At 39.0% G+C, this 216,412-nt stretch overlaps 4 protein-coding genes across 6 annotated transcripts; all 4 read right to left on the bottom strand.

Annotated features, from left to right (window-relative positions):
• Positions 1-3,630: 3,630 nt before the first annotated feature.
• LOC121523908 lies at positions 3,631-9,404 on the bottom strand. The gene is made up of 3 exons (XM_041808978.1): positions 9,328-9,404; positions 6,900-7,059; positions 3,631-6,599 (listed from the first exon to the last, which is right to left on the bottom strand). Exons 2-3 carry the CDS (start codon positions 7,057-7,059, stop codon positions 5,482-5,484), a joined length of 1,278 nt encoding a protein of 425 aa, XP_041664912.1. The 5' UTR covers positions 9,328-9,404; the 3' UTR covers positions 3,631-5,481.
• Positions 9,405-10,915: 1,511 nt separating this feature from the next.
• On the bottom strand, positions 10,916-47,364 carry LOC121526192 (phosphatidylinositol transfer protein alpha isoform-like). The gene is made up of 12 exons (XM_041812636.1): positions 47,227-47,364; positions 41,223-41,253; positions 28,710-28,855; positions 26,870-26,961; positions 26,155-26,162; positions 19,271-19,345; positions 18,042-18,125; positions 15,429-15,506; positions 15,196-15,306; positions 13,075-13,197; positions 11,761-11,830; positions 10,916-11,662 (listed from the first exon to the last, which is right to left on the bottom strand). Exons 1-11 carry the CDS (start codon positions 47,241-47,243, stop codon positions 11,783-11,785), a joined length of 813 nt encoding a protein of 270 aa, XP_041668570.1. The 5' UTR covers positions 47,244-47,364; the 3' UTR covers positions 10,916-11,662; positions 11,761-11,782.
• A 4,381-nt stretch (positions 47,365-51,745) lies between these two features.
• On the bottom strand, positions 51,746-98,182 carry LOC121527287 (large neutral amino acids transporter small subunit 4-like). The gene is made up of 14 exons (XM_041814194.1): positions 98,021-98,182; positions 94,879-95,100; positions 83,728-83,938; positions 83,574-83,629; positions 83,247-83,323; positions 65,924-66,016; positions 65,593-65,726; positions 64,407-64,618; positions 61,998-62,141; positions 61,438-61,564; positions 59,858-59,990; positions 59,477-59,550; positions 58,572-58,695; positions 51,746-57,768 (listed from the first exon to the last, which is right to left on the bottom strand). The coding sequence occupies exons 2-14, from the start codon at positions 95,036-95,038 to the stop codon at positions 57,607-57,609; spliced, it is 1,707 nt and encodes a 568-aa protein (XP_041670128.1). The 5' UTR covers positions 95,039-95,100; positions 98,021-98,182; the 3' UTR covers positions 51,746-57,606.
• A 4,747-nt stretch (positions 98,183-102,929) lies between these two features.
• On the bottom strand, positions 102,930-208,510 carry LOC121515617 (unconventional myosin-Ic-like). 3 transcript variants are annotated; one of them, XM_041796478.1, is made up of 33 exons: positions 208,355-208,510; positions 207,988-208,214; positions 143,758-143,913; positions 141,453-141,568; positions 135,645-135,843; positions 134,748-134,828; positions 131,711-131,890; positions 129,742-129,840; positions 125,835-125,945; positions 124,704-124,775; positions 124,337-124,456; positions 123,194-123,267; positions 121,640-121,745; positions 119,184-119,264; positions 118,671-118,762; positions 118,410-118,504; positions 117,775-117,821; positions 117,593-117,673; positions 116,284-116,389; positions 113,128-113,245; positions 111,866-111,979; positions 111,607-111,683; positions 111,445-111,513; positions 111,253-111,337; positions 110,548-110,707; positions 109,694-109,777; positions 109,031-109,124; positions 108,878-108,933; positions 108,195-108,330; positions 108,041-108,111; positions 107,575-107,672; positions 107,289-107,388; positions 102,930-106,721 (listed from the first exon to the last, which is right to left on the bottom strand). In XM_041796478.1, exons 2-33 carry the CDS (start codon positions 208,078-208,080, stop codon positions 106,695-106,697), a joined length of 3,198 nt encoding a protein of 1,065 aa, XP_041652412.1. In that variant the 5' UTR covers positions 208,081-208,214; positions 208,355-208,510; the 3' UTR covers positions 102,930-106,694. The 3 variants fall into 3 exon arrangements, with proteins under 3 accessions (XP_041652412.1, XP_041652429.1, XP_041652422.1); XM_041796495.1 differs by lacking the exons at positions 207,988-208,214; positions 208,355-208,510 and adding an exon at positions 197,679-197,927; XM_041796488.1 differs by lacking the exons at positions 207,988-208,214; positions 208,355-208,510 and adding an exon at positions 160,185-160,393.
• Between the last annotated feature and the right edge of the window lie 7,902 nt (positions 208,511-216,412).

Genomic DNA, 216,412 nt, shown 5'->3' with positions numbered 1-216,412 from the left:
GTAAACAAATTAATGCCTCAGACTGGTTATATGTAACCAGTTCATGTACAAATAATCTGATAAGTATTACGAGCTGAAGAGCTGTTTAAGAGAAAAAAATTTATTGTTGAGCTATGTCAAATGTTCTGACTCATCAGAAAAAAGCGAAATTCCCAACACTACCTAACCGGCTAGCCGCTTTCAAAATAAAAGTGTTACGTTTGTAGTAAATGAGAACTAATGCATTATCAAAAATACTGTACAGTGCGTCCTCTAATTTAAGAGAAATTAGCTACATAATAGTGTGTTTTTGTAGGTCCTCATCCATTGAGGTCATGGCTATCCAAAGATTTCATGCAAGGGGTCGGACTTTTAAAAATGCCTTTATGAAGGAGGAGAGTGGAGAATTCCTCCAAAACCATCAGTTCCCCCTTGATTTAAACCTCTTATAGGTATCCGTTTTGTTTGATAGTAGGTTATTAAGTGTCGTTTAAAAGTTCACTGATATGACATGAATTAGGAAGAAAAGTATGAAAGGGAAGTTTATGTCGAATTATTTCGTATTGGCGAATAATTATTATATATTATATTTCCAAACATCATCGTTGAAGTGCATGACCTTCAACGTGTTGAGTCACATTAATCAAAATTTTTCAATATGTTGTAAAAGCGAAATCAAACTGATAAGCCAAAATAGAATTTTTAGAGGAAAGGTTTTTTTCTGTCATGTATGTAATTCTATTTCGATCAACGAATTAAAGAAACTAGGATGAAACCTTTATATTGATAACAAATTGTTTTCCCATTATCATAACTGTAGCATAAAGTCATGTTTCTCTATTAGTTGAACTACATGCAAAGCATATTTGATTGCCGAGATTTTATGTTGACTTGTTATTTCAGAAGTACGATTTTGTATCAATAAGACCGCTCCACCGTGCCAATGATATACCAGAAAAAATGGGAAGTTTTATTTTGGTATCAATGCTGCGTTTAGGTTCTCCTCAGGTGACCGGGGTTCAAAGTTTTATTTGTAAATAATTACCGTGATAAATACAAAAAGCCATTTTCCTGAGTACGTTTTATTGTTAGATTCTAATATGGGAAAGCTCTCATACAAACACCATTAGACAGTGTACACCATAAACCTTTACATCTAAAAATGAGACAAAAGCAAGTTTTATAACAAAGCCTTTAAGACCGTCAGACATAAGTGTATCTATGTCTCAGTACCGCCACAGAATAGACAGTCCTTTTTACTTCGACTGCTCATTTCCAAAATGTCTCCACTGTATTGACAGAGACATTATGCCACTTTTTTACAATATGAATACCAATTTTTCAAATATTCCGAGGATACCTGAATGCCACTTTTCCTTGTGCTGAAGCCGATGTGAGGTGTGTCGGGAAAGCTTTATTATCTGTTAATGAAAAACCCTTGACTGTTATGGAAACCGCAGGATTAGAGATTACTCCACGGTGAAATTTTAAGAGGTAGTTTGGGTTCAGGAAGAAGAAAAGCACTGGACAGCGCCCGTGGTTCGATCCCGCGAGGGATAGAGAGTAGCGAAATCACGAAGATTTGATACACGAAGTAACCACTGAGCTAAACCAGTGCAGCAGCCTTTTCTAGATATAGTCTTTATAGATGTAACTGTCGGGTCAGTATGCCAGAAACACGTGTAATAATTTTACACTGCTTTTAAGAATTGTGTACAACCTCACATTTATCCACGTCACACAGTTTCCAAGTAGGCTAAGCAGACAGTTTTTTTTTCTTGGCTACTTTTTATATGGTATTTTATTGAACAAGATGCAAACAGACAATCAAGGCACTTCAAAACATCAGGCAATACCAGACATAAATCATTCTCATTTTTTTTGTTTGTTTGTTTGTTTGTTTTGTTTTGTTTTTTGTTTTTTTACAAAGAAGATACCTTCAGGCTTTTATTGTCTTTGACAAGTTTCAGAGCTTTGCTTTAAAGTATTTAACTCATTCTTCCAGTGGTTCAGATTGAGTTTAGATTTAAAATATTTGCACTTGTGAGTAAAGAATTTTCGAAGTAAAATCATATTATTAAGAACAAGCCTGTTAACGACATACCAGGAGCTAGTGGAGTGCTTTAAATTGAGTAGGAAAGGAGAATTCGAATACCTTCAATTACAGAGAGGTATACAGAATTTTTTCAAAAATAACAAAAAGTTTACAGAAATCCAATTTGATACAGGTTTGGACATTCCTGACATAACACAGGGCTACTAAAAATATCATTAATACAATGGGCTGCTCTGGAGGAGCAGAAGAAAAGAACGAAAATTAGGCCCTGGCATTTTTTACCCCCCAGTGAAACATGACACAACTGTTCATTCTTCCCTTGAAATATGTCTACCAAATGATTTCCTTAAACTGTTAATAAAGCTGAGATATAAGTGCTGTAGACAAATAAAGTGGCGTGTGTTCACTCTGTTTTCACTGACTTTCTTGGTGTTAGATGGTAATGTGGTGGACAGAATATCTGTACAATAGTAGAAGTGCGTAAGAAGTAAGTAATAAAAAAACAACCTTTAAGAATCATACCTGCCCCATAGTGTGTCAGCACACCAGGAAAATGCTCTGTATGGCAGACAAACAGCCTAATATAGACTGAAGATATAATATATTTATGAGATGTTAGGAATAAATTTATTTATGACAAAATGATATAGGGACTATGATATATATACTCCTTTACTCCACTAAAGTTATTTAGGATGGGCTTGATAGAAGAGGGCGAATGTTGGAAATGTAAGGAGTGCCCTGTAGTTCTTCCCTTCTGGAAAGAGGTGCTAGGAAAGCTCCTACCAGAATCCCCTCATCTGTCTTCCTGGTGATAAATCATTTTAACCACTAGGTGTCACTAAAGCACAGTTTGGGATGCTACTAAATGGCTTTATTTTGCAGACCAGTATTCATAAAGGCTGGAAAATACGAGACCTCAGGACTCACTGAATGGAATAATGTTATGATGGACACTGCAAACTTTGAAAATATTCTGGCTTAAATAAATAAAAAGGGGAGTTTGATAAAGTTTAGAAAATAATTCTTTATATCTTCAAGGGTTCAGCAGGTTGAATATGTATGGATGCCCTGTTGGGTGATGTAAGGGACCATTATTTTTGTTTTGTTCGGTTTTTTTTTTTAAACTTGTTTATCCCTTGTTTTCCTTTCTGCTTTATATTTGTTCATCCTTGCTTGAGTTTTATATCATCATTTTTATCATGAATCAGACAACTGACAAAATATATATTTTTTAAATTCTTAAATGTATGTCAACTGAGTGACACAAAATCCATAAAAACATTTTTAATAAAAGAACAAACTTAAAGATCCCATATATAACAAAAACCCTAACTAAAAGAAAGTGGAAGTGGTCAGTTAATAGATAACTTTATTTTATTTATTTAACCTTTATTTAACCAGATAATTCCCATTGAGATCGAGATCTCTTTTACAAGGGTGACCTGGCCAAGAGGTCAGCAGCACACATCATAATAAAAAATACATTTATTTACTTTATTAACAGTCAAGTCTCCTGTGTACTGAATCTCTGCAATCTTCGCATCAGGTCTTCATCTTTATATTAAGAAATGCAAACCTCTCTCCATCAGAGATTGCTCATTGGTGTTGTGTTACATTCCAGTTAAAGAGAATGCCACCAACTTGGGAATTATTAGTGCTAAGAACCAGATAGAAAGATGTACTTTGAACTTGGGTCCCTTTAATGACAAGAATAGAAGGTGTCACAATCGTTGGTTTATAGAGATCTGAGTTTGAAAGGTAGCATATTGTTATCTGAAGTGGAAGGGATATTTATTAAGTTGATAAACCTTTTTGTAATTATACACAAACTGAATTTAATAGCTGAAACACATAAAACAAGTTGACAAAAGGCAACTAATGACTAGAAAAGCTGTGGAATGCTGAAAAAAATCACCTCTTTTGGAAAATTCAACAGGTGGCCAGGTAAATAGGTAACATGATTAGGTATGAGAGGGGCATCAGTTAATCAGTGTAAACATAAAACATCTTGTCTTTGTACTTTATTAAAGTGAAAAGAATTCCCCAATCATTGCATTCTCCAAACAATCGCAGATGCATGTTATGTGGACCAAATAGCAACATGAAGTATTAAGTTAGGCCCCTTATCTGAAAAAAGCTAAGAAGTTACTTGAATATTTTAAATTCGGCCCTCATATTCGTTTTTACAGAGTCAAATGTTAGCATTCAAACAGTATACCTATACAGTAACAAGGTAGCACAGAGCTACATCATGCTACGTCAAAATAGAAGAAGCCATTCTTATGGAGACAGCATCACACCAGTAGTGACAACAGACAGCCAACCCTTATGTCATTAGTGTTTTTGAGATGCTTACTTGAGTGTTTTAGTCAAGATCTCATTATCCGAGACCAAGACATGCATGTCCAAGACCTGTGTGCACCAAGACCAAGACTTCTGGGGAGTGAAGACTGAGTTGAAACTGAGACAAGACCATAAAAAAACAATTTTTAAAAAATCATAACAAGGTTGAACAGTAAAGCACACTCTCTTTAATTTTAGTTTGCTTTAAAATAAATTTGACTGCAAAAAACAAGGCGTCTGCAACTCTGTTTTCAAAGCAACACAATGCAAAAAACTCAACCCTTAAATTTGTTTGACTAACTGTCCAAAATAAATCCTTGTATGTATGAAAAAAGCCACTGACAAGTCTGGAATGATCTGAAAATTAGATGTGAGTCTAGATCTGTCTGGTGAATGAGGCCGTAAATAAGTGTTAAGAGGTATTTCTGGCTAGAAATAAGATGGACTGGTTTGTTAAGCCCTAAGGTTATGCAGGTGTCTGACACATAAGGCACTTGGATAGATTTAAAAAGAGGTATAAAAATCATTGATGTAACAGCAGCTGTTTTATGTCATATTACTACATTGATTCATCTAAAACAGTCCATTTGAAAATGACATCATTAGTCCAGCCTGAACATGGTCTTAAGACCAAGACAGTTCTCTAGCACTACAACACCAGTTTGTTTGACTTTATGGTCAAACTCAAATCTCTCTTTCCAATATTTCAGATTAACTGACCCTCAAAATATCACAAAATCCTTTCATACTGCATGATTTCCATTTTTGGGGCAGATGTTTTTGATCACTACTGACACAAAAATAACGTTTGGTGTAATAGGATAGGTTAAGTAAATGGAGAGTATTTTCACTTACAGCATCATGTAGTGTACATTTTCAAACATTTTTGATTAGTTAAATTCTTATTTATTTAAGTTTGACACTTGGAACTAAAAAACATGTCATGTAACCCACTCATACACTCATACACATGACTGAGGAGACTGCCATTTTCCACTGGAAACTAAAACGCAGACTCCTCAGCTTTAAGTGTTTGAGCCTCAGTGAGGTAGATGGCTTCTGTCACAGGTATAATCGTTTAGAACGAATCCTTACATTCATCAGATCGTTGTGTAAGCTCTGTAGCCTTTGTGTTGAAGTGGTTCCTGAAGTGAGCGGACATGATCACACGTACTGTGAGAAAGGCCGCTCCACAGAGCAAACAAGTGAGATTGCTGACAATCCTCTCTTTCGGGGTTTGTTACATGTTGCTGGCCCAGTGTTTTACGTTGCACTGGCATACTGAAACCACAAGGGTTTTTCTGGCCATGACTTTTGTCAACATGTGCACGTTTACGGCAAGATGCTACTCTAATGACTTTTGGCCCCTCATGTTTTCTTCGTATATGTAAAACCAAATTCTTTTTGTACAGAACCATGGGGCAGTGAGGGCACTTCACATGTGAAGCTGCCAGTACTGCAGTTTTTGCTGTCTTAGGTGCAGAAGTGACTTCATCCTCAGGTGAAGACGAATCAGTGTCAGGAGGCAGTGAGATTGTAACTTCAGGTGACGGACAAGGTGAGGGTTGACGTGTGTATGAATGATCATCTATCAGAGATGGCAGTTCCACAGTATTTGCTGTCTGTGCTGCAGTTATGACTGCTTCCTCAGGTGAAGAAGAATGGGACACAGGAGGTTCTAAAGTTGTACCTGCAGGTGGCAGACAAGCTGAAATACAGGTCCCCCTTGGAAAAGAGATCTCTGAGGGTGAGGGACTAGCTGTAATCCAGGTCTCCCTTGGTGATGGACGAGCTGAGGGTGGAAGTGTGTATGAATGATCAACCCTTGCTGATGGCGGTTCCACAGTCTGTGATGCAAAGATGACTGCTTCCTCAGGTGAAGAAGAACAGGACCCGGGAGGCTCTGAAGTTGTACCTGAATGTGACGGACAAGCTGAGGGTAGCGGTGTGTATGACTGTTCAAGACTCACTGATGGTGGACTACAATCCTCCAGGGCTGATAAGGGAGGGTGGGTCACTGACTTAGGTTCTTGTGGTGAGGATGGTTCACTTTTAAGAAAAGGTGGCACTGATGTGGATTGCACCATATCACACCTTTTTTGACATCCAGTCACATGAAATTTCATGTCCTCTTTGCGCTGCATTGTTTTAAAACAAAATGGACAGTGAAAATGACCTCTATCTCGACATGTCTGGTTGCATCTGCAGATTATTGTATCTGTAAAGGAAAAATAATTTCTTTAAAACATGATAGCATAACTGAAACAAAAAATTCCTTATATCATATAAAAATATATACTTTTTTCCTCAATTTAAACAGTCATAACTATCTAAATAGGTAAAACAACACAACAAATTGCTGAAAGTGAGGGTCCGCTGAATCCACAGGCCCAAAGAAACTCAATATAACATCAGAACACATATGACAAACTCATACACGCAAACACACAGATGTCATTCAACATTATTTTCACATGTCAAAGTAGATAATCTTAAACAGATACTTCTCGACACGTACTGTGAAAATGTACTCCATTTGTGGCGTGGTTTTCCAGGTGTCTCTTAATCACACTTGCCTTTGCTGTTCTGAATCTGGGACACAGAGGACATCCAAACTCAGAGGATGATGGGGTCGTGGGCCCCAGCCTGGTCCCTTTAATAATTATGGAGTGGTGCATCTGAAAATAAGAAGAAGTCAATCAACACTGATGTCTGGAAAACTTTACAGATCACTCACTAGGGAACATGGATTAGTGATGCAAACTGACAAACGTCTATGTGATTCAGGGCAAAATTTAATCAGATTATACAGTCCAAATAAAAGGTATTCACCCCTTGGATGCTTTACACCTTTACTGATTTTATAAATTAATTGTGATCAATATAATTTTGCTTTGTGACAAAAGACAAAAAAAGTACCTCCAAGTTAAAATAGATTTTTATAAAGTAATGCCAATTAAATAAAAATATGTAATCTAAAATAAGTGACTAGATAAATATTTACACCCTTCACGTCAGTATTTAGTTAGTAGATGCAGCTTTGGCTGCAACCACAGCACTAAGTCTGTGTCTCAGTCAGGTTTGCACATCTAGACACTGCAATTTTAGTCCATCCTTCTTTGCAAAACTGCTCAAGCTCCATGAGATTGCACAGGGATCAGGTATCAACAGTCTGTTTCAAGTCTAGCCAACAATTCTCTTATGGACTGAGCTCTGAGCTTTGGCTTGGCTACTTCTGAGCATTCACCTTGTTGTCTTTAAACCATCTCTGGGTAACTTTCGCTTTATGCTTCAGGTCATTGTCTTGCTTGAAAATAAATATTCTCCCTAGCTGTTGCAGCTCTTGCAGACTGAATAAGATTGTCCACCGGGATTTTCCTGCATTCCATTTATTCTCTACTTTTCCAAGCCTTCTAGGGCTTGCTGCTGAGAAGCATCCCCACAGCATGATGCTGCTACTGCCGTATTTCACAGAGGGATGTTGTGTTTGTGGCGATATACATTGTCTGATGTCCACCAATCATAGCATCTCATATGATGACCAAAAGCACCATTTTGGTCTTGATATAACTTGGAACCTTGGAAATGTTTTTGGGTCCATCTCATACTTTCAATAACTTTTTCTCTAAGTTGCTTGGATTGTTCTTTTGTCTTCATGGAGCAATCATAGCAAGGAATAGGTACTAATTAAGCAGTGACTGGTCCTTCCAGACACAGGTGCCTTTATACTACAATCACTTGAGAAACTTTTAATTGCACTCAGGTGATCCCTATTTCACTAATTATGAGACAATTTGCACCAATTGGCTGGAACTCCCATATTTTTAATTTACATAAATTTATAGACATTTTTTCACTTTGATACTAAATATGCTTTTTGTGTTGTTGTTGTTTTGCTTTTTTGTCAAAAAGCCAAATTGTGTTGACCATGCTTGATTTATTAAAATCAATAAAAGGGTAAAACATCCAAGGGTGTGAATACTTTTTTATAGGCACTGTATTTTTGTCTCTTACCTCTGACCTTGATCATATTTTTCTGAAATAAGGATCTATTGAAGAAGAAGGCACTACAGCTCTCAATACATCCTTATCAAGTATGACTTTGTGTACATTTTTATCTGAACCGGGTAATGTTGGCTCATTGAAGTCAGTGTATGCAAAGATGTTTACAGTGATAACACCCCAAAAATCAAAAGACAGAGAATCCAGATAAACGGTTAAATAGCACCCACTTGAAAGAAATGTTTTATCTCAGATGCTCTCAAAATTCGACTTGGTCAAAATAAGGACTAGATATTTGTATTTTTAGTTTTGTTTGATCTTTTGGTATCTTACAAAGGACAAAGAGGTTGAATTTTTGTGCAGTAATATTTTAATACAGGTAAATTCTATATCCACAAAAGTAGATTTTACCAAGTCACACCAAGTTTTGATGCATTTAAAAATGCCATGTTTATTTCTGTCTTCGAAAAAGACAGAAACAGAAGGGCCCTGACTCTACGAAATTGTTGGTTTATAAATCAGCTGCACCCCTTGCGATCTATGTTTATTTTTATTTTTCTAATCTGATTGCTAGCTATACTTTCATGTATTGTGTGACTATAAGGTATAGGTATTTATTCAAAATTGTGCTTATTTAGTGTTTTTAATGCCATTCATTATTTTAAAACATGTTTGTTTGTGTTTTTATTAAACATGCTTTTTTTGGAGATACGTAATATGTTCAACTGTCAAATTGCCTGTTTGTTCATTAATATGCTAAATAAAGAAAATAAAAATAAAAGCAGAATCAACTTTAACGGGACCTAACGTGAGCTGGTTTGTTGCAATACGCTTATGTACGTTCTTAAACGTTAGTTTAACGATAACATTAGCTCGCGTGCAGCTATTTCACATTACCTGACGGTAAAACTACAGTTATAAGAATAAGGTAAGGTCACGCTTACTTTAATTTTTTGTCACCACGGAAGTCCAACAAATCGTCTGCAGCCAGATGCTTTTGAAATAAATATACGAAGAAAACCAACTTCCGCTAAAGAGGTCACGTGTCTTCCGGTAAGTATTTTTTTTTTCTATGGTTAAAGATAAAAATACAACAAACAGGGTGGTTATCAGTTGTATGGAAATACAGAGCGTGTACTGGGTAGAAATAAAAAAACAATGGAGTCAAGAAATTAACAAAAAACATAAATCCTAATAAAATTACATACAAAGAAAATTAAGGAATTAATATAGTTAAATACGGCTGAATAAAACATAAATAAATTAATACATAAAATACAAATGGTGGCCTTCCATATGTTATGATGACTTGGTGGGAAACAATTTAAGGGATGATAAATTCATGGTGATGTAGCTCATACATCATCAGTCAATTTGTAGTATAGATTGCAGGGATTTACAGTTCAGTTTGAATTCATTTTCAAATGGGGGGCGGGGCAAACATTAAGCTTTTGTGTATCATTTAGGCATTATCAGGGTCCCGGTTGTGTGTAATTGGCTGATAAGAGCTGTTTTTCGGACCGACAGGACTGACAAGAAACAAAATTCTTATATTTCTTGATTTTTGTGAGCTATGGCGCTCGATGTCGTCCGATCTCTGCAGCAAAGCAGGTCAGGTCAGGTTAGTAAATTGATGGAAGACTGCCTGTGATTACAGGTGCTATAAAATGTTTTTTTTTCCTCCCCAACTTCTCTTTATGAGCAGCAGAGGGTGCTGCTGCTTCACTGAACATCAGTGTGGGTGTTTTCTCATGGCTTTTTGAAAACTTTGATAAAACCTTTTTTTCGAGTTGACCACCTCTAATCAGCTTATTTGATACGTAAAAATCATAAATTAACCTTTTGTGTTTTTTCTTGTACCGACCACTTATTGACCCCTTATCTTTATAACTGCCACTCATTGACTGGTTTCTTTACCATCAACTTCTTGTTTACCCCTTGTTGACCACCATTTCAATCCTTTTTGACACCTCATTAACCACTTACTTACTGCTTAACTACCACTTTTTATCTCTAATTAACCACTTACTGACCATTTTTTAGTCACTTGTTTACCACAAGTTCACCCCTTACAGATGACGGTTTCACTCCTTTTAAATACCATATTAACCACTTTCAGCCCTATATTCACCCCCTTTTCTCCCATGTTTATGCTGCTTATTTACCACTAGTTAACCCCTTGCTGAATGACCACCAATCGACCATTTGTTTTCATCAAGCACACGCCTTTATGCAAGGGGCTCCTAATATTTCCAGGCCATGATCTCTCAAACAAAAGTACCAGAGATTGGAAACCCAAATGTCCCTGAAGGTGAGTAAGGCATACATGTTACATGAAGTTGTGCACACTCACTAATAGGCCTTTTCTCAACACATGCACAATACAAAGAACACAACCTAACAAACTACATAACATAAGCTCCATGTAAAGACTTAATTCTGAGTGCAAAGACTTCATTGAATGACCTGTAGTGATGTCTGCTTTTTTCTGCACAATGTAATTTAGACATTTCAGAGCAAAAATTCTGCATATTGAACATTTAAATCCAGATTATTTTATTTAATCAACAAAGAACAAAACACAATGATGCAAGCACAGCTTTTCAACTGTTCTTAACTGAGAAGTGCATCATCAAGGGCTACCAGACAAAGTTTATAAGATTACTGTACTGATATAATAAATACCTGCACTGGAGTATATTCAGTAGTTTTCAATAAAGCATTTGCCTTGTGGCCTTGAATCGTTATGGTATTAATCAAATAACTCCAAGCACAGGACGGTACAGGAATTAGAAATGACAGAGCAATAGTTGCACAATCAGAATCTAGTCAATTATTTAAAGAGTAACATCCTGGCTTTTTTTTTGCCATGATGAAAATTACAATTACTGATCCCACAAACTGGAGTGTACAAAATACAATTAAGAACAAAAGCTGTGAGACTGTTACAAAGGAGGATCACAGTATCCAAAAGGTTCTTTCAGAGACAACCCACACCTTTTCCCTAAAGTATTAAAATGTACAAGGACCAAATAGGCATACGCAAGAACAGTGCAAAACCAATCACAAACTTTCATTCCTGTCTCTTAAAAAACACTAAAAGCTGGAATAGCTGTATTCAAATGTACTCTATAAATACACACAACAATGAGCTCTTATTAAGAGCAGATTTTATTAGAATGTAAGTGTGCTGTTCCTGATTACGCCTATCGAGTTGTTATTGGTCCAGTGTCCACTGATGAAGAGGAGTCTGAGCTTGCTGAGTGAAGTCAAATCCTCCTAATCAAAGAAGAAAAAAGAAATAAAGTGTTAAAATAAAAGAGACAATTCATTTTGTTACATTTGAAGAATGTAAAAATCAATGGATTGATACTCACTGAAGTCAGCAGTCAGCTGACATCATTTATCCTCAGAACACATGCCTCTGACTTCACCTTTCCCCCTCATCTATGACAGAGAAGTACATATTATTTATAAAAGAACAAAGTTTATATTCTTTCTATTAGACACAACCATACAGACACAACATCATGCTTTTTTCTTTAGCAGGAGCTGGGGTTTTAATTAAGGTAGAGGGGGTTATGAACAGTTCCAGATACATATCAATTTGGAACAAAACCTTCTGGTATCTAAACTGAAAAAGAATGGGAATTTCACTTTTAACATGACACCAATCCAACATACTAGTGCATCTCAAAAAATTACAATATCATAAAAAAGTTCAATATTTTTTGTCACTTGTTTCTGAAAGTGAAACTCATAGATTATATAAACTTATTACACATCAAGTGAAGTATTTATAGCCTTTATTTCTTGAAATGTTGATGATTATGGCTTACAGATAAGAAAACCCAAAATTCAGTGTCTCAAAAAATTAGAATATTCCACAAGATTAATTTAAAAAAAAAAGGCTATTTTCAACAGAAATGTCAGGCTTCTGAAAAGTATGTTCATTTCTCTGCCTTCAATACTTTTCAGAAGCCTGACATTTCTGTTGAAAATATCCTTTTTTTAATTGATCTTATGTAATATTCTAATTTTTTGAGACACTGAATTTTGGGTTTTCTTATCTGTAAGCCATAATCATCAACATTTCAAGAAATAAAGGCTTGAAATACTTCACTCTGTGTGTAATGAGTCTATATAATATATGGGTTTCACTTTCAGAAACAAGTTCCAAAAACTATTGAACTTTTTCATGAGATTCTAATTTTTGGAGATGCACTAGTATGCATATGTTTAAATATTCAAAAGAATAACTTCACCAGAAGAAAATAAGCTGCTGAAAAACCATGGGTGACCCGAAGTGGTCTGTGCACAGGAAATGTTGTCACAATCTGACAGATTTTTTAGTGCTTATGTGAGGAATATTGGGCAAATTTTACCAAGTCAAGTAAGGTTACACTGACGGACTCGTATCCAAAAAAACTGAACGCTGTTGTGCAATCAAGAGTTGTGTCAGTTAAGTGCTAGTCAAGGGTTGTGCTAATTTATGCAAAAATATATATCTAAATTTCTCTTTAAAGATTTTGGTTCGTCTCCTTACGGGTTAGATTTTAGATGGAAAAAGTTCTGAAACTGTCTTGGTCCCAATTTTACTCATCAGATGCTGATGTAAGACAACAAAAAAAGCTTTCACAGTAGTGAAAGTGCTCCACCCTGTGGTGATGCAGTGAACTGTTGCCACTCACCTCATCCAGCTCCTTCTGTGTCTCGTCTTCCATGCGTCGAATGTCCTCCATCGTCAGCCCGTACCATTTGTCCATCCAGCAGAACAGCTGTCTGTGGAAGTTGGTGAACACGCGTTTCTCCATCTGAACACACAGATTAGGTGTAACAGAAAAACAGACAGACAACACAACAGTCAAAGACAGGGAGAGGAAAGATTAGGCAGCAGTTATGTAGAGAAATATAAAATCAATCATAATGTATATCCAACTATACAGCGCATTCAGAAAGCATTCAGACCCCCATTCACTTTTTTGATGTTGCAGCCTGGTGCTACAGTAAGAAACATTTTTATTCTTATCAATCTACACTCAGTACCCAATAATGACAAACTGTAAAAAATAATTTCAGACATTTTGCCAATTTTATTAAAATAAAAACTGAATATCACATTGGCACAAGTATTCAGAATTTGTGCTGTAACACTTAAATCTAGCTCAGGTTCCTCCCATTTCTCTTGATCTTTCCCGAGATGTTTCTACACCTTGATTGGAGACCACCTGCGGTGAATTAAATTGATTGGACATGATTAGGAAAGATAAACACCTCTCTATAGAAGGCCAAAGGCCATGAGGCTAAATGAACTCCCTGCAGAGCTCAGACACAGCATAAGGCACAGATCTGGGGAAGACTACAAAGACATTTTTGCTGCACTGAAGTTTCCACAGAGCACAGTGATTGACCCTCTGGAACTTTGTCCCATATCCTCATAGGATCTCTGGAGTTCAGTCAGAGTGATTATCAGGTTCTTGGTCAACTCTCTTACCAAGGTCCTTCTCCCCTGATTGCTCAGTCTGGATGGGCGACCAGTTCTTGGGAGAGTCCTGGTCATGCCAAACTTCTTCCATTTGAGAATCATGGAGACCACTGTGCTGTTTGAAAACCTTCAGTGCAGTAGATATGCATTGTCAGCTGTCCATAGAGAGGTGTGTGCCTTTCCAAATCATGCCCAATCAATTCAATTTATCACAGGTGGACTCAAAACACCACAAACATCTCAGCAAAGATCAAGAGGAATTGGAGCTAAATTTCAAGAGTTTTTGCACTTTGGTCTACTTACATCAATGTAATATCTCAGTTTTTATATTTCAAATATATTTGCAAAGAAATCAAAAAGGTTCTTTTTCACTTTGTCATGATGGGGTACCGAGTGTACATGAGTTAACATAAAATGTTTTTTTTACTTTACTACTTTTACTTTACTTCAAGTTGCACTCAGATTTATTTTTGATTTTAGTTCTCAAAACCCACTCCCTGTGTTTGGACCTGTTCTCCTTCTACTGAGTATCTCTGCCTGCTCTAAGATAATAATGTTTCGAGGGAGGGGGAGGTCCAACTAGAAGTTCTGGGAATTGTTTGGTCCAGGTCTTCTCTTTAAGGGACTACAGGGACCCTGTGGCCTACTGTTGTCTGTGTTTCCACCAGGTTCTAAAATTCTGGGGATATTGTGCAAATCAGGCATCCTGCCTCAGTCAGGCTTCAGGGAGGCAAAGTAAATCAAGATGATGATGTGATATCTGACCATTTACTATTATAGATTTAGATACCAATTAATGATATTCAACAGTCAACAGTTCTCTTACTCCCTTTCTCAGCTTCACGCATGCTTATGAAAAGTGCAAACACTACAGCATGTTGCAAGATTGCTACCTGTAGTTACTCTCCCTGTATGCAGTACACTGGAAGGCCTCACAGCCTGCTTTTTGGAGGAGAATCCAAAACCTCAAGACAATAACCTATACTACACAGCCTAGCTAGCTATGTTAACGTTAGTGTCTATGATGTTTTTTTGTTTTGTTTTTTTTAGTTTTATTTTTGGGCCTTTTCATGCCTTTATTGGAAAGAGGAAGACAGTGGATAGACTCAGAAACAGGGAAGAGAGTGGGGAGAGACATGCGGTAAATGGCCACAGGCCGGATTCGATCCCGGGCTGCCCGCTCGACCATCTGCACGCCAGTCTATGATGTTATTTAATAACTCATCAGACTTACAGCATTATCAGATTACAAAAAGCTAAAATAATTATTGTGATCATGTTCTCTATAAGCTACAGCAATTTGTAATTTCTTAAGAGAGCTGTGTACCTTGTCAATAAAATTTTCCACTCTATTACCGATCAGTTTCCAACAAAATTGAATGGTGACGAGCTTGTAGGCACACATGTGTGGACAGCTGCTGTCTTCAGCGAGTTCTTTCTGCAAACCAAAAGGGGAAGAGATCAATTACAAATCCAATTTCTGCAGGTTTTTGATTGGTTGATGTGCCATTTTTATGTAACTCAGAAAAGCCTCTGTGAGATGTTCCTGAGGTAGAATACCTTCCAGTTTGGTCCCAGAGGCCCCCTTCCAGTCTTCACTGACTTGAATTTGGCTGGATCCTGATCTTCTTTGTAATCCTAAGGAATGGATGAAAAAAGCTTTCTGAATCATATGAAGTGGCATAATGAGCAACATGTTCATTGCTACGCTGCATATGTGGCAGCTACACAACTTTGGCTTCACTTGTCAACAATATCTGAACCATCAGCACAGGGGTGCCCATAAAGTGGGCCCGATGCAGTGAGAGCAAAATTTAATTCAGCAATGAGTAGGGCTCATTCAGCTGTCGTAAAGCTCGGACAGGGCTGCAGCAAACTTCATCAAATCAAATTTAAGACTTCAAGAAAAAGTTAAACCACTTAAACTGCATAACACTGGTCCTTTTCATGTGAGGCTTGTCAAATTTGGCACATTAGACTGAATTTTTAAAATGGCATGTTGGAAAAAAATTAAAACATAGAAAATAATATTACACAAAATATTAAGTATAAGCCCATGCAAGATTGTCAAACAATTGATGAAACTGATGAGGAGCAAAATGTCAAAACAGAAAGCAATGATCTGCAAATCTCATAAACCTATCATTTATTCACAACAGATCATTAACATCACATCAAATGTTTAAACTGAGACAGTTTAACATTTCATGAAAAATATTAGCTCATTTTAAATTTGAAGGCAGCAATGAATCTCAAAAAAGAAGGGACTATGTTTACCATTGTTTAGCATCCCCTCCTTTGTCAACAACAGTCTGTAAACATCTGGGAGGAGACAAGTTGCTGGAGTTTTGGGTGAGGAATGTTGTCCCATTATTGTCTGATGTAGGATTCTAGCTGCTCTATTTTCGCTGGATTTTTCGTTTTAGGATGCACCAAATGTTTTCTGGTGGTGAAAGGTCTACACTGCAGGAAGGCCACTTCAGTATCTGGACACATCTATTGCGAAATCATGCTTTTGTGATGGTTGTGGTATGTGGATAAGCACTGTCTTGCTGAAATATGCAAGGCCTCCTTTGAAAGGGACATTGTCTGGATGGGAGCATACGTTACTTTAGAACCTCTATGTGCTTTTCAGCATTGATAGTGCTTTTCCAGATGTGTAAGCTGCCCATGCCATAGGTACTAATGCAACCCTATAACGTCAGAGATGCAGACTTTTGAATTGTGTGCTGATAACAAGCTGGATGATCCCTCTCCGCTTTGGTCTGCAAGACACGGTGGCCACGGTTTCCAAAATGAATTTGTAATTCTGTTGTCAGATTTTGTAATAAATCTGACAACAGAACAGTTTTCCTCATTTTGCCACAGTCTATCTAAATTAGCTTTGGCCAAGAGATGACAGTGTTGTTTCTGAATTGTGCTTCTTCTTTGCATGAAACAGCTTTAAGTTGCATTTGTGGATGGCAAAGCAAACTGTGTTGACGGACAATGACTTCTGGAAGCGTTCCTGAGCCCATGCAGTGATTTCCAGTACATAATCATGCCTGCTTTAAATGCAGTGCAGCCTAAGAGCCTGAAGATCACAAGCATTCAATATTGGCCTTAACCCCTCGCAAAAAGAGATCTCCCCAGAGTCTCTGAAACTTTTGACAAAATTATAAATAGTAGATGGTGGGATATTCAAAGATATTCAGTCTTTTGATTTTAATGTCGAGGAGCCTTTTTTTCCCACAATTTTTTGATGCAGTTTTTCGAAGATTGGTGAACCTCTGCCAATCCTTTAAATCCAGTCATCTTAACTGTTGTCAATGAACCTGATTAGGTGAGCAAAGACTCCTCCAGCTGTTTTTTATTAGTACCACTTACTTTTCCAGCCTTTTATTGCCCTATCTCTTCTTTTTGAGATGTGTTGCTGCCATCAGCTTCAAAATGATAATATTTCTGAAATCTTTTAATGAAAGGGTAAAAATTCTCTTAACATCCAACATTTTGTTTGTATTCCATTGTGATTAAAATATGGGTTAATAAGATTTGTAAATCACTGCATTCTGTTTTGATATACACTTTACAAAGCACCCGAACTCTTTTGGATTCAAGTTGTACATATTAGGCCTGTAGCCCACCAAGTTGAAGGTGTTTTTTCCTCAAAAAGTGGACCTTTTACCATTTTTTAAAATATATTTTAAACCTGGAGTTGCAGCACACATTATGTCCCACGTGCAAGTTGTTAACAAAATAGTAAACAGAGCAAAATCACAAAAGTGGTTCTTTAAACAAGAGTAGATTGTCTGCTTGGTTTATTTTAATGCTGGGCATAGATTAGTTTTTTTAATCTAGATTAATCTCACTGCAATTCTTTGATTTTGTTAGAATTATTTGCTTTTGTAATTTAAAAAGGATTACATTTTGAAGTGGCAGGTGGGTAATTGCTAATGACTGTGATAAAATTCGTTTTATACTGAAATTAGACCAAAACATTTGCTTACATTTAAGTTTTTTAGGCTATGAGAATTATTTTCTTTGAGTTTGATTTTCAATCCTTGTACAAATTAACCACTGATTATCTGTCACATGTTAGTGGATCCATGTCCTATCTTGACATTATATGCTGAATGCAACAATTTAAAGCAGTTTTGAAATATCAGTATCTCGAAAACATAAATGAGCCTTTACCTTTGGACTGATAGCTTGTCTATCAGCAATGTCGATGTTTACTACTTCCACTCCTTTCCATACCTCTGGGTCCAGTTTGTGTACCTGTAGCACAGGAAAATCAAACCTTCAGGAAAGTGACAAGTTAAAGGGAAGGGGCACATTCAGACTTTGTGTTTTTAATTCATTTAGTCATTCCCATAAAACACAGGAAAGCATCATTAAGTTGAGTCTTAGCGCCAACATAAGGCAATGCTAAAGTGTCACAAATGTCACGTCATGATACAAGCCACTTCACTACAACAACACAACACTTAAAACTGTGAGATCTACAGTCTTCAGCTACGTTATCTAGGAAGCTTACTTAGCTACTGTAGCTTGGTTAGCTTCAGCCTTAGCTGCATTAGCTGCACTGGAGTCTTTCATGTAACACTGTTTAGCCAGCTTACTAAACTTTTTGTAATAAGGTCCCACAAGTCAGATTTTTGGCTTTTAACTTTTGGTATCCTAACCTTCACCTTGTCTCTTATCCTAACCCTAACCAAGAGTTTGATCCCATTTCATGTTTAAAGTTCAAGTGCATATTTTCATTCTGACAGAAGCGGTGTCTCGCAGTAATGGTCTGCAGATCTGAGAGCTGGGGTCTGCAGCCAGACTGTCTTGTAAATTGTAGGCATGAACCCAACACAAAAGTACTTTTAAAAGCATGCAAAAACTGGTCACACTGGTTATAATAATCATGTTAGTTAAGGTATCAGAGGAGAGTGGGCAAAAAGTAACTGATAATTTGCATCCCTGTTCAGTATAATTCAAGCAACTGAAGTGTAGTTCAAAAAAGTTGATATTTTGGGGTAAAATGAGAACTAACACTTCTTACGTATGACATATAGTTCTGGTAAAGAAATGCTGAAAACTACAATTAAAAAAAACACTTTTATTGACGTGCTTCTCACAGTAGAACTACGATGCAAACACATAACTATCTTTCTGAATCTGACTCCTGCAAAACAAACTAAAAAACAGACATAAAACAGTTTATCAAAGCACAATGTTAAACATTGATCATAAAGGTACAGAGTTCATATTTTGCTAAAATAAACTTATTTGGTCAGCAATTGTCTTATAGCCTGTAGCTGCATCAACAAAACCTTATATGTATAATAATGTAACTTTAATTGTAATTCATTTCCATTAAGAGAGTAGCTGGTAAAGTACAAAATATCCAAACTGTCTGAAAATGCATGACTTACATTATCCTGATCCCCCATATCAGGCTTGTGCCATGTCTCGATCTTAATCTCGAAATTTTCTTTCATGTACTCGTTCTGTGAGTAAAGGAGAGACATGTTAGGGTCAATCAACACACAAAAACACAACAGCACACAACCTAGAGAAGTCAGGCTTGTCACTGTCTCTAACAAGGTTAACATATCTTTTGTGTTCTGACTTTTTATGTATGGCTTAATCAACAAATTTGTTTGACATAGAAAACATGCTGTAAACAGTGAGTAAATGCTGTTTGTTGAAAAGCTCCTTGTAAATGCTCCTTGTACTGTAGTTGAAACATACGTATCGTAGGGTATGGTACATAGGGTCTATATTGGGAATAAAATGGTTAAACTTAAGATCTTAAAAAGGAAATGATTTTATTTCAAGAAATGATTACCGTGAACTTGCATCATTAGGTTTGAAATAAAGTTGTTCCAATACCAATACCAGCATTGGAAATATGTCTTATGTGGGTACTGGTGTTGGCAAGTACAAGTGTTTATACACCCATCTGATACCATTTTGTTTAACGGAAGTTACGAAGGTAACTATGGTTCTGTGAATTCCTGGATGACTGCCAGTGGCAGTAAACAAAGTGGATGTGTCTCCTCGCACTCCGTGCAGGTCGAGATCTAATGTAAACAAAGTCACGTGAGTGACATGTGGGCTGACCACACCTGCTATAAATAGCACGTGACAGCCTACTTTCGGCCTCTCAGAATCTTCTCGCATTGAAAAGTTCCGAGTGACCGGAATGACTGGCAGTCATCCAGGAATTCACAGAACCATAGTTACCTTTGTAACTTCCGTTCGGTTTCATTCCTTCCTGACTGCCAGTGGCAGTAAACAAAGTGGATGATTTATGCCAGCAGTGTCACGAGGAACCAGACCCACCTATTGACTAGATGTAGATGCCAATGGCAGTATAGCCGACGCCAGTGTGGACCCCGACGCCACATTAAGGCGATAGAACCTCGAAAAAGTACAAGGCGCCTTCCAGGATGCTGCTGCACAGATCTCTGAAAGCGACACCCCCCTCATTGCTGCCCAAGATGTAGCCATCCCCCTAGTGGAATGGCAGATAACATCTGAAGGAGCAGGCCTACCTGCAGCCTCATATGCCTGCTTAATGGCCTCAACAACCCAGTGGGAGAGCCTCTGCTTAGACAACGCACGCCCCTTATTCTGTCCACTGAAGCAGACAAACAGCTGCTCCGAGCGCCTGAAGCTTTGTGTAGCCTCAATGTATAAGCGCAGTGCCCGGATGGGACACAGCAAGTTGGCCTTCTCCTCCATCTCTGACCTAAATGGAGGAGGACAGTAAGCCTCTAGTTCTATGGCCTGATTAATATGACTAAGGGACAAAACCTTTGGCAGAAAGGAGATGTTTGGCCACAGTGTCACACCAGAGTTGTCTGCCTTCCACCGAAGGCATGTGGGACTAATTGAGAGAGCGTGAAGTTCACTTACACGCTTGGCTGTCGTAATTGCCAAGAGAAAAGCAGTCTTAAATGACAAGTTCTTCAAGGCTGCCCCTGCCATAGGCTCAAAGGGTGCCCTGCCCAAGACCTGCAGGACCAGAGACAGGTCCCACATAGCTGCATGCTTAATTCTAGGAGGGCGCAGCCTCCGGGCACCACGGAGAAACTGTGACACCCAGTGATGTGCCCCCACGGGTCTGCCATCAACAGGGCAATGATTTGAAGAAATAGCTGCCACATACACTTTCAGAGTTGAAGCGGCACGGCCAGCTTCAATAAGATACTGCAAGTAGCGAAGGACATCCTGCACAGAACAAGATACTGGGTCCAATTCTCTGTCCCTGCACCATGAAGAAAATGCAGACCAACAATTTTGGTATACTAACCTCGTAGAAGGAGCCCTAGCATTATGCAGGGTTTCCTGAATCGAGGGTTCAAGGTCAGTCAAAAGGGACTACTCCCCCTCAGTGGCCACACCCATAGCTGAAGGAGGCCCGGAGACGGATGCCACACCCTTCCATCCAGCTGGGACAGGAGGTCTGTCCTCACTGGGAGCTGCCAGGGAACTCCCTCCACCAGACTGAGGAGGATGGAAAACCATATCCTTGATGGCCATCTGGGAGCCACCAGGAGGACCCTGTGGCCAGACAACCTCACCCTGTGAAGCACTGGCATTATCAAGGGGATCGGAGGAAATGCATAAAGAGACCCCTCGGCCAAGCATTGGCGAGGGCGTCCATCCCCAGTGGAGCACTGGTCTCTGCCAAAGAGAACCATAGGGGGCAATGTGTCGTGCTCTCTGAAGCAAACAGGTCCACCTGTGCCTCCCCATACCGATCCCAGATCAACTGTACCACCTGAGGGTGCAACCGCCACTCCCCAGGGGGCAGCCTCTTGCGTGAGAGGTAATCTGCCACCGCATTTGACTTGCCTGGAACATGGATTGCCCTTAGGGAGGCCAGCCGAGAATGAGCCCACTTCAACAACCTCTGGGCTTCTCTCAGAGACCCCAGTGACCTGGTTGCCCCCTGATGGTTCACATGAAACACAGCTGAGGTGCTGTCTGTTCGGATAAACACATGCTTGCCCCTGAGAAAGGGGGAGAAGTGCCTGAGCGCTAAGTAGACAGCGCGGAGTTCCAGTATATTGATGTGCTGCCCCTTCCACTGAGGGCCCCAAACCCCCTGAACCGTCCTCTTCTGCCATACTGCCCCCCAACCATGGGGCGAGGCATCTGTTGTCACTACCTCCCGCCTTGCTGGGACCAAGCCAAGAGGAACCCCATGGAGAAGGAAAGTGCTCTCCCGCCACCGGTGAAGATGAGTGAGACACCTGTGGGTGACCTTGACCTTGACGCACCTGCGCCGTCGAGGGTCTAGGTGAAGGCTGTTGTACCACCTCTGCAGGGGACGCAGATGTAGCAGCCCCAGAGGCGTGATCGCTGATGCAGCCGTCAGCATCCCCAGCAGCCTGAGCCACGTCTGGGCAGTCGGACGTGCCCCAGGGCTGAACAACCTCAGCAGGCTCTGGATCCTTTCCACACGCTCCACCGTCAGGCGTGCCATCATAGACACTGAGTCCAGGGACAAGCCGATGAAAGAGGCCTGTTGGGTTGGAGTTAGTGAGCTCTTTTCCCAGTTCACTGTCATACCCAGGGCCTGGACATGAGCGAGAACCCTTGATGTTGCCTGCTCTGCCTCCCGACACGAGGGAGCGCAGATGAGCCAGTCGTCGAGGTAGGGGAGAATTTTTATGCCGGTCAGGCTTAATGATGTTAAGGCTGCCTTTGCGCATCTTGTGAAGATGCGAGGGGCCAATGACAGGCTAAATGGAAGAACGGCAAATTGATATGCTTGGCCCTGAAAGGCGAAGCGGAGAAACTTTCTGTGGTCTGGGTGAATGGGGACGTGAAAATAGGCATCCTTTAAGTCTATGGATGTGAACCATTCTCTTGGAGAAATGACCTGAAGGACATCGGCCGTGCGAAGCATTCGGAACAAAAGGACCTTCAGATATTTGTTCAGCCTCCTTAGGTCCAGAATAGGCCGAAGAGAGCCATCTTTCTTGGGGACCAGAAAATATGTTGAGTAAAACCCATCCTCTTGTGTATGTGGATGAACTGGAGTAATAGCCTTTTTGTCCAGGAGGATGGCTATCTCCTGTGACAAACATTGTGCCTTTATGGGATCTGTGACCGAAGTCACCCTGACCCCTGAGGGTGGAGGGGGCCGGCGGCGGAACTGCAACCTGTAACCCTGGAAGATTATCTTTAAAACCCATACGTCTTGGAAATGGGCTGCCCAGTATTCCAGGTGCTGCTGTGAGAACCTGCCCACCGCTGGCCCCAAGCCCTCAACATGTGCCCTGAGGATTATTTGGGGGCTTGGGGGGGCGCTGGTTATGTGCCTGTGGCCGCTGAGGCCTGCGTTGGGGAGGGTGGTCCCCTCTGGGCTGACGCCAACTACCCCCAGTCAGCTGGCTATCCTGTTGCCAGCACTGTGGTGGTGGGTTTACATTTTGAGTGCATCAAGGGTCCCAGGCGCCTCGCTTTTTAGAGCGCTGACCTGGAGGGCCCATGGCCCCTCTACCATGACGACCCCAGGCTTCTGATGCTTGGCTGGACTGCTTTCTGCGCTCCAGCGCCTTTTCTGCCTCTGGCCCAAACAACTGGCCCGGCACAACTGGAAGCTTCCGCAGCACCAGCCTACAGTCATCTGACATCGGCGCCTGCGCCAGCCAAACCTGATGTCGCGCGACAACCAGAGTCGACATCAGATGACCAAGCTCCCTGGTCATCAGACCAAATGCTTGGAGAGCTGCATCATGGACATCCCCAAGCTCTCTGCCATCATGCTCCGGGTGCAGCATCTGGGACGGGGCGAGAAGGAGCACTGAGAGTGAGTTCCCCATACGGGCCATCCGGGCCCCTGCCTCATAGGCTTTTGTAAGAAGGCTGTCTGTGACCCTACACTGTGGCCTTGGACAGCGAGCCTTATCTTTTAGGGCCTCATCTGGAGAAAGAACCAGAGAGGCGATACATTGGTCCACAGGGGGCATATGGTCAAAGCCATGCTCCCCTGCATTGCGCATGGAGGCCAGGGTCCGAGAGTCCCTGCCATGGTGGGCAGCTGCCCTAGGATCAGCCCAGCAGTGCCTTAACTCCTCCAGAAATGCAGGTGAGGGTGGAACCTCAAAGGGTGGGGCCGTGGGTGTCCGCCGAAAGAATGGGTTGCTAACCAGGCTCTGAGCCGCTGGTGTGTCATTCAGCCCAATCCTGGCCAGGGCTGTACGTAGTGTTGCTTGCAACGAGCACGCTCCCTCCCCTGGCTCAGCACTAAGGGAGCTCCTTTGGGAAGTCTCTCAGCCATCCCTGGCCTCCACACTCACCGGTTCCCCCTCCTGGAACCGATCAGAGAGGGGGTCCTCCCTGGGGCTGAACATGGTTTCCTGTCCACCCTGAAACTGAGATGATGCCCTTGTTGACATAGCATCCTCATTATCGTCACCTGAATCCCAGGCTGTCAGCCTAGGAGCTGGTGGGGAAGGCGGAGCCTGTACCAATGCTCTGAGCTGCTCAATTTCAGCTCTTAGTGCCTCCATTTCCTGGCGAGAAGGAGCCTTCCCCTTCGCCTTCTTGCATACCGGGCTACCATCCTCCTGTGCCCCTCTGTGCTTACCCCGCCACTTACTGCGGGAGCCGGTGCTCTTGTGTGTGTGCCCAGAGGGTGGGAGGTCATCCCCAAACAGGAGACTCTCCACCTGCCGCAGCCTTTCCTCTCTCACTGCCAGAGGCAAAATGCTGCAGTTGATACAAGGGTCTGAGAGGGCCTCCCTCAGGTGACCCACACCCAGACACTTGGGGCACAAATCGTGGCCATCCTCAACATGCAGTTGAGTTTCACAGGAAGTACAGGCCATCATACACACCACAGGGTGACGCTAGGAAATCTGAGCGGGAGCTGTGACTATCTGCCACTTAACACCATCAGAACCTCTAGCAAATACCTCGGAAATTATTACTCAGAGAGAAAAAAAAAAATAGCTATATATATATATATATATATATAGCTAGGAAGGCTAATGTAGCCTGCGGCTAACCTGTCCAGCTAAATAAAGTGTATACAGCCAGGTAATCTGAGCGAGAAATGTGACTGTTAGCCACAAAACGCGACCAGAACCCCAGCACTTACCTTAATTACCGCTCCGTCAGACACAAATAGCTATGCAGGCTAACAAAATATAACGTAGCCTGCCGCTAACCTGTCCACCGAAGCCTGTATGCAGCCAGGTAATCCAAGCGCGAGCTGTGACTATGAGCCACCGAACGCGATCAAAACCTCCAGCCACTTAACAATATTATCTAGCAAAAAAAAAAAAAAACGCTAGGACACCAGACGAGAGACGTATTAACCGCACTCGCGTCTAGCGTCGGAGGAATTAGCCACTACCGCTTACTATTTACAATAGTAGGTCTAGCTAGCGGGCTAAAACCTCCCGACAGGAAAGGAAGGGTAGCTTGACAGCCCCCGCCTTGGAGGGCAACAATTTGCACTCCGACCAGAAGTCACAGGCAGACTGTCAAACACCAAACAACACAAAGCGTGCTTACCTTTTCTGGACCTGCAGAATTAAGAACCTCAATACGGACCTTATGGAGCGATTAACCAGCGATACACGCCAGGCTAACAGCGAGAAGATCAAAGAGGCCGGAAGTAGGCTGTCACGTGCTATTTATAGCAGGTGTGGTCAGCCCACATGTCACTCACGTGACTTTGTTTACATTAGATCTCGACCTGCACGGAGTGCGAGGAGACACATCCACTTTGTTTACTGCCACTGGCAGTCAGGAAGGAATGAAACAGAACTTAATATTTTGCTTCATTTTGGCATCCTACATGTTAACATTATAAACCTGAAATCAGTCCTTCTTTGTTGCTCCAAAAAACACTGAAACCCATTTTAGAGCAGCGAAGAAGAACCAATCAAAGGATCCACTGCAGCAGAAATGTTTGGAAACAGCATGACATTCATTACTTTCTGTATTTGTTAAAAATAAGTCTAAGGATAAACAAATTCCCAAATTTCAGTCCTTAAAACACACTTTAAAGTGTAAGGAATGACGATGAATAAAACAATGAGACTTCAGAAGATGTAGGTCTGTTGGTCCAGTATAAAACTGCAGCCAATATTTACAGCTGATAAAGCAGATTTATCTGGCAAAATATGGTTTGTAAATATCAGCAGAAATGTTAATATCTGACAATATTAATGTCATACTGATAATCTCATGCATCTCTAGTTGTGAAAGTTACAAAAAAGAAAAAAGAAAATTTAAAAATTAAATAAATCATAAATAATTTTAAAAAGAATAAAATAATACTTGCCGTGAGGACTGCAGCAGAAGAAAAGACAGATGTTGATGTCAAGAAGATTAATGAGGAAAAGAAAAGAGACAAAGTTCAAGAAAATACCCTGTTTTTGTGTCTAAAAACACCATTAAAATAATTCAAGCTAGAAAAGCACTCCGAGAGCGCAGACCTCCACCATTAGAGGCAGACAGTGATCCGGATCACTCCCAAAATCTAATCAGTTCTTCCTTATGCCATTTCTGACATTTTCTGAAAATTTCATCAAAATCCGTCCACAACTTTTTCAGTTATGTTACTAACAAACAAACAAACAAAAAAAAAAAACCAAACAAACCCACCCGATCACATAATCTCCTTGGCAGAGGTAAGAAAGATGAGCAATTTGTAGAATAAATAAATAAAATTAAAAGTAAAAGTAGCTGTTAATAATATATTAGATTTATATTGATAATAATACAGTTTTTCAAAGCTACTTGACTAAATTTACAGTAACTTACTCTGTAGGACACTAACCCTATGTATTCCTGACTATTTCCAATAAAACATGAGGTCTTTGAGTTAAATGTCCTTAGAAAAAAAAGAACCAAAGTAAAGTGCTGAGATCTAAAACACTGCAGGAAACGACCAGGTTCTGTCTTAGGTGCCAGAACTATTAATGGGTTATTCAGCTAAATGCAGAGTTGGCTTTCACATTATCATCAGCATGTTGTGCGTTTGTGGTGGTACTCACTGGTTTTACAGTATGGATACGCGTTCCAAGCTTTCTCATGGACACGAAGTGAACCTTGAGGAGCGCACTTACCGAGGAAAGTCGGTACCCGACTGTACAGAAACACACAAGCAGAAATAAAGGAGGCGTAGTTTTACCAATTTGTAGCTTCCTCAGTTCCTTTTAGAAAACTATAAATAATAAAAAACATATAAAACTTAAAACAAAAACATATTTAAGTTTGTATATGCCCTTTGTATAAGTGAAAATGAATCTGTATTTAGGTTTGTTGTATGACAGGTCACCATGTTATGAACCCCCAGGTCAAACTTCTGTCAAGTAAAACATCTCTAAGTTTATAAAATTAAGCTTCAAAATCATGAAAAATGAGGCAGTAAAATCTGCTCCAGGATGGTGTGGGCGTGTCTGTTTAAATGAGCTGAAGCCACGCCCACTCAGGAGAAATACAATCCTCTCAGATTTAAAAAATGTTACAACCTGAATGTTGACCCTACTGTGCGCTCATGACATCATGAGCCCACATATTGGCCCTGCCCACATGAAACCCAGCCAGGAAAGAGGTGAAAAACTTTCTAACAGTCTAAATCAAGAATTCAGTCACATGTAGATCTCAGTGTTTTCACGTTTACAGCAACCATATTCCAACATATCTAGTGTGTCAAGACAAAAATTTTGGATTCCACTTTACATGGTCTTTAAATATTTCCTCTGAATTTTCATAAGTAAACTAGAAAAAGCTACACATCCCAAATCCCACCTCTTCCATAACACACTTTATGAACCATTCCAATCCAGCTTCTGACCAGTGTTTTGGTGCTTAATAATGCATTTAAATCAAAGTTGTTTGCTATTGTAAGCATTGTATAAATCCTATAAAAACATCATATGTTTTTTGCACTTAAACTAGCATTTAAAGGATTAAATTCCTAAAAATGAATCAATGTTTGATATTAATGATCAGGTTTGATCTTGTTTAAAAAATGAATGCAAAAGAAGTTAGAAGAAATGTTAACATAAATATCTTTATTGTGATTTATGTATGCTGCCATTTTTGGACACAAACACCCTGACCCTGACATCGCTCTTTGTATCACCCCTCTGTTTTAGTAACAGGCATTGGGTTTCACTGGTTTTTGATTGTCAATCACTGTGCACTGCCTCTCCCTCTCTGCTCACGCCATCTTTGGGTTGAAATATAAGTGTATGTGTTCTTTCTTCACAACTTACAGTACTATTGAACCGAAAAGTAATGGATATTTTATCATTTAAAGCAGGGGTTCCCAAACTTTTCAGCCGTGACCCCCCAAAAAATGGGGTCAGAGATCGGGGACTCCCATCTTCCCTTGAGGGGGATAAAGCGCACAATATTGCACAAAGCATCATGTACATAACTTACATTTTAGATAGTTTTTGCAACTTTTACTTGCATTAAGCACAGATATCACTTAAAAAATATGTTTTAACAATATTTCAAACTCATTTTAACAATATTTTAAAAATAATAGATAAACTTCATGATTTTAATCATATGAAATTTTTATGGAAAGCATCCTACGACCCCCTTCACTTTGGGAACCACTGATTTAACGTACTGATATTTTAATCATTTAAAGCACATAGTACTGATATTTTATCATTTAAAGCACAAAATACTGAAAACTATCAAAGTAGTGAACTATTTGACAACCTTACTGTCCCAGATACACCAGTATGACACCCATGGAAGGCACTCAGTTCAGCTCTACAATATTTTATCTATGCAATAAATTTCCTTTTCTACATAAAAAAAACTTTCCTGTTTATATCTGTCACTTTCATATTACAGCAGTACAAAGCTTACCTCTTCAAGTGATAGATTTTGTGCGTGTACTGTCCTTTCTGTCCATCTTCCTCGTACGGCTCGTTTATGAGCACCTCCACACCTTCACCTCCTCCCGTCTCATTCTTACTGGCCTCTGCCACTGCATACAGTTGTGCCACTTGGTACTGGAGGGACAGAACAACAGTGAAGGGAAAATGTGATTTAAGAAAAACAAAGAAATAATTTTCACTTTGATCTCTTTACAGCTTTTTTCTTTTTTTTTTTTTTTTTGGTCCTTTTATTTTCTGTGGAACGTTTCGTTTTTGCCTTACAATATAAAAAAACCCAAATGAAAAAGTTTTCAACAATCTGGTCAACACACTAAAGAGGTGAGCAGTTAGACCCACCGAAACCCCTAAATTAAGATCATTTCATATCAAACTACAAGTTTTTTTTTAATTTCTTGATTTAGAAAAATTAAATTTTGGTAAAAAGAAAAGAACTACAGTGGACAGAAGTATTTTCATTAAAGATTTTGTGGTCTAATTCTGTACAGTGTAAGAAAGAACGCCCTCACCAGCTTTAAAGTTCAATATTTAGTGTTACAAAATATCAAAAATATTTAAAAAGAGGTCACACCATATAAAACTGCTTAGAGTAAAAACAAATAAAGAAATCAAGCTACAAGTTATAAAGTTTGGATTGGGGCTCTGGTAAGAAATTTAAACTTGCTGCAGATGGTGATTTCTTCATCTGTATCTGTAGTAAAGGCTGAATGAAAACATGGATGGTCCCAGTGACATCACCCTCTTAGCTATCGAATCCATGCAAAATATTGTTGCTGTCCGGCCTAAACCTCCTACCTCCAAAATCACAATGAAAATACTGAATAATTCAATTATTTTGGACACTGGATGGTGATAGTCAGCATCTCCTTATGACACTTTCTATTGGTTTTAATTTTGTAAAACCCACTGACAGATGCAAAGGATGACCAATAGGACTAATTTTTTAGAAAAAACCCTGAACAAAGGTTAAGTTCAAGCAAAAATATTTTATGTAACTATAGCAGGCTTGTATCCAGTTGTAGTTCAAGACAGAATAAAAATCAAAAGGGACACAAAAACAGTTTGAGCACAAAATAGTGGAATTTTGAAATGTAATAAAAAGGATGCAATTAATTTGCAATTAACCACAGAAATCCTGACGTTGACTGCAACTGATAATTTTAATCTTTTGACAGCCCAAGCTTTAATGCTTGTGTGGGTGATAGTGCAGAACTTTAAAGAGCAATGTCTCCATGGCAAACAGTAAAAGGTGTAACACCTATTCAGTAAGTCAGCATACTCACTGATGGAGGATTTAACTACTCACTCTACACTCCAAAGTCTGGTTAGCAAGCAGTGCAGTGGACCCTCAAGGCAAATGTAGTGAGAGCATGTAGGGTGCAGTTTGAGAAAGTCCCCATTACTACGCTGCTGCAGAATCAGTGTGGAAATATAAAGACTTAAAATGTGCAAGCTTTGTTTCAGTGCTGTCACAGAAATGCACAGTGAAAGGCTTTTGACTTCACATTTAAAACCCAGAGGGTGCACCTGCCTCTGCTGTCTCCCTTGGATACTTTTCCTGGAGCTAATGCTGGAAAAAAAAACACTTCTGTATAACTGGTACAATAAGAAATACCACTAATTACACAAGAAAAAGAAATACAAGTTCAAAGCCCCCTGTTAAGACTCATTCTGTCTTGACCTAAGTTAACCATTTATAGAAATGACCCGTTGTTAACTATTTTCCTATATGTACCATAGACACTAACTTCAGCATCGGAAAACTAGCAGAGTAAGCCTTTTGAAAACTTTTCCTCTTCCTCTTCTTCCAACCCCCAAAGTTCAAACCCTTCCTGAGTCAGGAAAAAATGTTGTGACACTGGAAAGAGTGACTCACGACGCTGGCACTGTCAGCCAGGCCAGGCCAGGATAGCACACTCCCACTAAACATACACACAGTCACACACAAAGGAAACCTTTTTGTAGCTACCATGATGCTGTGTCAGGCAATGCTGGAACAGTGAGCATGGCTAAATATCAGTTTGAGGATTATAAAATCAAGGATTAGGACCTATCCTTACTAAAATGTAAAGTGGATGAAAAGAAAATTGTGTTCATGTGACCAAAAAAGGAGGAAAATGTTTATTGAAGTTTATCACCCAAGATCTCAGGGGAGGCATGAGGCTTTGTCTGCTATGAGATTTACAAAATTAGATTTGTACATATGAACTTAGGTCATGATAAAACATTTACCAAATAGTTTATTTAAAGGCCTTGGTAAGAAAAATATCCATCCTTACATTAATTACACTGCTCATGCCGTTTGAGGTCATGGGGTGCTGGAGCCAATCCCAGCTGCCATTGGGTGAAAGGCAGGGTACATCCTAGACTGGGTGCCAGTCAATCGCAGGACTTACACATAGAGAAAAACAACCTGCCACACTTACACTCACACCTATGGTCAATTTAGAGTGTCCAATTAACCCAATGAGCATGTGTTTGGTCTGTGGGAGGAAGTCTGAGTACCTTCAGAGAACTCGAGCATGCACAGGGAGAACATGCAAACTCCACACAGAAAGGCCCTGTCTGGCCAGGATTCAGACCAGAAAGAAAGACTTTTTCGGTCAACTTATTTCTTATGGGTTTTGTTAATGAAACGGTTAAAATTTGTATGGCTTTTTGACAGTATGGTATCAGTTTTTATTTCCTGGGTCATGAGGTGCTCAGCATTTCTTAGATACAGATAGGGGGAACACAAAGGAAAAAGGTTAGGAACCAATGGTCTATTCCATGTCTAACATGGATCTCCACAACTCCTTCCTCCACCTTGCCGTCCTGTTGTAGTTCTCTGTCTCTGTGCCCAGGTGAGAAAACATCATTTATATGTCTGTAGCTTTTAAAGCCTTGTCCACACGAAGACGAAAACGTTATATTATTGTGTCATTTTGAAAAAGTTTTCCGTAAATATGGGGTTGTTTCAGTAATTGTAAGCCCGGAGCCACTGAAAACAACTGAAAACGCTGTAGTATATATGCCAAACCTGTACGTGGCACGGTATTGCTGCCACGGAAATGCACCAAAAGAGAGGAGAAAATCACAGAAAACTGCCACAAACTTTCTCCTAGTTTCCCTTCTGATTTTAATATATACTTTTTAATAGATGTTCTCAATTTTTAGCTGCTACGAGATTGAGATTCTGCTGAACAGAATTTCATTCTAACAGTGCAATGACAATAAAGCTTCTTCTTCTTCTGGTTGTTCTCCGCAGTGGATTTAGAACATCTGGTGTATGCTGTTCTCGGTGGTGGTAAAGGAGCAACAGACTTTGCTGTAAAAGTCATAATTAGCTCAATAGCTTCTACAGCATGAACACACCCTGTAAATGCCATTGTAACTAATAATTAATACCTAATGACTAATATTTATATGTATAATCTGTACACGTTTGTATATATATATTTGTTTTTATTTATGTGTATATAGGTGTACATATTAATATTTCCACCAAACCCAATCTGTAATATACCAACCTGTACATAACTGTTTGTAAATACTATTTATATTTTGTAAGACAACGTTTTTATATTCCATATTTGTATTTATTAGTGCTCTTGCGTAAGTGGCTACGATATGTCTGACGTAATCATTTCTAGAAAGATGCGGTTAACTGTCTACACGCAGGCAAAGGTAAGCGTTTACAGATTTGTTCACTCTAGGACCCAGTTTCAAAAAGTAGCATTCACGGCCTCCAAAAACGCCGTTTCCGTGTGGATGAAACGCCGATGCAACAAAAAACTTTTGCATATACTCCTGAATTCGTCTCGTGTGGATGGGGCCTAAGAACTCACTCAGAATTTCCAAAGAAAGTTAAAAATGAATTTCCCTCATTTTTCGAAGTGTTCTTTGTATTTTTCTGCTCTGGCTTGAACTGTACATTAGCCTACTCCACACAGCCCCCATGGCTATCAGTGGCATTGCAATGTTTGGACTTTCACTTTGAAAGAGTGGGTAAAAAAGGGATGAAGTGAACACAAAGTATGGACAGAAAGCTCAAATATAGATTATTGATAGACCTTAGGACCAGATTTGTTTCTGAAGACCACTAGGCTTTGCATCCAAAAAAACAATATAAACAATAGCTTTGGTTACATAAACCTTTTTTTTTTCACAATCCGATTGAATTTATTCTGATCAGATATAAAAACTTCTTTATTCAGATGGATGCCTAAAGATATGATCCCATTCAGATGTGCTTGCTCATGCATCATACATTCAATCTGAATAAAACTGCTCTGACATGCGCAGCATCGTCCTACCGGTCAAATCCGACGAAAATTTGCTGCAGAAGAAGAAGTTCTTCTTTGCTTTTGTTGTAAATAAACTGCCGGCATGCACTCGTTTGTTTCAACTCCTACTCGTGCAAAATATTGGATTATTCGACTGCTTTGTGTCTATACCTTTTACTATCTGAACAACAATTCTGTGCTTTTTTTAAGTTTCAAGAAAAAAGGTGTCACTGGAACAGACCAGTTTTGTTTTGCTCAGATCAAGAGTTTTCATTGATGCCGATCTGAACGCAAAAACCGCTTCACTAAATTGGAATGAGATTTCTTTCCAGTTGAGCCAAATTGGAGAATATTATTCTGAATGAATTGTATATATGGAGCACTTTATTCAGATCAGTGATTTATTCTGATTAAAAGTGGTCCATGTAAACATAGCTAATGTTGTCTTCTCTAGGAGTGACCCCAAATGGTCGCATACTCAATAATTTGTCTGAGAGTCATTCTACTGCCAATCTCATAATCAGGCATCTGCTTATGGGACAAGACTAATTCCAGTATAGCTGTATGGGGGGGTGTTAATTGTCCAATTTTACACAGATTTACCTGTTTTACCTCCACATCACTCATAGCCTATCTGGGTTTGAATATCAACTTATAAGTGCTTATAAATGCAATTCTGAAAGTGACTGATGTACTCTTAATCAGTCCCCTTTGCAACATGAGAGATAAACCATAAAAGTCATCAAACTCATTTTGCATTTTCATACAAGTGAATGATTGTGTCAGGGAGGTGTTTGGTAGTAAGGTTGTTATTGTCTGAATTTTAAACTTCTATACAGTACTAGTAACCTGACACACAAAGCAGGCTGTTTCATATATCCACTACATGGTAGCTGTTTCACATTCATCTGAGAAACCTACCACACAAAGTGTTTTGGAGGGGCAGGACTTTTCAAAAAAATTCTCAGAGGGTTATTGGGCAAACGTTTTGTCTGTCACATCCATTACGGGCCAATCAGAGTAAACATAAAATGAAGTAGCAGGCATGTGCAGCTCCAGTACCACAAGCTCGGCAGACAGGCACTGTTGTAGTCTACAAACAGTGGCACTAGTTGGTGGATCACACTCGTGCCAAGGCCAGTAGGGAGAAGAGCAAAAACATTTCACTGCCAAAACAGATTCACAGTTTGTGTTCACACTTCCAGCACAATGTCTGGAAATTGTCGGCGGTGTGGTGCATGTCTGAAAAGGACTTCGATTTCTCTTATGACCTTTTCGTTGCCATATAGTCAAGTTGGATTAAAGTCAAATCTTTAAGCCCTCTTTTTCCCACAACCAAAGCACCGCTTCAGGCTACTAACCTATCTCTGGTAGCCCTGGATGCTCACCTTCGTCACTGTGAGCAGGAGCTCAGGAATGTGGCTTGTTGTGTATAACCAGTCTGTTTTCTCAGTGACGAGGACAGCAAGATGTAACGCAGGCCTTTCATGAACAAGTACAAGGGTGGGGATGCAGCATTCAAATAGACAGGCTGAACCTGACAGAAGGTCTTCATCAATACTGGACTTAACTTGTTGAGACAAAGTGCTCCAACTGTCAAGTTAGTCAGAAGCTGCTGGGCCACATCCTGATGTAAAGTGACAAAAAAACAAGGTGTGCACTGGCAGGGAAGGTCTTATTGCTTTAAAGTAAGAACAAAAATCACTTAATTGAAATCATATGTAAAAATCAGTCACATGAGGGTAACTTTTAAAATGACTTGATCAAGCCAAGCTAAGGCTGGGCAGTATGTACCAAAACTTAAAGACTTTAATATGGAAAATCTAATGATGTAGATGTCTGTTTGATACCACTGCAACTAAAATAAAGGCCCTAGACACCCAACACTGAACAATCTTTTGTTTTTAATCTTCGCTGACAAAATCCGACACATTGTCTAAGTTGTACTAAAGCACATTGAGGTTGTCAAAATTTTTACTCTTACATACCACATATTTCAAAAGGATAAAAACTTTACTATCTTAGTAAAAAGTAAACACACTTTATAATCTTAATTCATATTTATAACAAAGAGAGACAGTAATGTCTGAATTGCACGAAAACATTAACAACTAGAAAAGCACTCAGAGAGTGCAGACCTCTGCCATTAGCCCTATCTCCCAATAGTAAAGAATCCTTTAAAAAATTCCTGGATCCATCCCCACCAGCCCCCCACCACGGCATTCCCCAATTACTCCCTCCCCAGTGGGGTAGAAATATGGTGAGGCAAAGCATTGGCTTCACTACAGGTGGACTGTCATGGTGGAAGCACTGCCTGCTGGTGCCAACAGATGTATTGACAGTCTCACCCATGGTCTCACTGAACAACTAGAAGTCATGGCAGAGGGTGAATATTCCTCTATTCCTCCTAGCTATGTGAGTATTCTCGCCACAATTCGCTGTCTTTCTCTCTGTTACACTATGACTCGTCTCCTCGACCGGGCGTGCATCTTTCAAACTCTATAAACTCCAAAACTTTGAATAGAAACACACCCAAAAGGCTGCTAGGATAGAAGTTACTCATGTCTCCATCTCCTGGTGTAAAGTGGTAACAGCGCAGACCTCTGCCATTAGCCCTATCTCCCAATAGTACAGAATCCTTAAAAAATTCCTGAATCCAGATGGTGATCCAGATCACTCCCAAAATCTAATCAGTTCTTCCTTATGCCATTTCTGTCATTTCCTGAAAATTTCATCAAAATCTGTCCACAACTTTTTGAGGTATGTTGCTAACAAACAAACAAACGAACAAACCCACCCCATCACATAACCTCCTTGGCAGAGGTAATTAAGATAAGCACTAGCTCCTTGCCAGCCTCACCCCACTGTCCCACAATCTGAGGTGGAACAATGTGGAGTAGTGCTTCTGGCACATGCAGAGATGTACCCGAGTGTGTGTGGTGGATTTGTAAAGATTGACTTGAAAGAGTGTGCTTCACATGTGGATTAATGTGCAGACAGAGTATGTGGGAATTGAAGGTTAACAGATTAAGACTAATGGATGTGTACCAAGCCCTGCTTTTAAGGAGTTCTTTGCCTATTTACACTGTCTATTACAGCTCTTCCAAATAAACAAACATGACTTTAAACTGGCATAAAACAAGGGAGATAATCTCCCACAGTTTACATAATCTAGCACTGATAATCTAAATTAATGACTTTTTGAGTTATCAAACCACATCCTTAAATAAAATGAATGAAACACAAACACAAATGTAGACTTCAACTCCAATTCACTCAGATTTAATCCTGTTTGAGCCTTGAACTGTGACACTGACGTACTCAACACAAGAATCCAGCTTCACATTGAAGGGATCAGGGTTAAAGCTGGTCATACAGCAAATGGTGATTACAAAGCTTAGCAAAGCACTGGCCTCTACTTTGAGTTAAGCAACATAAAAACAAAGAGTACAGTGTTGTATGGGGCAAAAGCAACCTTTAGGTAATAAAAGGAAAGAGTGCAGTCAGGAAACCTAATGAAACCCTGATGGTTCTACTTCAGGCACAAACCTTTAAAGGGGCAGAGGTAAAAAGGAAAAATAAATAAATTCAAAGTAGATGAAATTGATATGATACATTAAACACCTAAATAACTGATAATCAACTAGTGGGCTGAGGGCCATAACAGACCCCCCAAAGCTTCCTATCCAGTCTCAAAAAAAAAAACATTAAATTCAGAAAAGGAGGAAAAGAAGATGTTGTGGTTTAAGAGTCTCTTTTGGTTTTAAATGTCTGCAGCTGTTAAATCCACCCCAAAAACCATGAATATTGAAATAGTTTTAGACTGACTTAACATTTGACCTGTTTTTACAGAAATTCACCTGTAAGCCATTATTATAAGACTGGCAGAAATGTTGCAAGAATGGCCAGATAAAGTGGTGAAAGGGGAAGAGAGTGGCAAAACTGGGTGATAAGTGTCAAAAATGGGTTGTGAAGTGGCACAAAAGGACAGAAATTGGCAGGACAAGTGGTTAAAACGTTGCAAAAACTAGTAAAAGGAAAAAGAGGCAGAAAGTATCCAAAATGGGTTAAAAGCACAAAAAAGTGGTGCAAAAAAACAGTGAAAAGGGGTAAAAAAGTTGCAAAAATGGATTTAAAAAGTGGGACAAAAGGGGTAAACCATGTAGAAAAACAGGCAGTAAGTATGAAAATTGGTTAAACGTGGCAAAAATGCAGCAAAAATAGCCTGGCAAAGTAAAGAAAAGGGGTTAAATAGTGGCACACAGGGGCAATAATTGGAATGAAAGTTGCAAAAAGGGGCTAATGAGTGGCAAAATGGGTGAAAAGTGCCAAAAATTGGTTTAAGTGTCAAAAATGATCAAGAATGGGTTAAGAATGGCAAAAAATGTTGCAGAAATGGCTGAATTAGGTAGTGAAAAGGGGTTATAAAGTGTCAAGAATGAGTTAAATGGTTTAATTGGTGCTAAATCCCGTGGGGAGGGTCCATTCTGGGATTGTCAGGTGTCCAGCCAATTTGTGGGCAGGCCTGTCTCCTTGTGGCCTGCTGCATAACAGATAATAGGGATAGAGTTCACATGTAACGCCTAAAGTTCCCTGCATTTTGAGAGAAAATACAAATGCTAATACAATAATATTTTAATCAGATTTTTTTAATTTTCAAAAGTCTGGCCCCTAGAGTCTCTGACAAGACTAAATCAGGCCCTTGTGCAAATGTACTTGATGACCCCTGATTTAAACTTTCAACTGCAAGGAAATCTAAAGGCATCCTGGAGTAAAAGTCATAAAAGTAGAGGCCTTTGCTCACAGAGTCTGTTAATTTTGGATGTGTTTTTCAGTCCTGAATCTGAAAAAAAATGTCACACACACGAACCTTGCACACTGATTGTGATGCATTTTTGTATTTACAGCAAAAAACCATGACACTCAGTTTCGTACTACAATAAGAAAAAAAGCAGGGAAAATGATTCTGTGGCTCTTTCCACTTCTTGAAAAAAAGATGTCGTCCTAGAGAGTAGATGTCATATCGCACCAGTTTGGGTGTCATAGCACTGTGCCAAGCTCTATAGAAGGACAGAAACTTTTTGATTCAGTATTTGTTATGTGGCTGTGAGTACAAGTTTCAGCCTCTATCTTTTATGTTCTGTGGTTGGTATCATCATAATATGTTGGCAAATTACAGTGTTTATAGTGAAGTTTCAGTGCAAGGGAAAGAGCAAGAAGGGCGCTGCAGCCACAGCTCTGAAGACAGATGCATAAAACACAAAATACCTAACATATTCTAAAAAAAAAAAAAAAAAAAAAAGGGAAGGGCACAAGTTTTGGCATCAGTGTGCAAAAAAGATGACCTCAGCATGAGCTCAAATTTCTTGCAGCAATTTCAGACAAAAAAAGGCACCCAGCCTGCAAAGGCCTTAAGGTTAGGATCAACCCCATCTTGAGCACGCACTCACACTTGGCAATCTGTACCATGCTAAAACACGTTTGACCCCAAAGTCCAGTTTAATCATAAGACTTTCTCTTTTAGTTATACTGCCCAGGTGTAAACAAACAGTGAAATAGAGTATAGCCTTGCAAGCAGCAGCATTTAGATCTAGAAGGTTGCAATGACTGACGTATATCCTTAAACTTTGCGAGCACAGACGAAATACAGATGAAATGAATGTGGAGTGTGGACCAAAAGCTCTGTATCCATTTCAAACATGGCGCGTAAATGGGCCTTAAGAGTAACTCAGGGAAGGATTATGGTTTACAGGGGATGTGGCTGATATGACTGATGAATGGCCTGATAGTAATCATTTTTAACTGTTTACCATGATAGAACCTAGATGATCAGCTTTGTTTTTGTCTGTCTTGATTGCATGTAAGCTGAGATTAAGTCTTGGGTATATGCAGACTTTGTTGTTCAGTAGTAGTAACAGTGGTGGTATTATCTTGATTAGCCTTCAAAATTTGCCCCCAACAAATTACACAGGTGATTAACCTTTTTTACAGTAAAACATGATGACGGATTGAGTCAGTTTAAATGGTATAGACCACTGTTCCCAAAGTCTGGGTTATTCATTAGCCTCGAGCCTGTTTCTAGATTGAGACGGCATTTCCAGTGAGGTAACTCATGTTGTTGGTCTTCAGGAACCAAAAGCTGAGAATACTGAGAGACTACTCTTGGGTTATTAAAATCCATGGTACTATCCTGTCTGCTCTAAATACGTCATCCATCACTTCCAAAAGCAGCAGCATGGCAGCGACGCCGTAACTATGTTGATCGGCAGCCTTTGAGAATTTATAACAGCATTCCAACAACAACAACAGAGATGAAAATAATAATAAAGGTACATCCACTCATACCAGGGAGTGGAAATCATCCCAGCTACACTCATCATTAAACGTTACACGCACACGCTTTCACTTTGATGACAATAACAGCATTAAAGTCTAGTGATTTGATCAATACAGTCTGTGTTTACAAGTGCTGTCACATTTAATCCTAGGAGCTGTGAGAACAAGTGACAAGCACATCATGTATTTGTGGCCTCAACAATAACCTTTCAGTGTTATCTCAGTCTTTGATCAGCTCCAAGAAGATCAAAGATTTCATCAGTTCAACACTGGAGATGTGAACATTTGCTGATTCCAGCACTGTACAGCTATGCTTCTGCTTTTAATTCATGTAAATGAATGCATGTAAGGAGGTGGATGGTTCATGGAAGAGAAGAAAACTTAGTCTTCATGGTATTACAACATTAAATGTACATATATGACACTACTAAAGTTCAAAATGATATCAGCATTTGTTTTTGGTTATCACAAAGTGCACGCAGATTCTTGCACAATTGCTCGATAGCATAACACATGTATTTGTGCATTAATCATTCATAAATACAACAAAGATTGTATAATTCAAAAACTAAGGATACCTTAATTTGAAGATTTTTCTTCAGTCTCTGGGAAATACTGATCTACCTGTTGCAAGTAAAAAGGGATGGCAGGTAGCTGATGCCAAGTCAGAGTACTTGTTTTGGTACTGATAAAACATTGCAGACACTGTACTTTGTATCATTTTACAGCACAATGTTGGTCTTTGAGTAAGGAGGCAAAGCAGGAGCCAGTTTGCAGATATTCTAACACAAATGAGGATATCTAGTAGAGAGCAGACTGCAAATCAACTTTCAACATAGTGTTAGAGCTGCAAGGGTATAATTAAGTACTTGTATTTGTGCTTGGTATTGGTGAGTTATTGTACTATGTCTGGAAATATGTAGTTTAATTGCATCCCTATAAGAAAATCTGACACAAACATCTTTGTAGAAATCCCCCTACTCCTTGTGTATTTGTTATCTGAATAAATACTCTCTGAATGAATCTACTGTATCAGTCTTGGGCTCCAAGATTTTTAAAAATAAATAAAAATGCTCATTTGTACTGTGGCAATGATCAGCTGATATTAAAAGTGTGAATATGACATGAAACAACTGGGCTTGATTGTCTCTCAACAGACTTATGGCTGACTTTTAACAGCAGTTATCCAACAAACAATGGTGAAAATGTCTGCAGATCATGACAAAGTGTTAGGATGTGGTGATAACTAAAGCCTGTATTCTAAACCTACAGCCAGTGTAAAATTACAGCAGTGAAACTGTGTGGTGAAATCGTCAGTAGCAGGAAATTGTTCAACAGTGCTTTATTGTCAGACGGCTCAAATGATCTCTGCATGTGGAAAACAAAAGTGCAAGTTTCATGCATGTATGAGGGATGTGATCCGTCACAGACAGCACACTGCAGACACCAAACAGCCGGTTAATAAACCCTCAGCTCCCCGTCATCCTTCAAGTTATCCTACCTTTGAAAACTATTCACAAGACGACTGTTTTTGTGAAACAATCTCAGCTGGTGGGATACCTTAAATTTTGAGCGTAAACTCTGTCATAAGGAAGAACCTGTATTAAAAACTATTCTACTTTTTAACTAACACATGGCTGGTAAAAACATAACCATCTACTGACAGGTCAGGAGTTTAGACTCTGTAACTATGATCTAGCCAGGTTAAAAGAGAGGCTCAACAGACCTGGTTTACACTTTTATCGAGCATTGTGGGACATTTTCCTAAAAGCTCACAGACAAGTGGACTAAACACAGACAAACATAGGCTAAAACTGGAATATTTACCATTAATGTCACTGATTCTGCTGTCTATAACAGCAATAAAAGTCTTAATTCCTTACCTCCTCCACTGAAATGGGCAGAACGATCCGGCTACAGGACAAGAGCAGACAGAAGAAAATACAGATTAGGATATGCTGAGATGAAACAAAACACTGTTTAACAAAGACATCATAGATCAAATGTATCAACATTATGTTAAAAAAAATTTAAAAATTAGTCTATGAGTCAAACCCTTTTTTTTTTTTTACTTCGCAATGAATAGGAACCTATGAAGTGATGACTCAAGGTTGAGCCTTGTGTACACTGTGGGACTGTATTAAGTCTTGGGGAATACATCTTTCTCTGTATGAGTGAATTTCTTACACCGCAAAACTAAAGCTCACAGCTTCAGGGCTCACAATGCACAAGCTAAATCAGGATTCTTACAGCCAGAAGTTGAATTCAGATCTATTTCAGTGCAAATGCACAGCTCAAATACAAAAAAATTAACAGTCTCACGTTACACGGTTAAGGTTTCAATTTTTTTCATAAATAAGTACCTTCGGTGTTCTACATCTGTCAGTGGGGTTTAACCGATTTTAAAGCAATACAAAGTAGGGCTGGACAATTGATCAAAAGTTAGTTTAAATCACAATATGGCCTGCTGCAAATTTCAAATCATGGTGCAATATTTCTTTAACCTGAAATTTGTGTTGATTTGCAGTTTTAAACTTTTTTATTGTAGCAGGGATATTATGCATTACAGATCATGTAATCATCCACAGGCAATTTTTTTAGAATGGTCTAAAAAAAAAATCACACTTTTTTGTACATTTTTCTTATCAAATATGGGAATGACAAAAATTTAACTCCCTTCAATACATCAATTCCTATCCAATTTGCAATACGAGTCAAAATCATCACAATTAGATATTTTTCAAAATTGTTCAGCTCTAGTTTTATCTAATATTGTTTTGGCTATAATATAGAATGAGTTATTGCATGTGTTTGTTGCAAAAAAAAACCAACATAATACAAGGAACTTGCATATCAAATCACGATTGCAATACTGGGGGGAAAAAAAAAAAATCGCAATTCAATTTTTTTCCCAAACCGTATCAAAAATATGTTGACTATCACCATTCAACATTACATTTGCTTTACAATACATTGTGTTTTTCACTCCCTGAAATAGTGGTGAGTTTGGAGATGCAAGATTATGGCCCAATGCCAGTGAAAGGATGTTGTCCTGTGAACAGCCTGGGTTCAAATTCAGCTTGTGATTCCTGTCACACACCACTATTTTTCTCATTTTCCCCACTTTATCCACTTTCCTGTCAGGAGAAAAGGAATAAAGGCCAAAGAAAAAAAGGAAAATTGGCTCGTTCCCTTCCAATCACTAAACAACAAAATCACTTCCTTTAACTCCAGGGAAAATGGTGCCATTTCTCTTGTTCATATCTTGTTAATAGGTATAACAGGCATGCTGGCTGTCTCCATGGTGACATCAGATGCTGTCTGACAGAGCTTGTGGCTCTGCTCTCAGTGAGGGTGTGCAGCCATACAGCCAAAATTTGACCAAAAACAAGCAAAACATTCCTGAAATTCAACCAAAGGCTTAAAAGCAGCAGTCATGACTGTGATCATCAGCAGTCGAGCCAGTCTTTACTCACAATCAGGCTTGTGTTTGGGCCATCTTTAGAATCAGTCATGCAACTCAAAAAAGGCCTAGGGCTAACCTCACACTGGACCAAATCTGACCAGTTTTAACTTCACAATTCCTCAAACACAGAGGAAAATTTATCCAGACTGCAGGCTGAACACCTGCTGTTTTTGGTAACGGTTTCATTGTGGAATATAGAAATGAGATCTCACAGAAACTCCAATGATAAAATTTGCCTCCAGAAGAAAAACAAATATGTGCAAGAACTGATGTTAGCTGTCCATCTTAGTATAGTTCGATTTTGCAGCAAATAGAAAGTAAATTATATGGGTGAAATCCTGGCTGATGGTTTGTCGCCATGTTTGTAAGCTGTAAAAGTATGCAACATCTGGCTGGTAACGCTTCTTAGACTGCTCACCCCTGTAGGCTATTGCATGTATTCTGTAGGAGGCAGTCCTTATCTGGATAAACAGAAGACACGTTTGATATTTAAGATTCAAGATCAGGGATGCTCTGATTCAAGATTGAAATTCAAGATTCTGTATTTTCTCTTTTTTATGTATCCACATTTATAGAAAGGATGACATGTTTTTCCAGCCCAGAGTAGAGTGACAGAGACATAAACTACCAAAGCGTAAAATCACCAACAAATAATTTCATAAAGAACTTTAAAAAACTAAAAACTAAAAATAAGGAAAAAGCAGTTATTAACAGCAGAGTTAGTGCCACAATGAGGGTAAAGTTTATATAAGTCTGATCATTAATGAGCAACATGTTTGATCTCTGTTTTATGATTTCAATGCATTCCTAGAGCTACAAGCTAATAAATGATTTCCAGTTTTTATGACTCTATAAAACAATCCATGTATATAAACACAATCCCCAATCAGATAAACGTTAAATCGCCTACAAACCCTATAATTTCAATATTTTACAATAAATCACTGTGTCAGTAGAAAAGGTCTATGTTTTCTTGTTTTTAATTGACTCCAGGTTGCTCCTCAAGTTCAGGTGTTTGTGATCACACACATCCTGAGACAAAACACCGTTAACAGTGAATATCTTAGAATAAATACAGGGTTTAAGCTGCTGTTTAAGCAGACTGACAGCTGATTGACAATCAGCTGACCCTGTCATCACAGTCACGTCATGCGGCGCAACAGAGGAAAGGACATCTCATGTCTCTTTAAACATTTTTCCTCAGGCCTCTCTCCTCGTGTCTTTCCATGTGTCCCTGGTGGGAGAGATTAACACTTAAGGAAAAGACTCAAGTGAGAGAGTGAGTAACTTGGGATGCACCTGATGTCAATGGCACACTGGCCTCAGTGTTGATTGGCTGGTACTTAGGTGTGTGTTTTTGAAGATCAAAAACAGAGAGGAAGACGCATCGCCAGGCCAATAATCCGCAAACCCATAGCCACAATAATTCAAGTTAGAAATATACTCAGACTGCACCAGGAGCTGCAAAACAATCATACTGGCACCACACATGTGGACGATATGAACTAATAATCCACTGTGGGAAGCCTTGAATCAAGCTTCAACCTTATAAATGTTTTGGAGGGGGACAAATTGATTTTAAAACCTCGTTTAACATATTTTCAGATGCCAAGATTTTTGTTAATCAGCCAAAAAAAAAAATCAGGATTTGTTGGTCCAGTTAAACCTTTGATTTATGTTCACATCATAAAAACAGAAAGTTAGTCCAAATTTGGAGGATTCTGGACTGTCAAAAAACATTATACAGGAATAAGAACCATCAAAGACTACAATGTATAAACTGCATGCCAAATTTTTGTATAAAATAAAACTGTCAAGGAATCTCAGCAAGAGTTAAGATTATGGTAAGGGCTGTCAAACAATTAAATGTTTTGATTGCAATCTACAGTATCTCAGAATTAATATTACATTTTGAAATTCCACTAACATGTATAAATTTCAAGCTTATAAAGTCATAAATTTACAACATTACAACATCATAAATATATGAGAAGCCAAAATTAAAACAGTGGTTGGATAGTCCCTGTTTGCCGCAATGTCTCATCAAAGTCTGGATGATAATGCAATGATGATGATACTGGGCTAAAAGCACAAATATTTCCTAGGTTACTGATTAATCCCACGGCAGCGGCAGGGGTTAGCGCTGTTGCCTCACAGAAAGAAGGGTCCTGGTTCACTTCCCAGTCAGGGCCTTTCTGTGTGGAGTGTACATGTTCTCCCAGTGCATGCATGGGTTCTCACATAGGCCTTTCAGACCAGCAGAGCTCTGTGCCAGTTCCTGAACCTAATCTAAACTGGCCAGCGCATTCAAACAAAAGAAAAAGGTTTGGAACCTGAAAAGTTGGTTCTCAGCTGGAACCCAAAAATAGCTGGTTCTTCCTTGTCTCTACACGCACCCCCTGTGATTGACTAGCAACCAGTCCAGCATGTACCCTGCCTCCCCACTGACAGTTGGGGTAGACTCCAGCACACCGTGATGCCAAATTATATATAAGTGCTATAGAAAATGGATGGATGGATGATTTGTCCTTGTAAAAAGTATATTTTGATAAGGCCCTTGACCGAGTTTTCTCTGAAACATTTAAAAATCCTCTTTATTTTTCTGTCTTCTTTTAAGAGTGTCCCTAATATGCCATTATAATTAAGTCATATTTTTTGTCCAATCTTAAACTACGGGTAGTTGACTTCCTGTTTGGATATAGTCCTGCTTTAGTTTTGAAAAACAATGAGGAACTCTGGGTAGATTGAAAGTTATGACATGAACTAATCCTCTTCTTAAACAACTATATACTAGTAGTTGTTCTATATAGTGGACATTTCAGCCAGCATTAAATTTTTTTAAGATATGTTTTGGCCTTTTTTCACATTTATTTAGGACAGCTGATAGAGCTGGAAACAGGGATGAGAGAGAGGGGTGAGACATGCAGGAAAGGAGCCACAGGCTTAAACCTGGGCCACATTAACCACTCGGCCATCTGCGCTCCGTTTTGATGCAGCGCTGCTGTACTCGCCCATAGTGCTGTACAGCCTAGTTTCCTTGCCAATGCCCTCAGCACTCTCCTCTTAAAGGTGCAATGCAGACTGAACTCTCTTGTGGCCATTATAACTACTACTACATGCCTTATACATTGCTGGTAGATGTTGCAGTGGTTTATTCAAAGTGTGCTGAAAAGACAAGAAAGCATTTTAAAAATTAATCTGCAGATTATGGGTCTTAACTGATTGCAATTAAAGCATTAATGCTGCCAGACCTAATTTAATTCATTTACACTTAAGACCACATAATAAGCTGGGTAAATACAGGTAAATCTAAGCTTGTGACAAGCTATCAGTATCTAAATAAGAGGAAGAGGAAATAATAAAACTGCCATGTGAGAACAAATAAGCTAGGAACTTGATGTGGAAACCTTGCATGTGTGCAGTCTTTGTGTCCCCCTAGCTCAGCCTTTATACAATAGCAAATTAATCTCCACCTTTTGCCAGTGTAGCAGAGCCTGAATATTTCATAAGAACAGACCAGAGTGACAGAGGAGCCTGCCAGGCATGAACCTGATGGGCTGTGTGATGATAATGACTTAGACACTAACAAAACCACTGGACAGGTTACACTTCCTGGCCATGAGGTTGAACTAAATAGTGTTTATTTCCCTAAATATGAACACAAGATTTATAAAGTACTCCAGCTGATCCTCTTATCATGCTTATTAAACATGGCTGATCCTTTGAATGCACTTTGCACTATGATCAGATGACAGCCAGCCTGGATGTTGTTAAAGCAAATGATGTGCATATGACACGACAGCCATAAAAGAGGTCTGCTTAGGGGTAACAAGAATGTTAGAGTTCATTCATTCATTCACTTTAATCAAGTAGTTGGAGGCAAATCTGCCCCAATCATCCGCAAATACACCAAACTCCGTTTACAAAATTGCCTATTCGGCATTACTTCCATTACATCCCTGAGCAAACGTCTTATGGTGAATCATTTAGTATATTTTCTCAAAATTTGAAAGAAAATCTCTAATTCGGCATATATAAAAAGCTCCAATAGAGTATAGATTAAAAGGGAATTCAACTAAGAAAGTTGTTTTGCCTCACCCTTACCTTCCTCCTAGTAAATTACATGGTCATGTCAGTAATTAGTCAGTCTTTGTTAGTCGTGAGCAGCCAAACCTATAAACTTTAATGGAGGTTAACTGTTGCTTAGCGTACATTTTCTTCATTGCGTTCACGCCGAAATGACACGAATACTTTCAGCAGCCCCTTAAGTCTAGCTGGTATAAAATCGCGCTATCAGCCAAGTTCAGTTTAAATTGAGAGAACTTCACTCGGAGTTCAATGACGCTTATGTGGTGAAACTCCTCAGTTTAGCGACGTTAAAGAGCATTTTCAGAGCAGAGGAAGAACTTTAATATACTCACAACTCCTTGATAATCATCTTGACTGTTTCTTCGTTAAAACAGCAGCATAAAACAGAGACAGAAACTCCTGGAAATTCTCCTCAAACGCCGCTCAGTCACTGCCGCTGGACGCCTCTGACTCCGGAGTTTCTTCCTGGAAGATGCCGTACGTGAGTGAAGGGGCGCGGCGTCAGGAGAGGAGGAGACTCCTACCTTTAGTTTCAGGTAACTATGGTGTGACGTTCAAGTGCAGCTGGGAAACCATACGTAGCTGAAACAAGGACTTTGTTTGGGATTAGTGTATTGACTTTACTGCCACAATCAACGAGGGGCGGTTTTAGTCATTTGGGGGCCCAGGAAAACAACAATATGAGGTACTTTCCCATTCAGCTGAAAGCAATTGAAATTCTGTTTTTAATTATTCAATGATTTTAAATTATTACTTAGTTATAAACTTTTAAAAAAAGTTTTAAAAAAGTAAGCCAATTTGTATTTGGTAGATTATTTATTTGTTGTAATAATGCTTCTTGGCAATAAATCGTGGAAAGACTTTATTTTTTTGGCCAAATTGCGATATCTGCCTGACTCTACTCTCCTAATGCAGCTGATTCATTGTGTCTTACTGCCTATATCCTCAGCCAATCAGAATGCTTGTACTGTCCATTATCACTATATTCCTAAGTCATCTATTATTATCTATTAAGCCATTTCATTTGTTATGTGGCTTTTCTTTTTTAAGAAACTTGTTTACACGTCTGGCTAAATCTCTTTTGTCAATGCCAAACAGCTTATTCTTCTATTGACTTTGTCTGGTAATGTTTGGTGGATTGGATGACTGAAGTCTGAAGAAACAAGACAAAATGGCAATTTACTAATTAATTCATTTGACAAACAGGAGTCTCAGTAGGATGAGGAAGAACTCTACACAGCCACAACTGCCTGGCCAAGCCTCCTCATGCCGGTCACCCGCCTGGTCACACACTCCTGTGGGATGGCATCCCATTCTTCAACCAGCGCCCCAACAGCACCCACACCATCACACTGCCTCCACCAGAAGAGGCTGTCTAGTGGTGCAGCAAACAGCTAGCGTCCCTTGCGTCTTCTCCACACTTTGACCACATGATCCAACTGCTGTAGGCAGAAGTTGGACTCATTGCTGAATATGACATTCCTCCACATGTTCAGCTTCCAGTGCCTGTCGTTGCTCCACTGGTCCCTTCTGTTTCTCTTTTTCTCATAATTTTCCCACTTCTTCTCCCCTTTTCCTACTCCATCAATGGTCCTGCGCAATAAGCAGAAAAAGAAATGTTACAAAAAAATGAGGAAAGAATGCTTAATTTATAAATCTAGTTATGATGATATCAGAAACGTGTCTTCTGAGGAAATCCCAAAATATGAAATAATGTAATAGCACCTTGTTATTATAAAGACACAGCAAGAAAACAACCTACCTGTGCCATTTTTGACTGACTTATACATCTTAAGGTTGGTTAACTATTTCCTCTACTGCCACTTTTAGTAAAATATGATTTCTGAAAATCATATTACTGTTGATTATACAAGTTATAGGAGGTAAATTGATTTTTTTAAGGGGAAATCTTAAAGCAGTTTACAAATTTAACTTTACATCATTGCTCTGTTTTGTGGCATTAAAACTGATTAAGATATGATAAACTTTTCTCAGCTGGATCTAATGTTATTAAAGATTTTGTTTACTTGTAACCAAACTGTGAAACAACTGGATCACTCAGCCTTGTCCTCTCACGGGGTGGAGCAGTCTGCTGAGTAATTCTTCTCTTTGTGAGCATGAACACCCAAGTGTGGTCAAACCAGTGCTGGGAGAAACCGTCAACCCTGGTTCAACCTGTTTGGGAGACAGCTCAGACAGTTTAAGACCATTGGGGATGTCCCAAGGAAAAAGTGTGTGGGTTCTCTTTCCTAGCTGGTTTTCCTACAGAGTGTGTCACCACTGTGTCATCTGTTTATTCCCTGTCTTTGTATAAATATGGACATCACATCTCCTGGAATTCAGGCATTCAGACACCAAGTGGAAATCCTTAATGCTCCTGTGGGTTTGAACACACTTCAACATGTACTGACATTGATTTGATATCTGATAGCTCTGACTGCTACAGATGCCTGTCTGCAGTAAGGACTAGGCGCCAAAAAGATTAGACAAATGGGCCCTCCCTAAATATTTGTTGTTATTTTACATTAGTGCATGTACCTTATCTTTCAAAATGTTCTCCTCTATGATAACAATCTACATTAATACCCGTCTGGTTATTCTGGAGTAGGAAGTTACACATATATCAAATGCCGGTTCATTTAGTATTAGTTTCTTTTTTTTCTGGTTCACACATAGCTTGTGTAGTAGTAAAGGCCATGTGTGGGAGGCAGACAGTGCAGTTCTTACATTTTGAAATTAAGCATGAAAGACCAAATCTTATAAAGGCATTGGCTAATTGTAAAGTTGGGTCAAATTAGGACTGTAAAACAATGTTTAAAATGCAGTTAATCTCATTATTTCTATATTTATTTCTCACTTTTTAGTTTTATTTTGAAATTCCACTAATATGCCTTTAAAATCGTTTTGTTTCATTTTGTTTTTTGCTCTGTCTTAAACTAAGAGTAACTGACTTCCTGTGTGGATACAGACCTGCTTTTATTTTGAAAGAAAATATTACTGTCTGGCTGCAGACCACAGATCTAACACCTCTGAGCTGACATACTCTGTGGTTGTCAGCCATGTCTGCTCAGTCCCACTGGTCTCGTCTTGAATTTAGTCATCATTTCAGCTTAATCTTAACTTAAACTTTTATACCAGTTCCCTTTTAAAAGCATATTCATGACAACATTGAGGGAGTAAACTGTTGAAGAGGTACTGTTAGCCTTTTTTTTCTTCTTGATTTCATTGGTGGACTACAAACTAAAGGTGCATGCCACCATCTACTGTCCCAGAAGCACTGCTTGCCTCTTAGCTAGGGCTCATTCCTTCATTTGAATTGCCAGCAGCTCCACTGCACACAGAACATGCAGGCAGGGGTGCAGTACAGGGTGTATGCATGTATATGGAGTATACCCACCTATTTTTATGTCTCCATAAATAACCACTTTAAAGTCTTCTCTCCTGGGATGGCAAAGGCATAACAAGGGCCTGAGCACATTGCTGTTAATGCATAGTCTAAATACTGGCAGCTATCTTAAATGCAGTTTTTGTATAAGTCTTTAGGTTAAAGTGCTTTTATGTTTTTGTCACATTTTAGTCATTTTAACCTTCATAGTTTTTGACCTGTTTTAGTCACATTTTTGTCACATGCTTTTAAAGGAAACAGAGATGTACTTTTCAGTAAATTAACCTCGTGGATCATTTGTTAGTCTGACTGAATAGATAGAAATTAACCACGGTGAGTCTCAGAGCTGCTGATGTGTACGATCTTATCTGCATAAAAGGAAGTGATTTCTGATTGTAGGTCACCACTGATGGCGTAAGGTGTAAAATACAAACCAATGCACTAAAGTGCAATCAATGTAGAATCTCTCAGCATGGCTACTGAGGCAAAATTTGACCAGGTTTTCAGACAAACCCCCACTTCCTGTTATGTGAATAAACATGCTCAATGGTCACTTAAACCATTAAAATGAAAAGAGTCACCAGCATACAAATTATTGTGTTTATTTTGCCTCATATATTGATCTGTTTTTTTTTCTCTTTCAGTTGAAACACTTAAAAATTCAATGACAATGGCTATAATGTGGTACAAGACAAAAGAAAATCAAATATACAACGCAACATGAAAAAACACATTCATCGTAAACATCAGAGGAACAAAAAGAATAATAATAAAAGACATTGAAACTAAACTAGAGCATGGTAGGTAGAAAAAATACAAAAAGGTCTGTGCCAAAGGGAATCCAAAAAGGCGTCTGTGTACCAGCTCTTATCCCCTTTTCTGACCATGAAACACAACCTCTAAAAAACAATCAATACACCGATCAACCAGCCACACTAGAGCAGATCTTCTATCATAGCAGGCGGGGGGACACAGGGATGATGATGGCACTGAGGAGGGGGTGAGAGGTTTAAGGTACGGCAGTGAAGGAAAGTGCTGAGAAGCTTGAAAAATGAGAAATCAGAGTCTAAAAATCCAACATTCTTGGTGCTGCTGGAGGAAAGTACTGCAGAGAAGAGAAGCTAAACTAACGCTTGATGATTCACAGCAGTTTATCAAGAATGGTAAATGTGAAAAAAAACTGACTTTAGACATCATGTTTGCATTTCTCTGTAAATATTATAACTGTTGGCATTTTTCAAGTGCAAAACAAGTGAACAGTAACTGTTAATTTAAGCTGTTAAGATGCTTTTAAAGAAAAGCACATGTGCCTCCATGCAAGTTTTTATGTTATGTCATATTTCCAGCTAAAGGAAGCAGAACTTCCACAGCCAGGAACGACGTTTCATGAAACCAAAAGGTTCCTCCTGCCTGTTTTGGTCATTTTCAACTTCAACTCCAGAAGTAATGCACAAAGAGGGTCAATATGTTTACACGAGGTAGGAAAACTTTATTATGTTAGTCTGACTAAAAGTGGGGCTTTAAAAGCACATGTAAACATGTTAGCACAGCTAAATGTATTCAATTATATCTTTTAAAGTTATACTAACACCCCTAGACAGTTTGTTTAATAACAGGGCTTTTAAACTTAAAGTTTCAATCACAATTAAAATCTGAATTTTCAAAGTTAAACATGATTAATCTCCTTTTGTCGTACTTTGGAATTATTTGCTGTCTTTATTTTCAAAGAAAACAGGGAACTTCAGATAGATTGAAGATTATGACATGAACTTAACCACCAAAAAAAGGAATTTGTCATGGATTAAAAAAGGAAATAAGAGGACAGTAAAAAGGTAAATGTTTGATAACAAAAGGACAGTGTTGTGTACTTGAAATCAGATACGTAAAAATGACAGGGCGCCTGATCTCTGGCCACATACATGGATCACTAGTCACTCTGTCATAGTTACCAATATGGAGAAAAAAATGGATTTCATTTAAGCAGATTTGCCTATGCTCCTGTTTTTTGGCTTCTTGGTATTGCCTTTAAATGTTTCCACACTCAGTTTATCAGAGGGGCATGGTCGGATGGAAAAGTGTCACAAATGCATACCAGCTATAAAATACTGAATATGGATTCAGTTCTTATAATCTATGAGAGTACAACCCTTTAAGCAAAGATGATTTATCATGGGAATAATTTCCCAAGAGCTTAATATGGATGCTGATCTTTGCCATGGGGATGCACTGATTCCCTCGAAAGTTCCCCTGTCCCTGAGAAAAGTTTTGTGGTGACTTGAAATCAGTTTAGCGCAAAAAAACTGCAGCTCCTCTAGTGTCCACAAGAGGTCAGCTGCAGAAGCATCAGCCATGTTAAAATGCTGATTATTATAGCAGAACTAAACATGCAGCTCAGTTAAATCTGTTTGGAATAATCAATTTCTTTATGGGCTATGTTGGTTGTTTTGGTCTTTAGTGGCTTGCAAAAGCTGATATGACAACAGCTTTGTTAAGCAGGCCCATTTCAGCCCAACCTCCTCCTCTTTCACTGGCTTAAGTTTGAGACATAATTTTCAATATGGCGACTAATGCAGATTAGCTTCAAAATCCCCCTCAGTACTGGCTGATGTCTTCATCCAATATTCCCTACAGTCTATGGGAGCTAAAGTGAAAAACCAAACAAGTCAGACTCATGGTTGAGGAAATATTTGGTGGGATTAAGATAGATTCTTGTTACACCAGTTTTGCACTTTTGGGATACTCAAATGAAAAATTTAATGCAAAGAAATGCAAAGAAAGTAATTCATGCAAGACTTGTCAGAACTCAAGTGCTGCGCCATTACTTTCTGCTTTGAGTTAAAAAAAACAGCTGTCTGCCAGATGTGCATTAGAAAACTTTAGTTTCAAACTGTACAAAAGATGAGAAAATGGATGGGTGAAGGTAAAAAAAAATGAACACATCTTCAAATTCAACTTTTGCTTTAAAATCTGCATCACAATATGCAACTCTATACACTTTATAAGAGTTTCTTCACATTTACCATCTCTCTAAACATTGCTAAATCATAACACATGCAGTATTTTTCCTCCAGACGTCTGTTTACACTGACTCATGCAGTTTATAAAGGATGACTAGAGTTTTGCTGTGTATTTAGGTTATTGAAAGAGCCCAGAGACAAACCTCTGCCACACTTCCTGTGCACAAAAAGGCAAAGTATTCAACCACGTATGAAGCAATAGCTTTTGTTTCTGTGAATATAAAAAATAACAGCATCTTTCTGTTTCCATGTGTTAAAAATCTAAATCTGAAGCTCTAAAGTGTACATTCTGTGCATTAAACGCCACCAAACGATTACAGAGAGGGCAGGCCGTTCAGAAAAACAAGACTGAGGTCCATTTCTAGAGGTCTAAAGTGCATCATGTGCCATTCATTTCTCACTTAAGTCACTCACTGGGAGCATGTAAAGGCAGCAGAGGCTTGTCTCTCAGCTCTACGATGAGTTTGAACAGATGAAAGTGACAGATGTACAACTGTGTAGAAAGGAAAGAGGGACGGGTGTGTGCCACATCCTGCCTGGATCCACTCCTCCCATCGTTCTACACATAAAGAGGCACTCTGAGGGTCATGGCTGTCTTTGGAAGTGCCTCTGCGAGCTACTGCAAGGTAAGAAAAATATCTGAGGAGCTTCTATGTTTGGCTTTTGAAGGCAGCAGGCTGAATGAGTCAGTGGTTATTATCTCCCTGTTTTGCCCTCCATTCTTCTGTGCATCGACTTTTATCTTCTATTCTGCTCAGAAGCTGGAGGTTTGGATCGCTGTCAGCCTGCTACCTTCAATTAAATCTCCCTTAATGTTTGTTAAATTATTAGTAGAGGTGAATTCAAGTTTCCCAGAGCGGCTATTATAGTTTCACTTTAGGGAACAGAGAAACACAAAGCAGATAGAAAACAACATCAAAATAATATTTTGAAATGGTTTGTTGATTGTTTCTTTGGAATCCATTTAACAAAAACAGCTCTTATGTTTCAGTGGATTGCAGTCGTCCTTTAATGTTCCCATGAAATTGATTGTAAGGTGCCATTTTATTGGTTGTTTCATCCAAAACTTCACTGGAAAAAAGCAACTTTACTCTGCAAAATACTAGAGGAGCCCATTTTGCAGTCTTGATTAGAAAGTTTATTCGAGCGACTGCACAAATTCGCATCTGGCTACCTGTGCAGGCCTCTGTGTAGGATCAGGGCTTAACAGACCTATGGCACATGCTCTGATGCAGAAGTATGAACCAGACTTTAGATGCTGCTCAAATCCTCAGAAATGTTTGAATAAAAAATACACAAAAAAACGAGGAAAAGAGCTGGCAGGATGAAATATAATTCTGCTTTTAAAACCTTGAAAGCAGATGGACTAGCCAGATTCCAGTCTGTCCTCAGGCAAAGATTGATAGGCTTGTTCCAGGTCAGAGATTGACCAGACCAATCAGTGTTATTTGAGAAGAAAGAGGCATTAGCTACAGACATGGTTTAGCTAAAATGACTGCAAGCTTGTAAACAATGGCAACTGCAGATTGGATTAGCATGGATGCAACTATAGCGGAAGTTTTATCAGATGGACATTTCTTTATTAAAAGCAAGGCAAACTGGTGTTTGATTCACCGACTAGCTCAACAACAACAGTGGCCTGTCATGCTGTAGCTCGCTCCCTAGGGCAGCACAAGCCAACATCATTTTTGCTGCTCTGATTGCCTGATATAAATATGACAGAGAGTTCGTCCAATCACCCTCCAAGTTTTTCCCCAACCTCATTTTTGGAGTGTTGCCCAGATTAAGGTTCGGTGTATCTGTGCAAAATTGATACTTTAAAATCAGTGCTGGAGCTTTGACAATGCCTTCAAAATCTCCACAGACTCAATGCCAGGCTTTGACCCAAAAGCCAAACAGCAGAAATGCTAAATGTCAAAGCATAGCAGGGTTGTATAGTGTTGTTGTCTGCCTCAAGATATCTTAACAAGTTAGAGGCATTGCCTTTATCCTATTAGTACCAAAAGCTAAGGAAAGATCTTTGTGAAATTCACAGTTTTTGATGCTAAAAAGCAATAATGAATGCTTTTCTGAGAGGAGACGGCTGAGATGGTTTACCATCTTTACTATAGAGTACCTAAATCTGATTCATGATAGGGTTTGGTAAGTACTGGATGTGTTTTTGGTATCCATCTCTTGCCTAGTTGAATGTGAAATATATCCCATTAGCTGTTTTATGGAATTTGATGCTAATTTTTGATGCCATTTACATCAGCCTGTGAGACTGCATGCAGAAAAGAGAACAATGCACAACTGTACTATCCACCTGTATCAGTGGGGAAGGACAAATAAAATTCCAGCAGCTTTAGTTTAAAAAATGACAACTCTGAAATATTATTAAAAGCCTTCGCCCATGAAATGAATTTTTAAAATCTTGGGTCACATTATTGGTGCCACTTGCTGCAAAGGCATCAAAACCATCTTTCTGATTTCATGGGAACCTTAAAGTAAAACCCAAAAATGACACTTCTGTAATTCATCTAGCACCGTTTATGACTGCAGCCCATAAAATGTTCACGTTCACCTGTCAGCGTGTGTCAACATGTTGCCCAGCACCTCACAGAAGCACTTATTGCTACGACGAATTCATGCGAGTGTAACGCCTAGTTCCACCTGTACGCTACAAACTCCCCCCTTTAAAAAAAAAAACACAAATGCACTACATCAGCTGTCCCATCTACCTAGGCTAAGCATGTTTCCACATATCCGTGATCATATTGCAAGTAAATACATTTGAATAAAAACAACAAAAGGTTACATATTCTAAACACAGTAAGGAATTCATGAAAAAATAAAAACATGGCAAGTTGAGCTTGTGTGTGTTTTTTTCCTCAGAGCTGGGCACAAATCTGTAAATCCGTTAATCCTACAACTACAGGCGTCAAGTGTTTCATTAAACTCTAACAAAGGCATTCATTTGAAAAACAATTACTGAAACTTCTCTTAAATTCAGTTTTCATTAACATCATTTTCAAGGAAGATCGTAAAACATAGAGAGCTTACTGAACAACAAGCCATAATTTCCCAAAATGTGCTATTAAAAAATGTTAAATGCTGCTGCAGGATTGAAGCAATTAGCAGATTTTTATGGATGTAATGTGATTGGATTAAGTCTTTTACAAGATTTGGATTGTAGAGCTCTTTTCCAATGCAGCAAGATCATTTTTGTTGTAATATTATGATCAGGAGAGAACAGTGGAGCTTCAAATTGTAAGCTAAATGACTCTACAAATTGCAGAGAAATGCAGACATAGCGGCTGCTATGTTGTTTGGATCTTGAAATGGTCCGAATCAAAAGAATTTAACTTGATAGTGATGTATGGCTTGATAATTCTAATGTTACTTCAGTTAAGAAAGCATCATTTTTTTTCTACATTAACACCTTCTTTTGTGGATTAACTGATTCAACTGTGCCCACCTCTGGTTTTCCTGCGCTATAGTGACTGAGTGAAACAGTTAAATAGGGCCAGCACTGTCTCTGGCTGGCATCATGCAGTATTTAAACCCCAGAACGCAGCTTCATCTCATACTGTATTATGTAACACACAAGTAGAGCTGCTGCTGCAGTGAGTTTTTGGAGCAACTCGTCAATTAAAAAGCCATCAAACTGCGCACTTGAAATCAGCTACCAATACTGCTATATGTCTGTCGAACCTTTTCTCAGTTAATGCCCTCAGGTACAAGAGAAGGCAGAGATAACAAGCCCAAGGCTGCTACTCTTCTGTGTTTATGTATATGAATGTGTAAAAGTAGCATGTGGTGTCTGATAGGGCACCTCGGACAACAGAGAAGAGGAGTTTGTTATGGAAACTGAGTCCACAACAGTTGAGGTGAATCGTAAAGCAAAATACTGTCACTGAGATTTGTTTTGTCACCTCCAAGTTCTCCTCCTTGGCTGACAGCTTCTTCTGTTTTATGTAAAATAATGAGCACAGAAAAAGGAAGATGTGTAGAGGAGTCATTCAGAGAGGTTTCAAAAGTCACTTCTCTCTCCTGTAAGTCCATGTTTCTCCTCTGTGTGTTTGTGTTTTCTCACAGTGTATCATAGAGAGTGAAAGTGTGTGTCACAGTGGTGTGCGGTCGTATCAGACCACATATGATTGGCAGTAAAATGAGGTGAATGAATGTGATTTTGGGTGCAGCGTCAGGGAGGACATAGTGAAGGAACACGTGACCTCCATCATCTCTTCTTCTTCTCCTCTTGTTCTGTCTCTTTTCAGCGTAGTTCGTTCTTTCTGTGTTTTTAAAGATATTTTTTTCCTCCCTCTGGTTTAGACGAAGGCCTCAGGCTTGCTGTCGTTGTTCATCTTGACGTAGATCTTTGGGTCCTCATCGCGCTCGTCTCTCAGGCGCTGGAGGTGGCGGCTGTGGAAAAGCAGGTATAAGGGCAGGCAGAATCCCAGCATGCTCAGAGCTAAGAGGCCAACATTTACCTGGAGAAAAGAAAAAAATAATAAATATAACAACAGAAATCAACACGTCTCAATATGTCTGCTATACTTGCTCCTTAAATAGCAGTGTAGTTTATTCATGGGCCAAATTTGACATATTGGAATTGACACGCGTTATAAATAAATAAATATAGGATAGAATAACGTTACTATTTGCCATTGTAACAGACAGGCTCACACTGAGGCTCATTCACCAATATCTTCCTGGGATTTCACTTAAATTTATCCTTAAGAAGGTCCAAACATGGGACGCAGATGGCCTAGAGGTAAGGTTGCGCCCCATGTACATCGGCAGCCATGCTCCCATCCCTGTTTCCATCTATCCAGTATCCTTCTCCCCAAATAAAGGCATTAAAAGCCTAAAAATATATCATTAAAAAAAGAAGATCCTTAGACAGTTTCAATCAAATTAAAGAAGCTCTTGTTAGACTGTTGCATTTTCAAAGCTTATGTTCTTCAATTGATAAAGACCATGTTCTTAGAAACCCCTTCAATGTCCATATAAGGGCATGAGACTACAGGGCTGTGTGCAAACACAGAAGTCACCTATGTGACAGCTGTTAACAGGTGAAATTATTATTTTTTCTTTATTTTTACCACTACACATAAGCATAATTCAACAGAAATCTTCAGACACTTAGAATAAAATCTGAGCCTGACAGCTGTAAATGAAAAAAAAAAATATATCAATGGAAATATTTTGCCCAAAAGCATTATGAAGCCATTTCAGCCTTTTATGTGGCCACTAGAAGAGATGTTTAATGATCTTCAATTTTTCCTTTTACCCATAGAGGATCTTTGTCCAGGGGTCCCACCATGGCCATGAAGAGAGGCTGCTGCAGCAGGGCGAAAAGGGCACTGATCAGCGACTGCATACCTGTAAGGCTGCCGAACTGAGAGGACGGGTACCTGTGCAGGACAAAAGACATTAGAAATTGTCATAACGCAAAATTTAAACAGTATTAAATGTAAAATGTTATTTTGAGGATTCATAGCAATGCTGAGGTAGAGCTGTGGTGTCATCACTCAAACATCAACAACTGTACAATATAAATATGTAGTCATTCCTGTCTACGTACTGCATTTATTTTTCTTTCTTGTCATTCTTTCCATACTACTGCGCATATGTTTCCTAATAATGCAAAGCCCAGATAAGCTGCTGCCTAACACAACAGTTCCCCAGTCTAACATCAATTATAGAGGAGTAATATAATCAGTTGTATGTGATCTACCTTTAGTTTAGGCTTTTTTGCCTTTATTTGGAGAGGACAGAGGATAGCAAAGAATATCAGGGAGAGAGAGATACAGAGAGAGTGAAAGAGAGAGGAGAATGTCATATGGGACAAGTGCCATAGGTTGGACTCTAGCTCGGCCCGCCCACTTGTAAGAATATCTTCCATACATGGGGCTGTTGGTGCTCCTTAATCTATCATTCTCTAATAGAATTACTATCTCTTTAAGAGTGCCCACACTTGAGAATTCTATGTTTCCTCTTAACATTACAGAGAACAAACCTATTGGTCGTCTGCTGAAAACTTAAGATTATTTAACTTTTCTCGTGTCTTTAATTTTTGCTATATCCTTCCAAAAAAATCACTTACAATTCACATTTTTTATTGACATTTTTGGCATTTGTAGTCAGGGGTTTCTCAATGGTATTACTGCAATATATAATAGTCTTTAAACTTACACAGCTGCATAAAGGCCTCCGACTGCAGAGTGGATGAAGCCTCTGACGATAGTGTGCAAGATGAAGGACAGAATCTAAAGAGAAGTTAAAAAAAACATAAATCATAACAGCAGTCAACCAAGAAATAATGAACAAGTTAAAGGAGAAAACATGGCATGCAATTCCTCATGTGTCCAGCAGGGGTCACAAAAGCACTTAAAACTGAGACGCTGCATTGCCATGTGAGTCTCCTGTTTGAACATCATGTTCATCTCTCAGCCTCTCTTTCTACCACTGCAGTGTTAACTTGGGGCTTCAGGAAGCACATGCCAGGGAATGTGCGTCCCCTTCATGAGACATAAATTAGTTCCCTACCCTGTGTGAGTTTGCGTGTTTGCGTACCTGGAGGGGCAGGTTGGGGATGATGCATGTGATTCCAAAGCCCACCAGGAGCAGGTTTGTGAAGATGAAGGCTCTGGTGGCATTGACAATCTTCTGGATCTGTTTACTGGGGCGACGTGGCTGACCAGGCTCCCTGGATGAACAGAGGGAATTAAAGAAAATCAGGATATATTGTTAAGTTTAAATACCGTAATTATTTTCTTCTGTGTGTGTTTACATGTTTCTATGTTGCTTTATCTCTGCTTTTTAAACTCACTAGTCCTTAAGCCTAAAAAAGCTGAATTTTCTAAAAATCTTCTGCTGTGGTGCTGGTTTAATGTCTGAAGGATTTCATTCCAAGACAAATTCATTCAAAGTATAATAAAATGTATTTTATCACATCATATCCTTTTGATTAGTTTTCCTTTAGTATTTCATCCTATTGTTTCGTTATTACCATATTATTATGTTTCAATTTCCTATTATATCATGTCATCATATTGTCTCATGAATCTTCTATCCATTTGTTTTCCTAGCATAACAAGTCATATCTAGCAGTATGATTTCCCTTTGTTTTGATTTCCTATTATATCATGTCTAATCACATCGTATGGTATGCTATCATTAGTATAACATCCTTATACTTCAGTTTTAGTTTTGCTACCTTATCGTCTTGTCTCATCCTATTGTTTTGTTTTGTTATTGTATTGTACTGAAAAGTATAGTACCATGATGTATCATTGGTATAACATTATGTTGTTTTGTTCTGTTTTATTATTGTATCATATCACATCATTAGTACTACCTTCTTTTGTTGTGCATTCCTATCATATGCCACTGCATATTATCATATCTAATCATACTATATCATATCACTGTTATATCCTTTCATTTTGTTCTTATCATATAGCATGCTATCAAATCAAATTAAATATAATTGAAGTATAATGTATCATATCATAAATTTGACATTCTGTCAATTTGTTTTGCTACCCTATAATATTGCATCATATCATTTTGCCTCCTACCATCTCATCTCAGATGCATCGTCTCTTATCGCATCATCTTATCTTCTTTCGTACCGTATTATATTGTCTCGTCTCTTTTCATTTCTTATCGTATAATCTCGTTTTGTATCGTTTACTCTCTTGTTGTATCATATCAAACTGTCTCATACCATCCCCAATTGTCTCGTCTCCTATTGTATCATATCATATCGTCACGCCTTGTATCATCTTGTTTCATTTTGTATTGCAATGTATCGTCTCGCATCGTCTTGTGTCGTATCATCCTGTCTTATTGTAACATATCATATTCTCTCATCTCATATCGTATGGTCTCATCTTACCTTGTATATCTCATCTCATATGTATCGTCTTGTATAAATAAAAGTCATAAGTCTCATATACTTTTGTTGTGCATTCCTATTATATCCAGTTGTATGTTATTGCACGTAATCCTACTGTTTCGATTATAAATCATATCATTAGCATCATATCCTTACATTGTTTTTTCCTATCGTATCATATGTATTGAGTTGTATCAATGAGTTGAGTTGTATGCCAAAGCAGTTGAGAAAAATGGTGAGTGCTCATCTTCACCTCTTGGTTATCTTGTCATTCTCGTCCTCACAGTCTTTGAGTTTCCAGTCCATGACGTAGCCGATCACAGGAGAGGTGACCAGACACAGGAGCTGCAGCACGCCGAAGATGGATGTGTAGACACTCACTAAAAGGCAGACAGAGGCAGTTATCTTATTTGTTTTCATTCTTTTAATCCAGAGTTTGAACATGCAATTGATGATTTACAGAGTTTAGAGTCACAGATTAGATGCATGGAAAAAGAAGCAAACACAGACAGCTGGAGAGAAAGACTGAAAGTGAATGTGGTTCGATCTTTGTAAGTAAAGCTGTAGGTGTCTTACCCACTTCCATCCTCTCCACTGAAACAGCAGCATGAGGCAAGCACAAGAGGAGGAGAGAAAGAGGCAAAAGGAAACACAGCAAGCAACACTACAGGTTAGCTAGGCAGCTGAGAGTGCTTTGTTAGGTGTCAGAGAGCAGAAATAAAGATATTAATAGTCTTGAGGAGAGGGAAACATCCACTGCAACACAGTCTGAGTTGAGTTGTTACTGATTTTTAACACTGATCAGTGACACACCTGTGCTGAGGTCTTCATCCGTCAGCGACTCCAGAATGGTGTTCATGGCTCCCATGTAGAAGATGAGGCGCAGCTGGGTGACACACATGGTGATGAGGCTGAGCAGGAAGATGGGACTGAAGATACTCTTCATGAAGGACTGAGCTGCAGAGGAAATGAAAGCAGCACATCTGATCAGATAAGAGAAGAGATACTTTTGCCAAATAACAGATATTAGCTTGGTTAGTTTTGGTCATATTTTACATGGATTTCTTCCATAAATACAGTTAGGGAAAATCTTTAATTCTTTTACATTTATGGCAGGTATTAAGGGAAAAATAACCAGATTAGGTAACCTATGAATAGGAAAATAATTGAAAATAAGAGTTAAGCTGCTCTCATGCAAGCCCTCCTGGATTTCTTCAATCTTTCGAACACTTCTGAAATACAGGTAAGGTGTTACTGTGCAACAGAGTGTACCTTTTTTTTTCTTGTACTTTCTTATAAAGCATTGCATTACCTTGCAAGCATGACCTGTTACCTAACAATTCCCTTAATTAGGCCTCAAATGGGTACCTGTTGTCCTAGATAATAAACCCATCTGCTCCATCTGTGTACAGGGTACTTAATTGGTTTGTCCAGTGCTTCACCATATGGCCAGTTGTGACCAATTTCCATTTCTATTAACAACTCTGATTAATGATCAACCCTTCATGGAACCAACTGTTTCCTTAAGTCACAAACTGCTCAGCTTCTCCTGCAGGAGTAGACGCGTTACTGTGGCAGCAGAAAGCCAGAGGGGATATTTAGATGACTGTCTCTTTCCTCTGTGGTAATGGTAAACTTCACCCACAGTAGGAAGCACAGTAGTGTAGTTTTCCATCAGAGGAGAAAAAATGACAACAGAGAGAGAAAATCAGGAGCATGAAAAGGCAGGTATGCACTTGTAGCTGTATTCAAAAGCTGATTTTTGACACCTGCACACTGTTGAGGTCTAGCATGGTTATAAAAGGATATATTTTCATTATTATTACTATAAAGGAAAATTTCAGCAATGCCCCATTGATTATGAGATGCCATGAGGACTAGAGAAACATAAGTATTTGCTAATCTTTGAATATGAACTGACCAACTCTCTCTTTTTATCAGTGCAGCTTTGGATTTTAAATATGACTTGAAATATTTAAAAGCTTCATTATTTTTTATACAAACAATCATTTAAATAAATTGTATCCTTTATTAAAACACCTAAAATTTGACAGCCTAACTCTAATCGTCACAGTTTCTATCACGTTAGAAAAGAATGAGAAAGTGAAGCATATTTGTGTGACAGTGAGTGTAACTCGGGCCTCTTTAAAGCTCCTGACAGACGGAAAATGTCCAGCTGTTATTTAACTAACCATGAGCATCCTAAAGGTGATCAAACACTCACACGGTAACAGACACACGCACTTGAAACAACGCTCAGCTTCTGAACCACAACAATGATTCTCATGGGTTTCCTGCCAGGATGCCACACACCTGCTGAGCAGCTTTCCAAGAACGAGATCCGAACCAATTGCACGGTCCATTTGGTACCAAAGAGAATGAGAGGGGCAAGACCAAATCCCCCTGCTGGGAGTCCCTGACCCCAGTGTAGAAGAGTCAGCAGGGCCTGGGGAGGCCTGGAGGTGTAGGGGTGACCAGGGATTGTTTAACATGAATGTAGGGCAGAGGTAAGGGGGCATTTAAGAGATGCCATACATTGCTTAATTGCAGTGTACAGATATAGGTCAAGCCTTTAGTGTGTCGGATGGAATGAGTGGCTTTATAATGCTGTTTTCATCGGTAATAGTTTCAATATTCTGAGAAGGAGTTTAAAGTTTACAATTGCATAAAGCTACTTAAAATGTCTTGAAATTTCCAGGATGGGTTGCATGTGTGAGCACAGAAGGATGTGTTTTTTGCCCTAACTTTACTTAAAATATTTCCTGACAGCCCTCTGATTACAGTTCTGTCAGATTATGTGTGATCTCTATTGACAGTTTCTACATTAAAAAAAAAGTTGAATAGAATGTTAAAAGTGCTTGTATCTCTTTTCTCCCCAGTGACTGTGGGATGGACTGCTATCTGAAGACGCTTTGTGGGTCATAAAGCTTTCAGGTGAACCTCACAAAGCTGACTCGAATAGCAGACTGATTCTAGAGATGTTTGGATGAATATTCATGAGTTGGAGAACAAATAGTGGGACTGCCTCTGCTTAAAAACCTGGTAACTCAAGTACACTCCTAAGTTGACTTGTCTGTGAATTTGAAAAGCTCCTTTTCACTGCTGAGATTTCCCCTCTCTCTCAGACTCAATAAAAGACTCACATAAGAGAGATAGACCTCATCTGAGCACTGTTGTAGGAATCTTAAACACACCAAACAAAGAATTTTGTTTCTGACTTACTCTCTTCTGAGTCTTTGCACTTCACTTCGAGGTCAACAGTAGAAAGGCACAGCTTGTTGGCCTCCTGAGTTGCCAGATCTTTAGGGTGCTGGTGATCACGTTTTATGGAGTTGCCAACGCTAAGGCGGCGCCCCACAGTGGTTACCTGTCGATAAAACTGCTTCCCTGTGATTTTGTGGTCGAAGCCCAGCCAGCTGAACTTGATCTTTACTCTGAATGAGAGGAAAGATAAAACAGGGATGTAAAAATACTAGCCTTATACAATGAAAAATCAATAGCAATATGGATGATTTAAATCAGTGTGACAAAAATAAATAAAGCAATACTCTTTTGTACACTAGAGGGCACTATATGCTTTGGTTTCTCTTGTTTGATGGCAGAAGCTGAAGGAAAGAGGCAGCAAGACATGATGCAGCATGAAAATGGCTTGGCATTTTCTGTTTCTGTTCTTCTAAACTAGCTCATTAATTGCTGTTGATTTGAAGGGATTTTCATCATCTATGCTCTACCTTTGACTTATATTCTGTTCACAGTCCTTTCATTTTATTCCATTCTATTTGATTTTGGGGCATTTTGTCTTTATTTTATAGAACAACTAAAGAGAGACAGGACATACAGAGAGAAAGAATGGGGGAAAGGCATGCATCAAACATGCAAATGAGACTGGGAAATGATCCAGCGACGAGTGCATCCAAGTTCAAAAATTGTAATAATACTTGTGAAATCCTGTCATGAACCCAGCATTGTGGTGTTTATTCTATCTTGAGTGTAAGGTAATAATACATCTTGTAGAGAAAGTTAAAAGTAACCAAATAAGCAGCATGGAGTAGCAAGGAAAGGAGGACACAATAGTAGGAGGCAAAAGAATCCAGGTGATTGAAAACAAAGCTGGCTGATCTGAAGACTTTATGGTCTTTCCTGTCTTGGGGGCTCTCTTGGCCTCTGCTGTATTGCACTGAGATTTACTGTCTAGGAGGCATGCAGCATGCAATCCTGCACACGTGTGAGCGGTAATGCAGTGATCTCTGTGGAGAATGCAGACTGTCAAGGATCACTTTGAAGCCATTTACAGCCGGTACAACCTGAGGTTAGCTAACAGCATTATCATAGCTTCTTGACAATGATGGCTGGAGGCTACACAAATTTGTATCATCTTTGCGCTTGTGTGACAGAGTATTTGTCTTACGTGAAGTCCATGTCCTCAGGGCCAGGAAAGGGCTCCAGAGGCCAGTTGACAAAGCAGTTGAGGAAGACGAGGCAGGCGCAGGCGGCCCAAACCAGCAGGATGGTGATGAAGGGGGCACCGAGATCATAGATCACCTAAAGGCAGACAGATGGCACCAACACAGACACGTCTTAACGAGGAATCGATACGCTATTCTGTTGTAGTAATATGGTTTTCTTTTAAATCAATATCCAGTATTAAGGTCAATCAGTGAGTGAGAAATTATAAAATACGTGAAAGTTTGGGGTAAATGAAGAATTGGGTGATAACATTGCAAAAACAAAAATGTTACCTTAATGCCTGGGAAAGTTACAGCAGAGGAGGCGTAGGAGCCAATCATCAGGGCGATGAAGGTCGACCTCAGGTCTCCAAACATGTTGGGGAGCTGTAAAGGGAACAGAAAAAAGAAAAGGTGTCAGAGCTTGAATGCTTGTAGAAATCAAATGATTTCAATACAAAAAAAGGAAAACATAGCCAAACAATTATGTGTACGTCTTTTTGTGGGTCTTCTCTGAATAAAAACACAAATTTGCTTAAAAATGAATGGGAGAAAGAGTAGGGAATGACATGTATGACCTATAACCACTAACACCATCACCAAAAAAAAAAAAAAAAATAGCCCCAGCTTCTGCAGTTGCATGTGGAAGTATCCTTGGGCAAGACACTGCATGCCATACTGCCCCCACTGTGGTTTTCAGTATTTTCTATTTGCAATTAATCTCAAGATTGCGATGGTTCATCACTCCCTTCTCTTGCGCTTTTAATTTCCACTGTTTTGCATTCAGTTTTATTTTGGACTTTTGCACTGCCTCAAACAGGCTTCCTGTTTGGATACAGACCTGCTTTATTTTCAAAAAAACTAAAGGTAGATAGAAAATTATAACATGAAATTAACTGTGGAAAAATTAACCAATTATGGACTGAAAAGGAAATAAAGACAAATGTCGTATAACACAAGGTCCAGATGACTTTTGACTTGTCAGCTGTGCTGTCTATGTTTTTTTAAGTGAAATGAGACATTGAGGAGAAGTAATGGACTTATTTTACATCACTTTGGCTTCAGGTAGACGTAACATTGGGTGTCCTTAAAGGGACTTTAAAGCATGCAATCAGTTCAATCAATTTCACAAAAATCAATGCAAGTTTCCCCATTGTGGGATAAATAAAGGATAATCCTATCTTATAAATGGTGAACTACATTTAACAATCATCCATTTACATCCTATCTTAAGTATCCTGGTGATAGATAAATAGTCTAAACATACATGGCAGGTTCATACTTGTACATATCTGCAGAAGCCCAGCTTATCTGTGTCTCGACCTAGTTATAATATCAGGTTATGATTTGTATCACTATCAGTGACCTGAAAGAGAAAAATCAATTGTCCACTAACAAAACATATAGACACATATATTGGCCTCAAGTTACACTGTAAAAGTCAACTTTCTGAAAAGCTCTGGTAATGAAACAAGCACTGCAACACAACTTAATGACTTAAAGCCAAACTATGTAAATAAAGACTCAAGCGAGTTTGATCCCTTCTTATTAAAAAGTTTGAACCAGGACAGAGTCAGTGCATAGGAAAAGAAGGCATTAAGCCTTAAAGGGTGATGATAGCAGCCCATTACTAAGGTTAATTCAAGGTTAAGATCTAATGTTCAAGCTTTAATGCTTGTCATTAGATAGGACAGATAGAGGTGGAAAATGGAGGGAGAGTTAGGAATGACTTGAGGGAAAGGCATCAGGGCCATCACTTCAAAGACAATAGGAAAGTGGATGTTACCAAGAGGATACCGGCAACTTCCATTATTTCAATGATCAGTATGATTCAAAAGTAATGGAGCTTTAGAAAAATGTCAAATCTTCACTCATATTTATATCTAATAAGAGAGGGACAAAGCAATGTCCAAATTAAATAAGCAAATTTTACAAATTGGAGGTTAGAAATTCTAGGAAAGTAATTCAACTCCATTTACAGTAAGGTGGGCCTCTAAATGTGATTAAAGGGGACATATTTTACCCTTTAAAGATAAGTTTATATTCGTCTCAGAATTCCCCAAAACATGCCTGTGAAGTTTGTTGCTGAAAAAAACTCCAGTATTGGATTTTTGCATGTCTAAAAAATCCCTCTGTTTCAGACCTGCTCAGAACGAGCTGTTTCTGTGTCTGTAGCTTTAAATGTTAGTGAGCTGTCTGACGCCACCCCTCTCAGGAAATGGATTTGGCTTAATGGATGTTGCTCTCCTGGTACTTTTTGTTTTTAGCTAGCAGCTGACAGGAAGATTGGGAGAGGAGGGCAGAACTTTCTTCCAAGTGGGGAGGGCCAACTGAACCTGGGGGCGGGGCTAACTCCCCACATGACATCACAAGGGGGTAAATCTGAGAATGGCTTGTTTCAGCACACATTTTCTGAAAGGGGGAGGGGCGTGGTTGGATGAATTTTTCTTGTACTTGAAGGGATTGTGGACAGGCCAGGGACATGTAGTTTGTTAGAAAAGCCTGAAAAAGTGTATTTTACATGTCGCCTTTAAATTGACAGTCTAGAATACGGTTTCTTGTCAGTGCTTTTTCCAGGTTGCCGATCATTCTACCATGAAAGACAGAATGAAATGAACCAAATGCTTTTGTTGCCTTATGTAGTCTTGTTTGACTGTTAAACATCTAATAGTAAATTTCAGCAAACTATACATGACTCTTCAAGTTTAAAAGACATTTTGAGTTCATTTGTTGACCTTTTTACTTGTTTTCTCACTGAATTTGTCTTATGGTTATCCAGGAAGCTTACACTTGTGTCAATATTAGCTGCTGTTCAGGAAAGGTGACATGAGTTAAAGTCACTACAAATGATTTAAAGTCATCTAAGGAGCCTGAGTGTTGTCAGTGTGTAAGGACAGCTTTACTGCTATTAGCCCTGAATAAAAGAATCAGCAGACCTCCCCTCAGCAGACAAAAACTACGTACTTATGACTGTTGATATGCTCGTCAGCACACTCTGTTCTGTCTGCAGCAGTGTTGTTTTCACATTGTTTTGTTTCCAGCATTCACAGTAGAGCAGATCTGGAAAAGCCAGGGAGTCTTGCATAATCACCAGAGAGCACATGTTTTCCTTAACTTGCCAAACCTTAAACCATAAGTAGTCTCCTTAAGAAGTCAAAAACAAAGCCCAACAAAAACAACAGCAGAGAGCTTGAGAGCAACATGTGGCTTACAGGTTTTCCTCCCTGCTAAGGGAAACTGTCATATGGAAAAAATTAAGAGCAAACATGGAGGAGAGGTAATCAAAAAGTTTAAATCAGTACACTTAATGTGGGTCAACACTGCACAAAGAATTCCCCTGTGGTCTCTCTCTAAATGTCGCCATCCGACCGCTGTGTTCACAACAGGGGTGCAGCTTGTTAGGCAGATGCTTGAACCCCTTCACCCGTCAAAGACGTCACTCCCACAGATTAATTGGACCAAAGGTGAGTTACAAATACCACTGCAACATCCAAAATAATGGGGGCGCCCTCTCCCGTTCTGCTTTCTGTAGCAGAAGAATCCAGTTTTGACACTTTACACAAGGAGCCCGACTGCCTGACAACGGCAGGGGTAAGATGGCTGACCTTTGGCCCAGTTGGTGTTCAGAAGAGGAAACATAAATGACCGGCTCAGCTTGTGTCCAGCTCAGCAGACTTGATGTGGTCATGATGAATCAAGCCCGTGATAGCTCTGCAGAGTCAACAGGTTCAGATTCCACTCACGGTTGCACTAAAACTTCCTCGTGCCGTGTGATGACGATGGGTCATTTTTCAAGCCCATCCTTTGGCAAAACTTCTGATAATATTGAAATTTTTTTTAAGAAAGCCAAGTGTGCTCTATTTCTGTATCAGGGTTTTATTAATGTGTGCCCTTCGGTGCATTTAGAGTGCCAACTAATAAATGAGACTTCTAATATCACCCAGCCTCATGACTGTGACCCTAAAAAAAGTTGGAAGTCTACAGCATCCAATGAGGCCAATATATTTAGCATTCTCCCTACTGACCTGCTGCAGTGTAGGTCATAAGCTTCGCCTCCTCTATGTAAACAGATGGGAAATGAATCAAACTATCAGGTTAAAATACATGTCAAATACATTTTTCAGACATTGTTTCTATTATCATTGTAAGCTGTTATAATGCTGATTGATGCTGTGTTCACTTTTCTGAAAAGTTAAGTTTCAGTTTGTTTTTTGATGGTATAAAACGGTTTACAACGCATTGACTGGCAGTTCTAGTGAGGTTTGCATCTTTCAGATTTTATGCACATTTTCTATTTGCGTAACAATTTCAAATAAACTAAAAAAAAAGTTTAAATATTTTATTTTCTTCCTAAATGTTTGCAACATTTAGCCTTGGACTGTGAGATTATTCCATATCACCCATAATGCAGCCAACCAAAAGGAGGCAACTAAGATATTTTAGCTACATATTCCAGAGGCTGTCATAACCTGATAAAGCAGATAGACTGTTCCATATATCCATTGCATCGTAAATATTCCACATTCTCCTGGAAACCTCCCATTTGAAGTGTTTGGGAAGGGCGGGACTTCTCAAAAAATCCTCACAAAAGTTCTGCCTGTCAAATTAAAGACAGGCTAATCAGAAACATGCACATCTACAGTGCTAACCTGAGCTATACAAGCTAGCGCGCTCATGTTTGAACGGCGAAGCTTGTCTGTGGGTGAAATTCATCCCCAAGCCTACTGGTAGATGTGCTAAAACCTCATAAGGTGGTCAAGGTCTGCTTTTCTACAGCTACATCCAAGCTAACCGCTAATATGGCAGTAGCTTTTGTAGCCTATGCATCAGCTTACAGTACGACTCAAAAACATCCCTAACAATCGCAAACTCATGCCTGAACATGCCAGGAGAAGAGTAAGAAAATCTTTTGGCCTTCAGTGCTGCTATAGCCGCATCAGAATTAACAGCTACACCAGAGGCGGCCATTGCTAACGGCTCACAGTACAACTTAGCCTTGCCCATAGCTACTGCCCAGTTCTTCTTGGATTACGCTGATAGGTCAGAACTGTTTTCAGTTTAGCACAAATGTAAAGGGGATTTTCAAGATGGATCTGCCTGATGACCATATGCCCTTTCAGAGAGGCTGAAATTTAAAGTTGAAGTGTGACACTGCAGCTTTTATTAAGAAGAGACTGGCCAGCATATTTATCACGCCAGTAGCTGACATTTTATTAGTGTGCGCCTCCTTTTTTGATTCGTTTTTTAAGGTTATTTTTAAGCTTCAATAAAAAAATAATGGCATACTATTAGATGAGAAGCCATTCCTGATTAAATTGTTTGTCTCTCAGAAATTGGGCTACTGCCATGAGAACAAGTGAGTTCAGTCTCTCTGTCATTCACCTCTTCAAAGTCTCTCCCTGTAAATACACCCTGACTTGTTTATTCACTCAGGGAACAGGTTCATTTGGAGGCAGCACCCGTGCCACTGGCAATATTTCCTGTAAGCAAAATGGATGAGTGGGAAAAACAACAGTCACTTGAGCGAACAGTGTCATGTGAGAAGGAAAACCTCAGACTCCCTGTCTGTGTGTCTGAGAAACAACATGCTCCAACCAGAATAAAGAAACATAGTCTGGTCCTTGTGCTGCCGAGCAGTTACGACACGCCGGCAGCTTTTCTGGGTTAATAGGTCTGAGTCACAGTCAGCTGCTGAGACCACTGTTTCCCAAAAACACGTCACAAAAAACCGGTTTGATCTGCTAATTATGAAAGGAGAAGTAGGGATTAATGGATGCAGCAATGTGAGTTTAGTGTTTGAGTGAGTGTGTTGATGGGAGAAGCAGCAGTCAGGCTTGATGAGGAGAAGATAACAGTGTTTTTGTAGCTGCAGCCAATAACACATCAGTCAAGCAGACAGGTGAGTTTGTGACAGAACAAAGAAGGTGTTATAGCTTCAGGGACTAACAGACACACAACAAACCGTGCTGCAATAACGAGAAGATAACAGACATGCTGAATGTTGCCACCATGAAGAGTGTAAATAAACAAGTGATATTTGACAACTAAGGGGATCTTTTGGGCCTTGAAAAGAAGATAACGGCAAAAACATTTTCCATCTGGGCCATCGCACATTCCCAGAATTCATTTAAGTTGACAATTTAAGATAAAAGTAAGGGCTGTCTCTTATGTTTGGATCATAGAAAGGACAGGGAAAGATGAAATTTTTAAGGAGTTTGCATGCTGAAGAACAAAAGAAACATTTAAGAAATAGAATCTCATATAGCTGAATATTTAGCTGAGAACCATAGAACTGATTCAGTTCCTTTCTGCAATGCTTTTAGCAGAAATTTTGCTCTCTAACGGTCCTGAATTACATTTGAAATATAGCTCAGTTCTACTAATGTATTGCCATTTAAACAAGACAAGGATTGCAGGTCTTCAGTCATGCCCTGCAGGGTTTCAGAGTTACTGCATTAAACTATAAACCCAACGCTAACATCAGCATGTGGCCTTCCTGGGTTACCTTCTGAGCAATGCCAGAATGCTTTGTGGGTAGCTTGCATCTTGCAGCTTGCTCTGAGGTTTATGGACAAACCTCCCTCAGTCACTTTTAACAACCAGCCAATCAGTGTGACAAAAGTGCAAGAGTAGCGTAATGGGCATGCGCATCCCCAGAGAGTAAAACTACATAACGCAGGCTTGACAGGCAGCTGCTATCAGTGTTAACTATCAGTGGAGTCAGTTGGTGAATAAAACCTTTGCCCAAGGGAGAAGAGCAAGAAAAACTTTTGGTATGGCTCTTCTTTCAATAAAGAAATCTGGCCCACTGGGATTAAAAACTGCCCCTATGGCTACATGTGAGCTAATCCCTGGTTGCCATTGTTTACCAGCTTCCAGTACACTTAAACCTTACCTGTAGCTACCCCTTTGTTCTCCTCATATGATTCTAATTGGTCAGGTCATTCTCAGACCAGGCAAAAACATTTTAGTCTGAAGCTTTTTAAGATAAATCTTCCCGATAATAGACATTAAATCTGGCTAACTCATTAGTTCAGTCACAACCCCTTTGTCAAGAAACACATGATTTGCCTTTAAGTAGAAAACATGTTCCTGCTCTTCCTATGTGGATAAGGAAAACGTAAAGCAGGAAGAGAAGCAGCAAAAACCAAAGAGCAGAGCATGCATTAATGACAACAGAATGACATTGATTAAGTCAGAAGCACAATGAAGGAGGAGCTGGGGTGGAGGAAGGTTTGCAAGAGCAGCCTGCAGAGAGAGCGACAGAGCATAGCCAGGCAAGAGCAGTTTAAATATGGAAGCATGAGAGCGATTAGCCAATCACGTACTTAGAGCAAATTAGCTGGCCACCAGCTATTGAGGGCTTGCGCAAGATCAGCTGATCTCAATTATGGCAGCGCTTGACTCCATGGCCTGCTTGAGCTTACACTATACACTTGACTTTTGCAAGTTTAGCCAGCAGAATGAAATATGGACTTTTTAACAGCTTTTCCCTCTTAATATGTGAAACTCATCCATGAAATTCAACAGTGGTTTCTAGTTTAGTAAATATCCCTTAAGGAATGCAGTTTTTATTGACTAGAGTCCTTGATTCAAAACAAGAAGTATGTAGTGGAGGTGGGCAGAGCCAAGCAGCTTCTCTCTACTTGGCTTGGAAATGTCTAGTGGGGCCACAACATTGAAGCTGACAGGGTCTGGGGATGGGGGATGGAGTTGTTGTGTGTTATGGGAGAAGCTTGGGTTGACAGAACAAGCAGCCAGTGGCTGGGAATGATCCATCACAAGTAAGACACTTCCAAAGATGGCAGCTTTCAGTAGTTTAGATGTACTTTCATCTTTCTTGGGAGCTGACATGACACAACTAAGACCACAATAACAATAGCAAACAAGCATTTCTTTGGCTTTGAAAACTGTAAATGGAAATATTTGAGGTAATGTAAGAACATCATACATTAATTTAGCCATGCTGAATTAAAGTAGAAAATTCAGAAGAAAAATGTCTATGTATGACATCTTTAAACCAAAGGGTATTCAAGATAAACTTGTATGCAAAGTTTCCAAAAATAAGGGATAAATGTGAATGTGAATAAGATTCATCTTGAGGTACACATGAGGTTTATTAACTGCAATGCATCCAAACACTGTTGAATCTTTTTGCTGAAAATACAATTTCAAAGTGGTGCAGGAATGTTTAGAGTTCTTCCAAAGAGATCAAATATGCCTGCACCAAATTTCATGGCATCAAATAGCTATTAAAACATAACAAAGTACAGGTAAGACATGAAAGAACCAACGGTTTAAAAGATCAAAAGATAGTCCTTCATAGAGACTTGGCCTGTTTTTAGCTTTCAGACCATCAAAGGAATGTGCTGCCTTTGTTTTTCATCAAGGTTATAGTATGTGATTATGTAGTACTGTTTGTTCTGGAAATTTCACCTTCTTCCCTCATCTACCCTTTTCTACCTCATTAAACACACGCTCTACTAATCTTTTCACTACCTCTGCTTGTGTCCTAATCTCACCTGCATTATAAATACAAGAATGTGTACAGCCTCCTTATACATCTCCAGGGGAAAGCTCTAAGGTAAAACACCGAGAGCAGTCCTGTGTGTCACTCTCTTTAAAATAATAAAGCCCACCATCTACTTTGTTGTTGCTTCTCTCCTGAATAGCTCCTTTGTCGGCTCGGTGGTCACAGTGTATCCATGCAGAGCTGAAGGGTACACACACAGATGGGCTCAGTGTTTGGACAGCCACTAAAGATCTATTTTAGCGTCAGAGCAGTCACCTGGAGATAAGAGATCAGGGTTTGGAGGCTGGGTTCGGTTAAGAGCAGGTGTAGGGAAAAGGTTTTATCAGCAAGTGGATGTGCATTTCAGGGTTTTGTTTGAACAGTATCCAGGTGACTCAGTGTTTAATACAAGCTCCACTGTTTGCCATGACTCAGCATGACATTTCTTTTTAAACCGTGGGTAGAGTCAGTTAACTGAGCAGTAAAAAGAACGACACTGAAAAAACGTACAGCTTAGCAAGTATTTGGCTAATTTCTTGTTAAAATATCTTATTACACTGATTGTCAGCCACTCTTCAAAATAAACAGCCTCTTTCTAAAAATCAATAGCAAAAGATAAGGCCTGAATTAATCTTTTGTTGGTCCTCTGATTGGTCCACTGGTTCACTAGTCAGAGTTCCCTCTCATGTCAGTTGTTGCTGGGCAACTTTAACAACATTTTAACATTTTATTACTGACATTTTGTGATTTTCAAGTAATGTTTAGGAAGAACTGATGTTATTAGCATTAATGTATTAATTGCGATTAAATCAAATACATTATTAGTGCATTACTCTTTGAAATCACATTAATCACAAACATTATCGTCCCTTCAGCACACCTGGGTGAAGCTACCGCAGCGTCTCCCTACAGACATAGTGATATCAAATAAGACCATTTTAAGTCTCATTTCACTTATAAAAACTCACAGACAGCTCAGTGTACAAGTCAAAGGTCATCTGCACCTTGTGCACCCAGTGTACATAGCCAAGGTTCAAGTCTGGCCTTAAGTGTGTCATCTGGCCTGCTCTCATCCCTCTATCCTCTATCCTCCCTCTCTAGTGCAGGCAAAAAAGACCTCAAATAAATAAAAAAAATACTGGTCCCTTAGTTTCCTTTCAATCCAGGACAAGTTCCTTTTTCCTGTTTATGTTCATGTCACAATCTCCTGATTTTCTTTCAAAATAAAAGCAGATCCAAACAACAATGCAGCTACCCTAAAATCCAAGCTGAAATGTTACCTAAAGGCATTTTGCAAACACTATGTCACAAGTAATGTTAACAAATTGTGATGTTGGCACTGCTATTCTTACTAGCGTTAAAATCACAAAACTTAATGTTCGTGTAGTAAAGCAAGTCAGAATGTGTTATCCTCTTCTGCACTTCTCTTCCTTTATCCTTTTACCGAGCCCAAGTCTGTCAAAGAGTACAATGGCATGTATTCATTGTACTCTTTGACATTGTGTCATCTCGTGTATTATTTTCAGTTGTTTCACATGGGAATGAGCCTGGTGACAGCAGATTTTGTCTAACCTGGAAACAGTAAACAAATAGGGTGAGGCTTTGCAAAACACCACGTCCTAGTTAGGATGGGCCCTGATATGGAGCTGATTGCTTGCAATGAGGAATTAAAAAAAAAAACTAAAGTGAGTTGTACTGATTTACCTTTACATGTTTCAATTAAGACACACAAAAAGTTAATTTTCTTGATAGATTTTTCACTTATCTAAAGCTATTCAGACCTTATTTTTTTACTTTTATATATAGACAAATAATTTTTGCCGTGGCTTGCTTGGAGAACAATAGCTTACTATAAGTGTATAAGAGATGAGATCAACAGACGTCCTATGATTTGAGTGTTACAGTGGTGGAGAAAACTACAAAAATCTTTTCCATATCAGGTTGGATTTAACAAAACTCCTCAATTAAAAACATTTTTTCTGGGTTATTCTAGAAATAATTTAAATTCTCCAAAATGTTCCTGGACCATATCCAGTGTTGTCATTGGATTAGTATGAAAATCCATTTTTTAAGGTTTAGAGAAAACAGTCACAGAGATTTTACCTTCTGAACTTATTTATATGCCAAAAATGTAGGATTTAAAACCTAAACAAAGTTGTCTTGTTGAGTTCTATCTTGACGTATTCTGTCTTGACTGTATTTTATAGGGTATATAGAGTCTGGACTTGAATTTTCGTATTACCTTTTTTGGTGAGTTAAAGCATAACGCTTAGCCAACCAGTTTAGAAAGTTGCTTAGTCAAAAGTTTCCCCTGTGACAGCCATCTTCACGTCACTCTGGATATGAGACTGTGCTGACTGTTGAAAATGGAAATGGTATAAACGTAAGTCACACAGAGGCCTGGGAGGGAACCAGACAACATGATGAGCCTGAGAGCAAATTAAAAAAGAGGAACCTGGACATCCCATTTGAACGGACAGAACAGAGAAATGAAAGGAGGAAGACGCTTTGCTACAGCAAGTGGAAACTCCAGCTGCTGCCTGCTGAACCACTGTGAACCAGCTCTGACTGGTCCTGTCCTGAAACACAGGATAGGACTCCATCCGTCACTCAGAGAAACCAAGGAGGAGCTAGGTCAGCAAACAAGAGCAGACAAACTCCAGACTTCCTCCATCGGCCTGACATCATATTTTACCCCCTCAGACAAGGAGTTGGTTTAAAACATTTCTGGACTAAAACCAGCGGACTTCCACACCAATAGCATAAATGTTTCCACTATAAGCCTGAGGAAGGGCAGATCCAATGCTGAATGAGTTTTAAGACCCCTCTGTGTCTCTGTGAAAGTTATTCCAGCTGCACCAAAAACCCCCAAACCCACATCTTTTTAATGAAGGTGTCAAAATTCAAATACATTTGGATCAGTGCATTTCAAAATATGACTTAAATGTTATCTTAAGCCAAACTTGGTGCATGCAAAAGAGAGAGCAGTGGAAGTCCATTGAAATTAAGAGTTGGGCCAATAATAAAAATTCTTAAGTACTTTTGGCCTGAAATAGCTTGTATTTAATGATTGGCTGAAAATGTATACCATCATAAATCTTTCCATACCCTGACTATATCCAGTCTCAGATATGTTTCAAAAACTTACCTGATGATACTTAAGAAATGGACTGAAGTTTTGTTTTAATATTCTGAAGTAGTCAATAATGTACATTTAATCATTATCGTCTAGTTTTTTTGTGGATTTGGATTACCAGTGGCTTTAAAAAAGCATTAAAGGTTGATTTTTCATTGATATATTTCTACACTTGTATCGTTACATGGGCATCATATCCTTTGAACTTATTAGCAGATATGCTGAGCTAGTATCAGGCCTGCCAACAGCAATGGCTGGGCCATTAAAGACTCAAGTGAAATGGCCCTCCCCCAGTTGGGATTTAATATCATCACAAGTGTGTTGGATCAGTAGCATTAGTGTCAGTCTCCAGATCAGCTACTACAGCTGACTGAAATCAACAAACTCCAATGTAGCTGACTTGGCTCTACACAGGCAGACGTTACTTGCTCAACAGTCCACATAAATGGGCCTGTCAACATAAACGTTAAAATAGGCTCATTTTGAGGGATGTCTGGTAGTGGCCCATGTTCGCCAGCAGCACAGCTTCAAGTCTGGCCTGTGGCTCTTCCACTGCCCTTTCTCTGTAATAATAATTGTAATAAAGGCAAAAAAGGCCTCCAAATAAATCTGTTTTTTAAAGGCTCATTTCAAAGAGAAGGGCATTTATGTTTTGAAACAGACCACATTTTGCTGAATCAACAATAGATAAAATTTGTATGTTTTGTAGCTTTAATCAGCATTTAATCTCGCAAAGCTAGTGGACTGGCCAGATTCCATGCTTGTCATCAGGCAGATCCATTTTGCAAAGCTTCTGAAACATTTCTGCCCAGTCAGAGAAAGGACGGACCAATCAGCGTCATTTGAGGAGAACAAGGCAGGAGTTGTGGGCGGGGTTTAGTTGTACTGCAAACAAACAGTGGCTGCTGGTGAGGTAATTAGTCAGATGCAGACAGAGCAAGTGTGCAGTCATCCTCCAAGATTTTTAGCCAAGATGGATATGAAATATATACTATACCACTTCTTTTTTTGCCAGTTAGCAAATGGAAGCGTGCTAAGCTTTGATGTTTGCCATTCCTCCTGTTTGACTGTAATTGGCTGTAAAAAATCCCCAAACAAAATTCACACAATAGGTATTGGGAACTTCAAATTTTCTTGCTATGGTCTTTGAACGGCAATCAATATCATTTCATTTTAATCCTATTCAAGGTTAAAATTCTGTTTTCATAACAGCCCAACTATCAACCTCTTGGAGCAGACACTCACATCTTTGCACAAAGCAGCATCCACATGAACCTGACATCATTGATGGTCTTCTGCTTGGCTCATTCAGATCTCAATTTACCCTGCAGTTCTTGACCTTTAACATTCATTCATCTTTATTTCATCCTATCACTTCATTTCATGTGGTCACATGCAGTTAACATATCAAATAGTACACATCCTCCAGCTCACACTGCCATCTCCAGCAGGGTAAAAATAGAGCACGGACTGGCCTCCCTGTCTTTCTGCTCCCATCCCTGCATAGGGCAGAATGATGTAGTGTGTGCACACCTCATAAATTTTCCACCTAACAGGAAATCACTCAATGTTTTCCCTCTAGCCCCGCCTGGATGTTTCAGTCATTAAGGGGAGAAAATATGGAGAGCATTCAGATTTCTCGACAAAAAGGCACATTTATGGCAGGGTCGTTTAATGAAAGGCATCACTGAGCTTGTTTAAGTGCTCCCAGATGACACAGAAAAAAAGGGATTGGCAGCAGACGTAAAAAGCATTACAAGGCATCTGATGGAAAGTAGATCAGGGCAGCTAGTCGAGTTTCACACTTGGAGATGAGAACCAGGAACTGGAGAGGGCTCCAACATGTGCACCAAACAGGAAAGAAGACGAGAGGAGGAGTGTAGATATGTAGAAAAGAAACATTTCACGGGACAGAAGAGAGTTTCTACGCAACATGAAGCTGTTTACAGTAACAAAAATGGAAGGAATGAAGGCATGAATAAGCACTCCTGCCTCCTCCTCAGCTTCACTCCCTGTTTTTCCATCGCTGGGACAGCGAGTGCTGAGTGTGCATCCACAGGACAGAATGGAGATATTAAGTAATAAGATAATAAGGAGTGGACAGACAGGAAAGGGCAGAACAATTCGCTTTGTGCTAATTAGACAGAGCAAGAAAGGAGAGGTGTCAGAGAAAGAAAGCACAGAGATCAATTAAGCTAATGAAAGAAAGTCCAGATAATAGTCCAGAAATGTTCGTTCTTTCTGACACCTTAGAGCAACATATGGTATGGTGCACTTTGATGCAAGTATTTCTGACTACTCCTGCACTGCTGTAAAACTTACATAGTACCTCCCCCTCATAGAAAATGTGCATTTGTTGACAGATGGAGGTGAAGTATGCTATGAGATGAGAACTCAACAAAAAAATGCAGACTGAGAGGGTGCCACAACATGACCAGATTTTGGGCAAATATGACTCTGCTAGTGTCTACAGCCCGTTGTTTGCATACTGGAATATGTGAATTAAACTGCTGTCATGAGTCCATGGCTAAACAAGGTGCACTGGACAAGGGTATATATTAAATGCTAGATGAAATAAGTTACAAAAAACTGTGTTTAGTCATCATAGCCCTTTTTACATTGGCAGTTCCCAGCAGAACAACAACAAAGGCTCTGCAGTCACTATTCCTATTTCCTATTTTCACCATTTGACAGCTAGTTTACTACTTACTAACATGCCAATAAGTTCAACCAGAACTTTGTTCAGTGGCAACTAGCTGAAAGAGTCATACTGCTGCCTAGCATAACTGAATCAAAAGTATTTTAATCAAAAAGGAGACAGAAATAGCTCAGTCTGTCAGGACAGGGGTTGGCAACTGAAGAGTTGCTGGTTTGAGTACCGAATCTGTAATCAGGAAAGGTGCCAGTTCACTTCCTGGGCTCTGCCTCATGCACCTTCCATATGCAGCCCTCACTCTGATATCTCTCCCATTAGATGACAGCATCATTTTCTGCATTTGCATGCACTTTAGCTTGTGATTATAGCTGCTCTTTTTATCAAATCAATTCTGCCCTGGCACTTTAAACAAGGAAAATAGTCCAATTAAAGATCCTAATCTAGTTAAAATAACAGCCTAGTTTAAATGTCAGTGTAAATGAAAAAAGTCCTGTCTTGAACAGGCAATTTAAAAGAGGCACCATACTTTAAAAAGTACTTTTTAAGATCCTTGTACTTACAATACATTAGTTAAAGCAATGAAAGGCTACAAAAAATGAAAAGATGATCATGTTATATCAACTTTTTACATTTAATTCTAAATCTATTGATGCGAATCTGAATTTTGTTCTTTTGTGCCAAGTTTTTTAAGCCACGGCCTTGACCATTGAATTTTCTTTCTCCTCCTGGGCTACGATCATGCTGACCTGCAGAGTTTCAAAGACTCATGATGCCTGCCATGCTGTGCCAGAGCTTTTCACTCCCTGAGAAATAAAGGTTACAGGTTTCTTAAAATAGCTGTTTCCTCTTTAACAACCCTTCAACCACAGATCCAGGAAAGAGCAGAGCGGGGGAAAAGCCAGACTCAAAGGTGATGTTTTTTTCTCTTTGGCCCTGATAGTGGTCTGAACATGGGAGCATTTCTCCTAAGTATGAAGGTACTAAGCATGATTTTTAACTATTAGACCCCTGTTTTTAGCATTTACATCAGGTATAAAGTCCGTTATGAGACAAGATAATGTTCACTGAGTTTTTTTAAGATATATTCATAGAATTTCAAATAAAGAGGTTCAGTTTCATATCAAAGCCATTTGTTATTTCTTCACAGAAAAAGAGATATGTTTTGTATATCATCATTCAGCTAAAATATGCAAAGATGCAATTTATGGTCTATATCTCATAACCCTGATTCAAAGATCCTCTTTCGAGGAAAACGCAGCCTGCTGAAACTTGCAACAAGGCAGCAGTATGAAAGAAACATTTGTCGAGGCCTGCAGGGAGCTGTAACTCAGCCTGCTGTGGGTTAGAAACCATGCACAGCTAAAATAACACACACACACACAGCTGAGTACAGTAACATACAGTACCCATGCATGCACTCATTTTGACGGTTAAGTGCAGGTCGAGCCTCGTTGAGCGGAGAGCGAGCAGCTGAAACCAGAGACGACAAAAACAACCCAGCTGAGACCAAAGACTGGAAGGCTGGGGGGGGCTCAGTGGGGGCGAAACCAGCTGAGCAACTCTTGTGTTTTTGTGTTTCTGTGTCTGTCAGGGTCCCTGTTGGCAGCCTGAATAGGAAGCAGAGGAGGCATGGGTGGAGACTCACACACTCAGTTCCCCTGTCGCTGCTTCCTGTTTGTCTCCTCAGCGACAGTCTGTCTCTGCTGTTTGTGTGCTTTGTGATAAAGTAACAGACTTCAGGCTGCAAGACACACTGTTGCAATGAAATATCTACCGTGCAATAACACAATAACTAAGAGCTGGGAGATACGGACCAAAAATCACATTTTGATATTTTTTAGCTAAATGGCAATATACATCACATATCTGTATTTTTTCCAGAAAAAAAAACAACTAAGAAATAAGCCATTTTCCATGTGGGTTAAAATGATAAATGTCACAAAGGTACTTTCATTAACAGGCAGTTGCACAAAATCAACATGTGTCGTCTGATTTTTAAAATCAACATCATTTTAAACTGTACCAATAAAAAATCAGAAATATGTCAATTCACCTAAAAAACAACTTAATATATTTCCAAGCCCTATTATAACCTCAGCTGATGTGAGTTTGATGCTGTCTGTTATCTGTTAATTGAAGAAACTTGATCCTTATTTTCAAAATAAATAACAATTTTGACCTTCACTTTTATATGCTGTAAACACACACCTGTAGATTCATGCTATCAACAACACACAGACTTAGGATCCACGTTTCCATGTGAATGCAATAATAATGAGGAGAGGTCTTTTTTGGTTCATAGCCAGAGCTGAAGCAGCACGGGAGTTAGTGAATAATATATCACTGATGCAGACTCGCTCTCTTTCGCAACCACTTTCTCTTTTAGTCTCTCTCTCTCACGTGGCGTCTCCTGTGATGCAGCACTTTACTGACTGATGAGGTCATCCTGACCGCTGGCTTTTCCTTATCTACTCCATCCCTCCCCATCACTGCTCATCCCTGAACTCCCAGTGGTCTCCTGTCAGCTGCTTGGCTGAATGTATGTCTCCTCCTTTGTTGATCTTTAACAAGTCCTAACTATCTCTATTTTGCTCTCTGACTCCTCTGATCTCTCTTTTTTGACTTTACGGACCCAATTGTTTCATCCTTTCTCTCTAAATCAGTACATTTACATGTACAGTACAACTGGGCTAAAGTTGTAGCTCTCTTAGGAAACCTAACTAGACTACTATGTGATCATTGTGTGTTTTTGAAAAACAAATAAAGTTTTGCATTGTTAATTGCATAAAATTAAGAGGTATGGCACAGCTAACATGAAAGCAGCCTGTCATGAACTCTATGGTTCTCCTTTCCTTCAAATGTCAGCCCTTTAAAATGACCTGACACAATTTGCATGTCAAAAATCAACACTGATAAACTTTTCTCCAAAGCTAAGACCAGATTTTTTTTCACACCAAATCCACCCATCAGCGCATTTTGTTTTAAACAAGTTCATCTGTCCTATAATCTATGGCTCATCCTGGAGCCAATCCTAGCTGTCGTTTGGTGAGAGGTGGGATATGCCCCGGAGAGGCTTTCAGTCTTTGACAGGGCTGACATGTACAGACAGAAAACCAGACATGCTCACACCTACAGGCAGTCCAAAAATCCCAAAATAAGATGATGAATGTATTCTGGACTGCTGGAGGACGCTAATTTGTATCCAAAGTCAAATTCTAGCAAGATCACTTCATTTATTTGTTTATAAACTAAACTTTAAGCAGCCTTTTCTTGTAATCTTGTGTTATAATCCTAGTTCGGTTTTCGTACTCACCGTCAGAGAAGTGAAGGTCATACACATTCCTCCAAACCCATTCATCGCCAGAGCAAAGAAGATCAGGATGGACAGGTCTGTAAGAAGAAGAGCGCATTAGTGACACAGACAGATGGGGTTAAGCTGCAGACTCTAGGCAGCTTCCACACATCCCATCCGATTGATCAAAATGTCACAGCTGCATCAATAAACCAGAGAATCTGAGACAAATGTGTCATGTGCTGAAACAGATGAACAAAAGGACTGTGATGTACAGACAGCGCTTCCCCTAAGGGGATACATGATGCTCTTGAGGTGATGTATGTAATGGGGTGTGGGAACACTTACTGTTAGGGTCATTGGCACCATAGGCGATGAGGAGGCAGGAGATGGCAAAGCAGGCACTAGGAACACAAAGAACACAGCATAAAATTAAAAATTGAATGACAAAGCACACAAAACTACCCAAAGAGAAACTGAAATCTCTTCTCTCAGGGCTTACCTGCCCAGAAGGCGTAGCTTACGGGGACCATATTTGTCCATGACGATGCCAAGGGGCAGTGTGATGGCAGACAGCAGGAAGGAGCCAACAGTGAAGGCAAGGTTCAGCATCTCGTCCTGGACCTTGCAAATGGGCCAGCCATTCTGCTCCAGGTACTCCTCCTCTGGTTCTGCAGTAGATGTGTTGGAGATGTTGAGGCTGGTGTCGTTCACTGTAGGGCGAAAGCAATGAGAGAAAGGAGGAAAAAGTTTCAATGTCAAATACAGAAAGACTTTTTTTTTTCTTTTGGTGGCTCCAAATGAAAATGAACTTTGTAAATTCAACATAGCCTGTAACATAAAAAGATTCTCAGCATGACTAATTTATGATAGTGAATCTTTCTGTGACATTCAGAAGTGCAATGTAATTATGTACACATACTTCCATACTACACTAATAGCCAGAGGGTACGTGTACATTACTTAAGTATTTACATTTGATGTAGCTCATAACTACACAACAAACATTACACATGTCAGATTTTTACTTGAGCAGATTTATGGACTGTTACTTTTACTTCTGTTCAAGCACATTTTAACCAGAGAAACTATATCCACCTCTGAAAACAGGGATGGGCAGACGGACTGACAAACAGGTGGACAAATAGCAAATGGATGGACTGAAAGGCAGATTGATGGATGGATAGTTGGATGGATGGATGGACAGATGGATGGATGGATGGATGGATGGATGGATGGATGGACGGACAGACAGACGGATGGATGGATGGATGGATGGATGGATGGATGGATGGATGGATGACAGATGGATGGATAGATGATAGATGGATGGATGGATGGATGGATGGACGGATGGATGGATGGATGGACAGATGGATGGATGGATGGATGGATGGATGATGGATGGATGGATAGATGGATGGATGGATGAATGGATGGATGGATGGATGGATGGATGGATGGATGGACGGATAGATGGATGAATTGATGGATGGATGGATGGATGGATGGATGGATGGATGGATGAATTGATGGATGCTTGGATGGATGGATGGATGTGTGATGATGGATGGATGGATGGATGGATGGATGGATGGATGGATGGATGGATGGACGGATGGATGAATTGATGGATGCTTGGATGGATGGATGGATGTGTGATGATGGATGGATGGATGGATGGATGGATGGATGGATGGATGAATTGATGGACAGATGGATGAACAGATGGATGGATGGATGGATGGATGGATGGATGGATGGATGGATGGATGAATGGATGGATGGATGGATGGATGGATGGATGGATGAATTGATGGACAGATGGATGAACAGATGAATGGATGAATGGATGGATGGATGGATGGATGGATGGATGGATGGATGAATGGATGGATGGATGGATGGATGGACGGATAGATGGATGAATTGATGGATGCATGGATGGATGGATGGATAGAAGACTGGATAATCATGGTTCAATGGATACATTTTCTGTTAATATTCTGTTCATAAAATCTGAAAATGTTTCAGAATCAAACATCACCACCTTTTCCTCAATGTTCAGACCAAGACTTAAAGTGTGATTATTCTATTGCATATTGAAGATTCATGTTAGTCTTTATGTGTCTGTTTTGATGATAAAACATCATCTTTCTCTGTTTTGGTTGTGAAAGAAAAATCAGATAAATTAGGTTTGTCTTCTCATTCTAAAGGTCAGGGTGTGATCTAAAATAGATGTCCTCTTGGTATTTCAGAGGAGCATCTTTCTAATGTTACTCTCAGAGACCTGAGCTTGGACATTCAGACCTCAATCTCTCAGTGCTGAGCGGCTGATTTAAAAGCCAGGACATTCATTAAAGGTCATGTAAACAAACCGGAGTGAAAAAAACACAATACGGGGTAAACAGGCTCCAGAAATAGTCAGAGCTGAACCCCTGTGTGCACGTTGGAGGGTAACACGCTCACCCAAACACACGAGACCACATCACTTGTAAACACAGTCCACTGGGTTCATGTGGAGTCTATTTTTGTCTATCAGCTCTATTAGACTGTTGCCTTGGGGGGGAAACTCTGCTGATATCAACAGACAGACGTAGAAAACAGCTCCAAGCTCACCTTGACTTGTTTTTGTTGAAACTCTCAGAGAACAATACAGACGGACTCAGCAGTTACAGCATATCTGATGACTGGAGGAGGGAGGGAGGTATAAAAGACTTAGTCATTGGGTGTTTTTCTTAATCACAAGTCCTGCGGGCAAGTTGACAGCAGCAGCTAAACTCTCTGCTGCATCCAACAAACAAGAGAACTAAAAACCTGCTTTCCCAGCCTGTTATGGTCTCAGAGGAGGGTGTGATGTTGATTTCTGCCTCTGTTGAGCCAGCTTAAGGTTAAAGGAGGGAGGGGAGGAGGAGGTGTTGACGCTGGTCTCTGGGCTATGGGGGGATTGCAGAGGAACAACAGGAAGCTATTATGTCATATTAAATGCATCCTGGTGCAGAAAGTTGATGTGAGGATAAAGTAGGTGAAAGGCAAAAGGGCTAAATGAACATCTGATGAATGCTTTGTTGTTTTTACACTGGTGCATATATTGACGGAGGGCTCAATGCTGAGGAGCTTTTAAAATAAGCAGCAGCAGAACAGACTGGTCAGAGGTAACATGAGGATGTAAGTGAGCTGTATTGGCCTGCATGCTTAAATGAAAAACCACATGATTGATTTCATTCACGTACACTCTTATCAAAAAGTGGAGTAGGATTTTTGCAGCAGAAATAAACATGTTTACAGCCTAATTCAAAAACTTAGTTTTGGTCTTTATTCACAAAAACTATATGGGCCATGATTTTGTTAGAGCTCATTCATTGTGGTTGTATATTTATGCATACATTTGTATACCTAGGTGGAGTTGTTAAGTTTACTGACATGTAGAGCATTTTGCTGCTGTTTGCCAGGAGGCTCAGGACCTCAGCTTCTCCTCTTCAGCAGGTGACCTTATACTTTGTAATACCATCTATTTTGGGTATTTGGATACCAAGGGTAGTCTCTAATGCTTGGTGTGACTGCACCCCAGCGTGCACTGATGATGATTTGATATCTGACCCTTTATTTTTTTGTTTGGTAGTCTAGACACTGTGCCTACTGGCACACATTGAAGACTGCCCAGTCAGCTGAAGTAATCTAAACCATTTGGGAAGTATGAATTCAAGCCATGATCTGCACAAGGTCTCAGAGAATAAAGTAGATAGGACTGAAATAACGTCAAGGGAAAAATAATGAAATAATTGACAAAAAGCAAAATGGGTGAGAAGTGGCAAAAAATGGTGAAAAAAAGTGATGAATTGTGGTTACAGAGTGGCAAAACAAGTTAGAGTGATAAATATGGGTTTAAAAAATTGCAAAAAATGTGATAAAAGCTGCAAAATGGGTGGAGAAATGCAAAAATGGGACAAGAATTGATAGGAAAATCATGAAAAGTGGTTAAAAAGTGGCAAGAAATGTGTTGAAAGTGGTAAAAATGGGTTAAAAAGGTAAGAATTTGATAAAAGCTGCAAAAATGTTTTGAGAATGGCAAAAGGGACAAGAATTCACAGAAAAATCAAGAAAAGCAGTAAAAGGAGGCAAATATGGGTTAAAAGTGGAAAAGTTGGTAAGAGAGCCAAAAAAATAAGTCGGAAGTAGAGAAAAATGTGCCAAAATGGATTTAAAGTTGTAAATATTGATTAAAAAGGCAAAAAGGGGCAAAATTAGGTGGAAAAATGTTGAAGAGCAGTTTCAGAATGGCACAAAATAGCTTAAGAGCAGGAAATAATGGTTAACAGAGGCTAATTAATTAAAGGAAAAATGTTGCAAAATATATGGCAAAAGCGAATAAAAGGGGTTAAAGTAGCACAAAAAACCATTCCAGCATCAGAACCCAGTAATAGTTTGACACAGTATTCAGCTCCAAAATGAAGGACCTGTTAGCACGGGCGCTAGCACTGATGCTACTGCTCCAACAAACATGCACTGATACTATCAATCAATCACACATGGTGCCATATGCTGTGCTATACTCGTGTTTCCCTCAACTCTTTCAAATGTTTAATGTCTCCATGCTTGTTGTTATATTTTAGTCATAAGAGTTTATTGTCATTTTGCATCATTCTGTGCATTTATGTATATTTTTCTACAATTTTATCATTCATCACCTGTTTTTAGTGTGTGAAGAATAGCTGCAGCAAAGCAGCAGCTGATGGAATCCAAATAAACTAAACTCAACTAAAGCTCTATACCAGCAACAGAGGCATAAAAGAGGTGAAAACTGGACACACACAGCCACCAGGAAGGGCACCACTGTGTGTGCATGTCTGACTGTGCATGTTGAACTTCCACACTCCTGCAATATCAGTAAAGAGGCAACGCTAGCCTCTTAGCTTTTGGCTTATTTGCATTAATTTATATTGCTAGATGATTCACTGCAAAAAACATTAGAGATATCTAAAAGCCTAAGAGGTGCAAGGCCTCTCCTTTCAAGTTTTTTGTAAGTGAAGAATGAGCCAGGGATATAACTGTGTTTGTACCAGGCTATAAAAGTGTTTGTCTTGTAAAAAAAAAAAAAGAAAAACAGAAAAAAAACACTTTACTATGATTGCTTGGCTTTGGTGGACACTCAAAAACTGCACTGGCTTCATTTTCTTCAATGCTTGTCAAGGTCTATCAGCGCTAAAAGCATCAGTATCAGCTTTGAAAGCCTTCTTTGATCACAGTTTCCTGTCAGTATTGAGATTCTGTGCTTTACTGCTACAGGGTGATACCTCAGGTGTACAGGAGCATGATGTGCTCACTGGAACAGCAGCTGCCTCATCTGCTGACTAATCAAAAGGCCTCAGCAGACCTGAGTCAATAATGGAAGAACCCATTACTCTCATGACCACACATACAGAGAGGCACATTCCAGGCTGTACAGGTAGAATATACCTGCTTTACTTCAGTGTTTCTCCCTATGTCAACACTGCTCTGTGTATTCATTGATGAATTCCTTACTGATGCCACTCCTTCCTCTGCAATGAGCCTCTCCTATACAGCAAATGCCAAACAGACTCACATCCTTCAGTCATTTTCAGATTATTACATAAGTTTGACTTCCTTGTCCCAGCTTTGTAAAAGTAACCAAGGAGGATGGGGCTTGGCAAAGAGTCAGTTTAAAGGTATGACTGCTTCTTGTAATTAAAACCAGTTTTTAAAAGACTGCAGTTATCATTGCGTCTCAAGAAGGGCCAAGAGAAGAGTGGAAGATTAGTAAACACCAAAGTTTATACAGAAATGGTAGTTTTGATTTACATTTTGCTTGAGCTATTCAGTCCTCTGCTGTTTTAACATTTACACAGATTCAAAAATCTTTACAACACAAGGGCTGTGAAAACAGGAGAGATGAGTCAAAAAGTGAGACATAAAGGGAGGTGAGAGCAGCTGCCGACTTAAACATAAAATGTACATCACTATCTTTCTCCTGAGTGAAAACACGTAGACCTTACACAAGAGAAACCACAGTCAGTGTGGGGGTGGGCTGTGCTGAGTGGCTGAACAACAACAGTGTCACAAGTATGAAGAAGAACATGCTCTCTAAAACAGAGCCAGTCTTTTGTTTAATTAGAGATACGCATGGAAATTTGTCACACTGTAAACCCTAACAGCAGGGACCAAAACATCTCATCCTTACCACCTTTCCTTCTTCCTATTTATTTCACATTTTTATGTAGATGTTTTTTTATACACAATCATTTAAACACAAAAATCTGTGGGAAATGTTGGTCATCTTTGAAGTATGTTATATACCAAGGTGCACTCTAGTACCTTGGTTTTTAAATGGTGAGTCGAGGCCTCAAAGTGGGCCGTTAAGCCTTTTTCAGTGGGTTGCAGATGTATGCCCGGAAAAATAGATGTGGCAAAAAGTCTATAATATGCTTTTATTTTGAAGGAAATGTCTCCATCTCTTTGGTTGGCCACATCTTTCGTTCCATTTCAAGTCCAAATGGCCACATTTATCATTAAAAACATTTGTGTATGATTGAAATTTTTTTGAAACTCTGGTCATGACTGGGGTAAGGGGGTGGAGGTGGGTCCTGTCCCAAGGTCAGTTGATAATGACTGCTCTAGCTAACCTGTGTATGGTGGTCCTTAAGGGCAACTGAGAAAAAAATCTGTGGTGGTCAGTTTTCTTAATATGAACTGAGTTGTTTTCCCTTCAGCGTTAATGTTTTAAGAAGCATAATATTTCAAATTATTATATTATTATGTATTTTAGTGTAGATTTTTGAAGTTAAGGTTTTTGTTCTTCGTATTTGTGCATCTTATCTTTGGCCACAAGAGACTCCACAGCGCTCATGTTTTGACTAGTACTAGAAATATTCATGTCTGAGTTCCTTCAATGACTTAGAGTCAAAGAGAGAAAAGCAGATATTGTAAGGTAAATCACTACACAACAATCTGTTTAATAGCAATAAAAAGGGTCTCAAGTACAGAACCCTACAACCGTGAGTTTGATTTAACTCTGGTTTACTGTGCTGAGTACTGAGTGGTTGTTTTCTTTCAATCTCCACCTCTTAATTGCATTATCTTGACATAACAAAGCTGGATTTCAATGATAATGAGTCCATTCCTTGAGATCAATAAGGAGTAAAGAATTAATAGATGCATTTCCTCTAAGGACTTCTGTACTCCAGGTCCAAAAATATAGCATCAAAACATTTTTTCTTCAACAGTTTCTGATCAACTAGTGTAATAATCATGTGATTTCACAAATCAAAAGAAAGCAAAACCTAGAAATGTTAAAGGTTGAGTAGAAATCTTCTAATGTAATGAAGAGAACAGTTAGGAAGTAGGGGAAAACTTTAAAGGTGTTGAAGAACATTATACAGATTTTGAAGGGGTGATTTTTTTCCCCATTACAACTATACTATAAGAGAAGATGACAGTGGTAGCATCACAAGGCTGTAAAGAAGCAGAACAATGCTGAACATTTACACATTTTTGCCCTGAGGAAAGACAAACATGTTAACTTTACTGTGAGAAGACCTCAGATCTCACCTTCAAAACAGCGTGTGCTGCACTCACTTGACCTGAGAGAAACAATGTATGTTGCTCCAACTTGACCTGCTTTTCCAACCCTACAAGTAAACAGCAAAGCTGCTGATTAAACACTGTCCAGCAGGTCAGACAGCTGGGACGAGAAACTTAAGATCTGCTGTGACGGGGTCAGGATGCTTGACAGAGCTGAGTCAGTTGAAAGAGAGATAACGCCATCAGATAAAGAGGATGAATTCAGTGAAATATCAATGGGTCATTAGCTTTCATTCTAGGTTAATTACAAGTATGGATCCTCTAGAAAAAGCAAAAAAAATATGGCAACCTGCTGGGAGAATACTACTAGCTATATTTGCAATGCAGCCAATTCCCTGTAAATCTCAGGAAGTTCAAATGATGTTAAAAAAAATTGTAGTTCAAGGTGGAAAATTGTGACAGAAGAGTCCTGCTTTACGTATTGATAGTGAAAATCCATAAGGTCATAGAGCCTTATTTCATTTAAATAGAAAATGTTTAACAGCATATTACTGTTACAAACCACCTGCTAGCTTATAATATTGTTTAATAGAGGTAAAGTTTAGGGTTATTAGCAGCATGACCTAAATGCTATCATATGAGACCGGGCCAAACTTCAAAAATAAAACATCAAATAGATTTTCTGTCATCATAGCTACTTTCATCATGCTATTTCTTTCTACATGATCATTTTCCGAGAAGTCTAGTTGGATGCCATAAAAAGAAGTGTAAGGCCATGAATCATGGCTCTGAGCAGAATTTTGGCTTTACCCCTCAGGAGGACGTGAAGATACTGTGTCCATCTTGATACACATTCAAAGGCTGGAAGACAGGCCAGAGGAAAACGGTCCAGGAAAATGGCCATGGTGTAAATATGGTACTGCTCTTGGACAGATATCATATGATAGTGTGAGTGAACGTGTGAGAGGGATAAATCCAATAAAAGTGTTACTATTCACAAATTAACCCTGCAATGCTTTCATCAGTGCTCCTTTGTAGGAAACAAAGAGAGAAATACACAGACACAGACTCAATCAGTGGATCAAAGAAACAAAGTCAGCCTGTGTGATCAGCGCCGTGGAGAACGGAAGGATGAATGGACTCATTCACACTTCTGTCTGCTTTCACGGAGATGGAGACAAAACCTCACTGATGATGGAAATAAAGATAAGCAGTCGTTTAGCGTGTTCTCGTTACGCTTAATCTGATCAACGCTGCTACTGCGACACTGAGTGGTTTTAAATAAAAAAAAACACGTTTTTACTGGAGGAGCTGCAGCTATTATCTGTTTTGTTTTTCTAAAGCAATTTTGTTCCATGAAAACACAAAGTAATAAAGGCTGGCTGAGTGGAGCAGCTCCCCGCATCTCTTTTGATTAAAGGGAACTGAGGACACAAAAATAACCCGATGTGATCTTTCTGTTGGTTTTATTTGCAAAAGCAATTCATAGCTGCTCCAAGCTTGTCCAGAGTCAGCCTACTGCCATATTGACTTGTTTTCTATGAGGAATCCTCTCTGTTGGATCAATAAGAATATTCTGTTTGCTCACACGCAGGTCGTTGTTCTCCTCAAGGAAATAAACCTTTAATAATACGAATGACTGATAAGAAGAGGTCTTTTAATGCTTCTCTAGGTCCACAAATCTCCTTCATATAGATGCACCCACTCAGAATAGATCAATTCAATCAGTGTTTGAATTCTAGGTCCCATTACAATGCTATTTCCTTTTGATAGATTTAATCTAGAGGCACTTTATGCCTTCGTTATTAAAAAGACTGTGAACAGAATCAGAAATTGAGAAGAGAGAGGGGAAATACGTGCTTGAAAGGAGCCACATGCTGGATTTAAACCTGGCCTGCTTGGATCAAGGAACAGCTCTGGACATGGCGCGTAAACACTAGGCTACTGTACTCAGCCAAACTTTTGCCACTTATTACAAACAATTCATAGCTTTTGTTCTCAGTCATGGTAGTGGCTGTTCTAGCTGCAGTTGTAAAGGAGCAAATTTTTAGTGACACAGGTTTCCATGTAATCAATCAACCTGTAGCTCATCTCATAGAATCATTATTTTATGGCAGTGATGCAACATTTAACATCGCAGTCATGCGAATTTTCATTTGTTTTTTTTTTTATTCGTTTTCATTTTCTGTGTTCAATGTCAGTTCAGTTTTTATTAGTTTCAGTTTTTTTGCAGATTTGTGTCAAGGCTTTGTGAACAACATACATTTTTAAAAGCATATCAATCAGGCTACTCTTCACTTATCGTTTTATTTTATCAAATGTAAGATGATGTTTTACTACAACTCCAGACAAAACAACCACTGTGTGTAGTCTTAACCAATCAAATCAGGCCATTTTACACAACCCAGACTTGGGGGTAGGTGCCAGTCAGTATGGTTGTTTTAGAGAGTAAAACTAAGGATATTTTGCCTCTATTTTTAATCTATTTTGGTTAGTTTGAATTGAATTTTAATTTCGGTTATTTAGTTAGTTTTAGTTAACTATAATTACCTTGCTAAGCACTTCTGATTGATTTTGCACCATGGATGTCATATGTTATAATGTGTTTGATCTGATCTCTGTCATATATTTGAAATGTATACGCACTGATTGCTTTTATGCAAATAAAGTTCTTAATGGATAAATAAAGTTATTTAGAGTTTAAAAAAAAAAGATCACTACTAGGGCTGTCAAATGATCAAAAATCTTAATCATGTATAATCTAAGAATTTCTGTAGTTGATGGCATTTTTTTTGTTTGTTGCATTCTAAATTTCTGCTATTTTGCATTTAAAACTGATTCGATTTCTTTTTAATTGTTTTACTGTCTCAAAATGTAATTGACTTCCTGTTAAGATTCAGATGTGCTTTTTATCTAAGTCTATTTTTTGGGCATTTTGCGTTTGTCTATTTGAAAGGACAGCTGAAGAGAGACAGGAAATTTGTGGAAAGAGAGTGGGGGGAAAACATACACCAAACAAGGCGCTGGGAACAGGAATCAGTCCAGCGACTAGTGCGTTGGAGACTATAGGCCCTGCCTATGGGCGCCTGCTCCAACAACTAAACTAAACTGGCACCTGAGACCTGCTTTTATTTTGAATTAAAATAAGGAACTTTGAGGATTATTGCATGAAATTAACAAGGGAAAAGGAACTGTTTGGAATTAAAATGGAAATAAGGGAACCATAAAATGGTAAATGTTTGATTACAGAGTACAGATGACTTGACTACTGAGCTTTCTGAGGTGAAAGGAGACATTGAGGAGCAGTGGTAGACTTACAGAATTTTACATCACTGAGACTACAGTGGCTTAAACAAAGTGCTGACAGAGACAATGAAGTATGTGATTTAAAATAAAAAACTGCCCTAATGAGGAACCTTAATTAATCCTTATAAATGCATTAATGCTGACAGGCCTAATTACGTCAACATATATGATGCATAACAGCCTTTTGTATTTCCATAGTGGTATGGCCTCAAGTAATGTCACTTGAGTCAGGGTTGATTGGGGCAAAGAGAGTTTGAAAAACAATCTACACATGTGGAAAGATCAACGTAGACTACTTGACTTACCTCAGCTGAAGGCAAACATATATTGATTGACATTATATATAAATGTCAGCCAGAAGTTACAATAGTTAGAGATGTGTAATGGGCAATATAGGCACCAATTATTTCTAAACGAGAGATGACATTATCAACTGACATTAGATTTCAAGTATACTACGAGTAGATTTCAGACTTATGTGTTGTGTAACATCTCTCTGTTAAGGGCGTGCAGTAAATGCCATATCAGATGTGGTTGGACAATGCCTGTGTTTGCTTTTTGTCTGGTTAATGGAAGCTCTAACAGTGAATTTTACTTTAACACACTTCTGGACTACCTGCTCTGAAGCCAAGAGGCCTAGAGTCCCATGGGGACAATTATCAACAGAAGCTCTTCAGAATTACCATCAGCTAAATGCACAAAGTACAAACAAATTGATGTTCTTAATCTTAAACACATAAAATCCTGGTGTGTTCCCTCCACTCCCCCACCCTCGTTGGGTGTAATAACCCATTTGAAGATGACCCACCTGGTCCTTTGCACAGGTAGGAGTAGAAGCCCTCAGACTTGAGCATGATGAGCAGGGATCCCCAGCCCAGTAGTACAGCAGAGAAAAGCAGGTTCTCTATCACCGCCGTCACCGCCATCCACCAGCGGCGGGAGAATGCTGTCGTCAAAGTTGGAGCCATCTTTGCTGGACTGGAGGTAGCACTTTACTGGTCTGACTGGGAGAGAGGGAGGCTTCTGGAGCCTGTAGGAATGGACAGTGTGAGTAGTTAGGGTGATAAGAAAAGTAAGGATCTATTCAGCTCATAAGCCAATATTCAACCTGTTTGCTTGTTTTTGAGCATAAAATCAGTACATTGTCTCAGTGTTTTTCTGAGCCCACTTAGTTAATAAAGCTGATGATGATTTAAAGCATTTAATTTTCATGTTTTTAACGCCTTTCTAGGCCTGGGTTGTACATTTCTTTGTCTTTGCCTGATGTTTATGATGAGGGACTCCCACCAGCAGAAAACAGCTGAGACCCTTGAGGCGCTAACCCCTCCTATCAATATTACAAAGACCCGCCCAATGCCAATCTGATTGGCTAGAAGGTTTAAGTGCTCTCCTCCTATTGGCTGCTGGTGACATAGCTCGTGCAGCAGCTACACGTGAGGTTGATGTTGCGTTCAGAACAAATGTTGGGAGACAATAGTGAGGTACTTACAGCAAGAAATATAAAGTTTATGCGGGTTTTTTAATGGTAAATGTTAATAAAAGAGTGCATTTTTGAAGATATGATCAAAATCCTTTAATTCATCGAATCCAGCCCTCAAATTTTTGCCAATAAAAAGGAAACTTGAAAGCTTCCTTAATTTGGAGGTTAAAATACCTTCACAGGTCACGGCGACTTGCTTGATTTTCTATATGAGTGTGACAATAAACAAAGAAAAGTTTGGTAGTTTCAGTGAATCACAGTCGAGTGAGAGAAGTCTACTTCGGTGAAAACAAGCATCTGTTTACAGGAAGTACCACTGTACATGAATGCAGCGCAAGCTCAAGCCGGTTCGGACCAGTGCGGCGCGAGACTCGGTGTCATTTAACTGTCAACGCTCGCGCATATTCGATACAATACCAGTTGTATTAACACAACGGAGGACTAGCAAACAAGCTAACAATTGTTAGCCCAAATTGGAGTGAATAAAGAACAAAGACGTTTTCAAATACATGAAAGCCCTGTGTAAATTAATGTGTGTCTTAAACTGACAGAAAAGAAGTTAAATTTTAAAGTCTAGTGATTGTAATGTGTCAATCGCACCTCAAAGCGTTTTTTAACGTTTACTCCTGTGGTATATCCTACAGTTAATAAAAGAGTAATTAACGCAGTCTGTTTATTTTAAATGGCTTATGAATTTCGTCCGAGTACAAGTTTGTGCCACTCGATGCTCCAACAATTTTAAAATCGTCAGACAAAGAGATGACATGACATGAAGAGTGGCTCTTCCCTGATTTGTTTTTCGCACTAACTCATCTCAGTGAGAAGAATAAAGACAAAGTATGAAGAGCAGCGCTAGAACTGGTCTGAACTGGACTGAAATCATCCGCACAATACACCCCCCTCCGCCCCTCCACCTACCCCAATCTGCATCTCCAATCTCCTCCGAGAAGAGAGCTGAGCTACTGCGAACGATAAGGGCGTTTCCGGTTGTTAGTTTCACAATAAAAGCCGAATGAGCCTCTTGTTTTTTTATGGGTACAGCGGTTCAAAAATTGCTTGTTTTTTAGCTGCTGAAATGCTTAAAATGCAAAAGAAATCCTATCATTTTTAAAAGTGTTTTCAAATTTTAAAATCATAATCTTACATACTTTGTGAAAAAGTAAGCCTAGATATTTTCATTTTAGTGTAAACTGCACTCCCATCAAAACCATTACAAATAGTTCATTTTCTATTGTGTTAATAAGCTGACATTTATCAAATGGCCTGTGATAGCTCCTAAATTTACCATTTCCCCCAAATTTTCTATTGTGTTTTATTTCTATTTCATACTTTGTTGTAAACTTCTTACTCTGGGTTTATAATAAGGATTTATCAGATATATTGTTTCAATAAAAGGAAAAGTTACTGAGTAGTACACAGAGGATGGCAAAATATAACTTTTTTCCCTATACCAATATAACACATTTCTAACAACAGGATTTAATAGAATACAATAGGATAAAATACACTTAAGGAAAATTTGTCTTGCTACTCAAATTCTTCTGCCCTTAAAGGTAATTTATATATAAATGAAAACAAAAAAAAAGAAAACAAACACATTTCACAAATAAACAGAAAGCCAATGCAAACCAGAAAAATTAAAATATATTGAATATTATCCATATTGAACTTACTTTGACTTATTTCCTTTAAATCCCTTACTTTGTATTTAATTTTGCAATCAGAAATGTTTTAAAGGTTTTTTAGTTGATTGTGGTATTTTGGGTGGCGTTTTTAACCTTACACTTGTTTTCCTTTTAGTTAAATATCCTAGTTTTTAACCTGAAGGAAATTTCTACCCGTTTCCGGAAATACTCGGGTTGTTTCTCAGTACCTTGACGCAAATCTACGCTCCAAGCGCTCAGCTGTTCAGTATCAACAACAGTACGGGGAATTACCATCATCACGCTGCTGGAACAAAGACAGTTAACGGGTAACAACAACTGGCACCAACAAAGCAAGCAGATACGAGAAGCTCAGCTTTTGCTCTGCTTGTTCACAACTGTCTGCATAAAATTGTCATTCTATTTCACAAATTGCATCCAAACTTTCACCGTGCAAAACAAGGAAACGGAAGATGGTGTTTGTCATCGTGTGGACAATGAAAGAAACCATGACCTTGATCTGATTTAATCAGATCAGAGTGCATTTAAATAAACAGGAATGGCCCTTTGATGAGAGGAAATGATTGAGTGAATTAAATCACAGTTACTCTTTAAGTTGATGCTGCAGGTTTCCTTGATGTTGCAGCTTCCTCTCTGCAGCCGTCAAACAATAACAACACAAACACGACAACTCTAAAAGTGTAGGATACATGGCACATAGTGATGCCTGTGTCGTTCAGAGAGATTTTAAATAATGCCATTATAAGAGTCTATATCTCCTCCAGTAAAGTGAAGTGTGTGGAGCATCCTTGGTGCGGACATCCTACCTGAGTCCGTGGGTTGAGGGCACAAAGAGCCGCTCCGTCCAATGTCAAATCCGCCTCTGCTCGTCAAAACGTCCAACGACGACAGACACAGAAAGCAGAGATGGAAATTCAAATATAGGACGTCTCTTTGGTTTCTTTGAATCACTATTTCTCCTCTCATCATTCCTCATTGCAGCAGCTTTATAGACGCACAGCAGCCGTGCACAAAAACAACCCCGCCTTCCTATTGGCTGACGGCTGAGCTAGAGACCACTAGGAGCCAATCAGAGCCCAGTAAGAGTATTATGAGAGATATTTCTCAATACTTAGGGCTAGATGGGGAAAACAGTTCTCCCAGGTATGTTGGGACAAAGTATGAGAAGGTGTGGATTATGGCAGTTAAAACAACATCAACACAGCTCATCTCTGATCAGAAATTCATTTATCAAGGAGGATGGCAGAAGAGGGGGGCGTTTAATAGTGATATAGAGACCCCAAGCCAACCCAACTTAGCCAAACACAATCATAGTGAGTAAAAAAACATATTTTCAAATAACACATTCAGAGAGCAAAATACCAAACAGTATTTGTTCATCATCTTTTAAGAGTGCAATAATAGATCACCACATTTAAATATGTAAAGAAATATTTAGGCCAGGAGCAACTTAATAAAGTATTTTGCTTACTACTAGTACAATATTAGTTCTGCCACAAATCATAATCATTTGAGGACATTTGAAGGCATGGACCTTGCTACTGGGGCCCATGGTCCTTCCCTGAGACGTTTGTTTTTTAATTGAAATGTGAAACCACCAATGGACTCAAGCCAGTGCTCACATACTTGTTCCTATTTGTAGCATTTATGTTGTATCGCTTTTATTTCTTTTATGTCAGACCCAGACCCACCCACAGAGATGGCCGGAGCAATGAGGGTTATAGGGTCCTTCCCTAGATGGCTTACTTAAATCAATGTATACGAACCAGTTGGGTTAGAGTTAACCTCCTAGCAGGGGTTCGCCTCTTTAGCATGTCTCTGATCAGCTCTTGGAGCTAGCAGTAAATAAGATTAAAACGTGTTATTGTTGAGGTTAAATGCCTGTGATGTTCTTGTCCTTACTTTTTTGGCAACTTTGACTTTTGTAGAAGTCCTTGCATGGCTAACACTCTGTTTATTTATGTATTATATTTTGTTGTTTTGATGAGTATTTGGCATTGATTACATTTTGGATGGATCATGTTTTTCTAATTTCTGTGGGCCCCTCCCTCAGTTCCCCAGAGAGCTCTAACCATGTAACCCCCCTGTTTGTGGTCCTGCACAGTTCCTCTAATGTGTCATTTGTTTTCAGAACAAAAAACTTTAAAAACCTGGTGCTGAATCCAACTACAGACTAGCTTTTGGGTTGCAGAAATCTTCCTGCTTTAATTGAAGCAAAACCTTTGCACTTCACAACTACTGTCCTACATCCCGTCAGCCTTTTTTCTATACACTTTTATAACAAGCAATCCAACCTTGTAAGTAGAGTCAGCAAGGCATCAAGGCTACAAGTCAGGCCACATAAGTAGTAAACAGGGGGAAAATACTCTTTACAGGCTACAGCGAACCCTGATTTTCTTTGAGGACAATCTCTTTCTGCTCTTCCCTTATTGGTTTTGGTCATGCGTCCCAAAAAAAGTATGAAAAACTCGTAGTGCAAGAAAAATGCACAAAAAAGAAGTGATTCCAAGGCCTCCTGTGTAAAATCAGACTCAAGCAGCAAAAGTTTTAATCCCCAAAAGCGAAAAGTAATCAGGATAGGACTGCACGCATAGATAGTTTACCATTAGGCAAAGGCCCCGTACTCCATACAAGGGGCTTCTAAAATTACTTTAAGTGACAATGAGGGGCATCTTTATGTAAATAACAAGGGAAGTGTGAAAATAGATTTGATTATTCAGAAAATTCCTTGGAACTTTGGTAAAGATATGATACCACAGAGAGGTTTTTCTTTAGAACAAAACAAGTTCTTTACTAAGATCAAACAGAGCATGACAAAATCTGTTCATGGTGGATAGATGATGACCTTAAATTAGCCTTCCTTGGAAGTTTTTATTATTCTGCAACAAAATAAATAGAAATTACACTCTATAAAAGATTATGATCTACAAAGTGTTAAAGAGCAGACAAAACAGATGGTATTTAAAGCTTCCATATAACTTTAGAAAGTTTTGATCAGATTTAGATTCAAAACATCTACACATGGATTGTTGTTCTCAGTGAAAATATTTGAGTTGATACCCTGTTAAGACTCGTGTATAAACTTCACAGCCCCACCCACACACATGTAGGATCTACAGATCCTACTGACTCACTGTTTACCTCTAACTTCATACCTAACGCCCGGTTCTTAGAAATACAACAGAGTTCATGTAGTCTGAAGAGAGGAAAACAAAAGCAGCTGTCTGGATTTTCACACTGTGGGCGACACCTAGTGGCTGCTTCTAGTCAGGGCAGTTAGTGTATTAATGCTGAGACTGCACCAGAACGAAGAAAACTCCAAAACACCTTCTATAACCTTTAAGAACTGATATTTTTGCTGTTCATTATCACATTAATGTTGATGGGCATTATTTTACATTCAGCAGACATAAAGCAGCATGTCATTTGAATACAGGCTATGAAAAAGGCTAAAAACACCAAAAAATCATATCAAATGTCCATTTCATTGTCGTTTTTTTCAGCCAAATGGCTTCTTAAGTGACAAATTTTACCCATTCCTTAAACCTGTTTTCTCAGCTCTACTCTGTTTTTATGCCTCGGCACTGATGAAAGTAATTTCTCAATGTTTATTCCTCTGGATACACTAACATACACATTAACAGACATATAGCAGAACACCAGTTTCACCGTTTTTAATTTCCCAGGTGCTGTTAAACAGAAAAATGACATTTTAACACCACTTTTCCAAACATTCTAGTTTTATTTTGGACATTTCTGCTAACATCATTTAACTTTGCACATAGAAAAATTAAATATTTCACAAAAACCCCCAAACCAGGGTCTAAATCATTTTCCCCCTGATGCTAATACTCAATAGTGTCTCCTTTTTGCTGGATAACAGCCTGCAGTCGTTTGTAGTTTTAAACAAGTCTCTGACATGTCTCCTGAGGAATGCCAGCGCATTCTTCTTTGGCCAATCTCTAAGGATCCTACAGATTTGATGGTCGTCTGGCATGGACCCATGTACAGTTGAGCTTGGTGGAGAAGGCTCTGCTCAAAAGATGCTCCCTCAGTCAAGCAGCACACTTTTTTTAAGATATATTTTTGGGCTTTTTAGTGCCTTTATTGGACAGAGGAGGATAAAGTCAGAAATGGGATGAAAGTGGGGAGAGACATGCGGTAAAGGACTCATGCTGGATTCGAACCCGGGCCACCCACAATCATGGGTAGCGCATTAGACCACTAGGCCATCTGCACGCCTCAAGCAGCACACTGAGACTTTCCAGGAAGCACATAACTAGAAACCCCTATATAGATAGATACATTTAGGTCATTGTGTACTGAAGACAAAATCAGTTCAAAAGCAATTAATCCTCAGTAGCATGAATATGAATATAAGGTTGCAACAAGCTTTATGCTATAAAGGAGGAGGCTGGGGTGGAGGAGGGGAAGCTTTGCCAGCAGCAGTGTGGTGCATCAGCCTTAATGCAAGCAGGGATTAATGAGAAGTACGTCGTATTTAAATACACTGCTGTTTAGAGAAAGAGCTGTGATTGGCTGTAGGAGCTGGGAGGCGATAACTGTGCTCAGCTGGCCGCCAGCTAGTGTGAAGTAAAACCAAAGGAAAAGAAACGGTTTCTTATGGTATACATTTTACCCGTGTGCTGGTTCTAGATATAAATAGCCACGTAAACATTTTGGAGTTACACAAACAATTTTTTAACAACGCCATGTGCTAGAAATAAACATTTAGAAAATTCAACGATTGACAGAATATAATATTTTATAAACACAGAGTTAGACACAATGGAAGAGCAGCCTCAGGTAAATTCTACCCAATGGCGGTTCTGATGTGAAAACACCCATGCTCAGACAGCTCAGTGGACAAGTCAAAAGTAACCTATACCTAATGATGTCAAATGTTTCACTTTTTTTGCAGTCCACTTTAGATAATTTAATTTAGTTTCCATCCTGCCATTGACGACAATAAGATTTTTATTTACTTTCAATATAAAAACGTTTTTATCTGAGCAGGAGTATCGCACCTTTACCTTCAGACAGAACAAATTTCAAAATAAAAACATAAAAAAGAAGTTTTTTGAGAAATTCTCTTTGCTTTATTGTTGACCCTAACTATGGAAGTTACACAGAGAAAGCAACTGAAGTGGAACTCCTGGAAGTGTTAAAACTGTCACATTAACAAGGGATCATGAGATGTGAGCTTGTTGTTTTGTACATGCATTTGTCTTAACTTAAAACAGTTTTAAACCATGTATGTTACAGGATAAGCACTTTGAAGCCTTCTCCTACCTCTGAGTCATCACACTGGTGCAGAAGTCAGCACTATATAAAATAATAAATCTAAAAGCAAAGATCATAAAATACATCTTCACTTTTATTGATTGAAAAATCACAACAGTGGTAAGAATTACTTTACAATTTGGATTTAATAATAACATTTCAAGAATGCAATGAAAAATAGTGACAGCGAACTATGGAAATTCAGTTATTGTTAAAAATGAACCCAACTGAAAACTTGCATACATACATATAGACATGGTCTATTTTGAAACTAGCTTTAACTTTTTGTATTTTTGCAACCATGTCAATGAATAGCAAATCTTCCTCCTATGAACTTAAATATAAAGAAAAAAATATGTATTTTCCTTTCCAAAGAGGACACAAACACACAGCTGAACTGGAACAAAAATAAAGCACAAACAGCAAATAGAGTTTGTTTTTACTTTTCAAATTTATTTTTCAAATCTTTAGTATCTTATCTCTTAGTGTATTGGCATAATTATACATTGGTGCGGTGCATACAGTAAATCAGGACTGATAACAGGAGTGCATCTGTAAATCAAAAGATAAACTTGGGATCTGGCTTGAATAAAGCTTATACACACAGAGGGAGGAGGCGTTCAGGTGCTGCTGGGGAATTTTATAAATGGCCACAAAGACAGGACTCAGTCAGGGAGGTATTTCTCTCAAATTTTACGCTAGTCTGTTGCATTGCTATCCAACAAGGCACATCAACAGTTTGTATTAACAAGCAATGCTAGAAGCGTTTTCTCACCAAACGTTTCACATCTTCAAACCGCCACTCGGCTTGAATCTCTCATTTACAACACAGAACACAAACTGTACATAAAGATCTCCCTCCTGAAGAAAAAAACATTAACATTCAAGACTGACAAAGTAATATATAAATCATTAACACAAAATCACTAGAGAATCAACATGGTCTTTGGCTAGCTCATTTTAAGTGCAGTAGCACAGTCCTGCCTCGGCTTATTGCACCTGTGTCGTGCAGAGGAAAAGAAAGTTCTGCCATTAAGAGAAGTCTAGAAAAAAAAGAGAGAGAACTTGGAAACATTTTGGAGTCATTTTTCTAAGGATCAGTCTTTGGTCGATAGTTAGAAAGATATTTGATGTGGAACTGGTCTGTAGGTGGCTTTTGGCCTGAACTAGGGTGATTTTTAGCTATAATAATAAAATATAGTCTGTTCAAGGTCATAACTAAATGAGTTACTACGTGTCATATGGCTATCAAGATAATAGAGCCTACTTTCAGGCACTTGTGAGGGGTTCAATATTCTGAAATACATTAATGGGCTTTAACTGCTGAGAATCAGATGACACTTTTATGCAGTAAGAGCATTTAATGGAAGGCTAGAGCTGGGAGACGGATAGCTTAGCCTCATAGAAAGACTGGAAAAACAGGGGAATAGATTACTGAATTTAGCTTTAAGGAAACAAAACTAAACTCTCTGAATCAGTTCAATCCACATCCAAAATTTTTGTCATTTAGTTTTTTAGAGAATTGCTTTTTCTTACACATGCTCAACTAAGTCGAAGCTGCGAGCTCACAGTTAGCTCACTGACTAAGGGCGGTATCGATCTTCCATTCTTGAACTGTGTCCAAAATCACATATTTTCACATTACAGAAAATCTGACGTTCACATTTCAAAGTTGAAGTGTGCAATTTGTTATGTGAGAAATCCTTGGATGTAAACTGGCTTTGCCAGAATTTTTAAGTATGTGAGCTCATCTGTAGGCCAACAGGTGGCATAAAAAAATGTAACCCCATTGTAACATGTTTTAAATATTTCTAAATAACAATACAATTACTTATGTGGATGTGTTATTAATGAATATTGTTCTTAAACTCCATTCATGGACCAATTGTTGAGCTATCCTGTTGACAACTTAGGCAATTAAGAAATGCCAGAAATACAAAAATGATAAAGTCACGTGATGCAGAGAAAATGAGCTTTTAAATATCGCAGATGGGCATATTATCTGTTAGCTTAGAGTGCGGTGTGCAGTGAGTTTGAGTTATGAATGAACAGAAAATCAAGCTGTGCAAAGACGCGCCTCAGTGAAGTTATTTTTTAAAATGTCACATTTCTAACTTAAAAACAACTGACAGTAGCTTCGACGAGCTAAACAACAGGATTATGCTGACATTTTCTTTAAAAATATTTGAGATTATGATCCTTAATCTTCAGCTAAACAAAGCCTGAACTTGAAGTTATTCAGTCATTAATATTCAACAAAGAGCTCTCAAGAAAAGTCAGCTTATTCTAGAAAATATTCTTGCGAATTATCTTAAGCTGCTAAAGTTAGCTGAGTCAGGCCTTGCATTAGGTCTGTGTTTGACATTAAAGATTTAATTTTAAATGAGGGTGACTGTATGTCCCTGTTTGAGCAGGTCCATCCCTGTCTTTAGCTCCATATCCGGAGTCCAGACCGTTAAAACACTAATAGTCTTGGTTTTTGTGCACTTCATTCCTGGCTTTAATCAACTGAAATACAAGCCTAACACAATACAACAAGCTTACTACATTTCCAAAAGAAGGCTGCTGTTGCCGTATTGCTGTCATCCAACAGGAAGTCATGACTGATGCTCAGGGAAGCATGTGGGAATTCTGAAAACAAAAAAGGTCATTGTGCTGCCATTGGTTCATTTTCTGTTGGTTGTGGAGCATTACATGCAGCACAAAACCATGTTTTGCATTTGACATTAAAGTTACTGTAACCTATGCATTTACTCGATGTTTACTCCATCAACATAATCACTTTTATAAAGAAAAGTGTGACACTGTGGGCCACACATATATTCAAATCACACAGTTCAGCATTAATCTACTGATTGGGCTGCTTCTGACAATTTTTTGAGATAATTTAAGTAAAACAGAAGTTCATTAATAAGGCTTTAACTGGTGTTTTACCTCAAAAATTGGTCTTTATGCTGATTTCAACTAAGTATTTCCCTATTTTTAAAATAATTTTTGGTAGCATTTACAAAAATAAAGTTAAAGCCCTAGTCAAGCGTAGCCATTAGACCAGTTCAGTCATAGCAGAAACAAAGCTCTTCGAGAGACAACAGGCAGGTGAGGGAGGAGTCTGAAGGACAAAGACGACAGGAGAGACGGAATAACTCAGGAAATGTTGACCAGTAGAGTGAAGGAAGCGTTGGCCTTTGGCTGAGCGGGTTACGTGGTTCCAGAAAAAGAAAAAAACAAATTTCAGTTGAAGGATTACAGTTTGTATCTACACTTAACTCGACTCATTCTGCTGCAGAGTGTCATGGTTTTTCATACAGTAATATACAGCTCATCTCACTAATTATAAATAAATTAGTCAAAGAGAAAGGCACAAGCACCAGGGGTTAAACTGCTGCTCTCTTTTATCTTCCTTTTTACTTTTCTCTTGCCTTTTCTCCACCACTGCTCACTTACTTTGTTCCTATTTGCAGCATTTATGTTGTATCCCATCTATTTCTTTAGAGTAGAGCCCTCTTGACATGCCTTCTCATGTATCATAACTGTATAAATGGATTTCTAAATATACCTAGTGCTAAATCCAACTTTGCTCTGATTTAATGAGCCACCATCTGACATTAATACCAGCTTTTTGGGTGCAGAAGCCTCCCGCTTTGGTTGAACCATAATCTTTACTCTTCTCAACTGCCATCCTACATACTGTCAGCCTTTTTCCTTACACCTTTATGCTTTTATAACAAGCAATCCAACCCTGTAAGTAGTGTCAGCAAGACAATTATCAAACTTACAAGTCAAGCAGAACAGGTAAACTGGAAAAAAAGAGGCTACAGGCAACAAAGAACCCCGATTTTCTCTAACAACAAGCTCCTTCTGCTCATTGTTGTCTCTTACTCTGACTCTTCCCTCATCGTTGTCTTGGTCATGATCCCAAATAAAGCACAATAAACACACATGGTGCAAGAAAAATGCACCAAAAATATTTGTTATTCCTTGGCCTCATATATAAAATCAGAATATTCAAACAGCAAAAGTATTAATCCCCAAAATATAATATATAAACATAAATATATCAATTAGTTTTGCTTGATTTTTTTCTTTTTTTTAATTGGAAGCACTTATGCTTAGGCAGAGTGGCATCTGCAGTCGTGTGATTGGAGGATGGGAGGCCAGGAGTACAAAGGTGTGCACCTGGTGAGGTCAGGACGGCCATCATCTGGAGTTCAGTCTGGGAGCCGTCTGAAAGAAAAACATCATATCAGAGTTTAAAACAGTGGCTGTGGTTCATAGACCGCACTAGAGAAATGAAGAAAGCATGTTAGTTTGAAAAGAAAAGCTGCTCTAAAACAGCACTATTGCTCTGGCAAGGAAGGAGAGACTCAAAAAGACATAGAGCAAAATGACCCTTTTTCTCACCTGACCCTTTATGGTCTGCTTTTCTACCAATCAGGGAGCCCCCTCTCACAGCAACTATTGCCGGGCTACTTCTGGTTAGACAAACTGGCCTACACTGAGTCTCTTCATTGCATTATATTGAAATAGTAGGCAATCAAACAAGTGTTTTTAAAAATTTAAATGTGGGCTAATGTCCCTCTTTATAATCTAATCCTCTTTCTTCAACTAAGGAGCAACCAAGCTAATAACCTCCATGACGTCAGAGGAAATAGCATTCTTACTCATTCTGAAACTGCTGTTGTATCACTTAAGACTGAAAAACATGAATACAATGCTTAATTTTTTTTAACAACTTCTAACTTAAAAATATTTGTCTGGCTGATTGAAATTGAGGATGATGTATTGACTCACCACAGACAAGTGTCCGTTCTTCGCCTTGGCCACCAGGAGCTCTGATCCAGGTGTGAAGTCTATGATCCCCTCCTTCCCCTGACCCACTGTAAACTTTATACTGAGGAGGAACAGATGGACATTTAGAAACATTTTCCTTCTTGTTTTTTTAAAACATTACATCTGCAGAGGCTTGAGTATGTAGTAGTAGAGATTATGAATGTATGAATATTTATTACATCACTGGATGGAAATCAACAGGCAGAGAAATCATGATAAGGCTAATGACAGGTTTACTGCTCCCTACCTGCCCTGGTTGATGTTGATGCTGTTTACTTTGTCGGCACAGATTGCAAGCTTGGTCAAGGTTTCAATCACATGGTCGCTCTGCAAGACTACGTCTCCCTGTGAAGAACCAATGACACATACAGTTCAAAGATCTTATTAAAGCACACAAACACCAAAATAAACCTACATTAGCTTTAATTAGAGACTTCGGGGTTCTCCACATATCCTTCAATATCGCTTCCATTAAAGCCTTGCGTTGACTTGATATTTAAGGCAACTTGCTGTGCAAAAACACTTTTTAACCCAAGGACAATGAGATACAAACACACAAGTCCATCAATGCAATGAAATACAAGTTATTTATTTCTCTTTGTTTGGGTCTAATAAAGTTCTTGAAAATTCTTAAATCTGATTTTGAAGAGCACACAGTAACCCTGAGTTCTGGTAAATTTTGATTATCAGTCTACATTATGTCCTTAGTTTACCTTCTGTTTGTTGTCGTCACTGGGCACGTGCAGAACAAACAAGCCGTCGCTGAGAGAGCTGACAGAGATACCTGTAAGAGAAGGAGAGTTTGAATGGGAAATTAACAGCCCATAATAAAAGTCATGTCCCCTCTGTCCACTGATGACCTCAGACCTTTGAGAGCTCCGTAATCGATACGCTGTTTGACTTTGCCCTCCTCCACGATGACCACGCTGCTGCCGGTGAGCAGCAGCTGTCGGGGCCGAGCTTTGTAGCCTTTCCTGTCGTACTTGGTGACTGGCACTGCATACTGAGAAAAGATTATTGTAAATATCATTTTAAAGAGATACTGTAGGCGTGACATTTTTTCTATGAAATAAATTATAATTTTAAATCCCTTATGGTCCCTTCCAGTTGACTCACATCCGTACACATACAAAGCAGAAATGAGGCGAGGCGTCAAAACACAACACCAAAAAATTAGTTTAAATAAGAGTATATATTTTCCTGTTAGGGAATGTTCTTCAAATCAGTCTTGAGCTGGGGGTGTTTGTGACTGTGGCTTTACAATAAAGGAAACCAAATCTAAACTTTGCTTCCTCTCTTCTTTCTATCTTTTAATTCTACAAAGCATCAGCTGACAAAATGAACCAATAAACAGTGACGCAACAGCTGCTTCCTGCTTTCTAAGAACTAGTTGTGACATCTTTTCTTGTTGCTCTTTGAAAAGCTTTAAGTCTAAAAAAGTGAAAATGAAAGGGAAAAACAAATTCCAGCTACTAATCTGAGTTGGGTAAAAGACTCTGGATGTGATCTGAGCAGCCATGATGGTTTCAAACAGTGCAAACTTCACTCACCTTCATCTTCTCACTGCCTAGTGCTTGCAGCACTTTGGGATTAATGTCCTCACCATCTGAATGAGAGGAGACAAACTGTGAAAGCCTTTCATAAAATCCAAAATCATTTCATCAAAAAAAAAAAAAAAAAAAAAAAAAAAGGAAAAATCTTACTGAGTCTGGTGCTGACAAACAGTTTGGGCACGCTCTGTGGGTAGTTGTCCTTCTTGTCCTTGAAGATCTCACTGGCAGTCATCTTTTGTTCCATCTGCTCAGACAAATTTTGAAACAATTGAAAAAAGGAAACAAGAAACCTGGCAGGAAAAATACAAACAAACAAAGAAGTACAATGGAGGATAAATAAGAAGGGTGAGGGTGGTTTCTGTGGTGGTGTAATTCGTAGAAATCTTATAAGCAAGAGATGAATATAAGGCTCATTGACTTTGACCTATAAAATGTTATAGATTGACCCTTAAGTTCAAAGTAGACATGAGTGCAAAGTTTGAAGGAAAACCCTCAAAGATTACATGAGATATCCCGTTCAAAAGCAGGGAATAAACATGAGACCTTAACCGTTGACCTATTACCCCATAACCAAATTATTTTATCCTTGAACCCTTAGTGGGGGTTTGTGGTAAGTTTGTAGAAATTTCCAGAGCGTATCCAATCAAAAAGCAAAAGATGAACATGAGGCTCGATTTCCTTGACCTTTGACCTAAGTTGTACATGTTTGGACTGGCAACCTGAAAACATTATGCCGGCTTCTGCTATCGCAGGCACAGAGGAATGGAAAAAAATGCAGATGCTGTTTCTGACCAGAGACCAGATAACACTCACCTGGTGTTTCCACTCAGGGCTGATCTTCTTGCAGTAGCTCCACACCATGTTCTGCATGCACAGCTTTCGTAGATGCTCTGATGCCTGCAGATAAACATGCATGTTATTTTTACAATCTACTTTATTCCTGGGGGTGCTACTGTAGATTGGATTGTAGGTTGAATTTCCAATTATATAGCAGAAGAATTATTATTCATAATGCCTTATAAAAGTAATGATAACTAATTATAATGCCAGTGTCCATAATGACTTATAACTAAATGTACACTATAACACATTATACGTCATTAAAGACATTGGCATTATAATTATTTATGATTACTATTATAAGGCATTATGAGTAGTCATGATTGCTAAGACCTATGGTTGTACAGCATTATAGGCGCGTTATGACACATTGTAAGAACATTTATAATATGTTACAATTCTTTATAGAGAGGGGGCATAAAAAGTGCTAGAGTTATATTTTCTGAAATGTCCTTGAAGAGTTCTAATAGTGCATGTTGCACTTTTTTTTGTCGTTTAACAAATAACCACACTTAGCTAAATTCAGGGCTCAAAGAGTGGTGTTTGACTGTATTGGGGATTACATTTTTCCAAATTTTATCTTGCAGTTCCAGACATATTAAATCTAAATATCAAAAACAAAAAGATTAAAACTTCTTTCATTTCCTTGAGCATATTTCAAATTTCACATTTGATCCAAAATTGTCCTTAAAAATCTCATTTTACAATTCCTATTAAATCCCAGTTTGCATCTCAGAGATTAATGGTTTTTTTTTTATCCTTTAGTTTGGTTTGCTGCTTTGTCTTGTTTTTGTAGATGTGTATTTGAATGTGTGTTCAGTCCTCACCTCAGTGAGAGCAGCTGGAGGCGTTGGCCAGCTCTTGTCCAGGACATTTTTGGGCAGATTCCTGTGCAGCTTCATGAGGAAGGAGTAACGCACATAATCCAGGAAGTACTCGTTCTCTGGACAGCGCTCCTTGTGGCGGTACATGAAGCCTTTGATAAACCTAAAGATGGAGAAAAGCTAATTACAAAAGGCTCAGAAAACACATGGATACAACAGGGTTACTATTGAAGACTAATGAACAAAAACAAGATGGTCAGCATCCTTTTTCACAAACTTAATTATGATTTAAAAAAGGCTTGATCAAGCAGAGTATATATGAATCTACCTGCATAATGGTAGATTTATGTATTTATTTGTGTCTATGGCTTAGAGGTGTCCTCTCTAAGATGTTAGAGATACTTAGGAAGAATGCTTCAAATTTTATGAGGTCATAAGGTAAGATACAGAGTGCAGTACTGAACAAACAGTGTGTTTTAATTCCTTTATTCAGATATTACGCCCAGATAGACTTTTAGAACAATGTTCAAGTAAGTTTTTGTTTGCCATAATATCAAACACTTATCAATATGGTTTGATTATTGCTAGTATCTCACTGAAGTTTAAGGATTTTGGATTATGACAATCCCAGTGCTAAGTTAGGCTCAAGTAAAGGCTTTCTTAGTAGCAGCAGCTCTTTGTCTATTTTAACTATCTGCTGGCTGGTACCTGCGGATCGTGTCAGCAGCCTCTCGCCTGCGCTTGGCCCTCCTCCTGGCCAGGATCCCTCTCCACCATGCCTGGATGGCAATAACTGCACAGTACATAACATAAATCATCAGTTTAAATGCACAAAATAATTGTTACTGTGGTTAAACGATTAGATGTAATCAATAAGAGAAAATGATCGAGTTTGCTCACCTGCAGTTCTGAGTTTTTGGTACTTGGACTTCTGGCTGTAGCCTCTCCATCCAGCCTGCAGCTTGGTGGCTGTGATTCCAAAGGGAGAGAAAAAAAAACAGTTTTACTTTGCGGTGATGAAAATGTAATGTAAAAATAACGAGTTGTGTTTACGGCTCTCACCAAGACTGTGTTTCCGGGTCTCCAATGCATCCTCGGTTGCAAACAAAGTTTTTGGGAAACGGATGAAGATTTTTGATCTGAAATTTCGAGTTCAAAGCAAAACAAATATGATGCAAAAATACATTTTACATCACACAATGGCTGTTAAGTCTGGGTTTAAATGAAGCACAAGGGAAATCACAAATGTAAAGATGCAATGGAGGGAAGAAAAGGTGTTTTAGCCAAAGTCTGAAAAAGTTATCAAACATCATTTTCTGACCTGCCCAGTTTGTACTCCTCAGGCTTGTATCCCAGGTGTTTGACCAATGTGGCAACTCCATCCGCAAGTTTCCCATCCCAGTTTGGCCACGTGTCGGGACACAGAGACTTGTACCTGAACACATAAAAAAAACACACATGTTGAATTAAATTTTAAGGCTGAACTGATTCACATTCAAGTTGTTGTTTTTTTCCCAGCACTTATATCAGCTAGCATGTGCCTCATGTTGAGCCTCAAGATTGCCAACTTTGTTTATGCTTTTTTATAATATGTTTAAATCAATAAGATCTCCAATATTCTAATAATTCATAATATCTAAAAGTGCCACAGCTTCAATAAAACAACAGATTCAGTCATATTTTTTTTTGCCATGACAGGGACAACATTTTTTAAATTGCACAAATTCATTGGAAATGGCAGCAATGTATTTGTGAAATGTAGATAGCATCCAGGAGTTTGATTTAATTCAATTCACTTTATTTATCTTTATCAATAGAAGCTTCTGTTAGGTAAAGGGGTTAGTGTGTATATAGTAGACACAAATGACAGCTCAACAGAAGAACAAGCCATGAAATCAAAATAAAAACATCTGTAGGGCAATCACAAGTGCCAAGTCACTGCAAGCCATAATCACAAACCGGGATAATACATATTGCAGTTTCTGTTAATAAAAACATGTGAAATGACCAAATGTTGGGTGCTCAGGACTTTATACATGCATTGTAATTATTTGACTTTTAATATGAAATTTTCAAAAGCATAAATATTTAGAGAATCATTAATTTTTAAAGCTGCTAATCAGCCCATTTATGGTTAGCTGTTGTGCTCAAATCCTGGTTAAACTTCATGAAATGTAAAAACTAAAGAACTTCACTATCACTATACAGGCTAGCAGTGGTTCTTCCTGCATTCCCTCCAGACATCCTGGTTTTTAATCCAATTCTGCTTTGTTCACGGTTTTAACCAGTCACATTCCTGTGGTTTGGTTTTTAGGTAGAGGAAATCTCTACAAATAATTTGTCTCCAGATAAAAATCATGTCAGCAGTGCTTGAGATTTTCCAGTCCTGAAATGCAGATGTACCTATTTTTACCAGCTGTGTATGCCTAGAAAATTATTATACATAAATAAACAGTGTCTGACTGCCTTCACTTTTGACTTTCAGCAAAACTTCCCCCAAACAGGCGGGAGGGGTGAGTTATTCATAGGCCAGGGCAAATACATTCTTTTGTTTAGTGTTTTTATGTGATTATAGCTGATCACCTCTGAAGGAAGACTTCATAGCGCCGTCTGTAAGCAAAGCCAGCCCTCCTCACCCTCAGGTTCTCCATCAACCCCAGATACTTGACCTGGTGACGGATCAGTACATCGTCAAATCGACCTGAGACAAGGAGAGACAGAGAGCATAAATGTAAAGTCATTTGGAGCAAAATGAACCAGAGAAAACCAGAAAATGCTAAACATCAGCAGTAGGAGTGACAGAGGACAGAGAAACAGTGTGAAAGTCACACAAAAGGCCAACTGTGGAGAGAAACAAAGGCCAGCCCGATAAACTGACGACCACACGAGAGTCATGCAGCTGAAAGCAAAATGTTTGGGTTGGAATTAGCTGCAGATCAGGATTAGCATGATGTTTTTGGAGGATCACTGGTTCCTCGTATGTGCTTAGATGTTAAACCTGTGTTTACAAAAACTGTCCCATTAGGCTGGGGTCATACAGACAAAACTGTTGTAGGGTAGGAAGGCAAATAAAAGCCAAAACCATTGAAACTCAAAAAACTTTTAAAAAACTCAACATTAAGGATTATTTCTGTGGTGTGCAAATTCAGATAGTATACCTCTAATTAAACATACAACAAAGGATGTTAAATTAACAACCATGAAAAGAAAAAGAGCAAACAGGAATTACCAAAGAAGGACATTAAATCAATTTAAAAATTAACATCCAGGCTGCCAAGGATAATCAATCAATCAAACACACCTGAAAGGAAGTGGGTTATGTTTTCCACATGTTTAAGATGCCATTCACACACTCACCAGCCACTTTATTAGGTATACGTGTTCTACTGATCATTAAAACAACCTATTAACCCAATGAGTATGTTTTTGGTGGTGGGAGGAAGCCGGAGTACCCGGAAAGAACCCAAGCTTGAAAACCCTACACAGAAAAGCACTGACCAGGAAGTGAACCAGGGATCTTCTTGCTGTGAGGCAACACAGCAACCCTTGCCCTGCCATGCAGCTCCATCAAAGGACCAGTCATTGCAAAAATCCTGCATATTGTTGCTTTAAATTACCTGTCTAATGTCAGCTCTTTGGGCCGTTGTACAGAAGCCTCTCAGTAAATTAGAATATCATCAAAAAGATGATTCACTTTAGCAATTCAATTCAAAAAGTGAGACTCATACAGTTCATTACATAGATTTCAAGTAATTATTTAATTTATTTTGGTGATTATGGCAGCTAATGGAAACCCAAAATTCAGGATATCAGATAATTACAGTATTACTTAAAACCAATAAAAAATATTTTTAACAGAAATGTTGGACCACTGAAAAGTATGAACGTGCATAGCACTCTATAGTTGGTCAAGGCTCATTTTGCATGAATTATTGCAGCATGTAGCGTGGCATAGAAATGATCAGTGTGTGGCACTGCTGAAGTGATATGCTCTAACAGTGGCCTTCAGCTCTTGTGTGTTGTTGGGTCTGGTTGCTCGCATCTTCCTCTTCACAATACCCCAGAGATTCTCTATGGGGTTCAGGTCAGGCTAGTTTGCTGGCCAATCAAGCACAGGGATACCATGATCCTTAAACTAGGTACTGAAAAATAAAATCAGCGTCTCCATAAAGCTGGTCAGCAGAGGGAAGCATGAAGTTCTCTAAAACTTCCTGGTAGACAGCTGTGCTGACCTTGGACCTGATAAAACACAGCAGACCAACACCAGCAGACGACATGGCTCCCGAAACCAAAACTTACTGTGGAAAATTTACTTGGACCTCAAGCATCCTGGATTCTGGTCCTCTCCTCTCTTTAGACTCTGGGACCTTGATTTCCAAATGAAATGCCACATGTACTTTCATCTGAAAAGAGGACTTTGGACCACTGAGCAACAGTCCAGTCCTTTTTGTCCTTAGCCCTGGTAAGATGCTTCTGAAGTTGTCTCTGGTTCAAGAGTGGCTTGACATGAGGAATGTGACAGTTGTAGTCCATGTCCCTGATACATCTGTGCGTGGTGGCTCCTGAAGAGCTGGCACCAGCTACAGTCAACTTCTTGTAAAGCTCCCCCAATTTCTTGAATTGGCTTTGTTTCACAATCCTCTCAAGGCTGTGATCGGTTATCCCTGTTGCTTGTGCACCTATTTTGTTTTTTTTCACACTTTATTTCCTTCCATTCAACTTTCAGTAAATGTGCTTGGAAACAGCTCTGAACAGCCAGCTTCTTTAGTAACGACCTTTTGTGTCTTACCCTCCATGTGCGGGGCATCAATGATCGTCTTCTGGACATCTGTCAAGTCAGCAGTCTTCCCCATTATTGTGTAGGCTACTGATCCAGACTTTTCCACAATAATTTTGGGTTTCCTCTAGCTGCCATAATCATCAAAACTAAAGGAAATAAATGCTTGAAATATATCAGTCTGTGTTTAATGAATCTATATAATATACAAGCTTCACTTTTTGAATTGAACTTCTGAAATAAATCATCTTTTTGTTGATATTCTAATTTACTGAGATGCACCTGTAGACAAAAATATATTTACAAATATTTTCTGTTAAATTGCATCAAAAATGTAACTTAACCTTTACGCTAAGGTCATGATGTTCACTTTGATAAGTCTTCAGTTTTTTGTTGTAGTACATTTGTTGTGTAAGCTTTATTGACCAATCATGTATCAGCAGGATTTGGTGCATACACTCTGGACACCAAGAAACAGGTGAAACTTTGTCCATGCTGATGACAAATCAGCTCCCATGAACGCTATTGTAACAATGACTTATATGTTTCTGTAAACAATTACCATCATATGGAAAAAGTAAATCTTGCCTCTGAACTGTTTAATACCAACTGCTAACTGGCCTCACCAGAATTAAAGAAAAATCCATCTCCATTCCAAGAACATCTATGACAGGGAATGACTGCCAACTAACCCACACATCAAGAGTAAAATGAAGATGACAGATGAGAAAGTTCTCCAAGATAATCATAAAGTTTGTATTCATTATAATGCCCTTCAAACGAATTTAGGTTTACACATTCTAGTCAGCTTTGGGTTTCTGAATTGAGTAATTTTCTGTTATTCCTGATCTTATCATGTTAATTATGTTTCAATCTGATATCTGATAGCTGTGATAGGATACCAAAAGCTCTTCTCTATCCTCATTTTGCAGAGTGTAGAGCAGAAAATCACAGCTTCATACCTGCTTGTTTGGAGTCATTGGGCTTGATGCAGCGGACATACGACGGCTCCTTCGACATGAGGATCTCCATGAGTTTCGCCAGACTTGCTTTGAACTGTGTGGCTGCCTGAAGGGGCAGACACAAACAGAGAGAGGAAAGAAGGTTAAGAAGAGAAGAAGGTAAGATGTAGGGCGGTCAGGAGCCGGAGGTAGACACTGAAGAGAGTGTGTTAGCTATCGAAGCCTGCAGACGGACGATGATGACCTCAGCGGAGCGACGCAAGCAGAGTCAGGACAGGCTGAACACTAGGCTCAGTGTGGAGGACTGGGACTGTGATAGCACCCTGTTCAACTGAGTGTATGTGAGAGAGAGAGAGAGAGAGAGAGAGAGAGAGAGAGAGAGAGAGAGAGAGAGAGAGGGAGAGAGAGAGAGAGAGAGAAGGGCACACAAGTGTCAGGGCATTCCTCAGTGAGCGGGAGGCTGCAGAGAATCCCTGTTAGACGTCCCACTCCTCACTGCAGAGGGGAAACACATCGCTATTTGTTTATTTGTGGGAAACTATGTTCGGATACATATTTACGGCATTCTGTTATTGATTTGTCCCTTCTTTTATTTATTCACTCTCTCACAGATCATGTACAGAAACAAAACATTTGTCACTGTAAGGGCAATCATGGAAAATAATGAAAGAAAACTAAACTAGATTTAGTGCCTGATGGTTTTAAGTCACTTTGAGGTAAACCACTGCAGGGCAGTGAAAGTATAGGGATGGGCCATGGCTGGGTGGTTTTGCAGTTGGTAGAAATCTTACTGGTTTAATGGTGTGGCAGCATATTTTGTCATAAATTCTGGATTACAGACATATTAAACAGTAGTGATGAAATAAAGTTAGACAAGTTGTCAAATAAAAAGAGTGTAGAGTGTCTGATGACTGATGGATTTGCTAAGTTTTGATAAATACAGGCAAAACCCCTTAGGTTTAGGTACATACCTAATTTCTTTTTACTCTGATCCGATTTTAATGACAGTGTGAACAGCACAAGCCATGTGGATCTGATCTTATTCATCCTTACTGTTTATCTTGCCTGTGAGAAAAAAAATCAGAATCACGCATTGCTGTGTCAATCCAGCTTTACCTCCGCAGTCTTTTCTCCCCTGTATTTGCTTCATTTTCCTATACCAGATGTGCCGCTTGTGTTTTTAAATGAAGTCAAAGAAAAGTGGCCGGGAAAAAACACAGGAAGAACCTTCTAGGCAACATCATATCCGTTTCCTATTTACAGTTTATTCTCAGGTTGAAAAGAGCAAACACACAGACGGGTATCTCACCGTGTCGGGGCGTTTCTTGTCACTCAGCTCCTCTCTGTCAAAACACTGGTTCAGGATCTTGTTTTCTGACATGCACATCACCTGCAAACAAACAAAAACAACATTTTAAACCACTTTCTAAACATCATCTTCATCACCCTCATCTTACTGAGTTTAATCTTTTAACGTCATTTTAAACCCACCTCTTTGAGGTTCCTGAAGAGCAGGTCGTTGTTCTTGTCCAAAAATCCTGTGAGACAGAAAGCAGGTTTAATCATGCAACAATGTACTGACCAAACTATAGCTGTACTCAGAAAAAATCCTATTGCTTCAAAGAATATGTTTTAGTCAAGATATCAAAAAACATTTCATATTAAAAAGGGTTACAAAAATAGGGTGTTTTTTAGTTGTAAGAAACCTCCCTCTTTTACTCACCCACTCCCCTTTTATCACACTCTGATACTGCTAAAAACTCTAAACTTCCTTCACAACTCCCTTCATGTCTTGATAAATTAAGTATAAAATGCATTTAGTAGCACATGCTCCATCAAACATAGTCAGAAGTTATGCCACAGGAACCACTGTGAAACAAATGACATCCTTGTTGTGCAGCATAACATTGCTGCCATTTTAGATTTCATATCCTTATTGAAATATCAATACAAATTTTGATTTTGTGAATTTTGCAAGTCACCTCATAAACTTTGTTTGTCCCTGCTAAACAGTCCCTGTTCAAAGCAACTCAGGAAATTTTAAATACAACTTGCCCAGATTTAAAAAAAAAATGTTATGCATGTATTAAAGGAATTAACAAAACAAAAAAATCATGCAAACACACCATTGACATTGTAGTTGACTTCTCCAGCGTAGTGTAGCAGTCTGAATTCATCACGGCCCATTACCTTCCGGGTCTTTCCATCGGCCAGCTTGTGACTGCAGGTAAAAATACAGCAGTCAGCATGGATATATGAGCCAATGGGCAGCAGACAAGATAAATATCTTAAAATCTGAAACCACAAATCATTTTTCAGACAAACTTCTGGCTGGTAAACTGCAGCCTTGTAGGAGTTTTATAGACAGGAGAAGGACTCAGACTGACGTGACAAAGTGCGGGTGTCCTCCTAGTGTGTCCTCCAGCTTCTCCAGGAAGGTTAAATCACTGGCGTCACCGGGTCTCAGACACTCCTCATCCTGAGAGAGAAGGACAGACAAAAAGAGCAGCAATCCATTTTAAAACAGGATACATCTCAACATCACAGACTTTGGCAAAGTGAATGACAAATTCAAGCTGCCGGTGCTATGACTTAAATATTTCTAAAGATGATTTTGGCATTTTGACATTGTCATTACTGTACATTAAAGGACTACTTCAAAAATCTTTGCTTTGAAATTTATTCACTTTCTTGTTAGAAGCACATCAAGTAAATTCCACCACCAGGGAGCGCTCAACCAAACTATAACAAAAAACATGAAGAGTAGAGAAGAGCTGCTCAGCCCCACCCACCACTGCTGCTTACTTCTTTAATATTATGGACTCTATTCAATAGAAACTTCACTCCACATCCACTATGAATTCAGAAAGTGATTCCCTATTTTCTCTGTTTCTCCTCACCAGAATGGAGATGATGCCTTTGAACTTCTCTTCCACCAGGTCACAGATGATCTTGTTGTTGAAGTAATGCACCGGCTCCCACTGCACACAAGCAAGCATTTAATTACCTAAGAGAAATAAAGTCCTATGTGTGTATTGATTAGTCTTATCTGAACTCACAGAGCTGTTCCCAAGGCTTTTCACTAAGTTATTTCTGTACATTTACCTGAACTGTGGTGTTAAGACTGATAGAACATTTATTTCAATTCAACTTTATTTAGATAAGTAATTCAAGTAATAAGTAATTCAATAATTCAACCACAAAATTAAATGTTATTGTGAAAAGACAGGCTTCCCTAGACCTGAATCCTCCTGTAGGGGAGTGCACCCGAAACTTTCTATCCCTATTTTAAGCTGCACTTTTTGGGGGGATGACAAAAAAATAGGAATAGCTCATGGACTGTAGCTTTCAACATTTTTCAGATTAATCAAACAAGTATGAGGGAAGCGTATTAAGTATAGCCTTATTAAAAAGGACATGCCAGTCATACTGCCTGTGAGTGGTCAATGCAGACCAGCCCAATCTAATACATATCTAATGAGTGTATTTTTACATTGCAATGAAAAGCTACACACTAGGTATTTAGTTTGAAGCTCTCCTCTTTCAAAATCTGCTTTAATAACATCATCTACGAAAGCAATCAGCTGGAAGTCATCATTTAACACGGTTGCTCATTGAACCCAAATACTGGGCTCTTGCATCCACACAAGGAGGAAAGTGTTGTAGAAACACAGCATGTTAGCCTTACTCGTCTTCAGTTTGATTTGATCTAATATTAATATTAATAATTGGTGTTTGTTATGTTATTATGGTACTAGAATTAACACTGTAGTAACCACATGGATTGTCTCCATTTTTGTAGTTTACATCCCACACATCAGGTGGTTGTATACAGCCTGAGCTCTCCTGTGTGCCCTCTAGTGGTGTTCTCCAGTAACACACATTGCTACTTGGCAAGTTCATGCACAAGAACACTCATGAGGCAGCTGGACAGATGCAAACACAAGGTTAAGGAGAAAGTATACATCTGAGCTAAAAATAGAAGAAAAACCTTGTTGTTTTGAAAAAGACATAAAAAACTAATTTCTTTGAGACTGTACACGTCACATGTTTTTTCATATCAGCATAAAGAATCTATTTTAACTCATAAAATTGTCCTGCACAGTATAAAAGGCCTCTTGTTAGGGACAGAGAGTCCAGTGTTATGTAGAAGCGGAGCAATAGAAAACAGTATTATCTGCATATAGATGAATATTTGCTTTTGGAACATTATAAACAACGCTGTTTGTATACAGCATATTAACATCTGGAATATAAACTCTGCCAATTTTTTCAGACTAAAGCTATAACAATTATATCTATTCTGAGCTGTTTTGATGACCGTTATGTACAGAATCTCTGGCATCCTGGCACACAGACGTGCTGCTCACCCACTCATATGTGACACACATGAACACAGTGAGGTTTAGCTAATGTTCGCACTGACAGGGACATCATTTCCACAGAGAGGACGAGGAGAGGGCAGCCCACAGCCCTGATGTCACATCATAATGGGCTCTTTGAGAGGTGACTCCAAGTTTCTCCCACAACCTGCTCTCTGACCAGTGAATTTTTATCAGACTTATCACAACAGACCCTTGTTACTAGCACACAAAACAGAACATAAATATGATGAATAAAAATGAAGCAAAAACACAAAGAGAGCAGCTGTGAGAGAAAATTCTAAATCTTTCAATATTATAGACATGTAATTTCCCTAAGTACCACTTTAGATTTTAACTGTGAATGAATGAAATTCATAATAACTCTGACAAACCAGTGCAAACGTGGCAGCATGCCCTAAAATAGGTGCACTTACTGTGAATCACTTTAAGTGAAAGCCTCAGCAGAGGTAAATTAAATCACTGATTTCAAATTGGTAAACACGACTGCAGCTACAATCACATTACGAGCTCCTTGTGAAGCCTAAACTGATAATAAGAGAGGAGAGATAAGCTGATTATGGAGGGGAAAGTGTCAAAACAGCACAGTCGGAGCGAATAATTGGATGATTTTGCATTAAGTCATTAATCTGTTATTTAGTTTAGGTAAACATTCAGTTAGCCAGAAGAAACACATAGACACCAATAATGTCTCATTCTTTGTAAGCCAAAAAAATAAAAAGGAATAAACACAAAAGGTAGCCTGATTCTTTTTCACCTGCACATTAACAATGATGGATACTCTGTATGATTAGCTCTCCCTGTGCAACTGCCATTTTGATAAAGACAACACTAAAGTACCACTATGAGTATTATTAAAGATGTACAGACAGAAGAAGACAGAACAAGAGGAAGAAAGTAAAACAAAACATAGAATGATGAATGTGAAACAATAAAAAATGATACAATTGAGACTACAGAAAACTATAGCTGACCGTGATGCCTTCAGCCTCATATTCCTCCTGTTCAGACTTGAGGGTGAGTTCGATGAAGAGCTGCTGCAGCTTCTCGTTACAGTAGTTGATGCAGAATTGCTCAAAGCTGAAACACAACAACAAAAGCATACATCTGAATTAAAAAAAGAAGACCAAGTACTCTACCTGGATTTTTTTGAAAAAATGAAAACACTTTTGTCTGACTAGAACTGTACTTATCTAAGTTTCCAGAAGTCTTACTAAAACTACAGATAACGTAGTTGGGGGCTGGTTTAATCTTGCTAGTCTGGGCCTCAGACAGATGAAAAATGGTCTCGGTATCCTGCTAATGCTTAACAGTTTTCATGCTTGGCTTTGACCGACTGAGCAGCAGAAATGCTAATCGTAGCAGGAGTAACACTGTAGTCACTTAACACCATAAGCTAGAGGGAAAGCATTCATCACCTTATTTGTACCAAAGAGAAAGTAAAGAGTCTGTATGCTGTAAAGTTGTCCACACTTTCACTGTTTAACCTGCTTTACTGCTTGCCAATTTGTCAGCCAGGTTGCCCCGGGGGTTGGTCAAAAAGTAACAACCTGGAAGGAGAAACATTACCACCTAGAAAAAATTCAATAAATCAGTTCCCTCCCATGCTTCAATACTGCTAAAAGAACCCTAATTGCACTATAACAGTAGCTTGACCTGCATGTTAACACACTGACTGCCATTACTGTGTGAGACAATGTTGCTGTGCCTGCTATCTCTGCTTCATTATTCTGACAACATGGCATGCAATGGCATTCAACACATGGGTAACATTAACACTGTAAGATACAGAAAGAGGTTGAGTTATGGTCTTAGAAACAACTTTCTGAGAACCAAAAAAAAAAAAAAAAAAATCAGCCTGCATTTCAATATAAGAAGTTTCTTCATTTTACCATAAAACTCCTGCTACAAATAAAAGCCATGAGATGTGGATTAAAGCCCAGGAAATTGTCAGGAAGTTTACCTCATACACTTACGGCTGTAAGACAATACATCCTTATATCACAATGTAATATTTTACAATACTGTATTAATCTAAAAAAAAAAAAAAAAAAAAAAAAAGCCTTTATGGAGGTTGAACAAATAACATATGGCATTAACATTTATTAAGGGGACTGTTACGAATGCATAGGCAGATTTAACTTAACTGATTGCATAAAAAGCAGGCTTTATTTAAAATTTAAGTACACAGTGGTTTGTTATTTATGCCAAGATTTTTCTTCAACAAATTAGTCAACATTTTTTTAATTAAGTTTTCAGGGGCTTCAAGCCTCCATTAGAGAGCCACAACAGAGGAAACTGGAAAGCAGCAAGAGAGAGATGAAGCTTTAGGTTGTATTTAAACCCAGACTGCCTGCTTCAAAGACAACAACCTCTGAACATGCGTGCATGGACATGACTACTAAGCCATCAGTGCCCCTACTTAAAACATTTAAAGTGTAAATCCTGTATCACACATTGCACATTTATCTCTGATTAAGTTTTGTTTTCGCTCCAACGCTGCAGATTGAACACAATAAGATCCATACCTGTTGTTCTGGAAGACCTCAAAGCCGTAGATATCCAGCAGGCCGATGACAGAGTAATTCTTGAAAGAGTCATCCTGTCAGAAAATCAGAACTCAAGTCATCTTCATCCGTAAAATGTTTTAATATTATAATATATTATAATAATACACACACCTTAAGTGTTTAATAACAATTTGACTTGAAAAGAGATGTTTCAGAATGGGAGAGGAATTTTAACCATGCCTCTCTAAGTTTCACACAGTTATCAATATCTATATAATATCTGTACAAAGAGATAAAAATGTCCCACCACTTCTCAGTCAGTCACTGACTGATGAAAATCCCATCAGTTTACTTATATTAATACATTTCATGAGCATATTTTTTTTATTTTCTCTGACATACAGAAAATGGTACCACCTTCAAAATATAGAGTATTAACAATTACAAAGAATGCTATTTTTTTTAGGAATAACTGACACGGTAAAGAGACCCTTCAGAAGATAATGAAGTTAATGGTGATGTACAATATTTAGAGTTGGGTTTTGTTCTCCTTGTAAATGCATAAATGTCCACAAGGTGGCTCTGTGCTGCCACAGATTAAATATTACCATGGTTTGATTTCACCATTGTACACATAGTTTTAGAATGCAGTTTGAATGAGTTAAAGGGCAGTTCCACCACGTTTTCTCCTGGGACTTATTTGTATTCACTTACAAGCTAATTTCTTAGGAATAGGCTACCTGTTCAACTGCACATTAACACATTCAAAGTCACTTAAATAACATTCTTACTCATTCTGATGCTCAGTTTGAACTTCAGAACATTGTTTTGACAATGTCTTCATGCCTCAATGCATTTGGTTAATGCAATGCCATTGTCTGATTAGATACCTGTGTTAATAACAATTAAACAGGTGTACCTAATGAAGTAGCAAGTGTGTGTATATTCTATAGTCATAAAATGAAGGAAAGCTAAGCACAGATTAACTTCCTTAAAAAGTTAGGCCGCAAGAGTTAAAACTGAAAATATTTTGACCAACCAGGAGGCCATTTATTGAAAGTTTGGCAGCCATTGGTGCTGCTATCACAGCCTTTATGTAGCTTTCTGCTGAATCAGTCTACTAGAGAAAGACTGTGTTTTGTAGAGAATTAATTTGAGTACCGTGTATGCCAGTGAAGCGTTGATCTTGTTCACAAGCCAGGTGAAGGTGCGTCCGTACACTGCTTTAGACAAAGCATCCCGAGCCGATGACGCCTGCTCCAGGTTCAATGGGCTCATCAACTGATCAAGACAAACACACATTAACACATAAAAACCCCACACAGAGAGACACAGAAAAACAAGCACACAGAGGAAGGACGAGGGCCGAGTCAAGACAGACAATAACAGTGTTACACAGAGTTCAGCAGCAACAGTCCAACAAGTTACAATATAATTAAACCACAGCAGACATTACACAGACAGGAAAGCTTTGTATACAATTGCTTATCACACACTTGTTCGACAATGAGCGTGTGTCCAAACCTACCTCCTCTCCCTTGGCGATTATCTTCTTGTGTGTGAGTGCCTCCGTCAGCACCGTCCCATTCACCCCTAACAACTGGAAAAGCACAACAGCATTAGCACAGCCTCAACAAACACCAATAAATGACTTCCAATCATGCAAACATGCACACATTCTGAGTAAGGAATCTGTTGAGCCTGTCTGATGAAGTATAATGAGAAAGTAAGAAAATGTCATAATCAAAGCATGACCTTCATTTCTATAGAAGTGTGCAGATTATTTCATAGGTAGTGTTCTCTAGCTTTGGTACAAAAGCTAAGTTCATCACTTCTAAAGGGGGTGTAACGACGAGGCTTTCTCACTGTCATTCACCAGCAATTCCTACAGCGTGTGACATGAGCGAGCATAAACACGCTGTGTTTATTAATGGATATACTGTAGCTCAAATGTCCCCATAATGTGTTTTTTCTCTGCATATACATGGCAACACCAATTCCTCTGAATGACAAAAGTGCTCTGGGAATAACCTGGAAAAATTGACAAAAGATGGGATATCTTCTGCATCAAGCTGGCAGCATAAATAAGGGTTGAGAGCCTTGGATATTCAGGTACAGCACAAAGTCTGGATCCTTTAAGTTAATTTATTATCTATGTTTATTATGTTTTTACTTTTTTGACAAAATAAAATTTAAACTTCTACTTTAAACTAAACTTTCTGTCACTTTCCTTATTCATATTGTACAAGTTATATGCAGCTAAAAGACAGAACTGAAACGCAGAAGTGGAAACAGAAGCACCACAATCATTGCTGTGGAAACAATGCATGATCTCCTTTGGTTGCAGTGGTATGAACTGACAAGCTTTTCAGAATGATGTGCAAGATTAAACTGTTCTCACTGTAAGCTGTGGTCTGAACAAATACTGAAGTGTAGTAATTGCAGGGCAAAATTATTGGTTAATATTTAGTTTGCTTAATTTTGCTCCTTATTTTTTAGCTGGCATACTGTATAAAGATAAAGATTTATATTCATCTCCACTTTCAGGGCTGGGAGCTATGACAAGGCTATTAAGAAGAAGCCTGAGCCTTTTGTAAAACACCACCTCTCTTGCTGCATATTAAGAGGGTTTATGAACCTGCTTGGTGCAGCAACTTACCCTGGCCAGGTACTTTATCTGTGTGTCAGAGGTAATGCAGGCGTTGCCTTCTTCCCCGCCGTACTGCACATTCCCCAGGTGAAGCACGCTGGCGATGATGTTTAACAGCTCCTACATGGACAAAACACAAAGAAGAGGTTAAAGGAGGGAAGAGATGGCAAGAGGAAAAAAAAGAAAGATAAGCAGTAAAAAGAGGTGGAGAGTGGAGACATTAGGGAGGAGGGTGAGGACAAAGGTAGAGAGATGAGAGACTGCAGCTTGATAAGATAAAACAGATCTGAAGTTACAGCCAAAGCTATCTGTATGAATGACTCAGCAGATAAAGCAGCCACAAAAGAAGATGTACAGATTCAATCTGGTGCAACCATGTCTTTCATTTCCCATGAATGGAAGATCAATACCACTGCACTCTGATCCTATATAAAGAAATAAATGAACTACACTAATCCTAGAGTCTACTAAATCTAAGTAAAAAAAATGATCAAACTCGACAAAATAAAATAAATAATAATGAAAGCAACACCAAAGTCAAAGACAAATTTCCCTACAGGGACAGAAAGAAAGTATCACATTGCATCGTATTGTATCATATCACTGGAGTAATGACATAAATAAAACAAACGGGACCAATCAATTATTAGGTGTTTTTGCCAAATTTGATCAATCAACTCAGAAATAATACTTAAACACCAATCCTAAGGAAATTAATATCAGCATTTCTTAAGTTACTCAACCTGTACTAAATGTTGTCCTACATTCTTAGTAACTGTATTTTTCATTTCACAATAAATCGTAATGTTTATGATTCAGAGAGAAAAGATATCACAGTTTCTCTCAACATCATTCAGCCTTTCTCAGTTGCAGAAGCTAAGATCAAACTGCAAAACTTCAGATTGTAAGATGACCCACTTTACCAAAACAACACCGACCGGTATATTATTATACCAGATGCTGGTATTAGTGTGTTGAGGAATGCAGCCTGTCTGCTGACTAAGCAAAACCAACATCCACTTATACAATCTCTTAAAAGGTCTTCAGCTGCTTCCTGCACAAACTTTATTCCTTTGTATTCTATCTAAGGATTGTTTTCTTCCAAGATTACGCAACAAAGACTCCCCACAGCCACAGGCAGCTCTTTTTTTAAGAGGCTAAGAATTGTACAGGACAGACATGTACAGTAAGTATTACACTGGAACCACTCACATTCACACCTGCTCTTCTCTCGAAAGCTGTGAGATCTAAGAAGCTCTGGCAGCCGGCCCAGACTCATGAACATGTTGGAGGACTCCCACGCTGAGCACAAACAAGTTCTCACCACTTAATAACAGCCACATTACACTGTGTAACACACTTTCAAACTTCCACCAAGTACAAGTCTGGACATGGAGTACAGTGTTGTTTATAGTTAAACCTTTTATTGTAATATGAGTCGTACTGCCATGAAGGGCTGCCTCTAAAATGTGAAATATGTAAATATGTCAATCTATGCAACATCTATTGGTGCTCAAAAAGCTTTTAGTGGTTAAGGGTTAAGTGCTGCTGCCTACTCTGACTCTGATGTGTAAGATTTTTTTATTTGAAAAGATCTGAGTTAGCATGCAGAGTTACTAAAAAATTAGAAATGCTACTAGTAACGGGGCTCTTAGGGTACCTCACAATACAAAACCATGCAATACAATACAGTAGGATACAATGCAATGTGATTCCAGTGATGTGACAGGTCTTATGCAACACAATCCAATGCAATGTGGTATGACACAATACAATATGATGTATAAGATTCGATGCAATAGGATACAATAAGATATAATACATCATGATGCCATGCAGTATCTACAGTCCAACACCATATGATGTGATGCAATGTAATGTGACGTGATACGATACGAAATGAAATGTCACAGTATGATGTGATGTGATGCAATATACTAACATCCTATTCAATTTTATTACATATGATACAATGCATGGCAAACAACAACAGCATCATGATACAGCATTTAGAGATTAACTAAAGACAACATAACCACATAAAGTCTAACGTAGCTATCCTATAGCTACAGGAATATTAGGCATGTTCCTGTGATGTCACAGTGATTTCACACTATTTCTATCCTAACGCACTATCATATCCCTGGTCATACGCCATTTAAATTTTAGGAATCTGACTTCTGTTTTTATTTGATTCAATTCCTGATTTAAAAATGACAACAAAGTCAAAGAAAACTAATAATCCAAATCAAGATCAAGTCATATTTCATGTTGAGAAACAAAGAAAAAAACATTATTAACCCATTTGCCACTCGCTAACACAAGTATTCAGCAACTTTATAGCTCATATTTTCTTTGCAGTCAAGTAAAAACATGAATCAATAAGGAACACAATCACACAAATTCAGTACAGAAATACTGTAACTTGAAGGACAACTGAAGGCAGAACCATCATTACATTCGTAGTGAAAAAAATGCATCTTAACTGTTCATTTTTACAATTCAAATTTAGTTGTGTAATGGCTTTAGTTATAAACAAATCTTTCATCCTGTTGGATTTAGCCTTTGGCAATCTGAATCTCCTGCCAGAGAATAGGGGCTCAAATTCAGCATGGAGAGGATGATCAGAAACAAGGTTGTTAAGGTAAACTAAAAATTTACTAAATAACTAAAAGTAAAACGTGAATCCATTTTAGTTTAACTGAAACTACATAAATACTAAGCTTAACCAAAAAAATTAAAACTAACTGAAACTGTAAAGTGCGCTTACAAAACCAACTAGACAAAATATCCTTAGTTTTAGTCTTTGACATAACCATACTGACTGGCACCTACACCCAAGGTGGGGAGGGTAAAATGACCTGATTTGATTGGTTAAGACTTCACATAGGGGTAGTTTTATGTCTGGAGTTGTATTAAAAAATCATCTTTAAATAGATGAATAAGTGAAAAGTAGCCTGTTTGAATGTGCTTTTAAAAATGTATGATGTTCAATCAGCCCTGGCATGTATCTGAAAAAAAAACAACAACCTAAAACTAACACTGAAACTAATAAAAACTAAACTACAACGAAGCATTTTTGCAAAATAAAACCAACAGAAAAAACTAATTAAAACTAAACTGAAATTGAACACACAAAGTGAAAACGAAATAAAAATAAAAACTAATGAAAAATCCAAAACTGTGTGTGTAGTTTGCATGTTCTCCCCGTGCATGCGTGGGTTCTCTCTGGGTACTCCGGCTTCCTCCCACCACCAAAGACATACTTATCAGGTTGATCACTCTAAATTGGCCCTAGGTGTGAGTGTGAGCGTGCTTGGTTGTCTGTCTCAACATGTCAGCCCTGCGGTTGACTGGCAACCAGTCTAAAGTGTACCCTGCCTCTTGCCCAATGACAGCTGGGATAGGCTCCAGCACCCCACGACCCCTAATGGGATTACGAAAATAGAAATGGATGGATGGATGGAAAAATCCAAAACTATTATATCCTTGACCAGAACTCTGTATGATGTCCTGAGCCTTAGATTTTACCCTCTAGCAAAAAGTTGTAGACACATCAGGTAATTTAACACCAATAATTTTACTGGCAATTTTAACAATGTTTATATCTCCTAAATTACTTTGGCTGATGAAAATGTTTAAATCTATGACGAGTTTTTGATGAGTCTGGTTCTTTATGAAAAATAAACATTAGGATAAAAATCGTGAACATGCTTCATCAAGGAGCTAACTTAGGGCAGGATTTTTGTTTTTTTTAACTATTATGCCAAGAGAACATAAAGTAAGATGACAATAGGGTTTATAAAGCTTACCTAGCTGCCATGTGAACTAGAAGTTTTAAGGTAGCCTGAGATTGTTGCTACTCTGGGTGACAAAACAAACACATCAGTCATAACTCCGCAGCGTTAAGACTCACCTCCACCTCATCCTCATTGAAACCGATCACACTCAGAGCTTTCCTCACCACCTTCCAATCACTGCGGTCATTGATGGAGCTCACTTTGGGACAGTTACCCTTTAAAAACACAGAAATAAACAATGTGAAAACCTTAAACCACTCTGATCTCACCCTGAGCTCTCAGCCTACTTCAGTTTATTTTTCCGAGTACAGCTATGAACAAACTCGGTTAAGTAGGTGATGTGTAAATATGTCTTCACGTGTAAACACCTGTTTATATGTGATGTAAACACCTGTTTGTGCAAACATGCAAGTGTTGTTGCTCAGCAGCTGTGGCTGTGTGTGAGGTGTGCATTCAGTGAGGGGAGGGTTTAGCTCACGCCTTAAGGCAGATTTGCCCCCTGAGGAAAGTTGCTCCCGCTGCACTGAGAGTCTCAGACTGAGAGCCTATTAACCAGAACTCCCACTGGGACACACACTTACACACAAACACATGCACACACAAAACACACTGTGACGGTACAGACCAATGACTTCTGACAGGGCAGAGAGAGTAAGACGAGAGGTTTCTTAAGTATTCTCTGAGAGTTTATTTTCATTTACAGGTTTAAAGAGGCTGCTGAAAAAACAAGCTTTATCAGGACGTAACTGCATGTCTTGGCAATGTGACATAATTTTTTTTTTCCTGGTAATTTATTCTAATTTAATTGATATTTATCCAAAGGTTTGCCAAATTTAGAGAGCAGGTATGCAATTAAAAAGGGCGAATAGCAGGAAAATATATCGAGCCCAGAGCAGGGCACAGATTCAAGAGGAAACCTTGAGTGTTGAAAATTTAACCAGTGCATCAGTGCAAAAAACTGCAGTTTCCTTTGCTGGTAGATTAGTGGTTATGACCATGTGATCCATGTACAAAGGCTGATGTTCTCAAAGCAGGGTTCAAATCAAGCCTGAAGCTCCTTTCACACATCTCCATCTACAAAATTATTAAATATCCACTGCCCCATCTAAATACACACGTAAAATCCTCCTAAACCACACTAGTGACAGAAAATCAGCTTCACAAGTGTCAAATTGACACCTTGCTTCAACATACACATGTGGCTGATATCCGTATAGCCATAAATATGCAGCTGATGCCTCATAGTGTTAATTACAAGAGAGCACTTTTTTTTACATATAAACAGAAAACTTATAAACTACCTGTTACCATCAGGGAGAGGATAATCTTGTCAGGTTTTCGCTGTTCAGTAGCTTGGTGTATGTGTTTGGGGAAATAGGGACACAAAAACAAAACTAATATTGCATGCCAGCCTGGAAAGTAGCACAGATATTTTAATATAACGACATATGAGCAGGGGGAACAAGCTGAGCTAACACGTTTAGCCATTCAAATGTTTATGTGTTCAATAACAGATTAACAGACAGGGACACCAATATTATGCCATTGTGGAATCAATAAACATTAAGGCTTTGGTACAGCACTATTGTGGAAATGCTAAAAGCACCTGCTGTTTTTTTCCCTGCACTTACAGCATTCTTAGGTAAAAAAGTTTAACCTTTTGAACCATGTTGAGGCTTGTCAATGCCACTTCTCTCACTTATTAACAAATCAAGAGGGAGTGGGACCTCTGATATCAGGTTTGTGAGCAGCAATGTTGGAGGAGAAACTAATCAGACTTGTTCCTCAAAAATACAATTTTCATGTCTCGTGCTGCTCCTTATGCCACAACATGATTTCTTTACATCTTAACTATTTTGTAATGCATCACTGAGTGAAGGAAAATAAACATACAGAGCTATTTCAAGTAGACCTACTAAGGGGAGCAGAAGTTGACTTGTGCAGCCCTGATGAGAAGCACTCTAAAACTGACACCATGGACTCCTCCACAGCAAAAATCTGTTAATGGTCCCAAATCCCTTATTAAAATAATAGATACTGATCTATTAATTTTAAAACCTGCCTATAAACAAGTTAGTGACTTACTTTGACAAGGTACTGGTACTGTTGAGGGTTCCTCTCCAGACCGAGGCGTCTTAGCAGGTCCTCCTCCCCTCCTTCGATCAGCTGATAGAAAATGTGGAAGTTCCTTTCCCCATGGTTTTGGTAGACCACACGAGATTTCTCCAGCAGGTAGTTGATGATGTGACCACCCACAGGGGCGCCCTGTCGACGGGGTAAAGGCCAGGGGGAGACAGGAGACGAAGGTGAGGAGGAGGAGAGGGTGAGGCAGGGGTACTGAGGTGTGATTTAGGATTGAAATACAGTAACATGCAGGCCAACAGAGAATTTTTAAGTTCATTATACTTTTAATTTACTGGCATGAAGGGGCACATGAGAGGGAGTGATGTGGTTTATTACAGTATACTTATTACAACATACTAGATCAGAAATTTAATAAAAAGGCCTGATTTGAAAAATGTGTATATGGCAAGTACTTTATGCCATTTAATCTACTAATAACATTTATTGTCGCTATCAACGATGTTTATGTTGTTTAGTTTAGTTTATTCAATCAGGACACAACACCAAACATTTTGCACAGTACAGACATTTCAAACAAAATCAATAGTCATGTGTTGATGACAATAATATAATTAATTTCTCATAAGTAAAATTGCCAATATTGATATGAATAATTAGTCATCCCATAACTAACAGAAATTCTGTCAGCAGCAATTATTTAATCTTAACTGGGCAGCTTTTACCATTTGACTTCTATTTAAACTCAAAGGACAGTAGCACCAAACACTGTGCAGTATATTTTCAAAGAAACACACCCTCATATCACCTGACAACCAGAAATATTACTTTAGAGGTTTTTGTCACCTTGAAATGATCAGCAACACCAGAGATACTATCATAATCCCTAATACAGCCAGAACGGTGCTGTTCATGTACCGCTATAGCTACAGTAGGGAAGAATCTGTCTACTTATGCATTAACCTGGATGGATGTCGACAAAATTACGGACAGCTATATGTACTTTTATATGCTTGGATAAAAGTGCTGCTGTTTTGGAAGTGAAAGGCCAGAAAGTCTTCCCCACCAAAGTATAGGTGAATGCTAATTGGCCAATATAAGCTAGTTCACATTACTTAGATCAATGTCAGTTGCCAGTCAGTGTTCTGGCACTGAAAGGTTGGTGAAAAGACAGTTAATGCAATAATTGGAGTCAGGATTAGGAAAAGAATGTTAGGTGCTACATTCTGTTGTAAACTTCAAAGACAGCAGATTGCTATTTGTGTTGAGCTGCAATTCGCTCCTCTCTGGGATTTCTCTTTCTGATGGCGTTCTGGGCTTGTCTCGTATTTGGTTAGAGCAGCCTTTCTCTGGGGTGCCTTCTGGCACTGTCTGTGGTTCCTTCAAAATCAGTTATTTTCACCCAGAATTATCATTACCTGATCATTAGGCATCTCTGCATAAATTATTAGAATAGTCTCAAATGCTCTTTTCTGAAATCTGGTCAGCGATCAGTAGTCACTGTGCAAGAATCATTTACTTCTTTGTCTTTAGTTCAACAGGGGTTAATGGGAAGAAACACATCAAAGCATGCTTTTAAGATCTGTCCAATTTCCTTTTAAAGGCTTGATACCAAAACACAAAGAAGTGTATCAGTTAAATAAAGGCATCTACATTGTTAACAGAAAGGGCTTTGGAAATGTATCTTTAACTCTACTACTTCAAAAATCCTTTGGCAGTCATAAAGATTTAGATCAGTTACTGTTTTATACATTTGGATTGGGGTGGCTTAACAAATCTAAAAGTATTTAAGGATGCCTTGACCACAAAAAAGGTTGAGAAATGCTGGGTTAGAGGATCTAGCAGAGGATCAACTTTCTTTCATTAAAAAATACAATAAAAGTAAAAGTAGCTAAGACATTGCAACTAAGACTGTTAACTTCTCCGTAGTGTTGAACAGTAGGAAGCATTTCTTGTCTGCCAGGGTGCGGTTCCATGAGTGGATGTAAGCTGTGATGTCATGTGAAAGCTATGAATTTTTAAGCATGTCCCTCTCCAGTACAGTACAGTACTTATAGTACATGGAAATATTAACCTTTCATCCTGGTATCATACAACTGTTGAACTTGCAATTAACTGAGGAAGCAGCCAACTGGCTGTTTGTTGAACAGGGAAAACATGGGAAAAAAAACAGTTCCACACATTTTGAAGATTCTTTTAGCGTTACTTTTCACACAAATAAGATGCATGCTACCCCTCAAGCTTATGCTGATATTCGAAGGCAGATGAGAATGTGACTTCTACTGTTTAAGATCATCAACTTCCATGTCGAAGTCAAGCATGGAACATGTGCATAACACCTAGTCTAGAGTGAGACTGAAGTGTATACATGCAAGAGTACGTCAATGTCTAACTGCATTAGTCTAAACATCCAGAAATTCAATTTAGTATGATTTCAGTTCAACTAACACGGTCAAATGGATTTAAACAGACCATTTTAGCCACACTAAATCAGTATATAATGTTTTCTAACTGTTACGACTAAGTTCTATGGTAGTCATGTTGGTAAAAGGTGGTAATACATAAGTAAACACAACGTTTTATTCAAGGACAAGAGGTGGTCCCCTACAGGGATAGTGGAGCATCTAAGACCATTAATCCACCTCCTCCTATTTGTGTTTTCTTTTTTAGATGGGATTATGAGGAGGTACAAGCTGGGCTTGTCTCCTTATCGGTTAGTGCATCCAACCAATCAACAACCATCTTTGGTTTAAAAAAATAGAGAATAAAACAGGTTAAAATGCCCAAGTGACAACTGAGATAACTAACTACTCTACAGTGTACACTTTCAAAGAATATCTGTCAGTTTCAAAATCAGCTACCTTGCGGGAGCTTTAAGAAGCAAATCTTGTTGGGTTGAAATGTCATCTCCACTTATGATGACTGACTTGCCTTTAGTTTACCTTGCTTCTACAACAGTAAAACAGCTTGCTGTGATATTTTCCTTCTTCCAGAGCTAAGTTAAAGTGGCTGCCACTGTAAATCAAACCATCCTGCTCACCTTGAAGTCGAACTGAATGTCCATGTACTTGCCAAAACGGCTGGAGTTGTCGTTACGCAACGTCTTGGCATTGCCGAAGGCCTGGAGGGAGCAGAGAGTGGGAGGGAGAAAGGAGTGAAAGGAGAGGAGTGAGGATTGAAGGATTAAGAGACAGAGAGATAAAGTGTGGTAGAGATAGAAACACGGGTGAGGAGGCAGCAGTGAAAAACAGAGGAAACCACAGTTATTAAGAGTTCCTGCAGTGTTTGGTTCAGACAGTAGCACAGATTATAGGACACACAAATTCACAAAGTTGTTCACATCTGGAAAGCATCTGGCAAACACGCTACAGATATCTAAACAAGCACTTCCCTAAACTCACTCTCCATTTTTAAAATTACACCAGCAATCTGTTCTTTAATGTTTCATACAAATTTAGCCAGAAAGAATCAATGTTTGTATGAAAGGTTTTTGATGTTCAATTTAACCCGTCTGTGTTTCACAGTGTTTGCAATTTTCTTTAACTAGCACAGGCTGCTGAGAAACGTGCTAATATGGAACAAATGTTCCTGTTTGATGATGTTCTATATATCTCGAATTAAACAATGAATATGAGCTAGTGTGTCTTTCTTAAACCATGCAGGCTACCGTATGCATAATTTGACAGCAGTCACAACAAAAATCAGACCTCGCCAGTGTGAGGCATACAGAGTTTGTATTTTTTTTTACGCTATTATAGATAAAAGGCTATAGGGGTTATTTTTGTTACAAGAGACTCAAATGCATCTAAAGGGGGATTAATTACCAAAAACACTATTCTAAACACTATGTTGATGTGACAGATTGTAAGTAATTGATTAACTACAGCAGCTTTAAGGGGGACTTTTTATAGATTTATGCGCAGTGGAAAAATCTCACCTCCAGCACAGGGTTGGACTGCAGCAGGCGGTCTTTGACGGTCTGCACCTGCTCACTGGCTGGGCAAGTGACAGCGTAGTACTGCAAGATCTTCTTGGATGCCTCTGTCTTTCCAGCGCCGCTCTCCCCAGAGATGAGGATGCACTGGTCCTTCCTCTCTGTTCTCAGGGAGCGGTATGAGTTGTCTGCCACCGCATAGCTGCAGGAGAGGAGAGAGAATTGATCAAGCTGAACTTAAACTATGAAGAAATGTTTCAAGAAAGTAAAATACAAAAGTAAAATACAATGCAATTTTCTATGAAAACACAGACCACAAAAAGCACTTGTGCAGTGTAAACAGATTTTGCTTGTTTCAAGAGGACTAAATAACCCAATCTTAAGTTACTGTGTAAATATGCATATGCATATATGTTTTGTACTGTGATTTCAAAGTTATTGTTACAGTTGGATTTCAAAAGTGTCAAATTCAAAATGACTGAACATCTGAAAGCATTTTTCACTCCCTAAAGTGAGAAGGGAGAAGCACATGCTTGGGTTGTAATCATGAAAACACATTACCTATTAAAGAGAGGAACTTGAACCATCACCTGCTCTGCAAGGTACAAAATTTTTGGAAAGCTCGCTTCAAAAGACAGTTTTTAAAGATGTATCAAACCTTTAACTAGGAACTCTTATTCAAATTAACAACTGTTTTTCAAGAGAATCCTGGCCAAGACAGAGTCTATAAATGCATGAAAAGACACAAGATAACAAATTTGAAAAGCAAACAATTTGCCAAAATCAACCACATTTGTAAATTAATCAAAGTACCTGCAGCTAGATGTAGCTCCTTAGAATCTGCTGTATGGTACAAGGGCTGTGACCTCACATTTTGTAATGCCGCAATGACTTTTGGCCTCCAAAATCACATCACTTCATCCTCAAGTCAAAGTGTATGTTGTTGTGTCAAATTTGACACAAATCCCTACGATTCACTCAGAATTGAGCTCACAAGATTGAGGTCACACTCAACTTCAAAGTGTATTAGTTTATCCTCCAGTCAGAGTTGACATTTAGGCTAAGCAATGTTTAAAGAAAATCCCCCACAGAACTCCTGAGAGATCACACAAGGGATGGAAATGAGGCCTAATGGCCTTGACCTTTGGCCCACATCCTCAGAGATCTAATCACTTCATTCAAGAGTTAAGGTGAAGAAGGCAAGAAGGCTTGACAGACAAATGGACATATGGAGGGATTAACCTAAAAAATGCCTCTTAGGATCGCTAGCATGGAGAATAAACAAAATCAGTCAAAACTCACATAAGGACTTGAAATACTGTAAAACACATAAATCCTTAGGCCTAACTGTCAGGTAATGCCCTATCTACTTGGATGGCCAGGCTTAAGTCCAGTCTGTGATTCCTTCCAGCATGCCATCCCCCACTCTCTCATCCCTGTTTCCACTCTTTCCACTTTCCTCCTCTATAAGTAAAGGCATAAAAAGCCTAAAATTCAATCTTTTATATATAAATAACAAAATTTCCATGAAGACTAAGTGTAGTGTGGTAATTAAGAAAAATAAAAGAAATTCTGAGGCCACACATCTGTCATTCAACTAATCATGTCATCCATTAGTCAAAACATGTTGATAAAATCAGCTTTAGACAATGATAGAAGTATTTCCTTATCAGGAGTTTTAATCATAAACTTTGGTCAATTGGACCAGAAATAGTTCAGCGGCAAACACAAAATTAAAAAGGAGAAAAAGATGCACAAAATATACATTCAACATTAAATGTGTAGATTAAAACTCACCGTTGCTACTCTGAACTTAATAGGTGAATAATTCATTATTTCACTGGCATTATTCAGACCAAGAGATCAGGCATGTTGTTGGTGTTCTGTTTAAAATTTGGCATAATGCTTCCTTGGAAAAATTGTGCTAGGTTGCAACACAAGATATCATCTCGGAAAGACATCCAGTATGAATCATAAAGTCCAGTGAGGACAGCCTTTCCCAGTACTATTAGCTCTGTTATGATGTTTCAGCCTGTTCTGAAACATTTTTGACACCACTTTATCTGCTGGAGGATAAAACCACTGGCTTGGTTGTATGTGTGTGAATATATGTGTGATATTTTAGGGGGCTGTGGGGTTCAGGTTCAGGTCAAAGGAATTCCCTCTATGAAGGGAGGAAAGTTCTTGCATGGTGCCATCATTTGATTACTTTTCTGTCCGCTTCTCCCTCCCATTTTTCCTCTCTGACCCTTCAACTCCACTCGCTAAAAGCACATCTTTCTTTCCACTCTGAGGGATCAAAAACATTTGGCCACATGCTCAAGTGATGAAGTAACAAGAGAAAGAAACCTACCAAAGGCTAGAACTGTGAGATTCTGACATTATGCTGCCTCAAGTCTCCATAATGCCCTGGATTGTTCTGTCCCTGACCTATATGGAAGGAATTCCCAGACTATTTCAGTGTTAACCTTTCAAACAAACACTCTGCCTCATGCCATGACATCCTGAAACTGTCTGAGCAACTATGAGAACATTATGTAAGCAGCTGACTTGATGAGAAAATTTTCCCATGCACACTGAACATAAACGCTGTGACAACATTAAGAAAGCAGGTGCAACAAACATTAGATCATCATGGTTAAAAAGCTCTGTATTGTGTGGTAAATAAGCTGTCCACTGTGAATGGAGTAAACCGTGTTTAGCTGAATTATTCTCAATAGAAAAATAGTTCCCTCATCTCATTAATTAGACTGGTGGGAAGAGAGTAACGTTTCCATCAGGTAAACCTTCATCAGGCAGTTTATTAAAATGTGCAGAATATTCCAGCCAGTCAACATCATTACACCAGGTCTGAATCACTGAAGAAGTAATTTAGAAAATATTGTATTCCTGACTGAGATAAAACACACTTGAGTTATTTAACACTTCAGTGAAAGTTTGATAGGCCTATATAAGCCACAAGAGATCCTGGACTGTGTGGCCTCTTTATTATGAGGCTGTGAGCTCAGGCATAGAAGCAAGGCTATACAGCTACACAGACAGGGTTGTTTGCTCAGCATAATGGACTTTTTTAAGAAATAAGTTATAAAACAACTTCAGGATTAAATGTTCTCTTTATCTAAAAACTTCACAGTGCTGCACTTTCCCAGTAGCAAGCTTCTCTGTTCTAGAAATACTTTGTCTAAATAAGCATGTTCCTTTGTTTAAGAGTCCATGTTGTATTGTTTTCATTAACAGATCTGTTATTCCTGTTATAAGCAGAATTACAGATTAGTAGGGAATCACTAGTGGCCCAACAATACGATATTATTTCGATACTTGGGTCACAATTCCATATTACTGAGATTCTAAACATTTTGCAATACAGTGAGTATTGCGATACCATATATAGTGAAATATATTGCTATTTATATCATTTTTTTCAACTGTTTAGCTGATTTAGCATTAGTCTTGCCCTTATGTTTTCGTATTTACACATTCTTTTATTTTCATGTAGCACTTCTTGAAAACCTCATGTGTCATGTCCATCTCATTCGTGCCCTGCTTGCATTCCTAATGTCCTCACCTGGTACTGCCATGTTTGTTGTACTAACTTGCTCTACGACTGTCACCTCTGCCAACCTCACGGGACAAACAATTTATTTTATTTTTCCATTATCATAGACTTCAGCTCATATTAGCAACTAATTTGAAAAAATCAATACTTGGTGGAAGAGACGATATGATATATCACCAGACAAAATATCGCGATACTATGCTGTATCGATTTTTTCTCCCACCCCTACAGATTAGACACGGTAAGTATGACTGTAGAAAGACAGCGGAGTCGTCACATTCAAGGATCAGACCCTACCTGACAGAGCATGCAACACAGCTCCTGGTTCAGGCTCTTGTAATATCACGCATTGACTACTGCAACTCATTACTGGCAGGCCTCCCTACATGCACAGTTAAACCTCTGCAGATGATCCAGAACACAGCAGCAGGTCTGGACTTTAACCAACCCAAGAGAGCTCATGTCACTCCTCTGTTCATCTCTCTACGCTGACTTCCAGTTGCAGCTCGCATTCAATTCAAAATTCTAATCATTGCTTACAAAGCAGTAACCAAAACTGCTCCTGTTTACCTGGAGTCCCTCATCCAGGTCTTCACTCCTTTTCGCCCACTACACTCAGCCAGCGAAAGGCGCCTGGTACTTTCAGCACATTAGGCTCCTAAGTCACTAACTCGACTCTTCTTTTCTGTTGTCCCTCAATGGTGGAATGAACTATCCAACTCCACTCGTTCCGCAGAGTCCCTCTCTACTTTCAAAGAAAGCTAAAGACCCAGCTCTTTAGAGAACACTATGCACTTAGCTAGACTATTCTCCGCTGTTGTCCCCAGTGGTAGAATGAGTCTCCCAACTACTTTGGTCATTATTTGTTTGTGAAGACAACTAAATTGATGGTTATGATGAGAGATCTCACATTGATATTGTGATAACAACCCACCCCCCACAAAATAAAAACATAACAAAAACCACAAAAAAAAACAAACAAAAAAAACTTTATACACCATTTTTATTGCCTTTAACACTGAATGGCAGTACCTGCATCCAAATGGACTTGAATCACTTTGTAGCACTTATGAACGTTGTTTATTCTTGTCTAGACCTTTGCTTGTGTTGTTCTTGCTCTTGAATGTACATCGCTTTGGATAAAAGCATCTGCTAAGTGACACTGTAACATTGTAACAAATGCAGTCATACTATCAGCCACGTCATCTGGTTGACATCACTGATGTGTAACGAGAAGGATGGACAGTAGGATGGGAGTAAGGATGGAATTTGTTTGCTAACAAGCAGTAATGTCCTTTTACCAAGGTTATTAGGGCTAACTAAAACTAAAGAAACAGCTAAAACTAAAATGTGAATTATTTTAGTTTACTGAAACAAGAATAAAAACAAGGCTTTACAAAAAAACTAAAACTGTTCTGTGTGCTTACAAAATAACTGAAATAAAATAAAATTCAGGACAAAAATATCCTTAGTTTTAGTCTTTGACAGAAGCAGACTGACTGACAAGAGCACCAAAGCCTGGAGTTTTGAGAAATGCCAAATTTAATTAAAGGTCTTGAGTTTTATTCAAACATCAAACTTGAAAAAATAAAATGAGTAATGAAGAGTAGCCTATTTGAATATATTTTTAAAATTGGATGTTTATTTTTCTGGTCCTTTTGGGTCTCACTCCTTACAAGAATCCCATATTACAGAGAAAATACCAAAACTAATAAAAGCTGATCTAAAATAAAGCATTTTTTCAAATCAAAAATGAAAAATAAACTTATAAAGCAGCACTTAAAACTAATCTAAACTAATGAACTGAAATTGAAAACAAAAAGGGGAAGCGAAAGAAAGACTACAGAAAATTCCTGAACTTTTTTTAACCTTGGCCTTGGCACAATATGCTTCATAGAAACTAACTTCAGCCTGCTACTGCCAGCTGTTCACGGTACATTATTTGCAGAAGAACGATGTTTTTCAACAGGGCTGATATTGGCCAATACCAAAGTGAAACATTGGTACATCCCTAGTCTATTTCTGTGAGATCCTCTCTTTTATTAAGACTGAACACAGAAAAATAATCGGGCCTGTCAATATCAAAAAATCTGAAGGCACATCAAAGATTTTGATAAGGCCTAACAGTGCTGGCTGATGACATCTACCTGAACTTTACCAAACCTCTTTATATCAATTTCCCAGGAATCAATTTTTTAAAAAATCTTCTGTCCCTGATCTGAGTGGTGTGAAGTGTGCAGCGCTTCTTCACTTACATGTGTGGTGAGACCTCGTAGAAGTTGACTCCTCTGTATCGCTCCATATGGTTTTTGGTGTAGATCTCCAGGTCTTTGTATGGATTCACCGACACCAGCACTGAACCAATGTATGTCTGACAGAGAGGGAATAAACAACGTTTAATTTCATTTAAAGGCATATAATGAAAAACGATCATAAATAACATTTTGTGATACTCGATGGAAAGTTAAAGTCATCAAATATCCTCAGAGGACAGTTCTGACGGGGTAGCCAAAATGATTAAACTCTTTTTAATCTTGCTGCATTCTAGGTATTCATCTAACTGACTTTACAACTATGGGTTTGTTTAAAGCTTGAATTAAACATCTGCTCTGTATGTTGGGATACCAAGCTAACAGCACAAGTCTGTGCCTGCACACTAAAACCATATCATTGGTGAAGCCCTGCATTCACTTGTCTGTCTCTCTCATGCTATTAACAGCCCATCCATCATTTCTGAGGCTCACTGTAGTTAATTTGCTGGTGGCAATAAGAATAAAGGGGGTGAATCAGCCACAAGAGAATGTCATCACTCAGAGCAAGGCTGGAGGGGAATAAATAAAGCTATGCCTTCTACTTACTGATGGACCACAGATCATGTCAGTGGGTCCGGGAGGTCTTTAAATGTGTGCCAGTAGGCTTTGTGCTTACACTGGCAAACTAATGCTGATGAAGGCATCCAAGACCACCACTGTATGCCATCTGAGATATCAGACAACAGTTTTAGTATGCATTAAGCTGCATCAAACTTTTGCATTAGGGATCACCACTTGACATCTGAATGCCACAGCAGATGTTAATAAGAGTCTAAGAAGAGTTTATCTATTTAAACAAATCTGGACCAGATAAGTACATTTCCTGCGCTTTAAAGAAGACTTCACACAAAATATGTTACCCACGGGGGGTGCCGAAACCTTCACACTGAATGATCCTCATTGTTGTTTTAAATTAGATACTCAATGTTTGATATTGATAGTATCTGATAAAAAATATCTTTTGGAAAATTGCAGAAAATGGAAAAAATAAAAAAATGAGAATATAACCGTATCAATTGCTGACACTAAAAAAAGTAAGTCAAACATCTTTTATGGTGGCTAAATCCTTCATTTCATTACAAGTGTTATTACCAGCACTCACCAATCACTTTACTTGGTATACCTGTTCAAATGCCCTTTTACTCATATAGCTGATGACATGGCAACAACCAATGATTTGGGCATGCAGACATTTTCAAGATGATCTGCTGAAGTTTAAAACCAGCATCAGAATGGAAAATAAGGTGATTAAGGTGACTGAAAATGCCGTAATTGTTGGAGACGAACAAGTTGATGTTAGTATTTGACAGACTGCTGATCTACATTTTTTTTTACACTCAACTAGCTCTATGGTGTTCTTTGGATGGTCTGAAATAAGGAAAATATCTAGTGAGCAGCAGCTCACTGGGAGAAACTGGCTTATTCATGAGGACAATGATTAGACTGGTTCAAGCAGAAAGGTGTCAATATCTAAGATGACCAGTTGTTAACTGAGGTATGTAGAAGAGCATCTCTTCTGAGCACACAACAGGTCAAACCATGAAACAGATTGACTTCAGCAGCAGAAGTCCACACAAGGCGACACTCCTGTCAGCCAAAAACAGGAAACTCAGGCTACAATTCCCATGGCCTCAACAAAATTGGACAGCAGAAGATTGAGAAAGTGTTGCATGGTCTAATGAGCCTCAATTTCTGCTGCAAAACTCAAATGACAGGGTCAGACTTTGGCGTAAACAACATGATGGTCTGCCAGACCACCGGCAACCATGGCACATTCAAAGCCGCTTAAAATCACCTTTCGGTCACATTTTGATGCTCGGTTTGAACTTCAGACTTTTGACTATGCTTACATGCCTAAACGCATCGGTTTACTGACTGGTGAGATACTGGTATTAATGAGCAGTTGAACAGGTGTACCTAATAAAGTGGCTCAAAAAAGTAGAAATGATATGTCTAAAAACACTAAACATAGGTAGGAGTCAGACGAAGTGATTAAAAGCCCACTAGCACAACTGTCTTTTTATACATTTTCACAGAAAACACTCAGTGAGTGACAAATGTAACTGTTAAATGAAAGAATGATGAGACTAATAAGATAGAGCTTTGTCCACATGGGGCACCAAAATCAAATCAAGTTGAAATTTCCCCCAGGAGATTTTAATAGTATAAGTAATATCAGCCTCAGAAATGCTGCATCAATCTGGTTCTGTTGAAAATACATGAGGAAGTAATATCTTTTCACACTCACATAGATGAGGTTCTCTTTGAAGCGTTTGCGCAGGTTCTCTATGAAAGCTGCCTCACTGGTGTAGTTCTCTAGCAGAACAAAGTCCTGCACCCCCACCCGGTCTCTGGCTGTCAGGGCCGACTCCATCATAGCCCGGACACCGTCACTAGCCACCACCTGGAGGGGAAAGAGAAGGGAGGAGAGGTTAGCAGATACATAAAAGGATCTAACTTATGTACTTTAGCACTTCATTAATCAGACTCTGCTTGTCCCACACAGAGGGAGTGAAAATACGCTACATCTACACACTTAATCTATCCTCATTATGGACGAAGGAGTGAGCAGTGAGAGTAAACCATCCATCAGGGTGGAAAGCAACAGATTACATGTACTTGTGTTACAGTCAATAGGCAACATTTTTGTGTCCTTGTACTAGCAGTTTTCAAAATCAGTTACTTCCTTTTAACAAAATACTTGTTGGCGGAAATGTTTAACTTCACAAAATTTTTCATAGTATCTCTTACTGAGATAAACGCCCAAGCTCTGCATCAATTAAGTGCAAATGTCCAGAAAATCACACATAGGTTGAGGTCAGATTTTTGTGAGGCTCAACCTAACCACTAAGCCATCTGTGCCCCGAAATCTGTTTTTTTTTTTTTTTGTCTCATTTTCATATTTCCAATCACTACAAACAATGACTGTTCTCTCAATCTATCCCTCACACACATAAATAGTATCACCAGCAAACATAACTACCAGTTATATAATAAATATTTTGTGTCAGCTGGAGGTCCAGGGGTAGGTCTTTAACCTGCTTGTTTATTTCCTTCATTATAGTCAAAGAAGGTACATCAAAAAGGCATTTCTCCTGTTTTCACAATGATATAAGAAGCTTTCTAACAGTTCACAGACACCTGGAGTTAACACAAGATATTTGTGCCCTACAGAATGTGTAGTGATCAGTGGAGAAACCCCTAAACCCATTTGTTGCCCTCAATTCTGGCCTCCCATATGTCTGACTGGAGAGCTACAAAAAGCAGGGTTTGCCAGGGTTGTCAACGCACTGGTGTCTTACTTCCCATCAGTGTTTCCAGTACAAAGTGCAAGCATGCGGAAATGCTCCCCAACATTTTAAAAAGGAAGAAAATGCTCCAAAGTTGAGGATTCTACTCATGGTTCTGTTCTTACTGTGGCGGTGTGGGCAGTCATATGACCAAAATATAAAACGTGGCAAAATCCATCTGACCAGTTAGACACAACGCGTCGGCCAAGGTCGGCAGTCGTGTACCCCTGTACATTGCATGACCAATGTCACACTGAAAGGAGGGCTCACTTCAACATGAGTCATTCGACTCAAAATTCATGTCAAATTTGGATAAATACTGCGTAGAGTTTGCCTAGTTTAACATTCAAGGTGACATGATTTTTTTTGTGTCTTTTGTGGTCCGTGCTAAGAGAAGAAGAAAACAAGAAGAAACGATCGTGGACTTATGCCTATAAGAAGAGGACAATATGAACTGGCAATCCTTCAAATAAACCTTGAGGTTCCTTGAGGAATGTGGTAACATTTCATGAAATTGGCCCACTTAGCTATCTATGCTAGCTTGACTGTGTGTCACCTGAAGATCCCTACAAGGAGAAAAAGATTGGGTGTGAGGAATTGGATACTACTACTTTGGTAAATGATGAGACAAAGATAGGGAGCAAATGCTATCCTATTGGTATAGGGGTCAAAGAAGGAGTCATTGTCAGAAAGATGCAGGAAAACTTGACATGCCAGTCTTGGTCATGGGACGTTTGATGATGAGCTGCAACAACACAATCAGGCCAGAATCCACTAAAGGTGTGTAGCCTGACCTAGTCTCTAACATTTCTGCATCGGAAGTTTGAATTTAGCTATATTAAATCAAGTTTGGTGGTTTGTGTTGGTAAGAACTCCAGTAGTGTATAGATGAACCAATGCGAAGATCTGAACTATTTTCAGGCTTTTCAAGATAAAATGCAATGCATGGATTATTAGAAGAATTGTCTGGAGCTATTAATATCTTTTTTGGACAAACCAGCTCTAAAAATGTCAAAACTGGTGACAAAAAACTATTACCATTTTAAATTTGCTAAAGACTTACTTTCTTAGCTTTCTTTTTTCTATAATACAAAACAGAGGAAATCCACAAATCAAAAAGACTAAAATAATCACAGTCAACGCTGATGAATCATAATAATTAACTAATTGTTTCAGCTTTGAAGCTAGGCTTAGTTATCGGTATTCAGGAGCCTTTTTTACAAATAAAAGCCAAAGTCCAGAGTCAGCTTCTTTCCAGTTTAGCCATTTGTAGACCATGAAGCCCTTGCTGTTCTTCAAACTCTCATCACATCTTTTGGGACTTGAAGAGAAACTCCCCAGTCCCCCTCACAGCTTTAAAACAACAATAGAGCACATTCAGACCGATGCCAAGAATCACCGTTTGAAGTCTAAAAACCATTCACAGACCAAAAGCAAAACAAGACTTTCTTTGAAACAGCCCCTCAGAGAGTTTATGTTGTCCAAACAGTCAAACTCAGATGTGTGAGAAAAAAAAGAAAATGTAACATCCTTCATATCTTTAAATGTACAGCTCAGAGGTTAAACAGCAACACTTACATGTTTGAGATCACCGACACATTTGCCCAAGAAGCCGTTTTCTAAAATAGACGCTTGAGTTTTACGCATAAGATTACGAATGTCGGCCACATCCATCTTTAACTCATCCTGAGTCAACTTCTGCAGGGAGCTTAGTGGCTGAGGGAACCAACGCAGGGACACAGGAACACACAAAGTACAGCAGGTGTTGTTGTTGTTGTTGTTGTGCTTGGCAGTACAGTTGCCTTCATCCCTCAGGAGGGAAAATGAAGAGATAGAGAGAGAAAAGAGAGGAGAACGCTTGAGGGAGGAGAGGATTATCAAATAACGCCTAGTGAGACAGACAGGAAAAATACAAAGAAGAGAGAAAAGAAAGAGAGGAGGTTAAGTCTGAGCAATAAAAGAACCCTGATACAAGATAGGATTGAGAGAAATTAATCTATAAACAATGGATAGTGACACAATGAAAGGGTGGTCAAGAAGAAGGGCTGGGGTGGTTCTGTGGTCGTGTGACTGGTAGAAGTCTTATTTCTTTAATGCTGTAGGTGCATTTTTTTAAATAGCTCTGGATTACAAAGCTATTCATGTGAATAGAGGTTAAACTGATGCATTAAACACTGCTTTTATACAATCATATGCTAAACAACAACCAAAAAACAATTTATGGAAGAAGAGACATGTATGGCTACTTCAAACTCAAGATTTCGAAAAAGGCAGAGATCAGAAGAAGCTACAGTAGGGTAAAAGGTTCCAGTGACTTTTGATCACTAAAATAAAATATTTTCAACCTCAAATCTAAGTGAAGATCCATGCCAAATTTGACAAAAATCCCTCAATGCACTCTTGAAAATTGTGCTCACAAGATCTGAAGTTTCAATGACCTTGAGCTAACCTTCCAAAGCAGATAGGTTTGCCAGCCTCTATATGTGACACCCAGTAAATCTATCTTGAAAAGCTCTAATCCACAGCGTCTGTGCCGCCAAAAACTGTTCGGACCAATTTGAGGAGAATGAGGTGGTAGCTGTGGGCGGGGTTTAGTTGTACTGAAAAGCATTTGCATTGGTGACTGCCAGTGCATTGATTAGCTTGTATATTTCTGTACAGCAGCAGTTTTAGTACACTTGGACCACATTCCTGTATGGAATAAAGAGTAAAGATGACACCTTTTGAGGATGAAAGAGATGCTTTCACTCTTCTGCTGACCTGCATTGGCATGAGTTTGTGAGACACACTGACAGCTTGTTTTTTACTCTTGGTCTGCTTCAGCATTGGTTTGCGGGATTTGCCGGTGTATCCAATGGCTGCTACCGCGGTATTAGCTTTGATGTTGCTGTTGCAGAACGGCAGTTTAATCAGAACGGACCACATTTCTTTTTAAAACAAGCGCAAAGAGCTACACCGAAAGCTCGTGTTGGCAGAGAAGACGTTTTTGCATGTGTCCTGACCGGCCTTGTCATCAATTTTATTCACTCAGAAGCTCATAAGCCACTAACAATCTAAAACTGGGTATACACTGTGCAATTTTTGTCCGATTCAGACATGAATTTTGACTCGCATAACGCACTCTGAAGTCAGGCCCACTTTCATTTGGATTGGGCGTTGTTTGCCGTGCTGTGTACAGGGGAATACAACGGATGACCACCGCCCGACTACAACCCGATGAGCAGCTCACCACTGGTCAGATGGATTTCTGACATGTTTGATATTTGATCATTTGACTCTAGACACTTCACAGTGAGAGCAGAAGTTTGAGCAGAGTTAACAACTTTGGGGTATTGTTTTTCTTTGTAAACTGTCAGACAACGCCATAAATTACCATGACAACGGCTGAAATGATGCACTCCTGCTATGATAAAGGAAATAAACGAGCAGGAAATATTCCTACCCACATACCTGCAGCTGACACGGATGGTGATGCTGTTTGCGTGTGTGGGATAGAGTTGAACAATCAGCTCAAAAATATAATCAGTTCATTCTGAGTCAAAGTGTGCAGGTAAAAGTTTGAGGAAAATCCCCTCTAAGGATTCTGACGGTATTTTGCTCACAAGTAATGAGAATTTGACCTAATAAACTTCACCTATGACCTCTAAAAAGTATGAATAATATCCTTGAGTCAGAGTGGACATTTGGGCAAGTCTATAACCCTCATGGTATTTTTTTCCAATTTTACATTCACAAGCAAGGGATAAACATGAGACCCAATGATGCTGAGATCTGACATGTTACCTCTCAAAGTTTAGCCAAAGTGGATGCTGGTGCAAAGCTAAAAAAAATCCCTTTAAAGTGCTCTTAAAATATCCTGTTATCAATGGTAGGCTGTCCAATGCTCAAAATTCATGCAGGATTTTCTGTTGGTTGTTTTTTTACCAGTTGGTCTGATCTTTCTGTACAAAAAACAAAAAAAGAAAAGCTGTTAAAATAAGATGGCAGGGAGCAGTGTGTTACTACACAGCCTATTCATTCACAAGTGGAACAGTTTATACCCACTGAAACAGCTATAGAGTGAAGTTGAAGTAAAAGAAAACTTGATTTGATAAAGTGGCGTGCTTTTTGTTCAACTTTGGTTTATCTGGACATGAAATGTAGGACAAGTGACAGCTTAATTATTCAAGTAAACAAGGCCAAGGATGGAGTAAAAACTGAATAATTACCCCTGTCCTAGGAAACATCCACAAATGTCCACTGACAATTAAAACAAAGAATTTGTAAGAGTGAGCTAGCATTGCTAGCATCAGCATCAGAAAATGCATTCTTCTTGTTTTAATTTGAGTATTAAACAACTTCTGCTTATGCTTGTCAACTTTTCCAGACTTGTACCAATGAATCCTTTAAATTTGTAGTCTTCCTTCATTACAGGATGCTTTGCAGTCCGGCAGTCCGGCCAAGCCATGAAGCAGATGATAAATGCCAGGGTTATGACTCCATTCCTGATTCATCGCTCCATTTAAACTGTACTGGAAAATTAACAGTCCTCCCTGAAATTCCTCACAGCACTGCCCCCCTTTAACACAACACCAAGCACATTTAATCACTGCATCATCCGTCTTCTTCTCTGCACAACAAACACCCACGTGCACAACATCTTGATTGTATTTCCGCACATGTATGCATGATAATGTTTGATCCTGGGTTTCAAAGCAGATCTTCAGGGTCCCATGGTGCTTCACACATGGGGGAGACGCTGTGGGGTGCAGATGCTGACATTCAACCTTGTGCAGAGGTTCAAAATACAAGTTCAAGGACAAACAACTAACAGCTAAGAGGGAGACATCAAAAGCTGACCAATCTCTTAATGAATGGGGGTTGATTTAAACTTTTTACCTCAACTATAAAACTTATGTTGATGTTTATATTATGTTCTTGGCAAGAAGACATCAGCTTCACTCCTGCACAGACTGAACTCCATTAAACACAATGTCAGTTTGTTTGGTTGCACAAACACCAGCTGCTGTTTTCCTTACAGATAAGATTCACATGGAGTGATTTTCTTCATTTCTAAACTACACTTGGAGTTACCACAGCAACAGATGTGTTGCAAAACCAACCAGGAGTGAAATCTTCAGGAGGAGAGCAAAAAGAACAAACAGTTTTGAAATGCACCACATCAATATTAATAAAGTGATCATAATTTCAAATATTAAGCCAAATATGTGTATGTGTATGCGTGTCTGACATCTCAAACATCCCTGCTTCTCTCACAGCTGGACGACGTGAGCTCTGCTGACCTTTTTGTTTCACACATTTCTACAGAAAGCAAAGAAACTGCAGCTGTGTATGTATGTGGGTGGGTGGGTGGCTGGGGGGTATCTGACAACAATCTGTAGTCCATGTCACACATGCTACACTGAAATCTTTTTTCTGGAAAATCTCCAAAAAAATTTCCTAACCTGATTTTTTTAACAGCAGGTGGTTTTCCCTCTGTTTACCTGTCAGGCAAGGGAGGGGTGGGGCAAATAGCTGCCAAATTTTAAAGGTCAGGATGAAAAACTCCTCTTTGTGTTCACACAGCAAACACAGGTAACTTAAGGACACTTCCTGGAGGGATCTGTACAAGTGTGAATAGGGCTTGTGTCATCAGTCATTTAACTTCTCAATTTATATGAAGCCATGCAGTCATACCCCAGCTGTGATCAGCAGACAACCAGCTGATCCTAAATATTATCTCCCAGCTCCCACAGCCAATCACAGCTCTTTTTTCAACACAGTGGTGTATTTAAGTATGACATACTTCTCATTAATCCCTACTTGCATTAATTTTGATGCACCATGCTCTGCTGCAGACAAAACTTCACCTCCTTCACCCCAGCCTCCTCCGTTATAGCATAAAGCTAGTTGCACCCTGATATTCAGATTCATGTTACTATGGATTAAATGCTTTTTAACTATTTTATTGTATTCAATATGCACTGTCATAAATGTATCTATCCATATGGGGGTTTCTAGCCATGCACTCACAGGAAAGTCAAACATGATGCTTGACTAACCCAGGGAGCATCTTTTGAGCAGAGCCTTCTCCACCAAGTAAACCTGTACATCTATTTTACAATAAAATGGTTAAATGTATGATGAGAGTGTTTCTGACTGACTGAATAATATAACCAATGTTTTGACCCCTTTACTTTAGATGGTTTTGAAAATGTATCTTGTATTTCAGTAATCATAACTCTGACTAAATATACTGTGCATCACATCTGTTTTCTCATAAAGTGCAGGCCTCAGATGAAAACAGATCTAAATATTCCAAATAGTGATATTAGGATCGTAAGACTTAAATGACAGTTGCCCATCAAGGAGCCTAAAGAAAGCCACTGCATTTATTTTGAATGACTTCCAATCATATTGCAGTATATATTGCAGAAAGAAAAATACAGCAATGTCAAACTATCCCTATATCGTTCAGCCCCACACAGGGCTTTCCAAATATTCTAGGATCGTGTCACTGTGCAGCAGGAGAGAGTTCCGAGACAGCGGGTTGTTAGACTACAGGTTAATATTTCATCATCTAGAAACAGGTTAAATCACAGTTAGGAGTAGAAAAACTGATGTGCATTTACTTTAAGATGTCATGGTTTATTACAAAACCCTCCAAATATTATGACTCCTGGGAGGAAAGAAACCAGAGCCTTGTTTCCTCACCTCTCCCCTCCTCTTCCTCCTCCATACATTCTCTCTCTTATTCACTTTCCCTCAGTGTTTCAGCCCCTCACTCGCTCTCTCCATTACTTCATTGTTTCCCTGTGCTGCCTTCACTGTTTGGCTTTCCTGCATGTAGCGCCGCACACCGGACCTCCACCCGGTCTCAGGAACACAAGTGGCCGGTTCTGAGATGTCGTCATGTTTTCCAAATCCTGTTCAGAAAACAAGGCAGCCTAAAGCCAGGTTAGCAGAAGCAGACCTAAGATGCCCTGTGAACGCTTCTACCTGGGCTACTGTCTGACTTATAGAAATTACTCAGGTATCAATAAAAAACATATTTTTGACACGTTTCTATAAAAGACTCCAACTATGAAGTTCTTGCAAAAAAATTAGCATCAAGTTGCACAAATATATTGGCTGAATAACAGGTTGTACACTCAACTGTACCATGACTATGAGAAGCAGAGAAAGGAGGAGAAAGCAGAGGGATTTGATCATCCAGCCAGCCTGAGAACAATAGCAGCTTGACCTTTACATCGCCCTGGGTGCGTGCACAGAGCTCAGATGTCACACTGTTTATGTAAATATCCTCTAACCTGCTGCTTTCTGAGCACCGTACAGTGCTGAGGAAGGGAGATCTTTAGGGTATATTGATTAAGAGAAAGCGCCAATATCATTCTCACCTTTCTATAAACTCTCAAGTCACAGTTATGATGCATGTATCACCGTTTGTAAAATATTTTAAGTGCAAGCATGCTCAGTGATCACGTCATTAGGTATACCTGTTCTGTTGCTCATTAATGCAGTAATGTAATCAGCTAATCATATAGATGCAACCAATGCATTAAGACATGTAGACCTATGCTACCCATACATCAGAAGACTTTGAAGAGATTTGGAAAAGACTCTTCAAAAACTATCAGCTCATGCCTGCTCACATCTAAAGACAAGTTTTTAGAGTTTTTAGTCACAGCCTAGTCTCAGACTAAGATTTTACAAAGACTGTGAATCTTGCAGGGTCATTACAAGACTACTACTAGATTCTTTTAGCAATTTTTTTATTTGCAGGGCTTCTGTTATGTCAGCCCATCTCTTTTCCTTCGCCACTCTGTCATGATATGTCGGACAATTCACATCTAACAGGCTGGCTGATCTGCCCACAGCTCCACCAGCCGCTCCTCTTTCTGGACAGTCCATATTAGTCGAGACCTTCGACATTTCACTGCTGGTATTTCTTGTTCATCCATGCCACTCTGCTGCTTTTGTGGTTGTTTTGACCGGCAGGTTTCCTGTTTCCGGTTTTGTCAGAGCTCATCTATTGGTTGTTGATAGTGTTACGTCACTGCGACTTGCGATAATATCAAACACGTTTTATAAAGACTGATATAAAACAGCGCAGATTACCACCTTAAACTTAACGATAGAGATGACGGGAGCAGGCCGTGACTCTGGTAAGACTCCTAAAATTTCAGTTTCAGTTTTTAGTCTGTGACTGTGAAAATCTTTTGGTGTAAGCCCAGCTTTAGTCAAAATGTGATGAAGTTCAAACTGAGCATCAGAATGGTGAATAAAGTTGTTGCTGCTCTTCACTGACAGGAATGGCTACAGCAAGCCCAGCTACTTGAAGTTTGACATGTTGTGCATTTGGTGATGCTCTTCTACATTCCCTTGTTGTAATGTGAGTGGTTATTTGAATTATTGTTGCATTCTATCAGCTTGAACCAGTGCAGTGTTTCCCACACTTGAATGGGCCACCCTGGCAGGCTATATTAGCAACCACCCAAGTATATTAGCCAGAGCTGTCCACTTAGAAATAAGTGACCTATTTGTTGGCTGATGTTTCATATTAAAAATTTAGCTTCTTGAGCTGTCATTTTAACATTTTTCTGAAGCTTCCTGCTATCTCATCAGCAATAAGTCTCCATACATGAAGCTGATCTGCTCTTAAAGAATACTGAACAAAGCATTTTAAAAGGAGCACATCTTTACTCATAATTCTGCTGATGAATAATGTCAAAAGAGAAGAAAAACACCAAAAATAAGTTTACTAAATGACCACCTACCACAATTGTGCAGACACACTGTAGTCTGGTCATTCTTCTTTGATTTATGCTATCAACAGGGCATTTTGGCCCAGACAACTGCTGCTCAGAGAATACCTTCTCTCTTGTTCAATCTCCCCAAACCGTAGAGAAAGTTGGGCTTTAAACATCCCAGTAGATCATCAGTTAGTGAAATACTCAGACCGGCATGTCTTGCACCGACAACCAGGGCAAGGTTAAATTCACTTAAATCTCCTTTCTTTCCTAATCTGATGCTCTGCTCCAACTTTGGAAGATTGCTTAGACTGTGTTTATATTCCTGAATATATTGGTTGCTGCCATGGGATTGGCTATAAGCATATGAGTACATTTGTTTCTCCTACTTTGTACAGGAAGTGTATCTGAATGAGATTCAAAGAAGATAACAAATGTGTCATGCAAACTCTCAAAACAATCCCAGTTCAACATTGTTAAATGTAAAAGATAAGATTGAAAGTGCAAAAATGAAGGCAAGAGGACGGTAACTATCCACTTTTTTCTGACTTTTTTTTCAGAACAGTTGTAAAACTTCTGTAATAACAAGCAAATGAGAAAAATGTGTGGCTCAGCTGAGGAAAAGAGTTAGCTACCAGAAAAGTGTTTTGCCCTTTTTCTGCATTTTTCCACCATGAATCTCTCATCTGGCACTGACTTCTTGTCTTCTCTCATCTGTGCTGCATAAGCTGGTAGAAAGAGAGGGGCACGAGGTGCAGAAACACTGAAAGTCTAGATTCATATTAGACATGAATGTTGTCTTTGTGTAAGTATAAAGCTATAATGAATCCAAGAGTGACTTCAGAGCCATGCATAGGCTGTAAGTGTCCAATTCAACCACAGAATTTACTGAACAAGGATGTGGCTAGCAAGTCACATTATCTTAGCCAACCAGGCACAATTAAACAGTAATATCTTTGAAGTAAATCCTCTCACATTTGAGGAACAACAGATTTTTATCAGTTAGTCCAATGAAGCTAGCTGTTTTAAATTCTAACAGCCAAAAAAGGATTCTAATCATGAACGCTAAGTACTCTTAAATCCTTCAGTATGCTTTTTAAAGTAAAAGCTTAGCTGTGTGTTTCAATCATGGGTTCATCCTCATCATTTTATATAGTGCTTTAAGTCTGAATCTGTTACCAGGACAGCTTTTTTTTTAGTTATTCAAGTGATGTGCAAAGTTGCAGAGCTCTGTCTTGGTCCCTTGCTAAACTTTCTTTTTATGAAAACAAAGGGGTAAAGCAGTCATAAATAACAAAGGTGTTTTAAAGGCTATTCAAATCATCAAGTTGTAGCAATAATAACTCACTTGATTGCTCTTTCATTCTCCAGTTGGTTTTTGTCTGCGGTTTTTGTCCCCTGTCTGTTAGTTAAGAACATGTCTTTATAGTTAATAGGATGATTTTATTAAAGTCTGTCATGGCAGCAACTGTATAAAGACACGACTGTTACAATTATAAAAATATGAATTTCTCTGACATTGAAAATTGTTGGAAATATCTGAGGAGACATAAATACTCAGCTAAGAAAAAAATAAAATTAGGGTTGGTACCTTCCAGTCGGTTTGTCGATTAGTTTGTTGATGAGCTCCTGTCCCATCAACTCTTATTTCATAATTCATAACAGTATCAAAACAATTTATAATGCTGGAAAAAGCTTGTAATGTTGATCTTAGACTACCAGACAGGGGACATTGGTAACCCTGACTGTTTAAACCTTGAAGTTAAAAAAATTGTACATATTGTACCTCAAATTTTAGATCTGGTGTAATGACTACATCAATAGAATATATGATGACGAGACGTCTCTATGTGGAATTTTAAATACTGTTCAAAGCTGTTTCTTATGTTAGCATCTTACACTGATATAGTCAAAGCACTTTCCTGGCACCTACAGGATCCAAGCTTCTAGACTTTTTGATTCAGTAACAATGGAAATGTGGGATTTTGCTGGGTAGGATGTATGTTTTTATTTCAGTCCTAAGAGACACCACTCTGCAGAGCAGTTAGACAGGTGGGACAAGGTGGCAGAGCTGCCTGCAGGCTGCAGAAATGTGGACAGACTACCTGAGGGCATGTGGGCCAAAACAGCACAACCTGCAGCCGGAGCTCTGGGAGTGCTTTCCAAAGTTGAATTTTTAAACTTTGAAATGATACTGGAAAAAAATCAAATGATCTGAATATATCTTTAATACCAAAGTTACAAAAATAAAAGTTCTAGGCACCCGATTTGGGTAATTTCTTGTTTTGATAACCAGCCAACTCTTGCACAATGTCAAAATTGCGCAAATACATACCGGTGTTAAAGTAGCAGGGCACTGACGATGTATCTATGCAGTGTTCTCTTTTGTAATCAGTAGCTTTTGGCTTAAAGTATGATTGTACATTCATTTAAAGCCTGATAATATTTTTCATTTAAATAATGGAGATTGCATTATTTTAAAACACTACACTGAAAACTACTTAACAATGCAAAATTCACACAACCTTAAAAAGGACACATCATGAAGTCTTTCATGTACAGAAGCTCTTAGTGCTGCTGATAAAAACATACTAAAAAAGGGTAACATATAATAATGTTGCAGCTAGTATAACCTGAGAGATTTCACTTTGGTGAAACTCAGTCTTTTCCTTGTTTAATACTTGTTTGTATTGTCCTGCCACTGAATGGATCATGTGCTTTGTCAGTTGAGTTAAATGTTTACTCTGAGTGTACAAAGCAAATATTTCTGATTTATTTAAGATGGTTAAAAGTCACTGAGTCAACTGTAAGAATGTAGCAGCAGTGTCTTACCCGGCCCCACCGATACTCCATGAGGAAACTGCTTTGTAGTTTTCAGGTCATTAGGTTTCTAGTCCAGATCAAATAATCCAGCTTACAGAGCCATTCAGACACTTTTCACTCGTCAGATCTCATCTTCACATCGACTTGACGCAGCATAGAAAGTCACACGCCTGAAGAAAGTGAAGGCGAACCCAACATAAACTACCTATTGCACTCGAGTCAGATGCCCTGCAGGCAGCAATGACAACTGTGTCAGGAATCTCTTAGTGCATTGTACTCTAACCAGTCCGTCAGTCCTCGACTTTCTACACAGGCTGGTGTAAGAGCAGAGAAAAAGCTTGTAAAAATTGATCAAGTCCACATGGCCACATGTGTCAGAAAGTGGGGGTAAGTGAAGAGTTTAACCGTGGAAGTCCTGCAGAGAAGCAACCTACAGAAAACAGGCTTTAACACATCTGGAAATTTGGCTGGAAAATAGTTCAAATGGGTAAGTTGTGTCAAAGTTAGGTATTTGAATGGGAATCCAGAAAGATTTGGGGAAGAACTTTCTTCCACTATAAACGTATTTCTGCTTGGTTTGCAACAAAGTTCATTTCTAAGGAGAGTGTGTGGGTGTGGCTGTTCACATTCTGATTGACATCTGCCTTCCTCCAAGCACAACAATGGAGCATGTGGCAATCTGTGGTACAGTCTTCAACTTTATATTTGAGTCACTGAGTCAGAGGGCAAAGGAGTCCTGCCTGAGAAAAATGATCATTTTAAAAGGCAACTACATGTTTCACTATATAAACTCTCAGTGACAGTTAGTACGGATGCAGCAGTTCACAGAGGTCGCGGTTTGGTTCATCACTTCTCATATTAACCAGTGAAGGAACACAGGCTCTCTGTGCACTCAGGATAGGACATAAGGCTTAATAACTGGTAGAAGAGTTCTGGCTTGCACAAACAAGCCAGATTAGTTTAAAGTCAAGAAAACAGCTGTAAACCAGCTTCACACTGTAACAGAATGTGGCTAACGTTAGCAGCGATGGCCTAAGAGGGTCTTTGCTAGTTAACATCCAATTCTGCAGTGAATATCACCACTCACTACCAAACTGCCCTGTACTTGGTGCTATCAGTTTATCATTGTTTACATCAGATAAAGAGCATTGTTGCAGAAAGGCAGCTGTCAACAAAGGGGACATATTATGCAAAAATCACTTTTTCAGGCTTTTCTTACAAAAATATGTGCCCTTGGCATGTTTTGGGGACCTCTGAGACCAATATAAACTTGTCTTAAACAGGTAAATATATCCCTTTATGAACAGCTACAATGGCTATTAGTGGTGGGCGGCTGAGATGCAGTTTAGAGCATTAGGCCAAATCTGTGGACCTGAACTGATAAAAACATTGAGTTTAACCAACTTTACAGCTGTAAACATTTGGCTGGCGATAGGAGAAGATCCCTAGTGTTTTCCACAGCACTTTATTGTGTAGGAAGGCACCTTAAAAAAACCCTGCATAGTAAGACATCACATTAGTATTAGTGTCTTTTATACAAATGCTGATCAAAGAAACACACTTGTGTTATTCATTTTGGAGAAATTTTAAAATAAAGATTCACATGTAGACTGCCATGTCTATGCAATGCACTCTGGGTAGTAATGTCTTCCTAAATTTGAAGTGCAGTTTTAGTAAAGAGGATAATGCAGAGGAAGTTACTGTAGTGTAGATTAAAATGAGGATACCCTAAAAGAAATGAAAAGAAAATGCAACCATATGACATCATTACCCAGAGGGCATTGCACAAAAAAGGCAGTCTACATATAAATACATGTAAATTTTCTCAGAAATGTAGAAAATTTACATCTTGTGATTCTTTGTACAACATGCATGTAAAAACGTAATTATAAGGACATTATGTCTTAGTACACAGGGTTACTTTGGGGCACAGTTCATGCAAATAAGTTGCAAAGAACTGGTTTTGGGACATTTCAAGCAGAATAAACTGGAAATTGAAATCTCATTCTGAAAAGCTGGACATGGCAACAATGGTCATTCATAGTTGAAAATTTGACAACATAAAATCATGCATTGAATTTAGTAAAGGATTACACAACTCATTTTTTAAATAAACTTTTCACACCCAAACTCCAGCCTGATAAAACCTCCTGTCCCTTCCATAAGCTATGCATGTAGACAGGGCATGTGGTACTATTCCAGCTATCAAATTAAAAGTTGGCTGAAGAATAAGAATGCACAATATTATTGGTATGATATCTTTATTAGCAGATATTATCTTAATAAGTTAATTATTGGTATCTGCAGATGAGAACATTTCTAATAACTCTTAAAACCAACATTTTGGCTATAAAAATCAACCTCAAATATAACGTAAAGCAAATAAAATTGGGGAGTTTTATGCCAGACAAACAGACCTCTGTCAGCTTAAGTCTGTTTTATGGACTGAAATTTTAGAACTGAATTACATTTAAATATCAGCATATGTATTGGTACCGGCTAAACTATTTTGTAAATATCGGCATATCAGATAAAGTCTGCAAAAATCTTCTCTAGTTGCATTGATGTGACCTTACAGGTTTTTCGGATGTTACAGAGTGACCATCACAAGCAGCTGTAAGTTTCAGGTTGTCTTGTTGCACCTTCAACCTTAACTACAGTTGTACACATAAAAAAAGAGATCCAAATGCTGCATCTGGTGGTTGAATATACCTCTGTGCAGCTCTCTATTTCACATGTACTCGATGCTCTAGTTTTGGAACCAATTCAATGCAAGCTATCCCTCTCACTTTAAGTGATAAATGAAGGCAGAAGACAACAACCTTTCTGCTCCGGTTGGCATTATACTTGTCAACTCCCAGGTCAAAGTCTGGTGAGGAAACTGGGTGGCGTGCGCAGAAAGCCCAATGCCGTTTGGATGTGACTGAGGAAGATTAAGTTGGATCTTCAACTATATCACCTGGATGGGTTTGTCCAACTTTGATGAGTTAGACTTAGTGCAATGTCAGTTGTTCAAGTTTTAACCAGAATAACACAATCCATCAATATTTTCTATGTGAATGTAAATGCACTGAGCATCAATGACCCACCAGAGTAAGGGGCTGACTTGAATTACAACGGAGCCCTGGAGCTGTTCTTCTCCTTGACATGTTTTTTTCTTTCTGTTTTTGGTTCTTACTTTGGTTTCATTTGCCTAGCCTACCCCCACCAACGCCCCACCCTCTGGCAAATTTCATTGTGTAGAAAAACTGATATGAGTTGAAACCAATTTCTTGAACTCTTTGATGCATTGATTGATGTATTTAAAAGCCTATTTTACTTAAATAGAAGTTTAATGTGGATTCCAGAGGCCTTAAATCAGATACATCAACACATACTCTTTTAATTAACATGCTCGATCTTACCCTCACTGATTGCCAAAGAATGCTGCAAGGCCACGTGATGCCAACAAACGATTGCCTCGCCCCAGGGCAGTGCAAACACAAAAACTTAGAAAAGTTGGGGACACCTTAGCAATCATGAAAAAGATTCGACTGTATCAAGGTGTAAAACCCAGAGTGATGCTGGGATGGAGGAGAGAGTCAAACTGGAAAAAAAGCTCTCCTGATGTGAGACAAATGAAGGCTGTCTCACCTACCTGTCTCACCTGCATGTCCTTGAAGTTCAGGAGCAAACTGTGAAGGTTGCTGCACAAAGCAGGTCCCTTAGCTCAGAAAACTTAATCGCTTCCACAAAAGCAAAAATTTTCACACAAAACACTTTAACACTTTAACTTCACTAAAGAGCCCTGATTCCTTTCTATCTGACTTTTTTTCCTAGTCTAAGTTTCTTACCAAAGGTCTGTACTTCATGGCTCCTTCTCTGCTCTCCAGTTATCTAGACTTTTTCCCCGATATAGTCCAGCTTTAAGAATGTGGCCTCCAGCGCCGCGTTCCACCACTATTTAGCCTGGAGTTTGTTTTTAGAAGCTCTCCCCTCGATCCAGAGACCCAGCTGCCATGACTTCTCCTCTTACTGCAGCTCGCACACGCTCGACACACCTCACTCTGTCTCTCCTGCTCGCCACTCGTTCGCCCACTTCTCTCCTCCCTCCCCACAGAGGAAACAGTCCCTGTGTTAGGTGACACATAACTCCCCTTTCCCTGCTCTCTCTCTCTCTTTGTTTTCCTTTCCTTGTCGCCCTCTCCTTAAGGAGGGGCACCTATCCAAAAGAAACCCTTACCACAGTTCCTCCTATTTTCCTCATTTCTCTGTCCACAAGAGAAAAAAAAGGCTATGAGAACTAAAACAATCATCTGCATACATCTTGTCAAAAAAGCCCCCTAAGGAGGGAAAAAAGAATGAAAGACAAAAAGTATCCATGTGCCTATGGAGTAAAAGAGCGTGTGCATATCCATGCCTGCTCATGTTAAAAAGGGAAACTCTTCAACAGTTACTGCCAATAAATAATCATCACTTTCCTCCTCCCTTTCTTCCCCATCATCACTAAAGCTGAAGCAGAACAGGAGCAGCCAAGAGTCTGTCATAAATATGACTACATCCAGCTCACTCATTCATAGAAATGTACTATACACAATAATTCATGAACATATATGTGCACAAATGAGTTTTCACATTTTTTTGAAATATGTCGATACTTTTAAAGACCATGCCTTTTAAAATGACACAATCTCCATGATTTCAATTATTGATTATAGCTAACAATAGCAAATCTTAAAAAAAAAAAAACTCGAGATCTTTATCTGTTTTGAACAAAATGCTGTCAAAGACATTGATCACTCTCCAAATGCACCAACATGCTGCATACTGTATTGTAACATTTTGGTACTGAAATGTTGTCAATGTTTTTCTGCAAATGAGGGTGGTTTTACATAAGGGACCCAGGTCCACATCAGAGTAAGCTTGACCCCAAAGTCTGGGTTCACTTCATCAGTATAAACACAAGCAGACCCTGCTTACCTAAATCATCAATCTCTGTATTATGAGAGCAAAGGCATTTTTCTGTCCACTCTTTCATCAATCTCCACTCTTGGTTAAAAAAATAAAAATAAAAAAATTGGATGTGTCTCTCTCCATGAACTTCCCTTCTTTTTCAGTTTTTCTTTTCAACTGAAAATTTGCATGATGGGATAAAAAATTAAAAGGAATATGGTTGCCATCTTGCAGTTAGTTACCTTGTAAAATCCCCAAAATCTTAGTCTGTGTCATAAAGAGTTGATGATTGTCTTTAGATGGGATTTTTATTTTAGTTTTCCCAAAGTTTTTCAGAGCCTTGGTCCTCAACTGTCTGGTCAGAAGTCACAGCCATGGAGTAGACTTTCAGTAGATCACAGAGGTGTGCCAGGGAAAATAAGCTTTTGTATAAAGACTTTGCTGTGCTTTTATTTTGAAGGATGATGTTTCTTACAACGCTGTGTACATGCAATTGTATCCTTCCTATAAAGATTGTACCACAGTAAGTGGTGGAAATGCACCGTTATGCTGGCTGCCGCTAGGTATGAGTGTCGAAATCCGGTACCAGCATAGTCCTGGTACAACACATCAAGTACCTATCATACTGAATTACAAGACAGATTTCAGTGCTTCATTTTGGTTCCCTGCCACCCAAATCTGATCCCTTTCACTCCAAAGGAAAGACACGAAATGCACTGTGTGGAGGAATACACCTGTTTTCTTTACTTATTATTTCTTTTGGCATCTCATCCCTGAATCATTTACAATGGTGAGACATCTTTTATTCAGCTGCTGAATTCAAAACATTTTTTTCTGTTAAAGTATTGATTCAGGTACCATTTAGGCACCAGAACCTTTTATAAAGTACTGTTTTGTATCGAAAAAAAAGATACCCTACTCCAGCTGCCACAGCTATACAGTGAGAGAAAAAGGGGCAGAATTGTAAATATACAGCCAGTTTCACATGGTGAAAACAAAAATAGGACACTGAATACATGAACTATGATCTTATAACATTGAAGAGAAGAAAGGGAAAGAAACCAGCACTCACAGCATTTAAAATTAAACAGCTTGCTTATTAATACGAACTGTTGACTTAATTCAAAGATTACTTCCGTGCTGTTGTAGTTGTAATTTCGACACACTGATTTTTAAGTTCTGTCCTAGGTCCATCATTTTTCATTAGATGAATTAAAGTTGTTAAAATTTCAGTATAATTTGGTTCATAATTTGTCATTTAGAAAATGGTTTTTCATCCCGAAGCTGAACCAGTTGGGAACTGCCGGTCAAGAGCATAGATGGTTAACACTCTGGTATCATGACAACCCTCATATATGTACACTGATGCAGGCATGCATGCACAAGGACTCACCATCATTAGTCCACTATCATTACAGAGAGTAATTACTCCAGACCAGCTCTGCACACACAGCCACACACTCTCACACAGTCTCTGCAGATCAAAGGCCTCAGCCGTCTAATGTATCTGCTAGTAAACACTAATAATGACTGACATCTAACATGCACTGGGCGTGTGTGGCTGAGAACAAAGAGGACCAAAAATTTCCACTACAGTTGGCAGACTGACGCAGACATGAACGAGTTTGAAGCCTGCTGGTGATTTTTATGTAGAACTCACCTGATTGTCCAGTCAGCCTTTTACATCAGGTGTCCTTAGGTGGACCTTTTATTGAATACAGAGGATAGTTACAGAGGAAGCATTTAAAAAAACAACAGTCACCCATAAACCCTGACTTTTAGCATCTTCTGTCTAAATGGAGGTAAATAATACCAGCCTGTAAAACCAAGTGGTACAAGAATAGCTTTGCCCTGGCCGGCCTGTTTCAAGTTAATTCAGGACAGCATAGATGTTGAGGCACAATTATGCTTATATGTGACTACTCATGGATATTTCTATATAAAGTGCTTGGACCTTATAATAAGGCAAGTCATTAATACCATTTCAGCAAATTACTTTCTTAATTAGCAGACTTAACAAGCCCCAAAACATGAAAAAGTTTGCACAAGAAAGTGTTTTCTACGAGGACTCCACAGCGCCCCCAAATCACAGCCCCTTGACTGGATTTAACCTTCTTGCATGAAAATTGGTAGGTATATGTATCCTGTCCAGACCGACAAAAAAGTCTACATAATCTTGGTGAAAAATGTACAGGTGTACCTTTTAGTCATTGTACATGAATTGTTGATCAGAAATCATAAAAAGTACAAGCTTTTATCAAAGGGTGGGATTGTGTTTGAATGCTAAGCACCTTTTTAATCAAGCCCAGAATTCTTTCTAACATACAGCTAAAATTCCTTAACTGTCCCAAGAAAAAAAGCACACAAAAATATCAATTAGACAGGGGCGTGCAGATGGTCGAGTGGTTCAAAGCGCGCACCATACATGTGGACAGGACGGGTTTGGATCTGGCCTGTGGCCCTTTCACCGCACGTCTCTCCAACCTCTCTTTCCTGTTTCCAAGTTTATGCCACAGCTGCCCTAAATTAACAGCATTGGTAATTAACAAAATCATGTTTTATGTTTCTGCAATGGTTAATACACCAATATGTAGAAGCTCTTTAACCCAAATGATATTTTTAATGCTAAAATATAATTATTATTGTTATCCATAAATTTGCAAATTCACTGATTTACAAAAAAACCTGAAAAAATAGTAAAGCACATTATTATTTCTTGATTAATGTGTCAAATTATAGTTATTTACTTGCATTCCTGAACAGAAAAATGAGTTTTAGTGGTTGAATGTTATGCTTGATTAATTTCTGACTTCTCAGAGAAGCCCAGTGAGCCGGCTCAAATTTGGGTCTAAAAGGGTGAATTCAGTTTGAAATTCCTCATTCCTGTTCAAAATGGTAAAACTTGGAGAGCTCACTGAAAATGAAAGAGTCCGCATTAAAGCACTTCATGATGCTGGATGGTCTCTGAGACAAATATGACAGGTGGTCTAATAAATTTGTTAAGCACTGTTTATCAATTAAACACGAACGTCTATGGTGTAAAGTTTGACACTCATTTCATTTTGATAGGAAAAAGTGTGAAAAAACAGATGTGAAATCAAATTCATGACCAAAAGTAAGGAAAATGTTTCCCATACAGATGAGACCTGAAGAGTTCCTTAAGCGGGAAAAAGCACAACATCCTTGTCTAGGTTTGGTTGAAGAGGCTAGAAACTGCAGCTTCAAAGAGCAGCACAGCAGCAGGGAAGCCAGGTTTTATAACCTCATTAGGATGACCTGCTCCTTCCTGCTAATCTGGGAAAACAGTCCCATGAACTCAAATAAGTCTTTTTCGCTGACACATTAATTTTAAATCTTAATAGCCACAAGTAACTCCTGAATGCTGACAGCACGAGTAGTTCAACGTTTGACTGTTTGCATTTCACATTTGTATTTCAAAAATTAAAAACAGCAACTAAAAATCTTTTTGCATTTTCTTCCCTCTTGTGGCAGAAATTTGCTGGATCAACTCTGCGGCTCACATTGCTCAGGTAATGTCTCGGTCAAGGTCACTGTACTCATGTTAAAACAGCCCAGCTGCTCTTTAACAAAGACACAGAAGCACTTTAAGGCTCTTTCAATTAGCACTAAACTCTTTATTAGACAGGTAAATGTAAAGTGAATAATGGAGAGTGAAGCCGATAACGACTACAACAAATTTTCATGGCAGCAAAGCTGAGAAGAATCATTCAGCAAGTAGCTGTATTCATTAGAGGGTAGATGTCTTATGCCAGAGTACTGCAGAGCCAAAGGTAGGCGAACACACCTCAGAAAAACACTTTCTCTTCCATGCTGCCCTCTACTGATCACTGCTGTCTAAATGTAACTCAGAAAGAAGCCATGAGGTTTCTGCTGAGGCAGACTTCACAACGCCTAAAATTACTCAAGCTCGGTCTCCCTGCATGCTCAGAGCGAAACACACTTTGTCCTCAGCTCAGCAGAGTCACAGACTGAACTTTGTGTTCCTCGTTTGATCCTTTTACCCCCCAACCTCTAACTCCTCTCTCTCTCTTGTCATTGCCAGTATAATCAGAGCCCCTGCTGCAGGAATCTGAGTAATGTTTTCCAGACGTGCGCGCTCTCTCTCTTTCTCTCTCTCTCTCCTGTGTCTGTATGTGTGTCTCACCACTGTGTGAGGATTCACCGGACAGAAAGCTGCAAACCAGCGGTGGAGCAAGTGAAGGCAGAACTGTTAGGTACTCAACATCTCAGCTAGATTTATTTGTTTATTAATTTGTGCAAACGTCTCACTTAAAATCTGCCATTTGGCAGGTCTGCAGGCTCTAAAAGGTGTGTGAGAGTCTGTTTCTGCAGGCTCATGCTGAGGCAGCATATTTGTGCTGAGTTGGAGGAAGGAGGGGCTGTATCTGACCCCCAGTATCTTGCTCAGCTGTCAGACTTTAACCCTTTCTTATCCAATTTTCTTATCAAACTTCTCAATCACTTTCAACCAACATAAAAGACTTAATCTGGTACTTTAAAACACAAAAAACCTTTTTTTTTTTTTTTACATTATGCACTTTTTTAAAGGAGATGAATCCAGTGCAGGCTGTTATGATGTTAGGGGGCAATTATGTCTAATAAATGTTTACACTCATTTTGTCTTTTTATCTACTCTTTTTTGTTATCTTTATTTTTCTTTTTTGAAAAGTATTATTTATACCAGAAATAGTTGCCATTGATTTTATGTGGCAGGATAGGTAAGTTGAAGAACATCTTCAACATCGTGTTGGCATGGTGGGTGGTAAGACCTAATAAGGAGGATGGCTCTGTGATGCCAGAGGTCACTGTCCAGCCTGTCGTGAGACTAATTGGACAAAACACCAGAAGAGGAAGGTTACCCAACAGCCCTGGTGATAATCTAGTGGGCCTGTAAGGGACTGTGAAGTAGAGTAGGTAGCATCTGCATTGTCACTACCTGGAGTATACATGAATGGAACCTGGGTCTGTTGGTGGCGGGGATGCTGCTTGGGTTATGGTAGCAGCTAAGGGCCATGTGGTAGGTTATGTAACTTATTAGTAGCACACTGGAGCATAAGCACTGAATGCTATTACCTTAACTCTGGCAAAATAATGGAACAAATCTTTGCAGAGATGGACAGCTTTTGTGCACAGGAGTCAGAGCAAGAGTTCAACCAACAGCACATGTCCTTGTCTACTGGATCTGATCACGAAACACAACAGAGCCTAGTTCTGAGCAGGTAGAGACAAGAATCACAAGATCATAGGTGCACTATGAGTTGACATGGGAATTGCAAGATCACTTGATGACAACTGAGTCCAACAGAGAGGAGCATGTAAAGGTTACTTTGCCTTTCTGCAGTTGACTGCAGACTTGTAACCTGACACACCAGATAGACTGTTTCATATCCACTGTGTGGATGTATTTCATACAACTGGAAATCCCAAAGAGAGAGTTTTTGGGAGGACAGGATTTTCAAAAAATTTTTGGCAGGAGGTTGGACAAATGTTCTGTCTGTCACATTCATTACAGGCCAGTCATTAGGAAATTAAAGGGTGACTGAAATATATTTCTGCAGTTCTCCACTTCTAGAAATGAACTCTTTTCATCCAGTGCTGTATTAGCTGTGACCCTCTGAAGCTGGGACATAATGTTGATATGGTGACAAATTAAAGTCTGTGCACTGTGTTATATTTTGAAACTGATCTGATGCTTTGTGTGTTTTGTTCCTGTTTGGGGTTGTTCTGCTCGGTGTGGATTGATGCATGCTAGCAGCAGGCTGCACTGAAAAAAGGGTGAGGCGTGTATCTCCAGTCGCAGAGCGAAGTGGCACTTCTGCCATGTGCTGGAGAAGAACCAGAGCGATGCTTTAGAATTGCAAAGATGAACTAGAAAAGGAGAGACTTCTCTGGGTATGGCCTTCACATAAGCATCACTGCGCAGATTGAGTATGTGTAAATTGAGGGTTAAGTATCAGCTACCTTTACTTGGCATAAAATCTTAATACCAGCTTAATAATTTTAGTGTGCTTTTAACATTTAGAGAAAAATATTCCTTCTGTTTTTTGAATCACTCATCATTTCAAAATAGCACTGTGCTAAATAATCCCTATTAGATACTTCTGAAAAAACATTAGACTGTAGTCTGGAGGCTTTGAAGAGTGATTCTTCTCATAATGTGCTTCCACAGAAACAATAACTTTCAGTGGATGCACTTTGATCAGGTGCATTAGGCAGAAGGAGTTATGTAGTAGCCATTACAGCTCATTTCATGTCTGCTGAATGAAGCAATCTACTGGAGCATTCCCAAAACTTTCTGTGCCTATCAGTTATTTAGATCCATAAATGTGTTTCAAAAAAGAGAGCACAAGATAAAGGAGTGGGGGTTTCAATGCCAGAAATCTCTTTTAGTCCTTGACTTTTCAAACCTGACAAAACAGCGCATTACTATCAGGATATTGATCCACAGCCTAGATCTTACCACTAAGCAACAGTCTGTCTTTTACAGCTGTATGGTAATAACTGATGCAACATAAAACCACATGAGGGGCATAAAGCCATGGGAACAATGCAAACACTGTTTTTTATCTGTCATCTGGCAAACGAAGGACCTTTTAACAATAAGCTCTGATGTCATATGCAACCTTTTGACCATCAAGTCTGGTATTGTTTACTTAGGAGGATAGTGGCTATATAGTCTATGTTTTAGAAGGGTTAATGATTTCAGGGTTTGCCAAATACACCAACAAAATATGTGTGCAGTTGGTCATTTAAAGGAGCCTAAAGTTTATAATTATCTGCCTTTCCTTAGTATTCAAAGCACTCTCTATGTTGATGTACTCTCCATCGTTCATACTCACCACAGCGAGGGGGTAAAAAAAAACTAATCAAACATTATGTTGTTTACACTGAGGGAAGGAAAAAAAAGCTGAAATCCCACTGACCACTTTGAGGGAAACACACATGACCTGGACTCCGTGGGAAATCCGAAATGGGAACTTGACTTTCCCCTCCCGCTCCTTTTTTTCTCTCTTCTTTTCACCCTCCCCTTAAATTCTTCTTTCACTTCCTCTGCAGCAGAGTTTATTCAGAGTTATCTTGGATATATTTAGAAATTTTCCACTCTCATTCCTTTGCCCATATGACCTGGAAATAAGGCTTGGGAACACGTTATTGTGTAACATCATTCTGCATGTTGATGCCATTCATTAGGTGCTGTTATTGATCTATCTATAAAGTTATGTTTCATAGTGGAAACACAGTCAAAATAAGGACTTAAGATAAAGGGCGCCCATCATCCCACTGCCTATTTAAAATGAGCTTGGGACAGACAAAAATCTTTCCCAGGATGCTGCCAAGACTAAAGAACTATTTGTATACAATGTTGGAAAATAAGCATCTGCTTGACCTACAAGCCACAGTAATAAATCAATGAATGATTTGTTACAGAAAACAACCAAATTTTCTAAGGCTCTGCTTTAAGAGCAAACTCTGAATAATGTATATTTTCCTATCACTGTCAGGGGTTATGATTAGAGGCTTTTTTCACAATAACAGAATTCTATGACTAAAAATAAAAAATTACAGAGGAAGATGAATTTAGATGTAACACACAACAAATTAAGGAAAACCTAAAGAGGGTTAGGGTTAGGCACCTGAACCCTGAAGGTTAGGGTTAGGGTTGGGGGGTGTGTGTGTGTCAATAATAACGCACCACAGACTAAAAAAAAACTCGACAAGCGTTAGTGAATCACTTCTCGCCCCACCGTCGAGGTTGCCTCATTGTAGAGGTCTGCAACAGACGTGCCCAAAACGCCCCACCATAGAGGTCTGCCTCTCAAAAAGTCTTTACCCTGTATGGTATTTTCCAAGAAGTGTGTTCAGCAGGGATTCACAATGTTGAATTTTTGCCAATACAAATTAATTCTAGCTGATACTGATACAGCTATTGTAATTTAGACCTAAAGCACACAATTTAAAGTTTGAAGATGAACAAATTAAAAAATTTTAGTCCTTCAAACATACTTTAAAATATGAGGAATAATGATGAAAAAATAAAAGACTTAGCTGAGATGGGTTTGTTGGTCAAGCCTAAAACTCCACTCACGTATCTTCTTGTACAGCCAGCATTTACAGTTGATAGAGGCAGATTTTTATGGACTAAATACCAGTTGTATATCGTCAGAAATTCTACAACTACTGATAGTAATATCATACCAATAACATGGTGCATCAGTAATATTCAGTAACTGAAAATGCAGTGTGCATCTGTAAGCAAGGCCAAAACACAGAGAAGCCTCTGTTTTGAAAAAATACCTGCCTACTGTAGACCAAGCCTTAAAATGATACAATTTCTGATATCTTAATAATTGATAGCATCAAAATGTACGAAAGCTTTTAAAAAAAATAATTTATCTTAAGTCAAATAAGTCACAAAAACATTCTGAAAGTAAGTGTGCATTCTGAACAGTGCACTCGAGTTTGTATGCAATCTGAAAAAATGCCCAGTAGAAAGTGTCTAGGCCATCTAGACACTTTCCATTCCAGCTTCAGGGGGTCACAGATAATACAGCACTGTGGATGAAAATTATTCATTTCTGGAGGTGGAAAACCGCAGAAGTTTATATAAAAAACTAGACATGTTTATCCTGTAAGGCCATGGAGCTGAAAAATAGCAAGGTGTTGGTCTAGCAACAGTTTTTGGTTTAGATCGCCCAGCCTTATAAAGCCATGACTCTGTTATAACACAGGCCAGATTGGTCACTCAGTAAACATTAGAGATGCACTGACCCTCTGTGTTGGATCAATATTGGTAAAAATACTGACCTCATTCAGCAAACTAGGTATCGGTTATAACACAACTGCTCCACATTACAATCTCTTTGTTGGTTGCGATATAAAAGTCAATATTTCCTTTTAGTTCCATGACAGAGTCACAGCTGGTGGCTGACAGATTTTACTACCACAGCATTGTGAGAATTCAGTTGGCTTTTACTGATATGAATCAAATGAGTTTTACACATTTACTGAGGGCACCATGGCTGTCTGTTGTGGTAGTAAACTTTTTGGTACTTTTCCTTAGTGTGTGTGGAGCCAGTTGGTGAATCAAACTCCAGCCCAAGCCAGTTGTAAGAGGAACAAAAACATCTTTTCTACCAAGAGAAACTTTCCGTTTGTTCTTTTGTTTCGGTCAACAAATGTTGTCCAGCTCATCCAAAACTCCCACCAATCTCTTCGCCAATCAAAATTGTTTAGCAGCTCACTACCATCTGTTCTCCTCAAAGGTTGCTGAAAAGTCTGACCATTTCCTGACCAGGAAGAAGCGTTTGAGCTTGAAACATTGCAAGATGGATCAACTTGATGACAGACATGGAATCTGACTGATTCATCAGTTTGCAAGGTTAACAGTGACCATCATAACAGGCAAAAACATTTTCTGAGGATAAAAAGATCACCTAAAAGAAAGTCTGACTTTGTCTTTAGACAGTGTGCAGGAGTTTCCATTCAAACCATGTTAATCAACACACAGATTTCTGAATGTTGAATATCTATGAGTTATTTTGTTGTTGTAGTGTAGAAACAGGTAATTGTTTGTATTCTAGATTCACATAGAAATATTGGCTTATTTTACTCAGATCCTACAGTAGATTTAAAGACAATCCTAATATTTATCCCACTCTCTCTCATCATAGTTCTCATCCCCACTCTCCTACTCATCAAAGTAAAAAAGATGTTTTTTTATTAGAAAAAAAGATGCAACAAACTCAATCACAACAACACCACTCTTTGACTCTATACTAGCCTATCTTAAACAGCTACACAGACTTGGTAACTTTTACAAATAAAAATTGCTGCAACTCTGCAGTCTACCTTTAATTCAACTTGTCTGACATTTTTTTCATTATCTTAAGTCAAACACATCAGGTATTTATTAAAAATCCCCATCTCTGATTCTGGTTCTGCCAACAACAGCAGAATCATCTTTAAAAATAAGCTTTAGGGGTGAGGCATCTATCAGCACTGCACTGTTGCATCATGATGAACGCGCCCTTTGTTGCTCTGGTTCTATTTCGGCTGATGCTGTAAAGTTTTCATCAGACTGATGACTCCCAGACATTAAGATGCTGAAACATACCAGACTATGACATCAGTAACATGGCATGGGACCAGGGCAGGCCGCTTATTTGGACCATGAGACCAAAATCCACTTTGACACCGGAAAGATTAGTCCTGGGTGGAGCAATAATGAGGAAGCAGGCAATAGGCAAGTAAAATACATAAAAGTTAGATATCTGCTGATCCATCAGGTTATGTTTACAGTTAGTCCCAAAGACACTTTTCATTAAAACTGTTGAAACAGCCTTCATGAGAACACTGACAGTAAAATACAGCCAACAGCATGACTCCACCTATTTCCAGTATAAGAATCATTTTACACTCAGTCCCAATGGGAAGAATTACATTATAGCTGGCTCTAACCCAGGAGAAATACATCTGCTAGTCTAAGATAAGTTACTGTGTGTGTTCTGTTAAAAAGAGCACACATTGTTTTGGGGAAGTTTGGCTTTTTGGTTCACTGAGTGGTTATGTAACGATAGACTGTCCAATAATTTAATTGAAACACCCAATCCTTGGTAAGTTATTGGCTTTAGGGGATTTGAAAAAATCCAAATAAGACATGCACACCCCTTTGTGGGTGCTGAATCCAGGAGAGGCCAGCAAAATGGTCATGAAGATCTGCACATCACAAAGCTTCTATTTAATATTTGCTGAACTTTAAAAAAGATATGAAATCCAATCTGATTGGGCTTTCAGATATCATAGAATAGAAACACCCTAAAGTTATTACTTGCAACCATTAGAAGCTTAAAAAGCAGATTTTCCATCTCCTCGTTGCACGTCTTTTCCTGAGCTGTTGCTTTCTGGCAGCATGTTTGTCCTTCTTCCTGAAACTCTGCAGGTTCTTCCACCAGTCTTCTAATCAGTACTATTACAAGTCACTACAACAGCTACAACAATAAATACTGCCTGAACCTTTGGCCTGTCCCTGCTTTGTGTGAGCTGAGAGACAAAAGCCAGAGATGGCCCAACCTTGTCCTGCTAGCTGCAAATCAAAGGGTGAAAAAAATATAAATATCCCCTTTAGACCATTAAATGCCTGTGTGAAGCCGCTGTAAATCTGCATGCATCCCCCACCAACCAAAACACACTCAAACAACAAAATCCTGACGTTAGCCAGACTGTCATTCCTCGCCATTCGTGCCTCTCCCATTCCAACCAAACCCTCTTTAAGTCTCCTTTTACATTTACTAACAGTTCAATCTTTACTTAACTTTCAGAATCAACCTAAGGTAGACTCAAACATTTGACAGTATCATTGGACTTGTTTTTTAAATGCATATTAAATTCTGCCACATGGGAACTCTCAATCAAAACCTAACAAAAGATAAGTGGAGATGTACAGCTTGGCTTTGCCCACCTCTGCTGCTCACTTCGCATTTTGTTTAATAAAAATTACACTATGTAAGAAGTAAATGCTTTGTTTGGTCCTGTACTGGACTTGAAACACATTCAGGAGTTTCCAGGTCGAGAATGGGGTAGCAGTAGTTCAGATTGTAAGAACTGTGGTGGGGAACCAGAGGGCTGTCAGGTCTGGTCCAAGACAGACCAAGTCTAGAAATTAGTCTGAGAGCTGGAGAGGTGCCAGCTCACTTCATTTCAGCCTATGTGTACAACATGTTTAACAACAAGAGTATGAAAATTGAACTTCCCACTGAGGGATTAATAAAGTATGTTCTTTCAATCAAATAAAGAAACAAGAGTCCTGGAAGGGCAAATAAGGCAGTGAGACAAAAAAGAATAACAGTTAATATAAATGATGGTGCAGGGCAGCGGTGATGTCAGAGCCAAAGAATGCAAGACATGTAGGCGGCAAACAAGAGTTGGGGAACAGACACGAGGCGAATGTAGAGAAAGAGAGAAATATGATGAGAGAGAAGTATCAAGAAAGAGGATGAGAGGCAGGAAGCTGCTGACAGATGGTGAAAGTGTGACAGTGAAGAGGAATTATGATACTGAATGTGTGTTTGAGTGTGTGTTCGTGTGTTGTCTGACATAACTGGCAGTGTGTCAGCTTACTGTTGCTCAGCCCCTATATTTACACAAGGGGGTTCCCAAGGGCCAAACAGACTGAGACTGTTCGAGTTTCTCTCTGTCTTTGTCTCTCTCACTGTCCCTGTCTCTCCTTCATGATTACTCTTTTTCTGTCTCTCTTTGCTCTTGCAGTACTGCCATCTCTCTCACTGCTTGTCTTTGTCCATCCCTCTCCCTTTATTTTTCTGTATCTTTCACTTTCTCTGCCACTCTAGTTGCCGTATGCCTCTCTCTCTCTCTCTTGCCTTCATCTTTGTCTAGATCTGTACCTAACAAGCGTTGGGCTTGGTTCAGTAGTATTAGTATGGTCTGGTAAAGCAAACTGAATCCTAACTTGGTCGGCAGGGATGTCAGTCAGATTCCCCTAGCTGCATCAGCTACGCAAAAGTGTGACAGAAAACAGTGTAGCCTGTCAATAAATAAAAGAAGAAAAAAACTTAACTGTAAGGCAACACTAAAGAACATCAAGCATTTTGTGTCCTTTCCTCTTGATACATGGTTGTTTATCATAAGACAACATTAAATCGGAAGTAGGGGTGAGGGAAAAAGTTGATACAGCATAGTATCGTGATATTTTGCACGGTGATATTGTATTGATTCATGTCATGTATAGATTTTTTCAAATTAGTATGAACTGAAGTTTATGATACCAAAACAATAAAATCAATAGCTTTTTCTGTCCACTTGATAATGCTGTGTGCACTTTGACCACTGAGGACAGCAGAGGCGTTGAAATCAAATGTAGGGACCTATTTTGGAGTTTTTAAGAAGCAGGGAACAAACAAGATAGACAAGACACATGGGGTTTGCAAGCACTGCCACATCAAAATAAAATAATGCTGTAATACAACAAACATAAGGGCTCGCCTCACTTGGCACGACCCAGAGATAGCAATAGCTGATGAGGGCAAGGCTAATGCTAAATCAGCTAAACAGTTGAAAAAAAAGGTATTGATCACAATATACCGCAACACATGACATTGCAATACTCAGTGTATTGCAAAATTAAAATCGCAATCATATCTGTTATGGGTAGTGTGTGTTGTGTTTTTCTTGTTTTGTTTTGCTACCTCTCTCCTTTCTCTCTCCTCTGCAGCAGGCTTGTTCCTGACCTGTCCATGGAAGCTAACGTCTCACCTGAAACAGATCAGCAGTCAAGGCCTGCAGTAGAGGAGATTACAAAGGAGAGAAGAAAGCTGGCAGTCAAGTCATCTTTTTTAAACTATAGAAAAGGTTGATTGGCTTTAGTTTCTTCAGAGGCTCTTTTTTTTTTGGTTGATTCACTTACTTATTTTGGGTCAATAAAATTTTCGCTTATTTTTGAGTGTTTCCTGCCTCCCTCTTCATTTCTGGTTTTCTACAAATCAGCTGTTATTTCCCCTCATCCCCTAGTTACAGGGAACATAACAATATCATATCGTGACCTAAGTAAGGTGATAAAATTTTATCATGGGGCCACTAGGGATTCCCGACCCTCTTGGGAAGTGTTCATTCTTTCAGCCAGTCAGTGAACTGCAGTGATTCTAGCTCCACACTCTGGGGTCTAATAGGTACACTTGGTACACAAACAGAAGGGTGCCAAAAAAAGTAGGACGATAAGGATCACTTATTTTCCGCCAAGGAGTTTATGTTATCGGCAGGGTTTGTTAGTTTGTTAGTCTGTTTGTTAGCAACATAACTCAAAAAGTTTTGATGAATTTTTCAGGAAATGTCAGCAATGGCATGAAGAAGAACTGATTAGATTTTGGGAGTGATCCTGATCACTGTCTGGATCCAGGATTTTTTTCAAGGATTCTTCACTATTGGGAGTTAGGGCTAATGGCGAGGTCTGCGCTCTCCCAGTGATTTTCTAGTTTAAAATGGAAATGCAAATAATTGGGAACAAGGGATAAACAAGATTAGCTGACTTGACAGTTAAAGTCAGGTCCTTCTGTAGTTGGCAGCAGAATTTCTAGCCCATTTACTCAATTCTTATCGATATTTTTTATTTGATCAGGTCTGCAATCCCAGTCAAATGATCTAACTGTAGCACAGTGTCTGACAGCCACACCTAGATGCTCCTGTAGCTGTGTTAAATGGCTAATGCCTTGCTACAGTAAAGCTCTTCCACCCACTATAAACAACAGTGAACTGATAGCATCAATAGCATCTCATAGGAATGGCATGGTTTATATTAAGATCCAAAAATGGGTTGTGTAGGCTGTGTCAGGTTATACTAATGTATAACAGAAGCACTTAGTGACAATATTCAGCAAAGACAAACGAACATTAACCTTAGATAAACTGTGTAAACAAACTTCAAACCATTGACCAACTGTCACTGTGACTGGCTTTACATAAACAGTGCTCAATTTTGACTGTTCCCTGGGGGGTTTCTCAATTTTTGACTAGTTGAGTATAAGCAACAATAATTCATGTTAATCAGGCAAGAAAACATTTATCTAGGAACATGACTATTACTACTGTTTGGTGAAGATGCTATCTTTTTCTGTCCTCAAAGTCGCACAAAACTCCTAAAATAATCCTGAAGTTATCCAAGCAACCTGCATGTGAAAATAGCCGCTTGTCAGTCTAACTTTACTCTAAAATTTCCCTATTAGCCTCATAGTATTTTTCTCCTCCCCCAACCCTTACTTGACAGACAGGCAATCCACAGGAAAACTACTTGCTGTCGGAGACAAGGCAGAACAAGCAACATGGGATTATTTCCTGAATTGTAACTACCCATAGTATTTCCTTTGCAAGTGATATGTTTTTCTGTCCCGTCTATCTCTCTTCTCTCTCTAATTACTGTCTATTTATCTTTTTCTCTTCTTGTCAGTTTTAATTCTTCTTTTTCTAACCCTAAATTATGTTTAGTTCAACTCGAATGAGCTTTCTTGGTGAGGAAAACACAAGTTTACAATGTCAAAGCAAGTGTGCAATAACACATAGAATGTAATGCAAAAATAAAAGAAATAAAATCTTACTTAAATTAAACAGAGCTGTGCAGGATTACAGTATAATTACATGTATATAAAGCTGACAATTAACTTAAAAAAAACATAATATGTGTGTGTCTGTGTGAGCCTGAAAAATTTTACATCCCATCACCAAAGACTTCATCAACAGACTTAAAATGAAAGTCCTGAGTGAACACTTCAATGACCCTAATAATGGGAACTAGACTAAAGGTTTTCTGAATTCAGGTGTATACACACACACCAAATGTGGAGACACTCCCTTTCTTTCACACATGTACACATCCACTGTTGCACTGTGGCAGCACTTTTGTCATGAAGGCATTTCCTTAAGTCCCTCGTGTCTTCTCTAAAGTTGTACCGGCCGGTCTGAACCGAGAAGAGAAGTAGATGTCTTATAAAAGCCTGTGAGTGTGGCTGTAACCTCCAGCCACCAAACACTGCTTTTAATTAGCACCCTTTTTTAAACCTGGGGCCCATACAACTGGTGTGATCAAGGTGATACATCAGGAAGTGTAGAAGGTCACATGTTAGAAGCACATAGAGAAGAGAGACACATGAATAAAAGGTGAAAAAAACCCAGAAAAACCATGGCTGAATATTGTTTCTCTGTTTCAGTTTCTCTGTTTCCCCTCAGGATTGAGGGAATGTGTGATACATCAACAAAATGAATAAACCTCGTTACTTTCTCTAGTCTGTATCAGAATTACAAGTCAATTTAAATAATCGTTAATATTTTTGTTAATCCACAATGTTGGTTGTGGATTTTCTCCAGCATCTCATCAGAGCAGCATGAGTTCAAGTTATATGCAGGCTGAATCAAGATAAACCAACATAAAATGACCCGATTGGAACAATGTGTAGCAACATTCATGACAGGCATGTTGACCATTAGGCTGCAAACTATTCAACATTGTTTATTTACAGAGCTATGCATATTGCAAAGTAGAAAAAAAACACTAAGCTATGCACATTATTAAATGGGTGCTGGATCCAAAAGTGGCTCCTGTTCAAGAAGTTATTGACAAGATGACAATGAGAAAGTTGTTATTAAATAATAGGATACGGTTTGCAGACATCACACACAGCTCATAGCAGGCTTAAAGTTGGCTCCACTGGCTCTTAATCTTTCTTTAGTAATGTTCTTTTGTAATGGCGGGCCCTTATACAGACATGAAAGTGAAAAAAACTCACTCACAAACACTCCACTCTCCCACAGTTGGGCCTTCACAGTCATCAGGGCAGGTGGTGACTTGCTGAGAAAGAACTCAAAACATCAGGAACATTCAAACAGCTCCAACCCCCATTCCCACACCATCCTGCCGACAGAGCATGAAATCCTGCCACACCTCTGGTCCTTTACTGCTCATCTTCCTGTCAATGTTTATTAATTCTCTTCTATTCTATCTTTCTCTCACACTATAATACTCAATATTCTCTCTATCTATATTTGATCTTTTAATTTTATACTTCTCTACTTTCATCTGTTTTTTCTCTTATAAATCCAGGGCCTCTTGGTTTTTTATTTACACCCAGCAGGCCTTATATGAAGATGAACTAACTGTAGGTTAAAGCAACAAATTCTGGGACTGGTACAAGGTTCCCGTGGTTCACATATAATTACAACTCTGAAGCTTTTGCTTACTGATATTTATGCTCAGTTCTCAACATCTAATTCTTATGCCTCCATACAGGCAGAACAGGAAGCATTATGTTTTCAGGTTGTCTGCAGGTATGTCAGGGGCATTCTTTTGAATGCAGTATCCCTTTTAGGAATATCCTTCAAACTTTGCACAGATTTAACATTGGGTGCCTTGGGTTTTTGCTTTAGTTGCAGAAGTATGGATATAGTCTGATTTACTAATGATGTATGTTTAAAATCCTGGTATCGGGACATCTCTACAACAAGAATATTCAAATTCAACAGACTGAAAAACGAAGTATTTTATCTGATTTGACTGACTGCATTAGTTTAAGGCCTGTTAACATACCCAGCCCAAAGCGATTGTATGGTGTTAGAGTAGCTTTGACTAAGTTGATAAATATTTAAACAATGAATTTCCTGTTTACTCTAAGTATTTCCACTTTGCTGATTAGACATAAGAACCAGCTGAGCTGCAGACAAAACAAAAACACACACTGAAGTCATTAGTACTTCTATCTATGCTTCTGATTCACTTATTTTAGAAGGCTTGTATTTTTCAGACAACATTAAGTTGCTGTAATAGTCCAGACATCTTAATAACACATGGCAGAATGATAAATATAAGGGTTTTAAAAAATTTTAATACTTTGATATTTTCAGATTCATGTTTTATAATAGAAGTTGACTGATATTGTTTTTATATATCAATCAGTAGTAGTCAATTAGACTTTTTTAATAGTTGGGATAGGTAGGGTAAAGCACACATCAGCAAAGAGCTGTCCTTAAAAAAAAAAAAAGTAATTGGTATAAGTCACACTGTGCAAGGTGGGACAGCTCCAAGACACTAGAAAGTCTGTGAACTTGTAACAAAGTGAATTATAGGTTGACTTGGAACAGTAAGGAGTTTAAAGGCCTCATTGTCATTTGGGTGTATAATCATATTTATCAAATGCTGGACAAAAAATTACCAGGGAATACCGCAGATGAACATGAGGTGTTTTAACACTGCCAGGATTATGTTTTAATGTGTGCCCATGTTAACGTGGGTTAAGCTGCATTCTTCACAGATGTTTCTTTGTTTATTTTTCATTAAAGGCAAATGTAATGTCTTAGCCAAGCAAGGAATGTCTCTTTTTACAGAAGAACTACTCTGAATGATCCAGGTGTGAAAGCACACTAAGTCTAGGATTCTGGTATCATGACTCAGATGTCATTGTGCATACAGGTCATGAACCAAAGATCATTAGGAGCAAACATGCATCCAGCTGATTCTACACAGAATTAAACACATCTGGGAGAAAGGGAAAGGAAGCAAGGCTTTCTGCTGCAGTAAAAGAAAATGTTAAAGAAATGTTTAAGATAAAGTGTAAGCGACTGTTCCTGTGGGGCCATCAGTTTCTCATTAAAGTGCTGTTGACATGTCAGAAATCCACCTACATTTAACCTGACAAATGGATGAGAATTTATGAGAACTGCGTGAACTCTGGCGAATCTCTGGAGAAAGTAACCAGACACAGGCCCTCTCCCAACACAAGAGGATAGCTCAGCATTTTGGTCACAGATCATTCATTGCAGCATTGCTTAAGAGATTTATGACACAGGGCTGGGCTGCAGAGACGGAACGTATAAACACAACTGCACTGAGGTCACAAAAACACTCATGTTCACAGCCTGATGATGAGAGGATATTTCATCCACTGCACTCATCTCCAAAAGTTTAACTTCAGCTGAATCTACACCTAAGGGGAAATAGAGTCTTTAAACCAGGCTCTAAAAAGTAAATATTTTTCAAGAAATCATCTGAGTTTCTGCTTACAGCTGCAAAGCAAAAATGCTCTTATTATACAAACAGAATCACCAGGAACAATTTAAGAGACCATCCCTTTATCAATCACAGATAGCATTATTCTCCTAGAGATAAAAGAGCTATAATAAAAATCCTGGTGTTATCAAAGATAAAGTGTTCCTAACTATGAAGCAGATGTTAGCTGATCCTTGATCTTTGACCAGCCAAATCTTATCAGTTCATCCTTTAATACAAAATGAAGAGCTGAGATTCATTTAAAGACCTCCAGACAGTCCTCAGATATTGCTATGGCATGCTTTTGTGTGATTTATTTCCATCTTACATCCACAGTGGTACAGCTGAATATGTTGACATGATTGCATCTATCCAATAAATGGTAAAAAAACAGGTAATGGTACCTGATCTGATGGGTTTATGTGCTCTCCAGTTATGAATTGTCATTTACAAAGAAAAACAAGATTTCTTACATGATATTAAAAGCTAAACCACAGCTGGCTCATATTGTTCATGCAGTCTCTCCACCCCTTGACAGCTTGAGTAATCAGGTAACTTTAGAAATCTGATCATGATGGGTTTATAAGTGTGCATGTTTATGCAGTAGTGTCATAACTGGTGTTAGAACTACAGATACTTAAAAAAATCCCTCCCAAAATCACTGTTGTTGAACAATGATGTTCAGCCCTGTAAACTTTCATCAAGTAATTCAGAGCTCAAAGTAAACATTTAGGCCATATTCACAGAATCTCTTGAGGCATTTCTTAAATATTAGTTTTACACTAATGTGAGGGATGGGCCATAATTTCTTCTGCTTTGGTTATTCCTTGCATCAACCATTCTGTTTATATGCAGAGACAAGAAGAAGATTTATTGTGTTAGTACATGAAACTCCACCTTTGAAACACATATTAACATATCAGCCTGACTGAAATCATACTGAGTCTAATTTTTCTTAAATTTAGAGCACAACTGTATTATGGACAACTTTCTCTGCATGTATACATCTCAGACAGACCAAATTTGGCCAAGATGTTTAGCGCATGCTTCATAATTCCCTGCTGAGTTTTGAAACAGAAGTTGAACAGCATAAATAAATGCACAGTATAGAAGTTACATATGTTTAGGACATCAACATAAGCCAAGTCAATAATAAAATGAACGATTGATATCAGATTCGTTTTCTGTATCAGACTGTGAACATGAATATTTCTGCTGTAAAATATGGGTGTCAATGGGGGTTCCTTGACTTTTGGAGACAGCCCCAAGTGGACACTTGAAAAACTGCAGTTGTTTTGCAGTTGCTGCTTTGCTACCACTAAGAATAAAAACTAAATTACTTTAAGTTCACTGTCAGATATCCTTTGTAAATGAATCCCACTGGGAACGCATGAAAAAGCACAGTTGTTCCAACTCTCAAGAATTCCCTACATTCACTCACTCACAACCATCCCGCCGTTTGTCATAGTTGGACTGGGCTGGGCTCCTGTGGCATGTTCGATAGTAGGCTTTAAATATGTGTAAGCTCAGGAGGTATGTGACTCACAGCTGTCTTGAGGATAAAAATACATCAATTAGGAGACAACTGGGAAATCCAAGCGGTTTTACATGTTAAACACTGTAATCATAACATCACCAGACAGCTGCAGTTACTCTGTGAAAGTGAGGACAGCGAAGCTTTGAGTAGGTCCTGACGTTATCACCATGCTTGCAGGCCAACCATGACACAGCTAACATGCTGAGGCTAAGCAGGTAAATGCTTTCCATGTTTACAGTGGAGTGCTTAATTAGGCAGGGAAATTAGTCAGCAGGAACATCCCTCGTCATGAAGTGCTATCTCGACCTGCTTGTTAGCCTGCTTTACATTAAATCCACGCTAGAATTCACATCAGCATTTTTATGTTTAAAAACAGATAATTCACAGATAGAGAAAGGAATGCATGCTGAGGTTATCTTATTCACCACATTTGTTTTCATTCCTTTACACCTCTCATGAATCTTTCTTTACTCCCTCCTTTCTGAGAGTTTCTGCCTGTGCTTTCAGGACATTTCTAGTTTTTGCTTTACCTGACTTCACAACACATCAGGTTATTTATACACCACCTACTTTGCCATTTCCCACATTCTGCCTCCTACTCCAGCTTCTCACACTCTTCCTTGTCACTTCTCTATCTGTCTATTACTTTCTCTCACTCTCGCCCTACCACCAAGGCCACACCTGCTTGTGCTGTACTGACATTATCAAAGCTCCATGGAAAGATTTGGTTAAAGGTTAACAAAAAGTTACTGAGAGAGAGAGAGAGGGGAAGTCTTTATAGTGTTAACCAAGAGTGTTTGCTTTTAAGCCATCCTGGTCAAGGTTGAAGAAAGCACTTGCAGATTCTTTAGACCAATGGTTCCCAACCTTGGGTCCAGGACCCCCTTTGGGGGGGCGCCAAAAATCTCAGAGGGGCCAAAGGCTTTGTCTGCTCTAAGGTTGTGAAAATTAGATTTGTGAATATAAAGTAAAATCATGATAAAGCCCTTAATAAACAGTTTATACACTGATCTTTAGGTAAGAAAAACCTGTAAAGAGCCATTTCCTTACAGTGTATAAATTAAACAGTTAACTAAATGGATGTTGATTATTGGCAACAATATGATGATATCATTTTTGTTGGGATCTTGCCATCCCAGTACAAAGTATTTAAAGTCTATGTGTTATGTTAGAAATCCAGGACACTCATGAATGGGACTCTTATCCCCAGTGAAGTTTCCCTGGTTAATTAAATGCTAATGAAATTAATGTATAAAATCGAATGCCCTATGCTGGTTGAAACCAGCCACTGCAATTGAAATTTTCTATTGGCTTATCTGAATACAGGTGATGTATGTGTTGCCAGATTTCGTCACCACAGCCCTCCTTTTTCATATAACTTCAGTAGTAGCAGCCTATGGCCAAAATTCAGGGGGTAACAGTGAGCTCCACCAATCAGAGCTGTACCACTCTAGGATTATTGGGAGTGTAGTTCTTTTATGAAGATCACCAAAGAACCACATTTTTCTTAAATGAGTTTGATAACATATAAGCTGTCTTCTACAGGGCATAACAGTACCCTCATTTCACACTCAGGTAGCTCAAGTAAGTCTGCCTTGGACAGTAATAAGATTATAGTTAATATTCAAATCTGCAAAAGCAAACTTGACCGTATAATTTTGAGGCAATTTAAATGTGCATTCTGGCAATGTAATAGCTATAGATGGAGAGTGTCACACTGGGCGTTAAGCTTATGTATATGCACAGTACAATATATTGCTCCTTGCTGATTAGGGATGGGTATCGTTTGATTTTTTCGAAAGCTGATCTTAAATCGACACTTTTTACAGTGTCAGTGCCTGAACAGTACCTGAATTGATATTTTTGAGAGAAAAAAGTGTGTTGAAAGTTAGTGGGAGACAAAAGGTTGTCTGGGTATGGTAAATAATTCACAGCAATATCTTTATAAGATTCCAGCCGAATATAGGATAAGAGAAGAAAACCAGTTTAACTTAACTTAAGTCAAACAAATTCCATAACATTTTTCTTGCCTTTCATTTTGGGTGGCAGGGAGTGACACTGGGGTGGTGGGGTATCAAAATGAAGTATCGATTTCTGTGTTGAAATTCGGTCTGGTAGGTATTGGATGTGTTGGTACTGGTACAGGATTTCTGTACTCATCCCTATTGCTGATACCTGAATCAAAACAGATGTAACACAATCGATGCAACCACAAATGCTGTATGGGCAGTTTTACAATACAAATCCCCCATAATGCAACTGACAAAAGAGCCAACGGATGGAATCAGACGTCATCTTCGAGGATCTGAAATGTATCACATTTACTTGCAGGACCCTTAAAAGAATGCCTTTCCTGTTACTTTCTACAATAAATGACAGCTGCTGTAGTGAATTCTGTGTAGGATCAATGTGTACATGTACATGTGTCCATACATATTATAATGTGAGGCTATAGTGAATGATGAGCCCTGGTGAACACACTCATGCTTTGCATAAATTAAGTTCCTAATGGATTAATACAATTATGTGAAGTCAAAGCTGATAGTGGCAGTACAAAGCGTGGGTGTGTCTTGCCCCTCCTGCACTCTGAAAGCATCCATGACTTTCTAAAGGCATTTTTAGAAATTCCTAAGCTAAAACTCCTGTGTTTGGTTAATTTTTACGCACAGATTCAAGAGTTGACTCAATATGAGTCTAGCTGTCGTAAGGTTAAAGAGACTCAGTTACTGGAAGCAATGTCACTGCACAGGTAAATGCTTTGAAAATGCTGAATGTTGGGTAAATTTTCAGCTAAAGCAGCAAGTAGCCCCAAACTCAAAAGCTCCTGGCATTTTCTCATTCATTATTGAGGGGAAAAAAAACATTTTGCCACTCTTTTTGAAAGAAAATGTTTACCCAGAGTAGAAAATGAGAAGGTATAAAAATTCTTAATGTACATTTTAACAAACAAAGAAGACTAAGTTTACAATATAAATGATGTATAAAGCATCGCTGAAGCCAAAGTCCAGAAGTACTCCACCAGGAACTTTCCAGATAAGGGAGTAATTAGTCACCCAAAGGGAAAAGTAAATTGTGTTTGAAAGGAGTTTAAGTTGAGCCATCAAGGCCATTTTATGCTATTTATCATGGTCCAGCTGTTTCTTTCCCATGTCCACTCCAGTCACCAGATTCCAGTTTCTCCTGATGCAAACATGCCTAATTCTTTCCACGCTAGCTTTAGCAATTTGTACTTTATAAACATCCCCCAGAGTTAGAGATAACTGTAAAAGTGGAGTTTATCTTAGTGTTAAACTGTGCATAAAAGCATTCAAATGTTAATGTGCTCCAGAGTTTCCAATCTATCACAACAACACAGAATTCTCACCCTTGTTTAAGTGCAACACACATTTGCCTTTGCTGTCATAACACAGCAGACACAGAGAAGGTGGGTGTGTCTCTTGCTCTCACTGTGTAGTTAGGAAGCAGAGGGAAAAGTACAGGTACACAGAGGAGGAGGCAACATAATTACAGTCATAATGCAGCACAGAATACAAAGGAGCCTATGTTAGTTAGTCCAGATTATAAGGATACAAGAAGAAGGTTGTATGATCTCAACATACAACAGGTTGAATGCATGCTCAATGTCACGCAGCAACAACAATCACTACCTGGACTAGAGGTCATCTAGAGGTGTAAACTCACAGGTCTATTTTGGGGCGTGGTATAGTTTAGCTTTCACACAAGAGGTAAGGTGAAGGGTTTGTTATTTCTAAGACCACCTACCTTCTCCATTCACTGGAGGCAGGGATAGAATACAATGACTCACATTAATAGGTATTCAAATAAACATCTAAGTTTATTATTTTAAATGGGGGTTGAGGTCTCAAGGTCCAATAGCTTTTAGAGAAATAAACACTGACTCCCAGTGTTAATGTCTTAAGAAGAGGGAACTCCAGCAATTGTGAGGATGGGCTCCCAGCTGTAAATGCTGCGATTCAAGTTTTGGGCTACTGTAGGTAAGAAAGGAAGGTTCAGTAAAGGTTACCTACTCTCAGTGACATGGTCAGATTGTCTGATGACAGTTTAACAATTTTACAGGAAAGATTCTTGACTTTTGAATGCCAGAATATGATTTTTTTTTTTTTGCCAGAAAAAAACTTTAAATCTCTTCTATCAAAGCAATCAGACTTGAGTGAAAAAAAGTTTTATCTGCAGAGTTGCAGCCCTACGCAGCCTACTTTTGTGTATTTTTTTTATTATGGACATACATTGTCAATTCTTGCGATCAGAAAATACACTCAAGCAACACAATGACATTTAAACTTAGAGACTGAGGGTGCAGTAGACCAGCAACTCCTCTTTGAAAAGTAAAAATGCTATTCTTGCATATTGATTTAACCATATTGCAGAAATGATACCGTCAGAGACAGACCTATAAATGAAAGTATTTTTTTTTTAAACATTGAAAGGTTTATAATCTATGACTTGGAATTAATGATCTACCCCTGGCTCCCAAACAATCATTTAGGGAGTAGACAAGCAATTTCCATGTTTTGTAAGGTTAAAAAACACTATTTGGGGGCATTGAGTAGAGCTAATAAATTGCCTATTTCAAAATCATTAGACTTAAGAGAAACTTATTTTATGTCTGGAGTTGTTGTCTAACCTTGGCAGTTGTGTGCTTGTTTTTTGAATTACAGAAATATTATGTTTGATCCAACTAGTTAAGATGTACACATGAGCCACACTGACACCAAGAAATTTGTGAATTGAGGGAGTGGTAGACCAACAATTTCTATGTTTTGCAAGGTAAAAATACGGTTTCTTCCACTTGTGTGAGATGTTGTTTTAAACCAGAAAGAACTGATAAACTGCTTAATTTAATGCCATCTGAGTCCAGTGATAAAAGCTGTATAATTTCTGGATTTGCTGCTCTACCCTTGCCAGTCTTTGCTATTTTTTTTTTTGGAAGATGGATGTACTTTGTTGGATTGCCAATCACTGACATCACACAACACAAAGAAACTCAGGCCTGCATCTCCATTGTTTTACATGGTGAAAATACAGTTTTTCACTTTAGATTTATCAATATTACAGGCAGGATACCTCCTTTCGTTTCCTAAACCTGAAAGCTAACAAATTCCAGTGGCAAAACTGTTTTTATTCTGGAGTTGCAGCTCAAACACCTTCTTTTAAATTACATTTTGGGTGGCACAAGTATTTTGTTGAATCTAGTTGATGTTTAAATACATCGAAGTCACACAACGAGAGACATGAATTTAAACATTGGCAGACAAGCAACTCCTATGTTCTGCATAAGTAAACAGTCCAGATTTTGGTGGCTTTAAAGAGATCGATGTAAGAGATGAAAGAATCTCTCTCTTAATAAAGGTAAATCTTTAAGAATCATTTCCATAATGTTGTGAAACGCTATACAATCTTAGCCTGCCATTTTCAAAAGCAACATTTCGCAAACGTGCAGGTACTTTGGGAAAAAGGGTTAACTTTGCAGCCCATAAAGCACTGTTTTGTAGCTGCTAGCTGAGGCAACCTAAACTTTACATATTATTCATTGATGTAATGTGATGCATAAACATAAATCAGCAGTTCTGTCCTCAGGTAACAGCATCTTCAGCCTGCCAGACAAAACTGAGGGCCAAATGCAGAGAAACACTATCATAGTGGTTTTTAAACACATGTGCAAACATACATCAGTTCTCACAACAACATAGACATTAAAAATACAATTCTGTGCCCAAGGCATGGGACAAGATATCACTCTGGCAACTTTATCAACATCCTGACCTGTGTAATGAAATCATTGCACACTTGTGTTAAAAGACAAAGTCTAAATCAAAACACAAATGAGATGTGATTTCAATTAGACTCAATACTTCACGATTCCTTACAGTTGCGCATTGACTACAGTGAGGGAAAAATGAAAAAAACTACTATCAGACAGTACGAATAAGAAGTTACAGGATGAAGCATGACAAGGTGAAACTGACACTTAAATTGATGTGAATATTAAACCTTCACTTACTTTTAAAGTGCATCTATTTTGCAGTGACTAAGATCATTTTGATAGTCTTGTGAGATTTTAATTATTGCAGAATAGTTGTATCATGATATCACCAGTATCATTGGTCATGTATTTGACATCACATCTTACCATCTTACTGTATAATGTAGGGGTGCACAGATGCATTGGTTCAACAAACGTTTAGCCAATATTGGCCCTTTTTACAAACATTGGCCATAGGTAAACTATGTGGGTGTAACATGAGTGTTTCCTAATTTATTTGGCTGTTTCATTCAAGCTTGAGGTTGATGCCAGTGGTAAAGGTGCTGGAACTGTCCTGAATCAAGAAGACTGAGCTGGCACTGACCATCCTGTGTGCTACTTTTCTTAAAAGTTTTCACCAGCACAGTAGAACTACAGCACCATTGAGAAGGAAGCTCTGGCCTTGCTATGAGCTTTACAGCATTTTGAGGTGTGTGTTGGATCTTCCTTGCAGCCTGTTGTTGGGTACACCGACCATAATCCTTCTGTGTTTTTGAATCATATGCATAACAGCAACCAGAGGTTGATACGTTGCGCCAACATAATCCAGAGTTATAATTTAGAGATTCGCCATAGGAAAGGCCAAAAAAATGTTGTTGCTGATGCCTTGTCTCCTGTTTTTGAGTGATGTCAATATGTGCCATCTTTATGGGGGAAGTGTTACATGAGTGTTTAATGTTTTATTTTGGTGTTTCCTTTGGTGAGTGCTGATTTCACCTGGTTGTCTGCACCTGTGGCTAATGACCCAGAATCTATTTCAGCAGAATCGGTTAACCAGCTCTATCTCTCCCCCTACCTGGCAGCAGCAACACCTCATTTGTGTGTTCTCAGGTTTTGTTTAATCACTGTTTAAACCTTCAGTAAAAGTAATATGTTGATTGAATTCCTCTGTGTGTTGGTTCTATTATTGTGTGCGGCATCTGAGCCAGCCGTAATGGTGGGCATAAACCGATGTCAGTAGCCAATGTTTATCTGTTGCATCAATTTAAAGCTCGTGTTAAGCATACCTAACAGCTGAATAAGAGAAGAGAATTGTTATTTGGCAGAATATGTGATCTGTTGGGAAAAACTCTGTTTGTGGGGTCAGAAATGAGAGAAAATACTGTTGGGGTCAAACCAAGAGAAGTAAGGAAAAAAAACATCAGCGCTGGTGTCGGCCACTAGCTAAAATGTTATTCTAAACATTCGTATCAGCATTGTCCCTGATGTTTACAATCTCTAGTATCTCTAGTATCATGTCCTGCCACATTGCATTATAATGTTTTATATAATATTGGATCTTAATGTAGTGTATCACATCGACTACCATTGTATCGTGAGGTACCCAACTATTTCCATACACCTAACAGCTTTTCTAAATTCTAGTGGTGAAATTTCAAGCACAAATTCAGAATATTTAGGTTTTCTCTGATTTTAAGGCTCTAGATGAATAGGGAAACAGTTTATCATGTCAATGATGCTTGAACTGAAAGGTATCTTAAACAGCGCTGGTGTACTGACAGAAAAAATGCAGTATAGTTAGAAGCTATTTGCCATAATGATTCATATGAAGTCATCTGAGGATTCCCCACTCCTGCAGTCACACTGAATGTACAAAAATGGCAGGAAGGCTGGTGTGGATTTTGACTAATTTCCAGGCTGGTTTCCAGTCCCACAGCAGTCAGAGCAATCATACTGAAGATTCAGTCACTCAGAACTTTTATTCCCAGCAGGGCGGGGCTCGCTCTACAGCAGGGCCAGCTTTGGGATGTGGGAAAGGATCGCATGGAAGAGCTAAAGCAGCTGCCCGCAGGAGCTGGTTAAAACCAACCAGACATGCATGCTGGTCGATACACACTCCTGGATACTGTGTGAGTCATTACCACACAGGTAACACAAAGTCTGAATCACTACCAGACACAGAAGGCCTCAAAATTTCCATTCCATTAGACCTTTCAAGTTTACCACATTTTTCTGCATCATCTCAAACTCTTTCTCCTAGGGTTGTCATGACGACTTGTAAACTTTGATATGATTCTAGCAACAATCAAACAATATCACTACACTATATTTAACTATGGTGACAAAAATGTAAGTCTTAGGCAACCAGTATTTGGTGATTTCTCAAACTAGTGTGATGAGAACTTGAGCCCATAAAGACTGAGCTAAACCAGCGCCCTGTAAACTGTCAACAATCTAGGGCATGGAAGCTATAAAGCTTTAGTCATCAGGCTTTGAAGTGCAAACACAAGGACATTTGCTGCCATATATTTGGATAAGCCGTGAATGCTTTGGTTTCACAACCTTTTAAGATTTGCCTTCCAGTCATTTCATTCACTAAAACTCAGCTTTTGTACACTTGGTGTGACAAAGAAGGTAATAAATTTTGATGCACTCTTGAAATAATGATTTTTTTAAACCTAATTTTCTGACTTCTTTCAGACCAGACAATCGTGGATTAACTGTAAATATAAGCAGTAAACAAATCAATGAGAAGAACGACACCAGGTTTCTTATTGCAATGTTTCTTGTCTCAATAAATGGGTACGAAGGCTGTGATGGCACTTTGAATTAGAATCTGCCACTGCATAAGGACCTTATAAGCACTTTTCATGGCTTAATCTACTGATGTCTGTGTTTAATGTTATCAGAGCAGCATATCCCATGACCTGACTGTATCTTAGTGTCAGGTTCATGCTGTAATCACAGTTGAACAGGGCGTGTCTATCTTAACATGTATGACCAGAAACAGCTGTAAATCCCATGACTGAACTTAAATGTGGAACTCTGAGCAGGTAGTCTGGATCAATTCGAGTTTTTCTACTCTGCTTCCTCCGGTTTCTGTAAGAATACTGAACCATCTATTGCTCTGACTGCTGCATCAGTGGTGTGTAAATGTGTATGGATGGTATCATCTCATATTGTTGGACACTAGCATCCTTCACCATCAGTGTGTGAATGGATTAGTAGGACCTGTTGTGTGAGAAGTGTTTTAGAGTTATCTGGAAAAGCACAATATAAGCTTTCAAATAAACCACAACCAGTTATATTTTTAACCCAAAGCCACTGCAACAAGGAAACAGTCAGTGCCAACATATTTTATGTATAAGTCAGCTGCAGTTTGCTTGCAGCCATTGGTGACAACAAAAAAGCATGGGTGACTAAGACTACTATTTAATTCGCAGTGTAATCATAAAAAGAGAAGGCATAATAATGATGAGGCAACTCCACTACAGGAACAGCATTATGTGGCAATTAGAGGAAATACGTACAGCATATGTCCACCAAAACAAGACTGGAGATTATGACTGCACTATCAATAGCAATTAATGCCATTCTCACTGAACACGTTGCAAAAGTTTTACTGAATCACAATCATTGTGCTGACCTTTCACAAATCTCAGTGTAACTTTATGATGCCCTATTATTGAGCTAAGTAGCTTTTATCCTGATGGTTTCAAGATGTGTTTTTATTTTGGATTACTATTTCTATCTAACAAGACATACGACAAAGTCTTGGGAGATTTTGCCATGGCTGCTTTCAGAGGAGGAGGATGACTGCCCTGCAGCAGCAGCACATGAGTTGATGGAGTGTTTTTCAACCTTACTGCCAAACAGTGACTGATTGATAATGTAACATTGTACCTGAAATAAGACATAAGGACACAACCCCAGACTAGCCAAACTAAATAATCACACAGGAAGCCAATGCAGACATAAAATACTTAATTCCAGTCACTGCGCTCATGATATTTGTTTTTCCATTTATTCGTGGAGTAACCTTCCTTCAGCAGGATGCTCGTACCACCTGCAGCCATGACATTTATCGATACCCGCACATTTGATATGACAGGTTCACACTGAAAGGCCATAAAAGCAGGAATAAATTCCCCACCGTGCACTTCCTATTGCACAGTTCAAGTACACAAGTGTATGTAAGGGTGTATGCATGCATGACAGTTTCCTGGTGTAGATGTCATGGTAGAGGTCTGGACAACAGCCAGGCTGTCAGGTGTATCCTCAGGAGCTTCAACCAGGGTCGGTGCAACGTGTAGCAGAGAGAAAAAACTATCACCGTTTCAACAGAAGTTCATATTAAAAAGAAAAAAACAGAGGTGGTTCACTAAGAAAGTCAAGAAGAAGGTTCTAAGAATCAGATTAAACATTTGATTTTGTTATTAAGGTTAGTGATTCTTCTTTAACACATGCATTATTATGGATTTGCTCAATATTAATCTATTTAATCAGAAAGTTAGCAATGTTGCTATTGGACATCTTCTATTTACAAGGGTTGTCATGATTTTCAAATTTGTGATATTTCTGGTAAAAATTCTACTGATGCAAAAACTGCAAGTCCTCAGCAACAAATATCAGGGAAATGCTTGTTTTCAGTTACTTAAAAATGCATGCAAACTCTTGCACACTATTAACCTGACAAGCTAGACAGGCTGTTTCACATATCCAGGGCACATCTATCTAGGTCACATCCCATGGATGGTGTTAGAGAGGGTAGAATCTTTAATAAAAACTCAGGTCATGATTATGAGCCAATCAGAGCAACAAAAAATATGATGTAGTACGCATGCACTGCCCTGAGGAATAAATTACACAATGTGAGCTTGATAGGCAGCGATTAACATTGTTAACAATGGGTGGAGCCAGTTGGTGAATCAAACTCTCGTCAAAGCTAGTTAGGAGAAGAGCTGCATTCCGCTAATCTCTTCACCTGCCGCCATTGTTTGCAGGCTTGCAGTAAAAGTAAACAACGTCCAAAGCTGCCACCTCTTTCTATACATGCTGACTGGTACAGCATTTCTCCTATTAAGAACAAACATTTCCGTTTGAAGCTTAAAAAGATGAATCCACCTGATGACAGACATTGAATCTACTAGCCTTGCAATGTGCCATTAAGTAATCTACTGCATACCATAGTAACTGGGACAAAGCCAGACTTGTAAATGATCAGATAAAAAGTCAAACAGCAGTCATCAATCTGTGACGCCTTAGAAATTCAGCAGTTATTGTGCTTGATCATTCTTGCATTACTGTAATGATTTAAAATACATTAGAAAAAAAATTCCTCAGCCATGTGTTTTCTCTCACACAAGTATACAGAGCCAAAGGGAAATGCCTGACCATGCAGAAGCAGGCTGAGATTTGGGGTAAAATCCAATTCAAACCCCAAAGTACCAAAAACCACTCTCACCACAACTGTGCAACAGCCACAAACCAGAAATATCACTTTAAAAAACCCAGCCTGTCCAAATTTAAAAAAGACTTGAAGCAAAGCACCAAGGGAAAATCTGCCTTAAAGCATCTGTGCCTCGTCAGTCCAATGGAAAATGCTGCTAAATAAATCTCACCAGGGAAAATAAACAACAGGGAGGGGGGGCTGCTTTGGAAAAATGTATTGACTACAGCACATTGACGTGTGGGATGTGCCAAGTCGGGTAATGGTGCAGCCTGTGGAAGCGTGCTGAATACTTTTATTTTTAATTTTCATTTACATTTCTTACTTATCTTTTTTTCCACTGAAAAGGGTTACAAGAATGTAAAGCAAGATAAAGTGTTAAATTAGCAGAAATTATAGGTTGACTCCCTAATATTGTCTAAATTGCATAAATTCAGAAAAATCTCAACAGTACTCTTTCTCTCTTGCAGAAGCATTTCTTCAAAAACATCTGAAATATTTAAAAGATACGATCTAAAATTGTTAAAAATTCTAATACTTCTGTACTTTTTGATGCCATGTGTTAGACAGTAAATTCTGTTTTTCCTAAACTACCTGAAAGCTCCTGATCAAATGTCAAAGACCAAAAAGCAGGAAATCCTCACATCTGAGAAAAGGAGAAAACGTGAATTTTTGAAGTTTCTGCATTGAGAAAAGTCTGTGAAAACATTCAACATACTTAAATTTGACATTTTTTGTTCAAGTATTCCATTACATGCTGCAGCTGTACACAACAGACAAACACTGCACCACTGCTGCCTTTGCAGCGCTTGCCTCAAAGCTAATCATCTCCACCTGTCATCTAAAGAAGCTTATGTCAAACTCACAGCTGAGTGACAGTTCACTGAGCGGCAGCTGCAGGCATGCAATGAAAGCTGGGAGGTCCTGCCCTCCAGGTGACCTTGAAGCAACAAACAGGTCAGCTGTAGTAAGCAGCTTGACCCTCTGAGAATATCGCTCATGCTGACTTATTTCCTTACAATTTTTACTCTCGTTTCTGTTCGGGTCTTCTAAATGTTCAGTTTTGTCATTCCTTGGTGGGCATCCTCACTCCCTTATGATCAAGATGAGTATAACACATGTAGTCAGAAGGAAACTTCTCCGCTGACGTAGTTGAACACCCATGGGTGATTGATAAAACAAACAGTACCACTGTCAAGGCAACATTTGCATATCTGCAACGGATTTTCAAGTCACTATCTTATAGCTACAGCATAACACTACAATTATTTCATCATAAGGTACCTCCATATGCCCTCATATTGACCAGAAACTAAAGTCCAAAACGGGTAAGTTATCAGTATGACTATTCAGCCTTTGGTTCTTTAGAGAGCTCTTTAAACAACGAGCCAAAATGCCCCTAAAGCTTTTATTTTGAAATGCTGCTTCACCTACACAGAGTTACGTATTCCTGGAGCCCACTAGTGACTCTTCAATCACTTTTAGATTTAAAGTAATCCACAGATTAGTATGGATGTTATGTGTTTAGAATGAATAATTTCTGGCAATGTGTGGCATGACACTTGGTCACACTTAGCAGATTTTAATGTAAATGTTTTAACCTTAACAACATAATTCACATGTTAACTGTTATTATGTCTTTAACTTTCTAAGTGTTAATGGACTTATATTTCTGATTACCCATGCCAACCTCTTTACTGTTGTCCTCTAGCTGAATTGATCTACATATACTTTACAATGGTATCTTTACTCATGTAAAAAGTATTTTCATAACTGTGGTATTTTGTCTAACTTTTGTCCTTGTTCTGAGCTGCAGGAACTCCTATTTCTGATTTATTCCATGTGCTCTCTTAAGTTTGAATATACAGATGTTGCAATAGAAAGCAAGGATCTTTCAACGCAAGGTTTGACAGGTCAAAAAAAGCAAGGGTTTGTTTACATCATGCAGCCTAAAAACACAGACACACTCACAAACACATTAACAGGTGGAGTTTCTCAGCCAGACTCAAACAACTGGATAAATATTCCTGGGAACAAAATGTTGGCTTTCACACTGACTGATGTTGCACGACACTTTAGTAATTTAGGGAAAACAGTCTTCATTTTAAATTTTTGTTGTACGGCAGGATGTGGTTTTCAAGCACTCATATATGGCAACAACATTGTTTATGTCTATGAGACAACCCATGCTCCACTCCCAGGCAAGAATACATGTAGTAACTTTAAACAGCTTTATGCTCACACAGGCGTGATAGGCTTTTGGGTTAGCTATCATTTACTCTCTTACCCTGCATCCACAAGCTCCAAAGATGCTTGGAGCTTACATATCTGGCAGTTCTTTCCACTTAAGTGTGTTCATGGGTCTAAACGTGGACAAAAACATGGATGGCACCAAGATAATACCTTGGAATTTCTTCTTGCATCCATTATCTCTTTCGCGTGTCCCATTCAGGGTCACAGGGGGGCTGGAGCTGATCCCAGCTGTCACTGACTGTTGGGGTACACCCTGGACTGGTTGCCTGTCAATCCCAGAGCTGACATCTAGAAACAAACAACTAGACAATCACATACACCTATGGAGAATTAAAAGTGCCCAATTAGCCTAATGAGCATGTCTTTATATTGTGGGAGGAAGATGGAGAGAACAGACGTGTGTTCAGGGAGAACATGCAGACTGCACACAGAAAGGCTCTGTCACTCAGGGATTGGGACCAGGAAACTTCTTGCTTTGAGATGACAATATACCAATATATACAGTAATTTAAGTCAATACAGATACCAATATTTAAATGTTGTTCAGACCTAAATCTTCAGTCCCTTAAAGACCGAAATTAACCCTCTGAGAATTACGCTGCTGTATACGACAAGAAGAGACACAAGTCAAAAAAACTTTAGCTTATGAACAATAAATGTAGCCACTTACTTTTATCCCCTCTGGAAGCCTTCAGTTTTGCCATTCTAATGACGTTATTGTGACAGGCTGTGACAGCCAGTGGCAGTCTGTTCTGCTGTCACATCATACTTTGTCAAACTGCACATCTTTACACTTACATCATTCAAGAGACAGCCTGAATTACTCATAATGGAGAGAAAGACAGATGGAGAGTCTGTGATGTGGCCCTCTGCGTCACTGCAGACAGGAACTCCTTAGATAATGGCACAAATAAAACTAACAAACAGAATCACAAAGGTTTTTTTGTAAACATGTTAAATTTGGAGGACTTTTTGTAAAAGAGTGATTACTTTTCACGTTTTGGTCCCCAAGAGATGGGAGAACAAGCTTGTACAAAAAGTCTTAGTTATTATTGTCTACTGTGTGTCACATAAAAATCTTTGTTTTATTTTCCGTTTAGTTTTTTTCTTTTGTCTTTATAGTTCCATAACTATTTTTTAGATTCAAGTAGCATTACTGCAGCACATGTTATTAAAGCTCAGGCAGTCCTGAGGAGGAGGATTAGTTTAGAGCTTGACTGTGCACCACAGGGTTGATATTTTACAAGCTTTTTAAAGACAACAAGTCCAGGTGAGACAAAATGGTAAGACATAGCTTAGGGCTCAGAAAGCTAAGGTTTCAAAATAAATATTAACACATTTCTTAAAAACAATTTAAAGCGTAAGGAATGACGACGATGAATAAGGAAAAAGACTTTAGCTAACTTAGGTCTGTTGATCCAGCCTAACCCACCAAACACCCGACGTCATTTAGACGTTTTCTTTTCTTTTTTTTTTTTTTTTTTTGGCTAAAACTAGTCAGCCTGTCATAGCCTTAATTTAGTCAAAAGATAGTCAGAGAAAAATGGGCTATGTTTTGTCCGCCTGATTTGGTCCACATTTAGCCCAATAATAGTTCACCTTTCACTTTGCCATTAAATCTAGACGTTGTTTAGACATAGGTGGAAACGTGTTTTTACATCTTTTCAACTAATTTTTGTTCTCATAGCCAATATTTACAGGCAAACTGTTGGTTGTAAAAATCAACAAAAATTTGAATATCTGTGGATACCAATAATTCACTTTTTAAATTAATATCTGCCAATTTCATACCGATAATATTGTGCATCCCTGATAATACGATGTCCTTTTTGACAGGCAGCAAATATAATGGCCTGTCAATGTCATGATGAATCAATTTAATAATGCATCGTAATTAAACTCGTGACTGGCCATTAATCGCGGCTTTAATGGGCTATAAAACCTCTTGCCATTTGGCGAACACGCCAAATTCATAACAACAACTGTCTAACTTGGGACCTCCGAGCTTTCGAGGAGCACGTGAATGCGGGGTTAATCTGTGTCTGTCTGGCGTCTATAAAAAGACAACCTGAAGGATTTTAAGTTGTAGGCTAAATGCCAAATTCAGTACGTGGCTGGGAGCTCAAAACAATGCTGCTTTACGTCAGTTTGCCAATTCGCTGGCGCTACAAGCCCTCATGAGTGACACGTAAAAATCCAACTTCATTTAAAAACACACAACATTTTAACGTGGCTATCGTTTACAGAGCAGCCAACGACAGCCGACATGGAAGTCGCAGCCTTCATTTAAACTTTATGGTATATTAAAGTACTGGGCTACCTGTTAACATTACCAACGGTTAGGAAGCAGGAATCACAATTTAACATTTAGCAAACGCAAGAAACGTTAGAAAGCCAGAGCAGCCGCTAGTAAGGTCGACTGTAGGCTACCGCTGAAATATTCAGAGTATGACAAATAGGACTTATAAAACATTTGCAGAACCGCACAGCGAGTTTCACTACATCCTGACATGTTTCTATGCATGTTTTTTCATGGTAAATGGGGTACCGACATCGCTGTAAGGCGTTAAATTGACACATTTTTGAATGACATTTGGCATGGCGTGTCCCTCATATGGCACGAATCAAGGCTCCCCCTGCCCACTCACTCAAGCATGCTGCAGTGTCACAAATTAGTGAGCAGAAACTTTCCAAATGTCACTCATTCAAACACCATTGTCGTTCAAGTAGCGTAAACGAAAGTTAACACTATGAAAACTTATCGTTCAAACTGGACATTAGGAAGAAAGTTACAGAGTTTCAAACAACGTTAGCAAGACAGAACGTAGCCTACCTTTAAACGGTTGAAGTCAAACGCGAGGACGCTTCTCCTCTTTGACTGAATCTTGTCGATTTAAAATTGAACAGTTGAGATATTTAGCTCAGTCCCTCCGTTCCACAGTGAGATAAGTCCGTGTCTGGTATCTGCCAGGTTTCTCCAGACCCTCCCACTACTCCCAGTCCACACCAGCTCTCTTACTCAGAGCTCTGACACTCACTTCTCCTGACTGCAGGCAGCCTCGGCAGATGACTTCTCCTCCTCTGCTGCTTCAGCGCTATAATACTCATATTACCAGATCCTGTCATACTAATATCTCAGGGGCGAATAGTGATGGGCGGTTCGACGACGAGTCGGCTATATCAACCGATTCATTTATGTGAGCGAAAGGAACCGGCTCCCGTTGAAGAGTCAATTTCTAATTTTTTAGAGTTAAAATACAAATTACAGGATTGAAAGGGTGATAGTGGACCATAAAGACTTAAAGCTGCAAATCATTAAGCATTTTTTGTTAAGACATCAGAACCTAATCACTTATTATACCTGGTGCTTTGCAAGATTACAAAAGTTAACTTCTGCTTCCTTCTGTGGTGTAAATTAGTATATTTCTTTAATTAAGAAAATATCCCTAAGTTAACATGAAAATAATGTAAAGGAATGAAGTTGTAGCATTAGCAGCATCTCTAAACTTAGAAATTGAATACAAGTCAGGTATTTCATTCACCCTGCACCATTGTTGACAGAGCTCGTATCATCTGCCCCGCCCTGTCTTGAATTTGATTGGTTGGTGAGGATGATGTGAGATTGTTGGGCACAGTGGTGTCACATTGTTGGGACTATGTTCAATAGCTGACAATTAGGTAGTTTTGCTCTCTGGATATAAGCTCTGAAAACACAGGACTGCATTTGTTTTGTAGCCTACAGAGCTGGGAACACGTCTATTAATCTGTACATCATAAATTAAGCATTCGGTTTTTTTATCATCTAGTTATGATGTGGATGTTAATTTGAAAAAACAAATAAACAAAACATTGTCAATACCTTTAACTTTTGTTAAATTAATGAAATCCATGTATGTAATTTCCAATTAATGTGTTCCCTAAAGAGAGGAATGATTTAATCTCCTGTGTTGCTGTGTAAAATGGACTGCAACAATCTTAGCAAAGCATACAAACTCCTGTACTTTGGAGTGCTACTAGACTGAAGACTGGCATTAAAAATGTATATCATTTGTAGATTTGAAGCAGTATGTGGATCTTACAGCATGTAATCATGTGTTTGAATTAATCTTGCATCCCCTTTAAATGCAGCAGGACTGTTTTAGTTGGAACAGGCCTATTATGGTCAGGAGAGTACAGCAGAGCTTCAGCTATTTAGTTAAATCGCTTTAAACTGTCGTTTGATTGTGGGTGGTCTGGCAGATGCAAAGACTGTGGTGTTGGTTGGATCTTGAAATGGCTGGATTCACAAGAAGCATAACTTTTCTAACAAAGAATGACATGATCATTTTACACTTAAAAACACTGACAGCCTGGGGGTGGACAGTCAAACTTTCATCAGTTTAACTTCTGTTAATTTTGATCAAATAAAAGGCTTTACTGTTACTGAAGTCAAATGTTGTGGTTCACATCACATACTTCTGTACTTTTAAAATTGTTAGTGCAGTGCTTGAGGCCATTTACAATAACTTTCAAAAAATCGTGGAAAATCATATTTTAAATAAACATGAATACTTTATTACATGCAATTGATGCATACAACAGGTGTCACAGTGTAACTGGTGCTGGAGCAGCTGGTGACACTCTGGTTAACATTTTAATATGCTGCTTAATTCTTGATTTTAAGAATTTATCAGTGTCTTTGGAGATATTAATGCTACTAGGACAGAGTTTGCTGGGCCACAATGTATGTCTACAGAGATAAATACTTTAGAAGAAGATGTAAATGACTTTACAGATGCCTGATTGAAACAAAATAAAAGATAGGGGCTCATTAATAGTACTTTTTGGTTCAGCAAACATTTTGCAAGTTATGTTAATGTATCTGAAAGTAAAGTATTTGTATAGAACTTCCATGTTTATGAAAAAATTAATATGGTAAATAGAGGTAAATATTTGAGTTTAATGTTATGGTTGTAGTGTGCGAAAAAATGTGGTGTACTGCTGGTGCACTCAAAACCATCCAAAAATGAATGGAACGGACACTTCTCACTGGTCTGTAATGATATGATGCAGTCAGAGGTTAATAAAGTATCTATTTTATTCAAGTAAAAGTACAGTTACTTTGGTTAAATGTACTTGAGTATAAGTAAAAGTACTGCTTTATAGATCTATTTAGGTAAAAATTAAAAGTAAGTCATTGAAAGTTTACTCAGAGTTTTGAGTACTGAGGGGTTTTCGAGGTGAAATGTGATCTGTCTTTAATGTGCAATAAAAATGAGAGAATAGGGATCCCCAACCAGGTTGTTTTTCATGAGGTGTTACCTAATCTAGAGTGAAATGTAACAGAATGGGAGTGGTATCATTCTCTCTTTATTTGCCACACGCCATCATGTGTTGTGGAAGTCAAACTTGTAATCATTTTCTTGCTGTTGGCAGGAAGCTTAGACCTCGTCGTTTTGGCTTTTAGTGTTTATTTTTTTATTCAGCACTTGGTGCTTTTTAAAATGTAACTAAGTACAATACTTACCCCAAAATATACAAAAGTAAAAGCAGTGATTTTAACAAGTACTTAAGAAAGTACAAGTGCACAAAAAAAGCTACTCAATTACAGTAACTTGAGTAAATGTAATTAGTTACTTTTCACCCTGGACTGCAGTTAGCATAGCATCTGCTAGCTGGCTAATGTATTACTAGCAATGGCACATCTGGCATGTGTTGGTTCATGTGTGATGTTGCCATATTTAGCACATTGCTCTTAACCAGGTATCTGGTCAGACAGCAGCTAGGGTTGGTTCCAGTAAGTTGGGTATATGATGACAGCCACGTTATGCCTTTGAAAAAAGAAGAAGAGGAAAATAGTGAAGGAAAAGTTGTTACTTCTGGTAAGTGCTAATCTGCAGTGTGTGATTTGGGACAGCACTTCCATGTTGAGATTAGAGGTGTACCACACTCAGGCATAACGCAGGAAAGTATTGAAGAATGCGACTTGGACCAGACTGAAAGTCTGCAAACAGTTTAACAGCTTATGGAGGTAGGGTTTTGTTTAACTCAGCCGACTTCATGTTTGTGTTGAAAATTCTGCGGTCAGCACAAACAACATCAAACATGAACAGCATCCAAAGATACAAGCCCTGTGCTCCTCCACAGAAATTGTCATTGTGTTTTGATTTTGGCACCCTCTGTGGCCAAAGTGTAATACACATGTAAGCAGTCTTTTTCTAATTAAAAATCACATAATCCTGCTTTATTTAAACAGTCAAGTGTATGGAAAACACCAGTAATTGGGATCATTTACTGTGGAAGACACAAAAAAAGCAATTTTTCCTCCTTCAGTGTGTTGTTGTTCTGTCTGATACCTACCCCACAGCAACGATTATAGAAAAAAAAATCTTCATGATCTTCTGATTTTCTTATGCAGGTCAAAAAGAGGTCTCAATAATCATTTTATGTCCATCTTTTATTACTAGTTAAAAACATCAATACTGGAGCTTTAAATCAACATGACCAAATATTTAAATATATCAAACTAAAGATCCAAGTAGACTGTGTTTTAAACAAAGTAAAAAATGATAATGAAACAAATCCAGTCCTGGTCAAAATTGCCACATCTGTCTGAATTATACACCTAGAGGCATTGCTAGGCTAAAGCTATTTGGGAATAAGAAGAGTCATTTCCTCTTGCTAAGCTGAACCAAATGTTCTGACTCACTCAAAGTGCACGAACTTCCCACCAGTAGTGGCGAAATGTTCGCTGATATGAAAAAGTCCATGTGTGGTTTTGCTTGGACTCAGTTCCCCTAACACCCCCCTTATGGGAGTGGTGTGGCAATTTCCCTCTTCCTTTTCTGTCACTGAAGGGCAACCCAGCCCTGCTGTAATACCAGGAAGTTCACCGAGAACCCATCCCACAGCTCCTTGACTTTATTTTAGACATGCCACGCACCATGTCGTCATTGTTTCCTATGCAAACACTCTACAGCGCGTCAAATCACCAGGCTTGAAAGTATCCTTCTTCCTCACATCTCCACACATACTTGAGAGAAGTCCTGCAAAAATAATTTCCCCGCGGTTAGATAAACCGGAGCGTGCCAGGTCCCCCAGACAAATTCCGTTCCGCGCTGGGCCGATGTGGAAAAATATACAGACACATTTCATGCGTGAGGGGAAGACAATAACCTCGACTTGCGTATCAGAGCCAAACTGTTTAAAATAGATATTTATTTTCAGACACTGACCCGCAAACCGAAGTGTCTGAATAAAGGCAGAGCAGCACACTCCAGCAAGGGAAACACGCACGAGTAGCTCATAGTGTCATTTTATGACATTAAAGCGCATACAGTGCACACATATACCAACAGATGAATGGTCTTAGGCGTACACTGCGCACTCGTCTCTCTCTTTACATGAGGGAGTTGCCGGTGCAATTCAGCTTCAAAGTGTGCTTCAAATGTGGTATGATCCACCGCCAGGGTTTCTATAAACGTGTCTCATAAGTTGAGGGTAGTTTTAAAGAGTTCTTACGCCCTCTAGTGTCAAGAAAGCCGCCACTGCACCTACAGGCTGTGCAGACTGTGAACTCATAGCAGGACAGTCCTGTCTGAGCCCTCTAAGCAATCTGGACAGTACATCAATAAGAAATTTAAAAATGCAGATTTTTCATTTGTTATATGGAACTGAAATATAAAAAAAATTCCTTTAACTGGACCAGTCTGCCAAAAGGGTCCCTTATCAAACAATTTTTGATAAAAATCCAATTAGACTATTTTGGAGCATCCCACAATCTGGGCTGCATACCAGAGCATGGCCTCACAGCAAGAGGGTCCAAAGTATCTTAATCGGACAGTGCCTTTCTGTGTCCTGCTGGGGCCTAAAGAGTGGTCTGATGCCATGACAGGAGGGCGCAGCAAGGCTATATAAAATCAGTCCGTTACATTTTGCACTGCTACCAAATCAGAGCGAATTTTGTGGGAGGACATCAAGATAAATGTGAAAAGGATTTTACACCAGACATCACAACTATAAAAAGAAACACGAGCAAATTTGACAAGTCATATCTTGCCCTTGGCTTTACTTGTACAACAGTGAGTAATAAAGGGAGCTTCACTCCTGTCTTTTACCACATCCTGTCTGTGTGGTTTGTTTGTCTGAGAGTTTTCCTGCAGTTGCCTCGATGAAGACAAACCACTGATCACAGCTGGACATTAGAGATTAAGTAAGTGTATCATGTTTCATTGCTGAGAAGCTCTGTAGCACAAATCAAACACAAACTTGAAATTATAGCAGGACTAGAAGTCTAAATCTTTGAAACAGATTTCAGTACTTTTTTAAAGAAACATTATCTGTTTAAAGTAATGGCAGTTGTTACATCTTAAAAATGTTGAAGTTTCATGCTGCAGTGTCACTTTAAACTGCTCCTTTTGTAAAAGCTGCTTGTAATTTTATACAGTTTGACGTTAGACACTAATAATTCTCTTCTCTACTTTCTGCAGAAAGCACTGCAGTAAATTCTAAAAATATACTGACTATGGATATACTGGAGACGCTCACTGAAAATGTTAGACTCGGTGTATCATGCTGCCTTGGGATTTGGCTCTGCTGGGTATTCATACCCATTTTTGTGTCCGTAACTTCAAAAAACTGTCAGCAACTGTAACCTTCAGTCTCATGGATACATCATGTATGAAGTTCCTTGAACTCGCATTAGTTTGGGGGATTTTAAAACCAGACTTAAGGTATATTTGACAAGAGGATGCAAATTTTTCTACTGAAAGCTGCTGATTTGTCAACTGAAATAATCTTTGTTTGTTGTGGTTGACTGTATGTCATATGTGTGGAACTTCTTTGCTGCTTTCTTTTTTTTATTACTTGCAAAAGATTTTTGTATCTCAATGGGAACTTCCTGTATAATAAAGTCAAGCTACAAAATAGACATTAAACAGCGAAGAGTGTGAGTTAAAGTGTGTTCAGTGTGTATCAATATACAGTTCACCCCTGCCAAAGAGGGGCCTGGCAGAAAAAGTTCTGGGACCACTGACCTATGGATAAAAATCTCTGTAGGTTTTACTGCAGAGTTTGAGCTCATTTGAAGGTGACCCCAGCCCACTGCTCAGCTGTATGTCAATGCCAGAGTGTTTGTGTAATATAGTTGTACTGCCAGAGGGGGGAGTGATCAATTCAGCCTGGAACAGCCCTAGACCAATAACATTTACACTCACACACAAACATACTCAAACATTCATTGGGAGAATGGCAGGTTGCATCCTGTTGACAAGGCAAAGCAGACAGACCGTACTGAACAGAGGCCAGGCGACCCCCTCCCACCTCCTCACCTTCCTCTTTGTTACATGTAGCTTATAATCACAGTTTGCTAAATATCTTTTTTATGCCAACTCATTTTATACATCTATCCCAAACTTCAAAGGGTTCTGTGACTGTCACGATGATCTAGTAGCTATTAATCAGCTGAGGCCAAACCCTCCATTTTCTGTACGATGGAGATGAAAAAAATAATGCTTCAAATAACTTTAAATTGTCATGAATATGGTGAATTCTAAATTAGCAATTGAACATAATAGTTCAAGTGTAAATATAAAATATAATCTCAGTAAAACCTCTCACAGTCCAAGCACTGTAGCATCCTCGTCTATAGCTGGGATCAGGAGGAACGCCCAGAAAACCTCACAGCTTCACCCTGATGGGGAAAACAACCACAAACTCAATTTTGAAGAACAGCTGCAGCCTTCTGCACTACAATTACACTTTACAATCTGATTTTTTAGGTTGGAATTTTGTATTTGACCCAAAGAAGCACAGAGCCAAGTAGTGCAGTGTGATTTAAGGCATCTGGAGGAAGGATGAGCTTGATCCCTGGGTTAAAAAATCCAAACATGTGAATGTCTGTAGTCTCTGCTGAATAACATGAAACTTTAATGTAATGTTCCCCTTATCCAAACAGTGTTGCATTGTTTCACCGGTGCCATGAATGATAGATTAATTCATGTAATGTTAAGTTTAATTAATTAGATCAACTGTGAATGGGGTGAACTATTATTTCAAACAAGATCATTTTACCAGGTAGCAATGAATATTGAGGAGTAAAACAATGGGCTGCTGAGTGGGACTGCCACTCAATGGCCTAAACAATCCAAAGCAGTTTGGATAAACTAAATGTAATATTTAAGTTACATTTAATGACTACAGACAAATTTTCTTGGATTTTGGATCCATCTTGCTTAACCAATCTCACCTTTATTGTTATGCTCCTTAACAGAATGTGACTGCAGCAAACAGTGAAGTCTGACTGATCTAGGCCAAAACAATTTCTCAAAATAATCCAGGTGTGACCTAAAATAATGTTCCAAAACTGTTCTTTATATTAAACTTTCTCATACATGACATATAATAATGTCAAGCAAAGCCTTTCATTCACATACCTGATCAGCGATTGGCTGTTTGAACTGTAGGTCATCACATCAGTTAGGTTCCTTTTAAAGTAGGAGGTTACACATTCATCATGTAACATGACATGCAAAGGTCACAGGGTTTTATTCAAAGCTAAATAAACAACTGATGACCTTGCTGACACCTTTCACACACATCCAGGCTGATTTGTCCTTGGAGGAATGTAGGAAGGGGGAAAAATGAAGCCCTGTACAGGAATGTCTTTGTCGTTTCCTCCCGTCCGAGCTAAAAGTACATTCCTCTCCTCCCCAATCATCAGCAACCAGCTCCCAGCAGGCTGCATTAACCACAGCACATTCCTCTCCATATGCATCCTAATCCTGTGTCAGCCCACGCTCCACTGTATCTAATGCTGCTTCATACCATGAGAAGGCTGATTTTAAAAGCCCACTAACGTCATTCCTCAGATACTGTCTTTATGGATAGCCAACATCAGCTGAATTTATGACTTTCCTCTGAGATGGAAAGTCTCATTTGTAACACATCTTAAAGTGTTTAAAAGGATTATCTCATGTAATGCTTGGTAAAAGACACCACTATGATTTAAAGCAGAAGTTAAATATTAGGTGAAAACATCATCTTTTTGGTACATGATTAAATAGCAGTGTTACCCTAACTTAAAGATTTAACAACTCCTCTGAGTCAAAAGCAGAAGAGGCTAAAATGTCTTGACTTTTAGTCCCTATTTATCTATTTGCAGCAAAAATACTACATCCTACTATAGTTGAAATATGTGGGGCAAGACACAGAACCTCACATTGCTCCTGCTGCTGCTTCTGCAAATGTGTATGAATGTGTATGAATGGGATCAGTGGCACTGACGGACACTAGCAGCCTCCACCATCATTGTATGAATGTGGTTTCACTGAGTGTGTTTGGCCTGAAGTATAAAAAGGACTTTGAGACATCAGACAGTCAAGAATTTTACAAGCTCAGCTCTATTTACAATTTACCATGTGTTTTTAATGACTGACTCATATATCCATTACGATTAGGACAGTTAAAACTGTGAGATTATACCATTTCTTGTGATGTTCATAGTTCAATTTATTAGAAGAAAAAGCAAAACTAAGAGTCACTTAAAACTTACAGTTACGTCGCAAAGGTCATGATTGTACATTTGAGTCATGATGCTAATAACATGATAAAAACATTCAGCTAAATATGTAAATCCGGAGTCCAGAGCCAATAGCAGTTCCTTTAAAAAAGCTCAACTGTTGGGTAAAATTGATATAATGTGAAAACTACAAGATTTAATGTCTTAGGCATGTGATAAAGGACTAAAATAACGAGAAAACAATTGAGCTATGATTAAAAAGCTCATAATGTATCATCTTTAAATCTAATGTACTAGAAAAATGTAAGATTAAAATAGACAAAATGTGAAAATAATGAGGCTCAGAGAAATGATGGTGAGATCCAAAGGTAAATGATGACATGAAAAATAGATTCAACAGATAGGGGCTATATTTTTTTTGCCCTGAAATCCAAAACTGTCTGATAAAATCTGAAAAATTACAAGAAAAATAGTTCAAAAGCACAATATAAAAGGGAGTAATAGTGAGGCAAAAAGAGATCCTGATTAAATATGTTGTATTATTCCAGACAAAAAATAAATATTGTAAGGCAAACAAAAGAAATAATAGAAAAAGACCTGAAATTATGAGACAAAATGGATATTTCCTTTAAATTCAAAATGGTCCAATTAAAAGTGAAAACTATGAGCAACAACGTGCAAAACATTATAAGAAAAATGAAATAATGGGGCAGAAATTGAATTAGAGTTAATAACTTGTAGGAATTACATAAAAACAGTAAAAATAGCAGGACAAAAAGTCCAAAAATAGACTAAGAGTGAAACTTTAGAGATTGATTGTCATGAAGATGATGAAAAATGATAAAACAGATTTTTAAAATGGAAATTATGGGATGCAAAGATATCTATTTCATTGAAAAATCTCAATCGTAAGATAAAAAGTCCAAAAATAGATTAGAAAGTTGAGAACTGAAAGATTAAAAGTTCTTGGCAAGAGGTATTATGTTTAAAAAACAGGGCTGAAATAGACCCTTTGATATTAAAAGAGGAGTTATAGGGTGAAAAAGTCAATATTAAGAGAAAGAAAAAGTATAAGTTAAGAAATTGAATGTGAAAAAAATAAAAAGTTGAAAAAATTTGAGGAAAAAAATCTAAATATATTATTATCTGTGTTTAAGAGGGAATATGACCCAAAATGTCATTTCTTGTTGATCTAGAATCTTTAAAGATCGTACATATACCCACTTTTTATTATTTTTGTTTTATTCTAATTCATGATTGGTAAATGTCTTTACACTGCATAGACGTCTGTTTTGTATGAATCCCATCTAAGTCATGTAACAGTATTTGCATCCCAATTTATACCACCAGATTTCCTCCAAGTGCAATTTTCTATCATTCTTGGTATTCTTGGTAGGAATCACTGCTCTCTATGGACTTTTTCCTGTCTGATTTACTTGTACAGTTTTCCTGACAGGGATTATATTCAGCAGCAGTAACAGTACTACTAATGAAAAGGTTTGCCAATGTTTCCACAGTGGGAGATGAACCCTTTAACCTTAGCGGTGTCAGCAGAAGCTTCTACCACCTGAGCTGCAGAAAACAAAGTGTGAGTGAGAAAATCTGACTCCAGATCTATAGTCTTGCCCCCTGTGTGTGAACTGACCTTGCAGCCGTGGCAGTAGTTCTCTCCATTCTTCCCTGGAGGAAGGATGATTTCCCCCGTAGGTATCAGCTGGATCCTCAATTCCATCATCATTTTTCCTACTTTTCAGATTTTGGAATTCTTTATTTATTTTTTATTTTTTTGTAAATCTTGTTTGGTGTTTATATTCCTATCAAAAGTGTCAGAGGAAATGCTGCACCTCTCCGATCAGATCCACTGAAAAAAACCTTTGGACAAGCAGAAAGAGAAAATGAAAAATTCAACCATCAGAGCCTTAAAACTTCCTTAGAAATTCATCAAAGAAGACTTCTGTCTTCTACATGCACATGTTGAATATAAACATTACTTCGTGAGTCCAAGTCCTTACCTGACAGGCCGTTTCCCCTCCTGACATGAAGATAAAGCAGTGGTTGAGGATTTCGAGTAATGGTGGAGCGGTTTGTAGTTGAGGTGCTACCTGTTGCAAAGCGGAGAGACACAGTGAGGCCAGCTTCCCCTCTCTGCAGTCAGAGGATGTTGCCTCTCCACTTGAGGGATCACGGGGAGGATATGGAGCTTAGCCTGGCCTGAGATGGATGTCACATGAAGAGGATATGAGTCTTTTGTCTTGCTGCTGTGTGCATGTGTGCATGGGGAGATAAAAGTGTGTGTAGACCATTTAAAGTCCCATTTATGCCAAGCTCAATCACATTTGAAATAATTCTTTGTGTGGTTTAGAGGTTGTGCAATAGCTTCATAGAGTTTGTCCTCCTATCTTGCTCACTCATTTATGGCATGTAAACAATGGAAAGTGTGCATGCATTATGTGTCCCATACATTTTGCAACTTTCATGCATTTAGCCTACCAAGGACAGTTGACCCTAGGGTGTAGGAAGGCTTTGACCAATTTTCGAACCTCACATAAAGGAGGAACAGTGCAGATTTTGTCCTGGCAGTGGGACAGTGGACCACCTTTTTTCTTTGGGGGAGCATGGGAGTTTGCTGATCCAGTCTATATGTGTTTTGTGGACTTGGAGAAGGCTTGTATAACAAAGTGAGATTTGTGTCCGCATGCTCAGCACAAAGTCAGACACATTTCCAGTGGCCTCAGCCAGGGCTGCCTCTTATCACAGATCCTGTTTATAATTTACATGGACAGGATCTCAAGGCACAGCCAGGGAGGAGGGTTTTCGATTCGGGGTCCTCAAAATTTCATCTCTTCTTTTTGCAGCTGAGTTGAAGCAGTCAGGATGAGTCAGCACCTCCAAGTCCAAGGCTGAGGTTCTCTGCTGAAAAACAGTGGATTGCCCCCTCCAGGTGGGGTGTGAGACTCTGCCACAGGTGTAGGAGTTTAAGTATTTTGGAGTCTTGTTCACAAGTGAGGGCAAAAGGGAGTGTAAGATTGACAGGCAGATTGGTGCAGGGCCAGCAGTATTCAGGTGTAATGCAGGTCTGTTGTGGTGAAGCGGGAGCTGAGCAAAGACAAAGCCTTGGACTAACAGGTCAATCTGCCCCCAGCCCCCACGAACTCTGAGTAATAATCAAAACAATGAGATTGTGGAAACAAGTGGCTGAAGTGTCTGGGCTTAGCCTTAGAGGCATGGTGAGGAGCTAGGGCGTTTGGAAAGATCTCGAAGTAGAGCCGCTGCTCCTTTGAATTGAAAGGAGCCAGTTGAGTTGGCTCGGGCATCTGATCAGGTTGCCTCCTGGATGCCACACTTTGGTAACGTCGCAAAGCAGATAGATTTGCCCGTTTCCGTGTTTCTCACTGGCGAATCCATCTTGCAAAGCTCTCATCTGAACAGACTGGGCCCTGTAAGAAAGTGACAGGACCAACCAGGAGTAAGAGGCAGTACTTTAGGGCGCAGCTGAGTCGTGATATAAGCAAGCAGTGACAAGAGACCCAAGGAACAGCATTGAGTTCTTTTCTTTCAAGTCATGTACTGACATGTCTACAGTCGCCGCGCTTCACGTTATGCAGTTCTCTAGGGAGTTTACTCATTGGAAGCGGTGAACAACTACGACGTTACGTGTTTTGTTACTCTGATTGGCTCTTAAAGATGTGACAGACAGAATGCTCATCCAGTCACCCTCAGAGTTTTTTAAAGACCCTGTAAAGTGAAAATTAATCTGTATTTAGGTTTGTTGTATGACAAGTCACTGTGTTACAAACCCCTATATCAAATTTCAGTCAAATAAAACATTTCTAAGTTTACGAAATTAGTCTTCAAAATCATGACAGATGAGGCAGTAGAATCTGCTCCAGGATGGTGTGGGCGTGTCCATTGAATAAGAAGCCACGCCCACTTAGGAGAATTACAATGCTCTCAGATTTTAAAAAATGTTACAATCTGAATGTTGTCCTTATGATCAGAGTGCAGCTTCCTGACTCTGTGCCATAGAAGAGATAAAGTCTGTTTTCTGGCTCAAATCTCTGCAATGATGCTTGAAATGGTCCATATACCACTGTAGCTGATAGATTTGGCAAATTTACCTCACAATGAATAAAATACAGCATTTAACTGACTGATGACTTTCAATAAAGGCAGTGACAGCTAACAACAGACTGTGCTGAGATGAACTGCTCTGTTATTTTATATTGTAGCGTTAGAGGGGCGGGGTCATTCCCCACTGTGGGCTCTTGACATCATGAGACCACATATTGGCCCCACCCAAATTAAACCAAGCCAGGAAAGAGGTGAAAAACTTTCTAACAGTCCAAATCCATAATTCAGTCACATGTAGATCTCAGTGTTTTCACATGTAGATCTCAGTGTTTTCACATGTTTACAGCAACCATATTCTAACATATCTAGAGTGTTAGGACACAAACTTTGGATTTCACTTCTCAGGGTCTTTAAAAGTTCTGCCCTTTCCCAACCACAGTCTATGGGAGGTTTCCCAAATGGTTAACCCTTTGGAGGTCTTCTGGGCATATCCAGCAGGAGGAGACCCCAGGGAAGACCCAGAATGTGCTGCAGGGGTTTTATATCCTGTCTGATCTGGTAACGTCTTGGGATCCCCCAGAAGGAGATGGCAAGTGTTGCTGGGGAGAAGGATGTCTGGGTTGACTTGCTCAGCCTGCTACCACTGCGACCTGGCCCTGGATAAGCAGAACAAAAGGTGGATGGATGGATGGATGATAAGGTGTTGTGTCATATATTTTATATCATAATGTGTTTTGTATCACACTGTAATGTATCATATTGTATCATTTCATATTGAATTGTATTAAATGCTACTGCATAAGTTTGTACTGTATCTAATCTTTTTGTTGTGTTTTGTATCACAATACTCTGTTCTGAATTGTACCTAATCATATTGCACTGTATCATTTTGTAATACTTGGTGTCATATTGTATCATTTTGTTTTAGTTCATCATAGTAAATATCACCAATTGTAAATAAAATGGTAGTTTCTTATTCTGGCTCTCTCATGTTCTCTCTGTAGGGTCTTTTTTTATCCTGTTGTTTCCCTGTACCTGCAGTTAGATAACTCATGTCCATGTTTTAAACATTGCACACACACTTAGAGCTGGTCTGAACAGGGTTTCCTCCTGGACCGAGCATCCTGCTCCGGACATTCCCAGTACCCACCCAGTAGATTAAGTGTGTGTGTGTGTGTGTGTGTGTGTGACGTACGTGTATGTTTTTCTGTGAACGCATGACAAGCCCACTCATTCCTCCTTTAAGAGACACAAGCAAGAGGCACGTGTATGCACACACTTCCTAAAAACAAATACTAGACTGGTGCTCTCATAGCGGTGCACATCCTGTCCTGGAGGGATGAGCTACCGTAGCCCTGCAGGGACAGAGCTGTGTTTTCCAGTGGGTTGGGTTAAGGTCTAACATGGCGGTTGTACCTTTCTTTCTCTGTGACAGAAAATATAAACAGCTTCAGTCTTGTAGATAAACAGCCGTCATGTGAATGACCTTCCTGACCTGTTTGATGACTCCACACACCTCCTTGCATTCCTGTTTGCTTGCTGTCAGCTGAGAGAGACACTCCCTATGTTCCTTATTTAGGCAGCATCACACAATGTACACTTAGGGAATTTAATCATCCTTTTAAATATGTTCTATTATGTGACACATGCAACATGCTTTCAAATCAATACTTAAGGGAGCAACAGATTTTATGTGCTAGTGACCCCCAGGTGATTATTAATGCATGGTTTTAGCAAGGTATATGCAGTGCCTATTAAAAGTATTCTCCCCCTTGGATGTTTTACACTTTCAGTGATTTTATAAATCAGTCATGGTCAATACAATTTGGCTTTGCTGACAAAAAACACCAAAAACCATAATGTTAAATGTACGGATTTTTTACAAAGTAATGTCAATTAAACAAAAACGTAATGTAATACAAGTGACTGCATATTTAACCGCTTCAAATCAGTATTTGGCTGCAATCACAGCACTGAGTCTGTAGATAGGTCTCAATCTTGCTTGCACATCTGGACACTGCAATTTTACTCTATTCTTCTTTGCAAAACTGCTCAAGCTTTGTCAGGTCACACAGGGATCAGGCATGGACATCCATCTTTGAGTCCAGCCTCAAATTCTCCATTGGATTTCACTACAGAAAATAAAACACTATCTTACATTCTGGACCTTTGGCTATGCAGGGGGTTTCTTCCTAACCCTCTGAATCCCCTTGGCTACAGGCTTGATGGGATATTGTTTTTCACATTCTTCAAATGTTTTAATACTTTTATCCTCAGATAAAAATGTCAGTTTGACTTGCTCCCCTTTCAGACTACAATTTAACCCCCCTAAGCAGTAGCTTTTTTAAAAAAAGAAACAGTCCTTTAATGTGATTGCAAAACAGTATTGCTATACTAGTGAGAAAGGAAGTGATGGTGACACACATCCTTTGACTTCTGACCCAGCTGGACTTGTTCCTGACAGCCTGGCATCAACAGGAAACCTTGGACCTTGACAAGCAGGTGCTGAGATTTAGGCACATACACAGAAAAGTCTGGCTGTGATTGCTTCCACAATAAACATACTGTACCACTGCTGTTTGACATGATGTGAAGGTGAAATGAAAGGATAGTGAGCTCAAACTCAGATCACATAAAGTGAAGTAACGAGGGGGAAAACTTTAACAGGATCTCCAGAGGTTTAAAGTGTACACCTACAGTACTGTGTGATGGCCTGTTTAAAGGAGGCCAGGGCACAACCTTGTGTTAACTTATATTTACAAAGGAGTAATATGGAGTGTACCTCAGGGTGGAGGAGGTCAACATAACAAACAGAGAGATGTTTTTCTGAAGAGTATCTAAACTAATAAACCAAAGTACTGTAATTTAAGTACAATCGGGTGAAAAAAGCAAAGTTAAATAAACTGGAGACTAACCCTTATTTCACCCAACCGAAAACTAAATTAATGAGTCCTCAAACAAAAGAAAGCAAGGTGTGGCCTGCTAGTTTGGAGAGGAGAGAGATAGTGTTCTTCCTGCACTGTGGCGACATCATGCTCCTTAAATAGGGAAGGACCTCCACCTGTTGAATAGGTTGTTTGCAGTGAACTCAGTGACACACAAATGTCAAATGGTGGGCAGGAAGCGGGGAACACCATTTAGGAATCACTGTGAATGGAGGAAAGTCTAAATTAGGGGTGTCCAAACTATGGCCCAGGGGCCAAATGAGGCTCATGGTCAGTTTTTAATTGACCCTTAAGCAAGTCTGAAAATAAAATGTAAAATGGCCCAGTTTTCAGATACATCTTCAAGATGCAACGCTAGGGCGCATCATCAGTGATGTTAGGGGTCATCAGGTGTTTCGGGTCTTTCAATCATCATACACTCTCGCCCAGGCAACCCAACCAAGGCTGATCAGACCCCGGCCCCTGCCCTAGCAGCAACCCATGGATCTGCCCTCCTGAACCAGAGCCATCTTGACACTTTCTCGGCTGCGTCTGTAGTGGTAGCCTCGACACCCAATCTCCATGGGCCAACACTTGGCTTTCCAGCCTCTTCTCTATGTTGTTTCTCAGTTCCTCATACTTTGCTCTCTTCTGCTCATGTGCCTCCTCCATCAGCTCTTCCCACGGCGCGGTGAGCTCAAGCATGACATTTTTTGATGACGCTGACCATAAAACAATGTCTGGCCGTAGAGTGGTCTCGGCAATGTTGGAGGGGAAATGCAGCTGCTTTCCAAGGTCTGCTTCCAGCCTCCAGTCCTGTGCAGTGAAGAGCAGCCCAGATGCCTTTTGGTGTTGTGTTGATGGTTTGTCTCCTTCTTTAACAAAACAGATGGTGCTGCTGGTTGGCTTTGTCTTCCGGCAGCCCACATTAGAACATGGAGATTGTGATGAACTGTGTTGCATTTGAGGTTTTGCTTCTAGGTGGTCAGGTCAGGTATGAGAGCATATGCCGGTTCAGCACTTGCTACATCAACCTTGGTCCTGTACTGCTCTAGTGTCCTGATGGCCATTGTCCAGGCCTGCACCAGGCACTAACCCATCTCTCCAGGTATCCTCCCAGCTGCCCCCTCCACAATGCATGTGGTCACCCCCAGCATCTGGGACAGCCTATCTAGTCTTGGGCATCCAGTATGTACTGAACTGGAGAAGGCCTAAGAAAGCACACCAGATGGCTATAAATGCTGCTTCCATTGCTGTATCAGGCAGCTGACGCTTCCCACCCCTGCTCTCTTGAGCACGTCAGCATTAGGCCCAAGGTCTTGCCAACAACACCCAAAAATGAGCCAGATAGCCCAGCTGACGCCTTTGGCCATCAGTCAACATCCAGGCCTTACAAGACTATAGTAAGACCCAGAGGACCAAAAGACTGACTTTCATCCTCATGCTCAGAAAGTGGGAATACTACATTAACTCAGCGAACCCATCACCCCATGCGCAAGTCCAAGTCTGCTGTTGATCCTAGCCATACAGTCAGCAGATTGATGGATTACACTGCCAATGAAGGTGAACTGTTCCACAACTTCCTGAAATCTGACATCAGATTTCATATTTCAGGACCCCCCCCCCCAGTAATCTGGCTGGCTACCCAAAAATGTTTAACAGTTTATGGCTATTTGTCTTGTAAGCCATTAACAAGCCATTTAAGCATATTCAGTTATTATCTAAGCCTACATGGACTAGTCAGACGGTCCTGATTTATATCAGAGTGGACCATTCAATTTTCTCTAATGTGGCTCTTGGTGGAAAAGCTTGCACAACCCTGCTCTAGATAGACCTGCAGGCTGCAGTTATCATGTCTGCATAGTATATTAGGTATGTTCCCTGCATTTTACCTGATTTACCTGGCACAGTGGTGGTCAATATCACCAGATGAAGAGAGACAATGGTCTTGTGGAGTCTTGTACTGAGATAAGAGGCTAGCTGTTTCCCTTTAACAGCTTTTTATTCTACAAAACAGGTTTTTAAAAACACCTACATTGTCTGTCACAAAGCATATGTACGTAGCAGCATAACAAACTAGCTCTCTGTTTGTTTGAATCAGTGATGCAAAATTTTCATGAGAAGCAACGTGTGTCATCAGCAAACAGGTGTAGTCTCAACAGGGTACCTTTTTTTCAGGCAGCTATCATGTTTGTCCCAAATGGCTTAAAGATTATAAAGTATTCTTTGTCTAAATTTCATTCAAATGAGGTAAAAGAAGATGTCATAACTGCTTTATACCCTTGGATGCATATTGGTTAACACACACCTTTCCTGAAGTGAATCCTGTTTACCAGAGAGAGATGGATTGTGGCTGCACCCTTAAACTCACACTTGCATCTATGTTTGAAGAGCAGGAAAGTTCGAGCTGTTGTTCAAGGGCTCATCTTCCTGTGTGTTTGTGCTGCAGTCCTGAAACCAGAGCCCACATGGAGCTTCAGTCCAGACCTGAGCTGAGTAAATCGCACAAGTGCTGCGTTAAAATAACTAGCTATTTTTAACTGCTGTCTCTGCAGCACAAGAGGAAGTGCATAATATTTCACTGACGTTTGTTCCCTGGGTCACACTCTGCCAGCAGAACATCATGGACGTTTCCAGTTTCCACAGGAAGGCGAAGGAAGCTTGAGGACGCCAATCAGGCTGCAGATGTTGAAGAGGCGGATTCTGAATCTGCAGCCTCTGGAAAGCAGTTTCATAATAATACACAGAAAGTCAAGCTGGTGCACTTTGTGTTGCTTCCTTAGAGCACAAACAGCATACTTTGGTCTCGAACAAAAATTCACTCTTCTGAGGATCTGCCTCAGTTTCCCCCGCTAAAATGAGGAGACCCTTCATCAAGGGTGTCAAAACTATGGCCTATGGGCCAGCTGTGGTCCATGGGCCATAAAAGTAAAAGGAAATGTGGCTCACATTGAACATGGCGCTTAAGCTTGATGGTATTGCACTTCTTAGTCTCAACACTAGGTGGTGCTGCTGTGATAATTCTCTAAACAAACTGACAAGAGTAGTAAGTTGATGGAGTGGGGAAGTGTTTTA

Source organism: Cheilinus undulatus, linkage group 2 (assembly GCF_018320785.1).
Source record: "Cheilinus undulatus linkage group 2, ASM1832078v1, whole genome shotgun sequence".
In the NCBI taxonomy this organism is placed as follows: Eukaryota; Metazoa; Chordata; class Actinopteri; order Labriformes; family Labridae; genus Cheilinus; species Cheilinus undulatus.
Note: the sequence above shows the minus strand (reverse complement) of the source record. Positions and strands in the feature narration are given on the sequence as shown.

Excerpts from the sequence above, each read along its gene's own strand:
- LOC121515617 (XM_041796478.1), bottom strand. The coding sequence starts at position 208,080 with ATGATGATGGAATTGAGGATCCAGCTGATACCTACGGGGGAAATCATC. Across the intron at positions 117,674-117,774 it reads TCTTCAGGAACCTCAAAGAG|GTGATGTGCATGTCAGAAAA; the intron begins GTGGGTTTAAAA and ends GTTTGTTTGCAG. Across the intron at positions 111,338-111,444 it reads CCAAAAACTCAGAACTGCAG|TTATTGCCATCCAGGCATGG; the intron begins GTGAGCAAACTC and ends TGTACTGTGCAG.
- LOC121527287 (XM_041814194.1), bottom strand. The coding sequence starts at position 95,038 with ATGGCTCCAACTTTGACGACAGCATTCTCCCGCCGCTGGTGGATGGCG. Across the intron at positions 61,565-61,997 it reads GGATGAAGACCTCAGCACAG|TGAGTGTCTACACATCCATC; the intron begins GTGTGTCACTGA and ends TCTGCCTTTTAG. Across the intron at positions 59,551-59,857 it reads TCCCCAACCTGCCCCTCCAG|ATTCTGTCCTTCATCTTGCA; the intron begins GTACGCAAACAC and ends ACTTCTCTTTAG.
- LOC121523908 (XM_041808978.1), bottom strand. The coding sequence starts at position 7,059 with ATGCACCACTCCATAATTATTAAAGGGACCAGGCTGGGGCCCACGACC. Across the intron at positions 6,600-6,899 it reads AAATGGAGTACATTTTCACA|ATACAATAATCTGCAGATGC; the intron begins GTACGTGTCGAG and ends TTTCCTTTACAG.
- LOC121526192 (XM_041812636.1), bottom strand. Across the intron at positions 28,856-41,222 it reads TGCCCATTTCAGTGGAGGAG|TACCAAGTGGCACAACTGTA; the intron begins GTAAGGAATTAA and ends CTGTCCCTCCAG. Across the intron at positions 13,198-15,195 it reads TGGAAAATTTTATTGACAAG|ATGGAGAAACGCGTGTTCAC; the intron begins GTACACAGCTCT and ends CTGTGTGTTCAG.